This window comes from Oncorhynchus mykiss, chromosome 2, assembly GCF_013265735.2.
Source record: "Oncorhynchus mykiss isolate Arlee chromosome 2, USDA_OmykA_1.1, whole genome shotgun sequence".
NCBI classification, from domain to species: Eukaryota; Metazoa; Chordata; class Actinopteri; order Salmoniformes; family Salmonidae; genus Oncorhynchus; species Oncorhynchus mykiss.
Window position 1 is genome coordinate 85179639 of NC_048566.1, and position 278865 is coordinate 85458503.

General features: G+C 42.8%; 3 protein-coding genes across 3 annotated transcripts; all 3 read left to right on the plus strand.

Moving 5' to 3' along the window:
- The first annotated feature begins 12375 nt into the window (after positions 1-12375).
- LOC110498064 (CD209 antigen-like protein C) lies at positions 12376-15190 on the plus strand. Its single transcript, XM_036934715.1, has 7 exons — positions 12376-12615; positions 12930-13023; positions 13800-13901; positions 13991-14275; positions 14398-14540; positions 14623-14732; positions 14835-15190. The coding sequence occupies exons 1-7, from the start codon at positions 12601-12603 to the stop codon at positions 14971-14973; spliced, it is 888 nt and encodes a 295-aa protein (XP_036790610.1). The 5' UTR covers positions 12376-12600; the 3' UTR covers positions 14974-15190.
- A 1780-nt stretch (positions 15191-16970) lies between these two features.
- On the plus strand, positions 16971-18464 carry LOC118937296 (CD209 antigen-like protein C). The gene is made up of 5 exons (XM_036934731.1): positions 16971-17175; positions 17265-17549; positions 17672-17814; positions 17897-18006; positions 18109-18464. The coding sequence occupies exons 1-5, from the start codon at positions 17037-17039 to the stop codon at positions 18245-18247; spliced, it is 816 nt and encodes a 271-aa protein (XP_036790626.1). The 5' UTR covers positions 16971-17036; the 3' UTR covers positions 18248-18464.
- Positions 18465-26639: 8175 nt separating this feature from the next.
- Positions 26640-187924, plus strand: LOC110498083 (protein O-mannosyl-transferase TMTC2). Its single transcript, XM_021574670.2, has 12 exons — positions 26640-27075; positions 104684-105263; positions 139993-140839; positions 143067-143181; positions 143747-143832; positions 145558-145742; positions 146344-146422; positions 149721-149842; positions 156966-157047; positions 158404-158518; positions 162609-162672; positions 184858-187924. The coding sequence occupies exons 1-12, from the start codon at positions 26993-26995 to the stop codon at positions 185038-185040; spliced, it is 2541 nt and encodes an 846-aa protein (XP_021430345.2). The 5' UTR covers positions 26640-26992; the 3' UTR covers positions 185041-187924.
- The last annotated feature ends 90941 nt before the right edge of the window (positions 187925-278865 follow it).

Here is a 278865-nt window from a genome sequence, read left to right on the forward strand (position 1 = left end):
AATTACATGGATACTCCTGCAAGTGTTTATAGTGCCTTATATTTCAAGAGGACATGAAGGCTTAGTGGTAGAGCTGCGGTATAGAGCAAGGGCATTGGCCATGTGTGGACGAGAAGTGGGTGGATGTGACTCCATGTACTGTCTCAGCAGCACACAGAAACCTCTCATGATGTTGAATACTACCCTCCTTCAATGATAATTGAGAGGATATTGACTTTGTCTCCTTAGATGAAAAGTTCAACAGTCTTGGGGGGGCATGTCTATTAGTGGCTGCTGTATGTTTGGGTTATGTCATAAAGAAACATCCCAATATAAGCACTGAAACTGACAGGTTGTCAGGATGTTCACACTGCCCTGTCCTGACTCCTGACCATCTCTGGTGATGGAGTCCAGTTATTTCAGGGCAACAGACCCTCCTCCCCACTCCCATTATGTGCAATGGCCCAATGCACCATATTTCCCAGCAATACTATACGTCATCATGACCTTGTCTAAATAAAATAACTGACTCAGAGACCCAATAACGGTCAATGCCCTTTGATCAATGCACTCTACTGAGAGCAATGTGGTGAGTTCACTCCGCTTCCCTCCACTCCTTTGGGTGGCAGGTACCCTAGTGGTTAGAGCACTGGGCCAGTAACCGAAAGGTTGCTAGATCAAATCCCAGAGCTGACAAGGGAGAAATCTGTTATTCTGCCCCTGAACAAGGCAGTTAACCCCTAGGCTGTCATTGTAAATAATGATTTGTTCTTTACTTACTTGCCTAGATATATAAAGGTAAAAAAAAATGTTAAAGTGTCCTTACTCCAAAGTAACTGCTCTGCTGTTTTTCACAGCCATGTGGTTTCTAAAGACTTTTCTGCTGGAATCACTAAGTCCCTCTCCCCAGTATTCTTTACAGTTCATTTTTTAGCAGCTTCTAGGAACTCTAGGAACTGCCGATCCTTGTGGTACTGAGTTAAACGCTACGGTATTATGGGCTCATGGGACTTATGTCCTATCCATGTTAATTCAGTCTGATATCACAACCAACACATAGCTTCAGTGAGCCTCCTACCTGAGATGTGGCTTTCAACGTGCAATGGGAAGACAGAGGGAGGGAATCACTGGAGTCTTGACGGGAAAGACCAGTTCCCCAATAAGCTACATTAACCAAACTCTAAACCACAACCCACACCTCTGTGTGTGTGTGTGTGTGTGTGTGTGTGTGTGTGTGTGTGTGTGTGTGTGTGTGTGTGTGTGTGTGTGTGTTGGAGCTAATGCCTGAACTGAACTAACCTTAAAAATGTGACATTTGGAAGAACATAGAAATTTGACGTTTGTGGAACACGGATGAACGTCTAATTCTGACGTGAGACTGTGAGAGCTAGTTACTCTATGCATCCATAATATATGATGCTTATTGCATTTATATGCCAGAGAATATTGCTGAAATACATGTAGTCTCCACATGTATTGTAGACAAGGTGTGCACAAATACCTACAGTAAACACAGAGTGCTCTCTTGTATTACTGTTTCTTAATGATGACGATTGTATATGAAGACAATTCATCACAATTATCACTCCTACCCTTTCAGACTTAGGCTACCTTTGTGCATGTTAACTCACTCAAATCATCCGTCCAAAATGTGTAAACATGTTGCCTTTTGTCCTGGAATGCCTGACTCCAGTAGGCCACACATAACACCACTTCGCTGTTAGCATAGCTGGTCCCTCAAGTCACTCTGATATAATGACATCAGCACAAAACACCATTCCTGGGAAGAAGCCTCAGACCCCGGTCTGTCCATATTCTCTACCTTCCCTCTATCAAAGGAAGGGAGGATGAGGGTAACAGGGGTAGGAGAGGGAAGAGCAGTGGGTGAAGAGGATGAGGAGGATGACTCGGCTCTCCTCACGGCTCCTCTGCCGGACGCATTCACACAGATCAGCTGGGATTCTCATCAGAAGAGTTTAGGATTATTACCACATGCTACACATCAGGCCCAGTGCTGCTCAGGCATTAACACACACACCGCATTGAGATTCATCATCTGCACAGACTTCCAGGGTGGAGCTGGATAGTGTACGCTCATTAATGTAATCCCCACTCCTATCACACATAAGTACCAAGAAGTACCAAGATGGCGTAGCAGTGAAGACGTGTTTTGTTCATGTCTCGTGTACTTTTGTATTTTTCATATTTTTTGTATATATATTAAAATTTTATTTTCAATCTCTTTTAGATTTTTAATTTGATTATACCTTCCGGTAACCTGCCTCACCCAATGTGATACGGTATCGCTATTATTTTTAATTTTAGAACACATTCAAGAAACTCCAGATGCTAACCGGCTAATTAGCTATTCAGTCATTGTTAGCCACTGCTAGCGGCTTTTACCTTCTGCACAGATGCCAGCCCTGTTCTTAGCCTGGATAATACTCGCTAGTCTACCTGTATCGGACTGTCTCTCCACAACAACGCCGGATTCCTGCCGTAATCCCTGGACCACTACTTCTGATCTTCACAGCTAGCTTGCAGCTAGCTAGCTCACCGTGGCACCCAGTACCGAAGCGATCCTTGCTGTAAACTCTGGACATTGGCACCGGATCACCGCTGCTACCGATTGACTATAGTAGCTAACGCCACTGCCACAAAGCTAGCACCAGTTAGCCGTGAGCCAGGAGCATCTCCCGGCCAGCAAACAAAATTCTACAATACCTCTTTCGCCATCTGGCTTGGATTCTCTGTCGCCCCGCCGCACCACCACGACTGGTCTGCCGACGAATACTCCATCCGCTGTGCCTTCAACCGGCCTCCGTCGGAGGGCTACTAACTTTAAACGCCTTGTCGCCTGCTAACGTAGTGGCGGGTTCCCTGTTCCATCTACTGCTGTCCCCTGGACACTATGATCACTTGGCCACATAGATGATGCCTTCTGGACTGTCCATTAATCACGGTACTCCATTCTGTTTATTTATTTATTTATCTGTCGGCCCCAGCCGCGAACTCAGGCTCTGTGTGTAGTTAATCCGATCCTCTCTGCCTAGTCATCACCATTTTACCTGCTGTTGTTGTGTTAGCTGATTAGCTGTTGTTGTCTCACCTGTTGTTTTAGCTAGCTCTCCCAATCAACACCTGCGATTACTTTATGCCTCGCTGTATGTCTCTCTCAAAAGTCAATATGCCTTGTATACTGTTGTTCAGGTTAGTTATCATTGTTTTAGTTTACAATGGAGCCCCTAGTTCCACACTTCATACCTCTGATACCTCCTTTGTCCCACCTCCCACACGTGCAGTGACCTCACCCATTACAACCAGCATGTCCAGAGATTCAACCTCTCTTATCATCACCCAGTGCCTGGGCTTACCTCCGCTGTACCCGCACCCCACCATACCCCTGTCTGTGCATTATGCCCTGAATATATTCTACCATGCCCAGAATTCTGCTCCTTTTATTCTTTGTCCCCAACGCTCTAGGCGACCAGTTTTGATAGCCTTTAGCCGCACCCTCATACTACTCCTCCTCTGTTCCGCGGGTGATGTGGAGGTAAACCCAGGCCCTGCATGTCCCCAGGCACCCTCATTTGTTGACTTCTGTGATCGAAAAAGCCTTGGTTTCATGCATGTCAACATCAGAAGCCTCCTCCCTAAGTTTGTTTTACTCACTGCTTTAGCGCACTCTGCCAACCCTGATGTCCTTGCCGTGTCTGAATCCTGGCTCAGGAAGGCCACCAAAAATTCTGAGATTTCCATACCCAGCTATAACATTTTCCGTCAAGATAGAACTGCCAAAGGGGGAGGAGTTGCAGTCTACTGCAGAGATAGCTTGCAAAGTAATGTCATACTTTCCAGGTCCATACCCAAACAGTTTGAACTACTAATTAAAAAATTACTCTCTCCAGAAATAAGTCTCTCACTGTTGCCGCCTGCTACCGACCCCCCTCAGCTCCCAGCTGTGCCCTGATTACCATTTGTGAATTGATCGCCCCCCCTAGCTTCAGAGTTTGTTCTGATAGGTGACCTAAACTGGGATATGCTTAACACCCTGGCAGTTCTACAATCTAAGCTAGATGGCCTCAATCTCACACAAATCATCAAGGAACCCACCAGGTACAACCCTAAATCTGTAAACAAGGGCACCCTCATAGACGTTATTCTGACCAACTGGCCCTCCAAATACACCTCTGCTGTCTTCAACCAGGATCTCAGCGATCACTGCCTCATTGCCTGTATCCGCTACGGGTCCGCAGTCAAACGACCACCCCTCATCACTGTCAAACGCTCCCTAGAACACTTCTGCGAGCAGGCCTTTCTAATCGACCTGGCCCGGGTATCCTGGAAGGATATTGACCTCATCCTGTCAGTTGAGGATGCCTGGTCATTCTTTAAAAGTAACTTCCTCACCATCTTAGATAAGCATGCTCAGTTCAAAAAATGCAGAACTAAGAACAGATATAGCCCTTGGTTCACTCCAGACCTGACTGCCCTCGACCAGCACAAAAACATCCTGTGGCGGACTGCAATAGCATCGAATAGTCCCCGCGATATGCAACTGTTCAGGGAAGTCAGGAACCAATACACGCAGTCAGTCAGGAAAGCAAAGGCCAGCTTTTTCAAGCAGAAATTTGCATCCTGTAGCTCTAACTCCAAAAAGTTCTGGGACACTGTAAAGTCCAAGGAGAACAAGAGCACCTCCTCCCAGCTGCCCACTGCACTGAGGCTACCTACCTCATCCCCATACTGTTTTTCTTGATTTACTTTTCTACTCTTTTGCACACCAGTATCTCTACCTGCACATGACCATCTGATCATTTATCACTCCAGTGTTAATCTGCAAAATTGTAAATCTTCGCCTACCTCCTCATGCCTTTTGCACACAATGTATATAGACTCTTTTTTAAATTTTTTATACTGTGTTATTGACTTGTTTATTGTTTACTCCATGTGTAACTCTGTGTTGTTGTCTGTTCACACTGCTATGCTTTATCTTGGCCAGGTCGCAGTTAAATGTAAATGAGAACTTGTTCTCAACTAGACTACCTGGTTAAATAAAGGTGAAATAAAAAATAAAAACTCCCATTTCCATGGCGTGGAAATATTCTGTCTGAGAAAGACATTCAAGTTGTTTTTCAATTAGATTGTTAAACCAAGGATGTTGAAACAATGCAGGTGCTCAGACATTCCCCTATTTGCATGGGTTTGGGGTTTGGGGGTTTTATTTTACAGAGGTTATCAACCTTCCTCTAACCATCTATATCCTGTGTGCAGCCAAACGTTCTCTCTGTCTCTCACGCTCTATCTTCCTCCCTACACTTTCTTTCTGCTTTACCCTCTTCATTATTCCTCCTTTTCATCCCTCTCTTCTCAGTGTCCATTAAAAACCAATCTCAGCCATGTAAGCTGGTTGTGGAGGCATGTTGTGGCGGCCATGTTGGAGGCAGGATATGGCGGGCTATAGTGATCCAGTAAAACACTTCTTGTGTAACAACCTGAAATGTCTCCGCTTGAGTGGCAGAATAGCTAGCTTTAGTGTGGTGCGACTGGTTAATAAGAACGTTTTAGGAAGGCGGTCACGTGTGTTTGCAAGTTCCCGAGTTCTAGTCTCAGTGTGAGCTAGAGCAGGAGGAACAGGTACGGCTAAGCAAGCAGGCTGATGTCCACTATACTTACCTAAGAAGAACTGCCCCTGAGGTGGCTACAGAGGGAGTTTCAGGAGGATATGAGCAGTTACAGGAAGATATGAGGATAGTGTGAGATTTTGTTATTTCAGCTAGCAGTTCCCATAGACTTCCAGGCATTGTGCTAATGCTGGTTAGCAATAACTTGTGAAACTACCTTCAACTTCCTTCAAACTGCACACAGAGACGTAAAAAATGTATCTAAAAATCTGTCGTTCTGCCCCTGAACAAGGCAGTTATTAACCTATTGTTCCTCATTAGGCCGTCATTGTAAATATGAATTTGTTCTTAACTGACTTGCCTAGTTAAATAAAGGTTAAATAAAAATAATAAAAATAAAAGTTTATCTCACTCTGGGTACGTAGGCAAAGGCATTAATTGCCAAAATATCGCACTATCCCTTTAAGATCAGAGTGACAAGTTACAACTATTTGTAGCAAACAGAGTGAACAGTGGAGTGAATGAGCCACTGCTTGCTCCTCATCATCTGTCACAACTTCTGCCAAAGTCGATGTCTCTCCTTGTTCGGGCGGTGATCGGCGGTCGACGTCTCTGGTCTTCTAGCCATCGCTGATCCATTTTTCATTTTCCATTTGTGTTGTCTTGTTTTCCCACACACCTGGTTTCATTTCCCTCATGATGTATTGTGTATTTAGCCCTCTGTTTCCCATGTCTTTGTGCGTGATTGTTTATTGTTAGGTTGGTACGTTTCCAGCTGGTTTATTTCCTGGGTGCTGTTTTACCCGTGTTTAGTGGCAACCGTTATTTTGTTCACACATTTGGGTTTGTTACTTTGTGCTATTGCCTTTATTAAAGTCTATTTATTATCTCTGCTCTCTTGCGCCTGACTTCATGCACCAGCTACACCCACCGCCTGACATCATCTCCTTACAGTGCAGTGGCGCGCATCACTTATATTTCAGATGGTGTCCACCAATGTTAATTTTCATACATTTTGGAATAGAAATTCCTCTCAAAAAGGACCCCCACCACTACCGTTGTCACCTCTTCTGAAAAAAAATCCTAGAGGAAACACTGCGAGACGTTGATTCAACCGTGGAGAAACTCTGGTGTAATTTCATTATGTAAATTAGTAAGAGTGCTCATGTGCTTGAGTGTATGCTGAAAGGGACAGGGGCGTGTGTCTGGCAGGACGCGTGTGGGCTGGCAGAATTATCTGTATGTTTGCGCAAAGCGTGCACCAACCTGACACTCCATGACTTGCAGTGATTCCCTTTCCTTGCTTTGCTTGAGAAAGAGAAAAAGGCATTTTGAGAAATCCGCAACATTCCTCCCGGAATGTCTATGTCTGTATAGAATAGATGTGAGGTATTGGCTGCATCAGTCCAGACAGATATAACCATAGGATTTCTTGTTTTACTTCTAAAAAGCAGTAGCTTTTGCAAGCTAATTCTACTAAGGATCCATTCAATCAGATGATGTTCATTGTCAGCAGTACATGCTGCTAATTATTAATTCATAATATAAATGCCTAGTTGGTAATGCATTTATATAAATAGTTTCTAAATAAATACTTGCTTGTCCTTTCTGGCAGTTATTTACATTGTTCCTTGTCCTTTCTAGTTCCTCTCTGTGCTGTGTGAATAAACCGAGTGCTCCATCTTGTCCTGAAGTAACCTTGACCTCTTCTGTTGAGTTGCAAATGTGTACAGCTACCAGAGCGAAAAAGACTGATGCTTTGAGCTTCATGGGCATTAAAAACATTGCCCCCTGTCCCATAATAGGAAGTGACTCGTGGATATTGCCCAAACTGAGAATTCGTTCCCACTTTACATCACAAGTGCACATACCTGAATGGCCACGAGAACTGAGACAAGCTAAAAAAACTCAGTTCCCCAAAGAGATAGCGGAGGCAGATGCTACAGCGTGGGAGCAGGAGCGGAAATATTAAAGTTATTTATCCGTGACTCATTCAATCCGGCTTCCACAAATTCTATCCCGGGAATATTGAGAATTAATCTCAGAACAACCCTTATGCTTGTAAAAAAAGGACACCTGTTACCCTCATAGCCAGAGTTCAAGACAGGCCTGCTCCCCTTAGACACGTGAAAAATACACAATGTATCCAGTGTCTTGAAGTCTGTCACAGTTAAAAGGCGAAGGCACTGAGGGCATTGACACCAGCACATGATGGACTAAGAAGAGTGAGGTTAGACTACTGGTCATCTCACTGTAGAACTGGAAGTGTGTTAACATAATGGGAGTCCATGCCCCTCTGTTTAAAGAACCTCTGACTTAGTCAAGTTCAGTCTAAGATAATATTGGAATTCCCTGATTATATAGGGAGCTTTCCACTTACTTTCCCACCCAGCATTTAATTGCTTTTTAAAATTGGATTGTCTCTCTCTCTTTGCATCATTACACTTGGCGAGAGCCGAAGTCATCGTAAATGATGGTTCCCCTAATTTTATATAGCCAGACAGCTCAAGAGTCCCAAGACGCTACTACCCTTCAGCAATGTTAAAGCCTGTACATGTTCTGAAACAGTACCACACATGTCAGTGTGAGAGACATCCACCCTCCCAACCTCCTCATTATTAACAGGCCTGCTGCTGCTGTAGTAAAAGTCTCTTCAGACTAACGCGGTGGGAAACAAATGATGTGAATAACCATGGCACTGATTCTAGACCTATAATGTGTACATCATCAATATTCTATTCCATCTAGCCATCAGCAGCCTGTCCCCCTATCAAGCCTGAAGTGACAACATGATTTATTTAAAAGACATCTATTTTGCTGCAGTGCAAGCCATGTGACAGGAGGAGTATTTTGAGCAATGATATAAAGCTAATGATCTCATGTTTTCCCTTATGGCTGTGAGGCTGCCCAATATGGAACTAGACCGCTGCACAGATTGGACAGCAGAAGGGAGGTTTGATGTCACAACAGGGAACGACAATATGATCAACAATACAAGGTAGAGGAAATGAAGTACAGAGAGGGAATAACATTACAGAAAAAAGAACTGCTGATGGTGCTACAACAATGTTGCTTTTGCCAGAGATAATGCATTCATATGCGATAATCCCACGTTACCTCATGCATCACCTACAGAATGATGATCTGTCTTCTGTTTCCAGCTTGTTTGTCTTTCTCCCTTTCCATTGGTATGGATGAATGAATATACATATTCAGGTGGGCTTCATTGGGTTGCTGTAGTGTAATTGGGGAGAACGGGCTCGTGGTAATGGCTGGAGAGGAATGAGTGGAATGGTATCCAGTACATCAAAAACATGGTTCCCATTTGTTTGATGTCATTCCATTAGCTCTCTTCCAGACATTATTATGAGCCGTCCTCCCCTCAACAGCCTCCACTGATCTGGTTGGTTAGCCCTGTATGTCTGTCCATCACCCTCATTATATTTTATGTGCCAGTCAAAGCGTGTTACATGTGAATCCCTTCAAGAAGGGCCTGTACAGTAGATGCTACCATTGGAGTTCATACAATGTTACTCTCCACAACCAACTTCAGTTGCTGTAAGTTCCACTTTTTACCACACTCATGTTTCTTCCACTTTTAAACTTCTTTCCAGAGAGTACTTGTTTTACCCCCAGAAGTAGTCCTTAAAACCTGTTATTACCCCACAATCCCAGAGCAACGTCCCTGTACTTACTTGAATATGTAAGATCTGAGGATAGTTAGACAAAGCAAGACGGACACCTCACACGTGTCGGGGCCGAGGCTTTATGGAATCAACAACAGAATGAGAGTGCTCTGAAAGGGGAGCAGCAGTAGATGATGCAATAACTTTAGCTCAACCAAACCCAATAGCACAAGTGTTTTTCTTAGAATGGAGGGAAATGAGAAACCTTACTGTCCACCAGTCTTTAGTAGCACATCTGGAGCATAGAGTGAGTACAATGACAAAGAAAATTTCAATGGTTGGATGAATGGATTAAATCCAATTTTAGACATAAAATGACATTACCATTAAAACACTTAATTTATTGCAGTGGGCTAAATCAGGGTCAACCAGAATGATTCTTGGTAGTCTTAAACAAATCTACTTTGAAACAAAAGTATACACCTCGTGCACACATGGTTGTGGACTTAAAAAAGAAGACACCTGTACCATGTCAGATATTGAGTTGAAATATATTTAATTTTGGAGTTTGCACTCCAATATTTCATTTTACATACATCACAAAAAACTGCAATATAACAAAACTGTTTGACATAGAAACATCGGAATTTGTCAGGATTAAAAAGAGGCCAAAGAGGGCGCTTTTGGTCATTGACTGCAGGAAAGGGCTACAACATACAAGAAAATCAGAAGAAGGTGTAACATTCATTTGCATAATAACAACCTGGATCAGGCAATGAATAGTGTAACAACTTCCCAATTTGTTCATTCTTATCAGAAGCACATTGAGAGACAAGTCTAGTGCATTGCATACTGAGACATTTAGTGGTCATTTAACTGATAATGACAGAGAAACGTTTGTTTGGAGGATTTATTTTCCGGGGTGTTGTTAGGCTTCGTGGACATTATCACTTTTATGCAACCGGTTACCAACATATTCAAATAATGATTGACATATTTTCATTAAAAACTTTATTTTGATGAACGTATTCATTCTATTTCATCCTTATAGTTCTGACACAGAGGTAGCGTTGCTACCCAAACCTGCTAGTCATTCGTTCTATTGGTTCAGTTGCCAGAGGCGTGACCCAGTCGTTTTGTTCTAAATCTATGGACGCGACCCAGTTGTTCGTTCTAAATGTTCCATTGCCATGATGGTGGGCACTGTTCTTATCCCTTGCTCACTAGCTAGCCAACTTTGGCTAACAGTCACATCAAACAGTACAGCCATAATAACAGCAAAGTACCTGCATTGTTTAAGCTGTTTTCTAGTGATTTTTTGGGGATACATCCATAACAATGAGCTAATGATGTGCAATTTCACCTGGCATAGAACATTTGCTCTCTCACCAGGCCACTGTTCAGAAGAGATAGCTAACACAATCACTTCAAACTGAAGCTGGAATGACAGCAAACTAGCTGCCTTTTGTGCTTTTCTATTGACATTTCTTTGTATATATCCATAACAATTATGCTGATTCATGACTTCGTCTGGCTGAGAAAAGCTGCCAGTCTGTCTCTCGTCCCGACTCCGACACGCTCATTATCATAGGACAGCTATAGATCCAATTTCAATGTTGAAATAATGTTGCAAATGTCGGAGAGACAGACAGCAAGGTTATTTCAAATCCCTGCTGTTGAAAACTAAAGGCTAGTCTGAAGGAAATGGGAGATCTGATGACCAATTTACTCCTTTAACAAAGGGCACCTTTTATTTACCAAGATCAATTATTGTGTACGAGGCACCACTTCCCTGTCTCGTTCTGACCATAGTTCTGTTATTTTATTATTTGTTTTAGTATGGTCAGGGCGTGAGTTGGGGTGGGCAGTCTATGTTTGTTTTTCTATGTTGGTTTTTGTGTGGTTCTCAATCAGAGGCAGGTGTCGATAGTTGTCTCTGATTGAGAATCATTCTTAGGTAGCCTGGGTTTCACTGTTGGTTTGTGGGTGTTTGGGCCACACGGTACTGTTACGGTTTTGTAAATTCACGTCATCGTTTATTGTTTTGATTCAGTGTTTAGTGCTTTCTTTAATTAAAATCATCACGAACACTTACCACGCTGCGCTTTGGTCCGATCCTTACTCCTCCTCAGACGAAGAGGAGGAAAGCCGTTACATTCCCTTCTTTGTTCAAGAAAGTACAAAATCTTCATGATGTACAGTAAGCAAAAGGAGCAAACATACTGTATAAACATAAAACATTATTTTATACAGTCACTTAAATTAATGTATGATTAACTCAACAGTGATTTATTGATCACTGCTATTGAAGATATACATTGTGTAAAATGTGCACACACTTTGTGTGTGTGTGTGTGTGTGTACGGGTGCCATTCTTCCACATCTAGTTCAGTGTATATTTCTTCAAGGGAGCATCTTTCGTCATTCCAATCCTCTGGTCTGTTGAATGGTGTACAAACTCCCCACAGTCCTGTTCTGTTTCTTTCCAGCTGTTAGGCTTCCCATCCCCCCAATACCTGCAGTTGAAACAACACATAGACTCAAACTGTCAACTATATAAGAGCCTACTACTCCAGTCAGTGATTTCTAATAGACACATCCCTCTGATTGACCCTGATTCGGCCCACTGCAGTAAAATGTTAAACCAGAGATGTTTCTTGTCCCTCTAAACACCATGTTATATTAACCTCACGTATCAAATCTTTTTTAAATAAATTATAGATGAAAATAACTTATTGCAAGGAACAATTCTGAGAGGCATTTCAGGAGAGTGACTTGAGTCTGCTTATGGAGCATTTCCTTTTGATTTCACAATATCTGCATCTGCATAATAATGCAGAACGAAGAGAGAAAAAACAAGAAAGAGAGAGGGAAGTGAAACAGTGAGAGTGAGAGTGAGAGAGGAGGAGAAGTGCCATTGACCAGTACAGTGCCAGTACAGTAGAAAATATATCAGCTAAAGAATGTTGTTCTGTAAAATCTTCATTCGACCATGAACTGCACCTCGTCTTCTAAAGAACTATGACCTCTCTTAAATCCTATGCAGCACCTTTCCTGGGAAATCACATTATCTTGACTTCCGCCTAACCATAAGGCCTTAGACAGATGGATAGTTTCTTACTAATCATCACATTTGATGGGTACGCCCAAATCAACCACAAGTTACAATGGTACATTATTACTTCATAACTGTTTGACCAAGTAATGGTATGATGATGTTGGCACAAAATGTACTGTACTTTGGACTATAAAACACGTTTGGTGACCAGGATCTTGCGTTTGGTGCTAGATCAATACATTTCAGTACAGTAGGTTCATCATATGACTTAAATCCACACAAGTGCAATATATTTGGATTAATCAATTTTCAAATGTCAAAGACCATGGTAAGAATGATTTCCATTGCATTTGTTATTTTGTATTCATTGTCTGACTATTTTGTGGGCTAACGTGTCACTGAGGGTCTGAGAATCTGTCTGTTTATGTGTGCTTATTTGGCATGCTAGTATATTTGACTTTTTTAGCTTCAGTGTTTTGGGTTAAAGTGTTTTTGATAGACAAACTTTGCCAATACATACTGTACATACACACATACTGCGGCCATCAGATTTTCTGAATGTAGACCTAAAGTACTGCAAGGTACAGGGACAGTATCTGAGCATATGTGTACAGATACCTGAGGAAATCTTTACAAACACAGGTAGAAGACAATGATTCCAGCACAATGAAGATATTGGATATTGATGACGACACACATAGCATGACCAGAACAAGAGATGGCGTTAAATATTCAGGTACCAACACACACACACACTAGTGGTGCGGGTCAGTTGTTTGTTCACCCGCACCCAACCGCATTTGTTAATAATCCATCTGCAACCGCCCGACTATTCGTGATAAAGTGAAAATCTGAGGACCGCACCCGACCCTAACCCACTAATATACAAAATGTGTCATAGGATATAGTCAGAGACAGAGGAAATATTTTTTGACATGATTTAGATATGTTTCTGCTTATAATTTCTGACATTTTGGTAGGCTATTTGTTAGTCAACTTGTCTATAATTAGATACATGCAGCTTCTCTTCTGTCATTATACTGTATGTTGCCCTAGAACAGGGCTTCCCAAACTCGGTCCTGTGGCCCCGTTGGGGGCACGTTTTGGTTTTTGCCCTAGCACTACACAGCTGATTCAAATAATCAAAGCTTGAAGGTGAGTAGGTTATTTGAATCAGCTGTGTAGTGCTAGGGCAAACACCAAAAGGTGCGCCCAGGGGAGGCCCCAAGACAGAGTTTGAGAAATCCTGTTCTAGAAGACTAAATAAACCCTTGCTCACCAGAGTAATGTCATACATCGATAGAATTAATACTTCCGTCTAGTTGAGATTGGTCAAGTTTTCTCTGTCAAACGTTTAGGGACCGGGGAGAAAATGCAAAAATCAAAAAGAAGGGAAAGATTTTCTGTGCAAAAGTTCCAAATGGCATCAGTTTGACCAGTTGTAATGAAATAGAATGCTGTGAAAACGACCCAATATGTTTCTAATAAGATTGATAATATCTTGTGATGTAGTACATTTTCAGTGGTGGAAGAGACCATACAAAGTTGCTGCATTGTGTCTGGGGCTGCTGTGTGTTCTCCTACTGGCTGGGATCATAGGCCTGTGTGTACACTGTAAGTTTAGTATGTTCTCACTAAAACATTGATCTTCTTCAGTGACATAATTATTGATAAATGTTTTCAATGTTTCACTGTTCCCCTAGTCACTGGTCAGCATTATTCTCCTGAGAGAGACCAGCTACAGACCAGCTACAACAACATGACTAAAGAGGGAGACCAGCTACATATCAATTATAGCACCCTGACTAAAGAGAGAGACCCGCTACAGACCAGTTATAGTACTCTGACTAAAGAGAGAGACCAGCTACAGACCAGTTATAGCACCCTGACTAAAGAGAGAGACCAGTTACAGACCAGTTATAGCACCCTGACTAAAGATAGAGACCAGCTACAGAGGGAGACAATCAGACTGAACAAGAAGCTCAAAGGTGAGTAAAATGACATTTGACTTCATTAGAAGTCCTTTCTGTGTCATGTTGTTTTCTTGCTACTTCATTCAATGAGAGTGGTATCAATCAAATATTGTAAATAAAGTAAGGAAAACTTCTAGGGAGACCTTGTCACGAAGGATGGATAAAGTTCGAAACCAGCTGTTACTTCTTCTCAACTGTGAATAAAACCTGGGAGGAGAGCAGAGTGGACTGTCTAAGGAGAGAAGCACACCTTGTGATCATAAACAACAGAGAGGAACAGGTGAGAGAGATAAAGACAGAGAGAGAGGTGGGTGATAGAGGATATATATGAGCAATGTCTTTTTTCTGTGCCGCAATGACAGGTATTTATCAATGGGTTAAACGGAGCAAATAAACAAATCTGGATTGGTCTGACTGACACATTTGCTGAGGGAACCTGGAAATGGGTGGACGGCACACCACTGACTACCACGTAAGACATTTGAAGAGTTCTGTTTCTATTAGAAATCACTGACTGGAGTAGTAGGCTCTGATAGAGTTGACAGTTTGATTCTATGTGTTGTTTCTACTTCAGGTATTGGGGGGATGGACAGCCTAATAGCTGGAAAGAAACAGAGCAGGACTGTGGGGAGTTTATTCACCGTTCAACAGACCCAGGGGATTGGAATGACGATGGGTGTTCCGTTGAACAATACTGTGTCTGTGAGAAATAGGATTATCATAGATACTCTCTCTGCACTGTCATCAATTTAAAGGACCTCTCTATGTCCTATGCTACTCCTTTTAGTCTTATGTCTGAAGACAGATGTTATTTGGTGGAATGGTACTAGATGTGGGAGAATGCCACACGCTGACAAACACACACACATGTACAGTGCCAGTCAAACGTTTGGACACACCAACTCATTCAAGGCTTTTTCTTTACTATTTTCTACATTGTAGAGTAATAGTGAAGACATCAAAAAGATCAAATAACACATATGGAATCATATAGTAATCAAATAAGTGCTAAACAAATCAAAATATATGTTATATTTGAGATTCTTCAAAGTAGCCACCGTTTGCCTTGATGGCAGCTTTGTACACTCTTGGCATTCTCTCAGTACCTAAGTATGGTTCCCAATCAGAGACAACGATAGACAGCTGTCCCTGATTGAGAACCATACTCTGCCAAATTATAGAAATACAAAATCATAGAAAACAAAAACATAGAATGCCCACCCCAAATCACACCCTGACCAAACCAAATAGAGACATAAAAAGACCATCTAAGGTCAGGGCGTGACAATCTGTGCATGTGTGATTTCCACTGTGAAGCATGGGGGAGGAGGTGTGATGGTGTGGTGGTGATTTGCTGGTTACACTATTAGTGATCTATTTAGAATTCAAGGCACACTTAACCAGCATGGCTTCCAAGAATAAAATAAGGGGGTCAATGTAAATAGTCCTGGTAGCCATTTGATTAACTGTTCAGCAGTCTTATGGCTTAGGGGTAGAAGCTGTTAAAGAGCCTTTTGGTCCCAGACAGTCTGTGACTTGGGTGGCTGGAATGTTTGACAATTTTTTGTGCCTTCCTCTGACTCTCAGCCTGCTATAGAGGTACCATACACACTACCCTCTGTAGCTCCTTGCGGTCAGATGCCGAACAGTTGCCATACCAAACGGTGATGCAACCAGTCAGGATGCTCTCAATGGTGCAGCTGTATAACTATTGTAGGATCTGAGGTCCCATTACAAATCTTTTCAGCCTCCTAGGTGTTGTCGTGCCCTCTTCATGACTGTGTTGGTGTGTTTGGACCATGATAGATCCTTAGTGATGTGGACACCGAGGCATTTGAAGCTCTCAACCCACTCCACTACAGCCCCATCGATGTAAATGGGGGTATGCTCGAACCTCCTTTTCCTGTAGTCCACGATCAGCGGTTGTTGTCCAGGCACCACACTGCCAGGTCTTTGACCTCCTCCCTATAGACTGTCTTATCATCGTCAGTGATGAGGCCTACCAACGTCATGTCGTCGGCAAGCTTAATAGTGGTGTTGGAGTTGTGAGTGGCCACGCAGTTGTGGGTGAACAGAGAGTACAGGATGGGACTAAACACTCACACCCCTGAGGGGCCCCCGTGTTGATGGTCAGCGTGGCGGATGTGTTGTTGCCTACCCTCACCATGAGGTGTTCAGTTCCAGGTTACTTAGCTTAGAGATGAGCTTGGAGGGCACTATAGTGTAGAATGATGAGCTGTAGTCAATGAACAGCATTCTTACATATGTGTTCCTTTTCTTCAGGTGGGAAAGGGCATTGTGGAGTGCAATACAAATTGGATCATCTGTGGATCTGTTGGGCAATATGCGAATTGGAGTAGGTCCAGGGTTTCTGGGATGATGGTGTTGATGTGAGCCATGACCAGCCATTCAAAGCATTTCATGACTACAGATGTGAGTGCTACGGGGCGGCAGGTTATCTGGTGCTCTCAAGCATGGTTCAGTGTTGCTTGCCTCGAAGCAAGCAGAGAAGGCATTTAGCTCGACTGGTAGGCTCGCGTCACTGGGCAGCTCGCAGCTGGATTTCCCTTTGTAATCCGTGATGGTTTGCAAGCACTTCCACATCCGACAAGCCAGTATAGTAGGATTTGATCTTATTCCTGTATTGATACTTTGCCTGTTTGATGGTTCATCAGAGAGCATAGCACAAGAAGGGAAAGATTTTCTGTGCAAAAGTTCCAAATGGCATCAGTTTGACCAGTTGTAATGAAATAGAATGCTGTGAAAACGACCCAATATGTTTCTAATAAGATTGATAATATCTTGTGATGTAGTACATTTTCAGTGGTGGAAGAGACCATACAAAGTTGCTGCATTGTGTCTGGGGCTGCTGTGTGTTCTCCTACTGGCTGGGATCATAGGCCTGTGTGTACACTGTAAGTTTAGTATGTTCTCACTAAAACATTGATCTTCTTCAGTGACATAATTATTGATAAATGTTTTCAATGTTTCACTGTTCCCCTAGTCACTGGTCAGCATTATTCTCCTGAGAGAGACCAGCTACAGACCAGCTACAACAACATGACTAAAGAGGGAGACCAGCTACATATCAATTATAGCACCCTGACTAAAGAGAGAGACCCGCTACAGACCAGTTATAGTACTCTGACTAAAGAGAGAGACCAGCTACAGACCAGTTATAGCACCCTGACTAAAGAGAGAGACCAGTTACAGACCAGTTATAGCACCCTGACTAAAGATAGAGACCAGCTACAGAGGGAGACAATCAGACTGAACAAGAAGCTCAAAGGTGAGTAAAATGACATTTGACTTCATTAGAAGTCCTTTCTGTGTCATGTTGTTTTCTTGCTACTTCATTCAATGAGAGTGGTATCAATCAAATATTGTAAATAAAGTAAGGAAAACTTCTAGGGAGACCTTGTCACGAAGGATGGATAAAGTTCGAAACCAGCTGTTACTTCTTCTCAACTGTGAATAAAACCTGGGAGGAGAGCAGAGTGGACTGTCTAAGGAGAGAAGCACACCTTGTGATCATAAACAACAGAGAGGAACAGGTGAGAGAGATAAAGACAGAGAGAGAGGTGGGTGATAGAGGATATATATGAGCAATGTCTTTTTTCTGTGCCGCAATGACAGGTATTTATCAATGGGTTAAACGGAGCAAATAAACAAATCTGGATTGGTCTGACTGACACATTTGCTGAGGGAACCTGGAAATGGGTGGACGGCACACCACTGACTACCACGTAAGACATTTGAAGAGTTCTGTTTCTATTAGAAATCACTGACTGGAGTAGTAGGCTCTGATAGAGTTGACAGTTTGATTCTATGTGTTGTTTCTACTTCAGGTATTGGGGGGATGGACAGCCTAATAGCTGGAAAGAAACAGAGCAGGACTGTGGGGAGTTTATTCACCGTTCAACAGACCCAGGGGATTGGAATGACGATGGGTGTTCCGTTGAACAATACTGTGTCTGTGAGAAATAGGATTATCATAGATACTCTCTCTGCACTGTCATCAATTTAAAGGACCTCTCTATGTCCTATGCTACTCCTTTTAGTCTTATGTCTGAAGACAGATGTTATTTGGTGGAATGGTACTAGATGTGGGAGAATGCCACACGCTGACAAACACACACACATGTACAGTGCCAGTCAAACGTTTGGACACACCAACTCATTCAAGGCTTTTTCTTTACTATTTTCTACATTGTAGAGTAATAGTGAAGACATCAAAAAGATCAAATAACACATATGGAATCATATAGTAATCAAATAAGTGCTAAACAAATCAAAATATATGTTATATTTGAGATTCTTCAAAGTAGCCACCGTTTGCCTTGATGGCAGCTTTGTACACTCTTGGCATTCTCTCAGTACCTAAGTATGGTTCCCAATCAGAGACAACGATAGACAGCTGTCCCTGATTGAGAACCATACTCTGCCAAATTATAGAAATACAAAATCATAGAAAACAAAAACATAGAATGCCCACCCCAAATCACACCCTGACCAAACCAAATAGAGACATAAAAAGACCATCTAAGGTCAGGGCGTGACAATCTGTGCATGTGTGATTTCCACTGTGAAGCATGGGGGAGGAGGTGTGATGGTGTGGTGGTGATTTGCTGGTTACACTATTAGTGATCTATTTAGAATTCAAGGCACACTTAACCAGCATGGCTTCCAAGAATAAAATAAGGGGGTCAATGTAAATAGTCCTGGTAGCCATTTGATTAACTGTTCAGCAGTCTTATGGCTTAGGGGTAGAAGCTGTTAAAGAGCCTTTTGGTCCCAGACAGTCTGTGACTTGGGTGGCTGGAATGTTTGACAATTTTTTGTGCCTTCCTCTGACTCTCAGCCTGCTATAGAGGTACCATACACACTACCCTCTGTAGCTCCTTGCGGTCAGATGCCGAACAGTTGCCATACCAAACGGTGATGCAACCAGTCAGGATGCTCTCAATGGTGCAGCTGTATAACTATTGTAGGATCTGAGGTCCCATTACAAATCTTTTCAGCCTCCTAGGTGTTGTCGTGCCCTCTTCATGACTGTGTTGGTGTGTTTGGACCATGATAGATCCTTAGTGATGTGGACACCGAGGCATTTGAAGCTCTCAACCCACTCCACTACAGCCCCATCGATGTAAATGGGGGTATGCTCGAACCTCCTTTTCCTGTAGTCCACGATCAGCGGTTGTTGTCCAGGCACCACACTGCCAGGTCTTTGACCTCCTCCCTATAGACTGTCTTATCATCGTCAGTGATGAGGCCTACCAACGTCATGTCGTCGGCAAGCTTAATAGTGGTGTTGGAGTTGTGAGTGGCCACGCAGTTGTGGGTGAACAGAGAGTACAGGATGGGACTAAACACTCACACCCCTGAGGGGCCCCCGTGTTGATGGTCAGCGTGGCGGATGTGTTGTTGCCTACCCTCACCATGAGGTGTTCAGTTCCAGGTTACTTAGCTTAGAGATGAGCTTGGAGGGCACTATAGTGTAGAATGATGAGCTGTAGTCAATGAACAGCATTCTTACATATGTGTTCCTTTTCTTCAGGTGGGAAAGGGCATTGTGGAGTGCAATACAAATTGGATCATCTGTGGATCTGTTGGGCAATATGCGAATTGGAGTAGGTCCAGGGTTTCTGGGATGATGGTGTTGATGTGAGCCATGACCAGCCATTCAAAGCATTTCATGACTACAGATGTGAGTGCTACGGGGCGGCAGGTTATCTGGTGCTCTCAAGCATGGTTCAGTGTTGCTTGCCTCGAAGCAAGCAGAGAAGGCATTTAGCTCGACTGGTAGGCTCGCGTCACTGGGCAGCTCGCAGCTGGATTTCCCTTTGTAATCCGTGATGGTTTGCAAGCACTTCCACATCCGACAAGCCAGTATAGTAGGATTTGATCTTATTCCTGTATTGATACTTTGCCTGTTTGATGGTTCATCAGAGAGCATAGCACAATTTCTTATAAGCGTCCGGATTAGTGTCCCGCTCGTTGAAAGCGGCAGCTCTAGCCTATAGTTCAGTGCGGATTTTGCCTGTAATCGATGGCTTCTGGTTGCGATATGTACGTACGGTCACTTCCGGTAGATGGGTAAAAAAGCAGACATTACCTTTTAATATCCCTTTGAGCATGGCGAAGATATTAATTGCACTTTGGAAGGTGTATCAATACACCTAGCCACTACAAAGACAAAGGAGTCCTTCCTAACTCAATTGCCGGGGGGAGGAAACCGCTCAAGGATTTCACCATGAGGCCAATGGTGACTTTAAAACAGTTACAGAGTTTAATGGCTGTGATAGGAGAAAACAGAGGATAGATCAACAACATTGTAGTTACTCCACAATACTAACCTAATTGACAGAGTGAAAAGAAGGAAATCTACACAGAATAAAAAATATTCCAAACGATGCATCCTGTTTGCAACAAGGTACTAAAGTAATACCGCAAAAAAATGCACTGCAAAGTAACTCATTTTTTGTCCTGAATACAAAGTGTTATGTTTGGGGCAAATCTAATACAACACATTACTGAGTTCCACTCTCCATATTTTCAAGCATATTGGTGGCTGCATCATGTTATGGGTATGCTTGTAATCGTTAAGGACTGGGGAGATTTTTAGGATAAAAATTAAACGGAATAGAGCTAAGCACAGGGCAAATCCTAGACGAAAACCAGGTTCAGTCTGCTTTCCACCAGACACTGGGAGATAAATGCACCTTTCAGCAGAAGAATAACCTTAAACATAAGGCCAAATCTACACTGCTTACCAAGAAGACAGTAAATGTTCCTGAGTGGTTGAGTTGCAGTTTTGACTAAAATCTGTTTGATAATCTATGGCAAGACTTGAAAATGATTGTCTAGCAATGATCAACAACTAATTTGACAGAGCTTGAAGAATTTTGAAAATATGAATGGGCAAATATTGTACAATGCAGGTGTGCAAAGCTATTAGAGCTGTAATCGCTGCCAAAGGTGATTCTGACATGTATTGACTCAGGAGTGGGAATACTTATGTAAATTATTGTATTTCTTTTTCACTAAATTTGCTAACATTTCTAAAAACATGTTTTCACTTTGTCGTTATGGGGTATTGTGTATAGATGGGTTATAAAAATAATACATTTAATCAATTTTGAATTTAGGCTGTAACACAACAAAATGTGGAATAAATCCAGGGCTATGAATATTTTCTGATGGCACTGTACACAGGAATGCAACTATTCCAACACTGAAGCTCATTGTTGGAATATATGTGTGTTCACTCAAGAAATGTGTGTAGAGGGATCGGTTAGAATGCAGTTGAGTGAGTGAGACATGGAGGGGAAAGGGAATTTAGAGAGAAGAACTGTGTGATGCTTGGTTTGGTTTATTTTTTGTTGTGCTCCGCAAATGCCTGTCGGCAAATGCACATGTAGGCAAATGGTACACTAGAGACAAAGCAAATTAATGTTGTCTTCAAGATATAACATTTAAAAAAGTCAAAGCACATTCCACCAAATAGTTTGACAGTATTTAAAAAATAAAAATATTTCTGGTTAACACCACCCACAGTCGGTCTAAGGCACTACATCGCAGTGCTAGCTGTGTCACTACAGATCCTGGTTCGATTCCAGGCTGTGCCGCAGCCGGCCGTGACCAGAGACCCATGAGGTGGCGCACAATTGTCCCAGCATCGTCCGGGTTAGGGGAGTGTTTGGATGGCCTGGATGTCCTTGTCCCATCGCGCACTAGCGACTCCTGTGGCAGGCCGGGCGCATGCATGCTGACACAGTCGCCAGGTGTACAGTGTTTCCTCCTACAAATTGGTGTGGCTGGCTTCCGGGTTAAGTGGGAATTGTGTCAAGAAGCAGTGTGGCTTGGCGGAGTCGTGTTTCGGAGGACGCATGGCTCTCGACCTTTGACTCTCCTGAGTCCGTACGGGAGTTGCAGCGATGGTACAAGACTGTAACTACCAATTGGATACCACAAAATTGGGGAGAAAAAGAGGGGGAAAAAATATATATAATATGTATATATATATATATATATATCAAAAATTATACTTTCAAAAAATAAAACACCCCCTACAGTCGATGTCCACGTCCTCGCGGAAATCCAATTACAATAAAAAAAAATACCCCATCAAAATCCGTCAGTTTAAGCTAGAGATATCCGGTTATCCGGTTTTTGCATTGGATGCGCCTCAATCAACCACATCCACCTATGTCACCCTTCCGCATCTACGGTGAAAGGTGACAGAGCTAGAGCAGTGTTTGTCAGACCATGAGACATCCCAAAAATCATTTTACACACAAAATCATCTGCAGCATTCAAACGGTTTGGCCTAGAAACTATTTTGACCCCTCGATGGATAGTTGACTCTCACAAACAAGATGGTGTTCTCCTTTTTTCTCTACGACCCTCACAAGAATCTTGAGACTCATCTGAACTCATCCTGACCCCTCCTGTCTCAGCCTCCAGTATTTATGCTGCAGTAGTTTATGTGTCGGGGGGCTAGGGTCAGTTTGTTATATCTGGAGTACTTCTCCTGTCCTATTCGGTGTCCTGTGTGAATCTAAGTGTGCGTTCTCTAATTCTCTCCTTCTCTATTTCTCTCTCTCGGAGGACCTGAGCCCTAGGACCATGCCCCAGGACTACCTGACATGATGACTCCTTGCTGTCCCCAGTCCACCTGGCTGTGCTGCTGCTCCAGTTTCAACTGTTCTGCCTTATTATTATTCGACCATGCTGGTCATTTATGAACATTTGAACATCTTGGCCATGTTCTGTTATAATCTCCACCCGGCACAGCCAGAAGAGGACTGGCCATCCCACATATGCTCTCTCTAATTCTCTCTTTCTTTCTCTCTCTCGGAGGACCTGAGCCCTAGGACCATGCCCCAGGAATACCTGACATGATGACTCCTTGCTGTCCCCAGTCCACCTGACTGTGCTGCTGCTCCAGTTTCAACTGTTCTGCCTTATTATTATTCGACCATGCTGGTCATTTATGAACATTTGAACATCTTGACCATGTTTTGTTATAATCTCCACCCGGCACAGCCAGAAGAGGACTGGCCACCCCACATAGCCTGGTTCCTCTCTAGGTTTCTTCCTAGGTTTTGGCCTTTCTAGTGAGTTTTTCCTAGCCACTGTGCTTCTACACCTGCATTGCTTGCTGTTTGTGGTTTTAGGCTGGGTTTCTGTACAGCACTTTGAGATATCAGCTGATGTACGAAGGGCTATATAAATAAATTTGATTTGATTTGATTTGAACTCAGTACAGCCGATCTTAAAACTTCTGTCTTCCACCTTCACACTAATATGACCCTTCTGTGCAAAGGTGAGACTCTTGTGAGGCCTGTAGGATGTAGGATGTAAGATGCCCACCGGCCTCACAAGATCCGTCTGAAGGTCCCCGTTACCGTTTGAAAAAGTTACTGGAAGTATATAAGGAGACTGTTCAGTGCCAAAAATAAGGGGTTAAATACATATAACAAAATATATAATTACCTATAATAATAATAATAATTCCTTATCTTTCTTAAGAACAAACTTCCTTCAGATAATTTTTTGGTGACTATCTGTTGTTCCATGTAGTGCTTCTGTTATTCAATGCATTTGTATGGGCTAGTAGCAGTAAGGCCAAATAAAATTTTTCATCAAAAAACTATTCTATATATTTTTTGATACTTCAAGGGATCTTAAAATTCCAAAATCAAATAGCAAAATATTCCTTGGTATGACCTTAAAACAATATATAGCTTAGTTCTACGCATCCAATTAGCTAACTAATGTCAACATGATATCACCTACAAGTGTGATCAGAGATTTCTATTGGAGATGCAGTTCTAACCTATCTTCACACCAGTGGAGGCTACTGAGAGGAGGATGGCTCATAATAATGGCTGGAACGGAGCCCATGGAATGGCATCAAACACATGGAAACCATATGATTGATGTATTTGATACCATTCCACCCATTCTTCTCCGGCCATTACAACAAGCTCGTCCTCCCCAATTAAGGTGCCACCAGCCTTCTGTGCTTCATACTGAACTGTCTTTGGTATATTCTTGCGAGCTACTCATTGACAGCCCGTGAGCTACCGGACATTCAGTTTTCTCCAAAGGTCCAACCTTTGGTAGGCTGATAGATGTCAGTGGCAGAATCTCAAATGCATACTCCTCGCATCCTCTCTCCTTCTCAAAACACATTGGAGGAGAAAGCCAGATGTCCCTCCCCTCTGAGGCAAGGAGAGAGGACGCAAGCAATTGAGATTCTCCCAGAGGCTGCGATACAGTGAAGCCTAATCAGACATGCCTGTGCTCATCATGGTTCTTACAGGCAAAGTCAAATGACAAAATTTGCTTGTGGTGGACGCCTCTCAAATGATATGTAGGAACACCTTGAGTGCATTAGACATGAAACAACGATACAAATGTAACGGTACAACAAAATAGATTAACAATTTTCTTTTCCAGGTGTCTTTTCCTTTTCAACACCAATGGTACAACTAGTGCTTTCTAACTGCACTAAACCAAAACAGTGGTGTGTGGGAGGGAAGCAAAACTTTCCAGTGGGCTAAAGCATTCATCTTGAGGCGACGGGGGATGCAAAATGCAATCTGTTAATTATTATATCGTACATAAAATGGACATATCAATTTTAATGCAGACTAGCTCAAAACATTACTAATCATTGACAATGGCAAATTACCCGATGGATCGTGATACTTTTTGGGTAAGAAAGTGGGGGTGCAAAAAAAATACATTTGCACTTCTATTTTGAAAGTGGAGATGCTCTGTTATCTCCATTGCTCAAGCGTCTAAGTGCAGTGTACCATACTGGCCTCTTCGTCTATGGATCACACTATGGAGCACAGAGATTGAGTCTGTTTTTAGTTTTTCTCATCTGTTCCCCCTACTTCATCTCAATCTCTCCATATCCAAACACTCAAATGGTTATATTATTCCAATAGTACATATTGAAAACACTTTCCAACACACATACAGTTGGAAGAATGACTGTGCTGCATTGCTTCAAAGTTTGACTCCCTGTTGCTGAGAACAGTCAGTGTTGCTCTTCTTGCTGTGTGAGCCCTCTACTGGATGTTTTCAAAGACCAATGGAAGCACGCGTCGTAGTAGCCTGCAATGGCCACAAAAGTAAATGATTGCTGTAAAGACACCCCGCCTGCCTTGATTCATACTAAAGGAATGGATCTGTTATAAGTGTTTTATAACCATGTTGTAGATTATGGATAGTAATAGGTCATTCAGATATTACACCTACTTCCCCTGAAATATTTTTTTCCCCCCAGGCGGTCATATTATTTCTCTGCCGTAGATTTCTTTAACACAATTTAACTTCAAATGATCTCCTGAGGTAGCAGAATAAACTCCACTCCATGGTGAAGGACGTTTCTGATGTCGGTGGTTGTATTTGATTAATGTTTATTGAAAAAGTATGGAAATAAAGAAAGGCACGCAAATACTAAGGACGAACACAGGTACAAGGTTAGCGTTTCATAATTTAAATTTTTAAAGTATTGATCTTGGGCGAATCGATGTAATCGGAGCTAGATTCCACAACGTCTTGTCTCTGCTCCACTCCATTGAGTATTAGAGTATTCTAATCAGAGTTTAGTCTGTTTAGAATATTGTTTGTTCTTTTTTTTATTGGACCATTTTTTCTGCCTCAGGTTTATTGCAATTTAAGTGGAGTGTTTTGCCTCTGAAGACTAACCTCAATGGAATATTTACTACACGGTTAACGTGACGTAACACTTTAGAGAAGACACCTGTCATTTCACATTCTCATTTCTGACATACAATCCTTAGTCTCTAATCAAATGTCTGTTGATTGGTTATTTAAGAGTAATGAACAACAACCATTATGCCATTTCAGATTTTATAATCCAGTAATCAACAGACATTTGAAGCCTGAATAACTCATATTTTGTATCCTTGTAGGTCAGTAGTTCTATTCAATTAGTTTCAAATTATATTTATATAAAAAAAATGGTTTCAGCAGAAGGTAGATCAAACCTAGTGTTTGTATGCCTTGCGCAGTGTGGCCCTAACCAAGTACTGTTTATGGCCTACTGCTCGGTTTAAAACCAGATTATGCGACTATGCTGTGTTTACAAAGAGCTCCCCAGAGGTTGGAAAAAACACGCGCGACCGGTGTCACTGTTCCTTTAAACCAAGAATGGCATATTCACACTCATAATGGGCTATATAATCACGGCTAGAATACACATAGAAGGCTACGGGGGATACCAGCGGTTCGCAATCAAGAGGTGTGCCATCACCATGCAGTCAAACCTAATCCTCAAATCATTAGCATCCTTTCTTCTATTCACTGTTGGGAGGAGGGGCATCGCACATGCGCAGAATATCCTTTGAACCACACGCGGCTCAATCACGACGTTTATCCAGCGGACCACTCACTATGCATCATAGGAGCAGTCTTGTAGGAAAGGCGTGCAAATGCAGTCACAGAAACCGTAAATGCTGGCCGTTTTGCTCTATTTCGTGTCGGATCAAAACTGCCCTCCTCTAGCTCAAAATGGGTTAGAAGGAGGATGCCTGGATTATCCACTTTCAACACTTTGCGAGGATGGGGAATTGGAATTTATGTTTTCGTAGAGACTTCTTGACAAAGACGGAGATAGAGAATAGAGATCGGATTTGAGATCTATCTCCACTGTTCTTCGTTTTCTTTTCTTGTTTTCTTTTTTGAGAAATGATTGCAGAATTCGTGTGCAGCGCTGTGGCTTTGGTCCTCTATGTCAACACTCTGGGCGCTGATTTCTGCTACGATGACAGGTACATGATTGCATGACAGATGACGTCCGCCTCCGATGGCATTGCTGTTCTGCCCATATTGTCATACAACACAATGGTTTTGCATAATGGTAGTTTATTGCTTGGCATAGTAGGAAACGTGTTCACATTTCTATACAACATTTCGCGGTAGTGTAAGGAATGGCGGGCCGAGGGAGGGTGACTTCTGTCAGCTCCGTGTTGGCGGCAAGGTCTTGGTAAACAGCAGGTATAGCTTGCCAGTACACAGTGTCACTGCATAAAGTTTGAATCCTGAGATGATAATACATTATTACAGGCGAAATTAACCTAACGCAACAAAATGATTATGAGAGTAATTTGATACGTTGTATTCCATAATCACCATGTCCATGGCACATCACTAAAATAAAACCGTTATCATGACCAAGTCTTTTCAAATTACGTGTGAACCAGTCGTATTTGTTAGGTGCTGTACCGTCCCGAGAAACAGGTGAATCATATTTAATGAATATCATTATTCTAACAGACAATATTGATTGATGATCCTAAACAAATTAAATAAGCCAACCCTGTTTTAAATAGGCAATAGGACGTCTTAAAAACAGCGTGCTTTATTAGGCAGATTAAAACATTGATCAATTCTCAAGTGGTTCATGCTCCATTGAAAGCAACGGTCTTAAAAGTAGAGATGCGTTCAGTTCAGTCTGTTGCCGTCTGGGCTGCACCGTGAAAATGTATCTGCCTCCAGGGAAACAATATTTCTCCCGGGCCTGAGAATGTATTGTGCCAAACAGATTTAAGTACCTGTAAGGAATGAAGATCTTAACACAAAACCTAAGCACTTTTCTTTTACCAACTTCTTACTGCTATAGACCTACTGCTGGGCATTTAACCCGCTATGGCCTCAGTATATTAGCTTGGTTGATTTATTAATTAATTGATTAATAATTTAAATATAATGTTTTAACTTGTAATGCCTGATGTCTAAATGTACACCAGGTTTTTAAAACTAACCTGGTGGTCTATGATAAGCAAGTAATGCAGTGTACTACATAGGAGGCTTATACTGTAATGCGGATGCCAATGTATTACACTTCAATCATTTGGTCAATAGCCTAACTGCTTATAAAAGGTTTGATACATGCAGAATTAGAGCCATCATTGTTATGTATTTGGACAGCTATGGCCTATAGGAAATTAAGTTATTAGTATAAGTGCTACTGTTTCTATGGATGCATTGAGACCATTAAAATGTAGCCCGGGGATGCTGTTCAGTGAGCGTAAATCTACTGCACTCATGCCAAGTGGTGTGTTGATGTTTTTTAATTTTTTTACATGTTTTTTTCCCCCACATACACCAGATCGGCACACTGAAATGTGTTGTTTTACAGGGTCAGCCATAGTAGTGCGGCGCCACTGGAGCGAATTAGGGTTAAGTGCCTTGCTCAAGGGTACATTGGCATATTTTTCACCTTGTTGGCTCGGGTTTTCGAACCAGCGGCCAAAGTTTCATTGTAATCTTATAGCCTACATTTTTGTGATGGAGTCATAAACTTAGACAGGAGTATACGCCTTTGTACTTTGTGCTCAGGACACACCATCACTCATGTGACAGCAGTGGTGTTCAGTTTTCATAAATCTTCCTGGGAGTGGCTACAATGTGGAGAGGTTAAGGCTACCACTGACTGCTGCAGGACCACTGAGATGTGTCAGTGTACACATTCTACATTTCTGCCTCCAGGTTGTAGTTTGTGTGTGCGTAGCACGCACCCCCATGTGAATATATTATCCTCAATTTTAAACTAATGGCCATTGTAATAATAGTCTATCTTATGACAAACCCACTCTTTTACTGTGCTGAAGCCCAAACCATATCAACTGCTATTTGTTTCTGAGATATGACATACTAACTATCCTATCTGTTTTTAGCGCTGGCGTTTTGTTCAGGCTTGTACAGTATGTAATTAGTAGTCATTAGTGAGGTGGTATCCTGACTTGTTAACATGTGATTTGCCTGGAGAAGAAGCAGATGTGGTATAATGATAGGGAAAGGGGCTTACTGATGGCTGATATCATATGTGTGAATAAGAAGCTTTATCTTTATCAAACCGTGAGCTCACTTTTTGGGGAGAACTGAATTTAAACCATAAACCTTAAAGGATCTTATCGGATTGGATACCACTCTTTTGAATAATATTTGAGGTAATTTCAATGCAAATTGGTTTGCATCTTCTAACATGACAATCTGTTATCTATACCTTTAGGCTACATGTAGTTGTGCACTTAACAACATGCATTTCTTAAATTCTAAATAGCAAGGAATCAAATATGGATATTTTGTCTCAATGTGTAATACACCCTCCTCTCGAAATTCAGAGAGCAATTTTGTACACGAGTTGAGAAACTGCTTTGATTTAAATATTTAATGATTAAAAGTTGAAATCCAATGTGACAGTTGTGCATTGAGCATGGCCAGGAGCACCAAGGGTGGCTGACAGCATGCCACATGAGGATTTCACATCGATCTGCTCTTGGAGTCTTGTTGCTCAGGAATACATCATTATACTGTTCTTGTTACTTTCAGTTGTATTCTTGAGAAAATAGCGCCTACAAGAATGGAGTGCTCTGCCTGCTTTAATGAATGTAGGGTTTGCTGAGTCAGATCTCTGTAGGAAAAACCTGATGAAAGGTCACTGGTTTTACTGGTTAATTTAAGTTACCTGCCACATACCAGTTGTTATTAATTGTAACTCGTCATGGTCTAAGTTAACAACACCGTAACTACACGTTTTGTGCAATGTGTTTGCTAGCCTAGCACCGAAGATAACTTTTCTATGGAGGAATGGAGGGGCCTCACAAGGCTTTCTTCTGTCAATGCTTTCACCACCACCACCACACCCAACTCCCTGCACAAACAGCCCATCCTTGAGGAGTGGACAATTACTCCATTATGTGATGTCAGAATTACTTCTGGGAGTTCTCCATCTGGGCACGGTCATTATTATCACACAGAGCCTTGACACCTGGATGACAACATAGTGAGTCATATGTCATACGTGTTGTTCATATCTCTGTCTATAGCTATAATCCTGAGACCTTTACCACCAATAGGAGTGAATAGGTTTGTGTCAGGAGAAAAATACCCTCAACATCAACAGTGAAGAGGCGACTCCGGGATGCTGGCCCAACAAAGTACTGAGCAAAGGGTCTGTTTTTCCTTTTTTTGCTTTGTCATTATGGGGTAATGGGTGCACATTGATGAGGGAAAAAAAGTATTTAATCAATTTAAGAATAAGGGTCTAACGTAACAAAATGTGGAAAAAGTCAAGGGGTCTGAATACTTTCCGAATGCATTGTATCTCTTGTCATGGCTAGTATGAAATGCCTTGCTCTTCTTCAACAATGCTGCATGGCACACTTCTCTTTCTCAGCTAAAATGTTATCTTGTTAGGATGGTGATGTATATAAATGTGTGAATGACACACATAGTTTGTTATTGAGGACATAGCCTTCCTGAGCGTTGCTGTGGCCTGACAGGGGGATGCAGTCAAAGCATGTAGCACTGCAGTCGGATGATGTGGTCTGGGACTTGATGGCCAGAGTGCCAAATGCTTCAGGTCATTGACACACAAGGCTTCGTCGGTTGGGGAGAAGCAGTGGATTACCGAAATTCCTAGACTTTTTTATGATAAAGTAGGGATATGTGGAATATAATTAGAATCATATTTTTACAGATATAAAGCACTGCTTAGAGTTAGGATGAATAATTTTTTCCCCCAACATGTTGTTACTTAATGTTCAGAATGGATTCATGGTCCATAGTTCCTGCCTGGCTGTCCAGTAATCTGTTCTAAATAAACCTTGACATGGTTTCTTCCACGTATCGCATTAAGGAGTGGTTGAGTGGCTCAAACTATAATGAATCACTATGTTTGATGACACGTCATTATGTAGCTTTCTGTCAATTAACAACCTCTGCCTCTTATAGTGTAGTCAGAGTGCTGTGTGTGTTTAAAGTTTTATTGTCATGTGCACAAGTACAGTGAAATGCCTTCCCTGCTTGCTCTTTCCCAGAAATGCAGTAATCAATATCAGTAGTACTATAAAAAAGGTAAATTAGAACAGAAACACACCAGAAATATGAGGAAGTAAGTACACTATATACAGGGCCAGTTCCAGGGTCAGTAGCTATATACAGGGCCAGTTCTTTCAATGATGGCCTAGGAACAGTTCTGCCCCTGCCTGTTCAGATTTGTACCTTGTCAGCTCAGGGATTTGAACTTGCAACCTTCTGGTTATTAGTCTAACCACTAGGCTACCCTGCCGCCCCAGCTATATACAGGGTCAGTAAGGTGCAGTTGCTAGGTTCAGTAAGCTATATACAGGGGCAGTTCCAGGTTCAGTAAGCTCTATACAGGGTCAGTTCCAGGGTCAGTAAGCTATATACAGGGTCAGTTCTAGGGTCAGTAAGCTATATACAGGGTCAGTTGCAGGGTCAGTAAGCTATATACAGGGCCAGTTCCAGGTTCAGTAAGCTATATACAGGGTCAGTTCCAGGGTCAGTAAGCTATATACAGGGTCAGTTCCAGGGTCAGTAAGCTATATACAGGGTCAGTTCTAGGGTCAGTAAGCTATATACAGGGTCAGTTCTAGGGTCAGTAAGCTATATACAGACGCAGTTCTAGGGTCAGTAAGCTATATACAGGTGCAGTTCCTGGTTCAGTAAGCTATGTACAGGGGCAGTTCCAGGATCAGTAAGCTATATACAGGGCCAGTTCTAGGGTCAGTAAGCTATATACAGACGCAGTTCCAGGTTCAGTAAGCTATATACAGGGTCAGTTCCAGGGTCAGTAAGCTATATATAGGGTCAGTAAGCTATATACAGGGTCAGTAAGCTATATATAGGGTCAGTAAGCTATATATAGGGTCAGTAAGCTATACAGTGCCTTGCGAAAGTATTCGGCCCCCTTGAACTTTGCGACCTTTTGCCACATTTCAGGCTTTAAACATAAAGATATAAAACTGTATTTTTTTGTGAAGAATCAACAACAAGTGGGACAGAATCATGAAGTGGAACGACATTTATTGGATATTTCAAACTTTTTTAACAAATCAAAAACTGAAAAATTGGGCGTGCAAAATTATTCAGCCCCCTTAAGTTAATACTTTGTAGCGCCACCTTTTGCTGCGACTACAGCTGTAAGTCGCTTGGGGTATGTCTCTATCAGTTTTGCACATCGAGAGACTGAAATTTTTCCCATTCCTCCTTGCAAAACAGCTCGAGCTCAGTGAGGTTGGATGGAGAGCATTTGTGAACAGCAGTTTTCAGTTCTTTCCACAGATTCTCGATTGGATTCAGGTTTGGACTATGACTTGGCCATTCTAACACCTGGATATGTTTATTTTTGAACCATTCCATTGTAGATTTTGCTTTATGTTTTGGATCATTGTCTTGTTGGAAGACAAATCTCCGTCCCAGTCTCAGGTCTTTTGCAGACTCCATCAGGTTTTCTTCCAGAATGGTCCTGTATTTGGCTCCATCCATCTTCCCATCAATTTTAACCATCTTCCCTGTCCCTGCTGAATAAAAGCAGGCCCAAACCATGATGCTGCCACCACCATGTTTGACAGTGGGGATGGTGTGTTCAGCTGTGTTGCTTTTACGCCAAACATAACGTTTTGCATTGTTGACAAAAAGTTCAATTTTGGTTTCATCTGACCAGAGCACCTTCTTCCACATGTTTGGTGTGTCTCCCAGGTGGCTTGTGGCAAACTTTAAACAACACTTTTTATGGATATCTTTAAGAAATGGCTTTCGTCTTGCCACTCTTCCATAAAGGCCAGATTTGTGCAATATACGACTGATTGTTGTCCTATGGACAGAGTCTCCCACCTCAGCTGTAGATCTCTGCAGTTCATCCAGAGTGATCATGGGCCTCTTGGCTGCATCTCTGATCAGTCTTCTCCTTGTATGAGCTGAAAGTTTAGAGGGACGGCCAGGTCTTGGTAGATTTGCAGTGGTCTGATACTCCTTCCATTTCAATATTATCGCTTGCACAGTGCTCCTTGGGATGTTTAAAGCTTGGGAAATCTTTTTGTATCCAAATCCGGCTTTAAACTTCTTCACAACAGTATCTCGGACCTGCCTGGTGTGTTCCTTGTTCTTCATGATGCTCTCTGCGCTTTTAACGGACCTCTGAGACTATCACAGTGCAGGTGCATTTATACGGAGACTTGATTACACACAGGTGGATTGTAATTATCATCATTAGTCATTTAGATCAACATTGGATCATTCAGAGATCCTCACTGAACTTCTGGAGAGAGTTTGCTGCACTGAAAGTAATGGGGCTGAAAAATTTTGCACGCCCAATTTTTCAGTTTTTGATTTGTTAAAAAAGTTTGAAATATCCAATAAATGTCGTTCCACTTCATGATTGTGTCCCACTTGTTGTTGATTCTTCACAAAAAAATACAGTTTTATATCTTTATGTTTGAAGCCTGAAATGTGGCAAAAGGTAGAAAAGTTCAAGGGGGCCGAATACTTTCGCAAGGCACTGTATATAGGGTCAGTAAGCTATATATAAGGTCAGTAAGCTATATATAGGATCAGTTCTAGGGTCAGTAAGCTATATACAGGGTCAGTTCCAGGGTCAGTAAGCTATATATAGGGTCACTAAGCTATATACAGAGTCAGTTCCAGGGTCAGTAAGCTATATACAGACGCAGTTCCAGGGTCAGTAAGCTATATACAGACACAGTTCCAGGGTCAGTAAGCTATATACAGGGTCAGGTCCAGGGTCAGTAAGCTATATATAGGTGCAGTTCCAGGTTCAGTAAGCTATATACAGGGGCAGTTCCAGGGTCAGTAAGCCAAATACCGGGGCAGTTCTAAGGTCAGTAAGCTGTATACAGGGGCAGTAAGCTATATACAGGGTCAGTTCTAGGGTCAGTAAGCTATATACAGGATCAGTTCCAGGGTCAGTAAGCTATATACAGATGCAGTTCCAGGTTCAGTAAGCTATATACAGGTGCAGTTCCAGGTTCAGTAAGCTATATACAGGGGCAGTTCTAAGGTCAGTAAGCTGTATACAGTGGCAGAAAGCTATATACAGGCGCAGTTCCAGGGTCAGTAAGCTATCTACAGAGGCAGTTCCAGGGTCAGTGCCAATACAATATTTACAATGTGCAGGGATACTGGAGTAGTAGGGGTAGATATGTATGGGGGTAAAGTGACTACTCATCAGGATATATGATAAACAGTAGCAGCAGCGTAAATTATGATTTTATGTTAGTGTGTGTGTAGACTCAGTATGAATATGTGTGCGTGTTATGTGTGTGTGAGAAAATGAAGTGTGTGTGTGTTGGTATCTGAGTGTGTGTAGTGTGCATAATGTCAGTGTAGAAATACAAACTAAAACAGAAGGGTCAATGCAGATAGTTTTTGTAGAAATGTTGTTAGTCTGTGTGTGTGAGTATGACCTATGACCTATCTACTCTCCCCCTCCTGGATTGTCCGTGTAAAGTTGCTTGAGCCCTGTAAATAGCCTTGGCTGGCCCTGGTTGGGTTTCTGTGGTACTGCTGTCTGGGCTCTGCTCTGCTCTGCTTTGCTCCAGCCCTGCCTGTAGTGTCCATCTAGTGGGATAGAATGGACCAGCCCAACCCCAGCCTGCCCCAGCCCAACCCCAGCCCGCCCCAGCCCCAGCGCAGTGGTAATGTAACGAGCCCAAGAACCCAAGGGCGTCAACCTAACAGTCTGAGTATATCTCCCTCAGTCTCTCCCAGTTCCCTGTAATTAGTGGAAGCATCCAGAGTGGGGTGGATACACGGACGGCAGACAAGGCGTGCAGGACCTCCCGCTCTAATCTTCCGTCGGCCGCCGCCAGATGGTCACATTTGCGAAGCGTTGAGGGTTTTTCTCCCCTGTTCCCTCGGGTTTGAGGTGGAGTCAAGAGGAACATGTTCAGTGCAATCAGGATGGCGATGTCAGTGTTTGCCAGATGTCAGATAGTCTGAGCGATGAAGCCATCTAAGAGGTCCATGTGAGAGGAGTCCCTTGTATTGTTCACACATTGTCACCTGTTATTTTTCCACGTGCTTTGAGATTTCTTTGAACGTCATTGAGACGGAAGAGTTTTGAAATGTTCTCTTATTTCAATGGTTTACCATACAATACAATGTCCTTCCATTCTATTATTATTACTATTATCTCTTGCGACTTCCAGTTATTGAGTTATGCAGTTATTGTTCCCTTAATGCAAATGCTTAGAAGTTGGTTTCAATTGTGATCAGACATACGATTTCTCATCTACAGTCTAAAAAGATCAGCACAGTTCTGATCAAAGATACATGGGTTGACTTCACTTCATAACTGTATTTTCCAGCAGACATGAAGATGTTATTTTCACTCTCGCCACAAATGCGAGTCTAAAAAGCTTTCAATATTTAATGCTAAAAATACTATTAATAAGAGGTTGCAGTATGTTGTGCATTGCTTCAGTTTCCCACAAACCCACATAATTACTTGAAACATTTTAGCCTTGGATACGATCAGTTCACTTTTAGGTCATGGGAAACAGTTGACTAGATACGATACACATTTTCCTAACTGCCAATAACCTCTGAATACGATTTGAGGAGACCTTGGTATTTCACTTGACAAACTGACTTCATTTAAAGGCACTGGCCCTCAGTCCACATTTCCTGAGCTGTGGAAGCAAGAATAGCTCAAATACATGCAATGAGTTTCCATTGAAATGAACAATCGAATCGCATAACATGTGGAAACATTTGCTCAATATTCCAAGTTTGAACATGAGAATGTGTTGTGTTGATGCACTTTACAGCACATAATCAGGCTCAACGTGGAATGACAGGGAAGGAGGGAGGGTTAACTAACTAAGGGGTATTTTTTACTGCCCTTCTTTTCTGGGTCACTGCCTCTCTCAGTGACTGTCAGCATTATTACATGTGATGGCAGCTCCCACTGGGTGATCTGGTGTGACCCTGCCGCGCTGAGGTGAACTTTCTCAGTCATAATCCCTCTGAGCTCTCACTGTCTAAGCACTGCTTCGGGTGATCAAAACTGGATTTGGTTTGAAAAATCAAGGGCGTTGTGAAGAGTAATAACCTTTTGGGTAGGTATCTGCTCTGTAATAACATATTATATATTTTTACATAATTTCAAAGTGACATTTCCTTACATATCCTCTGTAACCTTACATATCCCAGTATCTCTACATTCATCTTCTGCACATCACTCCAGTGTTTAATTGCTAAATTGTAATTACTTCACCACTATGGCCTATTTATTGTTTGACCTCCCTAATCTTACTTTATTTGCACACACTGTGTATAGATTTTTTCTATTGTGTTATTGACTCTACTTTATTTATTCCATGTGTAACTCTGTGTTGTTTGTGTCGCACTGCTTTGCTCTATCTTGGCCGGGTCACAGTTGTAAATGAGAACTTGTTCTCAACTAGCCTACCTGGTTAAATAAAGGTGAAATAAAATTAAAACATAAAAAAATGTATCACTGTAGGTTAATTCAAAACAGTAGTGCAAAATGTCAAGTGCTTATCAATTGCAAGTAAATGATCTTTGGACTTTTAATTAATTATTGATGGCATTTAACATAATGAAGGTGTTTCAGAGATGCCAGCATATAGCCATAACCACCATGGTCCAGATGGTGTCTAGACGTAGGTCTTAAGATAGAGGTCTTACCCTCCCTCTGTCTCCAGCTATTTGTGATGAGCTGCATCAGCATGGAGAAGGTTGAGAGGTTGAAGGGATCAAACTCCCCATGGCTTTGATTGCTGGAGCTGACTGGTATCGGCCATGGGAGAAATTGGATAGACTTGGCCCATTCTGCTGCCTCTGTGATTGCCTTGGCAGATGATTGTCATGTGTGAGTTGCAGTAGGAATAGGGTGAGTGTGGGTTGGTCTGATCAGTCACTGCCCACCGGTTCATGAAAGACCCTGTGCACAGACTGACAGCCTCACAGTCAGTGCTCCTAAAGGAAGCAGGATGCTTTGTAATCATCCTACAGGCATCCACAGAAATGAGATGGGCCTTATGTAGTTGTCGGGTTTACTGCTCTGTGGTGGACAGCATTGAAGATGAACTTGAAGCATGCTACACAAGAGTTTAATCTGCGCCCTCTTTGCTTTTTTCCAATCTCTTTGCTGGCTATTTAATTATAGCCAACAGATTATCTCTCCAAATGTAACATGTGGTGCCCTCACCATCCCCTCGACAGACACACACACACACACACACACACACACACACACACACACACACACACACACAGCCTACTCATAATCATTTTAGACATTTAAGATTGAACAGAAGATTTGATCAACCAGCACGAAAATCCTTCACATGGGCAGCAGTGCATTGCAAAAAATGCAAGAGTGCGACACAGTAATGTGACATAAGTAATTAAGCTGCCAAAAGAACACATGAAGCTTGGTCAAAGAGTAGAACCCTTGCAGCACACTCTCCACAATATCTGAAGAGAGGCCCCCCGCAGTAAAGGTTTGGTGTAGTGTAGGGATCATCAACAAGATTCAGTCGTGGGCTGATTTTTTTCTTTAGCAGATGGTAAGGGGGCCGGAACTTAATTGAAAATAATATGTAGACTGCAAATTGACCACAAGAACCCCAAACAGATATAACATTTGACTAAAACATAATCATTTTAAACCTTGCTTACATTTGTATAGAATCACATATACAGTTGAAGTCGGAAATGTACATACACTTAGATTGGAGTCATTAAAACTTGTTTTTCAAACACTCCACAAATTTCTTGATAACAAACTATAGTTTTGGCAAGTCGGTTAGGACATCTACTTTGTGCATGAAACAAGTCATTTTTCCAACAATTGTTTACAGACAGATTATTTCACTTATAATTCACTGTATCACAATTCCAGTGGGTCAGAAGTTTACATACACTAAGTTGACTTAGCCTTTAAACAGCTTGGAAAATTCCAGAAAATTATGTCATGGCTTTAGAAGTTTCTGATAGGCTAATTGACATTATATGAGTCAATTGGAGGTGTACCTGTGGATGTATTTCAAGGCCTACCTTCAAACTCAGTGCCTCTTTGCTCCAAAACCGCCATAAAAAAGCCAGACTACTGTTTGTAACTGCACATGGGGACAAAGATCGTACTTTTTGGAGAAATGTCCTCTGGTCTGATGAAACAAAAATAGAACTGTTTGGCCATCGTTATGTTTGGTGGAAAAAGGTGGAGGCTTGCAACCCGAAGAACACCATCCCAACTGTGAAGCACGGGGATGGCAGCATCATGTTGTGGGGGTGCTTTGCTGCAGTAGGGACTGGTGCAATTCACAAAATAGATGGCGTTATGAGGGAGGAAAATTATGTGGATGCATCTCAAGATATCAGTAAGGAAGTTAATGCTTGGTCGCAAATGGATCTTCCAAATGGACAATGACCCCAAGCATACTTCCAAAGTTGTGGCAACATGGCTTAAGGACAACAAAGTCAAGGTATTGGAGTGTCCATTACAAAGCCCTGACCTCAATCCTATAGACAATTTGTGGGCAGAACTGAAAAAGCGTGTCCGAGCAAGGAGGCCTACAAACCTGACTTAATTATACCAGCTCTGTCAGGAGAAATGGCCCAAAATGGCCCAAACCTATTGTTTGACCCAAGTTAAACTATTTAAAGGCAATGCTACCAAATACTAATTGAGTGTATGTAAACTTCTGACCCACTGGGAATGTGATGAAAGAAATAAAAGCTGAAATAAATCAGTCAATCTACTATTATTCTGACATTTCACATTCTTAAAATAACATGTTGATCCTAACTGACCTAATACAGGGAACTTTTACTAAGATTATATGTAAGGAATTGTGAAAAACTGGGTTTAAACGTGTTTGGCTAAGGTGATTGTAAACTTCCGACTTCAACTTTATCTCTCTATTACACATAGGAATACTTTGGAACAGGTTTCCATAATTAAAATGACTTGGAGTTGATTTGCTGGTGTCTTTTACAGTCTTTTACAGTCCCCCCCAAAAAACAAAAATCTTTCTCTCTCATATACAGTACATATTCAGTACCAGTCAAAAGTTTGGACACACCTACTCATTCCACCTACATTGTAGAGTAATGGTGAAGTCATCAAAACTATGAAATAACACATATGGAATCATGTAGTAACCAAAACAGATAGCCTAACATTCTCCTGCAAAATGTCTTGATTAACATGGAATTAATTTTTCCGTCGATAATAGCAAGCTGTCCAGGTCCTGAGGCAGCAAAGCAGCCCCAAACCATGATGCTCCCTCCACCATACTTTACAGTTGGGATGAGGTTTTGATGTTGTTGTGCTGTGCCTTTTTTTCCTCCACACATAGTGTTGTGTATTCCTTCCAAACAACTCAACTGTAGTTTCACCTGTCCACATCCAGGTGCACTTTTGCAAACTTCAGATGTTTTTTTTGGACAGTAGTGGCTTCTGTGGTGTCCTACCATGAACACCATTCTTGTTTAGTGTTTTATGTATTGTAGACTCGTCAACAGAGATGTTAGCATATTCCAGAGATTCCTATAAGTCTTTAGCTGACACTCTAGGATTCTTCTTAACCTCATTGAGCATTCTGCGCTGTGCTCTTGCAGTCATCTTTGCAGGACGGCCACTCCTAGGGAGAGTACCAACAGTGTTGAACTTTCTTCATTTATAGACAATTTGTCTTACTGTGGACTGATGAACAGCAAGGCTTTTAGAGATACTTTTGTAACCCTTTCCAACTTTATGCAAGTCAACAATTCTTCATCTTAGGTCTTGTGAGATCTCTTTTGTTCAATGCGAATAGCAAACTCAAACGTTGCAAGTGTTTTTTATAGGGCAAGGCAGCTCTAACCAACATCTCCAATCTCGTCTCATTGATTGGACTCCAGGTTAGTTGACTCCTGACTCCAATTATCTTTTGGAGAAGTCATTAGCCTAGGGGTTCACATACTTTTTCCAACCTACACTGTGAATGTTTAAATTATGTATTCAATATAGACAAGAAAAATACAAAACTTTTTGTGTTATTCGTTTAAGCACACTATGTTTGTCTATTGTTGTGACTTAGATGAAGATCAGATTAAATTTGTTGACCAATTTATGCAGAAATCCAGGTAATTCCAAAGGGTTCACATACTTTTTCTTGCCACTGAATGCGTGTATATATATATATATATATATATATATATATATATATATATATATATATATTGCTTAGACAACTTCGGGGGACAAATAAAATCAACCGTGGGCCCCCAGTTGGGGAACTCTGGTGTAGTGTTCCCCCCCATCAATAGACATGGGTCTCACATCATTTGATTTCATGTGGGTGTATCAGTAATGGGTCTAGACAAGACCTTGGATTCAGAGGGCCAGTGTTGGCTAATGGGTCTAATGCCGTGATCCAGCACGGGTTGCCGAGCTCTCTTCATATTAATGGGATTAACGGGTTGTCGATGAAGGGGCGAGTAAAGAACCCAATCCATGAGAAACAAAAACTCCCTTGTTGCCTATATCGAACAAGGATGCTGTAGTTCGGCGTTTCAATAAAGGAGACACTTTTTTCAGTACCGCCATCTCGGTGGCCTTGTTTCCCCGTAACACGGGACATTGGCACATTGTGATAAGACTGTGACATATCCTGGTACAGGCCTGTGCCTTTGTGCATTGTAAAGGGACTGTGTGGGTCTCACTATTCTCCCTGGACCCAATGAAGGTCCTCATTTGTCACAGAATTATGGCCCTGGTTGTGTCGGCCGTTGTTTTGGACAGACAGTGAAATAAGACCTCACTGTTGGAGCAGAGAAAAGATGCGGCACCTTTGTGGAACAACTTGTCAGAACCAATCGGGTCAGCTCTTTGTGGGTGGATGGGGTGTACGTGCCTGGCTTAATGTAGCCTACCTAATGGGAGTTCAGTGTTGCGATGGCCAACTGAAGCTGTTCTGCTGTGTCCACTCAGCAGTGGGTGGCATGGCTGTGGGATGGATGGGTGTCTGAAGAGTTGAGAAATGAAGTCACCTGTGATAAAATTGTAATCTATTTTACAAATCAACTTTTCTCAGTCAGTGAATGTTCTCTGTTGGAGATACACTCAGCTTTAGCCAGTGCTGCAAAATACAGGTGTTGGATTTCTTTGAGGTTCTGTTATTATTGTGGTCGTTTTAAAATATGATGACTGTATCTTGTTTTTCCTAAATCTGGAGAGTGAGTCAGATGTAGGACAGGGGAAACTGTGGTTAGTTATATTTAGTTGCTGTAGTGTTGGCATACCAGGCTCTCTCCACAGATCCTTACTGTCTTACTGCTGAGGTCATATTGTTTTTTTTCATTTTACCTTTATTTAACTAGTCACGTCAGTTAAGAACAAATTGTTATTTTCAATGATGGAATACCAGGAAATAGTGGGTTAACTGCCTTGTTCAGGGGAAGAATGACAGATTTTTACATTGTCAGCTCAGGGATTTGATACAGCAACTTTTCAGTTACTGGCCCAACACTCTAACCACTAGGCTACAGACATGCATGGTTTGTTACAGCAGATGAGAAAGATCAGGCCAAGGTGTGTTTTGAATACTAAAGTAATTTGATGGTGATTTGTGGGTAGATAGGCTGTGTGGGAGGTGCCTGCACTGAGACCCAGAATACTAGTCCCAGTAGTGGGCCTGTGCTGTACCGTACTTTATGTCATCCAGGTTTGTGTGAGTACCCATCTCAGGTTGTCACAGTTCATCTCTAATTGTTACTGTAAAGGCAGAGCCCTCCCAACATAGTGCTTTGAATTCATGTCACTCTGCATCGTCTGGCAACCTTTGGGACCCTTTAGGACAGTGGCACGTATTAACATCCAGACGGTACAGTCTTTACTGTACAGTATATAATTTGTCTCAAGTGGGTGAAGAACAGCTTGGAAGTGTGACCCCCAACCTTTCATCAAATTGCTACATTGAGAAAGGGGAAGTTGAATCCACTCCAACACTGTAATCTCAGCCCTCTGGGGCTTTTCACCAAGTGGTTGTGTGGGATATAGAATAATGAAACCTGAGATGTTGCAGGGTTAAGTCATGGCTATTGAAGCTGGAGTTAACTAACATCCCCCTACGTTTCATTCTTTGCTCAGTCTGACTCAAGCTGGCTGTTATTTTAACTTCTGCTGAGCAGTGAGGGTTTCATCAACCCTACTTCTGTTTTGGCAATAACTGTGTTTTTGTGTGCATGTTGGACGATTGCATATGGCATTATTTGCACAACAAGTAACAACTATGGTAATGAAATTTAGTGTGTAATGGATTTTATTCTAATTCCAGTTTTCCTGGCTCTGAGAGGAAGACAAGTCTGACATTTCTCCAGATGGAGAAAGACTCATGTTGTATTGTATTTCACATTTTCATCCAACTCTCTCTCTCTCTCGCTCTCTGTCTCTCACCATCAAACTTCTTTTTGTTTAAACAGAAAGTATTTCATTAAGACTTCAACAGTGAGTCAGCGATAGACAGTGTCAGTCCACCCACTGTTTGAAACATTAACACATTTGCTTCCCGTCGTTTATTTTGGCTGTGTGTTGACCCTTAGGATCGCAAACCGTAGCATTTATTATCATCTTTGAACTTGGTATATATGATTTTCCCCCTCTGCCGATCAAGCCAAGTGAGGTCTTCCTCTCCGATGCAAGGAGGGTGCACGTGGTGTGTGACAGAGGTTATTTTTGGTCGGTGAGGAAGATTGGGGTTCTGAGAGAGTGTGTGCAACTGTTTTTACTTCATGGGCCCTCAGGTTTGAGAAGCTGAAGTAGAGTGCTGTTAGCTCATCTGACAGACTAATGAGACTTCCTAAATGTAATCTCTAGAAAAATAAAGGATTCAATCTGGAGGGGGAGAGACATTATGAAAAAGGCTGATCTCTGTCTGTTGGTTCATGCTGCTAAGAAGGCATTGGGCTATCTGTTCTGACCATAAACTTCTGCAGTCTATAAGGACTTGACTTAAAGGACTTTTACCTGATGGCGTCGACACCACCTCCATATTTAGCAGAGTCAGCTCAGTCGCAAGTTTAAATCATCAGGCTGTCTAATTATGAGAAGTTTAAGTCAATTCATCCTAATACCGATTGGTGTTTTATGTTCTGCTTGTCTTTAGTGTGAGCGACTGGTGTAAAAGCCGGAGCTCCTCTTCAAGTTGTTCACATCTGAGCGAGAACTCTTGAAACAAATTGTCGCTCAAAAACTTCAAGGGCCCCTCTCTCTACCTCATCAGGGCTCATTTGGACCAACATTCCAGGATTGGTAATGTAGGGCGCCTGTCACTCTCTCTGATTGATGTGACTGAGTACGGGATGGATGCTAACTAGCGCAGCCCGGCATTCTCAGGTTGGTGCCATGTGTGCTCCCAGGCCCCCAGGCTCTTTGTTCGAACAGAATAGATTGACACCATTATCTGTCAGCTCCCTCAGGAATGCTCCCATGCAGCTCAGCTATTGTCAATTGCCTGACAATCATAGAGGCACTACAGGCTGACATTATGGGGTTATTGATTTCTGTTGATGAGTAAAATTGTAGGTCACAGTTTGGCAGTGAGACACCGATGGCTGGTCCTCTTTGGGAGATTTTTGACATTTTATTAATTCATCCTCAGTTTGACAATAAAGGGTATCCATAATGGAAAATAAAGGGTTTTAGCGTCTCTTGCCTGCAATGTCACAGAGCCATACTTTATGTATTATATATACACCCTGGGTCTGGATACTGTCTCAAAATGGCGTGTGCACTTATTTATTGATGAATGGAGCCAAGAAGCCACTTTTTTGACTAGCACAAGGAAATGAAATTGCACTAAAAGGACTCTCCTATATCTTCTTAACGTCTGATCCATAGCATGTGGGGCCTGCTGACACACAGAGATCTGAGGTGTGTCTGGAGATGTGGTATATCTCACCCGCTGGGTGCTGTATTGGGAGAGGCGTCTGGGAGTAAACCATGGGAGTGATTGATACTGGGTGTCATGAAGAACAGATGAACTAACAGGACCCATGCTCTGTGTTTGTCTGCTCAATGAGCTTTTAATTTTGCGGTAATGACTCAATGAACAAAGATGGGGGTCTCTGGTAATCAGAAGTCGTAGGAAATAATGCTACCAGGTTCTGTTTCCATTTCTCAGAGTGATCTGTTGTAACACGTGTCCGTTGTGTCTGATAGAATACTCTTGTGGTGAGAAAAGAGTTGAAATACATGTTTGTTGGATATGGGTGAGACCCAATGAAATGAAAGCTTTCAAAAAGACAATCCGGTGACGTTTGTTTGTTTGTTTCAAGTTATAGTTTTTTTTCATCGCAGTATTGCCCCACCACTTTCATTTTGATGTCTTGCTTCCGAAGTGCTTGCTCTTTTCAAAAGCGAACAGAAAGTGAACACTAGGAGACATCTCGTCTGAAAATACCTAAATTACACAAGGCGAAATAACAGTCATCCTTGCTTGCTGGAACATTGGGCTCGTCCCCTTCAAAATCTAACAAAAGAAACCATGATTACAATGAATTTCTGTTACTCTCCACAACATCTCTGATTGATCAAAATCTTTCAAACAAGGCTAGGCTATATTTTAGCCCACCACTTTGTGTGATGCTATTCATGCAAATGTCACATCTGCAGCTTGATTGCGATACACTTATGTCAACTATTGTCGAGCCCCAATTTTTTCTTGGTGTTTGACCAGGAGTCCTGCAGCAACTGGGTCTGTCTTTGGCAGCCTGTGTTTGAGCGAAACATTTGACTAATTACTGTTTTGGTCTCTGTATGCAGAATCTGGCCTGATGTGAAATACAACGAGGCTCAATAATGCACGGAAGACGAGTATTACGGTTGGAAGCTGCCAATGGTCGCTTGATTTAGCCACATCTGGGAAAGAGCTGTTAGACGTTAAACATTAGTTTACATGAATTATCCTCCCCTTTCTTTTTGGCCATTGTTCTTGTACCTTAGGTTTATTCTAGGACAATTGGCGGTTGGTTCCATGCAGGTTTGCATTTACACAACTTAAGATCTTGGCCCTCACCCTGCACAATTACAATCCCTCAGTTGTGTGCCGTGATTAGCTGTTCTTGCTCTCCATGACCCACTCAACACTAGTCAAGGCCAGCTGTTCCATTAGCCTAAAACAATTCACTTGATCAAAAACCTTCTGTGCAAATACCACAATGCTGTTGTAGTTCTTGACCTTATGGTTCCACTGTGGATGATACCACTGTAGTGTCAGAGCTCATGCACTGTTGGAGAGCATCTACAGCTCTGCTATAATCATCGTGAAGGTTCTCGTGTCAGTGAAGAGGGATTCTGCCTTGCTTCAGGAGTACTGTGCTGCTTTTCCTATTTCCGGCTTTGATTAATAGTGGAAAGAGCTGTTTAAAATAACAGTTTCTCTTGGAATATATATCCTCGGAAGCCATCGGAGCTCATGGTTTTTCACAGTATAACATTTGCCCCCTTGTGGAATGGTTGTCAATGTTAAATATCAACTAGTTCAGCCCCATTACATTCCCTTTAATCATCATCTTGGGCAGGATAATCTCTTGTGTGGGACAAGGCAGTAAGGGCATGGCAGGCGGAATCTGCACTGGAAAATCGGAGCTTGGTTTGAGATTAGCCGTAGGTCCACTGCACTGCCGCATGTGCTCACTACAGTGTGTGTCTCAGCAATGATGCAGCCGCCCGTAATCAAAAGCAGATTTGGTGTGTTATGCAAGTCCTCTCCAAAACCCTGCTGATAAGGCTGATGCCTTGTGGTGTATGTCATCTCACATGAAAGTTTTCATGTTCCTTTTTGTGTTGAGCTTTTCTTCTCTCAAAGTGAAGAGCATGACACACAGACGATTTGGCATTCTGAAATGTTTTTCTCATTAAGGCATTTATTTCCTCTGTGTGCAAGTTCTGGAGATATTAAACAATGAAACCCACCGAAGCTTTAATTATTTGCAGATTTGTCTGACTTAGGAGACTTTGTGGGTAACTGTTAGGAGATTCACAGGGGATGAGGCAGCTGTTACAGAACTAGATCCCCACTAAACCAGATAAGGGGTTAAAACACTCTAGAGGCAGGGGTTGAGAAGCTCTTTATAACTCTCCTGTGGTGTGCATCTATTCTCTACAAAGGCCTATACAATACATTGGAGAACAAGGTACAGTAATTGCATTTCTATGAAAAAGGAACATCACAAATCCTCATTATCATTCAACTCAGGGTTAGAATCCAGTTTTATCTGCAGGAACATGCCCATATGAATGACAGAAGCCTGTTCTGCTGCCATGGCTCAAAACTGAGGATGAGCCTAAAAGGGTCAAATAATCAATCCTCAGATCACTGGAACCAGAGGCAAAATGTTGCTACACTTTCTAACAGCGTTCTATTTGGACACCCAGGTTGACCTAGCACAGGGAGGTGTACAAAGCTCTGACAGCGGCAGGAAAGGGCAGCCTTGACAGGTTCATCCATGGCTGTTTGAAAAATGGTCGTGGGATTTATTGAGATCCCACAAAAGCAAGTCTGGCTGTACACATCTTTGCTGAGGACTTGCAAGAAGGACCATATATCAGGGCAGGTGTCCAATAAATAATGATTTTCAGGAGATTGCAGCTGCTGTCATGCTGCAAAAAAAGTGAACACCTCTATAAATGGTAGGCCTAGACACCAGGATTGTCAAACTCACTGAAAAAATAAGAAATATAGGCACCTCATAGAGCTCCTGTGCTGTCGATCCAATGAACCAGTGATGATAGTGTGCATGTTGTAGGGTGAGGGGTAGCCCTTGGCTGTCTCGCTGGTTGCCGCAGGCCCAGCCAGCCCTGTGTAGCAGCCAGCTTCCTCTCTGCCCTTAGCTATGCGGTCAGCTTCCACATCTACTATTATGGAAGTAACTGCTGGCAACAGTAGCAGGCATGGGCTTACACAGCTAGATGTGGCTTTATAAACATTGATACATTCAGCTAGTCTCCTCAGTATTTTTTTTTCTACACAAACAAATCGGACAAACGGCCTCTTTAGGGGTGTTTCTGAGGTCTAACCAATCTTTATTAGCACAGGCATGTACAGTCGTGGCCAAAAGTTTTGAGAATGACACAAATATTAATTTTCACAAAGTCTGCTGCCTCAGTTTGTATGATGACAAATACTCCAGAATGTTATGAAGAGTGATCAGATGAATTACAATTAATTGCAAAGTCCCTCTTTGCCATGCAAATTAACTGAATCCCCCAAAAACATTTCCATTGCATTTCAGCCCTGCCACAAAAGGACCAGCTGACATCATGTCAGTGATTCTCTTGTTAACACAGGTGTGAGTTTTGACGAGGACAAGTCTGGAGGTCACTCTGTCATGCTGATTGAGTTTGAATAACAGACTGGAAGCTTCAAAAGGAGGGTGGTGCTTGGAATAATTGTTCTTCCTCTGCCAACCATGGTTACCTGCAAGGAAACACGTGCCGTCATCATTGCTTTGCACAAAAAAGGCTTCACAGGCAAGGATATTGCTGCCAGTGAGATTGCACCTAAATCAACCATTTATCGGATCATCAAGAACTTCAAAGAGAGCGGTTCAATTGTTGTGAAGAAGGCTTCGGGGTGCCCAAGAAAGTCCAGCAAGTGCCAGGACCGTCTCCTAAAGTTGATTCAGCTGCGGGATCGGGGCACCACCAGTACAGAGCTTGCTCAGGAATGGCAGCAGGCAGGTGTGAGTACATCTGCACGCACAGTGAGGTGAAGACTTTTGGAGGATGGCCTGGTGTCTAGAAGGGCAGCAAAGAAGCCACTTCTCTCCAGGAAAACCATCAGGGACAGACTGATATTCTGCAAAAGGTACAGGGATTGGACTGCTGAGGACTGGGGTAAAGTCATTTTCTCTGATGAATCCCCTTTCCGATTGTTTGGGGCATCCGGAAAAAAGCTTGTCCGGAGAAGACAAGGTGAGAGCTACCATCAGTACTGTGTAAAAGCCATACAGGTGCGGAAAGGGTTTTACATGGAACCCAAAAGAGTTGTACCTGGAACCAAAAAGGGTTCGACATTGAACCAAAAAGGGTTCTTCAAAGGGTCTTGGGGACCGCCGAAGAGCCCTCTTTGGAACCATTTATGTGTAGTGTTGGAAGGTCTGCTTTAGCCTTTACATTGATGAAAGCAGGTTGTCTCTGCCCCTGACCTCAACGCACTGAGTTTTTTCCCCATCGTCTAACGTTTTCTACTTGGCAGCATTGAATCAATAGCACCTGCCGTAGAATTGGCAGAATGAGCCCTTTTCGATCCACTGTGTTTCCCTCTGATTGTAAGAGACATAAGGAGTACCACAGGCAGTCCACTAGGACTAAATCATTTAAACACTGTCTGTGTTCTAACACACTTTGGCCTAAGGCTGCCCATGGCTTGGAAAATGTTCACCACAAATGGTCCAAAAAAGACAACAGCGCATTCAGACGAGGGATACTACTGTATAACCTTCTTTGTGTGCCTTGGCAACACAATAACAAAATGGTGATAACTCAAGGATTACTGCTGTGGAAGATCAAATTAGTCTGAAGCATGACAGAACCCAACAGAAATGCTTGTGATAATGTGTGCATTCAAACATACAGTATTCAAGCGTAGGTATTTTAGGTATTTTTTTTTTGTTTAATCATGTACGAATTGTGTCCTTATTTTTTTTCTCCTCTGTGGTCCTCAACCTCTCCCTAACTCTGTGCTGCTGGCTCCTTATCAAAGGTAATGCAATCATGTTGATTTCTATATGCAATGCTGTGCTCTGCTTTGTTGTTAACATCAATGGTGTCTTTAAGTGGAAATTCCACCTATTCTAGATCAGTCCCAAACTGCCCTCTCTTCTCAATACTTTCACATTTCAAACAAAAGGATTCCAGTTTTTCTCAGTGATTTGAAAGAAAATAGGCATTGGCAGAGTATCTGGAAACAGGCAGCAATAGATCAGTCCAGTTCATCCCTATCAAGCGGAGAGAGCAGTGTCTGAGCTAACTAGACAGACTAAAGCCAGGAGGGCTCCCCATCAGAGGCACCCAATAAGATTATGTTATTTGCTCAACTTGTCAGTGTTCCAAACAGGACATTATTTGTATTTTTACTTAAGACAGTACTTGACTTGGGCAGGAGCTCACCGGAACTGAGTACCGGCACCTCACATGTTCTTCTGCTTGAGTTCCTGCACCTCCTGTAGAATATTAGCTCAAAAGAATTAAGGCGTTCCTGCACCTAAATATAAATGGTACCGGCACCCAAAATGAGTACAGGCACCTATTTCAGTCCAAGTCAAGCGCTGGCCTAAACATGCATACAGTACAGTGCCTTCGGGAAGTATTCAGACCCCTTGACCCCCCCCCCCCCCCCCCCTCATCATCTACACACAATACCCAATAATGACAAAGCAATAACAGGTTTTTAGAAAACGGAAACATGACATTTCCATAAGTATTCAGACCCTTCACTCAGTACTTTGTTGAAGCACCTTTGGCAGCGATTACAGCCTCGAGTCTTCTTGGGTATGATGCTACAAGCTTGACACACCTGTATTTGGAGAGTTTCTCCCATTCTCTGCAGATCCTCTCAATCTCTGTCAGGTTGAATGGGGAGCGTTGCTGCACAGCTATTTTCAGGTCTCTCCAGAGAAACAGCAGAGGGAACACCCCCCTACCCACGTCGATGGAACAGTAGTGGAGAGGGTAGTAAGTTTTAAGTTCCTCGGCGTACACATCACAGAGAAACTGAATTGGTCCACCCACACAGACAGCATCGTGAAGAAGGCGCAGCAGCGCCTCTTCAACCTCAGGAGGCTGAAGAAATTCGGCTTGTCACCAAAAGCACTCACAAACTTCTACAGATGCACAATCGAGAGCATCCTGTCGGGCTGTATCACCGCCTGGTACGGCAACTGCTCCGCCCACAACCGTAAGGCTCTCCAGAGGGTAGTGAGGTCTGCACAACGCATCACCGGGGGCAAACTTCCTGCCCTCCAGGACACCTACACCACCCGATGTCACAGGAAGGCCATAAAGATCATCAAGGACAACAACCACCCGAGCCACTGCCTGTTCACCCCGCTATCATCCAGAAGGCGAGGTCAGTACAGGTGCATTAAAGCTGGGACCGAGAGACTGAAAAACAGCTTCTATCTCTAGGCCATCAGACTGTTAAACAGCCACCACTAACATTGAGTGGCTGCTGCCAACACACTGACTCAACTCCAGCCACTTTAATAATGGGAATTGATGGGAAATGATGTAAAATATATCACTAGCCACTTTAAACAATGCTACCTAATATAATGTTTACATACCCTACATTATTCATCTCATATGTATTTGTATATACTGTACTCTATATCATCTACTGCATCTTTATGTAATACATGTATCACTAGCCACTTTAACTATGCCACTTTGTTTACATACTCATCTCATATGTATATACTGCACTCAATACCAACTACTGTATCTTGCCTATGCCGCTCTGTACCATCACTCATTCATATATCTTTATGTACATATTCTTTATCCCCTTACACTTGTGTCTATAAGGTAGTAGTTTTGGAATTGTTAGCTAGATTACTTGTTGGTTATTACTGCATTGTCGGAACTAGAAGCACAAGCATTTCGCTACACTCGCATTAACATCTGCTAACCATTTGTATGTGACAAATAACATTTGATTTGATTTGATTTGATTTGAGATGTTTGATCAATTGGGTTCAATTCCAGGTTCTGGTTTGGTCACTCAAGGACATTCAGAGACTTGTACTGAAGCCACTCCTGAGTTGTCTTGGCTGTGTGCTTAGGGTCATTGTCCTGTTGGAAGGTGAACCTTCGCCCCAGTCTGAAGTCCTATGTGCTTCGGAGCAGGTTTTCTTTAAGGATCTCTCTGTACTTTGCTCCGTTCATCTTTGCCTCAATCCTGACTAGTTTCCCAGTCCCTGCCGCTGAAAAACATGCCCACGGCATGATTCTGCCACAACCGTGCTTCACCGTAGGGATGGTGCCAGGTTTTCTCCAGACGTGACTCTTTGCATTCAGGCCAAAGAGTCTTGGTTTCATCAGACAAAGAGTCTTGTTTTCATCAGACTAGAGAATCTTGTTTCTCATGGTCTGAGAGTCTTTAGGTGCCTTTTGGCAAACTATAAGCGGGCTGTCATGCACCTTTTACTGAGGAGTGTCTTCCGAAGTTGCTTCCACTCTACTATAAAGGCCTGATTGGTGGAGTGCTACAGAGATGTTTGTCCTTCTGGAAGGTTCTCCCATCTCCACAGAGGAAATCTAGAGCTCTGTCAGAGTGACCATCGGGTTCTTGGTCACCTCCCTGACCAAGGCCTTTCTCCCCCGATTGCTCAGTTTGGCCGGGCGGCCAGCTCTAGGAAGAGTCTTTGTGGTTCCAAACTTCATCGATTTAAGAATGAAGGAGGCCACTGTGTTCTTGGGGACCTTCGAAGCTGCAGACATTTTTTGGTACCCTTCCCCAGATCGATGCCTCGACACAATCCTATCTTGGAGCTCTATGGACAATTCCTTCGACCTCATGGCTTGGTTCTTTCTCGGACATGCACTGTCAACTGTGGGACCTTATATAGACGGATGTGTGCTTTTCCAAATTCTTCAAATAGTGTGCTTTTTCAAAAAAGTGTGTGCTTTTCCAATCAATTAAATGACCACAGATTAAATTTGTAGTGACATCTCATGGTTGATCAATGGAAACAGGATACACTTGAGCTCAATTTCGAGTCTCATAGCAGAGCGTTTGAATACTTATGTAAATAAGTTATTTCTGTTTTCGCTTTGCCATTATGGGGTATTGTGTGTAGATTGCTAAGAATTTTTACTTTTTTAATCCATCTTAGAATAAGGCTGTGGAAAAGTAATGGGGTCTGAATACTTTCCTAGGGCACTGTACACCATCGTATTGAATTCGTTGAGAAAGGGGTTGGAAAATGAAAGGGATATATATTGACAATAATAATAATAATAATATATTTCATTTGGCAGATGCCTTTCAGGACATCTTACAGAAAATCTAATGCTGTACATAAAATCAATTTCATTTAGGCTTATGTAATGAATTTGAATTATGCTTGATCAATAATAAAAAAAAATGAAAGATCAGCTTATCAATTTCAAAAATAATGGGTGGTTTCTGGCACGTGTCACTTCACACTGATACCGTCTGCAATAAACAGTAGGTATTGCTGTGTAGGCTGCTCACCGTTGGCTGGCTAGCTAAGAATCACCAGCCAACTTGGCTAACAAAAACAAGTAAAATGGCCAAACAAAGCTCACCCTTTATACCAATCACTGATTGCCTTGATCCAATGGAAGGCCTTAAAGACAGTTTCAGTACATTCAGAGACAATGATCAGTACTACAACACTTTTTATTCAACACTTTTAGAAATCATGAAACACACTTCTCCACTTCGACTCACACTATCTCCCTCCGCTGAGACCTGACCTTCAGTCCAGTGAAATAAAAAAACAAGTTATTTAAATTATGCTCTGATGTGCCTCACAAGTAATAGGCTACAGCTGACCTATTACCAGTGTTATCATCTAGTCTAGCTACAACAACTGACCTATTACCAGTGTTATCATATAGTCTAGCTACAACAACTGACCTATTACCAGTGTTATCATATAGTCTAGCTTGAGATTCAACTTTTGAAATATAAGGGACTCTATGTTATTTATGATAAGGTGTAGGTCTACATGGAGAAAGACCTCTTATTATATATGAACATAGGCAAATGCATGAAATAATATTTATTTTCAGTCAATGTAGTAGCCTATCACCATTGATCATTTTAATTGATATCAAACAATACATTGTCGGAGTACTTCATCTCCCGCGCCTAGCAGAGAATTGCACTCTGCTTGCATTTTGACTAATAAAGTGATCTCTACTAAGAAAAGGTTGGTGACTATTGTGATTATTACTGTTATATCAAGGCATTATGTTCTAATCTCATAGTCTATTATATGCCTATGGTTTGTTATGTGTAGGTTATGTAAGCTCTCTGTTAAATTCTGGACGTAGGCCGAGAAGACTATTTGGTCTGTAATGTTAGATGGTTTGTTGTGTGTGATACAGTAGGGCATAGGGTAGGTTATTATGTTATGATCATTTAATGATGATTTGAGTGCCGAAATGTTGTCCCACCTACATTTTTGCTGGCCCCACGGCAGTGTTACCGGTAATTGATTTGATTGAACTACCTGCTGAGGTGACAAGTCCAGAGGGGACAATGGGAGATGGGAGAGCCTGTTCAATGCTGCAGATTATAGGCTGTGCATGCTGCAGATTGTGGGCTGTGCATGCTGCAGATTGTGGGCTGTGCATGCTGCAGATTGTGGGCTGTGCATGCTGCCGATTGTGGGCCGTGCATGCTGCAGATTGTGGGCTGTGTATGCTGCAGATTGTGGGTTGTGCATGCTGCAAGGCCTTTGTTCCCAACTATCCCTCTCAGTTTTGAGATTACAAAAGGACCATATTTCTGCACAGCCCATTTGTTTTATGGCCGTATATTGGACCCTGTGGTTTTCCATCGTACCACAGGCCAAAAATATTTATTTTTTCATTTTAAGAGATATCAAAGTCATAAAATGCAATATGAATCCTAACCAAGGGCTGTTAATACGGCATGACATAGACGTCCTGCTATGAAGGGATGTACACGTTATTCACCCTTCTACTGAACTCAAGTGTGGTTTAATATCCCCTACAAGCCATAAGGAAGGGCAATAACCACAATTCCTTTCTATTAGAAATCTGGTGATATATAGTACAACAGCCAATGCACGACATTGAGAGTGCAGTAGATTCCAACAAAATCTGTCGTTGGGGTTTGGAAGTTTGTGAGTACATTATGAATTTCACAGGGAAACATTTAATGACAAATTATTTATTTTAGTACTCCTAAACTCCAAAACCAGCTGTACCCATAGTTTAATTCATATGTTTTCATGCAACTGAACCTTACCTCACAGTACAGTACCTGCCAGCTTTGCCTTCCAGCAAAGACTTTTGTAGCCAACAGACTGGCTTGGTCAATTGTACTGACACTTCTCAAATCGTAAAATTCCATATATGGTACATATTTTTTTATTTAGGTTCACAATTCCATACTGTGAGGACGAGAGGGGAAGATAATAATACCCCACTTTGCACCTCATAAAAACCTGAGTGCACCCCTATTGTTGCAGCAGAGTGCTTTCTCTCCCCCTCTGGAGGGGCCTCAGTTGCACCCCTCCATGGGGGTGTCCCAGAGAAGAGTAATTTGAGGTGGTGAGGGAAGGTGTGTGAGGGCACTAACTGTCCTCATATTTAAAGTTGTGGAAATGTCTGACAATTGAGAGTGCTTCTCTGTCTCTGCTTCTCTCCCTCTCCTTCTCTGCCTATGTTTGACAGTTTAGAGTGGAAGTTGATAGAACGCAGGAGGAGCCTGTGACTGGCTTCCTCTTTGACCCTGCTGGCACATCTAGCCCATTGCGGCTGCCGGTTGACACTGCCGAGAAGTAAAATGATTATCCCCCTTTTTGTCGCAAATACAAGCGTCTGGGCTGAGCTTTTGCCCACTGAGCTGAATCGAATGTATATACTGTGTGGTGTTTTAATCCAGTTTACACAATGGACATTTTTTATATCTGTTAAGATCCAGGAATGCATTCTGTTGCACTGAAGTTGTTGGATGGGGGAGAACTACCCTCTCCCCAGGTGATTCAATTATTCTGCAACAGTTCACAAACACCCACCAATTAGTGCTCTCCCAAGCTCAAAATTGAGTATTGCCACACATGTCGATGATAAAGGCTGATTGAATGGGACGGCAGGTAGCCTAGTGGTTAGAGCATTGGACTAGTAACCGAAAGGTTGAAAGATCGAATCCCCAAGGTACACATCTGTCGTTCTGCCCCTGAACAAGGCAGTTAACCCACTGTTCCTAGGCCGTCATTGAAAATAAGTATTTGTTCTTAACTGACTTGCTTAGTTAAAAAAATGTGTTGTTGGTTTGAAAGTAGTAACATTTCCATATCTGGAAGCTTAAGTATACAATTCTGATTCCCATGTAGTTAATTTAAAACTAAGAAGAATGGGAGGGTATGCTCATAATAACACACTGGGTCATTATCCATGGAATGTTGTTATAGACTGGGAGATGGGTAGTGATTGAGGAATGATTGATACTATCATTCCAGAGGTATCACCAGAGCTTATCAAACCACTGCTCTGCTCATTACTACACAATGATTGTGATGTGTAACCTATATCAGGCTGCTAGGACAGGAGGTATTTTGGAACTGATATAATTTAGTAGGCCAGAAATATCAAGATAAAAGGACAATTATAGTCTAATTGATTGTCTGGGGGTGTCAAAAATAAGCAAGTAAATGTCTTCCCACGCTCTTCTCTGAAGTCGTTCATTATAGTATGCCACTCTGATCCAGATGAATGTGGTTCTTATTTCAGTGGATGATGTTCCACTAACTCTAAATAGCTAAACACCATTAAGAAATACTGGGGCATTTCTGTGGTAATTTGTCCATATTTCTTTCTGCACATAGAGTTAATTAGAAATGTGTCTAATTATCAGACTAGGTTGGAATATCATTTGAACTACAACTAAGTCTGTACAGTACTGTAAAGTTTGAATTAATCTCTTCCTTCACTGACTTATCCCAGACAATGAGGCCTAAGCCTAACAATTAAAATTAGTGACCTCTTCTGAACTCTGTTATCAGGGAGAAGATCTCTTACTGGCAGGTTAAACCCAACCATGAGTATAATTCAACTCAATGCTTTAATAGGGGCTTTCTATCTACTATCTCTGTCTATCTCTCTCTCTCTCCCTCTCTCTCTCTTTCTCAGTCTCAGCATTCCTCATTTATTAAGCATACTGTTTGCTCCTAATTAAGTACATTAGTGCATTAAAGGCCGGCCACACACACACACACACACACACACACACACACACACACACACACACACACACACACACACACACACACACACACACACACACACACACACACACACACACACACACACACACACACACACAGAGAGCACTCTAAGCCTGATGGAATTCAGGGTGTATTAGGATTTGCAGGGCACCTTTGCTCAGCATAGTGGAAGAGATTATTCATAGACATATTAGATATGTATTTTTAGAAAGTGCCATTACATACCACATAAAAAGGATGTTACCTGAATACCATTATGCTTTAGAAAATATGTTTAAATATAGGCAATGTGATCAATCAAATTTAAATCAAATTTATTTCTAAAGCACAAAATGCTTATACAGAAAGCAAGCCTAAAACCCCAGAGAGCAAGCAATGCAGATGTAGAATCACGGTGGCTTGGAACAACTCCCTAGAAAATCTGGAACCTAAGAAGAAACCTAGAGAGGAACCTGGCTCTGAGGGGTGGCCAGTCCTCTTCTGGCTGTGCCAGGTGGAGCTTATAAGAGTTCATGGCCATTAAAGCCGAATCGCTCTTCAAGATGTTGAAATGTTAACCAACAGGGTCAAATAATAATCTGTGGTTTTCAATTCAAATCAAACTTTATTTGTCACATGCACCGAATACAAGGAGTGTAGACTTTACCGTGAAATGCTTACTTACAAGCCCATAACCAACAGTGCAGTTCAAGAAGAGTTAAGAAAATATTTACGAAATAGACTAAAATAAAAAGTAATCATAAAAAGTAGAACAATAAGAGTAACAATAACGAGGCCATGTACAGAGGGCACCGGTACCGAGTCAGTGTGCGGGATAACAGGTTAGTTGAGGTCATTTGTACATGTAGGTGGGAGTGAAGTGACTATGCATAGATAATAAACAGCAGTAAATTGTCCGGTGCCAATTTTATGAATTCTTATGGAAGTCTTATGGCCTGGGGGTAGAAGCTGTTGACGAGCCTTTTGGTCCTAGACTTTGCGCTCCAGTGCCGCTTACCGTGCTTTAGCATAGAAAACAGTCTATAACTTGGGTGACTGGAGTATCTGACAATTTTATGGGCTTTCCTCTATTATATAAGTCCTTGATGGCAGGAAGCTTGATGTACTGGGCCGTACGAACTACCCTCTGTAGCGTCTTACGGTCAGATACCGAGCAGTTGCCATACCAGGCGGTGATGCAACCAGTCAGGAAGCTCTCGATGGTGCAGCTGTAGAACTTTTTGAGGATCTAGGGACCCATGCCAAATCTTTTCAGTCTCCTGAGGGGGAAAAGGTTTTGTCGTGCCCTCTTCACTACTGTCTTGGTGTGTTTGGACCATGTTAGTTTGTTGGTGATGTGGACACCAAGGAACTTGAAACTCTCGACCCGCTCCACTACAGCCCCATTGATGTTAATGGGGGCCTGTTCGGCCCGCCTTTTTTTGTAGTCCACGATCAGCTCCTTAGTCTTGCTCACGTTGAGGGAGAAGTTGTTGTCCTGGACACCACACTGCCAGTACTCACACTGCCAGTACTCTCACCACACTGCCGTCTCATCGTTGTCGGTGATCAGACCTACCACTGTTGTGACGTCAGCAAACTGAATGATGGTGTTGGATTCGTGTTAGGCCACTCAGTCGTGGGTGAACAGGGAATACAGGAGACGACTAAGTACACACCCCTGAGGGGCCCCAGTGTTAAGGATCAGCGTGGCAGACGTCTTGTTGCCTACTCTTACCACCTGGGGGCGGCCCGTCAGGAAGTCCAGGATCAAGTTGCAGAGAGAGGTGTTTAGTCCCAGAGTCCTTAGCTTAGTGGGCACTATGGTGTTGAACGCTGAGCTGTAGTCGATGAACAGCATTCTCACATAGGTGTTCCTTTTGTCCAGGTGAGAAAGGGCAGTGTGGAGTGCGATTGAGATTGTGTCATCTGTGAATCTGTTGGGGTAGTATGCGATTTTGGAGTGGGTCTAGGGTGTCCGGTGGGATGCTGTTGTTGTGAGCCATGACCAGCCTTTCAAAGCACTTCATGGCTACCGACATGAGTGCCACGGGGCGGTAATCATTTAGGCAGGTTACCTTCGCTTCCTTGGGCACAGACTCGGTCAGGGAGAGGTTGAAAATGTCAGTGAAGACACTTAACAGTTGGTCCGCGCATGCTTTGAGTACACGTCCTGGTAATCCGTCTGGCCCAGCGGCTTTGTGAATGTTGACCTGTTTAAAGGTTTTGTTCGCATCGGCTTCCGAGAGTGTTATCACACAGTCATCCAGAACAGCTGGTGCTCTCATGCATGCTTCAGTGTTGCTTGCCTCGAAGCGAGGATAAAAGGCATTTAGCTCATCTGGTAGGCTTGTGTCACTGGGCAGCTCGAGTCTGGGTTTCTCTTTGTAGTCCGTAATAGTTTCCGATTTTTTTTCTGGTTGCACATGTGACATGCTGGTAAAAAGTTGGTAAAACTGATTTAAGTTTGCCTGCATTAAAGTCCCCAGCCACTTGGAGCATCGCTTCTGGGTGAGCATTTTCTTCTTTGCTTATGGCCTTATAGAGTTGGTTGAGAGCGGTCTTAGTGCCAGATTCGTTCTGTGGTGGTAAATAGACGGCTACGAATAATATAGATGAGAAATCTCTTGGTAGATAGTGTGGTCTACAGCTTATCATAAGGTACTCTACCTCAGGCGAGCAATACCTTGAGACTTCTTTAATATTAGACATGGCGCACCAGCTGATATTGACAAAAAGACACACACCCCCATCCCTCGTCTTACCAGAGGTAGCGTCTCTGTTCTGTCGGAGCATGGAAAATCCCGCTAGCTCTATATTGTCCGTATCGTTGTTCAGCCACGCCTCGGTGAAACATAAGATGTAACAGTTTTTAATGTCCCGTTGGTAGAATAATCTTATTCGTAGGTCATCAATTTTATTTTCCAATGATTGAACGTTAGCAAGAAGAACGTGGGAGTTTACTCACTCGCCTACGGATTCACAGAAGGCTGCCCGATCTGCGGCCCCTTTTCCTGCGTCTTTTCTTCACGCAAAAGGCGGGGATCTGGGCCTGTTCCAGTGAAAGGAAAAAGTATCTTCCAGTCCTCTGTGAGTAATCACCGTTCTGATGTCCAAAAGTTATTTTCGGTCATTAGAGACGGTAGCAGCAACATTATGTACACAATAAGTAAATAAATAAGTTACACAAAAAGCAAAAGAACCAACAAAATAGCACAATTGGTTGGGAGAATGTAAAACGTAAATGTAATGTGGATTTTCATAGCCGAGGATTCAAAAGTTGAGACAGCAGGTGCAATAGAGAGAGAGAGAGGGAGAGTCGAAACAGCAGGTCCGAGTCAAGGTAGCACGACCGGTGAACAGGTCAGGGTCCATAGCCGCAGACAGAACAGCAGAAACTGGATCAGCACATGGACTATTTCAGCATAGATACTGGAGACTGAGACAGGGGGAGGATTGTCAACCAGGCAGGATATAACCCCACCCACTTTGCCAAGCACAACCCCCACATCACCAAAGGTATATCAACAGACCACTAACTTACTACTCTGAGACAAGGCTGTGTGTAGCCCATGAAGATCTCCCCCAACGCACAAGCCCGAGGACAGGAAGGAAGATCAGGTGAGTGACTCAACCCACTCAGATTGAGAATAGATTAAAAAAAGCCTGGTACAACGTGATGCACCACTCCTGGAGATGGCATAGGAGAGTGTGTGCAAGCCAAGCCCTGAAATAGGGTCAGAAGCAGAGAGTCCTAGTGGAGAGAGGGGAGACAGCCAGGCAGAGACAGCAAGAGTGGTTCATCACTCCAATGTCTTGCCGTTCACCTTCACAGTCCTGGGCTACACTCAATCATAGGACCCACTGAAGAGATGAAGACTTAAAGGTTGAAACAAGGCCTGCATCTTGTGACCATAGCATACAGTACCAGTCCAAATTTTGGACAAGCCTACTCATTCCAGGGTTTTTCTTTGTTTGTACTATTTTCTACATTGTAGAATAATAATGAAGACATCGAAGCTTTGAAATAAAACATATGGAATCATGTAGTAACTAAAAAAGTGTTAAACAAATCAAAATATATGTTATATTTGAGATTCTTCAAAGTAGCCACCCTTTGCCTTGATGACAGCTTTGCACACTCTTGGAAAATCATTCCTCACTGAGTTCCCTGAATTCCCATCGGAAGTCAAAACTCGGCCACTCTATCAGGTTTCAGGTAAGACCCAAGTGAGGACTGTTTTGAAGTAACAGTGTTTATTGCAATAACAGCGGTAGGCAAACGACAGGTCAAAGCAGGCAGGGGTTGATAATCCAAAGTAGTGGGACTAAGGTACAAGACGGCAGTCAGGCTCAGGGTCAGGTCAGGCAGAGGTCGGTAATCCAGAGTAGGGGCAACATGAGACAGAAGACAAAGGGCTGTGAGACATGGGTTTAGATCTAGACACATGAAAGTAGAAAGTATGCGGAGGGTACGGGGCAGAGGACGAACAGCAGAGGGCTATTGATGTTGGAGCAAGGTAAGGTCTTCCGGGGGTCTTCCGGGGGTGTAGCCGCGGGGCTATACCGGCGTGACCAGCACATCCGGCTTAACCTCCTTGGGTAACGGTTGGTGTTTTGAAAGCAAAGTGGCCCGGGCCTTACTGAACCCTTCCCGGAGGTCCTGGTACTCCGCGGGAGTGGTGGAGAGGTTTGGGGAAATTTCCAAGCACCCGAGAAGATGTCCCAGGGCAGGCAGAGCTGATTTCAGGCAACGTGCGTGGCAGAACGGGCTCCAGCCCTCGATGCCACCAGTAGACCAGTCAATCGAGGAATTGTGTCGCTAGAGCCAAGAGAATCCCAATACCACAGGAACCTGTAGAGACTCAATTGGCAGGAATTGGATCGTCTCGCTGTTGTTCCCCAACACTCGTAGGTTGATGGGGGTGGTATGGTGGTTGACCTGGCGTATAGAGCGCCCGTCCAGCACTCTAACATCCATGGGAATGGAGAGGGGTTGAGTTGGGGATGCCCAGCTCGGGCGCCAGAGTAACGTCCCCTGAGTCGATGAGTATCTGGAGAGACTTGGACTGGTCGCCCCACAGCATGGTGGCATGGAGAGGGGAGCAAGTAGGGAGAGAAGCAACATTATCCTTAAGACCCACCAGAGTACTCATTCCTACCAATGAGCTAGGTCTCTTGAAGTGACAGGTAGACACAGGTAGATAATGACCGGCAGTACCGCGGTACAGACAACTCTGGGTGTTAAGTCTGTGTACGCGTTCGGCCGGAGACAGCCTAGCCCTGCCGAGCTGCATCGGCTCGGGAAGGGGAAAATCGGCAGTTTTTGGAGGCTCTTGGAGGAACTCGGGTAAGCATGGATACTCTCGGGGACTTCCGGGACGCCGAGGACTTCTGGAGTTCATCAGATGCAAGGTGGGATCCTTGAGTGAGCGATAGGAGGGAGACCTCTTCTCCATCAAGTGAGTCGAGATCCGTCGGTAGTTCCCGGGCTGCAAGCTCGTCCTTTACTTCCTCCGATAATCCATGCAGGAACGTGTCGAACAGCGCTTCCGGGTTCCAGGCACCCTCCGCTGCTAGCGTGCGGAACTCTACCGCATAGTCTGCCACACTGAGGGAGTCCTGCCTAAGCTGGAGTATCTTCCGGGCAGCCTCTCGCCCGGACACCGGAGCCTCACTTTTCTCACCTCCACCACGAATACCTCCAGACTGAGGCAGATGGCGGATTGTTGCTCCCACACCACCGTGGCCCAGGCGAGTGCCCTCCCGGACATCAGCGTAATAATGTACGCTATCCTCGAGCGGTCCGATGGGAATAAAAAAGGCTGCAGCTCAAAAACGAGGTAGCACTGGGAGAGAAAGACACAGCAGGTTCTGGAATCTCCATCGTAGCTCTCCGGGGGAGGTAAGCCAGCTTGGTTACTGAGGGGCTGGGAGGTTACCATCGTGGTAGACTGTCTAGTAGGCAACCCACTGAATTACATCCCGCAAAGCGTACAATGCTAGCTCGTGACGTTTGGCCACGTCCTGGAACCCTTCCATCAGACCATGAAGCAACTCCCCGTGTCTACCAATGAGGGCTCCTTGGAAGGAGATGGCATTGCGGAGCTGGTCCAAGTCTGCTGGGTCAGTCAGGGCCAGATCATACTATCAGGTTTCAGGTAAGACCCAAGTGCAGACTGTGTTGAAGTAACCATTTTTAATTGCAAAAACAGGGGCAGGCAAACGACAGGTCAAGCAAGCAGGGGCCGATAATCCAGAGTAGTGGGGACAAGGTACAGGACGGCAGGCAGGCCCAGGTTCAGGTCAGGCAGAGGTCGGTAATCCAGAGTAGGGGCAAAAGCACAGGACGGCAGGCAGGCTCAGAGTCAGGACAGGCTAGGGCCAAAACCATGAGGATGAGAAAAAGAGAGACTGGGGAAAAGCCGGAGCTGGTTGACTTGAACAAACAAGACAAACTTGCAACAGACAAACAGAGAACACAGGTATACGTACCCAGGGGATAATGGGGAAGATGGGTGACACCTGGAGGGGTGTGGAGACAAGCACAAGGACAGGTAAAACGGATCAGGGTGTGACACACTCAGGAACATTCACTGTGTTCTTGGTAAGCAACTCCAGTGTTGATTTGGCATGGTTTTAGGTTATTGTCCTGCTGAAAGGTGAATTAATCTCCCATTGTGTGGTGAAAAGCAGACTGAACCAGGTTTTCCTTTAGGATTTTTCCTGTGCTTAGCTCCATTCTGTTTCTTTTTTATCCTGAAAATCTCCCCAGTCCTTAATGATTATAAGCGTACCCATGACATAATGCAGCCACCACAATGCTTGAAAATATGGAGAGTGGTTCTCAGTGATGTGTTGTGTTGGATTTGTCCCAAACATAACACTTTGTAATCAGGATTTTTTAAAATTCAGCATTACTTTAGTGCCTTGTCTAAACAGGATGCATGTTTTCGAATATTTTTTATTCTTTACAGGCTTCCTTCTTTTCACCCTGTCAATTGGGTTAGTATTGTGGAGTAAGTACAATGTTGTTGATCCATTCAGACTGTAGCACAACAAAATGTGGAAAAGGTCAAGGATGTGTGTTCCATCCTCAGTTTCCGTCAATCACAGCCATTAGACGTGTGTCTGTTTTAAAGTCACCATTGGCCTCATGGTGAAATCCCTGAGCGGTTTCCTTCCTCTCAAGGCAACTGAGTTAGGAAGGATGCCTGTTTCTTTGTAGTGACTGGGTGTATTGATACATCATTCAAAAAGTAATTAATGACTTCACTATGCCAAAAGGGATATTAAATGTCAGTTGTTTTTTACCCATCTACCTATAGGTGCCTTTCTTTGCGAGGCAATGGAAAACCTCCCTGGTCTTTGTGATTGAGTCTTGTGTTTGAAATTCACTGCTCGACTAAGGGACCTTACAGATATTTGTATGTGTGGGATACAGAGATGAGGCAGTCATTCAAAAATCACGTTAAACACTATTATTGGATGCAGTGAGTCCACACAAATTATTGTATGACTTGTTAAGTACATTTTTATTCCTGAACTTATTTAGGCTTGCCATAACAAAGGGGTTGAATACTTATTGACTCAAGACATTTCAGCTTTTCATTTTTTATATATTTGTGAACATTTCTAAAAACCTCATTCCACTTTGACATTATGGGGTATTCTGTGTAGGCCAGTGACAAAACAAATACATTGAATCAATGTTAAATCCAGGCTGTAACACAACAAAAAGTCAAGTGGTGTGAAGGCACTGTATATAGTGAAAACAATAGTGGTGCTAGAACACCGAAACTTAACCATTGATTTGTCAGAGGATAAACCATCCATAGGGACAAACTGATATCTTTCCGACAAATAAGATCTAAACCACGTGTACATCAAGTGTGTACATCAAGTACGGTTTCCAATCTGGCCAAAATAATCTGGTGATCGAAAGCGGTACTAACGTCTAGGAGCACAAGGACAGACGCAGAGCCCTGGTCTGTCGCCATTAAAAGGTAATTTACCGCTGAGTGCGGTCTCAGTACTATGATGGGGTCTAAAACCAGACTGGAGTGTTTTGTATACATTATTTGTCTTCAGGAAGACAGTGAGTTGCTAAGAAACAGATTTTTAAAAATAAATCGAGAGGTATGGGAAATTCGATTTAGGCTAGTTAAAAAAACAAATCTGGGTCAAGGTTTGGCTTTTTCCGGATAGGCTTTATTACTGCCATTTTTAGTGAGCACAGGAAGTATCTTTCAGTAGTTTAGTTGGTTCAGTAGACAGCTGGAAGGTTTAGAGGCCATTACTATTCTTGTGAATGTGTCAAGAGATACAGGATTTAAAAAACTTGAGTGTCGCCATCGTCCTGGCAGTTCTGTACATTCAGAACATCTGAGTTTTGGAGAAATGTGCAGAGTCCATAGTTTGTATTTTACTGATTGTTTGTGAATGTGTCAAGAGATACAGGATTTAAAAAACTTGAGTGTCGCCATCGTCCTGGCAGTTCTGTACATTCAGAACATCTGAGTTTTGGAGAAATGTGCAGAGCTATAGTTTGTATTTTACTGATTGTTAAAGAAGTGAAGGCCATCCTCAGTGGGAAATGCTGTTTTTTAGTTAGCTTTGGATTGTTTTTAATTCTCCTCAATCAGGTTGAAACAGTAGGCTGATCGAGCAGCAGTGTGGGATTTTCAATATTGCACTGTACTGTCTTGCCAAGCTAGTCGGAAGACTTCAAATTTGGTGGAGCGCCATTTCCGTTCCAATTTTCTGGATGCTTACTGGAAGGTTTCTGTATACCAAGGAGCTACTTTCTTGTGACAAATTGTTTTTGTTTTTAGCATCTAGGCAAGATTAAGATTTTGTACTCCAACGTCCTTGGGTAGGTGGAGGGAGTCTGGAAGGGCATCTTTAGGTTGTCCAAGAATTTATAGTGTGGCTTTTGATAATCCTTGGTTGGGGTCTAAGCAAATCATTTTTTTGCGATTGCAAACATAATACGATGGTGGTCTGATAGTCCATGATTATGAGCAAAAGCATTTAGATCCACAATATCTATTCTACTGGACAGAACTAGATCCAGGGTATGATTGTGGCAATGTGTAGGTACCAAGACATGTTGGACAAAACACACTCAATGATGTCAATGATGGCTTTGAAAGCCTTTTGGAGTAGGTCTATGGACTTCTCAATGTGAATATTGAAGTCCCCAAAAAATGTAATATTATCTGCATGACTACAAGATGTCACGTTCTGACCTTAGTTCTTTTGTTATGTCTTTGTTTTAGTATGGTCAGGACGTGAGTTGGGTGGGTAGTCTATGTTCTTTTTTCTATATTGTGGTTTTGTGTTTGGCCTGGTATGGTTCTCAATCAGAAGCAGGTGTCGTCCGTTGTCTCTGATTGAGAATCATACTTAGGTAGCCTTTTCCCACCTGTGTGGTGTGGGTGATTATTTTCTGTTATGTGTCTGTCACCTTACAGAACTGTTTCGTTTCGTTCTCCTTTGTTATTTTGTTTAGTGTTCTCTGTTTAATAAATAATATGATGAACACTTACCACGCTGCGCTTTGGTCCGATCCTTGCTACTCCTCCTCAGACGAAGAGGAGGAAAGCCGTTACACAAGATCCGATAGGAATTCAGGGAACTCAGTGAGGAACACTGTATATGGCACAGGAGGCCTGTAGACAGTATATGCTCTGTGCATCTCAAATCCTTTATACCATTTCAGATAAGACTTGTAGTCAATTCAATCAGGCTTTGAGTTTGTTTATTTGTTTGGCACTATGCTGTGTCTGCTTTTCTGATGTCAGAGATTTTGGATTTAAACCACATTATCAATATCGGTTTTAGTTAAATTTAATCTGCAGGTTGGGTCCTGTGAAATAAGAGAGCTATATGCATGCAAATATAAAATAGCATATAATTTCTTGGCATAAACCTGTTAGAATCAAGTCTCAACTCGTTAACGGTACGGTCTATCAACATGTTGTGTTTGAGGCTATATCATTTATAGTTTCCTGGTTAAAGTTTAGTTGACACAGTGAATATCAACTAATTTAATCAACTTTAAAAGCTAATGTTGTTTTTCTGCCTTAGGGCCTTCAGTGCTGTACTGTTCTAGTCCATAGTAGATGATCATCACTCTTGGAAAACCTTCCATGTTAGAGAAACACTGCAGCCCAGTCTCTAAGGATTCTAAACACCTTTCAACATGTGTCAAGAGAAGCAGTAGGTGTCATACCCTGCTGGAATAGATGTAGTTTCCGGCTCCAAAGGAGATCAGGAAAGCATAGCACAACAGCAGAAGCTCAATGTCTGAAAACATCATCTCTCTTCGGGATAATGAGAAGCATTGTGGGTCATTGAGGGAGACGGGGGGGATTTAGACGATGATGTGATCAGCTCTCGAGGCTTTCTCCCCAATAATCTGAACTAGTCTGTATGATCAGTGAAGAGAGACGCTTACTGACCTTTTGATTTACTGATACTCTGGGCCTTTGTTCAAAAAGCATCTCAGAGTCTAGGATCAGGTCCCCTCTGTCCATATAACCTTATTCGTTATGATATCAAAGAAAAAAAGTATATCAGAACTCTTTTGTCAATACGGGACCTGAACTCAGCTCCTCTCCCACTTCAGAGGATGGGCTTGGTGTGTGCTTACAGATGAAACCAGGAGTGAGTTCAAGTCTAAGCAGCTGTAATTTCATCACTGTTAACCAATAAACCCTGATGTTTGAGGGTTTCCAAAGGTCTTGGCTTCAAGGAATGTTTACAAATCGGCCCTGTCCACATGATGAGAAAGTTATCGTTTTACACCGCAAACAGAAAGATTATCTATCGACCCTGGAAGCCTCGACTGACATGCCGAAGCCACCAGTCAGCCAACCAAACAAAAACCAAATCCCAGTCCAGGGACCAAGAGTGATAAATTCCGCTGAAATTATGATGATTGCCTCTATGTTCCTCAAAAAGCAGTTTACGCTTAGTCACTCACTGAGCCCAGTTTTTACGAGCTCGTATCTGTAATATCCCATAGAGAGTTTTACTACTAGATTCCTCTAGGATGAGTCCAACTGTTTCACTTCTCTGCTGAACTCCAAATCTCCCAGTCTCTGGCTTCTTAATGAGCATCGCTCCTAACCGGTGGTCCCTCTGCTCTGGAAAGGCATGCGAGGAAGGATGTTTGTATGTGTAATATTTATTTGCCTTACTGAATATTATAGGCTATACTCTCATATTCCACAGTCGTCTTCTATGCAGCAAATGGTGATCCATAATGTTGGAATCCCAATATACTGTATGTCCAATGCCTAAAGAGAATGCAAGATCTTAAAGTGAATAAGTAATCATCCTGAATTGAAATATGTTGTTTTACTATGACGTAGTAATACTGTAATAACTCCTAACATGAGGCTGCTGACGTTTCCTACACATGCTGCATTCCACAGTGAGTGAGCTGTATTGGAATCCCAATATAAAGGCGGCTCCATGTTACAGCACAGCTGGAATGAAAACAGCCATAAAACAGGTTATTGTTTCCAGGAGTTGCCTGTCCAGCATTTTTCTGGTTCACAGCAAGGAGTCTTACATCTTTTGTGAAACTGTATCTGTATATATAAAGGCCTTTATCCAGCCACTCCTTCTGCCCAACCAATTTAGCAACAGTTTTCATGCGGATTTTATCTCAGTATCAAATCATTTCTGGGTAACAATTAAGTACCTTACCTTTTTCAATTAAAATAATAGCAAAAATAGCTTCTTAGCAAAGAGCAAGGCCAAAACTCCCACCACCAAAACAGGCTGACATTTCAGGCGTTCTTTTCAAACAGCTCATACACTGAAAGGGCATTATCATAATTTTCACAATTTCACAATATTTTTCCAACCTCACAGTGTCAAACTGTATATATAAAACACAGGAAAATATTTTTTTTTAATGCACTGGGCCTTTTATCTGAAAACGTTGCCCCCATAACTATGTTTGTGTTTTACATATGCTGAGGGCTGAGTCAAGTTTATTTGTTTAAATTAAATACAACTTCATATTTGACTCGGAATTTAAATACATACTCTTCCATTTACATTTTTTACAAGATCCGAATTCTCTGTAATACTTTGCCATTTTTTCAAATGAGGAGAGTACTGTTACTTTAGCTATGCCAATTGTTACAGTCTATGGTTTTTCCATTTATATTTTAAAGGTTGTACTTCAGCACGTATTGCTCGTTAATATGTAGGGTGCAACGATTTGTGTCACCTCGTTAGTCAGTATGTGTTACACCGGTGCTGGTTGACATCTCGTTAGTCAGTATGTGTTACATCGGTGCTGGTTGACATCCCATTAGTCAGTATGTGTTACATCGGTGCTGGTTGACATCTCGTTAGTCAGAATGTGTTACACCGGTGCTGGTTGACATCTCGTTAGTCAGTATGTGTTACATCGGTGCTGGTTGACATCCCATTAGTCAGTATGTGTTACATCGGTGCTGGTTGACATCCCATTAGTCAGTATGTGTTACATCGGTGCTGGTTGACATCCCATTAGTCAGTATGTGTTACACCGGTGCTGGTTGACATCTCGTTAGTCAGAATGTGTTACACCGGTGCTGGTTGACATCTCGTTAGTCAGTATGTGTTGCACCGGTGCTGGTTGACATCTCGTTAGTCAGAATGTGTTACACCGGTGCTGGTTGACATCTCGTTAGTCAGTATGTGTTACATCGGTGCTGGTTGACATCCCATTAGTCAGTATGTGTTACATCGGTGCTGGTTGACATCCCATTAGTCAGTATGTGTTACACCGGTGCTGGTTGACATCCCATTAGTCAGTATGTGTTACACCGGTGCTGGTTGACATCTCGTTAGTCAGTATGTGTTACATCGGTGCTGGTTGACATCCCATTAGTCAGTATGTGTTACATCGGTGCTGGTTGACATCCCATTAGTCAGTATGTGTTACACCGGTGCTGGTTGACATCTCGTTAGTCAGTATGTGTTACATCGGTGCTGGTTGACATCCCATTAGTCAGTATGTGTTACATCGGTGCTGGTTGACATCTCGTTAGTCAGAATGTGTTACACCGGTGCTGGTTGACATCTCGTTAGTCAGTATGTGTTGCACCGGTGCTGGTTGACATCTCGTTAGTCAGTATGTGTTACACCGGTGCTGGTTGACATCTCGTTAGTCAGTATGTGTTACATCGGTGCTGGTTGACATCCCATTAGTCAGTATGTGTTACATCGGTGCTGGTTGACATCTCGTTAGTCAGAATGTGTTACACCGGTGCTGGTTGACATCTCGTTAGTCAGTATGTGTTGCACCGGTGCTGGTTGACATCTCGTTAGTGGGAAGGTGTTTCACCTGGCTCGCCCTATTTTCATTTCTAGACAAGCAATCCTTTATCCGATTTCCCTGGTTGAGTTTTGTGCCACCTTTTTGGTTTGCTTCCTGTCTTTAAGTTTGTTGTGGGTTTTTCTTTAGTTTTTCTCTTAGTGGGTCAATTTAGTGGGCACTCATTGTGGGTGTCTTTTAGGTCCCAGTTGTTGTTGCTATGCAACTTTCAGTGGACACCCATGAGTGTCTTTTAGAACCCCTCCTGAAACCCCACCTGTTTAATTTTGGATGTTGTCAGTGACTCTTTGTTAGTTCCCCCTTCTGTTTGAACAACTTGCTGGGGAACGTAACACAATGCGTAACAGGAGCACTCCTGTGTTCTTCTCACTCTCACTCATCTCTGCCTCACTTGTCACTGTGGTTTAGCCACCTGTTAGTTCCCCCTCTCCCATGCTACTCCCCCCATGGACATCCTCCACCCCACCCCCTCAACAGTCTTTACTCTGCCTCCATCCCAATGGACATCCTCCACCCCACCCCCTCAACAGTCTTTACTCTGCCTCCATCCCAATGGACATTTATTTATTCATCACTGCCTCAGTTGTTATGGTGTATAAAGTGCTATTTCTATTGTTTTTTTATTGCCAATTTAATTATTTTATTTTGCTAGTACTGCATGTTGGAGCTTGAAGCCTAAATTCTTCACTGTACCCTGCAATCACACCTGCAACCCGGTATATGTGACTATTAAACATTCTGAATCTCAATCTGAATCTGAAAGCTGTCCATATGAAAAGGAGTGCTGTGTTACTTGTAGTTGTCACTGCCATTAGAACATTGGAGAATGTTCTAATGAGTCACGCCAAATACATCTACTCTGCAGCCCCATCCAACGTCTATTATTTAATGTACAAACTGTGGGGGTGCAGTCCTAGAGAATAAAATAAACCACCTTTCATCTTTAGTCACTGGCAGTAACTTGGTTTTCATTTGATTACAGAATAAAAGTTTGACACTTGCAACAAACAAACTTTCTCACAGACTAACAACGTGCACTGTGCTCCCCAGCTGTCCTCTACAGAAACCAAATGAGTCCCACAAGACAAAACATTACTGAAGACTTATTTGATATACACTTTAATTTCAGTTTCAAAGGAACAAATGTGGATTGATACATGCTTCATCTGAAACATCCCGCTGGGCACAGACGTCAATTCAAAATTCATTGAAATTATATGGAAACAACGTTGATTTAACCAGCTTGTGCCCAGTGCGATAACTCTTTTTTTATATTGATAATTCATACTTATGCAGTCTCATTGTCAGAAGAAATGAATGGTTTTGTAGTATTTTGGAACAAATTACTTAAAAATGTTGCACTAATCCATTGTAAACTTTTCAGAAGATTAATAATCAGAGAACCAGTGCCGGCCGTGTGCCTGGGCAGTTGTTTCCTTGGCAGCCTAGACTTTTGGAAAGCTGCTTGCTTAGGCCTATGCCGACTGCCAAGTGGCGATTCCACATAAAAGCACCAATCTTCAACAATATCCGGGGAAAAAATGTGAAAATGGAGCTGTCATGGACATAGTTCAGAAAAGATTATGATGAATTAGATCAAGCTGTGTTTCTTTTTCCTTCTGGGTTGGGGATTCTTGGTCAGTGCAGAGCCGGCTAACCAGAGTGATGAAACAAAGCAGGCCTGTCTGGCGAGCCCATGTCTTTGTCTCAAAAGTACAGCTCATTAGTTGATGATGGCTGCTCAGGGCATTCCTCTGCACTACAATGTTACTCCACAGGATCACTTCTGGCTGCAGCTGACTTTTAATAGAAATCGGATTTGAAGGTTGGTGAATAATTCCTTCGTGGGGGTATTGTTTTTAGGTCACTGTGCCATCGTTTGTCCCTGGTCTGTCTGAGGAGGAATGGCTTGGGGGAGGGGTAAAGGCCGCGGGGGAGAAGGAGAAGCCGGTGATGGTTTGTTCGCTTGTGTTGTCAAAGAATTTCAGCACGTCTTGCGCTGCACTGCTGTAGGTGGACTGGAAAATATCCCCCAGCCTGCTTGACCCAGAATTCCCCTCTCCACAGCAACAAAGGGATTAAAATCCAGATATAATTAATCTATATCATGAATATACTTATTAAAAGCATTTTTAACACATGCAGCGATGAATTTCTAATCTGCATCATGAATATGCATGCATCATGAAAAGCTGCCTCTGTGTTAACTTTAGTAGAACAAAGAAAACACATTATATTGTTTACATACTAAACGTTTTGTATTCTTTAGTAGAGGTACTTTAAAGGAGGAGTGATGTTCAATAGAGTAATTATTTTCCCATAAGTGATTAGAGAGCAAAACAAGAGTTGCAACGTGCATGCATTTGATTTAATGTAGATTATTTAGTAGTATATAGGTTGCACTTGAAATATTACTCATGGTGTTGCATGCAGTATTGCTCTCTATCAATGCACTTCTTTTTTATGAATAGGGTGCACAGACAAATATCTTTTCACATACCTGATATTGCAGTTCACTAATTGCAGTTCACAAATTCCTAGACAGATGTTCTCATGTCTCTATAATAAAATGGAGCCAGCCAAACTAAAACAACTTTGATCTCCACTTTGTTTACATTATTGGTGTCATTCTTATTTATCTCTGTATGAATTAATGAATAAATTAAGTTTTCGTGTCAAATATCCAAGTTGCAAGCGGTCCCTTATGGGATTAATTGACACATAAACAAACATTACAATAATTCACTATGGTAATTAAATGATAATTCTTCTTCCGGTGTTCTCTGCATTGCGCATTGCATAAAGAGTGAAAAAATAAGTAAGGTAAAAATCCATACATAAAAGTAAATTACATCCCCAGAGCAGTAAAATAATATACATACATACATACATATGTAACCGATGTGAAATGGCTAGCTAGTTAGCGGGGTGTGCGCTAATAGCGTTTCAATCGGTGACATCACTCGCTCTGAGACGTTGAAGTAGTTGTTCCCATTGCTCTGGGGGTCACGGCTTTTGTGGAGCGATGGGTAACGATGCTTCGAGGGTGGCTGATGTTGATGTCTGTAGAGGGTCCCTGGCTCAAGCCCAGGTAGGGGAGAAGAGCGGGACGGAAGCTACACTGTTACATTGATGCTGTTGACCCGGATCACTGGTTGCTGAGGAAAAGGAGGAGGTCAAAAGGGTGGTGAGTGTAACCAATGTGAAATAGTTAGCGGGGTGCGCTCTAATAGCATTTCAATCGGTGATGGGTAACGATGCTTCGTGGGAGGCAGTTGTAGATGTGTGCAGAGGGTCCCTAGTTCGAGCCCAGGTAGGGGTGAGGAGTGTGACAGAAGCTATACTGTTACACATACATACAGTTAAAGTCGTAAATTTACATACACTTAGGTTGGAGCCATTAAAACTTGTTTTTCAACCACTCCACACATGGCCAGGTCGCAGTTGCAAATGAGAACTTGTTCTCAACTAGCCTACTTGGTTAAATGAAGGTGAAATAAAAAATAAAAAAATTAGGACATCTACTGTGTGCATGACACAAGTAATTTTTCTAACAATTGTTTCTAGACAGATTATTAGACAGATTATATAATTTATAACTCACTGTATCACAATTCCAGTGGGTCAGAAGTTTACATACACTAAGTTGACTGTGCCTTTAAACAGCTTGCACAATTCCAGAAAATTATGTCATGGCTTTAGAAGCTTCTGATAGGCTAATTGACATCATTTGAGTCAATTGGAGGTGTACCTGTGGATGTATTTCAAGGCCTACCTTCAAACTCAGTGCCTCTTTGCTTGACATCATGGGAAAATCAAAAGAAATCAACCAAGACCTCCACAAGTCTGGTTCATCCTTCGGATACATTTCCAAACGCCTGAATATACCATGTTCATCTGTACAAACAATAGTATGCAAGTATAAACACCATAGGACCACGCAGCCATCATACCGCTCAGGAAGGACACGCCTAGAGATGAACATACTTTGGTGCGAAAAGTGCAAATAAATCCCAGAACAACAACAAAGGACCTTGTGAAGATGCTGGAGGAAACAGGTACAGAAGTATGTATCACAATATTGACATAACCTGAAAGGCTGCTCAGCAAGGAAGATGCCACTGCTCCAAAACTGCCATAAAAAAAGCCAGACTACGGTTTGCAACTGCACATGGGGACAAAGATCGTACTTTTTGGATAAATGTCCTCTGGTCTGATGAAACAAAAATAGAACTGTTTGGCCATAATGACCATCGTTATGTTTGGAGGAGAAATGCTTGCAAGCCGAAGAACACCACCATCCCAACCGTGAAGCATGGGGGTGGCAGCATCATGTTATGGGGGTGCTTTGCTGCAGGAGGGAATGGTGCACTTCACAAAATAAGTGGCATCATGAGGAAAGAAAATCATGTGGATATATTAAAGCAACATCTCAAGACATCAGTTAAAGCTTGGTCGCAAATGGGTCTTCCAATTGGACAATGACCCCCAAGCATACTTCCAAAGTTGTGGCAAAATGCCTTCAGGACAACAAAGTCAAGGTATTGGAGTGGCCATCACAAAGCTCTGACCTCAACCCTATAGAACATTTGTGGGCAGAACTGAAAAAGCATTTGCGAGCAAGGAGGCCCACAAACTTGACTCAGCAAACCAGCTCTGTCAGGAGGAATGGGCCAAAATTAAATTTATTGTGGGAAGCTTGTGGAAGGCTACCCGAAACGTTTGACCCAAGTTAAACAATGTAAAGGCAATGCTACCAAATACTAATTGAGTGTAATGTAAACTTCTGACCCACTGGGAATGTGATGAAAGAAATAAAGGCTGAAATAAATCATTCTCTCTACTGTTATTCTGACATTTCACATTCTTAGAATAAAGGGGTTATCCTAACTGACCCAAGACAGGGAATTTTTACCAGGATTAAATGTCAGGAATTGTGAAACTGAGTTTAAATATATTTGGCTAAGGTGTATGTAAACTTCTGACTTCAACTGTACATACACAATGTATACATACATACATAACGTATACTGATGAATAAATACAGAAGTCACTTGAACCCAGTCTGGCAAAAAGAGAAGATTCATAAAAAAACAAGCCTATACACAATCTATATACACACATGCCGTTAACCACATGTAAACTAAATATTTTTTTACAATTTAAATTATATTTAGCCTCTTTTCTTTTTTTCCAGGCTTTATCTAAATATTCTGCAAATGGAAATACACATTGGACAAAAAACATTTCAATTTCTCCTCATCACTCAGCCACATAATGCCAGGGTTTATCTGGTGGGCTTTCTGGAATTATAGCAAGCGTATATCATGGTAGAAAGGGCAATAGAGGATAAAATGGGTTAGTTACATAGGCTTTCCTCTTCCATTTCACCACAATATGCATAATATATCTCTCACACACGAATTCACCCTTAATCAAACAGCAGGTTCTCAATTTGGGTTTATGATTTATCTCCTCCACCCATTTTTTTTCATATTGCATCAACATTTGTTTTTGAATCATATCTATGTCTCCCTTTTTGTTCAGATGTTCACAGACATTTCAGTTGCCAGGCTCCCCTTATGGATAGATGCCATTGAAAAACGTACTTTACTAGCTATTCTGTAAATTACCATGAGGTGGAGAGGTTTAGTAAGGCTGTAGTAATCATTCTGTGTTTTCTTAGGTCACACATATGGAAAAGGGCTGTGTTCCATTGTGGCTGGCTCTAGTTGTCTTGTTGAAAGTCTCTTACGTTTTGAAAAGGCATATCCCAGGCTCATACGTTTTGAAAAGGCATATCCCAGGCTCATACGTTTTGATAAGGCATATCCCAGGCTCATACGTTTTGATAAGGCATATCCCAGGCTCATACGTTTTGATAAGGCATATCCCAGGCTCATACGTTTTGAAAAGGCATATCCCAGGCTCATACGTTTTGATAAGGCATATCCCAGGCTCATACGTTTTGAAAAGGCATATCCCAGGCTCATACGTTTTGAAAAGGCATATCCCAGGCTCATACGTTTTGATAAGGCATATCCCAGGCTCATACGTTTTGATAAGGCATATCCCAGGCTCATACGTTTTGAGAAGGCATATCCCAGGCTCATACGTTTTGAAAAGGCATATCCCAGGCTCATACATTTTGATAAGGCATATCCCAGGCTCATACGTTTTGATAAGGCATATCCCAGGCTCATACGTTTTATGAGAGGAAGAAGGAGACAAGAGATGTAGCCATAGTGGGTAGTTTCATAGTGGGTAGTTTCACAGCATGTTCATAATTCATGATAGTGACAATTACATTACTGTTTTAATTTACCATGAGCATTTAATGATCTTCATTAATATCGGATCAATTCATCACACAATCCTTTATCAGTTTATCACACAGGCCTAATTGGTCAGATTGTGTTGCTTTGATGCCTGATGCTTCTCTGTCTCACATGGGATGTGTTTGACTTTGCATGGTGGGAGAACATGTGGGTCGTGTTACTCTGTGATGTATTGTTTGTCGTCATTTTTTCCACATTACCTCTTTATACCTGGGTGGTCATCCACCCATAATGTTGAACTATGCTGTTTTACTGCTCTTTTTTAAACTTATCCTCTTACAAGGGATCAAAGTGTTTACACAGTAGGACCGTTTTACTACAGGTACTTTTACTGGTTTACCTCACCAGCTCAGTACACATCACTCACACTTTACGTCGTGGGGGACGGATCCTAACGGGGATATTTCCAGATGTTCTCATGGTCAACTCACCACCCCTATTCTGAGACTTGTTGATTTTACATCTGGTTAAAGGGTCCAGTGAGAGCAGGGTCTTGATTTTTATTCAGTATTAAAACATTTTACTGTGTAAATTGTTAGATATTACTGTACTGTTGGTGCTAGGACAGAAGCATTTTGCTGTGTAAATTGTTAGATATTACTGTACTGTTGGTGCTAGGACAGAAGCATTTTACTGTGTAAATTGTTAGATATTACTGTACTGTTGGTGCTAGGACAGAAGCATTTTGCTGTGTAAATTGTTAGCTATTACTGTACTGTTGGAGCTAGGACAGAAGCATTTTGCTACACCTGCAATAACATCTGCTAAATATGTGTAAGATTTGATTTGATTTTGTTCCCAAAGATCTTGCATTTACTGCCACATCTTGGGACATGCACTCGCCTACAGTTGAGAGATTTTTCTCTTCTTCTGGTACAGTGTTGAGTTGCTTCCTTAACCTTATCTGAACCTTATCTGAACAATCCCATGTTCCATGGACCAGGAAATACTGTATGCCCTTCACACTTCCTCACTAAGCCCTCCGCACGTACTCCATGTGAATTCAAACGTCATGTCGTCACTCAGGCATCCGTCACCGGCTGTAACAAGTGGCGGTTCAAAGTATTTGTGTTTATGTGCTCAGCGTTGCAGGATCCTCTCTGACCCTTTAAGATACAGAATGCAGCAACATACCGCAGGCTGGGGTTGTGTGTCAGAGGGGGGTCCCCTTCGCTGACCCGCCCTCATTCTCTCTAAGCAGCAGATAAGATGGCACATAGCCTGTTGTGTAAGACCTGGCTGACTGGTCAGGGCAGGGGAGTGACGTCAGTGTCCTCTTGTTCTTTCCTGTGTTCCCTTGACCTCTTATCCTGTTCACTGGAAGAACATGGCAGAACCTATTTCCTTAAAGAAAGGTTTCCTGAAAAGAGCACTGTTAGGCTGTTACATGTCTTGGCAGGCTGATCTGGAAACAGTGAGAAGATAGCTAATACAGATACATCTGTATGTTTGGAGAGGCATAGACCTGGTCTGTTATGGCCGCTTCCATCCTTTGATGTGAGAAGGACATGGTTCCATCTGTTTCCTGCTGTGCTGTTATGTTCTCAGTATTTGGAGAAGACGATGAGGACAGATGAATGTGGAAGGGATGAGGTCTAATATTCATAGAGACACTTGAGTGCTTTAGTGTGATCGTTAAACATAGGTTCAGATTATGCTTCGTAGAGATAAAGGTGGTGTTTCATGATTCCAGATGGAACAGAATAAACACCCTTCGTTCTCAGATGAATCCGTAGACAATAAAAACGTTTTCATGTGGTTTACCTGGTAGGGTTCCATTGTTTGTCCTTTCTTAACAAGTTACACAAAATGCGAGACATCAATTCCGGCGGTGCTCTCATCAGAGAGACGGTTGTTTTGTAGGAGTTTGCTTGTTCTGTTTGCTAACCAGTCATCTCCACACTGTGCCTTCTCTCTCTGTCCTCCTCCAGCGCCTGTCAGTGCCATTGTCCCCCCCTGAAGGAGAGGAAGCCCACGCAGTCATGCTCTTACGGCGGCCCCTAATCAATGGCCCTGGTTCTCTCTCACATTCAATGGCTGGGTGTGCTGGGTGTGGTAATGGACCACACATGGTTCTGCTCCAGTGGTTCTCTAAGGCCGGGCCTCAGTGCATGGGCAAAGGACCGGCTCTCCTTCTCCCTCCCTGATCGATGAACAGATCCACTCAGCTCTTTGTCTGGCTAGTTCACAGAGCCAGCTTCTAGGCAGAGCTCTGCCTGTCTCTTTGTCCTCCTCGCTGGGGGCTTGTACCACTGTGTCCTCTGTCCCCTCCCTCTGCTTTATTCACTCCATCTACAATATGCCACCAGAAAGTATTCCAGAAATGCAATGAATGCCAGTCCCTTTGTGAATTTGAATATGCTTAAGTGAAGTGTTGAGTAGGTCGGTCTGTGAATGTATTCGGGTATAAGGATAAACTAAATTCCAGAATTCCTTTCCTTTCTTATAAAAGCTAAAGAGGGTCCTTTACAGGGGGTCTTGCTCTTCTAAATTGGTATTTCTGTAGGGTATTTTGCTGCATAAAGGACTTCACATGTAATTGTGTCATTTTGTTATGTCTATTTGAGTTAAAGGCAACGTGTTGCAAAATATTCCGAATGCTTTGGATTGAAACCCCATATATGGTCAACACTTCAGCAATACTGAACAGACATCACACCCACACCACTGCTATTGAGTTGTTGAATCCCCTACAGTACTGAACAGACATCACACCCACGCCACTGCTATTGAGTTGTTGAATCCCCTACAGTACAGAACAGACATCACACCCACGCCACTGCTATTGAGTTGTTGAATCCCCTACAGTACTGAACAGACATCACACCCACGCCACTGCTATTGAGTTGTTGAATCCCCTACAGTACTGAACAGACATCACACCCACGCCACTGCTATTGAGTTGTTGAATCCCCTACAGTACAGAACAGACATCACACCCACGCCACTGCTATTGAGTTGTTGAATCCCCTACAGTACTGAACAGACATCACACCCACGCCACTGCTATTGAGTTGTTGAATCCCCTACAGTACAGAACAGACATCACACCCACGCCACTGCTATTGAGTTGTTGAATCTCCTACAGTACAGAACAGACATCACACCCACGCCACTGCTATTGAGTTGTTGAATCCCCTACAGTACTGAACAGACATCACACCCACGCCACTGCTATTGAGTTGTTGAATCCCCTACAGTACTGACCACTAAACATTTTAGTGAGTGTGGCAAGAAATGGGTGCTTGGGGTTTGATCAAGCTCAGTTCTGGAGACATTATACTGTGGCTCTGCTGAAAGAAAGAGCCAAAAATTATCCTCAAAATCTGGATATCGTAAACACAAACGTCTGCAGGATAATATATGCCCCCCCGTTTCCTTCTAACATGGCTGGCATTGGACCCATAAATCCCCCTACATGTGAAATGTTGACTATGGGGCCTTTCTTTCAAGAAGGGGTGCTGTTTGATGTGTCACCCATATGTTGGAGGATTGTCTTTCTCCTATTTCACGGCGCAGGAGAGCTTGTTCATTTCAAAAACCCCCCGGTGGTGCCCTACCTACTCTGATAAATTCACGAGTCACGTTTAGTAGAAATATGATGTCACCTTAATGATAACCCCAGACTTGATTAACTACAATTCATAGTAAACACGCTGTAGTGATGAGAAGGAGGGGGCATTTCCAAATCCCTTGTGAAATGTTTTATATCTTGTTCACTCTCGTTGATATAACTGTCATGGCCAGAAAGACAGGGAAGAGTCAGTTCGGTGTGGCGATGGATTTTTCAGCAAATCCCATGATTTATCAAGACTGCCTTGCCGGCTGAAACCAGCCATAGAAATAAACAGACTGACGTATTCCCTCTGTGGCTTGGGTTTATCCATGCTAACAGTATGTACTGTCCCCTGTTGTTCTGGTGCTAATCAGGAAAAATATTTTGTGCAGGGATTCTTTCCTTGAAAAAACACTTAAATGTTTGTTTTTTTGCTAGGCTATCTGTGCTGGGATCTGTGCTGGCAATGTCATAGTTTAATACATTCAGAGTGGATTCTTTGAGCTATCATTGGGCAGAAAACATCCTATTATTATGCAAGGAATGGATTTGATTCTTGACTAGGTTACCAGACCCATGTGAAATTGCTGCTACTTTATTCCAACATTATTTTGCCTTTTTTATGACAGTTTTTTTCTTCTCTGCTACATCAGATCTAACTTCTGGTAAACTTTATAACCCATCATTAAGAAAATACGAGTACGTAAACCAGGAAATCCCCCCAGACCAATTGTGCGTAGTTATACAGCTCCTTCAGAAAGTATTCACACTCCTTGTCTAATACCACATTTTGATGTGTTACAGCCTGAATTTAAAAGGGATTACATTTTTTTTTCTACAAACAATAACCCATAAGTGAATACATGTTTTTAGACATTTTTGCAAAACATTTTATACAGAAATGCCTCATTCACATACAGTACCAGTCCAAAGTTTGGACACACCTACTCATTCAAAGTTTTTTTTTTTTATTTTTTTACCATTTTCTACATTGTAGAAATTAGTGAATACATCAAAACTATGAAATAACACATGGAATCATGTATTAACCTTGTTAAACAAATCAAAATATATTTTATATTTTTCAAAATAGCCACCCTTTGCCTTGATGACAGCTTTGAACATTTGGCATTCTCTCAACCAGCTTCACCTGGAATGCTTTTCCAACAGTCTTGAAGGAGTTCCCACATGTGCTGAGCACTTGTTAGCTGCTTTTCCTTCACTCTGCGGTACAACTCATCCCAAACCATCTCAATTGGTTTGAGGTCTGCTGATTGTGGAGGCCAGGTCATCTGATGCAGCACATAGTACCACTAAGCGCACACCAGATGGGATGGCGTATCACTGCAGAATGATGTGGTAGCCATGCTGGTTAAGTGTGCCTTGAATTCAAAATAAATCACTGACAGTGTCACCAGAAAAGCACCCCTTGATTCACGCAGTCTTCTCTGAACAGTTGATGTTGAAATGTGTTTGTTACTTGAACTCTGTGAAGCATTAATTTGGGCTACAATTTCTGAGGCTGGTAACTAACAAACTTATCCTCTGCAGCAGAGGTAACTCTGGGTCTTCTTTTCCTGTGGCGGTCCTCTTGTGAGCCAGTTTTAACATAATGCTTGATGGTTTTTACGACTACACTTGAAGAAACTTTAAAAGTTCTTGAAATGTTCTGAATTGATTGTCCTGGGGTGGCAGTTAGCCTAGTGGTTAGAGTGTTGGGCCAGTTACCGAAAGGTTGCTGGATCGAATCCACGAGCGGACAAGGTAAAAATCAGTCGTTCTGCCCCTGAACAAGGCAATTAATCCACTGTTCCCCAACAGGTGGGGATTCCACTGTTCCCCTGGCCTGGGTATCCTGGAAGGATATTGACCTCATCCCGTCAGTAGAGGATGCCTGGTTGCTCTTTAAAAGTGCTTTCCTTACCGTCTTAAATAAGCATGCCCCATTCAAGAAATGTAGAACTAAGAACAGATATAGCCCTTGATCCTGACCTGACTGCCCTTGACCATCACAAAAACGCCCCTGCGATATGCAACTTTTGAGGGAAGTCAGGAACCAATATACTCAATCAATTAGGAAAGCAAAGGCTACCTTTTTCAAACAGAAATTTGCATCCTGTAGCACTAATTCCCAAAAGTTTTGGGACACTGTCCATGGAGAATAAGAGCACCTCCTCCCAGCTGCCCACTGCACTGAGGCTAGGAAACACTGTCACCACCAATAAATCTTTGATAATTGATAGTTTCAATAAGCATTTTTCTACGACTGACCATGCTTTCCACCTGGCTACCCCTACCCCGGCCAGCAGCACTGCACCCCATGCTGAAACTTGCCCAAGTCCCCCCCGCTTCTCCTTCACCCAAATCCAGACAGCTGATGTTCTGAAAGAGCTGCAAAATCTGGATAGGTAAAGCCCCGCATTATCTCAGCTCACTGGTCATCATAGCAGCACCCACCCATAGCACACGCTCCAGCAGGTATATTTCACTGGTCATCCCCATCCCCAACAGCTCCTTTGACCTCCATTCCTTCCAGTTCTCTGCTTCCAATGACTGGAACGAATTGCAAAAATCACTGAAGTTGGAGACTTATATCTCCCTCTCTAACTTTAAGCATCAGCTGTCAGAGCAGCTTACCGATCACTGCACCTGTACACAGCCCATCTGTAAATAGCCCACCCAACTACCTCATCCCATATTGTTATTTAGTTTTGATCTTTTGCACTCCAGTATCTCTACTTGCATATCATCAACTGCACATCTATCACTCCAGTGTTAATGCTAAATTGTAATTATTTCGCCTCTATGTCCTATTTATTGCCTTACCTCCCTAATCTTACTACATTTGCACACACTGTATATAGATTTTTCTATTGTGTTATTGACTGTATGTTTGTTTATCCCATGTGTAACTCTGTGTTGTTTTTGTCGCATTGTTTTCCCTTATTTTGGCCACGTCGCAGTTGTAAATGAGAACTTGTTCTCAGCTGGCCTACCTGGTTAAATAAAGGTGAAATAAAAAAAATAAAAAATTACATTTTTGGCTGATACCGATATCCATTATTTTCATTGCCCCCAAAAATGTATACCGATAACCAATATTAAATACATTTTGGCTGCCTTTAAGCATTATAGTAATAGTTAACACACACACACATGGACGCAGCGGTCTAAGGCACTGCATCTCAGTGCAAGAGGCATCACCACAGTCCCTGGTTCAAATCCAGGCTGAATCACATCCAAAACGGGATTGGCAGTCCCGTAGGGCGGCGCACAATTGGCCCAGCGTCGTCCGGGTTTGGCCGGGGTAGGCTGTCATTGTAAATAAGAATTTGTTCTTAACTGACTTGTCTAGTTATATAAAGGTTACACACACACCCACACACACACACACCACCACACTGACCAAAAAGTTATTTTGTTGGCATTTACATATGTCCCCATTACCAGTAAAACATAATCAAAACCTTTTTCTTTCACTTACTTGCTGTGCTGTTTCGTTGTTCATTTGATCATTCTCAACCAGGATTTCAATGGAATGCCGTTTGGGTCTTTCCGTGTCAAAAAGTATACCCTTTAACACTCTTTGACGTGTGAAATAACACTATTTGACGTGTGAAATAACACTATTTGACGTGTGAAATAACACTATTTGATGTGTGAAATGACTCTATTTGACGTGTGAAATAACACTATTTGATGTGTGAAATGACACTATTTGACGTGTGAAATAACACTATTTGACGTGTGAAATGACTCTATTTGACGTGTGAAATGACTCTATTTGACGTGTGAAATGACACTATTTGACGTGTGAAATGACACTATTTGACATGTGAAATGACTCTATTTGACGTGTGAAATGACTCTATTTGACGTGTGAAATAACACTATTTGACGTGTGAAATAACACTATTTGACGTGTGAAATGACACTATTTGACGTGTGAAATAACACTATTTGACGTGTGAAATGACTCTATTTCACGTGTGAAATAACACTATTTGACGTGTGAAATAACACTATTTGACGTGTGAAATAACACTATTTGACGTGTGAAATTACTCTATTTGACGTGTGAAATGACTCTATTTGACGTGTGAAATGACTCTATTTGACGTGTGAAATAACACTATTTGACGTGTGAAATAACACTATTTGACGTGTGAAATAACACTATTTGACGTGTGAAATAACACTATTTGACGTGTGAAATAACACTATTTGACGTGTGAAATGACACTATTTGACGTGTGAAATGACTCTATTTGACGTGTGAAATAACACTATTTGACGTGTGAAATGACACTATTTGACGTGTGAAATAACACTATTTGACGTGTGAAATGACTCTATTTGACGTGTGAAATGACACTATTTGACGTGTGAAATGACACTATTTGACGTGTGAAATAACACTATTTGACGTGTGAAATGACTCTATTTGACGTGTGAAATGACTCTATTTGACGTGTGAAATGACTATTTGACGTGTGAAATGACACTATTTGACGTGTGAAATGACTCTATTTGACGTGTGAAATGACTCTATTTGACGTGTGAAATGACACTATTTGACGTGTGAAATGACTCTATTTGACGTGTGAAATGACTCTATTTGACGTGTGAAATGACACTATTTGACGTGTGAAATGACACTATTTGACGTGTGAAATAACACTATTTGACGTGTGAAATGACTCTATTTGACGTGTGAAATGACTCTATTTGACGTGTGAAATGACTATTTGACGTGTGAAATGACACTATTTGACGTGTGAAATGACTCTATTTGACGTGTGAAATGACTCTATTTGACGTGTGAAATGACACTATTTGACGTGTGAAATGACTCTATTTGACGTGTGAAATGACTCTATTTGACGTGTGAAATGACTCTATTTGACGTGTGAAATGACTCTATTTGACGTGTGAAATGACACTATTTGACGTGTGAAATGACTCTATTTGACGTGTGAAATGACTCTATTTGACGTGTGAAATAACACTATTTGACGTGTGAAATGGCACTATTTGACGTGTGAAATAACACTATTTGACGTGTGAAATGACTCTATTTGACGTGTGAAATGACTCTATTTGACGTGTGAAATGACACTATTTGACGTGTGAAATGACACTATTTGACATGTGAAATGACTCTATTTGACGTGTGAAATGACTCTATTTGACGTGTGAAATGACACTATTTGACGTGTGAAATAACACTATTTGACGTGTGAAATGACTCTATTTGACGTGTGAAATGACACTATTTGACGTGTGAAATGACTCCTATTTGACGTGTGAAATGACACTATTTGACGTGTGAAATAACACTATTTGACGTGTGAAATGACTCTATTTGACGTGTGAAATGACACTATTTGACGTGTGAAATGACTCAATTTGACGTGTGAAATGACACTATTTGACGTGTGAAATTACTCTATTTGACGTGTGAAATGACTCTATTTGACGTGTGAAATGACTCTATTTGACGTGTGAAATGACTCTATTTGACGTGTGAAATGACACTATTTGACGTGTGAAATGACTCTATTTGACGTGTGAAATGACACTATTTGACGTGTGAAATGACTCTATTTGACGTGTGAAATGACTCTATTTGACGTGTGAAATGACACTATTTGACGTGTGAAATGACTATTTGACGTGTGAAATGACTCTATTTGACGTGTGAAATGACTCTATTTGACGCGTGAAATGACTCTATTTGACGTGTGAAATGACTCTATTTGATCTGTGAAATGACTCTATTTGACGTGTGAAATGACTCTATTTGACGTGTGAAATAACACTATTTGACGTGTGAAATGACTCTATTTGACGTGTGAAATGACTCTATTTGACGTGTGAAATGACTCTATTTGACGTGTGAAATAACACTATTTGACGTGTGAAATGACTCTATTTGACGTGTGAAATAACACTATTTGACGTGTGAAATAACACTATTTGACGTGTGAAATAACACTATTTGATGTGTGAAATGACACTATTTGATGTGTAAAATGACTCTATTTGACGTGTGAAATGACTCTATTTGACGTGTGAAATGACTCTATTTGACGTGTGAAATGACTCTATTTGACGTGTGAAATGACTCTATTTGACGTGTGAAATGACTCTATTTGACGTGTGAAATGACTCTATTTGACGTGTGAAATGACTCTATTTGACGTGTGAAATGACACTATTTGACGTGTGAAATAACACTATTTGACGTGTGAAATAACACTATTTGATGTGTGAAATGACACTATTTGATGTGTAAAATGACTCTATTTGACATGTGAAATGACTCTATTTGATGTGTGAAATGACTCTATTTGACGTGTGAAATAACACTATTTGACGTGTGAAATAACACTATTTGACGTGTTAAATAAGCTTGTTGACCATCAGGACCTGAATATGACTGCACGTCACATAATAATTTAACGCATTCATAATTTTTGTACGTAGTTATTACACATTGATTACACTACCACTATCTCATATATCACAACGATTCATCGATACGTATGCTATGATGCTGGTAAAGTTGTCTCGCGCACCTGCAGTGCTGGTCATTAAAAAAAACTAGCTAGCTCATGGATGTAAACAATGTTCTTCCCCAAAGACATAGCATCCCTATTCTACAATGTAGAAAATAGTTAAAATAAAGAAAAACCCTTGAATGAGTTAGGTGTGTCCAAACTTTTGACTGGTACTGTAAGTATTCACACCCCTGAATCAATACATGCTAATCACCTTTGGCAGCGATTACAGCTGCAAGTCTTTCTGGGTACATCTCTAAGAGCTTTGCACGACTGGATTGTACAATATTTGCCCATTATTCTTTTGAAATTCTTCTAGCTCTGTCAAATTGGTTGTTGATCATTGCTAGACAACCCTTTTCAAGTCTTGCCATAGATTTTCAAGCAGATTTAAGTCCAAACTAACTTGCCCACTCAGGAACATTCACTGTCTTCTTGGTAACCAACTCCTGTGTAGATTTGGCCTTGTGTTTTAGGTTATTGTCCTGCTGAATGGTGAATTCATCTCACCGTGTGTGGTGGAATGCTGAACAAGGTTTTCCACTAGGATTTTGCCCATTACGTTTCTTTTTTATCCTGAAAAACTCCCCAGTCCCTAATGATTACAAGCATACCCATAATATGATGCAGCCACCACTATGCTTGAAAATATGGAGAGTGGTACTCAGTAATAGTTTTATTCTTTACAGGCTTCCTTCTTTTCACTCTGTCAGTTAGGTTACTTTTGTTGAGTCACTACAATGTTGTTGATCCAGTCAGACTGTAACACAACATGTGGAAAAAGTCAAAGGGTCGACTGAAAAGGGGTCGGCCGAAAAAGTTAGAGGTCGACCGATTAATCGGCATGGCCGATTACTTAGGGCCGATTTCAAATTTTCATAACAATCGGTAATCTGCCTTTTTGGATGCCGATTACATTACAATCCATGAGGGAACTGCGTGGCAGGCTGACCACCTGTTACGAGAGTGCAGCGTCAAAAAACGGTAAATCTTATTTAGGTCAAACGTGTACATTCTGGGAAAAATTGAGATGCAGAAAAGCTCCCAGCTTAAATCCCACAACACTGTTTTGGCTAGCTAATCAAGAGAAGCAGGTAGCCTAGTGGCTAGAACTTGTAACTGAACTGAAAGATTGTAAGATCGAATCCCTGAGTTGACAAGATACAAATCTGCCATTCTGCCCCTGAAAAAGGCAGCTAACTTGCCTAGTGAAATAAAGATTTAAAAAAGCAGCTGACATGTCTACCCACAGAACAGGGTTGTTTTTCCAATAATTAAATTCTCTTTCATCACAGCAGGGAGAATACATCAGGCAAAGCACATTGATCATAGACTATCGATTCTGCTTAGTTTTTCCCAAGCTATTTCAATGCTAATTAGCATTTAGCTCTTCCCGTTTAAAACCCCTCAAATGGGATGTTGGCTTTCACAAGGAAAACAAGTGTGCAGTACTTATGGAATGTCTTTTTTTATGGCACAAGAACCACACAGAGAGAAATGAGCTGATGATTGCCTCTGTACTGTGGAATTGGTTTGCTGAATGGAATGTGCTGACTGTTGTAGTACATCTAGGTCTGTGATTCGATTGAGCCAGCTGAAGGAACTGAGGAAAAATGTTATTTTTTTTATTAACTCATGGAAGTGGATTAAAGAAAGTATCTCTTAATACCACAGTGATATAATAATGCAGACTATGTGAAGGGACCAGGAAACTGTCCGAGAGGTTGGCTTGGTTAACATCACTGTCTGTGTGGTTGCACTGAAACTGTATGACTTCTTTAGCCTGATTGTAAGTGGCAATCCTGCTAAAAGTGTTGTTTTCCCCAGATATCGATCGGTCTGTTTGATCAGTGGTTTTGCATGGTATGTGACCCATAATCTGACACTGTTAGACTGTGTGACAATTAAGCTCGCTTTGTTGTAGGTTTTCACCAATACTTTTCCATTATTCTATTTAAACATCTTGTTTTTATTGGCCAGCAATTTTTTTAACTAAGCCTATGGCAGACTTAAATAACCCGCCACGCCATCAACTGTCTGACCATGTTGTTTATCTGTGTTAATTTCTACATTGATGAATTCAGCGTTATATAAATTAAAAAGTAAATGGTCAAATCTAAAGGCAGTAGTAGCAGTACAACTGCTTACCAGGAAGTGCGGTTTTCGTTATTTGGTGGCCATAAAATTTGAAATACGTAAATGAGCTCCTTCACAGAAATGCAAATTGACACCATGTGGAAGACAAAAGCATTTAAAAACACGTAAGTGGCTATTTGGGTTCCTCTTAGCCATGTTTATAGGATTACTAGACTCTGCAGTCTCACGCGAGAGCTGTGTCCTCGTTTGAATTGCATTAATGAAGGCCTGAGATATGAGATATGAGATAGACCAGATCATGAATCCTCATTTCTTTATACATAGATTTATTTATTTTGATCTAACTTTTCATTTCAACCACACATTTCAGATTTTTTTTAAATTCTATATTCTGATATTTGTGTTTATAATCCTGAACTATTACATAGTCTACTCTGGCTCACCAGTAAATACCCCATTATGTTTGATACCCGATTACTAGACCTTGACCAGATTAAAGCGCATCGTGTTTGTTTTCCAGATCACAGCCTGTCATTGGTCTTGGCTATCTAAGAACAAACACTGCGTTAAAGGCTGCATTATCAGATGGAGCAGTTAGGCCGCATTGAAGACCATTGGAGAGCTACCAACTACACAATGGGGAACTACTCAATGTTAAGCTAGCCGGGCCCTCCACTGTAGCACTGGGAGCCTTCACTCAATATGGTCTCCTCCAATGGGGGCTCCATGCACATGTGCCTTCATTTAAGCCCGGAACCCTAATGGGGAAGTAATAAGCTGTACGTTTGGGTGGGAGGCATATGTGAACATAGGCCTGTTGTGATACTATCTAATGAGATCACACAGGGCCGCATCCTGCTCGAGACCGCCCTCATTTGCATAATGAATGTGTGCAGATGTGGATACGCAACATATGCCACCAGTCTGTGATGTTGATGCCTCGTGAAAAACAAGGGTGCAGTATCCTGTTTCAGAGAATACACTTGTTTCAAATTAGCAAATGTGTTAGTTAGTGTGTCATAGGATTTTGTTTTTCTTTACATAATTTAAACAGAGTTTTTATTTTAATTTGGTTATGGCATCCACATTACACTGATTATCACAATGTGCCAGCCCTGAAGTTGAAAAGGATAGCTGGGTTTTTTCACCTCTTGCTCATCTACATAAAGAGAAAATTGGGAATACAATCATGTAAAACCCTAGTTCTCTCTCTTTCTCTCTCTCATGGCTCCTTGGCCTATTCTAATTGATTTGCTGTCATGGCTCTTATGTTGATAGATTGCACTGAGCTCTCAGAAAACGCTAGGTAATCACAATTGCTGCCGGAGTGACCAATAGAGTGATAAGCCATGGCCTCATTATGTACTAACGCACCAGCAGAAGGACAATTGGTGGTAGTAGTAAGATGAATAGAATTTAATGTTACTCCTACAGCTGTTTCGAATGTCACAGACTGAAATAAGACCGCGCTTGCAGAGGTCAGATCCCTAAAACCGTCCGCTCCTTCTTGGTCCACTGGCATTCTTTGTCAGTGGCTCTTCCTGCTACTTATGTTCCTTCTGTAAACTTCAGTGAACAGAGGAAGAGGGCGGGTCAGTGGTGGTGTGCCACGACCTAGCCCATCCTGAGTGTCGGCGTGCCTCATAAAATCCTTCAGTGCAGGGGGGCACAGGCCCACCACCCACCCCTCTTCCCTGCTACATGTGCAGCCTGCATGGGAGTCTAGAGCTCGGCATTCCACAGGCGCGCTCTCATTCATCTGGTGTCAGCCCTCTCTTTATATCTCCCCGATCCCCTCCCTTTGCCCTCCTCCAGGTCAACAACCCTCAGCCAAAATGATTAAACAAACCCATGGTTAGCAGGATGGGACTCACATGCAAAATAGCATGAGCAGATGAGTGAATGGGCCCCCATATTGATGTTTCAGTCCATGAGAGATGAGGGCTCTCCAAAACACAAGGGGAACAAAGTCGAAGGAATTGATTAAACCCTGTCCGAAAAGGTCAATGTTTGACAAAATCTCTCCTGTTGTGAGGAGGCCCCCAAAAACTAGAGAGAAACTATTGTTCCTCCGGAGCATTGGATAAAGCTTATTTGTCTGTCAGAGCTGCCTATCAGTAAAATTCTTAAGAGCTAAAAAGTTAAATGCATTTTTTTTAACTAGGCAGGTCAGTAAACACTTAAAATGATCCAATTGAAAGATTGTTTGGCTTAATAGACTTAAAACTGTTTTTAAATATGTATTCCTCTGACTTCACCATCTGCACAGACGTTCAAGCCAGCAGCACATGTATGACCCCAAGACAGGCCTAGTTCCCTGTCTTGTATGACCATACTTTAGACCTGTGTACATGTCTCCCTACACCACAGTCTTATCATATGTCAACAGGGAGCTGTTTACCAGACAGGTGTTTGGGTCTGTGAGTGGAAGTCCTCACAGGAGGGCCTGCATGTTGAATTAAACCCTCAAGAAGTGGATTAACCCCTGAAAGAAACCATCTGAGACACAAAAGTGGAAACCACTGACTTTTGTCTACCCACAATACTTCACCAAAGACAGGGGAGAGAGGTGGGATGGGGATGGGGGCTATATGTAGAGGGGAAAGAAAAATAGAGAGAGAGGGATGGTTAGAGAGTGCATGTTGTGTTGTCCCAACAGCCTCCTGTTTTCTATGCCGGAGTCAGGAGCTCGTTGACAGATTTATGGGATGTAATAATCTGGGTGTATATCACCCAGCCTGCTCTGCACTGGCAGGTTTGTAATTGGCTCTCACACCTGGCTGGGATTGGCTAGGCAAGGCTATAACCTACATACAACTTGAAAGTTAACCTTGGAAGAGGCACTACAAAAAAAGGATTGTTGTACTGAAGAACACCCTAACTTGGCTCAATAGAAGCAAAAGTGTTTTTGCCATAATTATCACTTTACAGAGGAACTGCTACTGTACACTAAAAGGGTTGTTATAGCTTTCAGAAGAAGCTCAACTACGCGATGCAGTTACAAAATGCAAGATGTGTGAAAAGTTGAACTGCTCGCAGAACATGTATCGCCATCCGTGGTTCCTGTTTGACTAAACAGAGCTAAGCTGAGTGCCGAACATTTCCTTAATTACTCCGTCCAACCCTGGACAGTGAAGCCAGACAGTGTTCTGTCATAGGGCTAGGGGCACTCCAACAGCGCTATCAATTACAGCCCTGCTGTGGCTCTGCTCTCGATGAGTCTGTTACAGTACCGCCAATGATGCAACAAACACCTCACCCCCAACAACCACCATTCCACCATGCATAGCTGCCTAACCAGGGCTGCCCTGCGCTTATTTCTCCATGGTGATCAGGATGCAGAGCACACCCCAATGGGACCGTCCCAGTCTAATACAAAGGACTGATCAGGATGCAGAGCACACCCCAATGGGACCGTCCCAGTCTAATACAAAGGACTTATCAGGATGCAGAGCACACCCCAATGGGACCTTCCCAGTCTAATACAAAGGACTGATCAGGATGCCGAGCACACCCCAATGGGACCGTCCCAGTCTAATACAAAGGACTGATCAGGATGCAGAGCACACCCCAATGGGACCGTCCCAGTCTAATACAAAGGACTGATCGGGATGCTAGGAAGCAGGCAGTGTTGTCCATTGAACTAAAACAGCGCAGCAATGCTGCCTGCTTGAGTCTGCTCCAGTTTCCTCCTGTTTGCTTATCTACTGTTGCATGAAATGGAGTGAGTCTGTGTTTGTACTGACGGAGTGTTGCAAATAACCCCTTGCAGGGATAGACAGCTACTACTGTGTTAGAACATGCTACAGTTATTAGGTACACAGTCAAAATTGTATTGGGGTTTCTAGAAAAGAGAGGATGCTTATAAAAAAATAATCAACCTACAGTATATTTTTCAGTTTTCTTGGAGGTTTATGCCGCAGCATTGAGTTTCTGACCTAAGGATATGGAATGAGGTGAATATGAGTGAATAGCCTAAATGGGAGAAGAAGGAAATTCGTAGAGGTTGAGCATTGCTCTTGTTTACTTTGGCCCTGTGGTCTATAGGTGTCCATGTCCTGTATCTTGACCCTCCGGTCTCTACTCCTCCATTAATGACTTTGATGTAGGATTGCACAGGAGTCATTTACCCTTGTCTGAGGAGAGACGTGTAACACCCAGCACTTAATTTGTGTGGTTCTCGCTACATCGTGGTATGTAGAAGATGTCACATAAAATTGTGGGTCTTCTTTAACCTGTATTTTAGGAATTTAGCTGTGTGTAATTAATGTAAATATGTTTTTTCCCTCTGACTTATCAAACAACGTATGCATTGAAAGGGATCCTGATTTGTATAACACTCACGCTTCTCAAGGCTGGTTTTGTCTGAGGCTTCTATTATAATCTCACTAATCATACGTGTCAAAGAGTGGAGGAACTATTCATCCCTGACAATGGGGATTTAACGGTGGCCACAGTGGTTGTGTGCTGGCTACAATGAGCTACATCACAATAACCTTCTCTGTTTCTCCGGGGTGACTCTACTCTACTCCACTGGCTGTATAGCCTGGCTGACTGGCGGGGTGACTCTACTCTACTCCACTGACTGTATAGCCTGGTGGTCCTGACTGACTGGCGGGGTGACTCTACTCTACTCCACTGACTGTATAACCTGGTGGTCCTGACTGACTGGCTGACTGGCGGGGTGACTCTACTCTACTCCACTGGCTGTATAGCCTGGTGGTCCTGACTGACTGGCTGACTGGCGGGGTGATTCTACTCTACTCCACTGACTGTATAACCTGGTGGTCCTGACTGACTGGCTGACTGGCGGGGTGACTCTACTCTACTCCACTGGCTGTATAGCCTGGTGGTCCTGACTGACTGGCTGACTGGCGGGGTGATTCTACTCTACTCCACTGACTGTATAACCTGGTGGTCCTGACTGACTGGCTGACTGGCAGGGTGACTCTACTCTACTCCACTGGCTGTATAGCCTGGTGGTCCTGACTGACTGGCTGACTGGCAGGGTGACTCTACTCTACTCCACTGACTGTATAGCCTGGTGTTCCTGACTGACTGGCGGGGTGATTCTACTCTACTCCACTGGCTGTATAGCCTGGTGGTCCTGACTGACTGACTGACTGGCTGACTGGCGGGGTGACTCTACTCTACTCCACTGACTGTATAGCCTGGTGGTCCTGACTGACTGGCGGGGTGACTCTACTCTACTCCACTGACTGTATAGCCTGGTGGTCCTGACTGACTGGCTGACTGGCGGGGTGACTCTACTCTACTCCACTGGCTGTATAGCCTGGTGGTCCTGACTGACTGGCTGACTGGCGGGGTGACTCTACTCTACTCCACTGGCTGTATAGACTGGTGGTCCTGACTGACTGGCTGACTGGCGGGGTGACTCTACTCTACTCCACTGGCTGTATAGCCTGGTGGTCCTGACTGACTGGCTGACTGGCGGGGTGACTCTACTCCACTGACTGTATTGCCTGGTGGTCCTGACTGACTGGCTGACTGGCGGGGTGACTCTACTCTACTGACTGTATAGCCTGGTGGTCCTGACTGACTGGCTGACTGGCGGGGTGACTCTACTCTACTCCACTGGCTGTATAGCCTGGTGGTCCTGACTGACTGGCTGACTGGCGGGGTGATTCTACTCTACTCCACTGGCTGTATAGCCTGGTGGTCCTGACTGACTGGCTGACTGGCGGGGTGACTCTACTCTACTCCACTGGCTGTATAGCCTGGTGGTCCTGACTGACTGGCTGACTGGCGGGGTGACTCTACTCTACTCCACTGGCTGTATAGCCTGGTGGTCCTGGCTGACTGGTGGGGTGACTCTACTCTACTCCACTGGCTGTATAGCCTGGTGGTCCTGACTGACTGGCTGACTGGCGGGGTGACTCTACTCTACTCCACTGGCTGTATAGCCTGGTGTTCCTGACTGACTGGCTGACTGGCGGGTTGACTCTACTCCACTGACTGTATTGCCTGGTGGTCCTGACTGACTGGCTGACTGGCGGGGTGACTCTACTCTACTGACTGTATAGCCTGGTGGTCCTGACTGACTGGCTGACTGGCGGGGTGACTCTACTCTACTCCACTGGCTGTATAGCCTGGTGTTCCTGACTGACTGGCTGACTGGCAGGGTGACTCTACTCTACTCCACTGGCTGTATAGCCTGGTGTTCCTGACTGACTGGCTGACTGGCGGGGTGACTCTACTCTACTCCACTGGCTGTATTGCCTGGTGTTCCTGACTGACTGGCTGACTGGCGGGGAGACTCTACTCTACTCCACTGGCTGTATAGCCTGGTGTTCCTGACTGACTGGCTGACTGGCGGGGTGATTCTACTCTACACCACCTTTGCTCTTGCCAGAGAGACCACCTCCTATCTGCTCCAAAAACGGAAAACCCGCTGGTTGTGTGTAATCCAGTTGGATGTTGGAGGAAAGCCAAATCTCAGAAAAACAGTATGTTGTCCTTCTGGAAGGAGATCCTCATTCTGAGTTTGTCAAGTTTGTTCATTAATGATTGAACATTGGCGAGTAGTATGCTCGGTAATTGAGGACGGGTCGCCCGTCTTAAACTCACTAAGACCCCACCACGTCTACCTATCCTTTGACGTCTTTGCTTCCTACTCTCCAGTAGGACTCCCAAGCAGCTAGGCGCCTTACCGAAGAAGCTATTCCGTTGTTCCGCCTTCTCAGTGTGTATGTGGAAGTCGGGTGGACAGTGTGTACTAAGTGATTCGTATTCCAATAGTTCTACCCGGGTGTACGTAGTAATGCACGAAACAAACTGATTAAGAACATTTGAGAAAAACACTAGAAAACCTGCAATGTTTTAACAGAGCTCAAGGCGAGGCCATCTTAACCAGTTAAACTGCACAAGATGGCACATACAGTGGGGCAAAAAAGTATTTAGTCAGTCACCAATTGTGCAAATTCACCCACTTAAAAATATGAGAGAGGCCTGTAATTTTCATCATAGGTACACTTCAACTATGACAGAAAAAAAAATGACAGACAAAAAAACATCCAGAAAATCACATTGGAGGATTTTTAATGAATTTATTTGCAAATTATGGTGGAAAATAAGTATTTGGTCAATAACAAAAGATTATCTCAATACTTTGTTATATACCCTTTGTTGGCAATGACAGAGGTCAAACGTTTTCAGTAAGTCTTCACAAGGTTTTCACACACTGCTGGTATTTTGGCCCATTCCTCCATGCAGATCTCCTCTAGAACAGTGATGTTTTGGGGCTGTTGCTGGGCAACACAGACTTTCAACTCCCTCCAAAGATTTTCTATGGGGTTGAGATCTGGAGACTGGCTAGGCCACTCCAGGACCTTGAAATGCTTCTTAGGAAGCCACTCCTTCGTTGCCCGGGCGGTGTGTTTGGGATCATTGTCATGCTGAAAGACCCAGCCACGTTTCATCTTCAATGCCCTTGCTGATGGAAGGAGGTTTTCACTCAAAATCTCACGATACATGGCCCCATTCATTCTTTCCTTTACACAGATCAGTCGTCCTGGTCCCTTTGCAGAAAAACACCCCCAAAGCATGATGTTTCCACCCCCATGCTTCCCAGTAGGTATGGTGTTCTTTGGATGCAACTCAGCATTCTTTGTCCTCCAAACACGACGAGTTGAGTTTTTACCAAAAAGTTATATTTTGGTTTCATCTGACCATATTACATTCTCCCAATCTTCTTCTGGATCATCCAAATGCTCTCTAGCAAACTTCAGACGGGCCTGGACATGTACTGGCTTAAGCAGGGGGACACGTCTGGCACTGCAGGATTTGAGTCCCTGGCGGCGTAGTGTGTTACTGATGGTAGGCTTTGTTACTTTGGTCCCAGCTCTCTGCAGGTCATTCACTAGGTCCCCTCGTGTGGTTCTGGGATTTTTGCTCACCGTTCTTGTGATCATTTTGACCCCAGGGGTTGAGATCTTGCGTGGAGCCCCAGATCGAGGGAGATTATCAGTGGTCTTCCATTTCCTAATAATTGCTCCCACAGTTGATTTCTTCAAACCAAGCTGCTTACCTATTGCAGATTCAGTCTTCCCAGCCTGGTGCAGGTCTACAATTTTGTTTCTACAATGTGATTTTCTGGATTTTTTTTCTCATTTTGTCTGTCATAGTTGAAGTGTACCTATGATGAAAATGACAGGCCTCTCTCATCTTTTTAAGTGGGAGAACTTGCACAATTGGTGGCTGACTAAATACTTTTTTGCCCCACTGTATCTGAGACCAGGCTACTTATAGGCCTACGAAACTCAATTATAAAAATGGCTGACATTTATTCTAGTCGGCTGCCAGCGGGCCATATACATTTAAAAAAATAATAATTGGAGTTTAGCTGGGTGGGGCAGAAATGAATGGTAGTGATAACTCAGGAGAGGATGAGTGTCTGTTGACAAAGAGATCTGTTATGATTGTTGTCTGAATATGAATGGGACGCAAACCAGCTGTTTCTCAGAGAAGTATTTTATAGCGCTAAGACATGATTTTGAACATTTGGCATATTCTTTTCCAGACATGTCCCATTAATAGTGTTTTTTTAAGAAGTGATTTGTAACAATGACACAAATGAGTAGGTTTTTCTCTTTCTAGGCAAGTCTTTCTCTAGGCAAATTACCCCTGTGACTGACTTTGAGCTTTTTATTTTTCCCTGAGTGAAAGAGACTTCTACATTTTAACATCTTCAATCAGATAGATGACTTTCACTGTAGCATCTATGTTCTCTGATGTTCTTATATAATAACATAATTTTCATGTTACACTTCCTTAACATATATTGTATGTATTGTCAGGATTTTACAAACAAAATCAGTTTTCAAAAGCACTCAATAGTACAAAATGTATTACATTTGTGTTGTTATCAAAAGAGAGTAAGATTGCCAACCTTGAGAAATCACTCAAATTGGCACCATGAGGGCATTCTACTATTCTGTTATTGACCTGCTAGCATGCCCATGGGAAGAAACATTAAACAAAGGAGCTGGCAGAAAAGCTGAGTGGACAACCCTGAAGCCTCAGTAGGCATTCGCAAAATATGGCTGTGTTCCTTTCAGATATTGAACCAGGGTGATGACACGTACTTGGCATAGACGACATCACTTTTCCCAACTGCCAGAGCTGTTTTCCTTCATTTCACATGCTGGCATAAATAGAAAAATATGTTGTATTGTTCTGAGAAATGTCACTTTCTTCGGTCCTTGCTCTCGCTCTCTACAATTGTCTCTCTGATAGCATGCTGCATGATTAAAGTTACATTTATGTAGGCTATTTAAGTGTTTTACCTAGTAGTTAGTCATCTTTCCATTCTTTTAATCTTAACATTTCCTGTCAAAGACGATGTGTAGTTGTTTTGATGTGAAACCCTCCATTCATGCTACTCAACTGTCATTTATTAGAGGAAGGAAGGAAACGCACTGGAAAAATGAGCATAGTCATTCATCTGCAGGTTTCTTTAGTCTTTGGAAGACTATCTGTCCTCATATCTGGCTTCTGCTCTCAGAATGATCTGATTCACCATACCATCCCAAATGGCTAATGGTACTGTCAAAGGAAGATGTGGATTTATATTCCTCTGGCTTTCAGTCACAACTCTATTATCTCATCTCATCTCTGTCTCTGACCGCTCCTGGGCCTTTTCTGCCCCTCTTCCTCCCAGAGAGGAGATGGAAAAGTCAATCAATTCTCAGTTTCAGATGGTCTTTTAATGTGGGTTTCTGTTGTCATGGGAATGGTGTAAGCCCTATTTATTTAACCCCAACTGATGTATTCACGTGTCAAGCTCTTCTAGGAATACTGAATGATACTGAATGCTAGTTACCACGGTGACCATGTCCTCTGGATGAGGACACTGAAGGTCCTGTAGACAACTTCCTACAGCAAAGCTGCATCAGTATCTGTCAACAACGAGAGATAATATTTAATATCACAATATTTCATTACTGACAGAGTAAAAACAACCATTTTGTAAACTTTTTTGCAAAAATACAGTTACAAAATACATTGAGTGTTCAAAACATTAAGAACACCTGCTCTTTCCATGACATAGACTGACCAGGTGAAAGCTATGATCCCTGATTGGTGTCACTTGTTAAAACCACTTGAATCTGTGTAGATGAAGGGGCGGAGACAGGTTAAAGAAGGATTTTAAGCTTTGAGACAATTGAGAGATGGATTATGTATGTGTGCCATTCAGAGGGTACATTTTTTTAAATGGGTGCAACTGAATATTAGGAAGGTTTTCCTAATGTTTAGTATAGTCAGTGTATAAAGCTGTGGTAGCCATGTTTTCTGTTGCTGTCTCTTTAATGTTGAGCCTGTTTGAAGGGAAAGTGATCCTCCTCATTGAAAGAATTTGGAAGTTGTGAGGAGGGTTAGTCACTACTTTGATATAAGCACCATACACTTTACTGGGTTTGTTTTTCTTTCTGGGTGAATCACTTGCCTTTATTTCAATGCACTATTCTGGTCAAAACACTGGGGTGGCGAGCTGCTGTCAACACTGCTGCATTTGGGTTTTGTCTAGATCCACCGTAGTAATCACTATGAGTACCATCTTATCTGGAGGATTCAGTTATCTACATACTAGATCCACCGTAGTAATCACTATGAGTACCATCTTGTCTGGAGGATTCAGTTATCTACATACTAGATCCACCGTAGTAATCACTATGAGTACCATCTTATCTGGAGGATTCAGTTATCTACATACTAGATCCACCGTAGTAATCACTATGAGTACCATCTTATCTGGAGGATTCAGTTATCTACATAATAGATCCACCGTAGTATTCACTATGAGTACCATCTTGTCTGGAGGATTCAGTTATTTACATACTACATCCACCGTAGTAATCACTATGAGTACCATCTTGTCTGGGGGATTCAGTTATCTACATACTAGATCCACCGTAGTAATCACTATGAGTACCATCTTATCTGGAGGATTCAGTTATCTACATACTAGATCCACCGTAGTAATCACTATGAGTACCATCTTATCTGGAGGATTCAGTTATCTACATACTAGATCCACCGTAGTAATCACTATGAGTACCATCTTGTCTGGAGGATTCAGTTATCTACATACTAGATCCACCGTAGTAATCACTATGAGTAAGTACCATCTTATCGGGAGGATTCAGTTATCTACATACTAGATCCACTGTAGTAATCACTATGAATACCATCTTATCTGGAGGATTCAGTTATCTGCATACTAGATCCACCGTAGTAATTACTATGAGTAAGTACCATCTTATCTGGAGGATTCAGTTATCTACATACTAGATCCACCGTAGTAATCACTATGAATACCATCTTATCTGGAGGATTCAGTTATCTACATACTAGATCCACCGTAGTAATCACTATGAGTAACATCTTATCTGGAGGATTCAGATATCTACATACTAGATCCACCGTAGTAATCACTATGAGTACCATCTTGTCTGGAGGATTCAGTTATCTACATACTAGATCCACCGTAGTAATCACTATGAATACCATCTTATCTGGAGGATTCAGTTATCTACATACTAGATCCACCGTAGTAATCACTATGAGTACCATCTTATCTGGAGGATTCAGTTATCTACACACTATATCCACCGTAATAATCACTATGAGTACCGTCTTGTCTGGAGGATTCAGTTATCTACATACTAGATCCACTGTAGTAATCACTATGAGTAAGTACCATCTTATCTGGAGGATTCAGTTATCTGCATACTAGATCCACCGTAGTAATTACTATGAGTAAGTACCATCTTATCTGGAGGATTCAGTTATCTACATACTAGATCCACCGTAGTAATCACTATGAGTAACATCTTATCTGGAGGATTCAGATATCTACATACTAGACCCACCGTAGTAATCACTATGAGTACCATCTTGTCTGGAGGATTCAGTTATCTACATACTAGATCCACCGTAGTAATCACTATGAATACCATCTTATCTGGAGGATTCAGTTATCTACATACTAGATCCACCGTAGTAATCACTATGAGTACCATCTTATCTGGAGGATTCAGTTATCTACACACTATATCCACCGTAATAATCACTATGAGTACCGTCTTGTCTGGGGGATTCAGTTATCTACATACTAGATCCACCGTAGTAATCACTATGAGTACCATCTTATCTGGAGGATTCAGTTATCTACATACTAGATCCACCGTAGTAATCACTATGAGTACCATCTTATCTGGAGGATTCAGTTATCTACATACTAGATCCACCGTAGTAATCACTATGAGTACCATCTTGTCTGGAGGATTCAGTTATCTACATACTAGATCCACCGTAGTAATCACTATGAATACCATCTTATCTGGAGGATTCAGTTATCTACATACTAGATCCACCGTAGTAATCACTATGAGTACCATCTTATCTGGAGGATTCAGTTATCTACACACTATATCCACCGTAATAATCACTATGAGTACCGTCTTGTCTGGAGGATTCAGTTATCTACATACTAGATCCACTGTAGTAATCACTATGAGTAAGTACCATCTTATCTGGAGGATTCAGTTATCTGCATACTAGATCCACCGTAGTAATTACTATGAGTAAGTACCATCTTATCTGGAGGATTCAGTTATCTACATACTAGATCCACCGTAGTAATCACTATGAGTAACATCTTATCTGGAGGATTCAGTTATCTACATAATAGATCCACCGTAGTAATCACTATGAGTACCATCTTGTCTGGAGGATTCAGTTATCTACATACTAGATCCACTGTAGTAATCACTATGAATACCATCTTATCTGGAGGATTCAGTTATCTGCATACTAGATCCACCGTAGTAATTACTATGAGTAAGTACCATCTTATCTGGAGGATTCAGTTATCTACATACTAGATCCACCGTAGTAATCACTATGAGTAACATCTTATCTGGAGGATTCAGTTATCTACATACTAGATCCACCGTAGTAATCATTATGAGTACCATCTTGTCTGGAGGATTCAGTTATCTACATACTAGATCCACCGTAGTAATCACTATGAATACCATCTTATCTGGAGGATTCAGTTATCTACATACTAGATCCACCGTAGTAATCACTATGAGTACCATCTTATCTGGAGGATTCAGTTATCTACACACTATATCCACCGTAGTAATCACTATGAGTACCATCTTGTCTGGAGGATTCAGTTATCTACATACTAGATCCACTGTAGTAATCACTATGAGTAAGTACCATCTTATCTGGAGGATTCCGTTATCTACATACTAGATCCACCGTAGTAATCACTATGAGTAAGTACTATCTTATCTGGAGGATTCTGTTATATACCTACTAGATCCACCGTAGTAATCACTATGAGTACCATCTTATCTGGAGGATTCAGTTATCTACATACTAGATCCACCGTAGTAATCACTATGAGTTCCATGTTATCTGGAGGATTCAGTTATCTACATACTAGATCCACCGTAGTAATCACTATGAGTACCATCTTGTCTGGAGGATTCAGTTATCTACATACTAAGCCTACATAAAGTTGATAATGTTTCCTCTTTGAGCTTACACCCTTTATAGTTGATGTTTATCTGACTTGCCTGCCCTGTCTGTATCTCTTGAGCTTGAGACGAACCCTCCTTTTGAAACGGAAGTTTCACTACAAATATTTAGTACATAACAAATGCACCTCTGTGACTGTGCAAATACTTTGACAAGGCAGAGTGATAAGGAAACAAATATCTGACCGATTGAGTCTCATGATACTCTTCCTAGAGATTGGGTGCAGCCATGACTTGGCTAGGACAGAGTTGAAGTCTTCAATGGTGATGGGTGTGGGAGGTAGTGCTTTTCGGGTTTAGCTTGTTAGCGGTCACATGATACCGCCGGTCCTCTGGGAGTCGCCACGCAGGCAGGCGGATAAAGCATGGTGTTGGCGGAAGGAATGCGCTCCCGGCTGGAAAAGGTTTGCAGTGCACAGAGAGGTCCTGCTACCGCCAGCTTCCCAGAAATATGGGGCCCAGCCACAGAAACCCAATCTTCCACTCCACCAGGCAGGCAGGCCCGGCAGGCCCTGTAGCCAGAGCTGAATGGGGCTGGATGCGCTGTGGTGATCAGGACCCACGCAGCCATGCAGGATTAATGAATGAATGGCCTTGGATTGCATTGGACACATCATCATGCAAATTTGTTGACATCCACTTGTAACAGTGGTGGGTAAGGAGACATGAGTTAGACGACCCCTTCTCTTTTCCCCCTCTCTCTCTTTCCACATTCTTCTATCCTCTCCCCCTAGAGTGCCTGTCAACCCCAGTGGTGTAGGTGCTCACCTGCCTCTCTAATATTCAAGAAGATGGCAATCTGAGAGCTGAACATTTGCGTTGTGATTCATGTATGACTGCTTCAGAGAGACTGGCATTAGTTTCTGGCCTTCTATTTTGGTGCCAGAGCTGGAGTTGGTTTTGAAGCAATATATATTGTATCTGTCCTTTCTGTCTCCACGGCAATGTGCAATGGAAAAAAGGCACACTTGTCATCCAAATGGTTTAAAGATGTAATTGAACCATAACACCGCTGATGTGAGCCTTTTGTGGTGGAGTGAAGATCTCACTTGACAAATGGGCCAGAGAAAATAAACTGGCATATAGTCATGAAAGAGAGAGAGGCCTAACCCTGCCAGTGATGAGCTGCCTGGAGCCCCACAAAAACCCATCAGATCTATGTTTAAATATTATTCGAAAACTATCAAATACTTTCAGCGTTTGCTTTAGCCTGTTTGGAGGTCCAGATGGGCAGGGTTGGCACTTTTGCAACCATTCTATTGGTTCCATTGCACCAGGCAAGCTCAATCAAGCCCAGCTTATAGATATGAAATGATTTAAATAGTTTTTAACCCAGGTCTGAAACCTAATGATCTGCTTACTGACATGTCAGGCATTTCTATTATATAGAAATATCCCAGGCTGATTATCTTTGCCTCTCCACTTCCACATAGGCCAGGTTAGTTGTATTCATTTCCCCCCCAGATCTATCATAAGGCGGGCGATTTCTCCTCGCCCTGTCAGAAGTCCTTTATTTGGTCATTTGTTGTGGGTTGCAATCTCCACACCCTTTCCAACAAACCCATCTGCTTTCTGGTAAAGCCATATTAAGGGTCAGTGCAAGATGGTTGCTACTGGCGGCTACACTATTCAATAGGACAATGTCAGGTAAAAGTTCTAGGTTTCAGAGCAACACAAATGCTGCGGTAGTAAGACAAAGACATTATTTTTATGATTTCAACAAAAACAAGGGACCCATAGATCAATTTCAGCTTGATTCATCTGCCGCCATGGCCTTTTTCTTTTGAATTTCTTGTTTGTCTCAGTCTGTGTTGTGCAGTGCGTGCCTGTTTTCTCCCTCTCCTCGCTCCACACCTAATTGTGTGTGCTAATTGGGCTTGCCATGGGGACTGATTACAACCTGGAGCTCTCTGTGTGTTATCACATGTGTCATATCCCATCCATCACTTTTTTAAATTATGCATTCTATGTTATCTCCTCCTCTCTAAAGAGACTCATTACTTTGCCATCAACTCCCTTTTTGCTCCCCCTGCCTCTCATACACCAGGGTCAAGGCCTTGTCTCACTGCCAGAGCCAGACAACACCTCAGAGCTGGGTGACAAATACCCAGATACTCTCTGCTCCGGTAGGGGGCAAATAGCACACCCTTCTACCCCTCACACAGCTTGGGGCTGATGTATGACCACCAGGGTCAAACACTCAGACTCGACCCCAGCCATGGGGAGAGGGGATAGTACAGTACCCAGGCCAGGGCTGCCCATGTACAGAAATACACAGACAGCATGGGCGTTCCATGGCCCCTCAACACTGATTATCCATGGCCTTAACACTGCTCCCCCCCCCCCCCCCTCCAGTGTGGTGTGTCTGTGTGTGAGATACCCGGTAGTCAGCGGTTGGTAGACACAAGGCTAGCTGTGATTGACAGGTCCCTGACTCCCCATGCTCCATTACGCCAACATGGCATTCCCCCTCTATCTCTCGTTTGCTTTATTTGTTTTTGGTCAAGGGTGTGGTGCATGCTCCTCCCAGGCCCCTGGGTCCACACAGTAAGATCTCAGAGGAACTCTGAGGAGTTTTACACAACTTTAGAGCTACAGTACTTGTATACGCCAAAGTATACTACAATGCATAGCCTACTACTTATGTTTAGGTCTCCAAAACATCTAAAAAGGAGACAATACATCCATAGTTTATCAGGAGAAAGGACACACACTGCCTGTGGCATTTGGTCTTGTTGGTATAAATGGATTGAGGCCCCAGGTGGTCAAATTGGAGAAGCTGAGATGGTCACTCAGAGGTTTGATCACACATCCTTACATGTACCTCATCTCTCACTGTGATTGGTTGTGTCTCTGTCGAGCATGACAGTTCAAGGTGAACTGATTTCTTTCAGAAGCTCTTTTCTTTGGGGCATGATAAATGACCACTTCTGAGTTTAATAGAAATCTAGACATGTATTTCAGTCCTTGCAGTTCTACTGAATGTCATAGTACAGTGAAGACTGAATTGATTGAATTGACTGAAAAGACCCAAGTACTATGGTGGCGTTGCTCTTGATCAGGTTATCCATAAGCATGAGGATCATTACACATACACCTTCTAACCCCTCTGTTGTCCTTCTCTCCACAGCCGTGCGATCAAAACCAACCAGGACCTGCTCCCAGAGACCCCGTGGATCAACATCTTCTACGATGACTTCTGGGGCACCCTGCTCACCCACAGCGGCAGCCACAAGTCTTACCGGCCCCTGTGTACCCTCTCCTTCCGCCTCAACCATGCCCTGGGCGGCTTGGAGCCCTGGGGCTACCACCTAGTCAATGTGGGCCTCCATGGGGCAGTCACAGCCCTCTTCACCTGGTTGGCCCGCCTGCTGCTTGGAGGGGGCCTGTGGAGCCTCCTAGCTGGGTTATTGTTTGCCTCGCACCCCATTCACACAGAGGCAGTGGCGGGCGTGGTTGGCCGGGCCGACGTGGGCTCTGCTCTGTTCTTCCTGCTGTCGCTGCTGTGCTACGTACGTCACTGCACCCTGCGAGGGGGCTCTGCGGGGCCCTGCAGGCTGGGGGCCTGGCTCCTGGGCAGCCTGGGCTGTGCCGCCTGCAGCATGCTGTGGAAGGAGCAGGGGGTGACGGTGCTGGCCGTGTCGGCCCTCTACGACGTCTGTGTTTTCCACCGGCTCAAATTGCGTCAGGTCATCATGCTGGTTTACAAGGTAAACAGTTTGTCCTTGCCCTGCGGTGTTGTTTTTTCCCATGTATCTCATTTCCTCCTCTCTCTCCCCTTGGCAAAAGCCTGGCAAACCGCAAAGTGGAAAGCTGATCTGTTCACATGGGTCTTGCTATGTGGAAGTATTCCTGTGTGTTGTTTGTTTTCATTAGGATGTCATTTACATTTTTAAAATTCATGTATGTACAGCTGTGTGATCTGGAATGAGCTGTTGTTTTGTCCTCTGAATGCAAGGAAAATATACAAGTGGGGAAAGAAAACAATTCACTGTTTATCTATTTATCCTGTTTCTTCATGGAAATTGTTTATATACCCATACAAACACACAGAAACACACATCCATACATGAATGTCAGAGCAGTGACTAGCACTCCAAACCCTTCTTATTATCCCTAGGGTTTTCAGTGGTTAGCTTCGCCCACGGTTGGCTGCGCATGAACTACCATTCTGACGCTGTGTTCAAACGTTTAGAAACGTCAATAATCATTGCTTGCGAAACGGTTTTCGAAACATACGCTGATATTAAACTTATCTTTCATATCAGTCTGATAGAATCACTCAAATAAAAAATATATACTTACTGTAGCAGTTTGGCACAGATCCACAAGTTGTGTGCCTCCAGCTGACGAACTACACTTCCTCCCATGTTATGCTTACAAACAGGTGTTCAGAGCATGCTAGATAGCTAATTAGCACGGGTGGCTGCCTATCTTCCGTGTGTTTTCCATAACACGCGATGTAACATGGCCGTGTGGGAACACTAACCCTAACCCTATAAAGGTGTGTAGTAATTGAACCTTTTGTTTTTTGGAAAAAAATGTTTTGCTGAATTGAAAAATACGTTCCTTATGTTTCCAAAACCATACGGAAGCGATGCGTTTTTACGTTCAGAATGAGCTTTGGGGATCTTAACAAAACGCCCTCAGCCAGATGATACTATCGTCAATAGACACTAAAGCAGTTGGCGTCTATGAATGGGTTATGCAGTGACATGAGTTAGGGAACCATATTATTATGGAAATGGGGTCATGGGAGGCTGCTAGAGAGTTTTGTCAGTTGAATTTGAATTCCCATCGTGCCTACATCATTACATTATCCTTAAACAGTGTCATTATCATTATGCATCATTGCCTTCCCTTGCAACATGATTTGTTAGCAAACCCCAATTAGAAAACGCTTTAGTAATAAGTAAACCATTGACCCAAACTCAGTTTGTTAATGATTTGTTAATTACTCGTCCGTCACCATAATGTAGTGCATGTTATTGAGATGAATGATACTGTAATGTAACATAATGATGATGAGGAGCTATTTTGTTTACATGAAATGCATAACATTGACATTAATCTTCAGTGTGTGTGTGTGTGTGTGTGTGTGTGTGTGTGTGTGTGTGTGTGTGTGCGCGCGCGCGTGCTTGTGTTAACTGTGCCTTGTCAAGTGCTTACTGTCTGCTGTCTAGTCAATGTCACTTCCACCAGTCTTTGCGCATCAGGCCAAGTTGAAAAAGACGTGCACAAATGTGACAAAAGGGATCCAAGAAGAGTCGATGGCACTCTAGGATGCTGACGCATACATGCGAAGGATGAAGGGTGTTTCTGGGAGCGGGAGAGTTGGTGGAGGGGGGTGGGCGGGGGACAGGGGAGAGTGAATGAACAGAAAGAAAAGAGGGAGAGACAGGAAGAAAAAGTCTAGCTTCTCTGTTTTAGTGCTCATCACAGTGTGAAAAAGTGAGTGAGGGCCCTTGCTGTCTTTGTCTCCATGCTAGCCTCTCTCTCTTGATTTAAGTCTTATCTGAGGTTTGGTGTCCTCTGGAGTACTGCCCATTCGTTGACAGAGGCATACAGGGCTGCTAATAGTGTGTCAGGGCTGGCTGGGAGAATGCAGTGCTAGGAGGACTGAAATAAAGTATACCTCATATCTGACAGCTTCTCGACATTTGATTGGAAATCCACCGTACCAACACATCTCCCCTGATAACCCTTCCCTGAGACGAGAGTCGCAGATCTACTTACACAATGTTCGCATGGATGGACCCGAGCCTATGGATTTCTGTCATGCTTTGCCATGGTGTTGATGAATGGTCTTGGCAGACACCCGTGGGCCATAAGCTATGCATACGCATTTCTAGTGTGCAGCTTTGGGGTGGCAGTTGTCCGTTTCACAGACGCACTGCATATCTTTGAACCCCAGCACAGAAGAAACAAGCAGGGAACGTTGAGTGATGTTAAGGCTGGCAGGTCTCATGCATTCCTTGTTAATTGTAAGGTTACAGTATGTCTCTTTCTGTGATCACGACGCCAAGTCACCTGAATGAATTCTACTTTGTTATTATATTAGGACCAGCATTCTCTCTCTCTCTCTCTCTCTCTCTCTCAATCTCTCTCCCTCTCTCTCTGTCTCTCTCTCAATTCAATTTAAATTTAAATATAAGGGCTTTATTGGCATGAGAAACATATGTTTACATTGCCAAAGCAAGTGAAATAGATAATAAACACTTAGTGAAATAAACATTAAACATTACACCCACAAAAGTTCCAAAAGAAAAAAGACATTTCAAATGTCTATATACAGTGTTGCAACAATGTGCAAATAGTTAAAGTACAAAAGGGAAAATAAATAAACATACATATGGGTTGTATTTACAATTGTGTTTGTTCTTCGCTGGTTGCCAACAGGTCACAAATCTTGCTGCTGTGATTGCACCCAGCAGATATGGGAGTTTATCAAGATTGGATTTGTTTTCAAATTCTTTGTCGGTCTGTGTAATCTTAGGGAAATGTGTCTCTAATATTGTCATACATTTGTCAGGAAGTTAGGAAGTGCAGCTCAGTTTCCACCTCATTTTGTGGGCAGTGTGCACATCGCCTGTCTTCTCTTGAGAGCCAGGTCTACCTACGGTGGCTTTTCTCAATAGCAATGCTATGCTCACTGAGTCTGTACATAGTCAAAGCTTGAACAGACTAGTAATAGGGGTTGCAACAATGGCGGCAGATAATTTTAGAAAGAGAGGTACCAGATTGTCTAGCCCAGCTGATTTGTAGGGGTCCAGATTTTGCATCTCTTTCAGAACATCAGCTGTCTGGATTTGGGTGAAGGGGAAGCGGGGGGGGGGGGGGGGGGGGGGGGACTTGAGCCAGTTGATGTGGTTGATGCAGAGCTTTTGGGGTAACCAGGTGGAAAGCATGGCCAGCCGTAGAGAAATGCTTATTGAAATTCTCTATTACTGTGGAATTATCGGTGGTGACAGTGTTTCCTAGTCTCAGTGCAGTTGGCAGCTGGGAGGAGGTGCTCTTATTCCCCATGGACTTTACAGTGTCCCAAAACCTTTTGGAATTACTGCTGCAGGATGCAAATTTCTTTTTGAAAAAGCTAACCTTTGCTTTCCTGACTGACTGTGTGTATTGGTTCCTGACTTCCCTGAAAATGTGCATATTGCGGGGACTATTTGATGCTAGTGCACAACTCCACTATGTGTTTTTGTGCTGGTCAAGGACAGTCAAGTCTGGAGTAAACCAAGGGCTATATCTGTTCTTAGTTCTACGTTTTTTGAAAGGGGAACGCTTATTTAAGATGGTGAGGAAAGCACTTTTAAAGATCAACCAGGCATCCTCTACTGACGGGATGAGGCCAATATCCTCCCAGGATACCCCGGCCAGGTCAATTAGAAAGGTCTGCTCGCAGTAGTGTTTTAGGGAGCGTTTGACAGTGATGAGGGGTGGTCGTTTGACCACGGTCCCGTACAACTTTCTGTCGGTTGACATTTCCAGAACTGTGTTCTAGGATATTGAAATGGGATCCTTATGTGATTGTGGCTTTCAGTCTATTACTTTATCATTTTATATCCACTGCAAATCTCCCATTGTGTTATTATGGGTTCGTTTTGTGGTTTCAAACATCTTGACAGTTAAGAGCTAGGAGCTTGAGAGTTATTATGTGAAAGCAGAGTCATTCTGTGAAGTCAGTGCAATAGTATATTATTCAGTCCAAGTTCTCCAGTAAGAGGGGATTTCTACACAACATGTTAATTTGGATAGCCACTCTAGCTTTGCCCTCATGTGTGTGTTAGCAAGCTAGCAAGCAGGCTAGTTAGTGCTAGGTATCAACAGCCAATCCAGTAGGGGCTGGAAGCTATAGTGAGCTTTGATTGGGCAATAGCGTTGTGATACAGCAGAATATTTGCATAAAGTTCACATTTTCCCCAACTTTGGTCCCGCCCTGTTCATGCTCCAGCACCCGTGCTCACATAGGAAAGAATGGAGAATGTGCACGGCTCGCTCTCTCTGTATATCCCAGTTTCAGCTGGCCCACTCTCCAAGAACACAAACCACTGGCGTACACTGTACCAGGCACACGTCCACACAGTAATCACTCGACAATGTGAAAATCCCTGCATATTTCATCACGTTTTATTGGAGTGTTGTTGTTGTTCCACCCCTCCCATTCCATATGTATGAGCCTTGGCCCCTTCGAAGTGCTGCTTTATCTGGGCCTAATTTATTAGTGCTTCTATTTACATGCTAATGTTCTTTGTCTCTGCCAGTATCAGGTGGCTGCTGTCCATGTCTTTTCATACCTCGGAAGGCTCGCAACTGATTGGTCGGTTATGAAGCCCTATCACACACATGCAGGGGAGAAAGCATGTTGTTGAACTAAAGACAGAGAGGTCAATCACCCCAATTTAGCATGTGCAATTTCCGGGGAAATTACATGATTATTTTCAGACCATTTTTGTATGCAATCTATTGATAGCACTGAGAATAAATGAATATAATTATATTTTTCAATGCCTTGTCTCAAAAGAAGGATAGAATTTATATTACCCTCTTTGGAGGAGGGTCACATCAAGTGTGTCTCTGCTGTCAACCTGAAACAGCCGCCTTTTGGATTTTGTGTTTAGCCGTGCTGAAAGAACGTTACTTTCCACTGGGCACAGATGTCAATTCAACGTCTGTTCCATGTTGGTTCAATATAATTTTGTTGAAATTATGTTGAAACAACATTTATCCAACCAGTGTTTGCCCAGTGGGTTATATTTCAAATGTCATTGGTTTCAATGATTGTTGGTGCTGGAGGGTGGTCACATCAAATGTGTCTCTGTTGTCAGCCTGAGACAGCCACTATTTGGATTTGTGTTGAAAGATAGGTGTTCTGAAAGAAAGTTGCTTATATTTCAAATGTCTTTGGTTTCAAAGATTGTTGGTGTATTACAGGCATGTGGATTTTCATAAGTAAGCATGCTGAAACGCCAGTCTGACTGTCATGCATAGGTGTAATAGGTGGCAGGGAAGTCAGGTGCAGGAGAGTCAAATGGAGTGTAAAATGGAGTCTTTTAATAAAGTCCACGGAGTATGCTCCATAACACTAAATGTACATAAACATGGGTACGAGGACCCGACGCGCACCTATACAACAATCATACTACACTGACAATAAAACAATCTCTGACAAAGACATGAGGGGAAACAGAGGGTTAAATACACAACGATGAATGAATGGGATTGAAAACAGGTGTGTGGGAAGACAAGACAAAACCAATGGAAAATGAAAAAAGGATCAATGATGGCTAGAAGACCGGTGACGTCGAACGCCGAGCACCGCCCGAACAAGGAGAGGCAACGACTTCGGCAGAAGTCGTGACACTGACTGACGATAAACATGTAATTAATTAATTTGGTAACTTTTTTTCTTGTATGTATTACAGTATGTAGCCAATCTGTGTATGGACCCTAAAACGTTTGGTATGAATATTAGTTCAGAACCTATCTATGAAACTCAGCTATCATAGTTGTTGTATCAACTTCAAGTCTGAATGGCATTAATGAAGCCTATGGATTGAGTAGAATATAATAACTTTATTGTGCCAAGGATGCAAGTCCTATATACATGTAGTTATTACCACGCATGGGATCCCCACGTTGTAGCCTGTACATTGAATATATTCACTGATCGTGTTCTCTTCCTTGGCAAATAAAGGTGCGGTTCTATTCTTTGAATGATGCTGTGTCTGGATGTATGTATTACAATTATACACTTCAACAGTGTTTACCACTCCTGCTCCTGGGACATCAATGATTACACATTGTAACTATGCAATAGACTAGAAACATGATTTAAGTGAAGGCTGATTTGTAATTCATATATACAGAAAGAAAACAGTACACTACACTTCGTATTCGTGTCTAACTCCCTTCATCTGCATTCATCTGAGGACACAGGATAGGTGTAGTATTTCAATAAGAACTTCATTTCAACAACTGTAGAATGTGAAATACTTTTTTTAAATGTTCATTATCCAGGTGTTATATATGCATAATACATGCATTATGAATATTATAATTGTAATATTATATTATAAATATAAGTTCAATCTGTACATCAATGCACATATGGTGTGCATTATAAAAAAAGAGGCAGAAAGACGAGGTGGGTAGAGAGGTGTAGAAGACAGAAAGGGAAAGAGATAACAGAGGAGCAGGGAAGACAGGATATGATTAATGAATTACAGTGCTACCCTAATATTCTCTCACTTCATCACAATTACATAGTGTCTCTAGCGGTGTCTCCTAACCAGCCTTGGGCTCCCAGTGGTGATGACGGGACTGGCTTCCTCTCTCAAATCAAAACATACCTGCAGACGAGAGAGCATGATTAAGCCTTGTTTTTTTATTCTAACACGGTCAGTCATCTTAAATCAGGAGGTGAAATGCAAAACTGACCTTGGATCATTAACTCTTGGACTACTGCATCTCTATCTGTATGTCAATGTAAAGCATCTTTTTAATAACACTTCATGTTGATCCGACCAAGTGTCATCTCAATTATGATGATGCTGTGCCCTCTGTGTCAGCCAGTTCTGATGCGGGAGGGGTTCATCAACACAGCTGATATAACCTAGAGGATTTAGGGAGAAGGGGGTGAGGGATGAAGTGAAGGAGAGAGACTGTTATTGAGAAAATAAGGTAGTTAAAGAGACTGTTCAACAGGAATCTGTGTGTGTGTAGTCTCACCTGGTGTCCACACTAAGTGGCTACAGAGTACTTTATGCTGAAAAACAGACACATGAAGATAAATAGACTTTTACATTACCAGATCATTGTGAATTACTAAAGTATAAAGTAAAACAAATAATGATAACTGTCACGATCCTCTTCCTGGAAATGACTGGACCAAAGCGCAGCGTGATGAGTGTACATTTATTTTTATTTGAAATGAATGTCGCCAACAAAACAAGGAAAAGACCGTGAAGCTTAACTTGGCCAATATTGCCACTAACAAAGATAACTACCCACAACTGCGAAAGGGAAAAGGCTGCCTAAGTATGATTCCCAATCAGAGACAACAATAGACAGCTGCCTCTGATTGAGAACCACACCCGGCCAAACACAAAGAAATAGAAAACAAAGAAACTAGAATGCCCACCCTAGTCACAATACCATTGGATAGATAGGTACATGTGCATGTGTAGCATGTGAAAATAGCAGGATCATATCAAGGATATCGTCACAAATGAATACATAAATACCACTTGAAGCTTGATGATAACTTGATCATTTGAATCAGCTGTGTAGTGCTAAGGCAAAACAAAAATGTGCACCCCTGTGAGTCCCCAGGGCCACGACTGAGAACCGCTGCTCTTCATTGGGACCTCTTAATCTGCAGACAGGCTTTCACAGCTTTCTGTATCTGAAGACAGAAAACCACAAGAAATAGACTTCATTATACTCAAATTAAACTTGAGTATAATGAATATGATCACTGAATATGATGTTCTCTGTCCTCACTTCTAAGGACTGGAACTACACAAAAGTACCTGTTCTATCCAGAATAGCCTACTCTCTCACTTTGACAGCTGGGCCTGCTATCCTTTCACCCTCCTCCATGGCTGTTAGCTAGCTACCTAGGTTCTCCCAGACATCTGGACGATTGAAAACATGGCAGCAAAGTTTGTTTGTCACCAGAGCAGTTTAGAGAATATTACTATTTGCCTGTGAATAATCAGATCTTCATACAAACTTGCTATGCTGAATTCTAGACGCACAACCGAAGGTGCTGCCATATCATGCCAGCACGCCCACAAGCGAGCCACTCAGGCGAAAAATGACACAAGGAAGAGGGTCTAGGAACAAGATGGGAGTTACAATCCAGGCTATTTAACAAGTGGAAAGGGGAAAATTATTATTATTATTATTAACCCCGCAAATTAATTATATAAAAGCCCTTAGATATTCTGTGTTTCGACAGCTGGAGGCATTTTGTTTTTCACAAGCGTCCTGTAACAGGCTGTGAATTCTGCAAACAATGTTTCTAGGATGGGCTTTTAGCTGAACTGTCACGTCTGCTCCTCCCCTACAGCGTACGATGTCGCCAGAGCACTAACCACCGGTCCTGGGATTCATCATTACGCACACCTTGCACTCATCATTACGCACACCTGCCACACAATTTCCTCCCCTTTTTATGTCACTCTCCCAGGTTCACTCACCAGTTAGTATTGTTCTTGTGTATCGGTGTACTGCCTTTTGTTAGTGTCGTGTTCTTGGTTTTGTTGTTTTATTAAAACGTTTCACCTGCACCTACTTCCGACTCACCGCCCATCATTACATGAACAATAGACTATTCAACCTTTACTACAGAATTGTCTAATAGCCGACCTAGGTGTGAAAAACCCCTCTCCCCAACTCGCAACATATAATTTGTATCGACCTTTCTAAGGCACTGCATCTCAGTGCAAGAGGCATTACTACAGTCCCTGATTCAAATACAGGCTGTATCACATCCGACTGTGATTCCGAGTGCCATAAGGCGACGCACAATTGGCCCAGCGTCATCCGGGTTTGGCCAGGCTAGGCCGTCATTGTAAATAAGAATTTGTTCTTACCTGACGTGCCTAGTTAAATAAAGGTTAAATAAAAAAAATTACTGGCAGCAACCGCAGCGCAATCAATAGGAGGTGAACAGGGCTGGTGCTGAAAATATAGCTAACTTGTTATGCAAGTGTTGCACACCAACAGATGGAGAAAACCTACACAAGTCGAGCAATTCATTTCAACAATAATCTTCATTTTAATTTGACTTTACAAACAACAAGAAGGTTTAATTGGAGTCTATTTCTTCAGAGCCTAGACCTATACAAAATAACTTGACTGGCTGATGATGAAAACTCCCCTCACAGCCTTTTCCCTCTCTAGATTTCTTCCTAGGTTCCGGCCTTTCTAGGGAGTTTTTCCTAGCCACCGTGCTTCTACATCTGCATTGCTTGCTGTTTGGGGTTTTAGGCTGGGTTTCTGTACATCACTTTGTGACATCAGCTAATGTAAAAAGGGCTTTATAATTACATTTGATTGATTGATTGATTGAATAGGATTTGAAACAAAAGCCTACAGATATTTTAGCACTGTTTTGCATTGCTCTGAGACATGCATGGGGACTGGTCTTGATAAATCAATTACATTTTTATTTTCACTTAATCTCTGTTTGGGTATTGGTTAGACTAGAATAAAAACATTTGGGTGCAGAAATGTTATGCTCTTAGTGTAACCTTTATTTAACTTGACAAGTCAGTTAAGAAACAATTCTTACTTACAAGGGAATTGAGGGAATTGAACCCCGGTCTCCCGTGTGCCCTGCCTCTTTAGCTAAATAGCCCATTTCTGTTCTGCAGACCGCCACTTACAGTGCCCCATATTTTCTATTCCATCCTAACGGAAACACAGAGGGTATTTCGTTTTTCTTTGAATAAAAGCACCTTAATATTAATCAAATTAATTAAGCAAGTACCAGACAAAAGTTTGGACACACCTACACATTCCAGGATTTTTCTTAATTTTTACTATTTTCTACATTGTAGAATAATAGTGAAGACATCACAACTATGACATTTGGAATCAGTTAAAAACAAATTCTTATTTACAAGGACAGCCTACTCCTTCCTCCCCGTCTGGGAATTGAACCCCGGTCTCCCATGTGCCCATATTCTCTAGTACAGCCATTATTGAAGGTACTTGAGGTCACCAAGAAAGTCAGGACATGGCCTGCTCTCCCTTATGTAAGGAATTAGGCACCTTCCTATGTTTACTACAGTATGTATTGTAGGCTATGTTTACTTGTCAGACTGCACAGTAGCCTAATAAACAAATGCAGGTAGCTTATATCTTCAAAATACTTTAAATGCTTTATTATCCAAATGTAAAGCATATACTGTACAGTACTGTATTTCTTCATCAGCATCTTTATGCTTTCGTTAATAAAATAATGATAAAAATACTCTTTCAAAATGCAGATGTTTATTTAGTTACGGATCCATAACGAATTACTATATGAGTAAATATCACTGAAGTACAGAAATATTGGAATAAAGTTCTCTAATGAAGGCAAACAAATGGTTGCTTACTGGAAATTATGGCTATTGGCAGGGCTATATTTTGGCCTTTATTCAGATTACAATCGCTCACTGTCATTTTTTAAAATGAAATCATCTCCAAAATATCATTATATACAGCCTTCCCGCTGTGGACATCTATTTCAGCACCGTTCCAGATATATGTGTTGACTGAATATAAGCAAGTGATGTCTGCTAAACAATCAAGTTAGGTTTCTCTAGAAATAAATCATTCTAAATAACAAACTGTATTTATTTACAAATGAGTGGTGAATGTCTCACACCATGTTCAAGAATTGCCTTTTTCTTCACTCACTCTAGGTTAAATGAAAACAAAATCTCCAAAATACCGTTACTTTTTAAACAAAGCCATCATTATTATTATTATTTTTATTTTTTATTATGAATTAATTTAGAATTATATAAAATCTCCTTAGATATTCTCAGATATTCTCACAGACCTTAACGGAAAATGCCCCTAAGATATGAATGTAGAATCCTCCAATCCTCTAAATGTAATTTTTGGCGGAGAGTCACGTTATTGAAAAACATATTTTTAGATATACTGTAGGCCTACCATAGGCGAAATGAGTCTTGGTTACACTACAATTAGGGTGTGGAAATGTTATGCCCCATAGATATTAATTTGGAATCCTCCAATCCTCTTATGCTGTAGCCTACTCCCGACCGTCACGTTGAACAGCACAATATTTTCCATTCCATCCTAGCAGAAACCCTGAGGGTTTTGATTTTCGTTTTTCTCAGAATAGAAACACCATAATATTAATCAAACCAAATTTCTTAAAATCAATCCCATGTACTATGTTATTTCAATTCTAAGTAATTTTAATTCTCTAGTAATGCCAATATGGGAGACTATCAAATGCTTCTAAAAGATGCCCTCTTGTGGTTAAACAAGCACTAACTCCCATTAACTTAAAAAAATGTCTGACAATTAAATAACATACCATAGAATGCTGCAGCAGCCCGCAAGGTGTGCTGCAGTGTGACGCAACTTTTAAAGGAGGGACCACTGTATGTGCTTGTTGGAATGGTAGATTTAATCTCATCAGCATGAAGTATAATCAGCGTCAAATATGCTGATGTTCAGTATTTCCCGTTCCTTACAAAGTCAAGCAATGAAGAGGTGTGCGTGTGTGAGAGGTGATTAGACGTGTGTGTGCGTCCAAGAACGAAAAAGAGGATGAGAGTAAGTGAATAAACACATGTTGGGTTAACAGAGAGAAAGAGAGAGAGAGAGAGAGCGGCTGGAGGCTGAGTCTAGTGAGTTCTTGGCAGCCTCTCCTTCTCTGGGGTGAGTTTTATTGAGAGACCTGGTAGAACTCTTGGTTGCTTTTGGTTGCTGTTCACTTTATAAAAAAATCCAAAACACACTGTACTCCTCCAGCCAATCACAGTCACCCATCACTAAGCTCAAAGAGCTGTTTTTAATTACCATGCAGACTTTTTGTACATCTAGTATGCTGATGGTGTGATATTAACGTCTTTATGACTAACGAACAAACCATGGTATATCCTACTGCAAACATTACTACTATCACGTTTCTTCTAGCTAGCTATAGCTACACTGTATGGGAGTTGGGCCCAATGTTTACAGTAGGATATCACATTCTGCACTATTTCCAACAGATCAGGATTAGACTCTTTTTCAATAATAGACTACAGCCAAGACATGTAGTCGATAGGGATAGGAGTACTTTTCTACACTGTCAGTTTGTTTATTCAAGTCCCCCTTCTGTACGTGGATATTCGTAATGTCGCCTTTGTGAGTGTTGTAGCATTTATGGAAGGATAGCATGCTAGCCTGTATGTACGCCTACCAAATACTTTATTAGCATCCAAATATAACATGGCTGGCAGCGCTTACGTTTGTGGTCTAACCGATTTATCTTTATGTGGAAAAATGTTTTTTATGAGCTAATTTTGTGCGTGGAACTGGTTAATAGGCTCATTTTCAATAACAGATACTGAAGTAAGATACAATTAGTACACCTAGCTTGGCCAACGTTAGCATTGCTTTTCAGTATGAGCTCTTCATTAGCAATATGCAGTAAAATGTCTTTCCTTAGGACTTGGCTTTTGCAATGTTTTTCCACCACGCAAATTGCTTTGTTGGTTGGCTATTAAAGTAAATGTTTGGACAACTGTGTGACAAAGAGTTTTGTCTACTCGGGAGCATTAAAAATGAAAAAAAGAGAGGATATATAAATGTTTACCCCATGCTTTTGGATAAACATTTTATAATGTCTGTAATTAAAATAGTTCCCTTTTGATGTGTGGTTAAAATGTTGTTTAAATGGACTGGGAGTGAATGCCCATTTGTTCCTCTTGTTTGTGACTGTGGACAGTTGTGCCCACATAATAGTACATTCTGCCATAATATCTCAAACAGGGGGAAAAACAGAGCACCTCTTGCATCATGTGTACTTTTTATGTTGGGGAAAAGACAGTGGTGGTCGGTGATGTTGCTTTAACTCATATGGTCTTATGTCCCTTAGGGGTTGTCAGTCATTCTTTACCATATCATGCCTCCCATACTCTGTGAATACACAATGCTGAAACACGATACATTACAACTATCAGCTGGATAAAGAGGACTCCTGGTGTTATGTCATGACACCTCATATGACTAACACTAAGGTTAGGTCATCCTCAGCGTCACCCCCAAGCTAGTTCTACACTCACCTCTACCCAAACAGTCTCACTCCTGTTCAAGTTCATATGGCTGCAGAGAAACCTGAGAGCAATTGGCAGAGGTCATTTAACCCTCGTCAACATCTAGAAATCAACCATTACACGCCTATTTCCTTAAACAAAATTAGATTGAGTGTCAAGCTAACATATTCGTGACATCTCACACCAACTTACATTATCCCCACCTCACATGACATTTGATGCATAGATATAGAACCCTGATATATTGTTGAAGGATGTACTCTCCTCAGACTGCTGCTATTAAGGACATTGTTTCTTTGTTCAGGACTGAGCATGCCCAGTGTAACCAGCCTGGCTCAGGTGTTGTGGAACTGCCGAGGGCTTGGCCTCTCTGTCTGAGAAGAGGGCACTATCTGGGTGTGTTTGGCTTTTTAAGTAAATACCTGCAGTCAACTTGTGCAATGCGTTAGGAGATAAAGCAGGTCTCGTTCTTATTTCACCTGTCACATTATTTTACATTATGAAGCTTACTTAGTTCCCCAGCACAGTTGAGCCAGTTACGTTTGTGTTTTTTAAATAGCACAACAGGAGTTCAGCTGTGTAGTGACAGGAGTTCTACAGTATATTGAAAGCCAACAGTGTATTTTTTTCCTTCAATATAATGATCAAGGACGTGCAACTATAATTTTCCTTCACAGAAAATACATTAGTGCAACACATTTGGCATAAAATATATTTATTTTCATCAGATGACAAAAGAAGTGCAACTCTATTTTGATGGTAGCCACACAAGTAAATGAGCTTACAATGAAAAAGCAAAAATGATGCATTGCCATCATATTTCTAATGTTTAGGCCTATCACAGAAATAATGTAGCCAGCTACATCTCCTAATGTTTTGCTTAAAGTTAATCTTGCATTTTACTAGAGAAAAATAGACTGGCTACACCGAGAAAAGTAGCCTACCAGAGAAAAGTAGCTTCACATCAGTCAGAGCGCTGTCTACTGATAGATTGTGTTTTGTCTTGCTTAAAAACGCAGAATTATACGTTAACACAACCCATAGTTTCACTTGCTATCTAAGTAAGTAGCTGAATTAATAAAATGATGGTGCATCTTATGGTGATAGCTTTATGCCGTGTTTGAGAAGGCAAAGCCCTTTGGATGAGTCATCTGTACAGCTGCCACTGCTATCTTGATTTCCTTGCATTTTTTCTCCCTTCTGTTCTCGTAAGTCTTCTCCTCCCCCCTCTTCTCTGAGCAGAGCAGGCAGGCCCGTTACCCTAGCGACTCCACACAGACACAACTTGTAGACATGCTGCTGGAGAGCCAGTACTGCATGCATCAAAACTGTGTTCATTTGTTCACATTCACTTGTCATTGTCGAAACTCACCAAAAAAAGTTTGGACACACCTACTAATTGCAGGGTTTTTCTTTATTTTTACTCATTTTTTAAACATTTTTTTTAATTTTACCCCTTTTTCTCCCCAATTTCATGGTATCCAATTGTTGTAGTAGCTATTATCTTGTCTCATTGCTACAACTCCCATACGGGCTCGGGAGAGACGAAGGCTGAATGTCATGCGTCCTCCGATACACAACCCAACCAGCCGTACTGCTTCTTAACACAGCGCGCATCCAACCCGGAAGCCAGCCGCACCAATGTGTTGGAGGCTACACCGTGCACGTGGCAACCTTGGCTAGCGCGCACTGCGCCCGGCCCGCCACAGGAGTCGCTGGTGCGCGATGAGACAAGGAGATCCCTACCGACCAATCCCTCCCTAACCCGGACGACGCTAGGCCAATTGTGTGTCGCCCCACGGACCTCCCGGTCGCGGCCGGTTACGACAGAGTCTGGGCGCAAACCCAGGGATTCTGATGGCACAGCTGGCGCTGCAGTACAGCGCCCTTAACCACTGCGCCACCCAGGAGGCCTTTACTCATTTCTACATTGTAAAATAATTGCGAAGACATATGAAATAACACATGGAATCATGTAGTAACCAGAAAGTGTTAAACAAATCAAAATATATTTGAGATTTGAGATTCTTCCAAGTGTGCTAAGCTGCCTTGATGACAGCTTTGCACACTCTTGGCATTCTCTCAACCAGCTTCATGAGGTAGTCACCTGGAATACATTCCAATTAGCAGGTGTGCCTTGTTAAAAGTACATTTGTGGAATTTATTTCCTTCTTAATGCGTTTGTGCCAATCAGTTGTGTTGTGACAAGGTAGGGGTGGTATACAGAAGGTAGCCCTATTTGGTAAAATACCAAGTCCATATTATAGCAACAGCCTCAGAAATTGCAGACCAAATAAATGCTTCACAGAGTTCAAGTAACAGACACATCTCAACATCAACTGTTCAGAGGAGACTGCATGAGTCAGGCCTTCATGGTCAAATTGCTGACACCAATAAGAAGAAGAGACTTGCTTGGGAAAGAAACATTAGCAATGGACATTAGACCAGTGAAAATCTGTCCTTTGGTCTGATGAGTCCAATTTTGAGATTTTTGGTTCCAACCTCCGTATCTTTGTGAGACGCAGAGTAGGTGAACGGATGATCTCCGCATTTATGTTTCCCACCATGAAGCATGGAGGAGGAGGTGTGATGGTGTGGGGGTGCTTTGCTGGTGACACTGTCAGTGATTTATTTAGAATTCAAGACACACTTAATCAGCATGGTTACCACAGCATTCTGCAGCAATACGCCATCCCATCTGGTTTGCGCTTAGTGGGACTATAATTTGTTTTTCAACCGGACAATGACCCAACACACTTCCAGGCTTTGTAAGTTGAGATGTGTCTGTTACTTGAACTCTGTAAAGCATTTATTTGGCCTGCAATTTCTGAGTCTGCTAACTCCAATGAACTTTTCCGCTGCAGCAGAGGTAATTCTGGGTCTTCCTTTCCTGTGGCGGTCCTCATGAGAGCCAGTTTCATCCTAGTGCATCCTTGCGACTGCACTTGAAGAAACTTTCAAAGTTCTTAACATTTTCCATATTGACTGACCTTCATGTATTATAGTAATGATGGACTGTTGTTTCTTTTTGCTTATTTGAGTTGTTCTTGCCATAATATGGACTTGGTATTTTACCAAATAGGGCTATCTTCTGTATACCACCCCTACCTTGTCAACAACACAACTGATTAGCTCAAACGCATTAAGAACAAAAGAAATTCCACAAATTTCCTTTTATCAAGGCACACTTGTTAATTGGAATGTTTTCCAGGTGACTACATCATGAAGCTTGTTGAGAGAATGCCAAGAGTGTCCAAAGCTGTCATCAAGGCAAAGGGTGGCTACTTTGAAGAATATAAAATGTATTTGGATTTGTTAACACTTTTTTTGGTTACTACATTATTCCATATGTGTTATTTCATAGTTTGATATCTTATTCTACAATGTAGAAAATTGTAAAAATGAAGAAAAATCCTTGAATGAGTAGGTGTGTCCAAGCTTTTTACTGGTACTGTATGTATAGCTTTATGAGCTGGATTGCCTTTCTTTGCAATTTGTTTATTTTCTGGATACCACCCAACCCTAGTGTGTAGCCTCTCCGGGGGCGGTGAGAACCAGAGGCGGCCAGGTGTGTGTGAGGGCACATGAGTTGTTGTCACTGCATGTAGACTTGACATGCCCTTGGCATTTAATTTTCTACTGTGAGACCATTCAGGGTCTTATATCTTAGGCTCCACAGATGGCTTATGCATGCTCTAATGGCTGCTGTCACCGTATGATGGAGTGAGCATGGTGGAGGTAGCCAGTATCCCCTGCCCTCACCCACCTGCCTCCCACCTGGGTATGGCTACACTCTAGTGGACCTCGCATGACTGAGCAGACCTATAGGCAGACGGTTCAGGTCAAATGCATCTGTCTTTGGAGAGAGCTACTGTTCTGGGTATTTAAAAATTAAGTTCATTCTATTTAGGTTGGTCACATGGTCAACAATAAGGCTTTGTTCTCAGTGCTTTTTCTCATTCTACAGATGCTAATATCAAGTAACAGTATAATAATGTGTAGAAATTCTATCTGATGCTGAAGGAACAGATCTTTCAGTGCATCCAGAGTTTCTCCCATAATGTCCTCCACAGCTCCAGAAAATGTGGTTACAGTAGTGGGCCTGTGCTGATAGAAAGTGACTGGATTAGGAAGCTCTTGATCTCTCTCTCTCTCTGGCCTACCACTCATCAGGGATAAGAGGAGCTGACACACATCGTGTCGGAGAAAGCCAAAGCTCTGACCCTGGTTCTCCCTGTGGCGAGAGAGAGAAATCAAGAGAGTGTGAGCGTGAGAGAGAGAGAACCCGAGAGAGTAAGAGAAAAAGAGAGAGTGAAACAGAGAGAGAAACAGAGAGAGAGAGAAACAGACTACACTCACTAAGCAGAAAGGAACATTACATCTCTTCGATAACAAAGACCCATCCGTTCGCTAGCTGCTCTAAATATCTTACAGCCACTTTCACTCTCTCCGTCTCTTATTCTCGCTCTTCTTTATTTATCACCAGTCTGTTCCCCCCTTCAGCATTGGCAAGCAGTGTCCGAACTTCTTCCTTTGATTCTCTGTTAATTTTCCCCCAGAGCTGCACGCTACAGAAAGAGTGAGAAGTGTCATGCAGCACCCGCTTTAGGTTAAATATAGATTCTGTGGTTGGTGAGTCTGTCTGTTCCATGATCATTGAGGCTTTCACTGAGCATGTTTGATTTATACGCTGGGCTGGAAATAACCCTGGTCACAGATACAGTTGAGAAATAATATGAAGCTCATGTCTTCGTCAGTGCAGTGTCTTGGAATGCCTATTTTCATGCAGAGCTAATTCAATTCATTTGGTTGTTGTACATTTTACATGTTTTTTTTTAACTTTAACTTTTTACCCATTTTAATGAGTGTTTTTATTGAAATCACTCTTGATTTGTTTTGACTGCTGATGCATTTTATTTTAAATATACATATTTTTAATTTCACCTTTATTTAACCAGGTAGGCCAGTTGAGAACCCGGGCCAGGTCGATTAGAAAGGCCTCCTCGCTGAAGTGTTTTAGGGAGCGTTTGACAGTGATGAGGGGTGGTCGTTTGACAGCGGACCCATTACGATGCAGGCAATGAGGCTGTGATCGCTGAGATCCTGGTTGAAGACAGCAGAGGTGTATTTATGTTGGTCAGAATGATAGCTATGAGGGTGCCCATGTTTACCTATTTAGGGTTGTACCTGGTAGGTTCCATGATCATTTGTGTGAGATTGAGGGCATCTAGCTTAGATTGTAGGATGGCCGGGGTGTTAAGCATATCCCAGTTTAGGTCACCTAACAGTACTATCTCTGAAGATAGATGGGGGGAAATTAATTCACATATGGTGTCCAGGGCACAGCTGGGGGCTGAGTGTGGTCTGTAACAAGCGGCAACAGTGAGAGTCTTATTCCTAGAAAGGTGGATTTTTAAAAGTAGAAGCTTGAACTCTTTGGGTACATACCTGGTTTGTAAGACAGAACTCTGCAGGCTATCTCTGCAGTAGATTGCAACTCCACCCCCTTTCACAGTTGTATCTTGGCGGAAAATGTTGTAGTTGGGGATGGAAATTTCCTAAGCCAGGATTCAGACACGGCTAGGACATCAGGGTTGGCGGAGTGTGTTAAAGCAGTGAATAAAACATATTTAGGGAGGGGGCTTCTGATGTTGACATGCATGAAACCAAGGCTTTTAACGATTACAGAAGTCAACAAATGATAGCGCCTGTTGGATAGGAGCAGAACTGGGGGCTTCAGGGCCTGGGTTCACCTCTACATCACTAGAGGAACAGAGGAGAAGTAGGATAAGGGTACGGCTAAAGGCTATATGAACTGGCCGTCTAGTGTGTTGGGGACAGAATAGAATGAGCAGATTTCTGGGCGTGGTAGAATAGATTCAAGGCATAATGTACAGACAAGGGTATGGTAGGATGTGAGTACAGTGGAGGTAAACCTAGGTGTTGAGTGACAATGAGAGAGGTTTAGTCTCTGGTGGGACAAGTTAACCCAGGTGAGGTCTCCACGTGTGTGTGGTTGGACGAAAGGGCTATCTAAGGCATTTTGAGTGGGACTGAAGGCACTACGGTGAAATAAAGCAGTACAAACTAGCCATGACAGCAGTAGACAAGGTATATTGACATTAGAGAGAGGCATAAAGCAATCACAGGTGTTAATCAGGAAAGCTACGACAACAACGGGTAAATGGAGATGAATGGGCAGAGCGGGTCAGTTTGGTACATACAGGACCTGAGTTCGAGGATGGGGCCGACAGGTAAACAAAATGTGGCACCGTGTTATTGAAACAGTCCAGGGGGCATCAGCTGTGTAGTCGAGTGATCATAGGGTCAAAACAGAAAACGCCTTAAGGTTAATATTTTTCTAACTGTGATTGTATTGTCGCAAACCACTCTTTTGGAACTCAAAGCAATTCATATTTTTCTCGTGAACAACTATTTCAGCCTTGATTCAATTACTAAACCACAATCTCTGTTGTATCTGCCTCCTTTTGTGGCTCGCCCAATAAAGAGACATGTCAAGTCATTCAGCCAGAACCAGCTAATTTGGGAGTATAAGTGAGGATGGTAGTGTAGTTGCTGTGATGTGCCCAATACAGCCTGAAAATACTGCTTTATTTACCACAATGTGTTATCTGTTATCCTCTTCGATCAAATCTTTTTTATCCACTTTCATTACATTGTGTCTTGTGGGGTGGTCAGTAATATACTCTAATAAACGCCTACCGCTTGCTTTTTTTTGCATTTACATCTGAACCCTAGAAAGGCACAGAAAATAGGAATGTATATTTGTCAGAGCTCTCCTGCATGTTGTCCTATAACATCCAGAGCAGAGTTGTTTCATTTTTACCTGCGTTAATTGGCTAGCTTTATGATGATTGGCTAGCTGTCTGGTGATTGGCTAGCTGTCTGCTATGGTTATGTGTCAGGGCTGTGATCGCTCTCTGAGCACAGCAGCCAAGGCCAGTAGACTACTGCCCACCTACATCTCCCTGCTGCCAAGGCTTCTGGAGATGAGAAGGAGGGAAAGAGAGGAGAGGGAGGAAGGGAAGAAAGGAAGAAGGAAGAATGGGGAGTGAGATAGGAATGAGGTAAAGAGAGAGAGGGAGAGTGATGGGCAGAGAGAGAGCGAGAGAGATAGATATACAGAAAGAGATGATGGAGAGAGAAATAGGAAGAGAAAAATAAAGACAAAGATGGAGGCTCTGGATGGAACATTCTCAAAGAGCAATGTTCCATCTGAAGTCCTTCACTCAGACTTTTTGTATTTAGCAAATGTAAGCCAGTTCGATGCACTTATTTTTTTGTTCAGAGCTTTTTAAATAGCTGTAAAAAATAAAATAAAAATAGTTATTCCTAAATGTCTTCTGCATATTTTCTGATTAAGTGTAAAAAATAATGGAGCAAAATAATGCTTACTCTTGATTATTGATGGTCTTTGTCACCAGTATAATACATTTTTCCAGGTCTTTTGTCAATATTTCTGTGACCTTATTTGAGGGGGGTTTCTATTGAGTGCTCTGTAATGAGCCAGAGAAAATGGCTCTGATATTCTACCACACACTCTCTCTCTCTCTCTCTCTCTCTCTCTCTCTCTCTCTCACACACACACACACACACACACACACACACACACACACACACACACACACACACACACACACACACACACACACACACACACACACTGTCCCTGACAAGCTAATTATTATCTGTTTTGTCATTCATTTGTGAAACCTGCAAGGTTTTATCCTTCACTTTACCTTGCGGTGTGATCGTGTGATTGTGTGTGTGGGAGGGGTTGTCATATCTGTTCATATTTTACTTTTGTGTATAGACAATTTAATTCACTCTCATATTTATAACTTAAATAGCGATTATGAATGTCTAATTGCTTATTATCGGGTGGGATTTGATCTTAAAACCAATATAAAACATTTTATTATAATTGTTGTGTACTTTTTTAGTCCCGAATGTTGTGATGTCCATTTGGTAGTTAGTCTTGTCCCATCGCTGCAACTCCCGTACGGACTGGGGAGAGACAAAGGTCGAGAGCCATGCATCCTCCGAAACAAGACCCCACTTAACCTCTCTGCTTCTTGGCACAACACTCCCTTAACCCGGAAATCAGCCACACCAATGCATCAGAGGAAACACCGTACAGCTGGCGACCGTAGTCAGCATGCATGCGCCCAGCCCGTCACAAGGAGTCGCTAGAGCGCAATGGAGCAAGGTCATCCCGGCCGGCCAAACCCTCCCCTAACCCGAACGAAACTGGGCCAATTGTGCGCCGCCTCATGGGTGTCCCGGACCTGCGGCCAGCAGCGACACAGCCTGGGATCAATCCAGGGTCTATAGTGACACCTCTAGCACTGCAATACAGTGCCTTAGACCACTGTGCCACTCGGGAGGCCTTAAAACCAATATTACGCACTAAGTGCTCCCTATAAACCTGCGTCAGCAATTCATTGTCACACCACAAGTCATCACTTTGTCTTTATTGAAGTGTGGCCAATAGAAACAGCGCTAATGTTACGTTGTCACAGAGATGCGGTGAAGCTTAACAAGACAAGACAACACAGCAATGTCCAGTGAAAACCACTCTATGAAATGACCCCTCTGAGAGAAGTGAAAGCGATTTGCTTCTGACAGCCCTATGACAGCAGATCTTCTTGGCTTAGATAATCAGAGCTCTTGTCTGCCTCCAAGCATAATCTGTGAAGAGGCTTACAGTGGTCTGATCTGCCAAACGGCATGGTAATGAGTGGGAATCCCAGGCAGAGGGCAAAGCTCTTTCAAATATTCAACAAGTGTTGTCAACCAACAGGCGACTGGGAATATACAGCATGTGGCTCTGTAGAAATTTTTGTTTTTGTGGATCGTGTGGAATTATCATCAAACTCCTCTGTCCTCTCTCTTTCCTCCCCCCTGCAAGCAAACTTGAATCAGCATCTTGTCTCAGCAGATTAGACATGTATTTCTCACACAGCCAAGCAGGACTCACACAGCCAAGCGGGCAAGATAAATAGATAGGGAAACTGGAGGACTAGCATATAGGAGCTGTCACTGGTTAGATTTCAGGCCCTTACTTGTGGTTTCACTCAATAAATATTTCCAATGAAATGTTTTGACTTGTGTTTTTTGTTGTCATTACAGTATTTTCATTTGGTCTCCATTACCCTTTCTCCTCTTCTGCGAACGGTTTTGGCTAATTTTGGTTACTAATGAAGACACATATTCAAACGTATTTTCGTTGGCCTGGTAATAAGGCACTTGAATGAATTGATATTGATTTAATTCTGATTCCACTGTTGATGGATGAGGAGCTAATGTGAGGTAACAACTCTATGAAGTCAGCACATTTTCAGGTGAGCATGACCCTTTGACCTGTTAGACCCTCTCAATCAAGTGTTGTACTGGCCTATGATTGGCATCTTCATGGCAAACTTTCAAACACCGTATCAGCTCGGGTTACGATATTCACTCAAACTCAACACCGTAAGGATCTCCCATTGATGGACTGTTTATGTTTCTTAAGGCTTTCAGGTTGGTGTTAGACCACCTCCATCATACTTCAGGGAGAGAAACTGTAGCGCTCCAGCTAACGCAGCACATTCCCTACCCAGCGTTGTTCTACACAGCGATCCGCTTACCCGACACTAGAAGTTAACATTTCCTCCACTCAAGAGCCTCTCTCCAGTTGGGGTGAGGGAACATGTCGTTTTTACACTTTGAATTAAGCTCTTCAGGTTGCCGTTAATTATTGCTACTGATGAGGGGCATTAATGGGCTCTAATTAAGGCACAAGGGGACAACATGGGAAAGGGGAGCCTCACTGACCCTCAAACCAGGGTCACCTGTCTTTGGAACAAAAAGGAACCATTTCCACAGGAGTGTGTGTGATTGTGGTTTCCTCAGAAGGAGCAGAGCGGATTATTGGAACATCAAATGAGAGTGTGCTAAAGAGGTGGAGTTTGAGAGCAGGGGAGACGGGGAGAGAGGAAGAGAGGTGCTGGAATGTAGCATTCTGTAAGGGGTCCTCTGTTGATTTTGTGATTATGGTTAATAAAGGCTGACCAACAGAACATGAGCTGGCGTAACTCAAGGCATTTCAGTTTGAACAGTTTCCAGGCTCTATGTGCGCTCTTCATCTAGGGTGAAATTCCTCCTTGGTTTTGTATATACAGTGCCTTGCAAAAATATTCATCCCCCTTGGCATTTTTCCTATTTTGTTGGATTACAACCTGTGATTTAAATTGATTTTTATTTGGATTTCATATCATGGACATACACAAAAGAGTCCGAATTGTGTAAGTGAAATGTAAAAAATAACTTGTTTCTAAAAATTCTGGGGAAAAAACAGGAAAAGGGTATTCACATGTTTTGCTATGCAGCCCCTAAATAAGATATGGTGCAACCAATTACCTTCAGAAGTCGCATAATTAGTTAAATAAAGTCCACCTGTGTGCAATCTATGTGTCACATAATCAGTCACATGATCTCAGTATATATGCACCTGTTCTGAAAGGCCCCAGAGTCTGCAACACCACTAAGCAAGGGGCACTTGGCACCATGAAGTCCAAAGAGCTCTTCAAACAGGTCAGGGACTAGGTTGTGGAGAAGTACAGATCAGGGTTGGGTTATGAAAAAAATATCTGAAACTTTGAACATCCCACGGAGCACCATTCAATCTATTATTAAAAATTGGAAAGAATATGGCACCCCAACAAACCTGTCAAGAGAGGGTAGCCCATCAAAACTCACGGACCAGGCAAGAAGGGCATTAATCAGAGAGGCAACAAAGAGACGAAAAATAACCCTGAAGGAACTGCAAAGCTCCACAGCAGAGATTGGAGTATCTGTCCAGAGTACCACACCAGCCATACATTCCACAGAGCTGGGCTTTAAGGAAGAGTGGCCAGAAAAAAAGGTATTGCTTAAAGATAAAAATAAGCAAACACGTTTGGTCTTTGCCAAAAGGCATGTGGGAGACTCCCCAAACATATGGAAGAAGGTACTCTGGTCAGATGAGACTAAAATTGAGCTTTTTGGCCATCAATGAAAATGCTATGTCTGGCCCAAACTCAACACCTCTCATCACCTAAATACAGGGAAATTCTTGAGGGAAACCTGTTTCAGTATTCCAGACATTTGAGACTGGGACAGAGGTTCACCTTCCAGCAGGACAATGACCGTTATCATACTGCTAAAGCAACACTTGAGTGGTTTAAGGGGAAACTTTTAAATGTCTTGGAATGGCCTAGTTAAAGCTCAGACCTCAGTCCAATTGAGAACCTGTGGTATGACTGAAAGATTGCTGTACACCAGCGGTATCCATCCAACTTTAAGGAGCTGGAGCAGTTTTAGCTTGAAGAATGGGCAAAAATCCCAGTGGCTAGATGTGCCAAGCTTATAGAGACATACCCCAAAAGACTTGCAGCTGTAATTCCTGCAGAAGGTGGCTCTACAAAGTATTGACTTTAGGGGGGTGAATAGTTATGCACGCTCAAGTTTTCAGTTTTTTTTGTCTTATTTGTTTGTTTCACAAGAAAAATATATTGCATCTTCAAAGTGGTAGGCATGTTGTGTAAATCAAATGATATAAACCCCCCCAAAATCAATTTTAATTCCAGGTTGTAAGGCAACAAAATAGGAAAAATGCCAAGGGGGTGAATACGTTCGCAAGCCATTGTAGGCTGAAACAGAATGCCTAATCCAATCAATATTAGTATAGAAAGGAAATAAAGTGCTTTTAAAGTTCAGCAGTGAGTTCTTCATGTCATTTAATATTTTACCCAGATAACCATGGATGATGAATGTTGTAAGTCTCATGCAGAGTTATACTCTTTGATAGGTAATGTCCTGTCATGTGAAGTGATGCCGTGCCATCCTCTCTCATCTTCCCCTCTTCCTGGCCTTTGCCGCTCTGCTGGAAGCCCCCATGTTTTTATCTTCAATGTTTCACAGTCAATAAATGTCAGATTTTATCTCAACCAGATTCCTGCCTCATCTCTGGTCCATTCCCAGAGTCTCCTGTGGGTTTCTCCATGACTGTCAGCTGTGGCTGACCCACTGAAGGTTTGAAGTTTGACCCTGTAACCCCTCAGACCCTATGGCCTGTGGTCACAACATGACTGCCCCCAGCGTTGTATCTCGATACAACGATACCAGATTTTCCTTGGCAAAAAAATAAAACGCGAAGCAGACTCAACTCTATGGTCCTTTTAAAACCTACTGTATGTAAAATAACGTGTGCTACAGCTTGCAAAATAAAAAAAATGTGCCTCTCGGTGATAATATAAGACTGTTTTTGCCAACATTGGGACTGTGTTCCTAAAGAAATCGAGTCCGCTTCATGTTTTGTTTCCTTTGCTTCCTTACTTCCTAGCATTACGATACTAGTATCGTTATAACGCTACTGCCTAACATGCGAAACCATCGAGGAAACCTTGACCAGCTGTTGGTAGTCCACAACACATTTTATGCAAGTAAAATAGCCAGCCTCTTATCTTGTCATGGCTGCAAACAATCAGTGTTTTACTCACCAGGGTTCCATGCTTACTGAAAGCCAAAGACCAGAACAAATCTGTCAGATAAGAAGAGAGAACACAGATTATCCAATAGTACATGATAGGCCAAAAAATGGCTTTTGCATGTGCTGCATGCTAAAGGTTTTAGAGGTCATTCTGTGGTTTAAAGCGGTTGGTTCATATGGTTGGAGTTGTCTCCAATCTATTTGTGTGAAGGAAATCCATGATGAAAGTCCCCCGTTGGACGATCGATCTGGGTAGCGATGAAGATGAGAGAGAGGTCAGTCACGCCACTTCTCATTTCAAAGGATTGGTTCTATGGGGGGGTTGATCTGTCAGGCTGACTGGATCTGGCAGTGCCCCCAACTACAAACCAGTTGGGAGATTGGCTTCAGATGAATTTGTTAGGTGTTACATGTAGTAGATGGTACTCAAAGTAATGTTGAACGATGGTAGGTTATAAATGACATATTCAAAAGTAAATGTGTGTGAGTTTTGAAAACCGTATTGCCACAAAAATAAAAAGTTTTTAACGCTGCCCATTCCAGTCACCAAGCATAATCAATGGCACAGCACCGATCCGAAAATTCAGTGGCAGCACTCAAGAATCCTTTCTGGATTTAATTTTCTTACCGGTAGTTTCCACCCCAAGTGTTGAGAAGAAAGGCATTCAAAGCACCAGAAAATACTTTGTGTAAATTGGTCTATTTTGCACTTCATCTCCAAGGATATTTTCTTCACATGCCTGCCTCATAAAAGCAAAATTGTTTCAGTTCTGAACTGATTGAGCCTGAAATACAAAAGAAAAGCCCCATGCAACCTACCGGCTTGTGCTAAACCACTTATTTCAAGCTAAACTGGATTATAGACAAACGAGACAAAGCTGAAATTCCTTGGCTCGCATCATAATGGGGTTGCGGCAATCGGGTACCCCTCGCCGGGCCCCTATTTGAACTTGTGCTTTTGAAAAGGCGGACATTTTAACTGGAGGCATATTAGGGAGACGCACATGTTTGTTTACTTGTGAGATAATAGTGATGGTCCTCTAGTTATCCACCGCCGAAAGGTTAACCCTTGAGAGTTTTATTAGCAGGGCCTGATGCATTTCCAGTATGTTCAACTGATATCCTGTTTTGCAGGCAGTGAGGTTAGTCCATATACAAAAGATTTCAGAGGTCACAAATGTGTCAATATCATTAAAGGCTCTTTTCATGTTTGCCGTACTGCCCTAAGGTATTAGCCTGTACTTAACAGAGAAACATCAGAACATATACACACGTGAATAAAGAAAACTCCAACAAACATATGGATGTGGTTAGCATGGTGGTGTTTGACAGTGTGCACCAAGGCTGGGGAGTGAGTTAGAGAGAGTTACCATGACATACATTTGTGCCTGAGCCAGGTAGTTCACATGTGTTGGCTCTGGGCTAGAAAGCCATCAGCAGCACACAGGCAGCAGGAAAGACTCCCTGCCCTTCTGGAGGGTGGTCCCATCACAACAGGGATAAATCTGCCTGGCAGAGCCAGAGGCAGCCGTGCACAGCGAGCTCAGTCCTGCAGAGTGGTGTGGTTGCGTGGCGTTCGTTACGTGGCTACAGTACCTCTTACTCTGGCTCCCTGCCAGCATCCTACAGCAGCTTCAGGCCGGGGTCTCCGTCTACATCCACATCATCTTATTTACAGTTTCTCCCGCTTGTTTCCATTTGAGAAGTGGCGGAGCTACTTTGGACTGTAATCTTTTTTCGAGTTGGATTTAGTGTGTGTAAAGCCCATGGTGAGATTTGTGGAGTTTTTCAAGCGGACAGCCGACAGGTTCCCAAGAAGTTCATAAGACAAAACTGTGGGACCTAACGGCAGGGTGATCTGGGATGTAGGGTGGCCACCAACAATACTGCTGATTTATATCTGTTGAAAAGCATTAAATGTCCCCGTCGCCGCTATCCTTCTTTTATGCATGTCATATTTCAACCCAAAGCTGTGCTTCTTCTCTGTTACTTCATCCCCAAACTAAACCACATGAGAGACATATTTTAGGCTTTTAACTTCCCTTAAACATAGCAGGAACTCCTACAGCTGTTTACTTCTCAAATTCTTCCTTTTGAAAGATTATGAATTAAGAATTGAATTCGGGCACATCACTATCATCATTAGATGTGCGGTAGACCCGTTACAATAACCCTGTTTGTTCTATCCATTGCCTAAATTCAGCTCCTCACACCGATACATATGCTGTCATAAGAGCATCCCAATGTTATCCTGCTCCCAGATCTGGTTATGCTGTCTTGCCAACTCCTGTGGTCATCTGGGACCAGGCTATCCAAAGGTCAGATCATCTTTAAAGTGAAAGCTGTACAGTAAGATATATTATTTGCTGAATACAAGCCCTAATGTAAAGGGGTGATGACATTGACCATAATCCCCTTTGTTCATCTGTTTATTTTAGTCATAAGCATGGCGAGTCCTTTGAACCGACCCAATGGCTAATCCTGTGGTCAGCTAAAACATACAGTACATGCCACATTCATCTGTCACTCACTCTTCCTTTATAGTCCTATGATACATAGCTGTGCTATTCACCTCGGTTCCAGGGGAAGTGGGCCCTTATTTCTTCCTGTCCTATAAGGCTGCTAACCTACTTTCCGTCTCTCTATGCCTCTGCTTACAAATCAGCCCCTCTGTCTTAGAGTTTGTCCTTTCACAGACTCCTGACACAGATACCTTCAATTCGCCACAGCAAATAACACAGTGATATTGGTGTGGTGTTTATCAAGAGATGTAATACTGTAGTCAGTAATGCTGTAGTTGTCAATTTGTTTCCTTAGAGCAGAACGACTAAGTTCACGGTGGGTTAGGCTACCTTTCCAAAATATGTATCATGGCCGGGTGTTGTAATAGCTTTAAACCTCCACAGAACAAGTTTTGTAGGAATTTTATGACATGAAAACCAATGATTTCTTAATTCTTTATTTCGGGAAGAATAGCCATGTATGCTATTTACCTGAAGTAATGCTGAGTCGTCTGTTAACGTGTGAAACTGTACCTCTTCAGCCGTTTACACAGGGACCTGACCTTTTTTTATTTACTTTAAAAAAAAAACTTTATTTAACCAGGTAAGCTAGTTGAGAACAAGTTCTCATTTACAACTGCGACCTGGCCAAGATAAAGCAAAGCAGTGCCACAAAAACAACCCAGAGTTACACATAGGATAAACAAACGTACAGTCAATAACACAATGGAAAAGTCTATATATAGTGTGTGAAAATGAAGTAAGGAGGTAAGGCAATAAATAGGCCATAGTGGTGAAGTAATTACAATTTAGCAATTAACACTGGAGTGATAGAATGTGCAGATGAGGATGTGCAAGTAGAAATACTGGTGTGCAAAAGAGCAGAAAAAACATAAACAAATATGGGGATGAGGTAGGTAGTTGGATGGGCTATTTACAGATGGGCTGGGTACAGCTGCAGCGATCGGTAAGCTGCAGTGATTTTTGCAATTCGTTCCAGTCATTGGCAGCAGAGAACTGGAAGGAAAGGTGGCCAAATTAGGTGTTGGCTTTGAGGATGACCAGTGCAATATATCTGCTGGAGCGCATGCTATGGGAGGGTGTTGCTATGGTGACCAGTGAGCTGAGATTAGGCAGAGTTTTTCCTAGCAAAGACTTATAGGTGACCTGGAGCCAGTGGGTTTGGCGACAAATATGTTGCGAGGACCAGCCAACAAGAGGATACAGGTCGCAATGGTGGGTAGTATATGGGGCTTTGGTGACAAAACGGATGACACTGTGATAGACTTCATCCAATTGGCTGAGTAGGGTGTTGGAGGCTATTTTGTAAATGACATCGCTGAAGTCGAGGATCGGTAGGATAGTCAGGTTTACGAGTGTATGTTTGGCAGCATGAGTGAAGGAGGCTTTTTTGCGAAATAGGAAGCCGATTCTAGATTTAATTTTGGATTGGAGATGCTTAATATGAGTCTGGAAGGAGAGTTTACAGTCTAACCAGACACCTAGGTATTTATAGTTGTCCACATATTTAAAGTCCTGGGTAGTGATGCTAGTCAGGCGGGCGGGTGTGGGCAGCGATCAGTTGAAGAGCATGCATTTAGTTTTACTGCCATTTAAGAGCAGTTGGAGGCCTCGGAAGGAGTGCTGTATGGCATTGAAGCTTATTTGGAGGTTTGTTAACACAGTTTCCAAAGAAGGGCCAGATGTGTACAGAATGGTGTCGTCTGCGTAGAGGAGAATTACCCACAGCAAGAGCGACATCGTTGATATATACAGGGAAAGGAGTTGCCTGAGAATTGCACCCTGTGGCACCCCCATAGAGACTGCCAGAGGTCCGGACAACAGGCTCCCCGATTTGACACACTGAACTCTATCTGAGAAGTAGTTAGTGAACCAGGCGAGGCATTCATTAGATAAACCAAGGCTGTTGAGTCTGCCGATCAGAATACGGTGGTTGACAGAGTCGAAAGCCTTGGCCAGGTCGATGAAGACGGCTGCACAGTACTGTCTTTTATCAATGGCGGTTATGACATCGTTTAGGACCTTGAGCTTGGCTGAGGTGCACCCGTGACCAGCTCGGAAACCAGATTGCATAACGAAGAAGGTACGAAATGGTCGGTGATCTGTTTGTTAACTTGGCTTTCGAAGACTTTAGAAAGGCAGGGCAGGATGGATATGGGTCTGTAACTGTTTGGGTCTAGAGTGTCTCCCCCTTTGAAGAGGGGGATGACCGCGGCTGCTTTCCAATCTTTAGGAATCTCAGACGATACGAAAGAGAGGTTAAACAGACTAGTAATAGGGGTGGCAACAACGGCGGCGGATAATTTTAGGAAGAGCGGGTCCAGATTATCTAGCCCAGCTGATTTGTAGGGATCCAGATTTAGCAGCTCTTTCAGAACAAAAGCTATCATGATTTGGGTGAAGGAGAAGCAGGGGGGGGCTTGGGCCACTTGCTGCGGGGGTGCAGAGCTGTTGGCCGAGTTTGGGGTAGCCAGGTGGAAAGCATGGCCAGCCGTAGAGAAATGTTTATTGAAATTCTCGATTATCGTGGATTTATCAGTGGTGACAGTGTTTCCTAGCCTCAGTGCTGTGGGCAGCTGGGAGGAGGTGCTCTTATTCTTCATGGACTTTACAGTGTCCCAAAACCTTTTGGAATTAGTGCTGCAGGATGCAATTTTCTTTTTGAAAAAGCTAGCCTTAGCTTTCCTAACTGACTGTGTATATTCGTTCCTGACTTCGATGAAAAGTTGCATATCGCGGGGGACAAGTCGATGCTAGTGTAGTACGCCACAAGATGTTTTTGTGCTGGTCAAGGGCAGTCAAGTCTGGAGTGAACCAAGGGCTATATCTGTTCTTAGTTCTACATTTTTTGAAAGGGGCATGCTTATTTAAGATGGTGACGAAAGCACTTTTAAAGAACAACCAGGCATCCTCTACTGACGGGATGAGGCCAATATCCTCCCAGGATACCCGGGCCAGGTCGATTAGAAAGGTCTGCTCGCAGAAGTGTTTTAGGGAGGGTTCGACAGTGATGAGGGATGGTTGTTTGACCGCGGACCCATAACGGACGCAGGCAATGAGGCAGTGATCACTGAGTTCCTGGTTGAAAACAGCAGAGGTGTATTTAGAGGGCAAGTTGGTCAGGATGATATTTATGAGGGTGCCCATGTTTACGGATTTGGGGTTGTATCTGGTAGGTTCCTTGATCATTTGTGTGAGATTGAGGGCATCTAGTCTAGATTGTGGGATACTGGTGACCTATCTGTTGCCAAGCAACATATTAACCTCTAGAACGGTGGTGGATTGTCTTCCTTTGGAAATCATGTCCTGATTTGTCAAAAGTTTTGTTGTGGTTTTGATAGTGTTGCCCTTACACATTGTTTTAATAGGGATGACTCTCCTGAGCGAGGGAGTCTAAGGTAAAGGAATCTTGCTCTGGAGCTGTATGGTAGCATAGCCTACATCAACAGGCTTACTCGCAAAATTAGTACCACATGGCTGAATACATGTTTAATACATGTCTTTTCAATCTCTGGAACTGTCTCTATTTTCCCCCAGCATATGCGACTTGGCATAATCAACAGCATTTTCCAAGAAGCATTGTGAATAAATTTAGCTCCAACATACCGAAGGCCTATTTCAAGGCAATGACTAGGAAAGCATTGTTGCTGAACAATTTGTGCCTTCACTGAAGAATTGCTGAAACGCCTAAGATAGGAAGAGTCTCGGGCTGGCTCTGTCTTTCTCTTCAGTCATTATTTTCCTCTCAGCCTCTGTAGCCTGACACTGGGTACACAGTTAAAATACCAGGCCCTTTTGACATGAGGCCTACTCCATGGGGGCCTAGCCGGCCCACACAACCATACCAGGGGAAAAGGAAAGAGACTAAATGCCGCAATCCATCAAGATTTGATCACTGTCACTGTCAATAGTCCTACATCTAATGATCCGATGATCATCTCGTAGCTACTCTGACACCACACCAGTTTATATTTGGTAGCAGAATCTCAACTCAATGTTTATTCGAAGAATCATGACGTCTTCAACATGTAGATTTGCAACATTTATTTCTGTAATTTACTAGATACAGTTAATAAATAAAGTCGCTAGACTAACTACACATTTGGAATGAAGTGATGTTATGTTATAAAGCTACCAATCGGGTTATGGTTGATACGATATACTTTATTGTCTATTTACATGGAAATTCATTTTGTGATGTCAGCATTCAAATACACAAACACAACATATTACATGCAGTACGAAAAACTGGAAAGTTAGTACACTAGTCACACATTTACATTTTCACATATTCAAAGTTTCTGCGGCCTACTGTCCGACCGTGTGTTTGGCCTGCATCTGTCCTATATCCCACTGTTCAGCAGTCTGGTGTCTGATGGAATGAAACTTGCCTTGTTCCTATTCTTACTGAACAGTGGGAACCTTAAATTCCTTCCGGGGGGGGGGGGGGGGGGGGGGCAGCAAGCTTGTGCGTGGGGTCTTCTATGATGCGCTTGGCCTTGTCCCTTGCCCATTTCTCATAGAAGCCCTGAAGCCCCCTGCACTGCAACCGGCAGAGCTAGGACCCCATGTTCACAGTCCGACTGAGGATACTCTTATTAGCCACTGTGATCTATTTGGCATGGAAAGATGGATGAGGAGACATCAAATGGACTTAACAGGATTTTCAGCTGTACACTAGCCATGGCTTTTCATTTAATGGTAAAGAAGGGTTGTGTGTATATTACCAAAGGAATACTGTACAGCACATGGGGAATAAATACTCAATTATGTGTAAGCCTGTAATCTTGAGATCTGTAAGGAATGATATGAATTAAAGACAATTGCAATGATTTTGCCTTTTGGTGGGCCGTCATTGTAAATAAGAATTTGTTCTTAACTGAGTTGTCTAGGTAAATAAAGGTTAAATACATGAGATAAATAAAAACGTTGCAGGGCTTTTTGCTGGACAGTTAATCAAATGGCGATGCGGAAAATGTACATGGACCCTTTTATTATTTATTTATCTGAGTTGTTTTGTACTGGCTCGATGCACTCTCACTAGACTACCCATACACTCACACATACTACACTGACACTCCAACACACACACACACACACACACTACATACTGTACGCTCTCACACACACAAAACACACATGCATGTTGATGCCACACACACCCAAACTCACACATAAACACTGTCACACACCAAAAATGCTGCTGCTACTCTGTTTATTATTTATCCTGATTGCCTGATTATCCCGCTACCTACATGTACATGTACATACTGTACTACCTCAACTACCTCATACCCCTGCACATTGACTTGGTACTGGTGCTCCTTGTATGTATCCTGTTAATAGTTTTTTTTTTTACTATTTCCTTTTTTTATTTTGCATATATTTGTCCATATTTTTAACTCTGCACTGTTGGGAATGGGCTCATAAGTAAGCATTTCACTGCAAAGTCTACAACTGTTGTATTCGGCGCATGTGACCAATAAAATTTGATTTGATTTGCTGTGTAATGTCCCTATCCTCTACATTGAATCTCTATGGGGAAATCAGTCAATTACTGCATTGCTCGGACATGAAATGCATGTACTGAATGCTAGCCTCATTGTTGTGTACTGTACCAGTATGAGATCATCCTCCCTTGAATACAGAGCACCAGTGCAGGGCACAAATGGATGTTGCCCTGCATGTATTAGCTGACAATATTTTGGAAGGGAAGCCATAAATATTTCTTAGCAGGAGTGTGACTTCCAAAATAAACCCCGTAAGAAAGACTGGTTGATCCTACAGCAGGAACAGTTCTATTGGGAACAATATAGGCCAGGTTTTTTTCTGCACTCCCACCAACGTGCACAAGTTTCAAACACTCAATACTTCATAATAATTTCCATGCAGGAGTTTCAGAAAGTGTTTAATATCGAGCCTGCATGATGATGAATAGGACTGTCTATTGGCCTGTATTCTGGTGTTTATTTAGTCATGTCTAAGGCCAGGTGCGTGAGGAGAAAGATAACACAGAATAAGGGAATGCTATGATGTAAGACCACATTTGCTCAGCAACAGTCAATGAATCCAGTATAGCCGTGATTATTTTGGCTTGAATCAAAGACAAAGTCACAGGGCATTTTTCCCCTTTCTTTTTTTGATTTGTTTGGTTTATAAGCCCCAGCAACAAAGCCATTCACGGTTAACTGATATCTTCCTGTTCATGGGTATTCAAAACCCCACATCACAGCCAAAACATAACAATAAAATCAATTGTAGTTGACTTTCCTTGCAATGCATTCTAAATCTGCAGTCTAACACTTGGCTGGACAAATAGTGCATGAACACAGCTTTTGTTCCAGACAACGTTACATAACAGACTCTTGCGTTTTTTTTTCTTTTAAATTACATTCAATCTTATGCTCGATTTACCAACATGGCCTGGATCAAAGTCAAATGCCAAGAGTCAGAAAAATCACCAACCAACCAGAAAACTACTTTGGCCCTAGCGTCTCATAATATTTTTTCTTGCCTTTGCTGCTAGCTTTCCAGTCGATTGCCGTTCCTCCTAGTTTCAGCTCTGTTGTTGTTTTCTCTCTTCTAGAGGAGGAACGTCCACCTGCTGTTGAGTGTGTTGCTGTTGGCTGCCTGGGGGGCTGTTCTGCTGGCCTACCGCCTCTACTGGATGGGCAACAAACCACCCAACTTCTCCAACTCAGACAATCCAGCGGGGGACTCCCCATCCCTCCTCACTCGGACTCTAACCTTCCTCTATCTGCCCGCCGTCAACATGTGGCTTCTCTTGTGCCCAAACACCCTGAGCTTCGATTGGTCCATGGACGCCCTGCCTCTGATCAGAAGCATCGCCGATTGGAGGAACCTTCATACTTTGGCCTTCTATGTGGGACTGCTCCTTCTGGCTTGGTTTGGGCTTCGCACCCGCCAGGTCAAGGGCAAGGAGACCAACGGAAAAGCCCATCATGTAACCAACGGGAACGGGAGGTCCCACACCAATGGACACAGTTGCCACCACCCCGATGTTCCCAACCACACAAACTCTGAAACAGAGCCTCAAACTGCAAGTGCACAGAACGGTACCAAAAAGCACTACGTCACCAGGACTCCACTGCCCACCACTGAAAACGTAGTGGTGTTCTCCTTGGGCCTATTGGCCATCCCTTTCCTCCCTGCCACCAACCTGTTCTTCTACGTGGGCTTTGTGATAGCAGAGAGGGTACTGTACATCCCCAGTATGGGCTTCTGTCTGCTGCTGGCGGTGGGGCTGAGGGCCCTGTACGTACGGCTGAGGTGGAGCTCCTCCAGGACTGTGGTGGTGTACTGTAGCGTTACCCTGGTCCTACTGTTTGGGGTTAAAACAGTGCTGAGGAACCAAGACTGGCAGAACGAGGAGATGCTCTACAAGTCGGGAATATACTTTAACCCTGCTAAAGGTAATACACAGACAGATCGACACATAGAGACACACTCACACACTCACACAACATCTCAGACTGTGACGTTTGCATAGCCTGAGTGTGCTTTAAAAGGTGTTCAACAGGCTAGTGTGTGTCATGTCAGATGAGCTTTCATGACTTCTGCACTGAATAATGTAGCTTAGAGCTGCCTGAAAAAGGTCCTACTTAGACAACCTTCTTCACTTTAACATTCTCACATAATATATTTACAGGTTGACTGTATGACCTAAAGTAGCATCGCGTTAGGTGATAGCTACTTCCTGGGATTGAACGAAAGTGTGATTTTCAAGATGTACCCTGAGAGGTAATACAAAAAGAAAAACATAAGTCAGTTAAGACCAAATTCTTATTTACAATGACTGCCTACCCCGGACAATGCTTGGCCAATTGTGCGCCGTACTATGGGATTCCCAATCACGGCCAGTTGTGATACAGCCTGGAATCGAACCAGGGTCTGTAGTGACACCTCTTGGACTGAGATGCAGTGCCTTACACTGCTGCACCACTCGGGAGCTCATGAGGAATCATGAGTGTTAAGCGCTACCTGTTAAATTGTTTACAGTATGTCTACTTCCAGACAGTTTATCCTCTCCAGGCAGTATATCATGGCTGAAGGACCTTTCAACACAAGGCCTCCATTGTAAACCTACTAAATCCCTCACTATGGGCAGACTACAGTTTCTCTCATTTTTACTTTTGGAGGGCATCTTCACTGACATCCCTGCTTGACTGGCAATGAGGGGAAACTAGAATACTTGAATATTCAAACATTCAAATTCAGGTTCATCCAAAGATAATACTGAATAACTGGTAGTGTACTAGTGTTATTCTTGAGATAGTGATCCCGGGCTAGGGACAGAGGTAACGGCAGGACATGTTGCAGCAGAGCTGGGACCAACACAGAGCAGAGCAGCAGCTACGTTCTTTCCCTGGCTCACTGTCCTCATACCATTTGTGAGTCTGAAATAGTGACACGCTCGTTAAGCATTGAGAATGAGTTCTGTGAGAAAACACAGTAAAAGAGGCCTAACAAATACACAGTGGATGGTAACACCACTTAGAACATTTTCTGTTCTAGCATATTTATTTTAAAATGTTTAATATTGTGTTTACAATAAAGTTCTTGTCTTTTTTTCTCTGCTTGTCTTTGCTAATATTGAATTTGAGACTTTTGGGATATCTGACTCAGACGCCTTAACTAATAAATAAAGCACAGCTCAAAGGAGCCTTTGGCATAAGTGAGCACTCGATACATTTGAATGAAATGCTACACAGGTAACCCGGTAACTACTATAAGCTCTATTTTACTTTCCCCTCCTATACAGCCATCAGGAGAACAAGAAGAAACCGTGCCTAAGGGGATGATTCTTCTCTGTCAGGCCTGTTCACAGTGCTCATATTGTTACCCCAGTGTGCCCTGGCTTCAGCTGTACTGTATGTAGACACAGTTAAATAGTGTATAAGAGTATAAGCCCATATGTATACATGATGGATTCCAACTGCCCATACTAAGCTGTATGGATTTAGTTTCCAAGCTAAAATATTGAAGGGAAACACTATTCAGTCAATTTGGTTGTCAGGCTATGTGCATTTTCCTCTATATGTGAGTTAAAGCAGTAATCGATGTAGATGTATTTCCCAAGGAGAATAGAATATACAATTACCACTTGACAACTGAAAATTGCCTACCAGATTCATTCCTATAATTTTCACTATTATGACATTTCAAGACCCAATTTACCTGTCAATTAATCTGCAATCCATTTTACAGTATTGCCATTAATCTACTATGGAGTGTCAGGGGGAGCCATTGTTTTCTTCCTTTTCTGTTAGGGAATAAATGGGCTCTTTGACACACTCACTCCCAGGTGCGCCATCAACTCTCTCTGTCCTCAGTCTCTAAGCCCAATAGTTCAGTAGCAGCAGACATACCCTCTGTTTTAGCCTGCACAATGTCTTCTGTGGAGGGTCAAAACCAGCCTGGTCCCAGATCAGTTTGTACTGTCTTACCAACTCTATACATAGCCTATATTCATTGTTTGACTTGACATTTGACGTGACCAGGCAAGACAGTACAAATAGATCTGGGACCAGGCTCGATAACAAACCCTAAACCCAGGAAGTGATAGTGTGTCCAAAAGGGGCGGGCAGCCATGTTGGTTGACCCTGTTAACCTTAATTACTTTATTCCTCCCTCTATCAGCATGGGGCAACCTTGGGAATGTCCTGAAGAACCAGGGCAAGATGGCGGAGGCAGAGCAGGCATACAGGAATGCCCTCTACTACCGCAGGAACATGGCAGACATGCTGTATAACCTGTGAGTGTCTATAGACTCTGTATGCATACATGAGCAGGACTGTCTCTCCTTACACACACACACACACACACACACACACACACACACACACACACACACACCAGATGGGCTGGTCCATTTTTTGCCTCGGGGGGGAAGAAAGGGCCCGATGTGTTAGAAATACAGGGCCGATTTCTGGTCCCAGTCTGTCCCGGCACACACGACTGTCTAATGATCAGTGGTCTTCACAGAGAGGTAATGGTGCTTTGTATTCCCCTGAGTGCTGTTTCTGTGAAAGTAGGTTATTAATCATGCTGTGTCAGCCTGAGGGGAGGACAACAGGAAGCACACAGTCAATACTCAACACTAGCCCCAAGGGCTTTAGATGTTACTCAACAGATCCATTTACAGAATTAGATTGTTTAGAACAGAACTAGAGATTTGGTAGCACTTCATTTTACAGTACTGTATTTACTAGGAAACTGTATTACATTTAGTTGTCTTATGTTGTGTTATTCAGTCCTAACAGACACACACTTCTGTTGAGATTTGTAGCCATGAGAGTCCCTAACTTTCTCTGTTACAGTGGTTTGCTGCTACAAGAAAACAACAAGTTCTCTGAGGCACTCCACTACTATAAACTGGCCATTGGGAGCAGGCCAACTCTGGCTTGTAAGTACCGCTCCTCTTTTTATTGACCATTTCAAACTCTTGTGTTTGCACAGCGCAGGTGTCCAGGCATCTGCCAATGGGGGAGGGAGGGCACAGACAAGCTTGCTCAATTACTGGATGAATGATTGAGTGTTCAAGGACCACTCATGTCAATAGATTCAATTATTACACAATTGTATTTATTATGAATCCCTCTCCCCCTTTCTCCCTCTCTCCCTTTCTCCCTCTCTCCTCTCCCCCTTTTTCCCTCTCCCCCTTTCTATCTCTCCCTTTCTCCATCTCTCCCTTTCTCCCTCTCCCCCTTTCTCCATTTCTCCCTCTCCTCTCTCCCTCTCTCCCTCTCCCCCTTTTTCCCTCTCTCCTCTCCCCCTTTCTCCCTCTCCCCCTTTCTCCATCTCTCCCTTTCTCCCTCTCTCCTCTCTCCCTCTCTCCCTTTCTGCCTCTCTCCCTTTCTCCCTCTCCCCCTTTCTCCCTCTCTCCCTTTCTCCCTTTCTCCCTCTCTCCTCTCCCCCTTTCTCCCTCTCTCCATTTCTCCCTCTCCCCTTTCTCCCTCTCTCACTTTATCCATCTCTCCCTTTCTCCATCTCTCCCCTTCTCCCTCTCTCCTCTCCCCCTTTCTCCCTCTCTCCCTTTCTCCCTCTCCCCCTTTCTCCCTCTCTCCCTTTCTCCATCTCTCCCTTTCTCTCTCTCTCCTCTCTCCCTCTCTCCCTTTCTCCCTCTCTCCTCTCCCCCTTTCTCCCTCTCTCCATCTCTCCTGTTCTCCCTCTCCCCCTTTCTCCCTCTCTCCCTTTCTCCCTCTCTCCCTTTCTCCCTCTCCCCCTTTCTCCATCTCTCCCTCTCCTCTCTCCCTCTCTCCCGCTCCCCCTTTCTCCCTCTCTCCTCTCCCCCTTTCTCCCTCTCCCTCTTTCTCCATCTCTCCCTTTCTCCATCTCTCCCTTTCTCCCTCTCTCCCTCTATCTCTCCTTTCTCCCTCTCTCCTCTCTCCCTCTCTCCCTTTCTCCCTCTCTCCCTTTCTCCCTCTCCCCTTTTCTCCATTTCTCCCTTTATCCCTCTCTCCCTTTATCCATCTCTCCCTTTCTCCCTCTCTCCATTTCTCCATCTCTCCCTAAAGCGGTGGTGGGGGGTATTGGAGGTGAAGGTATGAGAGTCAGTCAGATAATAAAAGTCATTTGTCAAGGTTGTACCATAATTCAATGTGTTTAGCTGGCAGCTGGTACAACGTAGAATCTGTTCATGAACAATTCCAAAGTGGCAGCTTCATGACGATACTCTCATGATATCCAGTTCCATTCCTACTGTTCCCTCTTTCAGACACACATCCTTTATGTAAACTGTCTTCAGAAACACTCTAGCCAGGGGGATATATGCAATGTATTCCTACAAAATGATTGTTGATTAGACCAGTTCACTTTGGATGGATGAAAGACAGAGAGAACTGAGGATAGGGGCTAGGTCAAACTTTAGTCTAGCATACAGTTCATCTTGGCATGCCGATGTATACAGTATTGGTGGAGCCACGACCACCCCATACACTCCCTTCCACGAGTGTTGAATATGTATTGTTACCCCATGGATGCGGCAGCCAATTGATCATCACTGGCTGGCCAATTTATTCAGAAAGAATTTTCATAATGACTAGTTTCAGCCCCATAGAGCCTAATTACTCTCTGGCTGCATGTTGATCACGTAATGGATCACCTATATGTCTCTCGTTCCCCCCTGCAGCTGCCTACTTGAACACCGGGATTGTCCTGATGAACCAGGGGCGACTGGACGAAGCCAAGAGGACCTTCCTAACCTGCGCCGAAATCCCTGACGAGAACCTGAAGGACCCCCACACACACAAGAGCTCTGTCACCAGCTGCCTGTACAACCTGGGAAAGCTGCTCCATGAGCAGGGGCACCAGGAGGTAGGATAGGGGAGCAGACAGGGGTGCACACACACACACACACATACACAGGGGGACACACACCAAACGTATTCACAGGAACACACACACTAATCATATACAAGCAGGTTGAAAAGTGCATTCGTTCTGAGATTGTGGAAATTGTCAGGAGAAAAGCTCCACCACCCACTGACCTTCTACACTAGTATACCCACTAATTAACCTAGGCGTAAAAGAAAACGCCTGAGTGGAGTTCCTGAATCTGGTTTTCAGCAGATGAGGAAGCTAGGTTGAATTAGTTGTATCCCTGAAAACCGGATGCATCCGGTTGTTGGCAACTCCGCTAAGCCTACCCACTAACAGAGCCTAAAGGGAATCACTGCCTTGGGCTTTAGCAAGAGAGAGGCTGTGTGACACTGCACTAGCTCTCTGACTGGCCATGTCATGGAGAGGATAGATCCTTTCTCCTCCACCAAGTCTTAACCACCTCTCAGTGACCTCTGATTCCATGCTTCCATTCAGCTTGTGAGGGCCCAGGCTGCAGTGGACAAATGACTTGTGGCCCTGGCATGTTTGGCTCTTCATGCCTAACGGATGGTTCCTTTTGTTTATTCATTCATAGGAGGCCCTCTCCGTGTATAAAGAAGCAATACAGAAAATGCCAAGACAATTTGCACCTCAGAGCCTCTATAACATGATGGGTAAGTGGCAATTATCTTTCTCTCAAACTAAACACACAAGCTTAGATTTTTTGCGAGGAGAAAAAGGAATGAAATAGAAGATTGGTAGATTGGAGGTGTGGGGGGTACATTTGCAATCATTGTGTTAGCTGTTGGTTGTCAGCTTGGGTCCATGCACTTCTGGCTGAGTTTGTTGAACTTTATTCCACCTGAAGGGGGTCACAGGATTGAGTTGCATTGATTGTGGCCAGGGTCTTGAGCTCGTCAGCTGAGCTATGCTTACAGTAAGCATTACACATTAGCCCGTTTTTGTGTAGCAGTGTAGACTCTGCTTAAGGCCGTTGGTTTTAGAGGTGCTCTGTTTTCATAACGTGTAAATCAGCGTCAAAGTCGGGTGTGTGGCTCCAGCTCAACGCTCCCATCGAGGCCCCGATGTTGAGGTTTCCACAACGTGTTAACGATAATAACTACGCTCCTCGTGTTACAGTCATGTGAAAGCAGCTGCAGACTAAATTGCGACTTTTGATTTCAAAATGTAATAATTTTCAATTTCAAGTAACCCCTGATTCCACTAGCACTCTTGTCACTCAATGGGCCTGCTGACATGCCTTTGTCCTTCTCTGTGGCTCCCCCATGTTGTTCCTCTGTCTCTCTTTCACTCTTTTACTCACTCTTTCTCTCTTTCTGTCACTCTCTGTCTTCTCTCTCCCTCTCTATATTTTCTCTTTGCCTCCCTCCCTCTCTATATTTTCTCTTTGCCTCCCTCCCCCTCTATATTTTCTCTTTGCCTCCCTCCCTCTCTATATTTTCTCTTTGCCTCCCTCCCTCTCTATATTTTCTCTTTGCCTCCCTCCTTCTCTATATTTTCTCTTTGCCTCCCTCCCTCTCTATATTTTCTCTTTGCCTCCCTCCCTCTCTATATTTTCTCTTTGCCTCCCTCCCTCTCTATATTTTCTCTTTGCCTCCCTCCCTCTCTATATTTTCTCTTTGCCTCCCTCCCTCTCTATATTTTCTCTTTGCCTCCCTCCCTCTCTATATTTTCTCTTTGCCTCCCTCCCTCTCTATATTTTCTCTTTGCCTCCCTCCCTCTCTATATTTTCTCTTTGCCTCCCTCCCTCTCTATATTTTCTCTTTGCCTCCCTCCCTCTCTATATTTTCTCTTTGCCTCCCCCCCTCTCTATATTTTCTCTTTGCCTTCCTCCCTCTCTATATTTTCTCTTTGCCTCCCTCCCTCTCTATATTTTCTCTTTGCCTCCCTCCCTCTCTATATTTTCTCTTTGCCTCCCTCCCTCTCTATATTTTCTCTTTGCCTCCCTCCCTCTCTATATTTTCTCTTTGCCTCCCCCCCTCTCTATATTTTCTCTTTGCCTCCCTCCCTCTCTATATTTTCTCTTTGCCTCCCTCCCTCTCTATATTTTCTCTTTGCCTCCCTCCCTCTCTTGCTCTCACTCTTCATATTGTTGAGTTCCAGCAACCCCCCTTAGTACAGTACATTCACCAGTGGAGTCAAATTCAGCTTGACGGAGGTGCTGAGAAATCATTAACAAATCGCCTCCATCAGTTTGAAAGCTGTAAGGCCATTAGCAAGGTGGATGTTGCGGCATGTTCCCATATTTCTTGCAGCTGATTTTTACATTACTCTGAGGAGCTCGTTTAAATGTTTGGTGCACCTGCTCCTATCTATTTACAGTCCAATTCACTTGGGTGCTGCCATTGTGTTTGTCATTCTCAAGAGGGGGAACTTTCGTCAGTGTACATGGCAGTCTGGGTCAAAGTTGGGTCTTTATCTGCCAAAACCCCCCTCCGCTCAAATGGGCAATGGAATGTTCCACTAGATGTGATTTTCAACTCCTTGGAAATTGTGTCGCTAAGTATTTTATGTCCATGTCTGTGCTTCCTCATAGACCTCCATCTGAATCTGATGATAGACTAGAGAGGCACAAAGCCTGTTTCACCACACTCAGTCTTCTGCTGTTACTAGCTCTGCGTTACACCATGTCTGACAAATATGTAGATAAAGCTACTCATGTTGCCCTTATCATAATCATAACAGTCAATGTACAGTATTATATTAGCTGCTGGAAAGGAAATACATTAAGTCTAGGCATTCTGTAACCCAACTAGGACATACAGTAAATGCTTCTGCTTTTGCAGAACAATTTGAAAGATATCTACTCCAACATAAAGCTGGCTTTCCTTGGATACTTTATATACTTGCTTACAAAAGACTGCAGTAACTCTGATCCTTATCATGAGCAAAAATGGAATTGGGGTCTTATATTTGATACCACTACATGCTTGAGTACCTTGTATTTAGAGGTATATTAAAAGGTCTATTACAGGCCATTGCTAATGAAGAACAGGGGGGACGTCTGTTGATCGTCTCAGAGGTCAGCAGGTCAACATTCATCACCAGCCACCTGTTGTTTCTCTCCTGTTTCTTATCAGTGGAAATGATTTGCCATAATCCCCCATTTATAATCTAGCTTCAATTAGCCCTCCTCTCAAAAACGAAAAAAATATATAAGACCCCTGTTACAAGTTCATGTGAAACTTATTGCAGTCACGTCCCCTATCCCAGTATTATTCCTGTGATCATTACATTTGAAGTATTGTTTTGGTTTGTGTTTTCCCCAATTACCCGACTATGTCGTGAAATGCAGTTATAATACGTGTCAGGGGCAGGAGAGAGAAAGAAAGAGGGACTGTTTGTTCAGGTGGGGGTAAAGTCTTCAAGGCTGGAAGAGGTATCACTGTCTGAAGAATCAGGAAGGGTGTTTCTACACATGTCATCAGCAACATATCAGACAATCAGCTCAGGCCAGTCATATTAAAGGATTGAGTCAGGCCCATGCTTGTTCTCCTACTCTGACTTTAGACTTACTTTAGACATCCCATAGAACTCCATCCAACTAACACATGGGGGATCTGAAAGTACACCTTAGTTCGATGACTATTTTTATAGGATTGTTGCTGAGCAGGTATAAGGAGTTTGTTATAGGATAGAGGATATTAATAAAACATATTGTGATCCGATCTAGGCTTTTAGTGGGACACTATTCAACTGATGCAGACCAATTCAAAAGCCATCCTTTACTTTGCGATTTTGTTATGACCCTAGTCCTAGTAAAAGGTCCTTTAGCTAATAAAACACCCGTTTGGTATCGGGTTTCGAAGTGCACTGAAGTGATGGCAGGCCTTTCTGCATGACTACATACATGCATGCATGACTGTCATTTGATTCCTTAGTAAGACAATGGGACGACGTGTGGTTCCTTAACCTCTGAACCTTGACCTGATGCCTCATTTCCCCTCACAGGAGAGGCCTACATGAGACTGAACAAGCTGACCGAGGCCGAGCACTGGTACAGAGAGTCCCTGAGAGCCAAGCCAGACCACATCCCAGCACACTTGACCTATGGCAAACTCCTGGCCCTCACGGTAACTTCTTCACCATCATCATCTTCCTCCTCCTCCTTCTCTTCTTGGCTTTCTTATTCTTATTCAGCTCTGCAAGTAGCCTGAGAGTGTGCATGCAGATCATCAATGGCCTGTGTGTGCGTGTGTGTGTGGGGGGGGTGATCACATTGAGTTTCTCAAGGTGCCCCATCGCTCTGTGGGGATAGCTTCCTGATTGAAACTGATGTCACAGCTGCCCTGTGTGTTTTTAAAATCTGTTACCAAATCCCGGGAGTGATTCTATACAACTGCCTAAACCGGCTCTCCATATTGACCTCTTCTCAGTTTCACTAATACAGGTTGCAAATGGCTCCAGCTAACTAACCAGCCCCTGCAACACATTAGCCCTGAGGGACTGATCTGATGTGGATCCTCCTCTAACTCCGGACCCTACTGCCTTCTGGGCCTCCAGGGCCTTCCGACTACTCAGATGCTTTTCACCACGGTCACGTAGTTGACCTGGGTTGGACTAAGAGGAGAAAGGCTGGTTTGTGTGCTAGGGGTAATTCACTCCACAGGGTCCCAGACAAAGACAAAGAGCACATTTATCTTTGTCAATCACTCGTTTACCTTTCTAGAGAATAATGGCTGTAGATGAACATGATCTTTCTCCATATTGACCACCTTGCCAGATGTATTTCCCTGTCTGTAGTAAGTGAGTGGTGGTAAGTTTAACAAACAACTTAGCAGGCATTTAAGGGAAAAGCTGACATGAACTGGTCTCTTATCAAGAGCCATTAGATACAATCTCTGAAACGTATATTTGTCTCATCATACACCAGGGGAACAACAACATACAATAGAAGAAGAAAAACTTCCCTTGAGTGAGCAGTCAAGGGAAAACACACTGTTGTTTTAGTAAAGAAAGGGATATTGATTTAGAGGAACATTCCGAGCTCATGCCTGTATTCCTCTCGATCATCCCTGGAACACAGGTGACGTCATCATAGTGTGCGGCTCAACACTATGCAGGAAACACTTGTTTTGTTATTTTTGACTAAAACATAACCAATATTCATTAAATATCAATACCGAACTTGTTTTTGCATGTATTCCATGACGTGGTTAGCTTTTAACAGCTGGGACCTCTATTTCTTGTCCCGGAATCCCTGTTAACAGACAGCCTGCTTAACAGAGCCGCTAAGCTGCTAGCCATCAAGCTAATGAAGTTAGTCCCAGATGAGTTTTGCAATTGGAAATAAATGAACGGTTCCAGCGCTGTAGATACAGATACAAACAACAAGTAGTTTCGCCGTCCTGGAGCCTGATCTTCCTACACTTTCGTCGCTGGGGGTACCTGTGTCTGCGGCCGGAGTGCCTACTACTACGATTTCGAAGTCGACGTTGGCAACCTTCCGTCCATGCTCTGGATTGATCGGGGATTCTCCATTTGTCGGAGGCCTGCACCAGTCCCGGGAGCAATGGGCTCAAGTTATCCTGCCTCTTGCCCGTCCAGAAAGGGTTCTCTAAATCCTGTGAATGAAACGTGAGAGTGGACAGAGTTCCTCGTCCTTCTCGCCAGCCATGATTTTGGGCAGCTCCATGGTTAGAAATATGACTGTTCCTGGTGCAAAAACAATGTCCTATCCCGGAGCTCGAGTAAATTACATTACTAAACTGCTCCCGAATGTACTACGTCAGGACATGGAAATCGATTCTATCATAGTCCATGTGGGTTTTAATGACACTATGAAGGGCAGTTGAAACTGGATTTTAGAGCTGACTAACTCCCTGCTAGACACTAATAAAAGACCCATCATATCTGGCCCTGTGCCCTCTCTGAATTGTGGCATTGAGCGCTTTAGCAGGATTCTTTCTCTCCACAACTGGCTAAGTGATTATTGCAGCTCAATGGGTGTAACTTTCGTTGACAATTTCAATACCTTTTGGAAACAAAACACATTTTATAAGGAGGATGAGATCCACCCAAATAATTTGGGTTCCTGGATCCTTTCACAGTATTATAAAGCTGCATTGAGACAATGGCTTGTCAATGACCCAAGCCCAGCTCAGTTAAGCTCTACCATTGTGACACTGAGTTGTCATAATGCTTCAGCAAATGTTCATTATACCAGGTGCATTGGTAGACACAATGTAAGTAACCTAATTTATGTTCCTCCAGCTAACCTCTGCTGATCCTACAGCTATTGTATGCAGTAATCATGTGCCTATAAACCGGATGTATACGGTTAGCACTGAGGCGGTGTGCCCTAGTAGGAAGTCCAGTGTGCAGCTCACCCTGCACCAACAAAAATAAGATGTGAATATCTTCTTCTGCTAAGCTTCCCAGTAAAGCAATGAAAACATGTAAGCATCATGTAAGCATCATGTAAGCATCCCAGAAGAAAAGTTCTCAAAAAAGCCCACGTTAACATATGTATGTTCATGAAATCAATCATTTGCTAGGAACAGATGACAATCTCTAGAAATCACTTAGATAATACCTTTTATGATACAGTGGTAGCAATAAAAGGTTATAACATGTACAGAAATGGCAATGGGGGAGATGTTGCTGTTTTATATTCAGAACCACATTTCTGTAAAGCTTAGAGAGGATCTAATGTTAAATACTGTTGAAGTAATATGGCTACAGGTTCATCTGCCTCACCTAAAGCCCATTATTGTGGGAAGCTGCTATAGACCACCAAGTGCTAACAGTCAGTATCTGGATAACATTTGTGAAATTATTGATAATGTATGTGATAGCAACAGAGAGGTGTATTTTCTGGGTGATTTAAATATTCACTGGCTTTTGTCAAGCCAGTGTGTTGGTGTGTAATGATGAGCAAACATACGCTGCACTTGACACATTTATGAAATTGCTTATTCCAGTTACTAATAAGCATGCAGCCATTAAGAAAGTGACTGTAAAAACGGTTAAATCCCTGTGTTTTGATGAGGAAGTGAAAAGTTGTATGGTTGAGAGGGATGAGGTAAAGGAATAGCAAATTAGTCTGGCTGCCCAACCGATTGGCAAACGTATTGCAAATTGAGAAACTACACTATGAAACAAAGGTAAATGACAAAAAGAATGATAGTAAAAAGCTTTGGAACACCTTAAATTACATTTTGGGAAATAAGGCAAACTCAGCTCCATCATTCATTGAATGAGATGGCTCATTCATCACAACACTGACTGATATTGACAACTACTTTAATGATTTTTTCAAAGGCAAGATTAGCAAACTTAGGCATGACATGCCAGCAACAAACGCGAACACTACACATCCAAGTATATCTGACCAATTTATGAAAGACAAGCGTTGTAATTTTTAATTTCGTAAAGTAAGTGTGGAAGAGGTTGTTTTTTTGTTGTCTATCAACAATGACAAGCCACCGGGGTCTGACAACTTGGATGGAAAATTACTGAGGATAATAGCGGACGATATTGCCACTCCTATTTGCCATATTTTCAATTTAAACCAATGTGAAAGTGTGTCCCCAGGCCTGGAAGGAAGCAAAAGTCATTCCTCTACTTAAGAATAGTAAAGCCCCCTTTACTGGCTCAAATAGCTGACCAATCAGTCTGTTACCAAACCTTAGTAAACTATTGGGAAAAATTGTGTTTCACCAGAAACAATGCTATTTTATAGCAAACTATTTGACAACAGACTTTCAGCACACTTGTAGGAAAGCACATTCAACAAGCATAGCACACAAATAAGGAATTGATGACAAAAAAGATTGTGGGGGCTGTTTTGTTTGACTTCAGTGCGGGTTTTGACATTATCGCATATAGCAGCTTACGGGGATCCATAATAAATACAGATATCAATACAAATCTGAGGCAGAGATCAACAATGGTTTACCTAGGCCTTCTTTCTCCTCTGTGTGTAAATGATGCAACCTCAGGGATAAGGAGAGGAGAGAGCTGTCAGACTTACAGACTCAATAGCCTTGAGATGGTTTTCAAAGAACAGAGTGTAGTGTGAAATGCAGTGGCTCAACCAATTCTAGCACACATTTGTATCTATGAGGGCCCAGGTGTGTAAGTTGGTAAGAGCTACCTTGAAGATGTTCACTTCGCCTTCTACCTCCATCAGCCCCATCGTGACCTCCAGCCTTTCACCATACCACTACCTCTACTGTCTCTTCACTGACGACTGAGTTTAGTCTTGATCAGATACCACACCAGGAAAGTGACCCCCACCTCCACTCCCATACCCTTTACCCCCACTGTGAGTGATGAGGAAATAGCCTTCCTGTCAAGGGTCCTAAGTTCAGATCCTGGCAGGGGATCGTCGTTTGGGGGAGGGGTTGCGCGCATTGGGGGACAGGGTTTGGCGTCGTTCTCCTGCTGGGCTGACCCCTGTGCACCACACCCGGGACCCCCTGCGGGGAGGGGTGTAGCTGAGGGCGGAGATGTGTACCATGGTGGTGGGTGTTATTGAACTCAGTCATTCACAAGGCATTTCCGGGCCTAATCAGATGCAGGCTCCATTCATAATCACCTTGATGGCTGCCAGAGTGGAAGTACACATCTGTTCCACGTCTGATGTCACTGGGAGATTAGGGGGTCAACACTAACAATAAGCGCAGTATGTGTGAAAACCGGAGATTTCACCTCCATAATGAGTTGATATTAAATAGGAAGTGGATATGGGTGGTGGGAGACAGACAGACAGACAGACAGACAGACAGACAGACAGACAGACAGACAGACAGACAGACAGACAGACAGACAGACAGACAGACAGACAGACACAGATAGAAAGACAGACAGAGCTGTTTCTTCCATCGATTCCAGTCCATTCAAACACTGCAGGCTGTCAGGCCATCTATCAGCATCGATCACACATAGTTAATAAGAATCTCTCTCTGCCGCTGTTGCTGTGGGCCGATGTGCTGCACAGCCAGTTTAAGAACCTACTAGGATGCATACAAACCGCCACTTTCCCCTCACACACTAAATAATGTTTTGATCTGGATACCTGACAGTTGTGAGGGGGAAAGCTAATGAGCTCTAATGTTGAAATTATGATGTCCGTTAGCAGTCTAGACATGAAACTGGATTTCATTGAACAAGCCACTCAGGAATAAAACTCCTCTAAGATTGATAATGCCAAAATTGGATTCAAAAGATGAGAACATCAACAGGGGCTCATGGGAAATATTATTTTCACATTCAGCAAAGATTTCTTGACAACTTTTCTCCAGTAAAGAGAGTTTCCTCACTTCTCAGTCAAATCTGCAAAGTACAAGTAACTGCCAAAATAATGGAAACACCTGAGTAAATGAGGGAAACAAAGTGTATTGAAACAGGTGCTTCCACACAGGTAATTAAGCAATTAACATTCCATTATGCTTAGGGTCATGTATGAAAATCCTGGGCAGGGCATTATTTTGGTTACCATGGCTATGCCCCCATAGAATGGCAATGCCCCAATCCACAGAACACAAGAAGTCACTGAATGGTTTGATGAGCATGAAAACTATATCGTCCTCTCAGTCACCAGATCTAAACCCAATTGACTACTTATGGGAGATTCTGGAGCAGTGTCTGAGAGCGTTTCTTTCACCACCAAACAAAACACAGAATTATGGATTTTTTTTGTGGGAGAATGGTGTCACATCCCTTCAATAGAGTTCCAGACACTTGTAGAATCTATGCCAAGGTGCCGTGAAGCTGTTCTGGTGTCTTGTGGTGGCTCAACGCCCTATTAAGACACTTTATGTTGGTGTTTCCTTTATTTTGGCAGTTACCTGTATGTACCACATGATTCAAATCCACACAAACAATGAGAGCCAGTGCAATAAATTGTCATAACGTGGTTTCCTGACAGGCTTTTTGTTTGAACTTCAATAAATAGAAATATGCTGATGTTATGACTATTCCAGCTGCTCCTCAGCTGAGCGCTTTGTACTATTTGTGAATTTGAGAGCCTTGAGCTGCATTAAACATATAATTCAATGTTCCATCTCATCATTGGAGAATAAACTCTAATATTTACACTTGGACATTTTGAGTACTTTTTGAGTTATTGAAGGTAAACCCGGTGAAAAATGTATGAGGCACGGAATCATCCAAATCTGATTTCAGTGTTTGGATAAAGGCTTTTTGTTCAAAGCTTTTGCAATTAAAATTAATGAATTGTGTTCATTCTATATAGTGTATTTAGTAAACATAATTTATTCTGGTTAGTGGTTTATGTAATATTAAGGGAGCTCTTGCCTCTTTTTGTTCATAATGTGAAATGCTGTGGCATTTCATATATTTAGGTTTCTATAGGCTTTAATTGATTAGTTGAACCTCTATTGTGATCTTCATCTCCATCAGAGTGCATCTGATACACAGATGAGATCTGCGTTTTGTGTGTGTGTGTGTGTGTGTGTGTGTGTGTGTGTGTGTGTGTGTGTGTGTGTGTGTGTGTGTGTGTGTGTGTGTGTGTGTGTGTGTGTGTGAGACAGAGAGAGGCAGAGAGAGGCAGCTGTGTTGGCTGGAGCCTTTGTGTGTTAGTTGTAATCTGATCCTGCTCTCTGAGGCCCCCGGGGCACTGGCTCCTCTGGGCTCCACTGGGCCCCAATCTGTCACTGCTGCTGCTGCCCCTCATCAGGCTCCAGTCACCCTGTCTGTCACTCCTTGTGTGACGTAACCCGGAACGACTCTATCTCAATCTCTGTGTGTGTGTGCACACATTTCTCTCTCTCCCTCTTGTTTATCTCTCTCTCTTTGTGTGTCTGTTTGTCTCTCTTGTCTCTCTCTCTTTGTGTGTCTGTTTGTCTCTCTTGTCTCTCTCTCTCTTTGTGTGTCTGTTTGTCTCTCTCTCTTTGTGTGTCTGTTTGTCTCTCTTGTCTCTCTCTCTTTGTGTGTCTGTTTGTCTCTCTCTCAGCTGCAGTGGATTAGTCACAGCCTCTGTGTACAGATATATTTGTACAGATATAAGTGTGTTATTATTAAATGCTCAGACCAGGCAGTCAGCTGTGCCAAGCATGACATTGTGTACTTTGAGGGTAAATCTTTTTTAGGATGACACAAGGTGTCATATTACGATTTAATGTTACATTAAGTTTGTGGCTTAGCAAAATCATTATGTATTATAATAAAATGTAAAGCATCTCAAGGCAACAAATACTGACAATTGATTTAATTCCTCTCCCTTCGTAGGGTCAGAAGACTGAAGCAGAGAGGTTCTTTCTGAAGGCCATCCAACTAGACCCCACAAAAGGAAATTGCTATATGCATTACGGTAAGTCCTGCCATTCTGGGTCAGTTTCTTTTGATTCACCAACATTATATTAAGGTTACAAATTAAGAAATGATCATGGTCAACACACATCAACACAGTCGTGAAGAGGGCACGACAATGCCTCTTCTCCCTCAGGAGGCTGAAAAGATTTGGCATGGGCCCTCAGATCCTCAAAAAGTTCTACAGCTGCAGCTTTGAGAGCATCTTGACTGGACTTGACTGCCATACCCAGTGGCATCACCACTGGGTATGGCAGCTGCTTGGCATCCGACCGCAAGGCGCTACAGAGGGTAGTGCACACGGCCCAGTAAATCACTGGGGCCGAACCCCCTGTCAACCAGGACCTCTATACCAGGCGGTGTCAGAAGAAGGCCCTAAAAATTGTCAGACTCCAGCCACCCAAGTCATAGACTGTTCTCTCTGCTACTGCACAGCAAGCAGTACCGATGCACCAAGTCTAGAACCAACAGGACCCTGAACAGCTTCTAAGACTGCTAAATAGTTAGATAAATAGTTGACACTTTTTTCACTAATCTCTTTTGACTCATCACATATGCTGTTGCTACTGTTTATCGTCTATCCCGTTGGTTAGTCACTTTATCCCTACATATATGTACATTTCTACTGTAATTAAGCATATGACAAATCACATTTTATTTTATTTGATACTAGGTCATTTCTTGATATTTGAAGGAATTGCTCTTACATATTCTTAACCACTCCAATAAAATAAGAGTTGACATATTGAAGTCTATCCCTTGCCATTGCAATGTTTCTAAGCTGTAGGTGCTCTGCAATACATTGGTAATCAGTCAGGAGCGAATCAGTCTTTCCTTCACATAAGGCTTGTAGCAAGGTCTACATTCACAGCTATTTAGGAAAATATACTTGGTTTCACCCAGTGGTTTGGAAGCATGGTACAGTAGTGGAGCCCACCAAAATCAACAGACTATTAATTCCTCCCAGTTCGTGGCTCCTTCAGGGGTCCACACTCTAGTGTTATTAGGGAGGTCTACAAAGGCCCTGCTCTACATTTCAGCTGCATCTCAGACGTACAGAACTCAGATCTCCAGCCAGGCCTGACGCACATGTAAGAGAAACATTCCTATCACAACCCTACTAATTGGACAAATGGGCCTGAGTGATGGCCAAAGAGTGATGGTACGCTCCACTCGTATCTTGTGTTTCAGCAAATCACTCTTAGGGCTGACAGAGGCTTGCCTATCTCCCCTGGCCAAAGGCAATATTCCCAGCCACTATTCATCCCTCTCTAGGAATACATCCACACACCGCGTTTTAACATGGTGTTCCTGTTCTCTCTCCTTCCCTTTCCTTTCCCCCTCTGGCTGCTCCCAGGTCAGTTTTTGTTGGAGGAGTCTCGTCTGCTGGAAGCGGCTGAGATGGCGGAGAAGGCAGCTCGTCTGGACAGCGGGGAGTTTGATGTGGTCTTCAGCGCAGCCCACATGCTCAGGTGAGTGTTGGATGGGACAGACACACTGAGAGGGAGGGGACAAGGGCTGGAGGAGGGAGGAGACTAGGGCTGGAGGAGGGAGGAGACAAGGGCTGGGGGAAGGAGGGAGAGCATCTACTGTCTCTATGCTTTATTCCAGGGCTTACAGCTCTCCTCTGCCAGTGTGATTTACTTGACCAGCTTCTGTAATCCCCTTCTCTACTGCAGCGAGCGGTAGCCAGGGAGCTGCCGTCTTGTCTTAGTGCGGCGCACGGCTACGTGCCTGCCTCGTCGCTCCCTCTGCTGTTTCTGTCTTATTCATGCGGAGCCAGTTCCAAACCAGAGCAAAGTTCAGCAGCGCGGCGTCTGTCTCACAGCTCTCCTGGAAGCTGCAAGGTGCTGTGTTTCAAAGCACAAGGCGCGAGTGCAAATTTGTAAATAGAGGAACATGCCAATTTAGAATATGCCACATGGACTGAGAGAGGATTACTAGAGCCAAGAATATTATATTTCCCTTGTTAGGACTTACCATGGTTAATCAGGGGTTTTCTGTGTGAGGATTACTACTGCTGGCTGTGGGAAATTACGACTACTAAAACAGTTAATGCGATGTCTTGAATCATTGTGCTTCGGGTTCACTTTCTTGACCAAAGACAGAAAGAGGCCATGTCATGCAGCTGTGTATAATGTCTTTATCCAGCTGGTTTTCACAAGGTGTCCAACTGCACAGCACTATGATCCAGGGGGATCTGCACCACCCAGCCGTCCATGCTTTACAGAGCCTCTTCCAGGGTCAGGGCCCCTGGCTTTTAAAGAGGGTCTCAGGCTGGGCTCATTGAGGGACTCCCCACCGCCACGCTGGCATGGGGTCTCTCTCCTCTGGAACTCATGTTCTTTATGTGTTTGTCTTGGAACCAAGACGTGGAAGGCCCTCGGTTGGTGGGGGATACTAGTGAATCTGAACAGGGGAGGGAGAGGGTGGGGAGGAGTCGACTTTAAGATGTACAAACCTTCTCTTATTGCTCTCTGGGGCTCTTGGTCTTTGACAAGTTTACTTCCTTGCTATCCATTTCCCCCGGCCTTCTTTAAACAATCAGCACGTTATTCCAAACCTTCGTCCGGGTCTACAGATCAGTGGCAGCAGCCAGCAGACGAGGCGAGGCGAGGCGAAGGAAAGGGAGAGGAAGGTTGGCTGACTGCTGGCTCCCAGGGGAATGTGCTAATGCTGCCCTTTAAGTGCTCAAATCCCTCTGCAAGCCAGGCTGTGTGGTGTCACATCACTGTTCTGGAAACCCAGATCTGTTTGACAGAAGGAACAAGGAACAATTGAGTAACGTTTGTGTAACAAGTGTGTCTTGTTGCACGAGACAGATGGGCTAGATGTCGTTAGTACACAGATCGTACACTGGCGGTTGTTGCTGGAACAATTAGTTAATTAAGTCATCTCTATTTTTTAAATGAAGTAATGTGTAGTGTCAGCCGTGTGATTTGTGTGTCTGTGCGTCTGCACCGGGGTTAATAAAGCACATTTAGATTACCGACTATCAAGACTCGTTTCATCCAGGGAGTTATTTATTTTCGTTCACTCATTATCCCTATTTTCCCTCTCTCTTCCTCTCCGGGCTCTTCTAGTTCTCCTCTCTCATCTCTCTTCCCAACAGCTGTATCTCAGTGGACGGGTCTAACCGAAGGCAGAAGGCAATCCTTTGCCACTCACATTAAAGATCTTGTTTGTCTGGTGACAATGATGTGGCAGTTCTCCAGTCTGATAATGATGTGTTTATAGACCTGAAAATGACATAGAATTAGATTCATTCTTGAGACAATATTCTATTCTGAATACGATTGCCGTTATTGCAACACATGGTTACGGTCACAGTTAGACAACAAACCCATCTTTGTCATTACTGTACATTTTATGGAACTTAATATTCTCAGGATTTTTGGTATTTAAGTTGCTTTTTAAAGGCTATTGATTAAACAGTTAATTGAAGATAAGCAAATAATTATTGTTGAGCAACGAAGTAATACTGGTTGTATGATGGTCATTTAGGGTGAAATATTTGTTTATTCAACTTGACAAAGGATCATTCTTGCTGCTTAATAGAGGTTTTAGTTTGGGCTCTGCTTCCTGGAGTTGAATAAAGACAAGGTGTTTGAGGTTTCGTTGTGAGGACACACACCAGTTCCCACACCTCCTACACAAAGGCCTTGAACTAAAGCGTATGAATAATTCTTTGAGTGAGGCAGTGCTCTCTGCACTGAGTAATGATTCTCAATGAGTCTCAGTGATTCTCCACCCTCATTAGAGCTGGAGACAGTATGACAGATGCAGAAGACAAAACTGTGATCCTATACGTCAGTCATTCTTCTTGAGTTTGATCATGTCGTGTCCGTCCAAAACATATATCATATCAGTTCACACCATAGAGACTCATTCACCCCAACACTGGTGTTACCTCATAGGGAAAGCATCCACTCCCCATGTCTGTTGGCCAGCCATTACCACTGTGGCCTAACGGCAATGTTGGTCACATATGGAGCTTAATGGTCTGTTTGTTTTGAAACGAGCCACAAGGGTATCAAGTGTTGTTTCTTGGAGTCATTTGTTTTTGTATGTATATTTAGTTTAGTTTAACCGTCCTAAGAACACACAATGACCCATTCTCTTACCTTATGAAGTACAAACCGTTTTAGCATCTCAAATGTGATTGACTGATTTGGCAGAATTAACATTTCATGAGGGGAAAGCCCTACAGGTGATTTAAATGTCATTGTCGGATGCTGGATAGAACTGTTTTTGCTAATATTAGAATCACATGCTGTATGCTAGTAATGCAAACTGACATAAGATTAAGATAGCACATTTACCAAAACTGCTTCTCGTGCCTCAATCATGTCATATTGTGATGACAGTTCCACAGGAATAGGACAGCACTCATGCGCTACGGTATGACATGTAGCTCAGGTATTAGCTCTATTGACATCCTATGAGATTTCGTCCTGGGTTTAGAGACTACTCAGGTATGGTGTTGTCATGCTAGTTGTGGAATATGAAAATGTCTGTATATGCTGTATGGAGGAGGATACCATATGGAGGAGGATACCTTAATAAGATCAGACAGGCTTAATGGAAGCCCAGTTCAGTTCAGATGGTCTCGCTTTCATCATTACGACTCAGGGCTCCGGAGCCAGCCGTCCTTGACTCCGTCCTTGACTGTGTCAAAGTTAAACTGTTTGCAATGAGACAATTGCTACCATCAGAGAAATGCAGCTGCAGGTTGTAAAAATGATTCCTGGTTTATAGGAATATGAATAAACGGAAAAGCTCTTGGCCAAAGGGAAAGAGTCACACAGTCAGGTACGATGGTAATCTAAGTGTACTGGCGTGGTGTATTGTACACGGAGATGAGCATATGGAAGACATTCTTGTTTTGACTGGATTTTTCATTGGAGCGTCTACAGACTTTAAATACTTGAAGTCTTCTGGGATTCTCAGGAGGACATCTGTCTAGAGGTGCCTTTACCTTAAAATATGTTTTTCACTGTCTTTCATTGTATGCTTTGTTGTATTTGTGGCGTCCTTTACAATTTCATTAGATATGATAATCGTATGTGTCCAATGTTTTTGTAAGAAATACTTTAAACGTGCAAATTATTTGACATGGATTTTGTGACAATCTTCTTCCTAGGCCTCAACTCCTCCCAACCCCACTGACCTTCAGTACCAAAACAACAGATATTTTTTACACAGAAGACAGGAGACTCGCCTTTGAAGTTATGTTTGTTCTTACTAAGGCAGTGGTTGATGAGAAGCCTATTTTAATGACACACAGGTCAAAGCTCATGACATAAAGGTCACAACCCCGGATATAATGGAAACAACCAGGGCATGCTGTACACCACTCAGCATGGGGTGCTGTCTGCTGAAAGGCCTGGAAACAAACGGCCTGTTTCATTGACTCCTCTAATTTCGACACGGCATTCTCTCCTCAGCCTGTCCTCACTGACCCCGGAGCAGCAGTAAACAGACAGAGGTCAAGGTCTCCTCTGAACCCTCTGAAGTTCGAAGAAATAATTGATGATTGTTTTTTTTTGCTTTCCTTTGCAGACAAGCCAGTCTCAATGACGCAGCCGAGAAGTATTACGGACGGGCAGCCAGCATAAGACCCAACGTGAGTATATCAACCTTTAATCACCCTTTAGTTCTCAACATGATGGACACTGTCTGAATCACTGGCTGGGTGGCGCTCTGGCCAATCACTGGCTGGGTGGCTCTCTGGCCAATCACTGGCTGGGTGGCTCTCTGGCCAGTGGCTGTTTGGCCAATCACTGGCTGGGTGGCTGTTTGGCCAATCACTGGTTGGGTGTCTCTCTGGACAATCACTGGCTAAATGACTCTCTGGGCAATCACTGGCTATGTGGCTCTCTGGCCAATCACTGTCTTGCCTGTTTCCTCATAATGGCCTTTATTGTCAAAAGAGTCATCAGAGTTTGGAGAAAGACATGGGTTAAGTTGTCCTGTGCTGTAAGGTTTGTGTGTGCAGTATCAATCAGGGACTTCAAAGGAGGGGCCAGGGACATTTTAGGGTGGTCAGATTGAAAGGAATAATGATAATAACACTTATTCACAGGGCTTTGGTGTGTGGATAATGAATAGACCCAGATAGTTGAGTAGGCTATCGTTTGACAACACAGATGTTTGAACTGCAGTGGGGGAAAGAATGTTTGGCTTCTGTGGTCTTAATGTTAGTTCCTGATTGGAAGAATTCACTTGTCAAGGAACAATCAAAGTGTGTCTGGATAGTGTCAACCGACATTGATGTTTGATTCCGCCAACTGAAATGTTTCCTGTAGATACAAACGTACAAAATACACAATTTACACAGTTTACCCACTATGTTTATGTAATGGTAGTGAGTAAAAACGTTGATTATTTGTTTGAATACATTCAAATATCTGTCTGGCTTCAATGGACTATTTTGTATTTATGAGTCAAACTCCCACCCTCTTAGAGCAGCACAATCCTCATTATTGTCATAGTTCAACTAAATGCATTGATAGAGACCGTACACCAAAGAGGGGAAGGTAAAGTGTGAAACTCATTTCCATAACTCAGTGCGACTAATAGTATAGACCCCCAGACAGTCCCCGCTGTGAAGACACTGTGACTGTTGTATACTAACACAGTTATTCTGTTTATTTTTTATTTTATTTAACCTTTATTTAATTTATTTAACCAGGCTTGTCCATTAAGAACTAATTCATATTCACAATGATGTCCTTCCACAGCAAACTGGAAAAAGGAAAGAGCATAATGTAGTTGGTGTTGGAGTGATGCAAGCTATCCAACCTTACTGTTAAAAATACTATCTAAAATTAGAATAGTTCTTGTTTGTGCTGCTTGAAGTGTGAGAACCACAATAAGGTCAGAACATTGGCTGAGATCAGAGCAATATATTTAGAGAGTTAGGCCACATTTTAGAATATTGTTCTGATTCTAGACATTCAGTTATATATCATTGTTTAAATATTCCCCATGTAATGTTAATGGGGAGCTAACATGGCTGCCATAGAATGTTGTAGTGTCATGTAAATATTTAATGCAGAAACAACATTGGCCCAACTGTCTAAATTGGTTGTTATCAATAAAACGTCACAATAAGGTGCACAGTGTTTTGCCTGCTGGGGGGCAAGCTGGGGGGCTATCTAGCTAATAACAGACCACGTCAATATGGCAAGTTAACAAGCTAACTTTCAGAGGATAAACTAGATGGCTATATGGCTAAAATATTGTTTGATTTTCTTGCCATCTAGTGGTAATGACATTAGTCCGACTGACAACTTTACCAGGACGAGGATTTGCCGATGTCAAGCTCTGTCCAAAAGCCTAATCTCTAATGAAGCAAGCTAAATGACACATGTTGCTTAGCTACATGGATAGGCTACCGTCACGTATCTAATACATGATCAATTGATGTTTAGTGATCATAAAAAGCATGCAGTTACTTGCTGTATAACTCTGATGATAGAGCTAAATGTGGAATGCTCTTCAAGATATTATGATATTAAAACCAAATAGTCATAACATTTATTTAACAATCCCTTGAAAACGGTATGTAGTTGTGAATGATTTTAGTTGAGCTGGGGGTTTCCTTGCCCCCCAGCAGCCAAATTGAACGCTCTGCACCCATATTGTTACATTTTATTGATAATATATATACGTGGCTCTGGCTATATTTTTGCCCTCGGAGCAGCAAGATGATTGGCTTTCCTATGTACTTGTCTATTTCAGGAACAGATCATCATTATAATATTTACATTTTAGTCTCTTGGCATCCACAAATATGTAAACATGTATTTGATGTATCCAAGTCCAAAAACAGAGGCTGTATCAGCCCAATGCGGTCACATTGTTGGGATGCCTCCCTTGTCATTTCGCTTGCTTACAGTGGAGGCTAGGTAATGATTGAGGATGTTCATCCATCTTCCCCAGTATTACCCTTTGTTCTCTCGAAAAATGTTCCTGTCTATCTTCATTTGTGATTGCATGCTATGCTTCAACTCCTGTATAGCTTGATTGCTTGACTTTCAAGCACTGGCATTTTCATATTATATTAAGTACACTTGTCCGATCACTTTACTTAGGACTGGACGATTGGCTTAACTCAATGGCTTTGGTGCCTCAACCCTCCCCTTCTCCTTCTGTCCAGAGACCAGCCTATCAGAGGCCTGCTTTGGTCACCATAAAATTACAGCATCTGTAGTCTTTACGTTTGCCAGTCCAATTAGATATGGTCCCTATGCTTTCTATTTACAGTGGCATAAAGTAGGTTTATGGCCAGTCGTTGCTCCCTCCTCATCATACTCCCATGGCTTTAAGCAGCTGTTTCTTCTGAGGTCCAGCTAATATACTCCACATCTGGTGACGCTTCCATTACAACTACATGCCAGAGGAAAGGTTTGGAGGGTGTGGAGGGTCGCTGGGGTGGGGATCTTTTGAAGCTCGACTGGAGAAGGACTAAAAGGAAAAGCAGGAAAAGAACGAAGAGCAGTAGAATCCCTACCCAGGAGTCCTTGCACACCATTATCTCTCATGTGTAAGTGTCTGAGGCTGAGGATATAAAGGCCTAGCCTGTGATGGTATTTCATTGTGTTCAGTCCAAGGAGCCAGAGGTGTTCTCCTCCAGGGGTCTCAGCTTTTACTTCCCCTGATTCTTTCTTCCCAGACAGCTGGTTTCAATTAGTCTTCCTCAAGACAGTTTGATTAAATCAATCCCTAAAACATGTTTACACACTGTCGCACCCCCCTTCTCTCTCCTTCTCGCGCTCTCTCGTTCTTGCTCTCACTCTTTCATTCTCTCTCTCTGTCACACACACATGCACCACACACCCAAATATTATGGTAAAGTACAGAATTGCAAATCAGACAACCAACTAGGCTTGGACATTATAAAGATTTTCATATCGTCATACCGGCCGTCACTCATCCCAGGATTCACGGTATTACCGGCATATCACACAAGGGGTCGCTAAAAACACAAGAAAAGCCCACCAGGCCTCTATTATCAGAATGCTAACCAAATTTGCACAAACTAATAGAGAAATCACATAGCTAAATGCTAATGAGCGAAAAATAACAAAACTCATTGCAAAGACAGGCAAATCCAGCTCATAAAGTTATACAAGCATAGCTAGTAGCTACCGAATGTAATTTTCAGTGAGTGTAGACATTTACAAGCGAAAGTGAACGAGAGAAATTGTGCAAATGGACAAAGTTGTGATGCATGCTTTTCTGAAAGAAGAGCGGCATACAGTATATCACAAAAGTGAGTACACCCCTCACATTTTTGTAAATATTTCAGTATATCTTTTCATGTGACAACAGTGAAGAAATGAAACTTTGCTACAATGTAAAGTAGTGAGTGTACAGCTTGTATAATTTTGTAAATTTGCTGTCCCCTCAAAATAACTCCACACATATCCATTAATGTCTAAACCGCTGGCAACAAAAGTGAGTACACCCCTAAGTGAAAATGTCCAAATTGGGCCTAAAGTGTCAATATTTTGTGTGGGCACCATTATTTTCCAGCACTGCCTTAACCCTCTTGGGCATGGAGTTCACCAGAGCTTCACAGGTTGCCACTGGAGTCCTCTTCCACTCCTCCATGACGACATTACGGAGCTGGTGGATGGTAGAGACCTTGCATTCCTCCACCTTCCATTTGAGGATGCCCCACAGATGCTCAATAGGGTTTAGGTCTGGAGACATGCTTGGCCAGTCCATCACCTTTACCCTCAGCTTCTTTAGCAAGGCAGTGGTCGTCTTGGAGGTGTGTTTGGGGTCGTTATCGTGTTGGAATACTGCCCTGCGGCCCAGTCTCTGAAGGGAGGGGATCATGATCTGCTTCAGTATGTCACAGTACATGTTGGCATTCATGGTTCCCTCAATGAACTGTAGCTCCCCAGTGCCGGCAGCACTCATGCAGCCCCAGACCATGACACTCCCACCACCATGCTTGACTGTAGGCAAGACACACATGTCTTTGTACTCCTCACCTGGTTGCCGCCACACATGCTTGATACCATTTGAACCAAATAAGTTTATCTTGGTCTCATCAGACCACAGGACATGGTTCCAGTAATCCATGTCCTTAGTCTGCTTGTCTTCAGCAAACTGTTTGCAGGCTTTCTTGTGCATCATCTTTAGAAGAGGCTTCCTTCTGGGACGACAGCTATGCAGACCAATTTGATGCAGTGTACGGCGTATGGTCTGAGCACTGACAGGCTGACCCCCCACCCCTTCAACCTCTGCAGCAATGCTGGCAGCACTTATACGTCTATTTCCCAAAGACAACCTCTGGATATGACGCTAAGCATGTGCACTCAACTTCTTTGGTCGACCATGGCGAGGCCTGTTCTGAGTGGAACCTGTCCAGTTAATCCACTGTATGGTCTTGCCACCGTGCTGCAGTTTCAGGGTCTTGGCAATCTTCTTATAGCCCAGGCCATCTTTATGTAGAGCAACAATTATTTTTTTCAGATCCTCAGAGAGTTCTTTGCCATGAGGTGCCATGTTGAACTTCCAGGGACCAGTCAGTATGAGGGAGTGTGAGAGCGATGACACCAAATTTAACACACCTGCTCCCCATTCACACCTGAGACCTTGTAACACTAACAAGCCACATGACACCGGGGAGGTAAAATGGGGCTAATGCCACCTCACACACAATCAGACCACTACAACACCACAGAAGAACAATAACATACATGTAGCCGGTATTTCACCACTACCAACGTGTGGCCCTTTCATATCACATATATTTAAAAAAATAAAAACTAGACAAGTCAGTTAAATACAAATTCTTATTTACAATGACGGCCTACCCTGGCCCAACCCAGACGACTCTGGGCCAAATGTTCGCCGCCTTATGGGACTCCCAATCACAGCCAGATGTGATACAACCTGGATTCAAACCAGGGACTGTAGTGACGTCTCTTGCACCTAGATGCAGTGCCATAGGCCGCTGCGCCACTCAGGACCATCTATGTGCTTTCTTTTTAAAGGAGTTACATTTCGTTGTGGTCAGTTATGGTTATTATTTTCTGTGTTCTAGTTAAAACGCTCCGTCCTGCAAATCGGTTCCTAAAATCTTATCCCGCGCTTTGACCCATCAATTGCAGGGTCAAATACAGGGTAATTTATTACTTAAGCCAGTAAAAAAAAGTACCATGACCGTTTAACCATGAAATCTGGCTTCTCGTGTGATTTAAACGTATAGAAATGTTTTTACTTCTTCTGCTAGAGGATATTGCTTTAGCTACAAAAGTACCAGTCCCGCAGTCTGTGGTTACCGAAGCACTTCTAAGATGAAATCACAAATTATTATTTTTTCTGGCAATTAAACGCTTTAACACATTGGAGAAAGCGGGAGTGGGAATTCCTGGTCAGGCCAGCCTTTACTTTGGCCCCGGCCACTGTAGCCAATGTGTTTTCTTACATCTGTTAAGGGATACGTGGGGCTCTCTAAGGGACAATGAGATTATTCCACAGGCAAGTTTGATTTATTTATCAATTTAATTCCCCCTATGAGAGAAGAGGCGATATTGGACATATTGTTCCCATCGAAATGCTCATGCATGGAGCATCACTCATCTAACCTTGACACTGGAAAAACAGAGATGATGAGTGTCTGAGACCAGAGCAGAACAGCCCAGTGCAGAGCAAAGCACAGCTGAACACAACTTCTACTGCAGGTAACACAGCTCAGATTACTGTGAACAAAGCAAGACAAATGGCCAGACAATGGGAGAGAGTCTGTGGTTTTATGTCCACAATTCCAGGACCTCATTCATGACTAGATGACCAAAAATGCCTGAATTGTAGTTCACTGTCACCATGACATAAGAAGTATTTTAGGTTGCATACCTTCAGAGTAACACTTCTAGGGCCAAGGGTAAAGGGGTCAGACATACAGGTAACTGCCAAAATAAATAAAACACTTGAGTAAATGAGGGATACTAAGTATTTAAAGCAGGTGCTTCCACGCGGGTGTGGTTCCTGAGTTAATTAAGCATTAATTATCCCATCAAATCAAATGAAAATAAAACAGGTGTTGTATTACAGTGAAATGCTTACTTACAACCCCCTAACCAACAATGCAGTTTTTAAAAAAAATGGATAAGAGTAAGAAATAAAAGTAACAAGTAATTATAGAGCAGCAGTAAAATAACAATAGTGAGACTATATACAGGGGGGTACCGGTGCAGTGTCAATGTGCGGGGGCACCGGTTAGTTGAGGTAATATGTACAGTGGTTCCTCCATTAATAGTCGTGAGCTTACGCCACGTGACTTAGAGGTCATTTGTGGTTTAGTACGGTACCCTGTGTCACCTGTTATTGCTCCTGGCCAGCGCAAGTGGGAGTTTTTTTTTTTTTTTAACCAGAAAGGGCTCATTGAGATTAAAATCTCTTTTTCAAGAGCACCCTGGCCAAGATAGGCAGCACCAAGTCATTACAAAACAATTACAGACAGACAACAGGAATAACTACAAGTAATCTAGTAAAAACCATTGAATTCACAAGAGTATAAAACAGCAAATAAAAACATTGACAGGTCAGGGAATCAGCCTCAAAATCCTTCATCAGTGATTTAAAAACACCAATCGGGACAAGTTCTTCCAGTTTAAAAGTATTTTGTAAGGTGTTCCAAGACGATGGCGCAGAGTACATAAAAGCCCTTTTACCAAATTTAGTTTGGACATTTGGAACAGTTAGCAGGAAGTCCAGCGAACGAAGAGAGTACCCACCACATTTCTGAACAATAAAAATGCACAAATAAAAAGATAGTAAACCCAAAATGGCTATGTAAATAAAAGTATACCAGTGACTGAGCCTACGAGTGACTAGAGAAGGCCAGCCAACCCTGGTATACAAAGTGCAGTGGTGTGTAGGGGTTTTGCAGTTTTAAAAAATCTCAAAGTGCCATGGTAAAGAGTGTCAATTGATCTCAAACACTGAGCGGAAGCATTCATATATAAAATATCCCCATAGTCTAGTGAAGGCATAAATGTAGCTGACACTAGCCTCCTTCTGGCTTCAAAAGAAAAACAGTCCTTATTCCTAAAATAAAATCTCAATTTCAGCTTAATTTTTTTTGCAAAATTGTTGAATATGCAATTTAAAAGAGAGGCCGTCATCAATTAAAATTCAAAGATATTTATATGAGGTTACAACCTCAATCTCCTTGCCCTGACATGTAGTAATAGGTGAAAGGTTCAGAGGTCTATTTCTTGCATTAGAAAACACCATTAGTTTAGTTTTGTCAGTATTGAGGATAAGCTTCAATTGACACAAGGTATGTTGAACAGTATAAAAAGCAGTTTGCATGTTCTGGAAAGCTTTTGTAAGAGACGAGGCACAACAGTAAATAACAGTATCATCAGCATAAAAATTAAGTTGTGCATTTTGGACATTTTTGTCTAAATCATTTATATAAGTAGTGAATAAGAGAGGACCAAGTACAGAGCCTTGGGGCACACCATTCAAGACAGACAATTGAACAGACATAAGCCCATCAAATTGAGTGCACTGAGTTCTATCAGACAGATAGTTAGCAAAACATGCAACTGCATGCTTCGAAAGACCTACACTCGACAATCTCTGCCTTAGTATAGCATGATCAACTGTATCACATGCCTTAGAGAGATCAATAAAAAGTGAGACACAGTGCTGTTTTTTGTCAATGGCTTCAGTGATATCATTTAAAACCTTCATGGCTGCTGTAATTGTGCTATGCTTCTTCCTGAAGCCCGATTGGTACATTGATAAAATAGAGTTAGTAAATAAAAACTATTTTAGCTGTTCACTTACAAGGGTTTCAAGTATTTTCACCAGGGGGGACAGCTTTGAGATTGGCCTATAATTATTTAAAAGAGTTGGATCTCCCCCTTTTAAAAGTGGTAGGACAAATGCTGATTTCCAGATCTTTGGAATTTCATTACATTCCAGGGTTAGATTGAACAGAGATGTAAGTGGTTCAGCTATGAAATCAGCTGCCAGATTTAAAAAGCAGGGATCCAAAAGATCAGGACCTGCAGGCTTTCTCTGATCTAAGGATTTCACGGCTTTATGTACCATCTGGACTGAGAATGGCAAAAAGCTAAAAGTTTGACCAGCTCTCACTGGTTCATCCACACAGGGTTGTACAGAGACAGAGGACACTGAATCAAACAGCCTACCAGATGATACAAAGTGCTCATTGAAACAATTCAGCATTTCAGTTTTGTCATATATAGCAACAGAGTCCTTCAAAACACATGACGGTAATTCATTAACATTACTGTTACCAGACATAGACTTAATAGCCTTCCAAAACTTTCTAGGGTCATTCAGGTTATCAGTGGTAACAGACATAAAATATTCAGACTTGGCCTTCCTGAGAAGAAAAGAACACTTGTTTCGTAACTGCCTAAAAATAAGCCAATCATCATCAGAACATGATTTCCTTGCTTTAGCCCAGGCTAGATTACGGTCGTGAATAATACAAGACAGCTCAGAAGAAAACCATGGATTATCCCGCCCTTTAACCCTGAACCTGTGGAATGGGGCATGTTTGTTTACAATTTGGGAAAAACCATCATGAAAGAATTTCCAGGCAGTTTCCACATCAGGGATAAGCTCAATCTTGCTCCAGTCAAAATAAAACAAATCATGAAAGAATAACAGTATCATTAAAACACTTCACATTTCTCTTACGAAAAAACGTGGGTTTGTCTTAGGAATCTTATTATTTCTAACAGCAACAACAGCACAATGGTCACTTAAATCATTACAAAAAACACCAACCGCAGAATGTTTATGTGGAACATTTGTCAATATCAAATCAATCAGGGTAGATTTTTCTGGGCATTTAAGATTTGGGCGAGTGGGTAAATTAATCGACTGGGTAAGATTCATAGAATTACAAAACATTTTTAAATCATTAGACATCGACTTTAACCAACACCAGTTGAGATCACCAATCAAGATCATTTCACTGTAAAAAAGTTTAGACATAAGGTACGTCAAAGAAGAAAATGCATCACAGAGAGCAGAGGGTGGTCTATAACAGCCAATCACAGTTATAGAGAGCAGAGGGTGGTCTATAACAGCCAATCACAGTTATAGAGAGGCCCTTTGAAACCTCAATATTCAAAGCAAGAAATTCCAACTGTTTACAAATAGTTTCAGACTTTGCCACACTTACATGGAATTCAGATTTGTACATATATAGCCACACCCCCAGAAAAATAAGAATAACTAGGCACCTCTGTTTAATAACCTTGCACGGCTTCTCTTTTTTAAGAGACCTACTGCAAGCGAATTCTACAAGTGAGTTTCCAGACAATACAAAACAGTCATTTAAAACCATTAGACTTTGGTAGTGACACAAATTCGTACTGTTCAAGTGGACCGCGTGAAAATTCGTACTGGACGAGTGGACCGCGTGAAAATGAGCGAGTTCCTGCAGACAAAATGTCCAATGGACGGGAGAGCACATTGTCAAATGTACTCACCCAAGCGACAATGTTCATTTTCTCCAGAGTTCAGTAAAGTCAGTGCACAAAGCAATACCACGAAAACTGTCATTTTCTCTGACAATTTTTATTTTTTTTTTATTTTTTTTTAATTAGAGGCCAACGAAGGTAAGGGGAGAGAGAGACTCTCTGTGTATGTATGAGTCTGAATGTGAGTGTTTGCGCGTGTGAGTAGATTGGGTGTTGAGGTCTACAGAGAGAACGTTGAGATTGTTGAGCTGCCATTGACAGCCAGGCGAAGAGCAAAAAGGAGCAGCTTGGACAAGCCACTCCGCAGACGAAGGAGGAACTCAGACCAGAGATAGGGTTACTTTGGTAAACTTCAAGTAATGAAGTGCTGAGTTGAGGAGGACCCGTGATCTTTACACCAGCAAAAATAAAATAGTTTGCACTACACAACAACGAAGTTACGCAACCATAAATAAATAGGTCATTAGTAGGTTAAAATGTACTAGTCACAGACAAACAGCTTGACATGCTGCCATCTTGGAGTTAGAGTACTGATTATGCTTTTGGGTCCTACTGTGTCTCTAACTGACAAAGAATGGGCGACATAAACCTAAATAGAAACTGATAATTGTGCACAACTTCAGTATTACTTACTAAAACTCTTGTAACACTAAGGTTTTTATTATTTTATTTTGTTAGGATTATTTTGCTTTTACTGTAGTACGGCCAATCCCGACCGGTCATGTTGTACAGCGCCTGAGTGGCGCTACGGTCTACGGCACTGCATAGCTGTGCAAGCTGTGTTGCTACAGATGCTGGTTCAATACCTGTGCTGGCCTTCACAGGGAAACCCATGAGATGACTCATGGTTTTTTGGTTTTCTCCCTCTAAAAACATCAATAAATAATTCTAAATAACAAACTGTCTTTATTTACAAATTAGTAACAATATCTCACCCCATGTTCAAGAATGGCCTTTTTCTCGCTTATTTTACATTATTTGAAAATCTCCAAAATATTAAAGGGGCATTGCACTAATAATGGCGCTGACTAGGGAAACGTTCCCGATGTTCTGTTCTTAGTGCCAGTCTGCACGTTCAAACTAAAATAATGTAACTAATAATGTCATCTTTAAAAATAATGATAACAATACTCTTTCAAAATGCCGATATTTATTTAGTTATGGGAATAAATATTTTTATTTATTTCACCTTTATTTAACCAGGTAGGCTAGTTGAGAACATGTTCTCATTTACCACTGCGACCTGGCCAAGATCAAGCATAGCAGTATGAACAGACAACAACACAGAGTTACACATGGAGTAAACAATAAACAAGCCAATAACACAGTAGAAAGAAAAAAAAGAGTCTATATACATTGTGTGCAAAAGGCATGAGGAGGTAGGCGGATAATTACAATTTTGCAGATTAACACTGGAGTGATAAATGATCAAATGGTCATGTGCAGGTAGAGATACTGGTGTGCAAAAGAGCATAAAAGTAAATAAATATAAACAGTATGGGGATGAGGTAGGTAAATTGGGTGGGCTATTTACCAATGGACTATGTACAGCTGCAGCGATCGGTTAGCTGCTCAGATAGCATATGTTTGAAGTTGGTGAGGGAGATAAAAGTCTCCAACTTCAGCGATTTTTGCAATTCGTTCCAGTCACAGGCAGCAGAGAACTGGAAGGAAATGCGGCCAAATGAAGTGTTGGCTTTAGGGATGATCAGTGAGCTACACCTGCTGGAGCGCGTGCTACGGGTGGGTGTTGCCATCGTGACCAGTGAACTGAGATAAGGCGGAGCTTTACCTAGCATGGACTTGTAGATGACCTGGAGCCAGTGGGTCTGGTCAGTGGGTCTGGCGACGAATATGTAGCGAGGGCCAGCCGACTAGAGCATACAGGTCGCAGTGGTGGGTGGTATAAGGTGCTTTAGTAACAAAACGGAGGGCACTGTGATAAACTGCATCCAGTTTGCTGAGTAGAGTATTGGAAGCTATTTTGTAGATAACATCGCCGAAGTCGAGGATCGGTAGGATAGTCAGTTTTACTAGGGTAAGTTTGGCGGCATGAGTGAAGGAGGCTTTGTTGCGGAATAGAAAGCAGACTCTATATTTGATTTTAGATTGGAGATGTTTGATATGAGTCTGGAAGGAGAGTTTACAGTCTAGCCAGACACCTAGGTACTTATAGATGTCCACATATTCTAGGTTGGAACCATCCCGGGTGGTGATGCTAGTCGGGCGTGCGGGTGCAGGAAAAGCATGCATTTGGTTTTATTAGCGCTTACGAGAAGTTGGAGGCCACGGAAGGAGTGTTGTATGGCATTGAAGCTCGTTTGGAGGTTAGATAGCACAGTGTCCAAGGAAGGGCCAGATGTATAAAGAATGGTGTCGTCTGCATAGAGGTGGATCAGGGAATCTCCCGCAGCAAGAGCAACATCATTGATATATACAGAGAAAAGAGTCGGCCCGAGAATTGAACCCTGTGGCACCCCCATAGAGACTGCCACAGGACCGGACAACATGCCTCCAATTTGACACACTGAACTCTGTCTGCAAAGTAGTTGGAACCAGGCAAGGCAGTCATTAGAAAAACCGAGGCTACTGTGTCTGCCGATAAGAATATGGTGATTGACAGAGTCGAAAGCCTTGGCCAGGTCGATGAAGACGGCTGCACAGTACTGCCTTTTATCGATGGCGTTTATGATATCGTTTAGTACCTTGAGCGTGGCTGAGGTGCACCCGTGACCGGCTCGGAAACCAGATTGCACAGCTGAGAAGGTACGGTGGGATTCGAGATGGTCAGTGATCTGTTTGTTGACTTGGCTTTCGAAGACCATAGATAGGCAGGGCAGGATGGATATAGGTCTGTAACAGTTTGGGTCCAGGGTGTCTCCCCCTTTGAAGAGGGGGGTGACTGCGGCAGCTTTCCAATCCTTGGGGATCTCAGACGATATGAAAGGAGAGGTTGAACAGGCTGGTAATAGGGGTTGGCGGCGGACAATGGCGGCGGATAGTTTCAGAAATAGATGGTCCAGATTGTCAAGCCCAGCTGATTAATGGCTCCAGGTTTTGCAGCTCTTTCAGAACATCTGCTATCTGGATTTGGGTAAAGGAGATGCTGGGGAGGCTTGGGCGAGTAGCTGCGGGGGGGCGGAGCTGTTGGCCGAGGTTGGAGTAGCCAGGAGGAAGGCATGGCCAGCCGTTGAGAAATGCTTGTTGAAGTTTTCGATAATCATGGATTTATCGGTGGTGACCGTGTTACCTAGCCTCAGTGCAGTGGGCAGCTGGGAGGAGGTGCTCTTGTTCTCCATGGACTTTACAGTGTCCAATAACTTTTTGGAGTTAGAGCTACAGGATGCACATTTCTGCTTGAAGAAGCTGGCCTTTGCATTCCTGACTGACTGCGTGTATTGGTTCCTGACTTCCCTGAACAGTTGCATATCGCAGGGACTATTCGATGCTATTGCAGTCTGCCACAGGATGTTTTTGTGCTGGTCGAGGGCAGTCAGGTCTGGAGTGAACCAAGGGCTCTATATCTGTTCTTAGTTCTGCATTTTTTGAACGGAGCATGCTTATATCTTCAAAATGTTTAAATGCTTTATTATCCAAATGTAAAGCTTATGCTGTACAGTACTGTATTTCTTCATCACTATCTTTATGCTTTCGTTAATAAAATAATCATAAAAATACTCTTTCAAAATGCAGATGTTGATGTAGTTATGGATCCATAACAAATTACTATGGGAATAAATAACACTGATTTACAGAAATATTTTGCAACAAAGTTGTCTAATGAAGGCAAACAATTTGTTGCTTACTGGAAAATACTCTTTCAAACACACATGGTCATTATGGCTATTAGCAGGGCTATATTTCGCTCACTGTCGTTTTTTTTAACAAAATAATCTCCAAAATATCGTTATATATTGCCTTCCCGCTGTGGACGTCTATTTCAGAACCGTTTCGCGCTGCTCTGAGACAAGGATGGAGAAATTAAAATGTTCAGTTATATTCCATGATATTCTTAAAATATATTTGTTGATGGAATATAAGCAAGTGATGTCTGCTAAATAATACAATTAGATTTCTCCAGAAATAAATCATTCTAAATAACAAACTGGCTTTATTTACAAATTAGTGAGAATGTCTTACCCCATGTTCAAGAATGGCCTTTTTCTCGCTCACTCTAGGTTAATGGGAAACGAAATCTCCAAAATATCGTCATTTTTTAAACAAAGTCATTATTATTATTATTATTATTAATTAATTTAGAATTATATAGAAGCCCCTTAGATATTCTCACAGATCCTAATGGAAAATGCCCCTTAGATATTAATTTAGAGTCCCCCAATCCTCTAAATGTAATTATTGTCACGTCATTGAAAATATTATTTGTATATATACTGTAGGCCTACCATAGATGAAATTAGTATTGGTTAACTACAATTAGGGTGTGAAAATATTATGCCCCTTAGATATTAATTTAGAATCCTCCAATTGTCACACCCTGACCTTAGAGAGCCGTTTTATTTCTCTATTTGGTTAGGTCAGGGTGTGATTTGTGGTGGGCATTCTATGTTGTCTATTTCTTTGTTTTGGCCAAGTATGGTTCCCAATCAGAGGCAGCTGTCTATCGTTGTCTCTGACTGGGAATCATACTTAGATAGTCTTTTCCCCACCTGTGTTTGTTGGTAGTTATTTTCTGTTTCGTCTCTGTTACCTGATAGAACTGTTTGCTTTCATTTTGTTACTTTGTTCGATTGTTTTTTGATAATAAAAACATCATGAGCACTTTTCACGCTGCGCTTTGGTCCACTCCTTCCGACGACAGGCGTTACACCAATCCTCTTATGCTGTAGCCTTCTCCCGACCGTCACGTTGTACAGCACAATATTTTCCATTCCATCCTAACGTAAACACTGAGTTTTGTTTTTCGTTTTTCTCAGAATAGAAACACCATAATATTAATCAAAATAACTAAGCCAAATTTCTTAATCATCCCATGTACTATGTTATTACAAAAAAGGTTTTAAATTCTCATGTAATGCCAATATGGGAGACTATCAAATGCTTCTCAAAGATGCCCTCTGGTGGTCAAACTAGCACTAACTTCCATTAACGTAAAAATGGCTGACAATTAAATAATGTGCCATAGAATGCTGCAGCAGCCCGCAAGGTGTGCTGCAGTATGACACAACTTTTAAAGGAGGAACCACTGTAGGTAGAGTTTTTAAAGTGCATAGGTGTTAACAGCAGAGGGTAGCAGCGGTGTAAATGTGATGTATTGGGGGGCATTGCAAATAGTCTGGGTGGCCATTTGATTAAGTGTTCAGGAGTCTTATAGATTGGGGGTAGAAGCTGTTTAGAAGACTATTGGACCTAGACTTGGCACATGCCGTGCGGTAGCAGAGAGAACAGTCTATGACTAGGGTGGCTGGAGTCTTTGACAATTTTTAGGGCCTTCCTCTGACACCGCCTTGTATAGAGGTCCTGGATGGCAGGAAGCTTGGCCCCAGTGATGTACTGGGCCGTTCGCACTACCCTCTGTAGTGCCTTGCGGACGGAGGCTGAGCAGTTGCCATACCAGGCAGTGATGCAACCAGTCAGGATGCTCTCGATGGTGCAGCTTTAGAACCTTTTGAGGATCTGAGGACCCATACCAAATATTTTCAGTCTCCTGATAGGAAATAGGTTTTGTCGTGCCATCTTCACGACTGTCTTGGGGTGCTTGGTCCATGTTAGTTTGTTGGTGATGTGGACACCAAGGAATTTGAAGCTCTCAACCTGCTCCACTGCAGCCCGTCGATGAAAATGGGGGCATGCTCGGTCCACTTTTTCCCGGAGCCCACAATCATCTCCTTTGTCTTGATCATGTTGAATGAGAGGTTGTTGTCCTGGCACCAGAAGGCCAGGTCTCTGACCTCCTCCCTATAGGCTGTCTCGTTGTTGTCGGTGATCAGGCCTACCACTGTTGTGTCATCGGCAAACTTAATGATAGTGTCGGAGTCATGCCTGGTCATGGAGCCATGAGTTAAAAGGGAGTACAGGAGGGGACTGAGCACACACCCTAAGGGTGAATGAAGACACTTTCCAGTTGTTCAGCGCATGCTCGCAGTACACTTCCTGGTAATCCGTCTGGCCCTGCGGCCTTCTGAATCTTGACCTGTTTAAAGGTCTTACTCACATCACCTGAGGAGAGCATGGTCACACAGTCTTCCAGAACAGCTGGTGCTCTCATGCATGTGTCGTGTTATTTGCCTCGAAGCGAGCATAGAAGTAGTTTAGCTCGTCTGGTAGGCTCGTGTCACTGGGCAGCTCTCGGCTGTGCTTTACTTTGTAGTCTGTAATGGTTTGCAAGACCTGCCAGATCCGAAGAGCGTCAGAGACGGTGTTGAACGATTCTATCTTTGTCCTGTATTGGCGCTTTGCCTGTTTGATGGTGCGCCGGAGGGCATAGCAGGATTTTTTATAAGCTTCCGGATTTAAAAAAAAGTTTCAAACAACACAAATAAACGAACAAAAAAACACAATCTGTTGGGGTCATGTAAATCGTCTGCCTTCTTCTCCGGCACCATCATGCTTAGGGCCATGTATAAAAACAAATGCCCAGTTGCCCATTATTTTGGCTACCATGGTTAGAAGATGTGCACTCAGTGACTTTGAAAGAGGGCTCTCAAAGGAGGATAGGGGGTTTAAACACAGAGGTTTAATAAGAACTGGAGACTGTCTCCAAGATGTCTGACTGTTGTTTTCAAAGTAATCTGTTTTTGTATTTGTGTTCTGTTTTTATTATTAATTTAACAAACATTACAATACATTCATAACAGATTTCCCAACACACTGTGTGCCCTCAGGCCCCTACTCCACCACTACCACAAAGCTACAGTTCAATATCCATGTGTATGTGTGTGTATAGTGCACATGTTATCATGTGTATGCATGTCTCTGTGTCCGTTTGTGTTGCTTCACAGTCCCCGCTGTTCCATAAGGTGTTTTTTTATCAGTTTTTTTTATCTAATTTTACTGCTTGCATCAGTTATTTGATCCTGAATAGAGTTCCATGTAGTCATGGCTCTATGTAGTACTGTGTGCCTCCCATAGTCTGTTCTGGACTTGGAGATTGTGAAGAGACCTCTTGTGCCATCTCTTGTGGGGTATGCATGTGTGTCCGAGCTGTGTGCCAGTAGTTTAGACAGACAGCTCAACATGTCAATACCTCTCATAAACACAAGTAGTGATGAAGTCAATCGCTCCTCCGCTTTGAGCCAGGAGAGATTGACATGCATATGATTAATATTACCTCTCTGTGTACATCCAAGGGCCAGCCTTGCTGCCCTGTTCTGAGCCAATTGCAATTTTCCTATGTCCCTTTTTGTGGCACCCGACCACACGACTGAACAGTAGTCCTGGTGCGACCAACCTAGGGCTTGTAGGACCTGCCTAGTTGATAGTGCTGTTAAGAAGGCAGAGCAGCACTTTATTATTGTAAGGGATTTCCTCCTCTTCTTCCGAAGAGGAGAGGCGAAAAGGATCGGAGGACCAATATGCGGCGTGGTAAGTGTCCATGGTTCTTTTAATAAGAAATAGTACACATGAACAACTGAATACAAAAACAATAAACGTGGAATGAACGAAACCCAAAACAGTACCGTGTGGTGAAAAACACAGACACGGAAACAAACACCCACAAACACACAGTGAAACCCAGGCTACCTAAGTATGATTCTCAATCAGAGACAACTAATGACACCTGCCTCTGATTGAGAACCATACTAGGCCGAAACATAGAAATCCCCAAATCATAGAAAAACAAACATAGACTGCCCACCCCAACTCACGCCCTGACCATACTAAATAACGACAAAACAAAGGAAATAAAGGTCAGAACGTGACAATTATGGACAGACTTCTCACTATCTTAGCTGTTTTGACCATGACAGTTTACAATCCAGGGTTACTCCAAGCAGTTTAGTCTCCTCAACTCGCTCAATTTCCACATGATTTATTACAAGATTTAGTTGAGGTTTAGGGTTTAGTGGATGATTTGTTCCAAAAACATTTTTTTTTAGTTTTTTAAATATTTAAGACTAACTTATTTATTGCCACTCGTTTTGAAGCTGACTGCAGCTCTTTGTTAAGTGTTGCAGGGATTTCACTCGCTGTAGTAGCTGATGTGTATAATGTTGAGTGACGCAGGTCATTAGTAAAGATTGAAAAAAAGTAAGGGGCCTAGACAACTACTGTCATGGAAATTCTAACCAGGAAAGAAGAGAGACTGTAGATTCTTCAAACAACAACTTTTATTAAAGAATTGCAATTCTGGAGTGGTTAACAATCTCTCAAAAGGTTTTTATTATAAAAGTACAACCCCCCTTTGGGTGGTGTGACAACCAAACAGAACAATAGCCATGAGGAAGCACTGGTTGGTGACCCCAATGTACAGCCAAAGAACTATGAGAAGCTGAGGTTGCCTGTGGTGAGGTCTTGTTGATAAATGTCACGCCATTTCTAAATGCTCATTGTCTCGACACTGTTTCTAAAAGGAACCGAAACCATTTGTCTTGCTCGTCTCTCAGAGCTTAGTCCAGTCTACTGCTAAATTTGGCCTTAAGTCCAGAACCATGAGTCAGTCACTTAGACAAAGGGGAGTGTTCTAGTAGAGGGAGCAAGTCATATTAGTACATTGTGACTTTAGTTAAATGCATAGATACACTGGATACATGTTATAACAGCAATTTTGCCACCATCCTGCCCTGGGGAATGCCTGATTCTGCCTGGATTATGTTGGCAAGGCTACCATTAAAGAAACACTCTGTGTTCTGTTAGAAAGGTAACTCTCAATCCACAGTATAGCAGTAAAGCCATAACATGTACATTTTTCCAGCAGCATACTATGGTTGATAATGTCAAAAGCCGCACTGAAGTCTAACAAAACAGCTCCCACAATCTTTTTATTATCAATTTCTCTCAGCCAATCATCGGTCATTTGTCTGAGTGCCATGCATGTTGAATGCCCTTCCCTATAAAATGTGCTTTTATTTACTGTAAAATAACATTGTATCTGGTCAAACCATTTTTTTCTCCAAAAGTTTACTAGGGGTTGGTAACAGGCTGATTGGTTGGCTATTTCAGCCAATAAAAGGTGCTTTACTACTCTTGAGTAGCGGAATGACTTTTGCTTCCTTCCAGGCCTGAGGACACACACTTTACTGTAGGCTTAGATTGAAGAGATGGCAAATAGGAGTGGCAATATTGTCCGCTATCATCCTCAGTAATTTTCCATCTAAGTTGTCAGACCCAGGTGACTTGTCATTGTTGATAGACAATAATAATTTTTTCACCTCTTCCACACTCTGAATTCGAGATTATGGAATTCATAATTACAATGCTTGGATGTGTAGGTTCGGCATTTGTTGCTGGCATGTCATGCCTAAGTTTGCTAATCTTGCCAATGAAAAAATCATTAAAGTAATTGACAATATCAGTGGGTTTTGTGAGTTATCAGATTCAATGAATGAGGGAGTTGAGTTTGCCTTTTTTCCCAATATATCATTTAAGGTGCTCCAAAGCATTTTACTACCATTCTTTATATAATTTATCTTGGTTTCATAGTGTAGTTTCTTCTTTTTTTTGTTCTGTTTTGTTACATGATTTCTCAATTTGCAGTAGGTTTGCCAATCAGTTACGCAGCCTGACTTACTTGCCATTCTTTTTGCCTCGTCCTTCTCAACCATAACATTTTTCAATTTCTCATCAATCGACAGAGATTTAACATTTTTTACAGTAATTTTCTTTTACAGTCCGTTTCATAAATATGTCAACTGCAGTGCCTGGTTGCTCCTCATTACACACCACAGACCAGTAAATATTCTTTACATCAACTCACATACTTTGATTCATAGACGGTATATCTGGTTTATACGGACCAACATCACATGCACACTATCACTCAGTGCACAAAGGGAGCCACGTGAGCAGCGACGACGTCATGAATATAAAATATATTTGGCTGTGTGTGTGTGTGTGTGTGTGTGTGTGTGTGTGTGTGTGTGTGTGTGTGTGTGTGTGTGTGTGTGTGTGTGACTCAGTCACCGGATCTCAACCCAATTGGGAAATTTTGGAGCAGCACCTGAGAGAGCGTCAACAAAACACCAAATTATGGAATTGCTCGTGGAAGAATGGTGACACATTCCAGACACTTGTAGAATCTATACCAAGGCGCATTGAAGCTGTTCTGGTGTCTCGTGGTGGCCCAATGCCCTATTAGGACATTTTCCGTTTCCTTTATTTTGGCGGTTACAGTACCTGTATCTATTGTTAGCTAGCACACAACATTATTTGGAATTACTAGTCCAGTTTCTATTTGTTCCACACAGTTGATGTTGTTTCATCAATTACAACATGCAAGGTGAAAAATATTTTTGTTTTAAGGACATGAATTGAGTCCAGAGATTTAAGTTCTTCATGTCAACTTTTAATATATCACCAAGACGCTGTTGTTTATACTAATGTGCATAGTGTGGTCCATTTAGAAATGTGTAAACCTTTGCCACGCAGCATTTCCCATTCCGTTCATAGACACTTTTCCCCTGCCATGCTACAGCATTGGCAGCAGTATTACTCCACAGTGGTGTATGGTCTGAGGGGAAGAAATGAAGTATTTTATAAACTTTTGGTGAAATTTGTGAAAATGTCAAACCATGATGACATAAACACATGGCATTTCATGAGGCAAATACCTATGTGTGATAATTACTTATAAGTCACCAAAACAGCAGAATTATATTCTATGACTTTACAAACTGTTATTGATATTTTTTATTGAGACAGATTACATTTGACAAATAGCAAATCAGAAAAAACGATCAGAAAAGCAATGCATGTGCAGTTCAGCAACTCACCCAGTATGTGTCATTATTTAGTTAGAATTATTTTGATCTCTCTCATGACATGCTCTGAACTTTACATTCAAAACAGTAATTCATCAACCATAATATAATGCTGTGTGTTATTACCCTGTAACAGTTGCGTAACTGTACACAAGTACAATTCATTATCTTCCGAATGAATATGAGACGTGAGACACTTCCTTGGTCTCACGTCTCTCTGGATTGTTTTGGTCTTGTTTCGCCCTGGATTGTTTTGATTTAGATTGGGACCTGAACGCCACTCTCTTACGATCCCGTGTGACACATCACTTGAACTGACTCTGGCATTTTACCTCATGGCATCAGCAGGAAAATGCATTAAAAGACATTAATCCATGTGTCCCACTTCAAAGATCTGGGTTCAGATATGGAGCCCCAAACAGAGGGACATTGAGAAGTCCTGACACCACCCCCTGAGAAGGGCACTATGGCCTGGGCGGTCTAGATGGCTGGTCCAACAGCATATCACTACTGTCACAGTATGCTGTGTAACTTTGGCGATTGGTCCTGTTAACTGAGACTGATTTAGTTTAAGGTCTGAAAAATGACTACTATTGGCTGACTGAATTAACCTACAGTATCATGACATTTGTCCTCTGTTTTGGCAATCAGACATTATTGTAATAGGTCAACTGAAAGCATGTTGAGTAGGCCTGTATGATAAAGAGGGTTGAGTATTCTGTATTGAGGTAGAGCTTGGTTTCAGGCAATAAAATGCCTCCATTCTAGTCAAACAACCCCACCAATTTCTATGTGATTAAAACTGTTCTGCTACTTTATTTCAACTTTAATCGTTGTCCTATCAATATTTTCTCAGGACTTGTTAGTGGACTGTCATGCCGTCTCTTTCGAGAAGTGCTTTTCTTATTAAATAATGTATCCGACCAAGTCTAGATTCATAAAATAAGTAGATATGACATAACTTGCATTATTTATATCCAAACATCTTTTTATGGCTGTCAGCCTTGGGATGTTGTAACATTATATATGATCTATGCAATTAATTCCACAGTCAAAACAGAGGCTGTTAGTGGGAGGTTAATAAAGTGTTTTAATGAGCTAACAGCTCTGGGGGGTTCTGACTGAGTTGTACTGTAGGAGACTGTTACTCTCCTGCCACGTCTGCTACTGCTTCAATAGGCCTGACTGTGCTCTCAGCACTCTACTCCACTCCCAACCACATACTCACTCCCCTTCATATCCATCTCTGACTGTTAGTGTCAGCGATTACTGAAGACACCATTCAGAGTGACATTTGAACAAAGATTTTCTATACTGCTAGAAGAAATGGTGCTATAAAGAACCAAAGATAACCATTATTTTAAGTAGTGTTGCCTTATGTGAGATGTGATTCTGAGAATGACTGAACTGAACTGTCCTGCTCTTGTGTTCCAGTACCCAGCAGCCCTGATGAACCTAGGGGCCATTCTCCATCTCAACGGGAAGCTGCGGGAGGCGGAGACCAACTACCTGCGAGCTCTGCAGCTGAAACCAGATGACACCATCACCCAGTCCAACCTGCGCAAGCTGTGGAACATCATGGAGAAACAGGGCCTCAGGACCATGGGGCTGAGTTAGCTCTGAGTTATCTCTCCAGCCAGCAAGCCATCTGTGCAGCAAGCCTGGGGAAGAAGTGGCTGTTTCACCCTCAGAGGAGAGAGGGAGGAGAGACTGGGAAGGTGAGGAAGGGGGAGGACAGCAGAACGCTCCTCGTGACTGTCTGTTGTGAGGAGCACTACATTGGATGATGACATTCTGGAACTTTGTCCAAAAAGGGTGCTCTCCCAGGATCTGTGATTCTTGAACAGAGCACTTAACTTGAAGTGGGCCATATTTTGTGGTTAATTAGGTTTTGAATTAGTTATAGATTCTTAAAAAATATTTAAGGACAACGTTTGTCCTGGGACAGTGCAAGATTAAAAGTGTGTGCGAGTGACAGGAAAAAAAAACGTCCCAAGGCGCTGCCCTCTGAAGCAGGAGCAGTGGAGTAGAAGTTACTTTTACTCACCGTCTAATTACGTTTTTCGTCTGAAGTCAGTTCATTGGTTTCTGTGCATATCAGTGGAACTCGTGGCATGGTATTGGAGTTTACAGCTTTATCAGTTGTAAACAGCTCCCACTGGGTACAGACATCAGTTCAACATCTAGTTTTGATTTACATTTGGTTGAGTTGTCAACTAACATGAATTCAATGTGAAATCAACAACAACAAAATCACCAAGTTATTGGATTTAAGTAAAAAGAGTGAAAATAAGACAATTGCCTTACGTTAACTATTTTCAAATCCAATCTGTTTTCCACGTTGATTCAACGTCATCACGTAGAATTTGGGGGTGGAAATTACATGAAAACAACCTTGACTCAACCGGCTTTTGCCCAGTAGGCAACTAGTGGAGGTCAGGGTTGATTAATTATTGATTCCGAATGCCTATGAGATTTCACTGATTTGACATGTTCTTGGACATTGAGACCTACAGCACCATGCCTGCAAACGATATGTAGCAGATTGTTGAGCATCATTGAGTGATAAAAAGGGAACCCGTCATTGAAAATAAGAATTTGTTCTTAACTGACTTGCCTAGTTAAATAAAGGTAAAATAAAATTGTTGCCAAAAAACACAGTGGTAGTTGTGAAATAAAATGCCAATACATCTGTCAGATGGAAAGGTGAAATGACTTTGAACTGAAAGAAATGTCTGTCATTATTTGCAAACTCTATTATTCCTTTCTAATTGAAGGTGTGAAACTTTTCCATGTAAATGTAGCAGATCATTTCACATTCCTTCATTAAGCTTGTTGTTTCATAGAGAGACATCACATGGCTCCTGTGTAGGCTACTCATGTGTCCTTGGATATTTGTCTTAGAGGACAGCAATGTGTTATGAAAGGAAATGGCCAACTAACTTCCGATGGTACTAACATTAGCCCCTATAAGTTGATGACTGAAATCTCCTAACCAAAATAGCTGTCTAATCGATGCACTCCTTTACATAACAATGCACAGCTATAGTTTGTCTGAGGGAATATTTTTATGTAATATTGCTTTGAAAACATAAATGTTATTTTATTTGTATGTATACATGAAGTTTAATATATACAGTACAAAGCCACATACATTATAATGGAGACAATAGTCTGACTTGCAAGGGAAGGTCAGTGCCCAGCAGGTTCAGTATCTGTAAGATATGAAGTATTTTCCATAGTATCAATACATAATGTTCTCTCACTCTTTTTGGTCTTAAACGTCCATTTTGTATATATTATGTGTAATTAACATCTACTTGGTGCTTGTCATTAAAACATTTACCACCGTTTAAAAAACTTACATTTGGAAGGAAGAAAAAGTATTTTGGAGATGATCCCGCTATGACATTTATGTTTATGGTAAAGAAGCCCACAGCCACCAGGCGGTTTAATATTTGCAAGTTATTTCTTTGTGTTATCTTGGCATATAAACCAGCTGGTACTGTGTTATCTTTTTAAATGTATGTTGAAGGAAGTTCGTAAGATAAATATTAATCCATTTCCCTTCAAGAAATGTGATATACCTGTACACGTTTGTCTGGAAGACTTTGCCTTGCATTATGACTGAAAAAAAGGATTATACAGCTATGTGATTCTCAACCCCATTTTCTGACAGGTGTATCTTGATTATGCTAAGATATTGCATTTGATTAAAAAAAACTAAGTTCATCATAGACAATAAATTCAATGGCTACCAAAAAGTCAAAAGTATTAAAATATTGCCATTTCTTTTGCTGTTCTTTTGCTGTCTCTGCAGTCACCCCATCCATCCGAGGTCATATCCAGTGCTTTATGAAGTTAGTAGTCTGATAGTTGCCTTGTTCTTTCTTGAACAAAAAAAATGATAGTTGTCCTGTTCCACTCTGTACGTAACCTCTGTTCTCATGTCTGTCTGCCAGTATTGGAGTCACAGCATGGCACTGTGTCTGGCAGGAGCTGGATGGTCTTACTGGTTGTTACAGTGCTGACGATTGTGATGGTCTTGACCATACAGCACAACACTGTACAACACTGTGTTGTATATAGCTATGGTCACCATGTCTATCTGTCTGTTATAGTGAAATGTTGAACTAGGTTATCACAATAAACTATTCTACCTTCACACCTTCCACCCCACTCCTACAACCCCCATCACAAGTTGTGCTAATTTCTCTTGTGGATAAATTGTTTATGAACAAATTATAGTATGAATGAAGATGGAAATAAGTGTTTCATTCTGTCTCTCTGCTCAGGGATTTCAAGCGGTGGGTTGTATTGCTGAATCATACTCACGGAGCACTCGGAGAGTTTACTAAATTAAAGTTTTATTTTTTGAAAGTTGTTGTATTTGTATAAATTATCAAGATTTGTAGCCTTTGCTTAAACGATGCGCCAGTATAAACTTTCCCAATGTTGCTTTTTTTCCACAATAAAGTAATAGTGTTCTGCTTTCATTGTCTGTCTGAGTATTTTAGGGAGACAGTTTTGGAGAGTTTATTTTACATTTACAGTACTTTAACATGTCACACTTAGCCTCAAAAACAACATTCCCATGACGTCCTTCTATATACTGATATACAGTGCATTCAGAAGATCATTTTTCCACGTTTTCTTACTTTACAGCTTTATTATAAAATTGATTAAATTGTTTTTTCCCCACATCAATCTACACACAATACCCCATAATGACAAAGCAAAAATATGTTTTTACAAATGTGTGCAAATGTATTAAATATAAAAAACTGAAAATATCACATTTATATAAGTATTCAGACCCTTTACTCAATACTTTGTTGAAGCACCTTTGGCAGTGATTACAGCCTCGAGTCTTCTTGGGTATGACACTACAAGCTTGGCAGACCTGTATTTGGGGAGTTCCTCCCATTCTTCTCTGCAGACCATCTCAAGCTCTGCCGGGGTGGATGGGGAGCTTTGCTGCACAGCTATTTTCAGATCTCTCCAGAGATGTTAGATCGGGTTGAAGTCCAGGCTCTGGCTGGGCCACTCAAGCACATTGAGACTTGTCCCGAAGCCACTCCTGCATTGTCTTGGCTGTGTGCAACAGGGTCGTTGTCCTGTTGGAAGGTTAACCTTCACCCCATTCTGAGGTCCTGAGCGCTCTGGAGCAGGTATTCATCAAGGATCTCTTTGTACTTTGCTTCGTTCATCTTTGCCTCGATCCTTACAAGTGTCCCAGTCCCTGCCTCTGAAAAACATCCCCACAGCATGATGCTGCCACCACCATGCTTCACCGTAGAGATGGTCCCAGGTTTCCTCCAGATGTGGCGCTTAGCATTCAGGCCAAAGAGTTCAATCTTGGTTTCATCAAACCAGAGAATCTTGTTTATCATTGTCTGGGAGTCTTTAAGTGCCTTTTGGCAAACTCCAAGCGGGCTGTCATGTGCCTTTTACTGAAGAGTGGCTTCTATCTGGCCACTCTACCATAAAGGCCTGATCGGGTTCTTGGTCACCTCCCTGAACAAGGCCCTTCTCCCCCGATTGCTCAGTTTGGCCGGGCAGCCAGCTCTAGGAAGAGTCTTGGTGGTTCCAAACTTCTTCCATTTACGAATGATGGTGCCCACTGTGTTCTTGGGGACCTTCAATGTTGCAGCTATTTTTTGATACCCTACCCCAGATCTGTGCCTCGACACAATCCTGTCTCTAAGCTCTACGGACAATTCACGGACAATTCAACCTCATGGCTTGGTTTTTGCACGGTCAACTGTGGGACCTTATATAGACAGGTGTGTGCCTTACCAAATCATGTCCAATCAATTTAATTTACCACAGGTTGGTAAATCAAGTTGTAGAAACATCTCAATCAAGTTGTCGAAACATTTCAAGGATGATCAATGATAACAGTATGCACCTGAGCTCAATTCCGAGTCTCATAGCAAAGGGTCTGAATACTTATGAATATAAGGTATTTCTGTTTTTTATTTGTAATAAATTAGCAATCATTTTTAAAAACCTGTTTTCGCTTTGTCATTATGGGTGTATTGTGTGTAGATTGCTGAGGATTTTTATTTATTTAATCAATTTTAGAATAAGGCTGTAATGTAACAAAATGTGGAAAAAGTCAAGGGGTCTGAATACTTTCCGAAGGCACTGTATACAGTCCGTAGGCATAAGGCATATTTACCTCCTATTCACAAAGGGTATCAGACATAATGGGGTGGTCTTGCAGGCTATGGAAAAAGGTTTTTGAAGGCATTTGAAGTTCCCCTGCAAATTTGCTAAAATGTGTCATACAATCAGCTCAAACTGATCTCCTGCTTTCATCTTTGTACAACACAAAGGGGAAGTAAACATTCCCATATGGAAGGGAAGGGTGGATAACACAGTGTCTACATGTGGCCTGCCTGTCTTGCCCCCTCCTTCCCCGCCCCATACCTCGGACCCCGCTGACAAGCAGAAGTCCTACCCAGTAACCCTCCAGACATGGGAGGCAGTCTTGTGATGTTTCTCATGTGTGAGCCTGAAGGCCACTCGCATGATGTGAACACCCCATGGTGACCAGGGTTCCTTATTGATTCATTCAAAATGTCATGTGCAAAGGCCATTGTCATTGTCTCTTCCATTTTGGAACTGTATTCTCCCAATGCAGCTGTGCTCTTATCATGACAAATCATGATCAAACATGTCAGAAAGCAGGGCTGTGGACATTCCCTTTCAGATGCTAACCATATGCTATGGTTGACTTGGACACCATTCCATAAATGCACAAGCAGTTAAAATACATTCTGTGCATGTGTGGTGACTGCCGTTAGAGTGGAAGCCTATGTTGCGCAATGCCAGTTCAAATCCATTTTTATTTGTCACTATTTTCTATTGTGGCTAATGCTTTCTCCATTTGCTCCACTCACGTCTCCAAATTAATTAAAACGTTAATTCGTCTCCTCGTTGCCAAAAAGTGAGGTAATAGTTCTGAAATGAGAGAAACAGGCACACATGTAAAGGGTGTTCACGCACAATAAAAAAATTAATATAATAATAAATTAATATAAATAAATAATTAAAAATCTCCCCATCATAATATTTCTTCTTTTGCCTAGCTATATACAGTGGGGCAAAAAAAGTATTTAGTCAGCCACCAATTGTGCAAGTTCTCCCACTTAAAAAGATGAGAGAGGCCTGTAATTTTCATCATAGGTACAATTCAAATATGACAGACAAAATGAGAAAAAAAATCCAGAAAATCACATTGTAGGATTTTTTATGAATTTATTTGCAAATTATGGTGGAAAATAAGTATTTGGCCAATAACAAAAGTTTATCTCAATACTTTGTTATATACCCTTTGTTGGCAATGACATAGGTCAGAGTGTCCTTTGACAGCTCTTTGGTCTTGGCCATAGTGGAGTTTGGAGTGTGACTGTTTGAGGTTGTGGACAGGTGTCTTTTATACTGATTACAAGTTCAAACAGGTGCCATTAATACTGGTAACGAGTGGAGGACAGAGGAGCCTCTTAATTTCTTGGAACTACCCATTCCGGAGAATTGTCATCAACTGACACCAATTAGCATAACGCAACGGACAAAAAATATTACTAGAAAATATTCATATTCATGAAATCCCAAGTGAAATATATTGAAACACAGCTTAGCCTTTTGTTAATCACCCTGTCATCTCAGATTTTGAAATTATGCTTTACAGCCAAAGCAAGACAAGCATTTGTGTAAGTTAATCGATAGCCTAGCATAGCATTATGCCTAGCTAGCAGCAGGCAGCTTGGTCACGAAAATCAGAAAAGCAATCAACTTAAATCGTTTACCTTTGATGAGCTTCGGATGTTTTCACTCACGAGACTCCCAGTTAGATAGCAAATGTTCCTTTTTTCCATATAGATTATTTTTGTAGCTGAAATAGCTCTGTTTGTTTTTCACGTTTGGCTGAGAAATCGACCGGAAATTGCGGTCACGACAACACCGAAAAATATTCCAAATTAGATCCATAATATCGACAGAAACATGGCAAACGTTGTTTATAATCAATCCTCAAGGTGTTTTTCAAATACTGTATCTATTCGATAATATATCAACCGGGACAGTTGTATTCTTAGTAGGAGCGACAGAAACAATGGCCACATTTGTCTATTACGCACAAATCACCATGAGAGCCACCACGCGACCACTGACGCAATGTTGTCGTTCACGCTAATTTTTCAAAATAAAAGCCTGAAACTATGTCTTGTGACACTAGACACATTAAGGAAGCCATAGAAAAAGGAATCTCGTTGATATCCCAGTCACTGCTCAATAGGGACGCATAGGAAGGGACTCTTATTTAGAAACCGCTGCGTTCCTGATTGGATTTTTCTCAGGCTTTCGCCTGCAATATCAGTTCTGTTATACTCACAGACAATATTTTTACAGTTTTGGAAACTTTAGAGTTTTCTATCCTAAGCTGTCAATTATATGCATATTCTATTTTCTCGTCCTGAAAAATAGGCCGTTTACTTTGGGAACATTATATTTCCAAAAATAAAAAAGTTCCCCCTAGTTTCAAGAGGTTAAAGAAGAAGTTACAGGTCAGTGAGAGTCAGAAATGTTGCTTGTTTGTAGGTGACCAAATACTTATTTTCCACCATAATTTGCAAATACATTCATAAAAAATCATACAATGTGATTTTCTGGATTTTTTTTCTCATTTTGTCTGTCATAGTTGAAGTGTACCTATGATGAAAATTACAGGCCTCTCTCATCTTTTTAAGTGGGAGAACTTGCACAATTGGTGGCTGACAAAATACTTTTTTGCCCCACTGTACCTATCAGCATTACAGGTATTTATGTACCACTAATAACTCCATCAGGCATTATTAGCAAGGCATTACAAGTTGAGGACAGATGATGACAGATTACATCCAGTAATGCCATAAGGATGTAATGGTCAATAATAGTAAGTATAGTCACTTACTAGGAAAGCAGTGATGTGCTTGGCCATTTTTCATAATACATGTATTGTTCGCTGCTGCCATATGGGAGCTTTTGTATGCACACCTACATGACAGAGCAGATTGAGAACCTTGTATTCTAACCATGTAAGATGACCACGACGACGCTTTAAATGTTATAATGAAAAAGGTCTGAACTCACTAAAAAACGTTCCATCTCTGAGGAGCACATCTCATGCGATCTGATATCCTGCTTCTCTATCAATAAATGCACATTTTCATCAGGGCATTAAGCATTAAGTCATGGATTCTCTGTGTCCAGTACCCAAGGAAATACATCACATCTGTCTTCCATTTTCATGACCTACTTCATCACGTTACGATATTGCCTTTTGCATCCAGAGGAGTCCGAGCTGGAAGAGAGGGGCTTACCATTTCCTTATGAGGGTATTTTTCTTATTATGTTGTTATATGGCAAATCTGCCAGCTGTTATCAAGCAAATATTTTGCGGAATGCGCCGGTGACCTATCGGGGCTTTGATCTGAGCGGCATGGGCCAGCCGCTTGGAGCGAACATGCGGCGTCTTTAGAACGGATCGCTGTGCGTGACGCATGGAAGTCTTTCCCTCTGGACCCAATAGCCATTGTTATTGCTTAACAGAAGAAGCATTAGAACGAGGATTAGGCACGAAATGCTTGACTCAACAATAAGGTATCTTAAGGTATCTCTCCAAGACACTGCTTCATATTATTGAAGGGTCTTTTTTAGCTTCAGGAAATTGCATTTATTTTTGCATTTCTGTGGAAATACTCCTCTCAATGCTCTCTGATCCAGAGGTAGCAGAGGTACATTATCAGTTAAGAAAACATTTTCAGGCCCTGGGGATCAAAGATGCTGGAATGATGGTAGGCCCTCTCTTCCTCTGCTTTGTAGACAATGTCTGAGCTAGGGTTGCAAAATTCCATGAACTTTCAATACATTTCCTGGTTTTCCAGAAATCCTGGTATTTGCAACCATAGACTGACTCAGAAGTAACTCAGGGAAACCAACAGAGAAAACCATCCATTTTGAACGATTAAACCATTCCATAAATAGTAGTTATTGTCCTAAATGCTTGTGAAGATAGTCTTTACTGAAGTCACATGAATCTGTGGTTTAATACCAAACACTGCGGCAAATGTACCTATAGCTAAATGTAGTCTACTTTTGAAATTTCACATGCCACAATCTGCCTACATACTTCCCTTATGTCAAATAAATAATCTTAGCTGAGAGTAGAGGACGACTAGTCTTTCCGTAGTAGGGCCTGCAGAATCATCTCTGACATAATCTATTGTATGGTTTATATTTTTTGATATTTTTTATTTAAACTTTATTTAACTAGGCAAGTCAGTTGGGAACAAATTCTTATTTATAACGAGAGAGAGACACTGGGCCAATTGTGCGCTGCCCTATGGGACTACCAATTCCGACCGGTTGTGATACAGCCTGGAATTGAACCAGGGTCTGTAGTGACGCCTCTAGGACTTAGACCACTCGGGAGTGAACTTGGGTGGTCCGTCGCTATAGAAACGATCAGAAACTAAAAGTGACACCACAGCTCTTTACAGATACAGCAATGAGAGCGATGAGAGAGTTATCTTGTCTTTACAGGTACAACAATGAGAGAGAAGAGAGAGGTATCTTGTCTTTACAGATACAACAATGAGAGAGATGAGAGAGGTATCTTGTCTTTACAGATACAACAACGAGAGAGATGAGAGAGGTATCTTGTCTTTACAGATACAACAATGAGAGAGATGAGAGAGGTATCTTGTCTTTACAGATACAACAACGAGAGAGATGAGAGAGGTATCTTGTCTTTACAAATACAACAATGAGAGAGATGAGAGAGGTATCTTGTCTTTACAAATACAACAATGAGAGAGATGAGAGAGGTATCTTGTCTTTATAGATACAACAATGAGAGAGATGAGAGAGATACCTTGTCTTTACAGATACAACAATGAGAGAGATGAGAGAGGTATCTTGTCTTTACAGATACAACAATGAGAGAGGTATCTTGTCTATTGTGAAGGAGCACTCTTAGTTGTGGAGGTTTCCGAGATAAGGCAGTAGGATGGTAACGGTGCAATGCTCAAGGTGAGGCAATTAAGTTTAAAGTTTTATTGTCATGTGCACAAGTATCGTGAAATGCTTTCCCTTCTTGCTCTTTCCCAGCAATGCAGTAATCAATATCAGTAGTACTATAAAATAAAGTAAAGTAGAACAAAAACACACCAGAAAGTAAGTAAGCTATATACGGGGTCAGTTCCAGGGTCAGTGCCAATACCATTTTTACAATGTGCAGGAATACTTGAGTAGTAGGGGTAGATATGTATAGGGGTAAAGTGACTAGGCATCAGGATATATGATAAATAGAGTAGCAGCAGCGTATATGATGATTGTATGTGAGTGTGTGTGCACAGTCACTATGAATGTGGGTGCATGTTACGTGTGTGTGAGCAAATTAAGTGTGTGTGTGTGTGTGTGTGTGTGTGTGTGTGTGTGTGTGTGTGTGTGCGTGCGTGCGTGCGTGCGTGCGTGTGTTTGTTTGTGTGTGTGTGTGTGTTGGAGTGTCAGTGTCAATGTGAGTGTGTGTGAGTGAGTTAGTGTGTAGAGTCCTGTGAGTATGCATAGAGTCTGTGCAGCTGTTTAGTTAGCTATTTAGCAGTCTTATGGCTTGGGGATAGAATCTGTTCAGGAGCCTGTTGGTGTCAGACTTGTTGCTCCGGTACCTCGTGCCATGTAGAAGCAGAGAGAACAGTCTAGGTCTTGGGTGGCTATAGTCTCGGCCCCAGTGATATACTGGGCTGTCCGCACCACCCTCTGTAGCGCATGCAATCGAGGGCGGTTCAGATGCAATAACAAGCTGTGATGCAGCCCGTCAAGATGCTCTCAATGGTGCAGCTTTTTGAGGATTTGAGGGCCCATGCCAAAATCGTTTCAACCTCAGTGAAGTAGGGAAATAAGCTGTAGCAAACTTAATTACAATATAAATATAGAAAACAATAAACAGTACAATGAACAAAACGGAACATAAACTGGACAGAAAACTAAATAATAAGTAAAGAAGTGTAAACCATGACTTAAACCACGGGGACATGTTGCTACATGGCTCTTTCTTATCAGGCATTATTGAGGCCTGGGTTTAAGTCTTAGTTTAGACTTCTTGCTGAGCAGGGGAACACAACTATGAACTTGAGCATTACTGGGGAACGTTTTGGCCTGACCACTACTGTCCGCTCATTATAAACCCAGAGGTTTAGATGGCAAATTGGCTTGCATTTAAAAGCCAGAGCATTAGCCTACATAGCCTATAGTAGGCCTAGGTCTGAACCTGAATCCTGCATAGATAAACAGCTTGCTTGTCTTTGTGGCACCGTGTTAACAAACATTGTCTCATTAGTTCACAACAGGAGGCCCAACATGTGTGAATGACAGTGAATCAAACAAAATAATTGCATTCCTGCTGTTTTGTCACCTGCTGAGATGCATAAACAGACTTTGTTATATGACTGACCTTCATTCTGTACTTAGTCTTCTATGAATAAATGTGAAAGTATATCCCGGTTATTTACACATTTGAACAATAGTCACTGTACCAGACCAAACTCCTGAATAAAGGAGGATTATTAAGGAAATATTGAATGTTTGTTTTTTCCTGTCTAATTTAGGAACCAGGGATTTTACCAGATTGAACACCTTCAATTTACCAGTCTGGGCAGTTAATAGGTTAATAGAATGCATGAAACCCTACAAAAATCCACATAGTTCTCATCTCCTGTTGGTGAAGGATCATTTTCCTGATGTAGCAAACTGGCTCAAATGAATATCCCACATCTATAGTTCACATTGTTGTGCTATACATGTTTATTTCATCATAACACAAGGAAAAAGTGTAATCACTTGTTTTCTCACTACAAAATGCAATCCTAACTTTCTGTTTTTCCTTTTTAATGCATTTGCAAAAATGTCTAAACAACTTTTTTCGCTTTCTCATTATGGGGTATTGTGTGTGCATTGCTAAGGAACACAATTCATTTAATACATTTTAGAATAAGGCTGTAACGTAACAAAATGTGGAAAAAGTCAAGGGGTCTGAATACTTTTCAAAGGCGCTGTATATTCATGTGAAACGTTGAGAGATATGTCAACACTAAGCTGTAGAAAAATAGAGATTGGGGATTTTTGATCCTGCGGTTAAACCAAGGCAATCTTAGTGATTCATCATTGTTGCAGAGGAAATGTGCTTCTTAATTCCAATAAAAGCCAGCAATTTCTGATAATATTCACAGCAAATGTTACATTTCTAATACATAAAGCAAACACAACTGACACTGTTATCATGGAAAAATATTTCACTCATCTCCTCTGCCAGCATCCTTTTATCACTTCATAACTCCTTTAACAAGACACTGCTTAAGACCCCAATAAAGAGTAAACATATTTCTCCTCCTCCCCACTCATGACTCCTTATGTAGGAGAGGTAGAGCCCACTCAAATGACAATGCATTTATCAACATGGCACATGGTTATGCTTTCAGTAATTCATTTATGTTTCAACATGTAGACACGTGGCGGTGTAATATAATACCCCACTGATGTGACTGTGTGATAAAAGTAATGAGGTGTGTGTCAGTCACAAATACTGCCCAGTGAATGTAATTACATTGGGTGGTCCTCCATTATCCTTGGTGAAAAGTTTCCTCTGCATTTCCTCATGGCATTGTCTTCTTGTATCAACCCTGGTGTGTTCCATTTTTACCTTGGAACACTCACTGCTACATTGAAAACAGGGAAACCTATTCAAACATGTTCTATTTCCCTTTTCTATATTTGGTAAAGAATAAGGAAGGTCATTATCAACATAATCCATTTAACTTACACAGTCGATATCCTGATTGAGAAAAGAGATCATACTGAGAGAATTTTTGTTGTAATCTTGTTTCATCGCTGCATCTCCCTAACAGGCTCAGGAGAGGCGAAGGTCGTGTTATGAGTCCTCCGAAAAATGACCCACCAATCCGCGCTTCTTAACACTCACTCGCTTAACCTGAAAGCACCAATGTGTCGAAGGAAACACTGTTCAACTGACGTCCGTAGTCAGCCTGCAGGCGCCTGGCCCGCCTCAAGGAGTCGATAGAGCAAGGTAAAAAAACAACAACCCAGAGCCAAACCCTCCCCTAATCCGGACAATGCTGGGATAGTTGTGCGCTGCCCAATAATAACACAGCTTGGGAACGAACCCCAGGCTGCAGTGACGCTGCAATATTGCAATGCAGTGCCTTAGACTGCGCCCTGAGAGAGAGTTTTTAACATAAATCAACAAACACGTTACACTCTACCACTACAGTCAACCTCAGGGTAACCTCTGTGGAGCCTGGCCTGGCCTCAGATCACCTCTAAGCTTTATTCTCCCAGTGCGCCGGGCCCAGCCTGCCATGGCAAACCGCGCGTGTGAAACGAGGAGCCAGCGATAGAACCCAGAACCGTGTTGTGTCAAAATGGCAGCTTTCGAGGATTTACAGAGCACTGTTACAGCCAAGGCCCATGGGCCTCGTAAACTCCCTATCATTTGGCAGCATCTGAGTGACCAAGTCCTTTGTTCAGGAAATTTCCCTTTTTCTCTCTCGGGGAGGACAGGACACAGTTTGTCTTCTGCCAGTCCTCACCAGTCTGGCGCCATGGGCAGCCATTTCCATAGTGTTCCCAGCCTGTGTTGAGTTTGTCTATGCATTCTATGCATTACTGTATACTGTGAGAGCAGCAGGTGTGGCCAGAGTGCGGGGTCAGGTTTGATTAGTTCCAGGGAGGGAGACGGATGTGAAGGATCCAGCAGGGTATGTCAAAACCAGAGACACTCCTCCAGATTCCTAGACAGCTGGAGTTCCATTCAAGATGAGGGAATATGGAGCAGGGAACATGGGAGGTGGGGAGCTATCCATGAGACAGCAATAGTTTTTTGCCCAGCAGGAGACAGACGCTCCATACACAATAATAATGGGCTATTAAGCATCTGGGCTACATCTGGGCAGGTTTCCCACTTGTCAGTCCCTCTCTCAGGGCAGGGGTGACTGTGGTCAGTGGGCTTCTATCCACTACTACTTACAGGTGGATTAGGGAAGAACATCTGTGGCTATGGAGCATGTCTGTGATGACAGAAATAGAGCATGAACACTACATAGAAAATTATATGGAGAGCTGCATTGGAGAAAATGTAGTCCAAGCTGTCTTTAGTCTTCCCAATAGCCAGATCATGAATGCACATTTTCATAGCTGCATGACTGTCAAAAATAAAACATTATACTGTCTTGTCCGCATCATCACCCTGAGTCATGTTTTGTACCCATAGAGATGCACGTGGGTGTTGATCTTTATCGCTTACATAATCCACATCTGTTCTTGCCAAAATCAGCACCAAGAGTGCATAGCAAATTCAAAACTACCCGTCACAAATAGCAATTAGCCTAAATTGTATGGCAAAATGTGCTAAGAGAATCAAAATGATATCCCCCAATATAAGTTAGAATAGAGAATGATTACTGTTTATGTGACGTAATCACATCAGATTCACAAAAAGCACTACAAAGCACTGTTATTCACAGCACCATTTCTGTTGGTAAATCCAATGTTCCTCTCTTTTCCTCGGGATTGTTGAGAGAAAAAAATAACATATTCTGTTCAGGATAGAGCTACATTTTCACATTCCAATGTAACACTAGATACTGCCTGGCAACCTAGAATAGTTTTTTCTTCCTTGCTCTAAGCTCAAACATCAGAACTAGAAAGCAGCTTGGCAGCACTCTGTACCTATTACAATTCCTACAGATATGCTATCTTAATTTGATCACTCTGTTGTCACAGACAGTTTCCCTGCACAGTAGGAAATGCAAATTGTAGTGTATTCAAGGTTTAATAAAGCTTCTAAAGTTTGTAATTTCTCCTTTAAAATGTCAACCTTGATTTGCCCTAATGAGAAATGTATCATCCTCTACAAAAATGACCATTCATTCTGATCCACATAATAATTTACATTTCCTGTTGCTACTGTGAGATACAGGGACAGTGAATATAGCGCAATTTAATAGATATTTTATTCTATTTTTGTTTTCTCTCTGTCAGTTTACTTAGTGGAATTAGTGCCCTAACTTTTCAATATGGTCGTTAGGTGCTCTCTGTGTTTCACCAGCCCAGTTAGCATCTACATTTCTTCATCCCAGATATTGTTGATTTTAATGATTGATTTCATTAATGCAGCTTCTTGGGAATTATAACCTGTGGAAGTTGCCATTATTGTCGGCTGCACTGGCCTTTTAGTTTTCAAACGTCTGTTAAGGGAAATTCCTTAGTATTTCATTGAGATTTAAGGCTGTATCAAACCAACTCTAATTTATTTTACAAAGCCCTTTTTACATCAGCATTTCTCAAAACCCCAAAAGAGCAAGCAATGCAGAGGCAGAAACATAGTGGCTAGGAAAAAGTCCCTGGAAAGCAGGAACCTAGGAAGAAACCTAGAGGGAAACCAGGTTCCAAGGGGTGGCCAGTCCTGTTCTGGCTGGACCGGTTAGAGATTTAAGAGTACACCTCTGTAGCCATTTTGACTTAATAGTCCCAAAAAGTTCTATGTTCCAAATGTTCATAGTGTATTTATTCAAACCATAAGGCTGTATATCTATCACAATCAGACCCAGCCAGCACTATCCATCCGTTCCAAAACAGTACATTTCCGTGCCCTAAGTAGATTTTTATTAAGAGGTCTTGTCAGTGTAATGCTTAACACTTCAAAAAGGAGACAGCTTCCAGTGAACATAAACATTACAGTGGAGTTAAACTCACGGCTCACAAAGCAAGAGAAACTGTCTAGGGCTCATGCATGTGATTCGACCGGGAGCCAGCACACCTTATGCTACCCTTCATCATGGATTTAGAAACATTGTGAATTCACACAAATGGACAGATAGGCCATGATTTGGGAAATATGGACATATTTTAGTAGTGTGCAACTCCTGTTCTCTGCCTTCACTCCACATTAGGATCATTTTCCGAAAAATGCTATTATTGACATTTTCTCAGGGTGCCGTGCCGCTGGTTTCCTTCCTGGTCCCCGTTGGACCCCCGGAGCAGAATCCTCCCACTCGTTATTTATCTGGAGCACAGCGGGAATGGCTGATTGTGCTCCTTAGAGACCTATTAGAACAGACAACCTGACGCAGCCAGACACTGCTCTCATCCATCATATAAATCTGGAACATGGACACCGTGCGCAAATCCACTAACGTCTGCTTTATTACACCCGTGTGTCAGGAGAGAACCCAAAGTTTTGCTAATAACTCTGGACACCAGGATAGAAAAACACAAATAGAGAAATGGAACACCAGCGGTTGGGTGGGTGGGAAGAGGTGCAACAGGCCTTATATCAGTGAGGATTCTGTTACCCAGCTTTGACACTCCTTGGCTCCCCAACTCTCCCCACGTCTGCCCTGTGCAGTAGCTGTCCCAGGTACTCCTTGAATGGAGAGCAGACTGTTATTCTATCCTCCTCTCTGGTGAAGGAGGTCATTTGCAAATAGGCTTCAGAATGTCGAGCACCAGGGTTTCGGAGGCCCTTGACACTTCTGATATGAATTCCAATGGAAAACTCTTAGAGTTGTGGTTTGGAAATGGACCAGTGTCTGTTCTGGATTGATATAAACAGTGTGTTTTCCTCATATTTAGGATGTCAGAGAATCCGCTTGTGCTGATATATGCAAATAATTGTGATGAAGAGTGTGTGTGACGTGACTTAACTTACTTTCCAAGAAACGATACGCTTCATAACCTTTACTGTGACTCACTCTGTGGGAAATGACCCATTGAAAGTGGAATCAACTATGCTCTTTTATTTATTACTGTAATCATCTCAACTTTGCTTCAGTTAGCAGCAGCTCACATTTGAAAGGCTTGGGGTCGCATTTCTATTCATATAGGAGCATATGCAAACCATTTGGTCTTCAAAACTAAAGCCAAGATATTAAGATTGCTGAGGAGGCTGAGGGTCTTGCCGGTTCCTACTGGGCCATTGACTTTATATTCATATTCTTATCTTTTATTATTTCTTGATGTTGTTGCATTGTCGAGAAAGAACCTGCGAGTAAGCACTTCGTTGGACGGTGTATACCATGTGTATCTTGTACAAACCACTAATAAAACTTGAAACAGGGTTTGCTATGTGACAGTGATGTAGCATTAATCTATTCTGAACTGTTAAAGCTAATTATTGAGCTGTGTTTAATTTTCTGGCAAGTATTGCCATTTTTTCTAAATGTTGAAAAAACATAAAAGCAATATTAACAAACTTGTGCACTCCTTGCGCAAATCATGCAAATGTGTCTTTCCTCAAAACATTTTATTGAGCTAAAGGACTGAGGCAGTGTTTCCAAGTCATTTCTACTTTAAACAATCCTGATAGTTTCCACACACTCCTGATTGTAATCAATCCCTTTGGAGCAGATGATTGTCTCAAGCGTTGATATCAGCAGCACATTCCTACAAAAAGGAGTTGAGAAGCTTCCTCATAATATGGCTAAATGTACCAAACATTATACAGTGCACTACTTTTGACCAGAGCCCTATGGGAATAGGGTGCCATTTTAGATGCATACCGTATAGTCTACTAATACTACTCTCTATCAAGAAGCCTGTACGGTAACAACTGTACTACTGCAAAACGAGACTGGTGTGATTGAATAGCTACTAGTTTGAGGGAAAAGAGCTGCAGACTGAAAAGGAAAATAACTGTTTTATTGACAACATTGTATACCGAAGTGGACATGGCTTTAAACGTCTTTCCACCTTTCCACCGAAAACATGTCATGGTTTGTCATGTTCAATTTATGTAGAGGGCTGAACCATATAATTGGTTTATTCAAATGTTTTTCCTAAAATACACACAAGATACAGCTGGTATCAACAGTCGTGTTACACAATATGTTAATATTCAGCTCTTGAAATCTCTAAAACTAGAGTTCTCAAAACTAGGTGTTGATTTAATTTATTATTGGAAGTAACCAGCCTTTTAATGGACACCCATTAAGTACATTTTGTCCCATAAATAAAATGCATGGCCATGTATCTCAGCCATGCCACTAGGTAACATACTATTCTTTGTAAACCTAGAGGTAGCCTAAGTGTTTTTCATTTATCAGTAGTCATTTAAATGGGTTCAGTGTATCATTCCATTATCTAGAGAAAGAGCAAAGAGCAGATCTGGAAGCAATCATATTATGTTTATATATTTTCCAATATAATATTCAGTTTACTCACTGTATAAAATGGCATTGTGGTGCTGAATGTGGACTGGCAGTGGGTTAACTCATTACTAACCCAGCCATTAAGCTGTCAGTGTAAAACCGGCCATATTTCTTGATTAGTTTGAGAATCCCAGAGTACTTTACAGGGTTTAAAGACATTTTAACCAACATGAGCGACCAGCCCTTAATGTGTTCTTATTTGTTATTTTAATTAAAATTGTATAATTACCCCTTTTTCTCCCAAATGTGTTCTCTGTTTGTCTGTTCCCAGTTCGTATTGTTTCGTCAAGCCTACTAGCGTTTTCTCCTCTGTTCCTGTCTCTTGATTGTTCCTGTTTTTCCCGGTTTGACCTTTTCTGTCCGCCCTGACCCTGAGCCTGCCTACCATCCTGTACTTTTGCCACACAACTCAGGATTATCAACCCATGCCTGCCATTGACCTGTCGTTTGCCTGCCAATGTTGCAGTAATAAACATTTCTACTGTGTCAGCGTGCACTGTGCCCGGCCTGCCACAGGAGTCGCTAGTGCGTGATGGGACAAGGACATCCCTGCCGGCCAAATCCTCCCTAACCCGGAAGATGCTGGGCCAATTGTGCACCATCCCACGGGTCTCCCTTTTGCGGTCGGCTGCGGAAGAACCTGGACTTGAGCCCATAATCTCTAGTGACACAGCCTTAGACCATTGCGCCACTCATGAGGCCCTCCCTTAATGTGTTCTATATACACTTAGAAAAAAAGGTGCGATCTAGAAACTAAAAGGATTCTTCGTCTGTCCACATAGGAGTACCCATTGAAGAACCCTTTTTGGATCTATGTAAAACCCCTTCCATAGAGGGTTCTCCATGGATCCCAAAAGGGTTCTCCTATGGGGACACATGAAGAACCCTTTTGGAAGCTTTTTTTCTAAAAGTGTACATCAACAGCTTCTTGTTGCGAATGCTTAATGGCCTTTTTAATGCTTTTGCATGGTGTGAATCATTCCTCTGTTACTGTGTCATAAGGGGGACACTCTTAATTAGTTAAAGGACCCCTTCTCTGCACTCATTCCAGACTTTTCATCCTTTTAATAACTGGACACATGGAGTACATTGAGATTCGAATTGCATCGTAAGTATTGTCGTGTCTTTGGCATCATTAAACTGAAGATTAAACTTGATCAAAAAGTCTCTATTATTACGTGATTAAACTACTTAATCACGTAACTGTAATTAACTAGGAAGTCGGTGCACCAAGGAAAATATTCAGGTTATAAAGTTATAATTTTCTAATATAACTTTCAGATATTTTAATATCTGATCACTTAGTCTTCGAATTAATTCATTATTATTTACCTCATGTTAGTCTCATTCCAAACGTCATAAATTGTTGGTTATTTGCACCAGCCCAGTCTTCACTATGAGTCATCCATACATCAATTGTCTTAAATCATTTATTTACTAAGTAAGTAATTCACAGAAATGCATAAACAAACAGTAGATAGTTACAAGGAAATGATAACGGATTTTCCCTAGTGGGATAAACCGGTATCGCGGCTTGGTGGACAAACAGGGAAGTGTTGGTCAACTGAGATGAGACACTACAAAGTTGCTAATTATAACAATTGAAATGCTAATCCTTTGCACATCCTTTACTCACTCATTCGGGAATAATTGCAATCAACATATATATTTACGCTCAGTGTGTCGTCGGGATCTCTGTTGAAAAGTTTGTTTTGTTGGAGAGTTTGTCCACCCTCTCTCTGTCGTGGTTAGAATGGATTCAGAGTGACATTCATTCATGCCGTTATAGAATAGATGTTTCAGCAGTTGTCGGTCTTCGTGTTCAATGATACCGAATTCCTAGCCGCAGACTAGTAATTAATATCAAAGATTTGTTCAATTCTGTCAGTATCGATAGTCTTAAGAGTTTAACCACATGGTATGGCTAAAAGATTCAGCCATCTACACAAACTTTAAGCTCGGTCTCCTCTCAAACCTTGGCCCTCTCGTTATCGAGGTAAGCTGTTCTGCAACCTTTGTCCTCTAGTAATTGAGAGAAACATGGTCTGTTGAGAAATTCTCAGTGTGGGGGTTTTATTTGGAAGAGCAGAAAGGGGCCTGTCTCAGGACGCCAGACCATAACTGTGCTCATGGGCGGTCCTCTGATTTAGTTCAACTCCAAAGGGAATTGGATTTTCCTTCATTAAACAGTCCAAAATCACATTACACAATTTCACAAACAGTATCATCCTCACTCACTCATCTTATACAACAATTAGATGTAAGCCTCATATCTGAGGCTATTGTATAAACAGTGTTATGGTAATGTATTGTCTCCCATGAGTTTCACAAAATTGTACCAAACGGACCAGTTCGTAGCTGGATTCTTCACCAATCTTTTATACCTTCTCCAGAACATAAATGTTGTTCGGACCTCAAGTTCTGTGAGGTGGAAGAAATTCCTTTGTTCTCTCTATGAAAACTCACTCTCTTTATATACGATGGTCATGAGGAGATAATCTCCTCCAGGAATTTACATCCTGAGGTCGCAGCAGCCTGAGTGTAGGAGACAGAGAGAGGGGGATGGTGTTCGCTGTACCCAAAGAGGGCAACGTCATGACAGTATAGTGCCTTAATGATGCAGTTTGTATCTGAATTGTTGAATTAAGTTACATTTTATTAGGATCCTCATTAGCTGACGCCATAATATGACTACATTATGTTATTTTATTGGTCTGAGAAATATTATGGTTTCTTGAAAAATATATAAAAAATATATGAAATAAAAAAAACACTGGATAGGTGCTCTGAAATGTGTTGTTTTACAGGGTCAGCTATTTTAGGAGTCGTTTTGGCTTGTTTCTATGTTGTGTATTTGTTGTCTGTCAAGGGTTATTTTAATTTGTTCTGTACACTAGAGGGCTCTATATTTTGGGGTCTTGGGTCAATGGTCACATGTATTGTATATAGGTACGTAGGTGACCAGGAAAAGTTAGCACAGGTGAGAGGAGGAGGTATACAGTTTTTAGCATATCACAGATACAGTTTATAGAATGCATCTCTCTACACCTTTTGTATAGGACTATGTGTATTTATATTTTATATGGGCAATAAATGGAAACTTCACTCAAAAAGAGTAACGTTTGGAAAGTTGATTCTTGTGGACAAGTTATGGACGGCTCTCTCCTGTGCTAGTGGCTTTTTATAGGGAATTGCCACTATTGCCATAGTAGTACAGGGCCCCTGGAGCAAATTAGGGTTAAGCGCCTTGCTCAAGGACACATCGACAGATTTTTCCCCTTGACGGCTCGGGTATTCAAACCAGCAACCTTTCGGTGACTGGCCCAAGGCTTTAACCGCTAGGAAAATGTAAAGACTGGATAGCAATGTGTGTTTAATGCAACTGCTGTGTCAGATTTCAAAAAAGCTTACCTTTGATGATCTTCATCAGAATGCACTCCCAGGAATCCCAGTTCCACAACTTCGATAAAGTCCATCAATTATGTCCAAATACCTCCTTTTTGTTCACATGTTTCGCCCAGTAATCCATATTCATGACGCACAGGCCAGACGAAAAGTCAAAAAGTTCCGTTACAGTCCGTGGAAGCATGTCAAACAAAGTATAGAATCAATCTTTAGGATGTTTTTAACATAAATCTTCAATAATGTTCCAACCGGAGAATTCCTTTGTCGTCAGAAATGCAATGGAACGCAAGCTAACTCTCATGCCACTCTGCCAGACCACTGACTCATTCAGCTCCCATTCACCCCTCCTTCACAGTAGAAGCATCAAACAAGGTTCTAAAGACTGTTAACATCTAGTGGAAGCCTAAGGAAGTGAAATTTGACCTCATAGACACTGTATAATCGATAGGCAAAGAGTTGAAAAAATACAATCCTCAGATTTCCCACTTCCTGGTTGGATTTTTTGTCATGTATTTGCCATATGAGTTCTGTTATTCTCACAGACATCATTCAAACAGTTTTAGAAACTTCAGAGTGTTTTCTATCCAAATGCTATGCATATATTAGCAACTGGGCCTGAGTAGCAGGCAGTTTACTCTGGGCACCTTATTCATCCAAGCTACTCAATACTGCCCACAGCCATAAGAAGTTAAAGGGATTTCATGAGAGATTATCAGGCTTTAGGTTGACATTCATTTGGATAAAGCAATGAAGAGCTAATCTGGCAGCTCTGCTTTGAGTGAGTTGGTATTTTTTTTTGCTGCAGATGACCATATGACTGGACAATACCCTAGCTGTGAAAAAACCCAAGATTGAATCACCTGATTCAGAGTGCAGGATGTTACATACTCAGGACATTTTCTTGTTACAGCAATGCCCTTGCCCATTTTATTATCAATATGTTCAGACCAGGATAGAGCTGCGTTCAACGTGATGCCAAGTTGTTTGGTATTTTAAACTTGTTCTACAGGCGTCCCATTCATCAACTCATTTAATTGGGCGTCTCCAGCAAGCATTACAGTATCTTGAACCATTTTGTTTAAGAAATATTCAACACAAATGTGTTTATATTAACACCACTGACACCATTCATAGTTATCTGCTCAGTACATCTGTTAGATCATTACATGCTGATGCAGCGCTATACATTGCAGAGCCATCAGCATGCATAACCACTCTTGCTCTGTTCATTACTGAGGGTAAAGCATTAGTAAAGATAGAGTAGAGAAGTGGACCTAGGCAGCTGCCTTGAGGAACACCACAGCGTAGATATTTACTGTACAAAATACTACCATTATAGAAAACGTTTTGCCTTCTACTGGAAAGATATCTTTCCATCCAGGATAGAGAGGCAGACATAAAACCATAACATTTGAGTTTACCTAGCTACAGTTCATGATAAACTACATCAAAACCAGCACTAAAGTCTAACACTGCACCCACTAACTTCCTGTCATTCATACTCTTTAGCTAATCATCTGTCATTTGCATTACTTGCGGAATGCCCTTCTCTGTATGCATGGTGGAAACCCGTTATCAGACCATTACATAATAAATGATATTGGATTTGTACAGATACCATTTTTTCCAATAATTTACTTAACACAGCTTATAGGACTACTATTTGGATCAATGAGGGCGGATTGTTTTATCCATAGGTAGTGGAATAACCTTTGACTCTTTCCACACCCCACAGACTTCTGGGCACACCCTACACATCAAGCACCTATGAAAAAATATTACAAATTGGGGTGGATATGTGGATGGCTGTAACTCTAAGAAATTTGCTTACCTGATGCTCCAGGTCTTCTGTCTAAACGCTTACTCCGACTTCCCAAGGCTTGACATTTTACCAATAGTATTGAGATTGAAATTGAAATGCACAGTATCCGTCCACTTCTCCCCTGCCTCTGGAATAGGCTACACTGATGCTATTGTCATACTTGAGGCGCTGAATGTATTACAGCAGATATAAATTATTTCTCCAGATCAAAAAATCTAAGCATTCCATGTAGTCCTATTGGTCACATCAACTTTGGGATAAGCTCTAACAAAATATTTAATTCAGTATTGTGGTTGCCCTTTAATATCCAGGGCAACCTACCTTAAACAGAGTGAAACTGTGGGACTACTTATAAATGCTTTTCAGGAACATAATGATGACTGACATGTAAAGGAAGGTGGTGGAGCCAGAGTTCTGCAATGAAATGACACAATGTATGATAAAATGTCCACTCTGGTATAAGTATAAAATCGTAAACAGATTATGTGGACATCCTTAACTTAATGTGAATCAACTGTCAGGTGCGTGAATGAGGACCCAAAAGCGAATTAACAAACAGAGTTTCTTTAATGATGAACACACGTGGGCTCAGATGGACAGGTAGATTCCGACAGGACAGGACAAGGTTGCAGCAAACACGATGATAGTCTGGTTCAGGCATGAGACACAAAAACAAGAATCTGACAAAGACAGGAGCAGAAACAGAGAGAGATATAGGGACCTAATCAGAGGGAAAAAGGGAACAGGTGGGAAAAGGGGTGAATGAGGTAGTCAGAGAAGACAAGAAACAGCTGGGGGAAAGAGGGACAGAAACGGTAACCTAGTACGACCAGCAGAGGGAGACAGGGTGAAAGGACAGAAACAAGACACAACATGACAATACATGACAGTACCCCCCCACTCACCGAGCGCCTCCTGGCGCACTCGAGGAGGAAACCTGGCGGCAACGGAGGAAATCATTGATCAGCGCACGGTCCAGCACGTCCCGAGAGGGAACCCAACTCCTCTCCTCAGGACCGTACCCCTCCCAATCTACTAGGTACTGATGACCACGGCCCCGAGGACGCATGTCCAAAATCCTACGGACCCTGTAGATGGGTGCGCCCTCGACAAGGATGGGGGGGGGGGGGAAGACGAGCGGGGGCGCGAAGAACGGGCTTGATACAGGAGACATGGAAGACCGGGTGGACGCGACGAAGGTATCGCGGAAGAAGAAGTCGAACTGCGACAGGATTAATGACCTGAGAAATACGGAACGGACCAATGAACCGCGGGGTCAACTTGCGAGAAGCCGTCTTAAGGGGAAGGTTCTGAGTGGAGAGCCAAACTCTCTGACCGCGACAATATCTAGGACTCTTAGTTCTACGCTTATTAGCAGCCCTCACAGTCTGCGTCCTATAACGGCAAAGTGCAGACCTGACCCTCTTCCAGGTGCGCTCGCAACGTTGGACAAAAGCCTGAGCGGAGGGGACGCTGGACTCGGCGAACTGAGATGAGAACAGCGGAGGCTGGTACCCGAGGCTACTCTGAAATGGAGATAGCCCGGTCGCAGACGAAGGAAGCGAGTTGTGGGCGTATTCTGCCCAGGGGAGCTGTTCTGACCAAGACGCAGGGTTTCGAAAAGAAAGACTGCGTAAGATGCGACCAATAGTCTGATTGGCCCGTTCTGCTTGACCGTTAGACTGGGGGTGAAAGCCGGAAGAGAGACTGACGGAAGCCCCAATCAAACGGCAAAACTCCCTCCAAAATTGAGACGTGAATTGTGGACCTCTGTCCGAAACGACGTCTGACGGAAGGCCATGAATTCTGAAAACATTCTCGATGATGATTTGTGCCGTCTCTTTAGCAGAAGGAAGCTTAGCAAGGGGAATGAAATGAGCCGCCTTAGAGAACCTGTCGACAACCGTAAGAATAACAGTCTTCCCCCGCTGACGAAGGCAGTCCGGTGACAAAATCTAAGGCGATGTGAGACCACGGTCGAGAGGGAATGGGAAGCGGCCTGAGACGGCCGGCAGGAGGGGAGTTACCGGACTTAGTCTGCGCGCAGACCGAACAAGCAGCCACGAAACGACGCGTGTCATGCTCCCGGGTGGGCCACCAAAAACGCTGGCGAATGGAAGCAAGCGTACCCCGAACGCCAGGGTGGCCGGCTAACTTGGCAGAGTGAGCCCACTGAAGAACGGCCAGACGAGTAGGAACGGGAACGAAAAGAAGGTTCCTAGGACAAGCGCGCGGCGACGGAGTGTGAGTGAGTGCTTGCTTTACCTGCCTCTCAATTCCCCAGACAGTCAACCCGACAACACGCCCCTCAGGGAGAATCCCCTCGGGGTCAGTGGAGGCTACTGAAGAACTGAAGAGACGAGATAAAGCATCAGGCTTGGTGTTCTTAGAGCCCGGACGATAAGAAATCACAAACTCGAAACGAGCGAAAAACAGCGCCCAGCGCGCCTGACGCGCATTAAGTCGTTTGGCAGAACGGATGTACTCAAGGTTCCTATGGTCGGTCCAAACGACAAAAGGAACGGTCGCCCCCTCCAACCACTGTCGCCATTCGCCTAGGGCTAAGCGGATGGCGAGCAGTTCGCGGTTACCCACATCATAGTTACGTTCCGACGGCGACAGGCGATGAGAAAAATACGCGCAAGGGTGGACCTTGTCGTCAGAGAGGGAGCGCTGAGAAAGAATGGCTCCCACGCCCACCTCTGACGCGTCAACCTCGACAACGAACTGTCTAGAGACGTCAGGTGTAACAAGGATAGGTGCGGATGTAAAACGATTCTTGAGGAGATCAAAAGCTCCCTGGGCGGAAACGGACCACTTAAAGCACGTCTTGACAGAAGTAAGGGCTGTGAGAGGAGCTGCCACCTGACCGAAATTACGGATGAAACGACGATAGAAGTTCGCGAAGCCGAGAAAGCGCTGCAGCTCGACGCGTGACTTAGGGACGGGCCAATCAATGACAGCTTGGACCTTAGCGGGATCCATCTTAATGCCTTCAGCGGAAATAACAGAACCGAGAAATGTGACGGAGGAGGCATGAAAAGTGCACTTCTCAGCCTTCACAAAAAGACAATTCTCTAAAAGGCGCTGGAGGACACGTCGAACGTGCTGAACATGAATCTGGAGTGACGGTGAAAAAATCAGGATATCGTCAAGGTAAACGAAAACAAAGATGTTCAGCATGTCTCTCAGGACATCATTGACTAATGCCTGAAAGACAGCTGGAGCGTTAGCGAGGCCGAAAGGAAGAACCCGGTATTCAAAGTGCCCTAACGGAGTGTTAAACGCCGTCTTCCACTCGTCCCCCTCCCTGATTCGCACGAGATGGTAAGCGTTACGAAGGTCCAACTTAGTGAAAAACCTGGCTCCCTGCAGGATCTCGAAGGCTGAAGACATAAGAGGAAGCGGATAACGATTCTTCACTGTTATGTCATTCAGCCCTCGATAATCTATGCAGGGGCGCAGAGACCCGTCCTTCTTCTTGACAAAAAAAAACCCCGCTCCGGCGGGAGAGGAGGAGGGGACTATGGTACCGGCGTCAAGAGCTACAGACAAATAATCTTCGAGAGCCTTACGTTCGGGAGCCGACAGAGAGTATAGTCTACCCCGGGGGGGAGTGGTTCCCGGAAGGAGATCAATACTACAATCATACGACCGGTGTGGAGGAAGAGAGGTGGCCCTGGACCGACTGAACACCGTGCGCAGATCGTGATATTCCTCCGGCACCCCTGTCAAATCACCAGGCTCCTCCTGTGAAGAAGAGACAGAGGAAACAGGAGGGATAGCAGACATTAAACATTTCACATGACAAGAGACGTTCCAGGAGAGGATAGAATTACTAGACCAATTAATGGAAGGATTATGACAAACTAGCCAGGGATGGCCCAAAACAACAGGTGTAAAAGGTGAACGAAAAATTTAAAAAGAAATGGTTTCGCTATGATTACCAGAAACAGTGAGGGTTAAAGGTAGCGTCTCACGCTGAATCCTGGGGAGAGGACTACCATCCAGGGCGAACAAGGCCGTGGGCTCCCTTAACTGTCTGAGAGGAATGTCATGTTCCCGAGCCCAGGTCTCGTCCATAAAACAGCCCTCCGCCCCAGAGTCTATTAAGGCACTGCAGGAAGCTGACGAACCGGTCCAGCGTAGATGGACCGACAAGGTAGTGCAGGACCTTGAAGGAGAGACAGGAGTAGTAGCGCTCACCAGTAGCCCTCCGCTTACTGATGAGCTCTGGCTTTTACTGGACATGAAGTGACAAAATGACCAGCAGAACCGCAATAGAGACAGAGGCGGTTGGTGATTCTCCGTTCCCTCTCCTTAGTCGAGATGCGGATACCTCCCAGCTGCATAGGCTCAGCTCCCGAGCCGGCAGAGGAAGATGGTAGTGATGCGGAGAGGGGGGCAACGGAGAACGCGAGCTCCTTTCCACGAGCTCGGTGACGAAGATCAACCCGTCGCTCAATGCGAATAGCGAGTTCAATCAAGGAATCCACGCTGGAAGGAACCTCCCGGGAGAGAATCTCATCCTTTACCTCTGCGCGGAGACCCTCCAGAAAACGAGCGAGCAAAGCCGGCTCGTTCCAGCCACTGGAGGCAGCAAGAGTGCGAAACTCAATAGAGTAGTCTGTTATGGATCGATTACCTTGGCATAGGGAAGACAGGGCCCTGGAAGCCTCCTCCCCAAAAACAGATCGATCAAAAACCCGTATCATCTCCTCCTTAAAGTTCTGATACTGGTTAGTACACTCAGCCCTTGCCTCCCAGATTGCCGTGCCCCACTCACGAGCCCGTCCAGTAAGGAGAGATATGACGTAGGCGACACGAGCAGTGCTCCTGGCGTAAGTGTTGGGCTGGAGAGGAAACACAATATCACACTGGGTGAGGAACGAGCGGCATTCAGTGGGCTCCCCAGAGTAACACGGCGGGTTATTGATTCTGGGCTCCGGAGATTCGAAAGCCCTGGAAGTGGCCGGTGGATCGAGGCGGAGATGGTGAACCTGTTCTGTGAGGTTGGAGACTTGGGTGGCCAGGGTCTCAACGGCATGTCGAGCAGCAGACAATTCCTGCTCGTGTCTGCCTAGCATCGCTCCCTGGATCTCGACGGCTGAGTGGAGAGGATCCGAAGTCGCTGGGTCCATTCTTGGTCGGATTCTTCTGTCAGGTGCGTGAATGAGGACCCAAAAGCGAATTAACAAACAGAGTTTCTTTAATGATGAACACACGTGGGCTCAGATGGACAGGTAGATTCCGACAGGACAGGACAAGGTTGCAGCAAACACGATGATAGTCTGGTTCAGGCATGAGACACACAAACAAGAATCCGACAAAGACAGGAGCAGAAACAGAGAGAGATATAGGGACCTAATCAGAGGGAAAAAGGGAACAGGTGAGAAAAGGGGTGAATGAGGTAGTCAGAGAAGACAAGGAACAGCTGGGGGAAAGAGGGACAGAAACGGTAACCTAGTACGACCAGCAGAGGGAGACAGGGTGAAAGGACAGAAACAAGACACAACATGACAATACATGACATCAACAGGTATTTGGCAAGGTTAGGGAAATTAAGTGAACGGTCAGGTGATTACATCTAAAATAAAGGGATTGAGGTGTTCAGTGTCAGGGATCCCATGGGAGTAGTGCACCAAATCATTACCGGTTAGACATGGAAGGGGATTTCCTGTAGATATGCAAAATAAACAGAAAAAGTGCATGTTCCATAGGGGGAACAGAGCACACAAGAGGCCAAACACATCTTGACTTAACTGGGAAAGACTAAAGATCACGTGACGATAGCAATGTTATCTTTGAATTGATCAATGACAAGTAAGTAAGTTGTGACTGAAATACAGTATAATAATGTTAGGAGAGCCTCTCTCTTCTGCAGATTCTTTATATGAATTGTACATTTTTAAACCTAAAACTGTTCATTTAAGATCCTCTTCTGAGAAGGTATAACAGCGATCATTCCGTTAAAATTAAATTTAATCTCCTTTTGAAACAACTGCATTTCGCCTTCAGATATAGGCTAGCAATTCTATTCTCATCAAGCAGCTGCTTCTAGATAAAACATACAAAAACAGTCTTCTTTTATGTTGAAAATTGAATCAGAACACACATAAATTAATCCCGAGCCGTGAGCTCTGTTGGTGATAACATAGCGCTTGTTTAGCCATCCCAGCAGGATCCATTTGACTCTGCCCACTGCAATTGCCGGACATCACAAAGGAGGCACACTGTTCTAATATTGGCTGCCTGCTCCTGAGGTGGTTCTTTTCATGTTTTCTGTCAACATACAGGTCTTCATCTACCACAGGATATCTGGATAGTATATCAGTATATCAGCCACAGGGACAGCTAATGGCATTGTAAACATTTGCTGAGAATTTTACAAGGTGATACATTTAGATATTTATGGAGGTGAAAAAGCATGTTCTTAGTTATTGCACTGAGCGTATTAAAGAGTGTTTTTTAATGAACCCAGGTAGAACGTGCCATTTACACAGACCATGCCTTTGACCTTTACATCCACACCTGGATGAAAAAAAACACAGAGAAAAGTATGGAGGTGCAGCAGCAGCAGCAAGACTGGCCTGGTCTGTTTGGATCAAAGGCTTTCATTCTCTCCCTTTGTCTGTGCACATGTGCGCAACCACAGCCAATTACTCAGGTTCTACCTAAACAATGCATGTGAAAGACCGATTCACCATTCACAGTCATGCCCCACATGCTCACATACTCTAAACATGAACATTCCCTACAGTTTTAGCCATTCCACCATAATTCCCATATTTCAATTGACTCACAGAGTGTGTTTGTCCACACCAGTATTGAAGATCAAACTTGTAGCAGAGGATTAATCATTTGTGAGGATTTAAGTACTATACCAGTTGCTTGACCTCTGACCTAAGAAAGAATGTCCAGTGAGTATCAGTGAGGAAAGAGCGGGAAAAATGTTCCTCCTAATTATGTACGCCCCACACTTCCTGCATGTCCCCAAAGATTGTAAATCATTGTTGGGTCAGTTAGCTAAAACACTTGAGTTAGCTAATACAACATCAACAGCAAATTACCCTTAGAATGAACATCTGTGTACCATAGCGGATATACTTCCTATTAGGCCCACGAGCTGGAGAACACATGTGGAGGCACCTATGTTATTCATGACTGACAAGAACAGAGCCATGTGAATAGCAGATAGAAAGAGCTGAGGTAGGATCCCTAAATCTGGTTTGGATATGTGTTGACTTTCAAAATCATTGGAATATGTGGAGACAAAACATTGAAATGAACAGTGACCTATGCTAATTTGGCCCTTGTACATATATGTACTGATCCCTATCCAATTCCAATGCCTTCATTTATACTTAACATTATCCTGAATAAATGATACTGTAAATTATCCTAAATAAATGATACTGTAAAATATCCTGAATAAAAGCTTCCTGTAAATGATCCTGAATAAATGATACTGTAAATCACCAGGGTAAACATTAACAATCAGAGATATAGCTGCCTTCTTGCTTGGCATATGTGAAATATGGGTCCTGGAGGAGATTAGAGGAGAGGAGGGGCAGGGAGAGGAGAGGAGAGGCAAAGAACATACACTGAGCATGTGAATCGCATCCATCTGCCCCAACCAACCAACCACAGCCTCACCACCAGATGTGGCTGAGGTCTGGACGACAAATAAACCAATCAAAATGAGATGATCTAACAAGGACGTTTTGGAAACTTTGTATGGGAACATCTGAAGGCTTTGTTTTGGATGGCTGATCAAGCACGGGTTTGTTTCATGTCAGACTCTAAGCCTGGGCAGATTGATTTTGTGTGTGTGTGCGCACGTGATAATAGATTTTCAAAATGTAATCATTTCATCTAATCACACCGAAATATACATCATACTTACAGTCAATTACATAGATTATTTTTGTCATGGGTTGAATTCTGAAATGCATGTTTATAAGAATGAAACACAAGCGTGGGTTTTGTTTATGGGTTGCAGAGGCACATTAAACATTGACCCAGATGGAGGAGTGATCTGAGCACAGATCAGGGAGGTCAATATTGCCTGGGTGGTTTAAAGACTGCTCTTCTCCTCCTCATGTGATGGGTACACTCTGTTGGGTTTATATGCAGGGATGGTTCTAGGCATCAGCGACATAAGTGGTCTCTCAGGAACTCAGTCGGTGTCTTAACTTACTATTGAGAGTAAGAAAAGTAAGCATAGTAGTTGATGTTTAGTGATCATGAAAATCATGCAGTTACTAGCTGTATAACTCCTATGATAGAGTTAAATGTGGAATAATCTGACATTTTGTAGTTCTGACTATGCTCTTCAAGAGGTGATGATATTAAAACCAAATATTTAAAAAATGTATTTAACAATCCCTTGAAAACTGCATGCAGTTGTCAATGGTTTTGCCTCCCAGCAGGAAAATGGAACACTCTGCACCTATATAAAACACAGGAAAATCCCCTTGACTGCATCGGCCACATTTTCTCTACACCCCATGGAAAATGTTAGGAATTGTAGGAAATTAACTTAAACTTAAATGTTTCTCTCCACTGTCAAGAGGGGAGCCTCTAAAATATTTTTTCCAGAAGGTGGGGGGCCCCCCAACCAAATCTCGATCCCCCAAAAGGGGGGTAATAGGTACACCCTGTTGGGTTTATATTTGTTCCATGTTATAAATATGAAGAGAGCCTCTGAAAATCCTTTCCTTTGAATCCATACAAGCACAAACACTAAGGCAGCAAACAGAAATAAGAGCAAATTAAACAAAAATAAGAGTAAACAGAAATAAGAGCAAATTCAAAAATATAGTTCAGCCGTTACCTACCTCGACAAATGCCTAATGATATATTAAAAGACAGGGAACAGAGCTTTCAAAAACATCACTCCACATCAAAATGAAATCTTGACTGTTTTTTCTCACTTTTCCCAAGAACCCTAGAACCAAATGTTTTGTGTTAGTTTGGGATGTTTGTGAGATTAACTGTTACTTCACCTTGAGAAATTTTGTGATCCATTTTCTGACAAATAAGTAGAAGATTATAGCCTTATGAGTCAGTCACATATCCAATGTGTGATCTATTTCCTGGCTTGCTATATAATACATTAATCAAACGTAATGAGTGTTCTCACAGCCAGAGGCCAAGCGGTGTCTTTTAGTTCCTCATCGAACTGACTGACATCATCGCAAAACAAGTGAGAATACGATGCATCTGTGTTTTTATCATCATCTCCCATCTCCCATCTTCTCCCCCCAGATAACTCCTTTTACGAGTCATCATTTTCGATATAAAAATCTGGAGGCGGGGGGGAAGTGGAGACACAGACAAAGGTTCTGGTTTAACCATCAGGTTTAACAGATGTCCAGAACAAGCCCAGAGTTCAGGAAATAAATGTAGATTATCACTTTAAAGGCCCTGAGTGGTATGGAAGCTCCAGTTCTTATAAACAAGAAATAGCTGGAAGGAGTCTCATGGCATAGGAACAGACATCCATTAGGCCATGGTATTGCTGTGAGACAGCACTGGCCATCTGAGTGGATGTGATAGATCTTTTTATTCCATGACTTCAACACTTGCCAAGACTTTGGTTTGGAAGTGTACACCTGAAGAAAGAATACATTCTGAGGCATGTGTTATTTTGTACTATATATGTTGAACGAATCTGAAACATTAGTTCAAGTCAGACTCATATCAAGACCACACGAACACCAACATGTAATTGTATTTGGGATGGGTAATGTATACCATCCCTTTAATACACACAAGGGTAGAACTCTGCAGAACTAAAAGCACATTGGTGAACAAGTAGTGTTCATGATTAGGGCTTGGATCAACCTGACAAGCAAAAACTCCCGAGCCCTAGTTTTTATTTTTTTCCTGGCCAGGTCACAAGCTCATGCAGGAAAAGCTCTTTGCCCTATTGATAAGATTTATAATCCCATATTGAACTCTTGTCCTCTATAAGAGAAGCAGCTGATGAGGATATGAGCTGGCTAGAATGGAATGGACTGGAGAGAGGACTGTGACTGCAGATAATGACTGGCTGTAGTCAGACTAATCTGGAGAGTCCACAATGGAGACCCCAGTCCCCAGGCTCCCACATAATCACAGCCAATCCAAACATTTAGATGTGTCCGCCACTTATTCATTGCAGTAAATAGCTTGGACCTTAGCCCTGGTCAAAAAGTGACATTAACATTATGTTGGGTACATCTGAACTAGACTGGAATGTTCTAGTCTGATGGCCTTTATTTAACTTATACTCATTTACTGTAGGCCAACAAGAGTTAAGTAGGTTATAACTGTACCATAACTAGTGTTACACACATTGTAATGCTCAGGTCACACTTGTACTTGGCCATACTTATTACTGAAGTTTTGAATGCAGTTTATTTTATAGTTTTTTATTATTATTACCCTCCTCCCTGTTAAATGACAAATCACTGTAAAATGACTGTAAACTTTTTAAAAAACGAATCCTCGAAACTATCAAAGTAGTTGGCCACATTCTCTCCAATATAAACGTTTGTAGATGTGGCCATTGGCCCTGCTATCCCAGTTTGCTGTGGTGAGGTAATTGACGCTGCACAAAGTAACGTTTCCCAAGTGGTCCTGACATATCATCACTTTCATTTTTAGAAAATAGGACTTGGCAGATAGTTTTAACACGCAAAAGAAAAACAACAAGCCACACTGTCACAACGTCCAACAATTTATTTAGAGATAACAAGCGAAATGAGAGAAAGACCAGGAAGACCATCCAACTATAATAATATAACTCCATCTAAGGATCTGACGTTTTGGAAGTTAATACAGTCAATGAACAACGTTCTTCCTCTGAGAGCACTATATCGTACCTGACTACTTGGATCAAAACAAAGACGTCACTCACAGTGATGACAAAAAATGTATGGTTGCTCAATAAGATCTCAAAGTTCAGCAAAGGGCAAAAACATATCATTTTAGTACAGGAGAATTTAGAGACACGTTTGTTAGTCTACACCTGGGTAGTTTACATATCATAATTCACATGTCATTCATCAGAGAGTCTGCAGTCCAACATAAGCACAACCAAGAGCTTTTAGTGTTTGGTTTTCCGTAACTTTTAAAATAAAATTCCCTGGTGACTTAGTTCATTATAAATAGTGTTGTGCACTTAAAGCAAATACTTTTCTGGTTCTGTTGTGTGAGATTGTTCAGAAGTCAATGTTGCTGTGCAGTCAGGGTGAAATGTTTTAGCAAGAGAATCAAATGTATCTCTCGGCCCCAAACTGTTTAAATATAAGCTTTCTGAAGATGGCATGTCATATTTCCAACAGAAATACTTTAAATGATGCTTTTCTCTGCTAAACTGCTTTCAAATTTGACCCATTGAGTGCCACCAAATTAAGTTGTGTTATTCAATACTTGCAATCCATGTATGAGGGCATGTCCTGTTATGAAACTGTTCCCCACCTTATAAGCTTTCAGCACTATCAGTAGGCCTATAGTGCATTCTAACATTTTTGGTCAGTGGGTCATTTTTGGTCAGTGAATGTGGTTCCGTTAAATATTTAGGATATTTCTGTAACTGATATCTATCCCACATAATACAAGAGGCTCAAAATGTTAGCTTTCTCATAATAAATCATGAAATGTTAATAAATAAATAAAAATATATGGTTGTCACATATTTGTCTTTGAAAAAATCTAAATTGCATAGCAGAATCTGGACAGGAACTTTAATCCACATAATAAATCAGAATGCCAGAAATAAATATAGATAAACCTCAATCATTCTGAATCGGAGTCATTTAACAAATTAGTTTTGGAAAACAAGATAATCATTTCTTTGGCTTCTAATAGTATGGTTTGTGGTTGATTCCATTGTTTGCCACTCAAACTTGGAGCACATGTGCTGTTACTGTTTTACATACTTTATTTGCTGTCTTCCTTCTCTCAAATAACACTGGCTGAATGTAAAAGCAACACGTAGTTAAACCCAGTGGTTATTGAAGGTATTCTCAAATGTTTTCAACCCAGACCATCAATTTCACTGTACGTTTGTTTATGTGTAACTCTGTGTTGTTGTTTTTGTCGCACTGCTTTGCTTTATCTTGGCCGGGTCGCAGTTGTAAATGAGAACTTGTTCTCAACTAGCCTACCGGGTTAAATAAAGGTGAAATAAAATAATAATTAAAATCAATTCACTTGAGAATGCTATTTATTTTCCTTGAATCACTGTACAATTCTGTTCCTGAGCTGAATGTCTTGCATTGTATCCTTCTTGATTTGGGTGAATGCACTTTGAGGAGGAGTTTCTCCATCAACAAAATTATTCCGTATGTTACAATATTATATTTCCATAAAATCATAATTTAAGCCAAGCTCTGAAAAAACAAATGACTAGTTACAACTCCATTAAAGTCTACTATTTAACATGCAGCCAAATTAATACTGGTGGCATGTTTTCATCTGGGAGTGATCATCCATTTTAACTTTGGACTGTTGACTAGCCAGACGATGATGATAATTAGCCACTCACTCTTTGATTTCCCCTCGTCTCAGTGCTTTTCTACTGCCCCATGTCACAACAGTAGAAACTTGAACTTGCCATGGTGAGAATGACTCATATATTTGACAATGGTGTTGCCTTCAGCTCAATACACATAACCGCGATCTCAATACACATAACCGCTATCTCAATACACATAACCGCTATCTCAATACACATAACCGCTATCTCAATACACATAACCGCTATCTCAATACACATAACCGCTATCTCAATACACATAACCGCTATCTCAATACACATAACTGCTATCTCAATACACATAACCGCTATCTCAATACACATAACCGCTATCTCAATACACATAACCGCTATCTCAATACACATAACCGCTATCTCAATACACATACCCGCTATCTCAATACACATAACCGCTATCTCAATACACATAACCGCTATCTCAATACACATAACCGCTATCTCAATACACATAACCGCTATCTCAATACACATAACCACTATCTCAATACACATAACCGCGATCTCAATACACATAACCGCTATCTCAATACACATAACCGCTATCTCAATACACATAACCGATATCTCAATACACATAACCGCTATCTCAATACACATAACCGCGATCTCAATACACATAACCGCTATCTCAATACACATAACCGCTATCTCAATACACATAACCGCTATCCCAATACACATAACCGCTATCTCAATACACATAACCATTATTACGCTGTTCACAGATATTATCTCTAAACTATATAGACGTGCCTCTACTGATGTAGATAACAAAGAATTTCACAAATAAATGTCAAGAGAGAAGAGCATCATTCTCTTCACGAAAAACCTTGAAAGATTAAATGAAAAGACCACAAGAATCGAGAGCACAGTACTATTTAGCAGTAAAATGTTACGTTTAATTAAAGTAAAAACTGAAGTTTCTTAAGCAGGTATTCATGGAATTAGGATACCCTATGTTTTTTTTGTGGAAGCAGTCAACCCAGGCCTTGGTGACTCATTCATCCTCAATAGGACTCTTTGATCCAAAATATAAATCCTCAGAGACGCTCTGGTCTCCCTCATTCCTGGGATAAATCAGGACCAGTCCTACTCCGCTGATTACACACTCATTCATCTCACTTGACACACTCGCTGTCATTTTATTTTCAGTATTCTCCATGAATTGGAATGCTCTATGATCTTACCAGGATTCCACTTCATGGGAATAATACAGTGTCCAAATCAAGAGAGCACCAGCACTCAGTTTCTCTTTTTCTGTACTTTTACGAAAATGATATTTTGGATACAAGTGTAAATCTGATACACGTGTTAATTTGTCAGAACACGGTTGTTGTGGACAGCTCTTGAACTGAAGTTTGGTTGCTACTCATGAAGATACAATCGACCCAAGTGTTAAAGTGGTTAAAACACTAGACCAGAATTATCCAGCTCTGAGTCTTGGGAATCTTCACCTGAATGGCCCCTCTCTGGTAAAAAGCAGAGCCAGTCATTCACACAGGCGTCAGCAATCTCCTCATTCAGAGCAGCAGGCCTGTAGGAGTCCCTTAATGAGACTGGGTGCATGTCTTTGGCCAGCTCTGAAGTGCTATGCGTGGCTGCCATTCTCATGAAGAGAGGCCGCATCCCATACCAGCAGCTATTTTTCAAAGTGAAAGGAATTCCCAATTAATGACGGAATTATGCTAATCGTATTGTTGAGCTGCTTGCTTGCATCCACTCCTCCAAAGTATCAGTCCCATTGAGGAATGTGTACAAGTGAAAGAATGGCCAATTTGACCTCGGATCGAGCATTCATCCATACATCTGGGCCTGAGGGGGATAATACAAAGCTGGAGGAGCAGAGGAGAGTCTCAGGGCAGCAAAAGTTCTTAGAAAACAAGTTGTCTGGGAACCGACACAATTACCATTTTCATCAGTCAACTTTCTATAACCTGTGTGTTTATTTACTTACAGTAAGTCTATTGCTGAAAGACATGTACGTGTATGAATAGACTCCATATGGGCCACTACTAGGTACACAAAATATATTGCGCACACTATGCTGTAGATCTGCAGAATGTCACAGATGTGGAGCTGACACAAACCTGTACGTGCTCATGTATCAATTCCATGTATGTCATTCAGGTCCCTTTTTAAATATAAGTCTGTCAAACAGCATACACTGTTATCCAAAGCAACTTAAAGCTCAGTGAGTGCATTCATGTTTAGCATGTGATCCTTAAAGGACTTGAACCCACAACCTTTGTGTAGTCAACACCACAGTCTTAACAACTGAGCCACATAAGTCCTTGTATTCACACACTACATTGTACTGGCTGTTTTGCAGGACGATGGGCAATTTGTGCAGTTTCATTATCTTGTCAGTCATGTTACAATGGTTTGGACCAGTTTTGACCAGTTTGGACACACTCAGTTGGGTATTCATTTGTATTTAAACTGAGTAGACCAAAACTGTATCTTCTTGACTATACAGCAGACTACAATAAATCTGGAGTACTGCTAAAATGGCATAATATAAACATAATTTTAATCCATGGTGACAAATAAGTATTTCATGAATGGAGGACCTAATTGCGCTTGCATACTCACTCCTACAGTTGCCACAACAGTGGCCACAATGTAAAACCAAGGAAGACTGGTGTATTTTTGTTGGCTTTGCCACTATCTTTTAATAGAGGCTTGACTGTTTCTCTAACACAATGCATGGTTTCCATTCGGAACCATGCAGTGCTTGTATTTCTTCATTCACTCTGTCACGCTCTGTTCTTAATTCACCATGCTCCATGCCAATTCTAACAGGCTATTTTTTTAATACCACCTGAAACCACCAGCTACAGAATCTATTGACTCAGCAGGTCTGTATTTATCTATGGTTATGCTTGTAAAATCAGGAAAATCTAAACCTGTTCTGTTCTGTAGTAGCATACCGACTATTATCAGTGTGTTTTGGCATGTGTTTTGAGATGTTCAGTAATAGATTACAAGGATATTCTTCATCCCCTATACATGAGAAGGATCCAATGTCAGTACCCTTTGTTGAAAGGTTAAAAATGAGTATCAGCAGACCAGATTTGACCCTACACATATCCTGTATGATGGTTTAATGTGCCTAGTTAAGAAATGAAATGCAGTCTAACATGTCTGGCCTCTCCAAGCCTGTTCTTCGAAATATGTTGTTTATCAATGAATATTGCTTGGATCCAGCACAACAATTACTTTTTATATTTATTCAACACTGTTGTGATGAAACTGAGATCCAGACTTCAGACAGGTCAGTTGCAATAGTCCCATCACGCTATACAACTTTGCTATACTCTGGGGTTGTTTGGTTTGAATTAAAATGTGAGCAGCAATTACTGGCAACGTTACACCTGTAATTACATTATTCCCAATGTTTAAAACTTTCATTTATATCTTCGACAGCGGTTCCAGGGGAAAAAAATATTTGAGTAAGGATATTGCTCTAATGTCCTCAGGTACACCTAACGATAAACACACATTTTAAACTTGAATCTTGAAAAGCATGATAAAATATACTTACTGTCCATCCTGTACTGTGCTGTGCAACCTACTGTACATGTCTCTCATGGAATTGATTATTGGTGTGAGAACAAACCTATAGCTGGAAATGTCATTGCTGTAAAAGATTACCATTGGATACTGACAAGCCATATTTCATTCATTACACATCTCTGGCTGGCACATTGCCACAACCCAGTCCACCTCTCTGACAATCATTGACAGTGAGCTGTGCATCTAAAGGCATGTACTAGGAACAACCCTAAAGAGGATCTACAATGGCTACCCAGAGTGTGACAGTCTGCCGGTGGAAGAAATGAATACTAACTACTAGTAGACAATCCCGCCTGTATGTGTGAGGGTTGTGAACTGGGGGGAAATTCTGCTGATGGTTCCGGAGACTTCTGTCTGAGACAATAAAAGGGCTGGCTCAATGTTTAGTCTTGTCAGTCACTGGCTAGATGACTACAGAGAGAAAGCAGCACTCCCAGCCAGCCAAGACTCTGAGACTCCTCTTCTCATCACTAGTCTCAGCCATGGAGACAGTGATGCAAGCTGGAGTTGGAGAAGGATTTTCTTCTGGATTTACTAAATAACCAAGTGCTGTGCCAATGGAACACTCACATTGCCTGTGTTAGCATTGTATGCTTTTTTCACTTGTGCATTGAATGCTTTAATAATGTAGGATACGTTAGATAGAATACTGCTCCTCTAAGCTTATCTTGCCTAAAAAAAAATATGAAACTACATACAGATGTAGGCCACTGTACTATCTTAAATTAAGCTGGTTTGGTACAGCAGGGAAATAATCATGCACCAACAGGAAATATGAATTATTATGTGGATTATACTGTAGTTGATGGACATTTTATGTTGGGGTTGATACATTCTTTCGTAAGGTGAAATGCAAGTCTGAAATTTCAAATTGGAAATTTCACACTTTAGAAGCCTTTTTAAACCTCAAATACACTACACGTTTTACATGTTTTGCATAGCAGGAAAGCTCAAATTCAAAAGGGTGATAAAATTAATATCCTGCATCTGTACATTCTATAATGCAATAGCAGTGGTTTTTAAAAGATTCCATGATTTATCTGTAGATTATATTTTTATCAAATTAACTGAGTGGCCCAAATACTGTATATTCTGAACTAGCCTTCAGATCTTGCAACGTGTCCCTGAACCCTCAAAGAATAACAGTACAGCACTGATTTATCCCAATTCCACCAGATTATATTATATTTCTTAGATTCAGTTTCCACACATGGAATACTTTTATAGGGATACTCTCTTGATTTATGTTAGCCTCACCATGGTTCATTATTTTTCAATTAATATCTCTGACATTGGTTGATCACACACTCATTACCACATGTGAGAATAACACCCCAGTGAGCTCCTAAAAATGAATTGGCTGTTTCTTCAAAGAACATTTTAGGAGAAATGTGTAGGCCTAGTGCTAGTAGATTTTCCAGATCATGTGACCTGATCAGGAAAAACTCTGAGGTCTACTTGGGTTAAGACTACAGACCCAGAGTTGTTCTGGTCTGTACATGTGGTCAGTCATCAGGAAAAACTCTTGATACTAGTTTGATTTTGCAATAAAGCAACAAAAGCCTCTAGACCTTCACACACACATGTCCATCTGTATCCTGCATGGATTATGGCCATCATGGACTTCACATCTAGGACCATGGAGAGGAAACAGTTTATGAGAAAGTCTGATGAGGACATCGTAAAATTAAACAATGAACTTGTATGATTAGACAGATTACAGTTAAATCCATTATAATACAATGATTAGACTAGTTGCATGTAATGACTTGACAATACACCATTAAACATGTAGATAGGGATATTATGTGCTCAAATTCTGATTAATTGAATTCTCAATGCTCTCAATTTATTACATTTTTCCTCTTAGACATTGATGGTGGTTGTTTCTTAATTTTTGTTCCTTTACGTATTATTGGATGTGCCCAATATGAGGTAGGCCCATCTAGTGACTAAATCAAGAAGCTAAAAGTCATTCCTACACTTGGTGTGTGAAGAACAGCCTGCCTGTTGTATCCATTAGAGTAGGAAAACCTGCACATAACAGCTCATTTCCCTCACGCAGGGATTTCCTCTCAGCATGGTCCAATGGTACCTCCTCTACACTGGACACCACACGGGTCACCTCCAACTAAACTCAATGGAGATTGTTTTCACGGCACATCTACACAACAGCATGAAGTGCATCATAAAAAACGCCACAAAAAAGCACTTTGGTTCTCAGTTACAAACAAAATAGGAACATTTAGTGCGTACCGACATTCATTCAAAAATGTTACAGCTAAGACCTCCAGAATTCTTTAAGCTTTTATGTTACAAAAAATAAAGTTAGAATGCAATAAACGCTGGAATGCCCTTTTCTCAGTTGGTTATTGCCCTTTTACTGAGGCAGGGTTAACCAGTTGTTTGATAACACTCCTCAACATATGCAGTATATTTGGAAGCAAAAACAACTGAGTCCTAAAACATCATCTCCTGTGTACAGATATTGCCCTCCTGGGGCTTGCTGGAAATGCTGGCTGCGTGGTCCAAATCAGTCCAATTCCTTATTCGCCAGCTGGAGTACAATCATCAACATTTCTTTGCCACTGAAATTATGCAACGTATACAATCCAACCAAGTATTTGTCTTTTAACTGTAGTCAAGAAGGATTTCACTTTGTTTACGAATCATAGGTTCCTCTGATTAAATGGAAATTACAGTAGAGGGAAGAGACAGGGCTCTGGACACTCTCCTATTAGAATTCTTCTTCTCATGAAATCATTACCAAGAGTTTAGAAAATATAGTTACCTGAAAAAACTAAAGTAAAAAATAATAAATAGTAGCAAAATGAAAATAACGAAGCTATATACAGAGGGTACCGGTACAGAGTCAGTGTGCGGGCGTACAGGTGTCAATGTAAATAGGCCGGTGGCCATTTGAGAAGTTGTTCAGCAGTCTTATAGCTTGGGGGTAGAATCTGTAAAGGAGCCTTTTGGTCCTAGACTTGGTGATCCGGTACAGCTTGCCATGCGGTACCAGAGAAAACCATTTATGATTTGGGTGACGGGAGTCTCTGACAATTTTATAGGCTTTCCTCTCAAACCGCCAATTATATACAGTAGAAGTCGGAAGTTTACATACACCTTAGCCAAATATATTTAAACTCAGTTTTTCACAATTCCTGACATTTAATCCTTGTAAAAAATCCCTGTCTGGGGTCAGTTAGGATCACCACTTTATTTTTAGAATGTGAAATGTCATAATAATTGTAGAGAGAATAATTTATTTCAGCCTTTATTTCTATCATCGCATTTCCAGTGGGTCAGAAGTTTACATACACTCAATTAGTATTTGCTAGCATTCCTTTTAAATTGTTTAACTTTGGTCAAACATTTCGGGTAGCTTCCCACAATAAGTTGGCTGAATTTTGGCCCATTCCTTCTGACTGAGCTGGTGTAACTGAGTCAGGTTTGTAAGGCCTCCTTGCTTGCACACGCTGTTTCAGTTCTGCCCACAAATTTTCTAAAGGATTTAGGTCAGGGATTTGTGATGGCTACTCCAATACCTTGACTTTGTTGTCCTTAAACCATTTTGCCACAACTTTGGAAATATGCTTGGGGTCAATGTCCATTTGGAAGACCCATTTGCAACCAAGCTTCCTGACTGATGTCATGATATGTTGCTTCAATATAGCCACCTTAATTTCCTCCCTCATGATCTCATCTCTTTTGTGAAGTGCATCAGTCCCTTCTGCAGCAAAGCACCCCCACAAGATGATGCTGCCACCCCCACAAGATGATGCTGCCACCCCCGTGATTCACGGTTGGGATGGTGTTCTTCGGCTTGCAAGCCTCCCCTTTCTCCTCCAAACATAACAGTGGTCATTATGGCCAAACAGTTATATTTGTGTTTCATCAGACCAGAGGACATTTCTCCAAAAAGTAAGATCATTGTCCCCATGTACAGTTGCAAACCGTAGTCTGACATTTTTATGGCAGTTTTGGAGCAGTGGCTTCTTTCTTGCTGAGCGGCCTTTCAGGTTATGTCGATATAGGACTCGTTATCCTGTGGATATAGATACTTTTGTACCTGTTTCTTCCAGCATCTTCACAGGGTCCTTCGCTGTTGTTCTGGGACTAATTTTCACTTTTCGCACCAATGTACGTTCATCTCTAGGAGACAGAACGTGTCTCCTTCTTGAGCGGTATGACGGCTTGGTGATCCCATGGTGTTTATACTTGCATACTATTGTTTGTACAGATGAACGTGGTACCTTCAGGTGTTTGGAAATTGCTCCCAAGGATGAACCAGACTTGTGGAGGTCTACAATTTTGCTCTGAGGTCCTGGCTGATTTATTTTGATTTTCCCATGATGTCAAGCAAAGAGGCACTGAGTTTGCAGGTAGGCCTTGAAATACATCCACAGGTACACCTCCAATTTACTCAAATGATGTTAATCAGCCTATCAGAAGCTTCTAAAGCAATGACTTCATTTTCTGGAATTTTCCTTGCTGTTTAAAGGCACAGTCAGCTTAGCGTATGCAAACTTCTGACCCACTGGAATTGTGATACAGTGAATGATAAGTGAAATAATCTGTCTGTAAACAATTGTCCTAACCAACTTGCCAAAAGTATAGTTTGTTAACAAGAAATTTGTGGAGTGGTTGAAAAACAAGTTTTAATGACTCCAACCTATGTGTATGTAAACTTCCGACTTCAACTGTAGGTCATGGATGGCAGGTGCTTGGCACCAGTGATTTTTCTGGGCCGTACACACTACCTATTATAGCTATTGCAGATGCCGAGCAGTTGCCATACCAGGCAGTGATGAAACCAGTCAGGATGCTCTCGATGGTGCAGCAGTATGACTTTTTGAGGATCGGGGACCCATGCCAAATCTTTTCAGTCTCCTGAGGGGGAAAAGGTCTTGTTGTGCCCTCTTCACGACTGTCTTGGTGTGTTTGGACCATGATAGTTCATTGCTGATGTGAACACCAAGGAACTTGAAACTCTCAACCCACTCCACTACAGCCCCATTGATGTTAATGGGGGCCTTTTCCTCTAGTCCACAATCAGTTTGTTTGTCTAGCTCACATTGAGGGAGAGGTTGTTGTCCTGGCACCACACTGCCAGTTCTTTGACCTCCTCACTATAGGATGTCTCATCGTTGTCAGTGATCAGGCCTACCACTGTTGCATCGTCAGAAAACTTAAGGATGGTGTTGGATTCATGTTTGGGAGTACAGGAGGGGACTAAGTACACACCCCTGAGGGGCCCCAGTTTTGAGAATCATTATGGCTGACGTGTTGTTGCCTACCCTTACCACCTTGGGGAGGCCCATCAGGAAGTCCTAGATCCAGTTGCAGGGGGAGGTGTTTAGTCCCTGGGTGATGATAGCTTAGTGATGAGATTTGTGGGCACTATTGTTTTGAACTCTGAGCTGTAGTCAATGAACAGCATTTTCACTTAGGTATTCCTTTTGTCCAGGTGGGAAAGGGCAGTGTGGAGTGCGATTGAGATGCATCATCTGTGGATCTGTTGGGGTGGTATGGGAATTGGGGTGGGTATCTGCGATGATGGTGTTGATGTGAGCCATGACCAGCCTTTCAAAGCACTTCATGGCTACGGACATGAGTGCTACGGGGCTGTAATCATTTAGGCAGGTTACCTTCACTTCATTGGGCATAGGGACTATGGTGGTCTGCTTGAAACATGTAGGTATTATAGACTCGGTCAGGGAGAGGTTGAAAATGTCAGTGAAGACACTTGCCAGTTGGTCTGCGCATGATTTGAGGACACGTCCTGGTAATCCGTCTGGCCCCACGGCTTTGTGAATGTTGACCTGTTTAAAGTTCTTGCTCACATCGGCTACCAAGAGCATTATCACACAGGCATCCAGAACAGCTGGTGCTCTCATGCATGCGTCAGTGTTGCTTGTCTCAAAGCGAGCATAAAAGGCATTTAGCTCGTCTGATAGTCTCGCGTCACTGGGCAGCTCGCGTCTGGGTTTCCCTTTATAGTCTGTAATAGACCGTAATAATTCAAACCTGTCTTCACTGCATGTTCAAGACTTTAACTGGTGGAATACACCATGTACTGTATTCCATATCTCTTTTTAGACATAGAACAATATAGTCACACTTGTTTCTATTTCCTTGATAATATACTGTAATAATATTTTTTATCCAGGTACTACTTTTGACTTAAAATTGACCACTTCATTTGTATTTCAGGGGTAGAGACTAACAGTCTTTCAGATCAGAGTCCTTTTTGGAGAAGATATTCCTTTGACACTAGGCTTATTTTTCCAGTTGTGGTTTTTTGATTGACAGATGAGACAGAGGTCAGCTCCAATTAAATCCTCAGGCTATTGTAGGGAAATCTGGTGGGTCTGTTTTGGCTTCACATTAAACCACACTGAACCACATAGAAAGGATGATTACTGTGTTATGATCCTGTGATGAGGTTTTCCTCAGGGTCCCAGGGAGAACAGAGGTTTCAGCCATCATGTCATCAGGCTCAGGAACTAACCAGAGGATTAACCATAAACTAAGTGGTCAGGGGGGAAACATGCTAATGCAAACAACATTTGTTTCCATGTGAAGTGCAAACTAAATATAGAACACTGCATAGGAAATACAGTACATGTAATTGTTCATAAAAAATAAAAAAAAGTTTTTAACTACAGTATATTCATAAAGCAAATGTCAAGAATATAGTGTTTCAGGTTAGATCCTGGTTTCACTTCCTCTACTGAATTCAGAAGTAAATTATTCAAAGTCACTTATTGTATCAGATAAAACAGGTGGACACAAAAAGTGTTTTTTATAACTGGTCTGTGAAGACAGAAGGTCTGTCTGTGAAGACAAAAGCGCTGTCTGTTCATCTTTAGAGCTTAATATGGGTATGTGAGTCAGCTGTCATTTGTTTATCATACAGTGCAGTACCTGAAAAGGTTCTTAATCAAGAGTCAGGTCTCACCATTCCTCAGATCCTCTCCCACAACAAATGTTCATGGGACGTTAAGGATGAGAAAGGGCAGTAAAGTGTCTGAGGAGTGATGTACTTGAGCTATATGGTTTTAAGTTACCCATAACACTCTGCTCACAGTAGCACTGTGTGGGTGGTGTGCAGTGTGTCAGAGTACAGCTGACAAAAATACATTTCCACCATCCTATTACGACAGGGCGCAAACACCATCTCAACTCTCTGTTGTTAATTTCAGGCAAGAAGGGAAGTAAGGTCAAGTCAATGAGGAGAGAAGGTTTGAGGTTGTTTGAAGAACACTTTAATAGTCTGAACTGAGGGTGACATGTGCATGCTTTTCCAGCATACGCACAAAAGAGCCTTAGTTTCCCGAGCAGTGGGAGGTGAAGAGAGGGATAAAGGGAGTGTGGGAACAGGGGGTTCGACTCTACCCATGTAGGTCCTGCTGAAGGCAGCATTCATTTGACAAATGAAAAGCAAACCTGTGTGGAATATGGGCCCTCAGCTTTTAAAGCCCCATTTGTGTAACATTACAACTTGTATCAGACCACTCCCAGTCCAGCTACTACATACAGTTGAAGTCAGAAGTTTACATACACTTATGTTGGAGTCATTAAAACTTGTTTTTCAACCACTCCACCAATTTCTTGTTATCAAACTATAGTTTTGGCAAGTCGGTTAGAACATCTACTTTGTGCATGACACAAGTAATTTTTCCAACAATTGTTTACAGACTATTACAGACAGATTATTTCACTTATCATTACTGTATCACAATTCCAGTGGGTCAGAAGTTTACATACACTGAGTTGACTGTGCCTTTAAAGAGCTTGGAAAATTACAGAAAATTATGTCTTGGCTTTAGAAGCTTCTGATTGGCAATTTCCAAATGCTTTGAAGGTTACACGTTCGTCTGTACAAACAATAGTTTGCAAGTATAAACACCATGGGACCACGCAGCTGTCATACCGCTCAGGATGGAGACTCGTTCTGTCTCCTAGAGATGAACGTACTTTGGTGCGAAAAGTGCAAATCAATCCCAGAACAACAGCAAAGGACCTTGTGAAGATGCTGGAGGAAACAGGTACAAAAGTAACAATATCCACAGTAAAACGAGTCCTATATCGACATAACCTGAAAGGCCGCTCAGCAAGGAAGAAACCACTGCTCCAAAACCGCCATAAAAAAGCCAGACTACGGTTTGCAACTGCACATGGGGACAAAGATCTTACTTTTTGGAGAAATGTCCTCTGGTCTGATGAAACAAAAATATAACTGTTTGGCCATAATGACCATTGTAATGTTTGGAGGAAAAAGGGGGAGGCTTGCAAGCCGAAGAACACTATCCCAACCGTGAATCACAGGGGTGGCATCATCTTGTGGGGGTGTTTTGCTGCAGGAGGGACTGATGCACTTCACAAAACAGATGGCATCATGTGGGAGGGAAATTATGTGGATATATTGTGGATATATTGAAGCAACATCTCAAAACATCAGTTAAGGTTTGGTCGCAAATGGGTCTTCCAAATGGACAATGACCCCAAGCATACCTCGAAAGTTGTGGCAAAATGGCTTAAGTACAACAAAATCAAGGTATTGGAATGGCCATCACAAAGCCCTGCCTCAATCCTATTGAAAATGAGTGAGCAGAGCTGAAAAAGCGTGTGCGAGCAAGGAGACCAAAAAACCTGACTCAGTTACACGAGCTCTGTCAGGAGGAATGGGCCACAATTCACCCAACTTATTGTGGGAAGCTTGTGGAAGGCTACCTGAAACGTTTGACCAAAGTTAAACAATTTAAAGGCAATGCTACCAAATACTAATTGAGTGTATGTAAACTTCTGATCCACTGGGAATGTGTTGAATGAAATAAAGGCTGAAATAAATCATTCTCTCGACTATTATTCTGACATTTCACATTCTTAAAATAAAGTATTGATCCTAACTGACCTAATACAGGGAATTTTTACAATGATTAAATGTCAGGAATTGTGAAAAATGAGTTCAAATGTTTTTTGGCTAAGGTGTATGTAAACCTCCAACTTCAACTGCATGTGGTTTTGGATTAAGACTTCAGTGGAGGCTACTTTAAAGAGATACATATTGTCGTCTCGTTGGACTGCATCCATACGGAAGGGCTATGGTCCTCTTTTTAGAATTTACACCTTGTGATTAACCTAAAGTAGCAGGCGTAAAATAAACGCCTGAGTGGCTGAAGATACTGTATCCCTGAAAACTGCAAAGTTCTGGTTTCTGTCGCCCCTCTGAGGGTGCCTTGTGGTTGCTCCATATAATACAAAGTACTGTTATAAGGTTAAAATCCTGGGGTAGCTAAAAAGTGCTGAAGGCCTCACACACACCTATACAGTACAGCTATCCACTCTTTATGTCCTTATAAAAGGTCTCCCTCAGGCAGTTCTAATGGCATTCCCAGGCACAGTTTGACTGTGTTGCATCATAATGCTTCTGTAGACAATGCCATCCCTCAGAGCTGGGAGGGAAATCTATTTTACAGCAGGGGTAGCCTGATACAGATGTTAACAGAATCATCACCATCTGTCTCAAGATGGCCGCCCGCAGCAGACTCTCCCATACTGCCATGCCCTGGGTTATGGGTTTCAGCAGATACACACTGAGCCGACGGCTGTAAAACATCCACAAGGTCATAAAGGGTTAAACCTGTCTCTGCCTCTCTTCCCTCTTCTCCTTCTCATAGGGGTCACCAGTTGACTTCTTGGCCGCTCCTTGTCACCCACATGCCATCCTCACCGCACGCTCCGTCATACGACACACAATGACTCCACCGGTTTGATGATTCATGAGATTTTCAACACCAACAACACCCCGGGTTCTGTGGTTAGTGTATCATATATATTTTTTATTTAACTAGGTTGGCCAGTTGAGAACAAGTTCTCATTTACAACTGCGACCTGGCCAAGATAAAGCAAAGCTGTGTGACAAAAACAACAACACAGAGTTACACATGGGATAAACAAACGTACAGTCAATAACACAATAGAAAATCTGTATGCAGTGTGTGCAAATGAAGTAAGGAGGTAAGGCAATAAATAGGCCAGAGTGGCGAAGAAATTACAATTTAGCAATTAACACTGGAGAGAAATATGTGCAGCTGAGGATGTGCAAGTAGAAATACTGGTGTGCAAAAGAGCAGAAAAAAATAAAAACAAACGTGGGATGAGGTAGGTAGTTGGTTGGATGGGCTATTTACAGATGGGCTGTGTTCAGCTGCAGCGATCGGTAAGCTGCTCTGGCAGCTGATGCTGAAAGTTAGTGAGGGAGATATAAGTCTCCAACTTCAGAGATTTTTGCAATTCTGTCACGCCCTGACCTTAGAGAGCTGTTTTATTTCTCTATTTGGTTAGGTCAGGGTGTGATGTGGGGTGGGCATTCTATGATTTGTATTTCTGTGTGTTTGGCCGAGTGTGGTTCCCAATCAGAGGCAGCTGTCTATCGTTGTCTCTGATTGGGAATCATACTTAGGCAGCCTGTTTTGCCACCTTAGTTGTGGGTAGTTGTCTTTGTTAGTTGCCTGTATAGCCGAAGTAAGCTTCACGGTCGTTTCCTAATTCTTTGTTTTGTTGGCGACATTTATAAATAAAAATAAATGTACGCTCACCATGCTGCACCTTGGTCCGGTCATTTGGTCCAGTCATGGCACGAAGCCTCCAGTGATGATCCATGGCACGAAGCCTCCAGTGATGATCCATGGCATGAAGCCTCCAGTGATGATCCATGGCACGAAGCCTCCAGTGATGATCCGTGGCACGAAGCCTCCAGTGATGATCCATGGCACGAAGCCTCCAGTGTTGATCCATGGCACGAAGCCTCCAGAGATGATTCATGGCACGAAGCCTCCAGTGATGATTCATGGCACGAAGCCTCCAGTGATGATCCATGGCCCAGAGCCTGCAGTGAGGATCCATGGCACGAAGCCTCCAGTATTGATCCGCGGTCCTGAGCCTGCAGCGACGGTCTCCAGTCTGGAGCCTCCAACGACGGTCTCCAGTCCGGAGCCTCCAACGGCAGTCTCCAGTCCGGAGCCTCCAGCGTGGGTCCCCCGGACTGGGGACCTTCTCTGCAGGCCCCAGACAGGGGACCCTCGCCGCATGTACCCCGGACTGGGGACCCTTGGTCCGGTCATTTCCACCCTGACGACAGTCGTGACAAATTCATTCCAGAGAACTGGAAGGAGAGGCGCCTCCAAAGAGGGGTGAGCCAGAGGTGGAGCGGGGTCTGCGTCCCGCACCGGAGCCGCCACCAAAGTAGATGCCCACCCGGACCCTCCCCTATAGGTTCAGGTTTGCGGCCGGGAGTCCGCACCTTTGGGGGGGGGGGGTGTTGGCTTTGGGGATGACCAGTGAAATATACCTGCTGGAGTGCGTGCTACTGGTGGGTGTTGCTATGGTGAGCAGTGAGCTGAGATAAGGCGGAGCTTTACCTAGCAACTACTTAAGGATGACCTGGAGCCAGTGGGTTTGGCGATGAATATTTAGTGAGGGCCAGCCAACGAGAGCATACAGGTCACAGCGGTGGGTAGTATATGGGGCTTTGATGAAAAAACGGATGGCACTGTGACAGACTACATCCAATTTGCTGAGTAGAGTGTTGGAGGCTATTTTATAAATGACATCGCCGAAGTCAAGGATCGGTAGGAGAGTCAGTTTACGAGGGTATCTTTGGCAGCATGAGTAAAGGAGGCTTTGTTGCGAAATAGGAAGCCGATTCTAACTTAATTTTGGATTGGAGATGCTTAATATGAGTCTGGAAGGAGAGTTTACAGTGTAGCCAGACACCTAGGTATTTATAGTTGTCCACATATTCTAAGTCTGAACCAGTTGAAGAGCATGCATTTCGATTTACTTGCATTAAAGAGCAGTTGGAGGACACAGAAGGAGTATTGTATGGCACTGAAGCTCGATTGGAGGTTTGTTAATATAGTGTCCAAAGAAGGGCCAGATGTATACAGAATAGTGCAATCTGCATAGAGGTGGATTAAAGAATCACCCACGGCAAGAGCAACATCATTGATGTATACAGAGAAAAGAGTCTGCCCGGGAATTGAACCCTGTTGCACCCCCCATAGAGACTGCCAGAGGTCAGGACAACAGGCCCTCCGATTTGACACACTGAACTCTATCTGAGAAGTAGTTAGTGAACCCGGCGAGGCTGTCATTAGAGAAACCAATGCTGTTGAGTCTGCCGATAATAATATGGTGATTGACAGAGTCGAAAGCCTTGGCCAGGTCGATGAAGATGGCTGCACAGTACTGTCTTTTATCGATGGAAGTTATGATATGATGTCGTTTAGGACCTTAAGCGTGGCTGAGGTGCCCCTGTGACCAGCTCGGAGACCAGATTGCATAGCGGAGAAGGTACGGTGGGAATCGAAATGGTCGGTGATCTATTTATTCACTTGGCTTCGAAGACTTTAGAAAGACAGGGCAGGATGGATATAGGTCCGTTACAGTTTGGGTCTAGAGAGTCTCCCCATTTGAAGAGGGGGAGGACCGCGGCCACTTTCCAATATTTAGGAATCTCAGACGATGCGAAAGAGAGGTTGAACATGACTAGTAATAGGGGTTGCAACCATGGGGGCAGATCATTTTAGGAAGAGAGGGTCCAGACTGTCTAGCCCAGCTGATTTGTCAGGATTGCAGCTCTATCAGAACATCAGCTGTTGGGATTTGGGTGAAGGAAAAGCGGGGGGGGGGGGGGGGCTTGGGCCAGTTGATGTGGGGGGTGCAGAGCTGTTGGCCGGGGTTGGGGTTTTCAGGTGGAAAGCATTGCCAGCCGTAGAGAAATGCTTATTGAAATTCTCGATTATTGTGGATTTATTGGTGGTGACAGTGTTTCCTAGCCTCAGTGCAGTGGTCAGCTGGGAGGTGCTGCTCTTATTGTCCATGGACTTTACAGTGTCCCAAAACATTTTGGAATTAGTGCTGCTGTACGCAAATTTCTGTTTGAAAAAGCTAGCCTTAGCTTTCCAAACTGCCTGTGTATATTGGTTCCTGACTTCCCTGAAAGTTGCGTATCGCAGGGATTATTTGATACTAGTGCAGAACGCCACAAGATGTTTTTGTGCTGGTCAAGGGTAGTCAAGTCTGGAGTGAACAAAGGGCTATATCTGTTATTATTTTTTTTTTTTGAAAGGGGCAAGCTCATTTAAGATGGTGAGGAAAGCACTTTTAAAGATTAACCAGGCGTCCTCTACTGATGGGATGAGGTCAATATCCTTCCAGGACACCTGGGCCAGGTTGATTAGAAATGCCTGCTCGCAGAAGTATTTTAGGGAGAGTTTGACAGTGATGAGGGGTGGTCGTTTGACCATAGACCCATAATGGATGCAGGCAATGAGGCAGTGATTGCTGAGATCTTGGTTGAAAACAGCAGAGGTGTATATAGATGGCAGGTTGGTCAGGATGATATCTATGAGGGTGTCCATGCTTACGGATTTGGGGTTGTACCTGGTAGGTTCATTGATAATTTGTGTGAGATTGAGGGCACCTAGCTTAGATTGTAGGACGGCCGGGGTGTTAAGCATATTCCATTTTAGGTCACCTAACAATACGAACTCTGACGATAGATGGGGGGCAATCAATTCACATATGGTGTCCAGGGCACATCTGGCAGCTGAGGGGGGTCTATAACAAGCGGCAACAGTGAGGGACTTCTTTCTGTCGAGATGGATTTTTAAAAGTAGAAGCTCAAACTTTTTGGGCATAGACCTGGATAGCATGACAGAACTCTGCAGGCTATCTCTACAGTAGATTGCAACTCCACTTCCTTTAGCACTTCTATCTTTTTGTCATTTGTAATGACGTATGTTTAAATATCTCTAAATGTGTCTTTAATTCATTTATTGCAATTCCAACATGAGGCAACTAATCTGAACCTGTGGCGGAATTAAAAAGGATATTAAAATAAACTGGTTGTCCTTGACCTTTGCCCTCACACCGGTAGGTGGCTGAAGTGGATTAGAGTGCCAAAGACTGCAGACCACATGAATCCAAGAGCCAATGGGTTTTTGGGATGTGAGGCTGGCAGAGTCCAGACAGAGGAAATAAATACCAGCTGGGACAATACCCAAAGCACAGGGCATTCTTGCATGACTGGCACGGTCAGGGCGGTCAGCTCTGCATCGGAGAAGGAAGGATGTTGGTCGGAAAGATGCTGGACAGAGATGCCGGGTGTGGTGGATGGAGAGCACAGTGAGTGAATTGAATGAAAGGAATAAATGCTTGGGTGGAAATAGGTGAACCAAACCTCCTGCATTGTCATCATGTCTGGCTCATTAGTCATTCGAACTTACTTTGCTGTGCTCTGCTTATTTTTCAAAGAGGGCTATCACCAGCTCTTTCTGGAGCACAGGTCCAAGGGATATTCTCTGGAGTTTCACCCTGGGAAATAGAGAAGAAAAAGAAACATGACAAGGAAAAAGTGGAAGAAGCAGACCTATTACTCACTGAGTTAAACGTCACATGAATCTTCACTTCCACAAGCCCCCTAATGGAACTGTTTGATGTCTGCGCTGCATGGCCTGATGGGAAACTGCTTCTGAGGCTCTCTGCCCAGTAATTGCTCCTCGGTGGCCACTCCTCTCTGCAGCTGTGGGCCCGCCATGCCAACTCACATGAATCTGGCCCCTCATTGCCACATTAACATGGCAGGGATAAAAACAGACCAAACCTGGGGGGACAGGGGAACGACATGACCTGACCATTGTCTAATGCTGACTGAGTAGAGACTACAGTACATTATTTTGGTTACATCATGGACTTTAAAGATCATTTGCTTTTTCATTCTATAAATAGTGAATGACACTCTCCCAGAGCTAATGTAGTCCATGCCACAAACATCTGAACTGGATGCTCCCTGAATCGCTCTCATGAATACATATGGAGCTAATGGAGAAATGCTGTGGCTGCCATGTAGTTCAAGTAAATCAGTACCGTTCTTACAGTACAGCACAGGCCTCGCTCTCATATTGGAAATGGAACTGTATTTGGTGGTGGTGGTGAGGTCTCTATTCTAATATACGCATAACTGGAGAAGTCTGCCTTTCTCATGAATGATCTAAACCAGCTGTCTCAATTAAAAAGGTAAGGACCACAGGAAGTCCCCCCCAGCATTTATCTTCCCAGTACAACCACAGAACATGCTCTCTACACTATAGATCTCATACAAGCACACTGATTTAAAGCTGCTGGACCTTCCAGACTCCATCAAATCACACTCATTTAGTCTTGACATTACACATTCATTACACAGTCAACGCAGCAGATACTGTACATGAAAACCATTATACAGCTTCCATTCCAAATCAAATCGAATCAAATTGTATCAAATGTTATTGGTCACATACACATGGTTAGCAGATGTTAATGCGAGTGTAGCGAAATGCTTGTACTTCTAGTTCCGACAGTGCAGTAGCAGTAGTATCTAACAAGTAATCTAATAAACACAAAGGGATGGAATAAGAATATGTACATATAAATATATGGATGAGCGATGACCGAGCAGCACAGAGAAGATGCAATAGATACAGTAACACCAGTCTCTGCCTTCTAGGCAGAGTTCCTCTGTCCAGTGTCTATGTTCTTTTCCCCATCTTCATCTTTTCTTTTTATTGGCCAGTCTGAGATATGGCTTTTTCTTTACAACTCTGCCTAGAAGGCTGTCACGTCCTGACCTTAGTTCCTTTTTTATGTCTCTATTTTAGTTTGGTCAGGGCGTAATTTGGGGTGGGCATTCTATGTTTTGTTCTGTGTGTTATATTTCTAGGTGTTTGGCATGGTATGGTTCCCAATCAGAGGCAGCTGTCAATTGTTGTCTCTGATTGAGAACCATACTTAGGCAGACTGTTTTCCCACTATGGGTTGTGGGTAGTTGTTTTCGGTTTTGTGTATTGCACCTTGCAGAACTGTTCGTTTGTCGTTTTGTTGTTTATTTGTTCAAGTATTCATACTGTTAAAAGGGATTATGAATACTTACCACGCTGCATCTTGGTCTTCTCCTTCTCCCGACAACAGACGTTACAAAGGCCAGCATCCCGGAGTCACCTCTTCACTGTTGATGTTGAGACTAGTGTTTTGCGGGTACTATTTAATGAAGCTGCCAGTTGAGGACTTGTGAGGCGTCTGGTTCTCAAACTAGACACTCTAATGTACTTGTCTTCTTGCTCAGTTGTGCACCGGAGCCTCCCACTCCTCTTTCTATTCTGGTTAGAGCCAGTTTGTACTTTTCTGTGAAAGGAGTAGTACACAGCGTTGTACGAGATCTTCAGTTTCTTGATAATTTCTCGCATGGAATAGCCTTCATTTCTCAGAACAAGAATAGACTGACGAGTTTCAGAAGAAAGGTCTTTGTTTCTGGCCATTTTTAGCCTCTAATCGAACCCACAAATGCTGATGCTCCAGATACTCACCTAGTCTGAAGAAGGACAGTTTTATTGCTTATTTAATCAGTACAACATTTTCCAGCTGTGCTAACATAATTGCAAAAGGGTTTTGTAATGATCAATATGCCTTTTAAAATCATAAACTTGGATTAGCTAACACAACGTGCCAGGACTGATGGTTGCTGATAATGGGCCTCTGTATACCTATGTATATATTCCATAAAACATCTACCATTTCCAGCTACAATAGTCATTTACAACATTAACAATGTCTACACTGTATTTCTGATCAATTTGATGTTATTTTAATGGACAAAAAATGTGCTTGTCTTTCAAAAACAAGGATATTTCTAAGTGACCCCAAACTTTTGAATGGTAGTGTACATTATCAAGCATTTCAGACATGTTATCCAGATACTGACTGTTAGCACATGGTGGTCTTCAGCAGCTTCCCACCAGAATGGGCCTTAGATGAGGCATATGAACCTTTAGCCATATAACTTCAACAGCATTTAACAAGAGATCCTCTCTAAGTTTTACAGGAATGTTGTTCTAAATATAAACAGCCACACCTCCACCTTTGGCATTTCTGTCTTTCTCTAGGTCTTATAACCATGTATTGCTACCACTGTATCAACAAATGTATTATCTAAGTGAGTTTCAGACATTGTCAGAATATGAATGTCATCTGTTACTAGCAAATTATCGATTTCATGAATCTTGTTCTTAAGCTACATATGTTAACGTGGGCTATTTTTAACACTTTCTGGGATGCTTGATTGTTTTTCTTGCTTTACTGGGAAGCTTATCAGAGTTAGACATGCTCAGGTTATGTGTATTAGTGCAGGTTGAGCTGCACACAGTGGACGTCCTACCAGGGCACACTACCTCAGTACTAACAGTATTACTCTGGTTCATAGGCATATGATTATTGTATACAATAGCTGTAGGATCAGCAGGGGCATTCAGGGCAGTATTTTATTTGATTTATTTAACCTTTATTTAACTAGGCAAGTCAGTTAAGAACAAATTCTTAAGTAAGAGGAACATAAATTAGGTTACTTATATTGTGTCTACTAACGCCCCTGGTATAATGAACATTTGCTGAAGCATTATGACAACTCAGTGTCACAATGGTAGGTATTAAATGAGCTGGACTTGAGTCATTGATAAGTCATTGTCTCAACACTGCCTTATAATGATGTGAAAGGATCCAGGAACCCAAATGATTTGGGTGGATCCCATCCTCCTTATAATACAAGTTTTGTTTCCAGAATGTATAAAAATTGTAAATAAATGTTATACCCACAGAGCTGCAATAGTCTCGTAGCCAGTTATGTGGGGCTACAATTCTGCTGAACTGTTCAATGCCATGGTTTAGGGAGAGCAGAGGGCCAGCTATTATGGGGCATTTGTTGATATCAAGTAGAGCCCCAATCCGTTCTTTAAAATCCATCTTCAGCTGTTCTGAGCTGCCCTTCATAATGTAATTTGATCCCACATGAACCATGGCCGTATCAGCCCCCAGTGACTGACTCAGCCTCGGGAAGCAACCTGGTGATATCCTGGGTACAGATATACAGTGGGGAGAGCAAGTATTTGATACACTGCCGATTTTTCAGGTTTTTCTACTTACAAAGCATGTAGAGGTCTGTAATTTTGTATCATAGGTACACTTCAACTGTGAGAGACGGAATCTAAAACAAAAGTCCAGAAAATCACATTGTATGGTTTTTAAGTAATTAAAATATAAATTGACTATTTGGGGGGGAATGGTGCAGATTATAATTTTAAAAAATAGGCCCCTCTGTTACGGTGAGTGAATGAGGACCCAAAAGCGAACTAACTTAAACAGAGCTTCTTTAATAACCAAACATAGGTAGGCTCAGATAGACCGGCAGATTCCGACAGGACAGGACAAGGTTACAGCAAACATGACGATAGTCTGGCTCAGGCATGAAACACAACAAACAAGAATCCGACAAGGACAGGAGCAGAAACAGAGAGAGATATAGGGACCTAATCAGAGGGAAAAAAGGGAACAGGTGGGAAAAGGGGTGACGAGGTGGTTAGGAGGAGACAAGGCACAGCTGGGGGAAAAGAGGGGGAGAAAAGGTAACCTAACAACGACCAGCAGAGGGAGACAGGGTGAAGGGAAAGGACAGAGACAAGACACAACATGACAGTACATGACAGTACCCCCCCACTCACCGAGCGCCTCCTGGCGCACTCGAGGAGGAAACCTGGCGGCAACGGAGGAAATCCTCGATCAGCGCACGGTCCAGCACGTCCCGAGAGGGAACCCAACTCCTCTCCTCAGGACCGTACCCCTCCCAATCTACGAGGTACTGGTGACCACGGCCCCGAGGACGCATGTCCAAAATTCTACGGACCCTGTAGATGGGTGCGCCCTCGACAAGGATGGGGGGGGGGGGGGGAAGACGAGCGGGGGCGCGAAGGACGGGCTTGATGCAGGAGACATGGAAGACCGGGTGGACGCGACGAAGGTATCGCGGAAGAAGAAGTCGAACTGCGACAGGATTAATGACCCGAGAAATACGGAACGGACCAATGAACCGCGGGGTCAACTTGCGAGAAGCCGTCTTAAGGGGAAGGTTCTGAGTGGAGAGCCAAACTCTCTGACCGCGACAATATCTAGGACTCTTAGTTCTACGCTTATTAGCAGCCCTCACAGTCTGCGTCCTATAACGGCAAAGTGCAGACCTGACCCTCTTCCAGGTGCGCTCGCAACGTTGGACAAAAGCCTGAGCGGAGGGGACGCTGGACTCGGCGAACTGAGATGAGAACAGCGGAGGCTGGTACCCGAGGCTACTCTGAAAAGGAGATAGCCCGGTCGCAGACGAAGGAAGCGAGTTGTGAGCGTATTCTGCCCAGGGGAGCTGTTCTGACCAAGACGCAGGGTTGCGAAAAGAAAGACTGCGTAAGATGCGACCAATAGTCTGATTGGCCCGTTCTGCTTGACCGTTAGACTGGGGGTGAAAGCCGGAAGAGAGACTGACGGAAGCCCCAATCAAACGGCAAAACTCCCTCCAAAATTGAGACGTGAATTGCGGACCTCTGTCCGAAACGACGTCTGACGTAAGGCCATGAATTCTGAAAACATTCTCGATGATGATTTGTGCCGTCTCTTTAGCAGAAGGAAGCTTAGCAAGGGGAATGAAATGAGCCGCCTTAGAGAACCTATCGACAACCGTAAGAATAACAGTCTTCCCCGCTGACGAAGGCAGTCCGGTGACAAAATCTAAGGCGATGTGAGACCACGGTCGAGAGGGAATAGGAAGCGGCCTGAGACGGCCGGCAGGAGGAGAGTTACCGGACTTAGTCTGCGCGCAGACCGAACAAGCAGCCACGAAACGACGCGTGTCATGCTCCCGGGTGGGCCACCAAAAACGCTGGCGAATGGAAGCAAGCGTACCCCGAACGCCAGGGTGGCCGGCTAACTTGGCAGAGTGAGCCCACTGAAGAACGGCCAGACGAGTAGGAACGGGAACGAAAAGAAGGTTCCTAGGACAAGCGCGCGGCGACGGAGTGTGAGTGAGCGCTTGCTTTACCTGCCTCTCAATTCCCCAGACAGTCAACCCGACAACACGCCCCTCAGGGAGAATCCCCTCGGGGTCAGTGGAGGCTACTGAAGAACTGAAGAGACGAGACAAAGCATCAGGCTTGGTGTTCTTAGAGCCCGGACGATAAGAAATCACGAACTCGAAACGAGCAAAAAACAGCGCCCAACGCGCCTGACGCGCATTAAGTCGTTTGGCAGAACGGATGTACTCAAGGTTCCTATGGTCAGTCCAAACGACAAAAGGAACGGTCGCCCCCTCCAACCACTGTCGCCATTCGCCTAGGGCTAACCGGATGGCGAGCAGTTCGCGGTTACCCACATCATAGTTACGTTCCGACGGCGACAGGCGATGAGAAAAATACGCGCATGGGTGGACCTTGTCGTCAGAGAGGGAGCGCTGAGAAAGAATGGCTCCCACGCCCACCTCTGACGCGTCAACCTCGACAACGAACTGTCTAGAGACGTCAGGTGTAACAAGGATAGGAGCGGATGTAAAACGATTCTTGAGGAGATCAAAAGCTCCCTGGGCGGAAACGGACCACTTAAAGCACGTCTTGACAGAAGTAAGGGCTGTGAGAGGAGCTGCCACCTGACCGAAATTACGGATGAAACGACGATAGAAGTTCGCGAAGCCGAGAAAGCGCTGCAGCTCGACGCGTGACTTAGGGACGGGCCAATCAATGACAGCTTGGACCTTAGCGGGATCCATCTTAATGCCTTCAGCGGAAATAACAGAACCGAGAAATGTGACGGAGGAGGCATGAAAAGTGCACTTCTCAGCCTTCACAAAAAGACAATTCTCTAAAAGGCGCTGGAGGACACGTCGAACGTGCTGAACATGAATCTGGAGTGACGGTGAAAAAATCAGGATATCGTCAAGGTAAACGAAAACAAAGATGTTCAGCATGTCTCTCAGGACATCATTGACTAATGCCTGAAAGACAGCTGGAGCGTTAGCGAGGCCGAAAGGAAGAACCCGGTATTCAAAGTGCCCTAACGGAGTGTTAAACGCCGTCTTCCACTCGTCCCCCTCCCTGATGCGCACGAGATGGTAAGCGTTACGAAGGTCCAACTTAGTGAAAAACCTGGCTCCCTGCAGGATCTCGAAGGCTGAAGACATAAGAGGAAGCGGATAACGATTCTTCACTGTTATGTCATTCAGCCCTCGATAATCTATGCAGGGGCGCAGAGACCCGTCCTTCTTCTTGACAAAAAAAAAACCCCGCTCCGGCGGGAGAGGAGGAGGGGACTATGGTACCCGCGTCAAGAGCTACAGACAAATAATCTTCGAGAGCCTTACGTTCGGGAGCCGACAGAGAGTATAGTCTACCCCGGGGGGGGGTGGTTCCCGGAAGGAGATCAATACTACAATCATACGACCGGTGTGGAGGAAGAGAGGTGGCCCTGGACCGACTGAACACCGTGCGCAGATCGTGATATTCCTCCGGCACCCCTGTCAAATCACCAGGCTCCTCCTGTGAAGAAGAGACAGAGGAAACAGGAGGGATAGCAGACATTAAACATTTCACATGACAAGAGACGTTCCAGGAGAGGATAGAATTACTAGACCAATTAATGGAAGGATTATGACAAACTAGCCAGGGATGGCCCAAAACAACAGGTGTAAAAGGTGAACGAAAAATTAAAAAAGAAACGGTTTCACTATGATTACCAGAAACAGTGAGGGTTAAAGGTAGCGTCTCACGCTGAATCCTGGGGAGAGGACTACCATCCAGGGCGAACAAGGCCGTGGGCTCCTTTAACTGTCTGAGAGGAATGTCATGTTCCCGAGCCCAGGTCTCGTCCATAAAACAGCCCTCCGCCCCAGAGTCTATTAAGGCACTGCAGGAAGCTGACGAACCGGTCCAGCGTAGATGGACCGACAAGGTAGTGCAGGATCTTGAAGGAGAGACAGGAGTAGTAGCGCTCACCAGTAGCCCTCCGCTTACTGATGAGCTCTGGCCTTTTACTGGACATGAAATGACAAAATGACCAGCGGAACCGCAATAGAGACAGAGGCGGTTGGTGATTCTCCGTTCCCTCTCCTTAGTCGAGATGCGGATACCTCCCAGCTGCATGGGCTCAGCACCCGAGCCGGCAGAGGAAGATGGTAGTGATGCGGAGAGGGGGGCAACGGAGAACGCGAGCTCCTTTCCACGAGCTCGGTGACGAAGATCAAGCCGTCGCTCAATGCGAATAGCGAGTTCAATCAAGGAATCCACGCTGGAAGGAACCTCCCGGGAGAGAATCTCATCCTTTACCTCTGCGCGGAGACCCTCCAGAAAACGAGCGAGCAAAGCCGGCTCGTTCCAGCCACTGGAGGCAGCAAGAGTGCGAAACTCAATAGAGTAGTCTGTTATGGATCGATTACCTTGACATAGGGAAGACAGGGCCCTGGAAGCCTCCTCCCCAAAAACAGATCGATCAAAAACCCGTATCATCTCCTCCTTAAAGTCCTGATACTGGTTAGTACACTCAGCCCTTGCCTCCCAGATTGCCGTGCCCCACTCACGAGCCCGTCCAATAAGGAGAGATATGACGTAGGCGACACGAGCAGTGCTCCTGGAGTAAGTGTTGGGCTGGAGAGAAAACACAATATCACACTGGGTGAGGAACGAGCGGCATTCAGTGGGCTCCCCAGAGTAACACGGCGGGTTATTGATTCTGGGCTCCGGAGATTCGAGAGCCCTGGAAGTGGCCGGTGGATCGAGGCGGAGATGGTGAACCTGTTCTGTGAGGTTGGAGACTTGGGTGGCCAGGGTCTCAACGGCATGTCGAGCAGCAGACAATTCCTGCTCGTGTCTGCCTAGCATCGCTCCCTGGATCTCGACGGCTGAGTGGAGAGGATCCGAAGTCGCTGGGTCCATTCTTGGTCGGATTCTTCTGTTACGGTGAGTGAATGAGGACCCAAAAGCGAACTAACTTAAACAGAGCTTCTTTAATAACCAAACATAGGTAGGCTCAGATAGACCGGCAGATTCCGACAGGACAGGACAAGGTTACAGCAAACATGACGATAGTCTGGCTCAGGCATGAAACACAACAAACAAGAATCCGACAAGGACAGGAGCAGAAACAGAGAGAGATATAGGGACCTAATCAGAGGGAAAAAAGGGAACAGGTGGGAAAAGGGGTGACGAGGTGGTTAGGAGGAGACAAGGCACAGCTGGGGGAAAAGAGGGGGAGAAAAGGTAACCTAACAACGACCAGCAGAGGGAGACAGGGTGAAGGGAAAGGACAGAGACAAGACACAACATGACAGTACATGACACCCTCTGCTGGTACTTCGTAGAAATGTCATTTACCACCATCTCTAATATTGATTGAGAAAAACTGTTATATTGAGAAAGTGTACACATACACTCGAACACACACACACCTCATCATTTCACCTTTTAAACTTTGTCAAATCTCCCCCTTATAATTTGGGATCAAATATGCTCTGAAAGCAAACATGTTGACATGAGTACCCTGATATCGGGGAATTTGTGCCATTCTGAAAAAATAGTTAGTGTGATACCTTGGGAGTATCCTTTAATCAAGCTGTGTTATTCAAATGTTCTTCCTTTTTGAAAACTTGTTTCCTTGGAATCACACAATTAAATAGGCGACTTGAAGAGGTAGGTACAAACTATGAGGTTGAAATAAAACTGAAATTGTGAAAATTATGATAATGCTTTTTTCCTTTTTGTGTAAATACAAAATAATAAGCCTGGAATTTCAGCCTGTTCAGGTGGGATGGAGTTTTTGGCTCAGAACATGATTCAACATTTGATCTGATTATACTGACCAATGACCAGTCATATTTTATTTGCATATGTATCCTCCTACTAGATGCTCTACAGATGGTCATACTATCAACAAACTATGGTCATACTATCAACAAACTATGATCGGGCTGTCTATATAAATACATTTACATTTGTATCAATGCCCACACAATCAGACTGAGCATTTAAATGGCAAAAGGAGGCTCAGGGGGAAAAAAGGTTACAAAAATATATTTGGATTTATTTTCATGAAATTAACACACAGTGATATACTGTATTAGACATACAGTGATGATTTAAAAAGACTGCATGGGGGCTTTAAGACTTTATGACTCTATAAAAGTCAAATGAAGGAAGAAAAAAGCGTCCTATTTTTTTCTGAAGGTTAGCTTGGGGCCTCTGTTATAACGGTAGCTCTCTCCTCTTGCTAAAACACTGCTCTTACTCTGAAAGAGAGTTTCTGCCTGTATATTTATGTGCTAGGAGGTCACTAACAATAAAGCATGTAGCAGGAGTGAAAACAAGCAGTATATGTCTCTCACAGTGAAACTAGAGTGCAAAATATCTTAAACACCGACATGGGTCACGCTGTGTTTGCAGTTCATGGGCGAATAGTAATTTTATCTGAGACGGAAACCTACATTGAATTTATGAGCCGCTTCTCACATATACAGTGCCTTGCGAAAGTATTCGGCCCCCTTGAACTTTGCGACCTTTGGCCACATTTCAGGCTTCAAACATAAAGATATAAAACTATATTTTTTTGTGAAGAATCAACAACAAGTGGGACACAATCATGAAGTGGAACGACATTTATTGGATATTTCAAACTTTTTTAACAAATCAAAAACTGAAAAATTGGGCGTGCAAAATTATTCAGCCCCCTTAAGTTAATACTTTGTAGCGCCACCTTTTGCTGTGATTACAGCTGTAAGTCGCTTGGGGTATGTCTCTATCAGTTTTGCACATCGAGAGACTGACATTTTTCCCATTCCTCCTTGCAAAACAGCTCGAAACAGTGAGGTTGGATGGAGAGCATTTGTGAACAGCAGTTTTCAGTTCTTTCCACAGATTCTCGATTGGATTCATGGCCTGGACTTTGACTTGGCCATTCTAACACCTGGATATGTTAATTTTTGAACCATTCCAATGTAGATTTTGCTTTATGTTTTGGATCATTGTCTTGTTGGAAGACAAATCTCCGTCCCAGTCTCAGGTCTTTTGCAGACTCCATCAGGTTTTCTTCCAGAATGGTCCTGTATTTGGCTCCATCCATCTTCCCATCAATTTTAACCATCTTCCCTGTCCCTGCTGAAGAAAAGCAGGCCCAAACCATGATGCTGCCACCACCATGTTTGACAGTGGGGATGGTGTGTTCATGGTGATGAGCTGTGTTGCTTTTACGCAAACATAACGTTTTGCATTGTTGCCAAAAAGTTCAATTTTGGTTTCATCTGACCAGAGCACCTTCTTCCACATGTTTGGTGTGTCTCCCAGGTGGCTTGTGGCAAACTTTAAACGACACTTTTTATGGATATCTTTAAGAAATGGCTTTCTTCTTGCCACTCTTCTATAAAGGCCAGATTTGTGCAATATACGACTGATTGTTGTCCTATGGACAGAGTCTCCCACCTCAGCTGTAGATCTCTGCAGTTCATCCAGAGTGATCATGGGCCTCTTGGCTGCATCTCTGATCAGTCTTCTCCTTGTATGAGCTGAAAGTTTAGAGGGACGGCCAGGTCTTGGTAGATTTGCAGTGGTCTGATACTCCTTCCATTTCAATATTATCGCTTGCACAGTGCTCCTTGGGATGTTTTAAAGCTTGGGAAATCTTTTTGTATCCAAATCCGGCTTTAAACTTCTTCACAACAGTATCTCGGACCTGCCTGGTGTGTTCCTTGTTCTTCATGATGCTCTCTGCGCTTTTAACGGACCTCTGAGACTATCACAGTGCAGATGCATTTATACGGAGACTTGATTACACACAGGTGGATTGTATTTATCATCATTTAGGTCAACATTGGATTATTCAGAGATCCTCACTGAACTTCTGGAGAGAGTTTGCTGCACTGAAAGTAAAGGGGCTGAATAATTTTGCACGCCCAATTTTTCAGTTTTTGATTTGTTAAAAAAGTTTGAAATATCCAATAAATGTCGTTCCACTTCATGATTGTGTCCCACTTGTTGTTGATTCTTCACAAAAAAAATACAGTTTTATATCTTTATGTTTGAAGCCTGAAATGTGACAAAAGGTCGCAAAGTTCAAGGGGGCCGAATACTTTCGCAAGGCACTGTAACTGAATTGATGTTTAACTCAGTGCATAAGTGAAGTAATGTTTTCCAATCAATCAACACAGGAAGCAGTATTGTTTTTTTATTTGGTAACACTCACATATTGTTTGTGAGTTTCTTTCTTGAAAAAAAAGTCTAGGCCTAAACTCATAGCTGGTTAATTTGTTCCTGTGCGTTTATCTGAATTCTCCACATGGCCTTGCCTCGTCATACAACGTCATGCTCATTGAGACAGGGATTGTATCACATTAAGAACAGCCAGTCAATGCGTTGTTTGGGAAAACACTATGGGCCAGATCCAAAGGCCTAATCCTAGGTTCTACTGAACAGATGTGTCATACCGTTACCCTCAGTGTCGGACCTTGTCATGCACACAATAAGCATGGACTGCCACTAATAAATCTACATCTGAAGAAAAAGTACCATGAGTCCATTTCACATACCATCAAATGCCTAGTGTAGTTGTAGCCACAATCAGAGTAGAGAGGTTTCACCATCTAAGGCCTCCCCCTCCTCCTCCTCCACCTCCAACTCTACTTTATTGACTCATGATTCAGTGAGGCTGACCCTAAGCTCCTAGCACCTGGTCCTGATCACAAGCTTGTCCTCCCAGATAATATATGGGTTAGACATGCTCTATATTCATTTTCATAAAGTGACTTGTTCAGAAAATTATAACGGATACCAAAGTACAATGTAATAACAAAGCTTTATCTTGGTACTGTGTTGACTGTCTGGGTTGTGGGTGACATTTTGGAATGCATGTTCGTCTTCTGAAAGACATTTTCTTTCTTTACCCCTTCGTGAGTCTCTCCGTCATTGCACTCTACCTTTCACACTGCACAAAGTAGCCTAGACATACTATTATTTGATTGGACTTGGAACATAAATTCAATAGATGAAGATAAATGCCTTTGATATCTCTTTTATAACACAAGTGAGGCACATGAACTCCCTGCCTCACTCTTTGGTTTCCCCTGTCATAAATAGCGTCCAGTCATAAGGGATTAATATCCTCTGCTTAACGGGGCCCCTTGGGTTAGCGTGTAATAATTTATCTAAGAACATTAAAATAATCTATCATCAAAAATAAGGTTACTGATAGACTAGTGACAAGTAAAGACAAATGTTGATAAGAAAAGAAACAAACACTGAACAAAACTCCCAACCGTGAGTAATTGGCATTCAGTTGTTTTAAATGTCATTATATTTGCACAAATATCCATAATAGCTACCTAAGGTGTAAGATGGACACCTGAGTTCACTTATGTTTGTTAATGCTTTGTTCACTTTTTAAATGGCCTTTGATGGTTGTTTCTCAATCCACCACAGTCCCACCGAGCCCTCAAGTACAGTTGTAACTCAAATCAAAATATGTTTCAGTGAAAATGCTTGGAACAAACACAAAAAGGGACTCTCAACAGCCCTTAAAAAACAATTTCTCAGAATCTAGCTAATGTTTTAGACATTCCCCTGTGCTGATGTGGTAAGGACTATCTTAACGGAGCTCATGGGGTGAGAACAGAAGACGCTAAATCTTATTTTGGATAGTAGTTCAGGTCTGTCATGCAGCTGGACAAAAATACAGAGACAAAACTCTTGAAAACAAGCCCTGTCTCAGCCACAAGAACGCAACTGAAATGTGTGTTTTCAATTATATAAAACCCACTCAACCAAAGTCTCCTTCATTTGGCTGCCTGTGAAGAAGACTAAATTACACTTCTTCACAGTAAATCAGTACACTGTCATGTTAATGCACACACAATCTCAAATGATTTAAATTAGGAAATAAACCGTGACAAATCCTAGGTTCTCCAAAACAAATCTGTAAATTCAAACTAAAATAGGTGGTCTCCTGGCAAAACGGAAATATCTGTGGTTTTCAACTGAAGAAAGTGAGCGGTATGCTAAAAAGAATTTGGAAATCTCCCCTGCCATGTTCTTGCATACTTTGGTGGAAAAGAGGGGAATACTGTCAAAGTTAGCCATTGGGAAGGCAAATATAGAATGATGTTCTAGAGTTAGTGTCACGTTCTGACCTTTATTTCCGTTGTTTTGTATTTATTTAGTATGGTCAGGGCGTGAGTTGGGTGGGCAGTCTATGTTTGTTTTTCTATGTTTTGGGGCATTTCTATGTTTTCGGCCTAGTATGGTTCTCAATCAGAGGCAGGTGTCATTAGTTGTCTCTGATTGAGAATCATACTTAGGTAGCCTGGGTTGCACTGTTTGTTTGTGGGTGATTGTCTATGTTGATGGCTTGTTTCAGCACAGGTCTCATTTTGTAGCTTCACGGTCGAATTTGGTTTATTGTTTTTGTTACTCGTTTGTATAGTGTTCAGTCTTTCTTTATTAAAGATTTTACCATGGACACTTACCACGCCGCATATTGGTCCTCTGATCCTTCTCGCCTCTCCTCTTCAGACGAAGAGGAGGACGGCCGTGACAGAATCACCCACCAACCAAGGACCAAGCGGCGTGGTAGAAAACAGCGACGACAGCAGCAGCAGCAGCAACAACAACAGCGGCCGGTATCACAGGACTCCTGGACATGGGAGGAGATACTGAACGGAGAGGGACCCTGGGCACAGGCTGGGGAATATCGCCGCCCCAAAGCAGAGCTGGAGGCAGCGAAAGCTGAGCGGCGGCGATATGAGGAGGCAGCACGGCAGTGCGACAGGTACGAGAGACAGCCCCAAATTTTTTTTTGGGGGGGGCACATGAGGGGTGGAGCTAGGCCAGGTAGCAGACCTGCACTCACCCCTCGTGCTTATTATAAGCAGCGCGATACTGGGCAGGCACCGTGTTATGCGGTTAAGCGCACGGTGTCGCCAGTACGTGTCCATAGCCCGGTGCGCTATAGGACAGCCCCCCGAGAGTGTCATGCGAGTGCGGGCATCGAGCCAGGGCGTATGGTGCCTGCTCAGCGGGTCTGGTCGCCGGTACGCAGTTTTGGCCCAGGGTATCCTGCGCCGGCTCTGCGTGCTGTGTCTCCGGGGCGCTGGGAGGGTGCAGTGCGTCCTCTGCCCGCGCTCCGCTCGTACCGGGCGACTGTGGGAATGGAGCCGAAGGGAGAGGTGCGTGTAGTAAGCATTAGATCTCCCGTGCTTACCCACAGCCCGGTTCAACCTGTGCCTGCACTCTGGACGGTCCGGGCTAGAGTGGTTATCCAGCCTGGGGAAGTGGTGCCAAGGTTGCGCACCAGAGCTCCAGTGCTCCCCCACAGCCCGGTCTTTCAGGTGCCTCCTCTTAACCCCAAGCCTCCTGAAGGTCTTCCCAGCCTGGTGGTTCCTGTGGCAGCCCCACGCACCAGGCTGTCTCTCTGTCTCCTCCCTGCAGGTGGTCCTGTCTGTCCGGCGCCGCTGCCGGAGTCTCCCGCCTGTCCGGCGCCGCTGCCGGAGTCTCCCGCCTGTCCGGCGCCTCTGCCGGAGTCTCCCGCCTGTCCGGCGCCTCTGCCGGAGTCTCCCGCCTGTCCGGCGCCTCTGCCGGAGTCTCCCGCCTGTCCGGCGCCTCTGCCGGAGTCTCCCGCCTGTCCGGCGCCTCTGCCGGAGTCTCCCGCCTGTCCGGCGCCTCTGCCGGAGCCTCCCGCCTGTCCGGCGCCTCTGCCGGAGCCTCCCGCCTGTCCGGCGCCTCTGCCGGAGCCTCCCGCCTGTCCGGCGCCTCTGCCGGAGCCTCCCGCCTGTCCGGCGCCTCTGCCGGAGCCTCCCGCCTGTCCGGCGCCTCTGCCGGAGCCTCCCGCCTGTCCGGCGCCGCTGCCGGAGCCTCCCGCCTGTCCGGCGCCGCTGCCGGAGCCCCTCTGCCCAGAGCAGCTGTCTCTCTGTCCCGAGCAGCTGTCTCTCTGTCCCGAGCAGCTGTCTCTCTGTCCCGAGCAGCTGTCTCTCTGTCCCGAGCAGCTGTCTCTCTGTCCCGAGCAGCTGTCTCTCTGTCCCGAGCAGCTGTCTCTCTGTCCCGAGCAGCTGTCCCTCTGTCCCGAGCAGCTGTCCCTCTGTCCCGAGCTGCCCCTCTGTCCAGTGGGGTCATTGAGAGGGGTGGTCATGCTGAGAGAGCCACGGAGGCGGACAATAAGGCGGACTAAGACAATGATGAGATGGGGTCCGCGTCCCGCGCCAGAGCCGCCACCGCGGACAGACGCCCACCCAGACCCTCCCCTATAGGTCAAGGTTTTGCGGCCGGAGTCCGCACCTTTGGGGGGGGGTACTGTCACGTTCTGACCTTTATTTCCGTTGTTTTGTATTTATTTAGTATGGTCAGGGCGTGAGTTGGGTGGGCAGTCTATGTTTGTTTTTCTATGTTTTGGGGCATTTCTATGTTTTCGGCCTAGTATGGTTCTCAATCAGAGGCAGGTGTCATTAGTTGTCTCTGATTGAGAATCATACTTAGGTAGCCTGGGTTGCACTGTTTGTTTGTGGGTGATTGTCTATGTTGATGGCTTGTTTCAGCACAGGTCTCATTTTGTAGCTTCACGGTCGAATTTGGTTTATTGTTTTTGTTACTCGTTTGTATAGTGTTCAGTCTTTCTTTATTAAAGATTTTACCATGGACACTTACCACGCCGCATATTGGTCCTCTGATCCTTCTCGCCTCTCCTCTTCAGACGAAGAGGAGGACGGCCGTGACAGTTAGGGTCTATTCGGTGTGAAATAGCAGATATGTTTGTATTGATGGAAAATATCTAAGTGACTGATTCAGCTGTATTGTTTTTCTAATGTCAAGCATATGAGCTTTGTGTAAATTATTTTACTTGACTTTAGTCAAGTTGCCATAGTTCTGAAGTGTCTCTACAACCTCATTCATTCTTACAGTATATAATGCAACACATTGCTACTGATTGAGCCTCTCTACCCAAGCATGTATTTTAGACAGCCAAATGTATTTGAGAAAAAAGCAGTAGGAATTCTAAATAGAATGAACATATATGGAGTAGGTGTGATGGTTTCTAAACCCCCTGCTACTGCGATTTTCAATGTGAAATAATCTACAGTTGATCTACACAGCCCATCTGTAAATAGCCCACCCAACGACCTCATCCCCATATAGTTATTTATTTTTGTTCTTTTGCACTCCAGTATCTCTACTTGCATATCATCATCTGCACATCACTCCAGTGTTAATGCTAAATGTGAATTATTTCGCCACTATGGCCTATTTATTGCCTTACTATCCTAATCTTACTACATTTGCACACACTGTATATAGATTTTCTATTGTTTTATTGATTGTACGTTGGTTTATCCCATGTGTAACTGTGTGTTGTTTTTGTCGCACTGCTTTTCTTTATCTTGGCCAGGTTGCAGTTGTAAATGACAACTTGTTCTCAACTGGCCTACAGGGTTAAATAAAGGTGAAAAAGGGAAAAAAAACAGCTGTGAGAGTTGAGAAGAAAAGCCTCAGACTGTCTGTTTACCCCGCATATACAGTGGGGCAAAAATGTATTTAGTCAGTCACCAATTGTGCAAGTTCTCCCACTTCAAAAGATGAGAGGCCTGTAATTTTCATCATAGGTACACTTCAACTACGACAGACAAAATGAGAAAAAAAATCTAGAAAATCACATTGTAGGATTTTTTATGAATTTATTTGCAAATTATGGTGGAAAATAAGTATTTGGTCAATAACAAAAGTTTATCTCAATACTTTGTTATATACCCTTTGTTGGCAATGACAGAGGTCAAACATTTTCTGTAAGTCTTCACAAGGTTTTCACACACTGTTGCTGGTATTTGTTGTCATCCGAGACATTCTCATCAATGATAGGATGACATGAACTCTACAGTCTATACATTATAGTTATCAGATTCACATGGAATTGTTGGGCAATTTAGAGGTTTGAATATTAAATTATTTGTGATGGGATGAAATGTGATTTTACCTTCTAAAATGTGAGAATTGGGTTTTCATGAGTGAATTAGGCCTGACTCAGTAGCCCACCCACGTGAAGAGACATAGGTTGTAAACTATGAAACACACCCCTTTTCTCCCTCCACTATTTAAGCCCTTGACGAAAATGTAACCTCCTGTTCTGAGGACGTGAGGACGACGGTCCATACGTTAAAAAGGACTAACATGTCAACTACAGGGCCTCCCGGGTGGCGCAGTGGTTAAGGACACTGTACTGCAGCGCCAGCTGTGCCATCAGAGTCCCTGAGTTCGCGCCCAGGCTCTGTCGTAACCGGCCGCGACCGGGAGGTCCGTGGGGCGACGCACAATTGGCCTAGCGTCGTCCGGGTTAGGGAGGGCTTGGTCGGTAGGGATGTCCTTGTCTCATCGCGCACCAGCGACTCCTGTGGCGGGCCGGGCGCAGTGCGCGCTAACCAAGGTTGCCAGGTGCACGGTGTAGCCTCCGACACATTGGTGCGGCTGGCTTCAGGGTTGGATGCAAGCTGTGTTAAGAAGCAGTGCGGCTGGTTGGGTTGTGTATCGGAGGACGCATGACATTCAACCTTCATCTCTCCTGAGCCCGTACGGGAGTTGTAGCGATGAGACAAGATAGTAGCTACTACAACAATTGGATACCACGAAATTGGGGAGAAAAAGGGGTAAATTTATTATTTTTTTTAAATAAAAAAAAACATGTCAACTACAGAACTAAGCCAACCTCAGCATGAGCTTTGGTTGTGAATGGCATGAACTTTGAACTCTTATTCACTAAAGAAGTGAGACATCCTAGCCGTTGAGTTAGCAACAGCAGCTGAAAAGTGGGCTAGGAAAGGACAGACAGAGTATCCCGTCTACCACCCAACGACGACACTTCAACGTTTCCCGTTCACCACCAGAGACACTCTTCAAAGCACAAAGGACTCTGTTGGGCAACACGGCCATCCATCTACCACCAACCTATTGAAGCGCAGCTCAGAGTAAATCTTTATTGCATTTTCCTTTTCCAAATGGGCGGTAATTTAGAATGCATAGGATATTGTATTTACGATAGCACAGCTTCTCCCTTTGTTCTTCAGTCTTCCCGCTCTTTCACTCAAACCCAACCCACTTTCCTTTGTGTAACCAGCTGTCATATCTGTTCCGTCCGCTAGGGACGCTTTACTTTATGACATAATTTGTAACCAAGGTATGATTCATTCTGTGTATATGTAATTCTGTGTGATTAGTTAGGTATTTAGTAAATAAATAATTAAACCCAATTTTGTATTGCTGATTCAACTTGTTAGCCAGGGTTCGTGAAGATAACCAAGAATTTACAACTTTCAGATGAGACTGAAATAAGGTGACGATTAATATAGACTGCTATTGATGTAAAATATTACTAAGTCTTTAAGAGTTTATTCGGAAGATAACAGCTCTAAATATTATTTTGTGGTGCCCCGACTTTCTAGTTAATTACATTTACATGATTAGCTCAATCAGGTAATATTAATTACAGAGAAAGGATTTTATAGAATAGAATGTCATATCACTTAATCAGGCATAGCCAAAGACACGACAGTATCATTTATTAAACTTTTCTGTCATTCAACCTCACATGTGTCTAATTGTGAAATACAATGCTCTGAGCATCAATTGATCACACTCCATAAGAAAAAGAATAGACAAGCTCTAATTATTTTCCTGTAGGCTCTCTTACATTACAATCCCAAAATGTCTACTCCAGCAGTGGCTTATCCCATTTCACATCTCAACATGTACCTACTTGCCCTTTGATCTTTTGTTCGGCAACCCCTCCTCTGCTCACTGAGAGACACGCTCAGGCCCCTACTCCACTTCCATATCATCAACAGTGAGATAAAGCTCTCTCTGATCTATAATTTACAGTGCCCGCTGCAGCCGTTCAGCCAAACAGCAGGCCATAGCTCCACTCTGCAGCCTGCCCAAACTTGAGTTTGCTACCTGATATTTGTCGAGCTTTTAGCCAGCACTTTTTTATACTGCCAATAAAGACTCTAGCAGAGAGTGGGGCTCTATAGGAGCGTGGGTCAGCTGAAGAAGGGTTGCCCATTGATGGAGTATTTTTTGCCATAAAGATCCTCAGCACGGTAGGATGGATACATTCCAGAGATATGCACGAAGCGTTATGGAAGACAACCGTGTTCCAGGTTCCATCCCTCAACACTCTTAGAAAAAGGGCTTCCAAAAGGATTCTTCGGCTATCCCCGTAGGAGGACCCTTTTTGGTTACGGGTAGAACTATTTTGGGTTCCATGGATTACCCTCTGGGGATTCTACATGCAACCCAATAGGGTTCTTCCTGGAACCAAAAGGGGTTCTTCAAATGGTTCTCTAATGGGGACAGCCGAAGAACCCTTTTAGATTCTAGACATCCCTTTTTTTCTAAGAGTGTAGTCTATATGATTGTGTTCTGAATGTTTTAAAACTGTTTTTAGGTATGGAGACTTCTTAACCATACATACTTTCAACGCCACTTTTTGCAGTACTTATACCACTAGTACTGTACCACTATGTTTCCTCTATATCTTCCACATAAATTGGTGTGTACAGTTTTTAAAAGGGATATAAAAAAAGAACAATACTTTCATGGACATTCTTGTGGACAGAGAAGTTGTAAATTGTAATTATTACCCACATACCCTTAGTGGATAGTTTTCGCAGTTGTAGCCTGTTGGTCCTCTTCTAAATTAAAAGTGAATCCTCTAGTAAATCAAAAATGGCTTGGTGGAAAACAATAACCAAGACCTGGAGACAGCTAATGTATACAACAGTGGACACTAAGACGATTTCATCCCATTACTGTCCACATTAAGGCTTTCAAAGGGATTTCCTTTTCTGGGAGACGCTAATGCGGTTTACAAGTCTTTGTTACCTAAAGGTATTGTGGTCCCATTGCGCTGGGAGACCACGAAAAAAGTGTCATTAAAATATCATGAGGCAGATGGTAGATCTGCTAACAGGCTTGGGGTATAGGCCATCCACCGCAAGATATCAAATATTATTTTGATATGTGTTAATGCAGAGACTTTGATATATGGCTGCTGAATGCAAGTTTGCCTGCTTGTTTTGATTCAAATCATGGGGATATCTGTGAGTAGGAGCCGTTCCTATTTCCCCTTGCTATAAGTCACTGTCAGAAACAGATTTTCAGCATCAGCACATCAGCTTTCTGCAATTGGGAAAATGAATAAAGTGAGAGAAAATCTCACTGAGGTCACAATGAATCAACAGCGGCAGAGTTACTTTTAGAAGCTGGTATTCTGTATATAGCACACAAGAGCCGCAAGCCGAGCGGTGGGCAACAGTGAGAAATTCTAGAATACACACTCATTATTCTGTCTTGACCTCTAGGGTCAAAGAGAGGAAGGAAGCCGGATACAGTGCCAAAATAGAGCCGAGACACTTGCTTTAAAACCAGCCTCAGACAACAAGATTCACTGTTTTCAACTGCTGGAATTACAAGGAAGTGGTATCTCTGGAATATATCATTACCGTCACCACTTTTCCTTTGACTTATCCTATTGCTCATTGGTGTTTGGGAACAAATGCCCCTAGCCAATACAAACAGAGCTCTCAGTCTAAATACTAATGGCTATGTCTTATTTAGAAAATATTCTCTGTATTTGGTTCCAACAAAGGAGAAAGTCTGGGTATCTGAGTTCAGTTTAACCTTTTACCAGTCATTAATTCATGGGAAAAAATGCTTTTTTAGAATGCAAGCTAGTTGATTGGTTGATTAGGGATTATTATGGTCTCCATAGTACAATTAAATGGAAGCAAAATTACTGCAATAATGGTTAGTCTTCAGAAGAGTTTCTCTTTGTTTTTACATTAAAAAAATGTCAAAATCATTGTGGCTAGGTACTTTTGAAATGTCATCCACCCTGCAGTTATAATCTACCAAATAAAGCAGTTTGCAGTTTGGCAAAGACTTGGCACTCCCGTTTTTATACAGTACTCACTGCATACATTATAGGGCTAGTAAACACATGTGGTCTGGCAAATCCAAACATTCTAGGGCCTAAGGCTAGCATCTTACCCAAATAGCAGTCCCATGCTGTCATATGATTCTTAAAGTCAAATCTCTTTGGAGAGGCCACTTTCACATTGAGTTTGGAATATTCATATAGAAGTCAGCACATTGGAATTACAAATGTATCCTGCATGGTCTAGTAGTGTCATTCTTTAGTCCCCTAACCGATTGATTCAATAAGGATTCAAAATGATTGGAAAATCCTATTGTGCATGTATCTCGTGTTGTTGGCATGCCAAGACTTTCTCAACATTTGGCTTTGGGTAATGTATATCATCCCTGATTGTGCATTACTGTGTACATGTAATGTAGAATTGTGCAGAATACAACTGTGCAGTGTACTGTAATTTGTTTATGAGGCACAGTACTGACTTGAATGCCCCTCTCCTCAGCATCATCTCTCAGCATCATCTGCCAAACCCACCTCATCTATAGAACCATACTACACAGTCATTAGAAAGCTATAAATGTACCGTTTATGCCGGCTTTCTCTTGTTTGCATGTGGCTTGGATTGAAATTAGCTGGTATTTTCTCTATCCTCTATAATTTTCAGAGATCAACCACCTCCACTTAAAGCAGAATGAAACCTCCCCAATGGGAGCTCTCTTCAACCAGATGTTCACTATCTGACAACTCTGAGTGCACTTTTTCCATTCCATATAAACACTTGGAAAACAAATAAGAGAAGACTGGGAATAGAGTTTTGGCACTATAAACTGGCATGAATTTCAGGTTTGTAGACAATACAAAGCAGTAGCTAGAATAACTACACATTGGGGGAGAGAAAAATACACATTTGTCAATGTGAATTTCCATTATATTCTTGTCATCCTTTCTGGTTCCACAACTAATTTTTAGAATTTTGTTTATTAATGTATGTTTATTAATCTAAAAGTCAAAATGAGAATCTGATAGTTAAAAACTGTTCCTTTCACTCATAACAAAGCATTAGAATGACATGCAATGGAGAGAAACCATGCATTCCTGGACTGCCCCAGAGCTAAGATTTGTCGGGTCTGTTTGATGCCCAGTGCTGTAGTAGGCTAGCCATAACATTCAATAAGACTGTGACTTATGGTGCTCATCTTCATTGGATTGCCACTGGACACCTGGGCTCATAGTCTGAGGAATGTTGGGGGGTTTCATCATGTATGATTTACATTCTGTGTCTCTGGAACTAACGCTGTAAATTGCTCAAGTCATTGTACGTATCTGTCCTTAATACTACATTGATGTGCCTCATCCAAAATGAATGTAATTTGTACAGTGCACATGGTTCAACACACAGAGTTGTGCATATTACTGGCAAGATATGTATCACACTAAACCATGAATGCTGAGCACAGTCCATACTTCTTAGCTGCCACGTTGCAACATCAATTATTACCGCACAGTGTGTCCAACTGATTACCATTCAACATACAAACGCATAATTTATTAAGACTTTAATGTTTTGTATAGGCACCCAAGTTGACCCTTATGGAAAAGACACAGGAATTTCACATGTGAGTGTAACCGATGTGAAATGGCTAGCTAGTTAGCGGTGGTGCGCGCTACCAGCGTTTCAATCGGGTGATGTCACTTGCTCTGAGGCTTGAAGTAGCTGCTCCCCTTGCTCTGCAAGGTCCGTGGTTTTTATGGAGCGATGGGTAACGATGCTTTGAGGGTGTCAGTTGTTGATGTGTGCAGAGGGTCCCTGGTTTGAGCCCGGGTAGGGGCGAGGGGACGGACAAAAGCTATACTGTTACATGAACACATCTGAAGTGTTCCAAAAACACATGTTTTCATGTGATCACGTGATCTTATGTGAAGTAAAGCAACATGTTATAACATCATGTGATTTTCCACAAGTGAAAACGTTGTTTTTTTTGTAAGGGGAGGAACAACATTGTAGCAATGTTCTACTAATTTAAGACACTACAGTACTGTATGTACAAAGCCTGCAGCGTACTACTAACCATAACACTAAAAGATGCAGCCTGTGGTACAGAGTCATTCTAAATGAACATTTCTTGGAAAGATTTAATTGGTTTGTGAATTTAAATGCTTTTCGCCTCTAGTTTAAAGATCCATTAAAGCCATTCAAAAGTAGGATCAAGTTTGGTGTGTGTGTGTGCGTGTGTGTGAATGGCACAGTCTGGAGAGAGAACACTTTGTATAATAAGACTAATGCGCTCTCAGCGACACTTCTCTCTCCTGCTCAGGGAGGACGATAGTGGAGACAGCGTGGAGGTGCACTGAGCTGAGCCCAGCATGAGAGACACAATACAGAGAGGTTCACAACAGATGGAAGGAGCTTATGATTTAATAACATTGTTTATACCTGCTGGGTTGATAACATTTCAACACATTGAGAGGAAAGACTGCGTGCTGATGAATGTCAGCCAGAGGACACAGAACTGCGTATTTTTTAGAGGATGACTTTCAATGTTTCACTTTAACTATGTAGTATAATATCTGTAAACTAAAGATCTATAAAAAGGGCATTGAAAAAACTTTGGTAAGGAATTCATTTTAGCATATTAGTCAAAAGATCCATCAAACTACTCTGACTTTAGCAGAGTAGCTCATTTGATTCTGGGTGCCGGGATTACACTCAAGCTGATTTACTTCAACTAGTATTCTAGTTGGTCTCAACCTATATCAAATTGAACAGTGATACTATCCTAGCCCATGTTGTTTGGTGGTTACAACATACATCCTTTAGATATTCAACAGTTGCAATAGTTTCTGCAACAATATCAATATCAAGACAAACCTGACCTCTAACCCCAAATATTTTGAGAACCACACAATAATAAGTGTGTTACATTTTGCTTTGCAGCTAAAACCTCTATTGGCTTTGTTGGATCTTGAAAATTCCCTTATGTAGAGAAAAGAAGAACAACTTGCAATTGTTATTAAACATGTGGCTATGGTTATGTGGAAAGGTCTAAAATTACACTGGATTTGCAAAACATCTTATGATCAACATTCGGAGCTCCATGCAGCCAATACAAACCAAAATCAAATATTTCACAATGGCTGTTTTATCTTCTTGGTGTAGTGGTTGTAAAAAAAATCACTTGCAAGCCAAACGTCAAACAGGACCATCCTCCTGACACTAAAGTTCTGCAATGGCAAATCAACTGGAATTTCATCATTTAGTCCACTCCCCCAAAAAGAAAACAAACATATATTATTTGACTGAATGACATTGATTTTGCCTGATTTGTAACCTTGCATTAGGATTGTCAGCTTCCAAGACACTGGCCAATGATATACAGTTGGTGACATAGCCTGTGTACTCTAGAAATGTATAGATGATACATTAGCACACTGGGAGGAGGGAGATATTGAAATATGTGTCCTGTTTGTTTAACTTGGAACAAGGTGCAAATCTTAGCACATTTTGGAAATGAAGGAATATTTCTATTTCGCATCTCATCCCTGACAAGAAATGAATCTGAATGTGTGTTTTTTCTTTTTATTGACTTGCCACTGGGAATTAGATTTCCAAGGCATTGTAATAATGTTTCATGAAGAATGCCTTTCCCTGAATGATGCATACTGCTTATTGCCTGCCAACTCAACCAGGGCAGGGGCATACTGTATAAACCAATCTAGCTGGGGTCTGTTTGGACTGCTGTGGATTTTCAGAGGTGTTTGTCAAAATGTCCTCTACTCTCGCTGTGGTCTGGAAGACAGAGTTATAAATGCTACCCTGCTCAGGCCCAATGGGTGCAATGAAAATCCACACAGCTCTAAATGGTACTTACTTGTATTGCATAAGCTTTATTCAGAAAGCCTTTGTGATCATTTCACACACCCACTCCCAACACATAATTCTCATTGACAAACCATGAATTAGTAGGAATATGTTTTTCTAAAAAGCATCTTCTTCGCAGCACAGATCTGTCATCTGGAGATCTCTGTCATGTGGTGGATATTCTTGTTTCTGCTGCATGGAAGATTTCCATGATGTCATAGGGTCTATGACATAGACCAATATCATCTCCAGAGTGATGAGGATTGTTTACACACACACAATAGAAAAGTCCTTGTCGGTTCTGTAAATGTGTAAAGGTTTTATGTCACCCTCATAAAACAGGATCATGTCTGGTTTTGATTGTAGTCTGATCTGGTGCTATCATTGCAAAAGCATTCCTCATATCAGGTTTTCAATGGCTACATTTCTGACACCTAACATACAGTAAATATACATACACACTACATAACCAAGAGTATGTGGACACCTGCTCGTCGAACATTTAATTCCAAAATCATGGGCATTAATATGGAGCTGGTCCCCGTTTTGCTGCTATAACAGCCTGCACATTTCTGGGAAGGCTTTCCACTAGATGTTTGAACATTGCTGCGGGGACTTGCTTCAATTCAGCCACAAGAGCATTAGTAAGGTTGGGCACTGATGTTGGTGTTCGATGGGGTTGAGGCCAGGGCTCTGTGCGAGCCAGTCAAGTTATTCCACATCGATCGAGCCAAACCATTTCTGTATGGACCTCGCTTTGTGCACAGGTGCATTGTCATGCTGAAACAGGAAAGGGCCTTCCCCAAACGGTTGCCACAAAGTTGGAAGCACAGAATCATCTAGAATGTCATTGTATGCTGTAAAACAGCCCCAGACCATTATTCCTCCTCCACCAAACTTTACAGTTGCCACCATGCATTGGGGCAGGTAGCGTTCTCCTAGCAACCGCCAAACCCAGAATTGTGATTCACCCCTCCAGCCGAAACTTGGCATTGCGCATGATGATCTTAGGCTTGTGTGAGGCTCCTTGGCCATGGAAACCCATTTCATGCTCCTGACGAATAGTTATTGTGCTAACGTTGCTTCCAGAGGAAGTTTGGAACTCGGTAGTGAGTGTTACAGACGATTTTTACACACTACGCGCTTCAGCACTCGCCGGTCCCATTCTGTGAGCTTGTGTAGCCTACCACTTCCCGTCTGAGCCGTTGTTGCTCCTAGACGTTTCCACTTCACAATAACAGCATTTACAGTTGACCGGCCAGCTCTAGCAGGGCAGAAATTTGACGAACTGACTTGCTGGAAAGGTGGCATCCTATGATTGTGCCACGTTGAAAGACACTGAGCTCTTCAGTAAGGTCAATGTTTCTCTATGGAGATTGCATGGCTGTGTGTTCAAATTTGTACATGTGGCTGAAATAACCGAATCTACTAATTTGAAGGGGTGTCCACGTACTTCTGTATATGTAGTGTATGTTATACATGTACTGTCCTGTACTGTAGGGTTCATGCTCACACACTTACAAACTGACACACATACTTAATCGACTTAACTTGAACGTGTTCACAGTCATACTGTACACACACACACACACACACACACACACACACACACACACACACACACACACACACACACACACACACACACACACACACACACACACAGTGAACCACAGACAGATGCATATCCCTCTGTGACTAATGAACTGATTTGAGTGTTTTCTTTGGCTCATTTGGTCTTCTTCATTAATCAAACCGGGAAGAAACTTCCCCTGGCCCTTTGAACCATAAAGAGTCAAAACACAAATAAAAGTGAAAGTTTGCCTCAGAAAGGCTGAGCCGGTGAACTTGAGCAACGTGGCTGGTGTTCCTGCGTGTGTAGATTTATGAGATAAATTATTGGCCAGAGTGTTCTCGGTAATGTGTATCCACAGTACTCATCATCAGAAAGCTGAGAGAGAGGGATGGCAGCCCTGGAGACCATACAGATGGACTCCCAGATCACCTTTCAATACCACACTGAAAGCCCCGCTCTCTGAGCTGCTAATGTTTATGTAAATAACTTGAAAAGGAAATGTTCGGTTCCCCACGGAATGTTAATCGATTTACCCAGACAATGTATTAAATCACTACATAGCCAGCCAACAGTATATGAGAGACTAATATTTTTTGGTAACAATTTATTTGGATAGTCCATCTGTAGATGCTCTATAGACTATCTACAGACTATCAGTAACATTTCAACATTTCATAACTATCTACTAACCCTATCCCTAGCCCTTAAACCTTATCCTAAACTTAACCCTTATCCTAGCCCTTATTCTAAACCTTACCCTAACCCTAACCGTAACCTTAGCAAGCAGTTGCTTATCAACAGATAGTCAGTTGCTTATCAACAAATAGTTTGTTGATAGTATGACCATCTGTAAAACATCTACAGATGGATTATCCAAATAAAGTGTGACCTGTTTTTCTTTATAGAATCATTTGGATTACATTGCATTTCACTGTAAAAGTATGGATATCTTGATTTGGTTTAGTGGCAGCAGAAAGATGAAATACAGAATGTTTGTTAATTCCTGTACATAATTTGCCTGAACCACTGTTCGTTGGGCTAGCTACACATTGGAGCTGGTGGGATTTACTGTGTTGGATGCCTTTCCCATTGAGTCAGCAGGGAAGAATGCACCTTGACCCACGTCTTCCAGTAAACCTTAGACAGTCAATTCATTGTAACTGGAATACAAGAACAGTCAATACCCTATATTTAAGCATATGCTATTGCTCATGTCCTTGTTTTTCACCAGGGCCAGGCAACACAAAAATGTTGTGTGTCCTTGTAATGTCAGAGTAATCACTAAATACAATTGATTTTTACATTTAAAAGTTTGTACTTTTCCTAAAGTGATTTAATAATAGTCTGCTGATAAAATAGTGGGTACTTTGACTTGCTAGTTCATTATTAAAGAGATCCTAATGACCTGCAAAAGCTAAATTAGGATGATTAATTGACCCTCTGTTCCCAGAACCTCTGTTAGCATGGAACAGTATGGATGCTTGTTTTGAAGTGGTCTGTTGTTGTGCACGGCAAAGGGAGGGACCTGCCTGCTTAGTTACTCTAACAATCATCTCCTAAAGTCTGTGAAGCAGTGAGTCAGTCAGGCAGGCAGTGGTGCCAGTGGTGAGATCAGACCACAGGGCAGCGAGTAGCTCAATATTCCGAAACAAAGAAAAGTTGTTTTGATTTACCCACTATTGCATGTGACTTCAGAATAATCCTTGGTATGATACAAGTCTCTTTCCCGAAACGCTTGAGCCTTGGTGTGAGTTGCCTGTTACCAAATCAGTTTGGTAACAGGATTTAATCAGCCAGTGCTGGCACGAGCAGCCATAGGCTGAACCTATAATAAAAGACTCAGTGGACTCAGTGGAAGATGTTTTCATTCACTTTCTTGTTTGAAAGGGTAACACATCTACTAGACTTACTGTGCTCTCACTCAAACTTGAGTGTTTTTGTTTCCATGGCTTGCTGGGAATAACAACAAATGTCATGTGTTATTTCATTAATCAGGCTACAGTATTATCAGTATATATGTATACAGGACACAGTATTAGAGGTTATGTTTACTGCTATTTTTACAAGTGGCTATTGTAATGGGGAATTCCATAATATATGAATGTCTGGACTTATAGTATGTTGCATCATTTGTCTGGACTTATTTAACATAATTTAACACATAAAGCCCTCAGCCTGAACTAGTAGCTGGACTGTGTGAACCTATTAGATGTCTCTGTTTCTTCTAAGGCTGAAAGTTGAAGGTCAGGTGAGATTACAACACTAAAGTGATGGTGGAGATCAGAGGACATAAGAGAAACAAGCATATTTCATTTAATTTCTTCATCAATGCAGTGTCTCAAATAATATGTGCTTTGAAGTTTTGCATGAAATACTTCCCTCAACCTCTGGGTTCCACCATAGGGAATTCCTCTCCTCTTATTGGGACATTAGACTTGCTCAAACTGCATTACAGTCAAAGAGCAATCCTTGCATTTAGCACTGGACTATGATTTCATTACAGATGCTTTATTTATTTATATAAACTCATATGACTACGAGGCAACGAATCGATGATAGTGCGACAAGCCACCCTATCCATCTCCTCCCAACCTCCCCTCTCATCTTGGCTAATCAACAGGTCAACCTGCTCCACACACCATTCATCCATCGCTGCTTACAGCATCCTAATAAAGTCTATCCCTCTCTTGAACTGTGTTTGCCTGACACATACTCCAGCCTAAAGCGTTGGCGCCAAGTGCACAGCTGTGAAAACAATCCTTTCACATGCATTTCCCAATTTTAGAGCTTGAAATCATTTTACATTTGGGGTCTTCCCAGCTAGCACATTTGGTTCTTTGGAAGTTGTGGGAACATATGTTTTCAGCTTCACATTGGTTCTACGAACGAAGCCATACGTTTCCTAACCGGTAAAATGTAACTTTTTTTTAAACATTCTGAGAACGTAAGTAAACATTTCGCCTGTTCTGGGAAAGTTTATTTTTAGGTTGCAGGGAGCTTCTGGGGGCATTTTACTCTGGTTCCTTAAGTTTTCTTGGGAAGTTTCATTAACACTCTGAGAACGGAAATTATAGGTAATTTCAGGTTTTAAAATAAATTCCTTAAAACTTTCACTGAGTATTTCAATAAAACTTCAAGTAACACTGCTAGCTTAACATTGCTTAACATTTTTTAATCTACAAGCACAGATAGAACACATAGAAAATAATTTCTTTAGGCATTAATCACATAACACATTTTTTTTATTGGGAGATTCTAACTTATAATATTCTGTTCTATATCCATGGAATTAGTCTACTGCGCCACCAGGATGGAGCCAGCATGGCATGTTTTTTAACTCATACAAAGCTGTTATTTTTTTCTATTCAAACAGACCCCATCAAAGGAAACAAAACACTCGTTAAGATCAGGTGTGGCTAATGAGTGGGCACAGCCAGAACACCTAAACACACTTTAAAAATATATATATATTTCACCTTTATTTAACCAGGTAGGCCAGTTGAGAACAAGTTCTCATTTACAACTGCGACCTGACCAAGATAAAGCAAAGCAGTGCGACACAAACACAGTTACATATGGGATAAACAAATGTACAGTCAATAACACAATAGAAAAATCTATATACAGTGTGTGCAAATGTAGTAAGATTAGGGAGGTAAGGCGAAATTATTACAATTCAGCAATTAAAAACTGGAGTGATAGATGTGCAGAAGATGAATGTGCAAGTACAGATACTGGGGTGCAAGTAAGCAAAAAAACAAAAACAATATGGGGATGAGGTAGTTGGGTGGGCTATTTACAGATGGGCTATGTACAGGTGCAATGATCGGTAAGCTGCTCTGACAGCTGATGCCTAAAATTAGAGAGGGAGAAATGAGTTTCCAGCTTCCGTGATTTTTGCAATCCGTTCCAGTCATTGGCAGCAGAGAACTGGAAGGAGAGGCGGCCAAAGTAGGAATTGGCTTTGCGGATGACCAGTGAAATATACCTGCTGGAGCGCGTGCTACTGATGGGTGCTGCTATGGTGACCAGTGAGCTGAGATAAGGCGGGGCTTTACCTAGCACAGACTTATAGATGACCTGGAGCCAGTGGGTTTGGTGACGAATATGAAGCGAAGGCCAGCCAACGAGAGGATACAGGTCGCAGTGGTGGGTAGTATATTGGGCTTTGGTGACAAAGCGGATGGCACTGTGATAGCAAATTGGATGCAGTCTGAGTAGAGTGTTGGAGGCTATTTTGTAAATGACATCGCCGAAGTCGAGGATCGGTAGGATAGTCAGTTTTACGAGGATATGTTTGGCAGAATGAGTGAAGGAGGCTTTGTTTGCGAAATAGAAAGCCAGTTCTAGATTTATTTTTGGATTGGAGATGCTTAATATGAGTCAAGAAGGAGAGTTTACAGTCTAACCAGACACCTAGGTATTTATAGTTGTCCACATATTTAAAGTCAGAACCGTCCAGAGTAGTGATGCTAGTCAGGCGGGCGGGTGCGGGCAGCGATCGGTTGAAGAGCATGCATTTCGTTTTACTAGCATTTAAGAGCAGTTGGAGGCCACGGAAGGAGTGTTGTATGGCATTGAAGCTCTTCTGGACGTTTGTTAACACAGTGTCCAAAGAAGGGCCAGATGTATACAGAATGGTGTCGTCTGCATAGAGGTGGATCAAAGAATCACCAGCAGCAAGAGCGACATCATTGATATATACAGAGAAAAGAGCCTGTGAATTGAACCCTGTGGTACCCCCATAGAGACTGCCAGAGTCCCGGACAACAGGCCCTCCGATTTGACACACTGAACTCTATCTGAGAAGTAGTTAGTGAACCAGGCAAGGCATTCATTAGAGAAACCAATGCTGTTGAGTCTGCTGATAAAAATACGGTGATTGACAGGTCGATGAATACGTCTGCACCGCACTGTCTTTTATCGATGGCGGTTATGATATTGTTTAGTACCTTGAGCATGGTTGTGGTGCACCCGGACCAGCTCGGAAACCAGATTGCATAGCGGAGAAGGTACGGTGGGATTTGAAATGGTCAGTGATCTGTTTGTTAACTTGGCTTTCGAAGACATTAGAAAGACAGGATAGGATAGATATAGTGTCTCCCCCTTTGAAGAGGGGGATGACCGCGGCAGCTTTCCAATCCTTGGGGATCTCAGATGATACGAAGGAGAGGTTGAACAGGCTGGTAATAGGGGTTGCGACAATGGTGGCAGACAGTTTCAGAAATAGAGGGTCCAGATTGTCAAGCCCAGCTGATTTGTATGGGTCCAGGTTTTGCAGCTCTTTCAGAACATCTGCTATCTGGATTTGGGTAAAGGAGAAGCAGGGGAGGCGTGGGCGAGTATCTGCGGGGGGGGGGGGGGGGGGGGCGGAGCTGTTGGCCGAGGTTGGAGTAGCCAGGAGGAAGGCATGGCCAGCCGTTGAGAAATGCTTGTTGAAGTTTTCGATTATCACGGATTGATCGGTGGTGACCGTGTTACCTAGCCTCAGTGCAGTGGGCAGCTGGGAGGAGGTGCTCTTGTTCTCCATAGACTTTACAGTGTCCCAGAACTTTTTGTACTTAGAGCTACACAATGCACATTTCTGCTTGAAAAAGCTGGCCTTTGCTTTCCTGACTGACTGCGTGTATTGGTTCCTGACTACAGCTGCATATCGCGGGGACTATTCGATGCTATTGCAGTTCGCCACAGGATGTTTTTGTGCTGGTCGAGGGCAGTCAAGCCTGGAGTGAACCAAGGGCTATATCTGTTCTTAGTTCTGCATTTTTTGAACGGAGCATGCTTGCCTAAGATGGTGAGGTAGTTACTTTTAAAGAATGACTAGGCATCCTCAACTGACGGGATAAGGTCAATATCCTTCCAGGATACCCGGGCCAGGTCGATTAGAAAGGCCTGCTGGCAGAAGTGTTTTAGGGAGCGTTTGACAGTGATGAGGGGTGGTCGTTTGACCGCGGACCAGTAGCGGATACAGGCAATGAGGCAGTGATCGCTGAGATCCTGATTGAAGACAGCAGAGGTGTATTTGGGGGGCAAGTTGGTCAGGATAATGTCAATTAGGGTATCCATGTTTACGGATTTAGGGTTGTACCTGGTGGGTTCCTTGATGATTTATGTGAGATTGAGGGCATCTAGCTTAGTATGTAGGACTGCTGGGGTGTTAAGCATATCCCAGTTTAGGTCACCTAACAGAACAAATTCTGAAGCTAGACGGGGGGCGGTAGCAGGCGGAAACAGTGCTGCTTCCTGCTCGCTGAAGTGTTTTAGGGAGCGTTTGACAGTGATGAGGGGTGGTCGTTTGACCACGGACCCATTGCGGAGTGAGGCAATGAGCCAGTGATCGCTGAGATCCTGGTTGAAGACAGCAGAGGTGTATTTAGAGGGCAGGATGGTCAGGATGATATTTATGAGGATGCCGGTGTTTATGGATTTAGGGTTGTACCTGGCAACAGTGAGGGATTTATTTCTGGAAAGGTGGATTTTTAAAAGAAGATGCTCGTTTGTTTGGGCACAGACCTGGATATCACCAGGAACCAGACCTGGACATCACCAGGAACAGAGGAGGAGTAGGATAAGGGTACAGCTAAAGCTATAAGATCTGGTCATCTAGTGTGTTGGGGACAGAGAATAAAAGGATCAGATTTCTGGGCGTGGTAGAATATATTCAGGGCACAATGTACAGACAATGGTATGGTAGGATGTGAGTAAAGTGGAGGTAAACCTAGGTGTTGAGTGACGATGAGAGAGGTTTCGTCTCTGGAGGCACCAGTTAAGCCAGGGGAGATCTCCGCATGTGTGTGGGGTGGGACAAAAGAGAAAGAGAATATAAAAAGTTGCGGGAAGGTTGTATTCAAAATAACCATAGGACAGCCACGTTCTCACCAAGCTCTAAGAAACATGTTTCTCAGAATGTTATGTGCTTGCTGGGCAAAGTAATGTGAAGTAAAGTAGTGAAAGATGTAACCGTTTTAATATAATTTCAGTGACAGCCTTTTAGAAGATTGATTACTGACATTATTGCAACAATGCAAATCTCTGTATGTCAAATAATTGCCATTTCAAAATAGTGTGCATGACTTTGTATGTGCATATTTTTTATTTAACTAGGCAAGTCAGTTAAGAACAAATTCTTATTTTCAATGATGGCCTAGGAACAGTGGGTTAACTGCCTGTTCAGGGGCAGAACAAAATATTTGTACCTTGTCAGCTCTGGGGTTTGAACTTGCAACCTTTCAGTTTCTAGTCCAATGCTCTATCCACTAGGCTACCCTGCCGCCACAGCTGAACTGACCATATCATCCAGGTTCTATGTGATAATGCTCCGTGTGGCCATTAAAAAGGGGATTTCCTCCTTGGCAGGCTATTAAGGCCACAGGCCCAAGTCCCAGATCCCAGCAGGAGATGTGATCATATCCAAAGTAATAGCCTTAGACAGAGGCTTCACAGCCCATAATAGTGCTTCAAGGTCACTCTCACTGAGGCTTTTGCAGTTAATACCCTTAACCAAGAATGAAAGAGTTCAGGACTAGGATTTGATGTGATGGATTTAAACGGGCCGTACATTTAAACACACCGAGGCAGCTTTGACATTGAAGTGGTGTTAAAACAATACAAATGAAGTGGTGTTAAAATATTTTAAAGTACAACTCAAGTCATTTTTTGGGTTTCTATTTTTTTTTCCTTTAACTCCACTAAATCCACTCCACTAAATCTGTACTTTTTTCATACATTTTCACTGACACCAAAAAGTACTTGGTTACATTACAAATGCTCAGGCAGAACAGCCATATTGTCCAATCCTATCAACAGAACTATAAGGGCACAAGGCGATACCCAAATGCAGACACAGGAGGCAGATGGTAGAGCTCCGATATTTATTAGAACAAAGGTAGTAGGCAAAGGCAGGTCGGGGACAGGTGAGAGTTCATAAACTATATCCCGAGTCCAAAACAGTACAAGGGGATAGGAAGGCTGGTAGTCAGAACAGGCAGAGGGGTAAGGCAGGCGGGGTTGGAGTCAGTACAGGCAAGTGTTGAAACCAGGAGGACTATAATCAAACAGAGACTGGGAAAGATAGGGCAAGGGGACAAACGCTGGTTGACTTGGCAAACAAGACGAACTGGCACAGAGAGGCAGGACGTACAGGGACATATACACCTAATAAGCAACACCAGGAGCGGGTGGAGATTATCACAAGGACATGTGAACCAGATCAGGGTGTGACAATACCCCCCCCCCCCCCCCCCCCCCCCCCCCCCCCCTGGCATCCTACCTGGTTGCATACCTGGTTGACTGGGGTGTTTGGCGGTGGAAGTCGGCGATGAGGGCTGGATACAGGATGTCTCTAGCGGGAACCCAGCACCTCTCCTCCGGGCCGTAACCTTCCCAGTCAACCAGGTACTGGAAACCCCTACCCTGTGGTTAAACACACAGGAGGCATTTCACAGTGTATGCTGGATGGCCATCAATGACAAGTGGAGGGAGAGTGGGCCTGGGGACAGAAGACATGCTTTATCCTAGACACATGGAAAGTAGGGTGAGTACGGGGTAACACGAGACGGACAGCAGTAGTTCTAAGGACTCTAGAGATGGGAAAAGGACGAATGAAACGGGGGGAACAGTTTGCGGGACTCTACCCGAAGCATCAGGTCCCATGTGGACAGCCATACCCTCTGCCCAGTGCAGTAGCGGGTAGCTGGAGTCCTGCGGCGGTCCGCTTGTTGACGATATCTGGAGTTGGTCTTGAGAAGTGCTACTCAAGCCCTTCTCCAGGTACATCGACAGACAAACATCTGGGCCGAGGGTACGTTGACTTCCGGTTCTTGTTCTGGAAAGAATGGAGGCTGGTACACCATTGAGCACTCAAAAGGGGAAAGTCCTGTGGCTGAACAGGGAAGGGTGTTCCGGGCATACTCCAACCAGACCAGTTGTTGGCACCCGGTAGTGGGGTTGGTTGAGGTCAGGCATCTTGGGGTTGGTTGAGGTCAGGCATCTTAGGGTGGTCTCAAGGTCCTAGTTAGCTCGCTCCGACTGGCCGTTAGATTGGGGATGTAATCCGGAGGATGGGCTGGCCAACGTCCCAATTAGGGTGCAGAACACCTTCCAGAACTGAGATGAGAACTGAGGACCTCGGTCGGAAACCATATACACCGGGAGTCCATGGATCCGTAAGACGTGCTGCACCATGAGCTGGGCCATTTCCATGGCAGAGGGAAGTTTAGGGAGAGTGATGAAATGAGCGGCCTTTGAGAACCAATCCACCACCGTCAGAATGATGGTTGTTACGGATACAGGTATCCTATGTGTGTGTTTGTTTTCTTTCCTTCTGCCCTAGTCACGGGTGTCACTCAGTCGCCAATCAGTCACCAATCAGTCGCCACTGAAGACACACCTGCTCCTTTCCCTTACCCAATCACACCCCCTTTCTCTTGGTTTAAAAGTATCCCAATCAGTTCTCTCTGGAGATCTCTCTTTTGTTTTTGCACCTACATGTCACTGTCTATTATCCTGTGAGTATTGTATTGTTATGGTGTATGTCTGTTTGTTGGTGGGAAAAGGGAATAACCAGCCAAGTCACCCATGGGCCTACATTACCCGTAGGAAAACAGTGTCTAAATACCCTAGTTAGAACTGTATTTTTGGTTAGTTGGCTAGCTGTTCTTAAAGCAGGCTAGACTAGCTTAGGGGTTTGTTTGGATATTTATTATTTATTTCCTTGGGTCCAGCTCAGCCCCTTTTTCCCACACCCCATTACCATGTGTTTAAAATAAACCTGAAGTGTTTGACAGTAAATTTAGGTTGTCTCTGTTTTTTTTTAGTTCTCACTGTTACTTTTTCACTGAGGTAATTTGCATGAGATATGTTACGGGTCTCGTTTCCATCCCCCCTAGATTGCAGGGCCAAAGAGGTTCATAACAATGGTGTTGCCATCAGATCGGGGAAGCCCAATGACAAAGTCCAGAGAGATATGGGACCAGGGACGATTAGGGACCAGTAGTGGCTGAAGAAACCAGAAGGAGCTTGCTGTGGTGTCTTGTTCTGAGCACACACCGTGCACGGGGCAACGAAGGCAGAGAAATCAGGAACCATTGTGGGCCACCAGAAACGTTGTCGGAGGAATGCTAGGGTACGGCGGGAACCTGGATGACAAGTCTGCCTGGAGGAATGAGCCCATTCCAGGACCGGACTGAGTTAGGGACAAACAGCCGGTTAGCCGGGCCCCCTTCAGGTCCAGGCTGGGAACGCTGTGCCTTGCAAACCAGGGTCTCAATCCCCCAACCCACTGAGGCTGCAAGGCATGAGGTAGGGAGAATGGTTTCGGAGACCGAGGGTGTGGCAGAGGAACTGTATAGGTGGGAGAGTGTGTCAGGCTTCACATTTTTGGAACCTGGGCGGTAGGAAATGGTGAAGTTGAATCTTGCAAACAAGAGAGCTCAATGGGCCTGCCTGGAGTTAAGGCGCTTGGCTATATGGGTGTATTCCACATTTTTATGGTTAGTCCAGACCAAGAATGGCTGTTCTGCTCCTTCCAGCCAGTGCCGCAACTCTTCCAACGCCATCTTGACCACCAGCAGTTCTTGGTTTCCTACATCGAAGTTCCTCTCTGCAGGATTGAGACGATGGGACAGGAAGGCACAGGGATGCAGCTTTTGGTCCTGGGCAGATTGCTGGGACATGATGGCCCTCACTCCAACGTCAGAAGCATCAACCTCTACCACAAATTGACAGGACGGGTCTGGATGGACGAGGATGGGTGCTGTGGTGAACCGATGCTTCAGGTCCACATAGGCTCTGTCGACAGCTGGAGACCATGTGAACGGTACTTTGGGAGAGGTGAGTGCAGAGCGGGAGGCCGCCAGGGTACTGTAGCCCCAAATGAAGCGGCGGTAGAAGTTAGCGAAGCCCAGGAAACATTGTAACTACACCCTGGACGTAGGTTGAGGCCAATCTACCACTGCTTTCACCTTTCCAGGATCCATTTGGGCATATCCCTCAGCGATGACATATCCCAGAAAGGAGATTGTCGAGCAGTGGAACTCACACTTCTCGGTTTTCACGAACAATTGGTTCTCCAGGAGGCACTAAAGGACCTGTCTGACATGAAGAACATGTTTTTGGGCAGACCGGGGGAAAAAACAGGATGTCGTCAAGGTTTACAAACTCAAAACGGTTTAGCATGTCCCGGAGCACATCGTTTACCAGAGCCTGGAAGACAGTTGGTGAGTCCAAAAGGCATGACCTGGTACTCATAATATCCGCTGGCTGTGTTGAATGCTGCTCCTTCGCGTATCCGAACCAGGTGGTAGGCATTCCGAAGGTCCAGCTTGGAAAAACTTGTGGCCCCCTGGAGAGGTTCAAAAGCCAAGGAGAGGAGTGGTAACACAAGGTAACAATTCTTAATCGTAATGTCATTCAGACCCCGGTAGTCAATGCACGGACACAGGGTCCTTCTTCTCCACAAAGAAAAACCCTGTGCCGGCAGGAGATGCAGAGAGACGCCTCCAGGAGCCAGAGACTCCTCTATGTAATCCTCCATGGCCTTGGTATCCTGCCCAGATAGAGAATATAGCCGACCACAAGTAGGTGTGGTGCCTGGGAGGAGATCAATGGCACAATCATAAGGACGGTGCGGGGGAAGAGATGTAGCATATGCCTAACTGAAAATGTTCCTGGCTCAAAAAAGGAGGTCATGGTATTCAGTGGGAATGGAAGAGACATCCAAAGCCTTGCTAAAGCCCCGAGGAGGACATCTCTGGGATGGCTGTGCTGCTTTAAGACAGTGAGAATAGCAAAATGGGCTCCAACCCATGATGGAGCTCGTAGTCCAACAACAGGGTTGTGTTTTTGGAGCCAGGAAAATCCCAAGACAACAGGAACATAGGGAGATGCAATGAGGAGGAACTGTATGGTCTCACTGTGGTTTCCTGAAACCCGTATATGAACGGGCACTGTACTATGGGTGACTCTTCCAATTGAGCAGCCGTCCAGTGCCCTTGCATCCATGGGGACAGAGAGGGGTTGAGTGGGAATACCAAGTTCAGAAACAATAGTAGCATCCATAAAACTTTCATCAGCCCCAGAGTCAATGAGCACTCGGAGAGACTTAGACTGGTCTTCCCAAAGAAAAAGCACAAAAAAAGGAGTGCTGGTGATGGGAATTAGGGAACTCCCAGTCTGGCTCACCAGAGAACGTGTACCCACCAGAGGCAAGGGTTTCCTAACAGGGCAGGTTGCTATATAATGTCCTGCCCCTACACAGTACAGACAGTACAGACTCAGCCTACTTGACTGTTCCCTAACCGATAAACTAGCTCTTTGCAGTTGCATAGGCTCAGGAGTATCCAACTCACCCATAATTGATGATTCTCGGGGAACCTTGGGTGTTTTCGGCTCTCCTCGGAAATACAAATGTTGGGGATTTCCGGATTCCTTAGGACGAGTGCCATCATACGAACGAGTGTTCCCAAGGCCCGACCTCCTCGTAGGCGGCCATCAATCCTAATCCAAAGGGCGATAAGGGAATCTAGGTCCAGTGGTATTTCCCGAGCTGCGAGCTCGTCCTTTATCCCATTCGACAGTCCATGGAGGAAGGTGTCGAACAGAGCCTCCGGATTCCAGGAACTCTTGTTGGCCAATGTGCAAAAATCTACTGCGTAGTCTGCCACACTACAGGAGTTTTGATGTACCTGCATTAGCTTGAGCCGCCTCTCTCCCGGGCACTGGAGAATCGAAAACCTTCCTCACTTCTGCCATGAATTCCTCCTAGCTCTGGCACACAGTGGGTTGCTGCTCCCACACAGCTGTTGCCCAGGAAAGCGCCCTTCCAGACATTCGCATGATGAAATACGCGGTCTTTGATTGGTCCGACAGGAACGAAGAGGGCTGGACTTTGAAGATGAGATAGCGCTGGGAAAGGAACGCACGGCAGGTACCAGAATCACCTGCATAATATTCCGGAGGTGGTAAGCGAGGCTCTCGGGGAGCCGGGGTAGGTTGAACCAATCCACAACTAGTAGGAAGGTTACTGGGTGGTTGGGAGGTCTCAGATGTGGCATGCTGCCTATGAGCTAATTCACTGATTTGCTCCATTATCACCTTGAACCCATGGTCGTGGCTTTCCGTCAGGGAACAAAGTAGCTCCTCATGCCTCCCAATGGTGGCTCCCTGCAGGGAGACAACGTGACGGACCTTGTCCAAGTCTGCTGGGTCTGTCATGGCCAGTTCATACTAGAAGGGCACAAGGCGAGACCCAAATGCAGAAACAGGAGGCAGATGGTAGAGCTCCGATATTTATTATTACAAAGGGAGTAGGCAAAGGCAGGTCGGGGACAGGCGAGAGTTCATAAACCAGGTCGGAGTCCAACTAGGACCAGACGATAGGCCAGGCATGGCTCAGAAACCAGATCCGAGTCCAAAACAGTACAATGGGATAGGTAGGCTGGTAGTCAGAACAGGCAGATTGGTCAGGCAGGCAGGTTTGGAGTCAGGACAGGCAAGGGTTGAAACCAGGAGGACTAGAAACAAACAGAGACTGGGAAA

What these genes read in the sequence shown, in the direction of transcription:
- LOC110498064 (XM_036934715.1), top strand. An exon ending in CATAGGCCTGTGTGTACACT is followed by an intron (nt 13,902 to 13,990) that starts GTAAGTTTAGTA and finishes CTGTTCCCCTAG; the next exon opens with TCACTGGTCAGCATTATTCT. An exon ending in GGCACACCACTGACTACCAC is followed by an intron (nt 14,733 to 14,834) that starts GTAAGACATTTG and finishes TTTCTACTTCAG; the next exon opens with GTATTGGGGGGATGGACAGC.
- LOC118937296 (XM_036934731.1), top strand. Translation starts at nt 17,037, where the DNA reads ATGTTTCTAATAAGATTGATAATATCTTGTGATGTAGTACATTTTCAG. An exon ending in CATAGGCCTGTGTGTACACT is followed by an intron (nt 17,176 to 17,264) that starts GTAAGTTTAGTA and finishes CTGTTCCCCTAG; the next exon opens with TCACTGGTCAGCATTATTCT. An exon ending in ACTGAACAAGAAGCTCAAAG is followed by an intron (nt 17,550 to 17,671) that starts GTGAGTAAAATG and finishes GAAAACTTCTAG; the next exon opens with GGAGACCTTGTCACGAAGGA.
- LOC110498083 (XM_021574670.2), top strand. Translation starts at nt 26,993, where the DNA reads ATGATTGCAGAATTCGTGTGCAGCGCTGTGGCTTTGGTCCTCTATGTC. An exon ending in GAGCAGGCCAACTCTGGCTT is followed by an intron (nt 143,833 to 145,557) that starts GTAAGTACCGCT and finishes TCCCCCCTGCAG; the next exon opens with CTGCCTACTTGAACACCGGG. An exon ending in CAGCCAGCATAAGACCCAAC is followed by an intron (nt 162,673 to 184,857) that starts GTGAGTATATCA and finishes CTTGTGTTCCAG; the next exon opens with TACCCAGCAGCCCTGATGAA.